This window comes from Phasianus colchicus, chromosome 1, assembly GCF_987193195.1.
Source record: "Phasianus colchicus chromosome 1, bPhaCol1.hap1.1, whole genome shotgun sequence".
Classification (NCBI taxonomy): Eukaryota; Metazoa; Chordata; class Aves; order Galliformes; family Phasianidae; genus Phasianus; species Phasianus colchicus.
In genome coordinates, this window is record NC_143436.1 from 124137341 (window position 1) to 124395662 (window position 258322).

Below are 258322 nucleotides of genomic sequence, written 5' to 3' on the forward strand. Positions count from 1 at the left end.
GAACATCTTTATGTCATGTACTTTAATGTACCTCATCCAGTTCAGTTCAGTAGGGCAGATTTCACACTCTTTTCCCTCTGGAGAACACTAGTACCATACAGATAGAATGTTATCAGAAGAAGAGAACCTGTTGGGGAAACCCATATTTCTTGCCATCAATTTGAGGAGTGTTAAGCAAAGTCAAATCTTTGCAGAATATAGTCAACACAGAAATTTCCTCAGAAGGATTTTTCTAGTCCCGGATGGGATTTCCCATCAAAGCATTTCAGAGACACCAACCTTGGGAATAAGCAAACACCAGCAGCTGAAGTCATTGCTTTGAACACCGCAGGTTAGAATGTGTCCAGATTAATTTACATGGAGCTGGCACATCTGAAATGAAGAGACAAATCACTGGACTTCTGTCTCTGTTAGAGCTTTCCTCAAGCCGTTCCCTACAATAAAGCACTCCAATGACTGTCTTGCTCTGATGCACAGCGACACAGAATTTCAGAAGTTCAAGCAAACTGGAATTCTCTAAGGTCTTGGCCTGAAATAAGAGTTCCCCTGGTGAGGAACTGAATAAGCATATTTTTTCTAAGCACTCTGGGTAGTGATCTTTAGTCTTGATTCATAAATTATTGGTGCCTCCCTGTTTCTCTCTGAAGTCTCCTTCAGTGAAGGCTTCAGATCTGTGGCATCGAGTAACACACAGCTGACTGTTCAGACATAAAATCTTCCTTGTTTGCTGTTCAAAAGCACTACACAGACCAAAGGCACTGAGAAGGTTTGTTTTTTTGTTAGTTTTTGTTTAAGTTATTATATATTCCCAAAAATATCAGTGAACTGTATTTTCTTTATAGTCTCTGCTCATAACCTGAAAATAGAAGCATGCAAGTTCAAGGCCAGGTTGGATGGGGCTTTGGGCAGCCTGATCTAATGGGGCAGCTCTGCCAATGGCAGGGGGTTGGAGCTGGATAACCATCAAGGTCCCCTCCAACATAAGCCGTTCTAGGATTCCATGGAATAGAAAACATGAATTCTGCCTGCTGTTTCTCTTGTTTCTGGAAATCACTGCATACATACAGATCTGTAACTGCTACATTGCAAAGAATGCATTAAACAAAAATATTGCAGATGACCAATACAATTTAAAAAGAAAAATCAGTCCGCTCTCTTATCTGGATACGCTTCATGTGAGAAAATTTCATTTTCTTTTCTTATTCATTGACTTAGTTATCAAAGATGCTCCACTAGCATGTCCTACAAAGTCCTCTTTATTGTATTAGTCTCTGGGGAAGGATGTTCAAAAAGAGGAATGCAATGTATACAGTACAAGAAATAGTTTTCAGTGTGATTTGATGGGAATGAAACCATCGTCAGGAGTTGTTAGTTCACTAAACTGCTGCTGCAGCATCTGTGCTTTCTACTTACATTACAGAACTGATGCTTTTAATGTAAGCCAGGCCAACAAAACATATAAATTACTCTAAACTTTTTTTTTTTTTTTTCTTTTTTTTTAACATAGAACTGCTGTACTCCGCAGTCAGGCAAACGAAATAGATGCAGAAGACTACAGAAGACAGGCTCGGCAACTGGAATACACTCAGGCTAATTGGAAAATCTGAGTATCTGCACATTCATGAATAGCTTTCTCCTTGCTTTTAAACCTCTGTTTCAAAAAAAAACAAAAACAAAAACAAATGTAGTAACAATTAACTAAATCTTGTGTTTTGAGCTCAACTATCCTACTTTGTATAGTTCTAATGTGTACTGCAGCTTAAAAGGTCACCATGTTATGTGATATGTCAGACAATGCACCATCAAGACAAACTCACATTGTGTTCTGTTACCATCTAGGTTTAACTCAGAACAAAATCAAGCTTCTTCGGTTATTGAGAAACTCAAAAATTATTAATTTTGTTTCTGAAAGTTTTCAGATAAAAAAAGAAAAAAAAAAGTACATCTAAAATGTCGTTATTTGGACACCATTCCCATAGATTCGGGTAATTTATTCAGGATCTTTAATTTGAGCGATGTCAATCCTACAACTATGCTAACAAAAATCACAATGTACACAAAAATAGTAGGGTTTTTATTTATTTTCTTTGATCATGCTTAAGCAGTTGTGTGTTTCATTAAAGACATCACTCTAAATTTTCCTCTAAACCCATATAAGCACAAAATCATTCCTTTCTCTCCAGCTAATAGAAACTTTATAGGAAATCTATCGCAAATCTTTTTGCATTTATGCCAGACTTTATTCCTAGACCATCACACTAAACTATTATAATCTGCTGTTGTTTAAAACATTTTAATTTTGGTTCTTGGATATTTCCCACAGGAGTCATATTTGCTAGTTATTAGAGGGTCTAAGATTTAATTTTGCCATGTGTGCATTGCAGCTGTTGCGCATTTATTCTTGTTGGCTACTTCTGGTCTGCAAGTACCTGAAGCATGCAGCACAAGCCAAGTGCCAGGCCAGGACAGACGACATAACTCTTAAGGGAATTATGCCAAAACTACAGACAGTAATGAACGCTCAGCCACCTAATGTGATTGACTATGATGCCTTTGTCATAATTATGCCTTAGAGAAATTAGCCTGCCTGTTGCCTTTCTCTGAAAAATAGCTGATGTCTACTTTTGTCACCATGAATATGTGACTGTTACTCTTTAGTTCACATTTATGTTGCCAGAGTGTAATATGTAACAAACATCAGCTTTTAATCAAAGATAATTCATGCATAGTTCATCCTGCAAAAATGCAGATGAACAAATCTTGTGAGTGTGGGCTATATCTTGCACTGTCTTACCTGAACGGTCAGTTAATTAGTGTTTCCTCCTGTGTTCCAGGTTGTACTAAGAGTACTAATTGAGAGAAAAATGTGGTTATTGCTTTGAAAAACTTCCTCAGTTAAACAACAGAAGCAGCCTTAATCGCATGGCACACAGTGTACAATACACTGTACTCTGTGAAAGCATTATGCAACCAAAAGATTCATTTAAAGGTTTAAGCTTCTTAACAACCCACTACAATAGTTGATTAGGAAGCTACAACCCTGTGTTCCTTACAAAGGTACAGAATCAACTAAAATGTTGCAGTACAAATGAGAACTCAGTGTACTATGATTCCATACACTTGGAGATACAGTCTGCTAATCTAAAGGAGTTATAATAAAAAAATAGAAATACTTGAAATGTTGGCAAAACCTCCTCTGATTCTGTATGGTGGCTTTGGAACTGTAGTTGTGAATATTTTCGTTTTTCTAAGCACAAAATCTCAGAGAAAACAAAGATCATCTGCTACATATAATTGTGCAAATCTTGCTTCCTATGATGACCAGTGATTCCGTATCAGTTTCTTGTGCTGCCCCAGAAATTTGTTTGTTTGTTGTCCTCCCTGTTATGCCCAGTTTATAAGCTTCTCGGGGCAAGAAACACTTCTTGCACCTCTCTGTAACTCATCACACACAATGGGACCTTGGTCCATTTCTGATACCAATAACAATCTGGCTCTTAGATCTCAGATGAAAGGCTTTCAGAATCCTTTTAAAGAACAAATGAAATATTGTTATTTCTTTCAGCAGAGAAGCAGAACCAAATGGCAAGAAGGGCAACTGTGTATTCTGTAGAAGCTTAGAAATATTATATGAGAAATTGCTGCCTCATATTACCTTTAATTGTGTATCTTCCTACCAGGAGATCCTTTGTCATAACAGAAATCTAAGTGGCTCCAGGAGAAATGTCCAAACAGACATCTTTTGTGAAGCAGGAGTCTTGAAAGCTATTAAAAGCAATTGGAAAAGGGCATTTTACCAAAAGATAGCAATAAAGCTGAAGTCAGAATTTCAAAAGAGTCAAAACTATATTAGGGTGGGCACATTTTGTGCATAGAATGATGATATTATTTTCTAGCCATCTGTCAAATCAAATTCAAAGGATTTCCAGATCCATGTTGCAGGGGCTGGAAATAGCATCAGATGCTTTATTTTGGCTTTGATGCAAGGCTAACTGTGTTAGGTCATTGTCTCCAAGAGTCATAGTTTCTGTTATCTTACAAATATGAAAGAAGGAAGCAGTAAAAATTTACAGTAAAAGCAAAGCAATAAGAAAAGCAGTGAAAAGCAGTAAATTCTCTGGCTTCTATACTGCCAACATGTTCTTTCATTTTGCTTTGGACAATAAAATGACTGCAAGTCTCAAAAGTACACTGGTATGTTACTTCTGTTGATCCTTAAGAAATAATCACAATGTTTTCTGTTGTACATATTCTGCATTTTCTGAAACTTGTAACCAATTATTCAAGGGGAAAAATAAATTGATTAACACCTGAGCCCGAAACTACAGCCAAGTGCTTGCTGATGGCCAAAAAAAGAATGCCTCAGAAAGGTGGTAGAGACAACAATGACTGAGCTGCTGGCATGGAAATTGGCAGGGAGCTGTTGCAGGTAAAACATCCCCTGCTGACACTCTGGGAAAGGATAGGGGTGAGAAGCTGAAACAGGAAACCCTTGGCTTCCCAGTCCCACCTCTAGAATCTCTCCTTGGTCCCAACGTTTTCCACCCCAGAGGACCAAGGTGCACGGGAACACAAGCAGTGCAGACTGCCTTCAAGGAGGCTGGAGGAGGAGCAGGTCACCTCCATGAGTTTTGGGGGAATTCTCTGCTGCCTGACATGACTCAGGGGGTGGAACTGCATATCCCAGGGGGAAATGGCAGAAAGGGAAAAGAAACCATGGGCTGCTGTCTTCATCTTTGCTCTTCAAAACTCCAGTTATTTCTCGAAGTCTCCCCGAACCTCTACTGTTTCTCCAAATCTAAACTATCCATTTATCTGTTTCATGCACCCAGCATTATCTAAACTTGCAGTATTCCCGCTTTCCCCTTCTCTCCTCTTTACCCTCCTGAGTCCTCTGCAAATGCTGAAGAACTAGAACCAAGATTTCTCCACAGATCTCAAAGTCTTGAGCCAACTCTGGCTGCAATGACTACCTGAATAAGGATTGTGCAAACACTTTGGCCCTTCCCCATCACATGGTGGAAAGTAACGCTGCTAATGGAGGTGTCAGCATCCTTCTGGTCTCACTTTAATCCACCTTGATCCTTTCACTACTCATTTTAATGAAGCCCAGAGTAGTGGAAGGAGAGAAATGGCCACTCTCCCACCAGTTTTATAAAATACATTGTGTTTAAGCCCTTAAGTGACCCCATTACTTGTCAGTGCACATGTTCCTTGTAATAACCATGCTTACACTGGCTATTTCTGAGCTGCACGTGTATCACCCTAGCTAGGAGTCGAGAGGTAACTCAGGCAGGTATCCACAGCCAGGAGCTCAAGATCAAGACCCACATGGCCACAGGGAGTTCATTCTTAACCTTAGATACACAAGAGGATGAAGGTCAGAGATCTCACCATTAAAACGGTACTTAAAATAACATTTTTTTAGACTAGACTACCACAGACTGAGTTCATTAGACTGAGATTTACCTACCCCTGCCCACTGGGGTAGATTAGCTAGATAGACTTGGCAGGATTGGAATGGTCTGGACAAGGAGCAAGAAACACAGTGCCATGCTACGCAGCATCAGCAAAACCTAACTAACAGCTTTTCTGCTTTTAATCTATCAGTCTAACTTTCTTTGTCATTTTCTCATTTCCAATAAACTTCAGTTACAATTTTTTTTCTCTATATTTTTCCTATGAGATAAATTAATGCCATGGATTTATATTTGTTATCAAGTTAAAGGAGCTCTTGATTACAAAGAAAGATAAAATTCTGAAATATCACACATTAGGTAGAAAAAGATTTCTTTTTCCCATTGCTAAAAGGTTGAAATATATTTTTACTGTGAACTTTAATTTTCACTGAGCTCAAATGAAGTTAATTGGTTGCAGCTAAACTAAAAAGGTTCTAGGAGCCATGGAATCAAACCTTCGTTAATTTATGAAACTCTTCACCCTGTTTTCAGCTGAGACAATAACTAAACATAGTAGACAGCTTTCAAAAATGAAGTTTTTCAGACCAACTAAAGATAATGTGGAATTTCCTCAGTGATTTGACCTCACTGGTTTCAGTTGAGTATGACTTCTTTATAACACTCTGCTCTGCCTTCTGCCTTTTTCCTTTCCCTTTGTCAGTAGAAACACAACTTTTTTCCTCAGTCTGAATTAAAATTTGCAGTGAACTCCTGATGTTTTGTTTTTTTTCCACGACTCCATTCTATATCCAGCTGCTTGTTCAAATATAAACTCTGCCTTGTTTCATTACTTACTTTTTGTCCTTCTCTGGTGCACTATCAAGGAGAATCACATCTTTGTTTTTCTCTTGTAAGCTGCATGGAACCTCGTTCTTAGATGCAACACTGCTGGCAAAATCTCTCATCTTTCCCTTCATCTGGCCCTCCACCACTACCACTGCCAAGAGCAGCTGTGCTTTGAGAAAAGTCCATATCTCCAGGGCTGAGTTGTTTCTGGAGGTTTCAAACATTAGTGTCATCATGAAAGTAAGATATATAACATTCTTTGTGACAAAGGAAGTTGGATACCCTTACTGCTAGCTGCTAGTGAACTCAAAGAGCAAAAGTGTAGGTTTAAAAGCCTTTCCCTTCTCATCTGAACCAAGGTGAAATACAAGCAAATAACACAGTGGCCTTTTCCATCCTGTGATTATTATTTAGACCCATCTTTCCTGTATGGGAATGTAGCAAAGTGGAACTGAGCTTGTCATTTGCTGGTTCCATTAGTGCTTTTGATAGAAAGCATTTCTGGGGGTCAAGGCATAAGAAGGAAGACAGGAGTACCTGCAGCATGGTATGATATGGTTTGAGTCTCCCGTTGCTGAATGTTTTTTAAGTGAAAGCCTAAAATAAGGATAAATTCCCATCAAAATGTTCACTGCTATAAAATTCATGCTTCTGGGACTCCAGCTGGGAGTTAGCATACAAACAGAGCAGCTTTCTCTTACTTTGTAGTCCCTGGATCAGAATACGGAAAGATAATGAGTTGGTCCAAGAAACAGCAGGTGTTAAGTCTTCTGTTTTCACAGCTAATATTACACTTGAAACGGTAACCAAAAAAGCAAAGCATGGATATTTGGGTTGTTTCCACTGAGAATAAATTAAATTTAATGTTTATTAAAAAGTCTGTGTTGCACAGAAATCTTTAATCCACTGGAAAAAGAAATTAACAGTTAAAAAAAATAGCGGGAGGAAATCCAAGAAAAACTTAGAGCTGTGACAATTTGTAAGAACATTAAGGTGCTCACTGCAATTCTAATATCATTAGATGTTTTTCATCTTTAAAGGAAAATAAGTTACTGAATGTTATGTGGCGTGCATATATATCTCATGTGGGTGTACAGATACATAACGTGTTTGGAGCAGGCTATGAGATTTTCTACCAAACTGGGTAAAGATGCATAAAATCTTTTTTTCAGCTTTAGCACTTCCTTTTTTCTCCAAGAAGAGGTCCTCTAAAACACTGAGGTTAAAATCTAAGGCCTCCTTGTGACTCTTAGAAAAAGCATAGTAGCATGAATAGCTAGAGAAGAAAAAAAGAGTGTGTTCAAACAAAGTGGATAGAACACATATTTGTGCAGCAAACGGAGCAGAAGACAAAAAACGCAATTATTTGTATGAGATGGATTTCTTTTTCAGGCCTGGATTTTTAATCTCATGCCACTCTGATTGCATGAAGGTTTGGACCCAAAAGCTAGGCCTGAATGAAGCATTCTCAAAGCTGCTCCCTGACACCAGGGCCAAGTGGCATGGAGTGGTTTGTGCTCATACTATTAAACTGCCTTACCATATAACATAGGGTGACTGTAGTTACACCACACTTGGGAACAGTCCCTGGCCTAGGCTAACTTCTGAGCTGTGACTGGGAATCATTTGGGAGAGTACTATTTGGCCAAAAGCAAGCTGGGGGGCATTTCAATAGTTTAACAATATAAATAATCAGGTCCGGTAATGTGCCCTGGCACCGCTTCATTTATTAGAACAGACACAGCTGACACGGCCAGCTGCTGAACCCTTAACAGTACAGAGACAGCACAGATGGCCTTGGACAGCTTTCCTCTCCAAGCAGAGGTGCCGGGAGCGTGCCCAAGCATATGCAGCGCTCCGCCAGGGGCCAGAGGAAACCCGTTTGTTGCAGAGTGAGCCAGAGCTCATGCTGGTAGAAAAGCTGCTGCCTTCCAGCATCGCTGCCTCCTTCCCCTGTGGGCCTGCGCAGGAACACAAGCCACTGTTCTCTTGATCCCAGAGCCAGGGAGGGATGGAAATGCTGCCATAGCCTGCCGGTGCACAGGAAGAGAAACAGAGGCCAGCGGTTGTCCTCTCTCACAGCAGCCAGCAGGGTCTGCATGCAGGAGCTTATGGCTGCAGAAGCCACAAGCAGGCTTTCAGGGTGGATGCACTATGCACTGTGACTTAAATCAGTGCAGTTCTCAACACAAGTGGCCTCTTTGTTTCTGAGTAGTAGTGTAAGCATCTTTGGTCTGCATTTTTGAAAAATTATCATTTTCTATTTTATGAAATGTTTTCATTATTAGTCTATTCTAATCATTAATTTCACAAACAAAATGTCTTAGAAGGCAGCAAATACCTTTTGTATGTCACTGAAAAAAGAAAAGCTATTTTTTTCTTTATAAGCCATTTTTTAAGAATTGCGATGAACTAAAATACAAACATTTAAATGACATAAAAAATTAAAAGAAGACCATGTTAGGCAGCCATGCACAGATGAGCCCCCAATGTGAGATTCAAAAAGCAACTAGTTTGTGTCTGCCTCTGTGTTTATGCCTAGAATAAAAATAGGCAGCTCTGAGGAATTCAATACTTGTTTTTATTTTCCTCTCACTGCTCAGCTGTAAAGACCTCATGAATATGCCATGGGTTTCAGCTGCTTCTCAATTGTCCAGCTAAAATTGTCCTTCAACACACACAGTCACCGCTGAGGGTTGTTTGGATAGTTTGATCCAGTCCTCCCATTAGAAATCTTTGTACTCCAGCAGTGTCCCTTGCCAGCCACTGGCTGAGAGAAGCAGCATGGATGCGGAGTTTGGTTACTGTATTGCGCTTACATGGCAAGATTTTCGTAGTGGAGGGCTGCAGGGGAGCTGCAGGGATGGGCTCACGTCAGATCAGCGCCAGCTCTATCTAATCCAAAAGGGACCTGCCACTTGTGCCTCTGGGAGAACAGATTTAAGGAAGGGAAAAACTGCTGCACAACAGCAGCTGGGAGAGAGGAGTGAGAGATGGTGAGGGAAGCAGCTCTGCAGGCACTGATTGAGGTCAGTGCAGCAGGAGGGCAGGAGGTGCTCCAGGCACAGAACAGCAGCTTCCTGCAGCCCAGGAGATGCCCATGGAGGAGCAGAATCCATTTTGCTTCTAATTGGAAAGCGGTCTCCCTGCCCTTATCTCAACCCATGACTTTTTTCATTGTATCTTCTCTTTGTCCTTCTGAGAAGGGGAAGTGAGAGAGCAGTGTGGTGGTGCTACTGTACCATTACGGGTGCATTCATGCCTTCAGCTGCTTGTCTCAGAGACAGTCTTCAGCTTCCTCCAAAACTGATGGTGAGAGAAGGACTTCTGTGTGAGTTGTTTCCTTGTTCTTACACATTTACTTTCGCAAGTTATGACAGTACAAGTTGTACCTTACCATTCAGAGTTTGCCTCGCTTCCACAGAAGGACTGAGTGGTTTGAGTGGGAAGGGGTTGGTACAAACTTGGAAAGTATTTCTGAATTCACTCACACAAGCATCGACTTCGTCTGTCTGCATAGTGTGCAGCTGGTCTCAGTCTACTGACATCTGTGGATGAGCTGGCTCATCTCAGCTGAATTAAAAAGCTAATGAAACAGTGTCAGTGATAGCGAGTGAGTAAAATACAGCAATAGGTGTTGATCCAAAACTATAGAAGCTATTAAGGCAGTGCATACACATATTACGTGAGTCCTGAACAGTGAGCAGAGCATCCACAGCCATTCCTTTGCTTAAAAAGAGCTGGACTGTTAAATTTCCCTCATATTCTACTCACTGCTTGAGATGCAGCACTGGGATCACTCAGGTTCTGTCATTCATTCTCTTTTCCCTTCCTTCCTTCCTTCAAAAGTAATGAGAGGTTTGTTGTCACATAAACACCTAGAAGCTTGTTTTATTGAATGTTGCTGTTCAAGTATCAACCAATCCATTATTCAGTGCATACACTTCAGTTTCTTCGTCCATTTCCTCAGCTTTGTCCTTTCCTGTGCCTACAGTAGAACAGCTTACAGTATGGGTGTCCCACCTTTTGCCTTTCCTGGGCCATACTGAGTGAACAGGAATTGTTTTGGGCTGCACACACAAGGCTGATCTGAAAGTAATGTCTCCTATTTATTTCCATGGAAACAACAATTGATACAAAGAGCATAATAACGCCATTTGATTGAGCAAATCATCAGCTATGAAACACTATTTTTTAATGTAGTCGCCACCACAAGCTAAGCATTTTCACCAGCAATGAACAAGAGCCTGTGTGTCATGCTTGTAAAAATCTGCACCAGCGAAGGTGACTCACTGTCACTGTCACCACTCCTGACACGTGCCACTCACCACCTACTGTGCTCACATACACTGTTTGGTCTCCATCAACATTTAGCAAGTATCTACGGGTGTCACTGGGTGCCATTTTCTCCACAAGGAGGAATTCACCAGCACCCCTTCATTTCATCCACACTTCCATGCCAGACATCATTGTGTCAGACTGCCCCTCTACTGCCATCTGTCACACTGCAACATGTAACAGGATACTGATGGGAAGGTTCAACCTCTATTACACCAGCATCCGCCTCTGATGTTATGGGCCAAAATAATATAACAGGAGGCATTACTTTCAGGGCAGCTCTCTTAAAATATATAACATAGTTAATGTATATACAGAAAAAAAAATATTTTAATCTTTGATATTTTTGTTAAGACAAGAAAGTAGAGGGATAAAACCATAAAACTGGTGGGATATGTGACCTTGTTTTTGTGAAACTAATGTGTCACCCTGGTTCGATGGCAGTGGTTGCAATTTTTAGTATATTCTCAAGGTATTCATCAGAGATCTTTGATGAAATGTTACTCTTCCTATTCTTCATCCTAAAACATCCTAAAAAACAGTTGTTCATGAATGTATGTACTGCTGAAGAGTGATGACATGAATAAGGTGTGACTGTGACGGGAGGAATGTTTTTCTCTGGTAAGAGAGGTCTTATAAAAGTAAAGAAACATGGTCAGATTTTTGAGATGAATGTCTGATTGCAACTCTACACATTCCATTTGAAAATATGCAGGTCATGTATTTATGCTGACTGAAAATGGAGTTGCAAATATGTCAGGGCCTGAGGGAAGGCATGGAGCTGTGTCAGGGCACGGGCAGCAATGGGTAAGGGGAAGATTCTGCACCAGAGGGAGGTGGGAATGGAACAGGCTGCCCAGTGTAGTGGGCATGGCCCTGAGTGCAGGAGTTCAAGGAGTATTTCGACAACAGTCCCAGATATAGGGTTTTAATTTTGAGTGGTGATGTATGAAGCCAGGAGCTGGACTCAGTGAACCTTGTAGGTGCCTTCCAAATCAGGATGCTCTATGATTCTGTGATTCCAGTGTCATTTCAAGTTCTTGATCCTTGTATTGTAACAGGAAAAGGTCAACTAACACATGTTCACCTTATCCATGACATTCAGATGTCATGGACTTCGTCCTCTCTCTGAAGATTACAGGCTTCTCTTTTTCAGACTGAATATTCTCCTCTATGTAGCCAAGCAGAAGTTTCATGCATCTGATAATTCTAGTTAACTTTCTCCATTATATTTGTCGGTGGGCCATCCAGCTGATCTTCCTTGAAAAGAGATCCTGAATATTCCCCACGCTTTCAGCTGACACTACACTTCTCTGCAATGTGACCATACAGTCTTCTGCCTTTTCAGAGGTTTCATATGGCCAATGTCAAGCAGAAGAGAAAACCTCCATACAAAGGCTCAGAGGTCACCTGTCCTAGGACAGACTAAACTTGCAGACAGCCTGGCATTATAGTACATTGTGGATGTCAGGTGCTAGGTTTAAAAAGTATGCTGGGTTTTCAGGATTAGATCCTTGCCAGAATGTAAATATAGATACAAAGTTAGAGAACTGCAGAAGTGTCGACTCAAAGAGACCTGGAAGTCATCCCATGCACCTCCTGCTTGACACTTATTCAGGCCAGCAACAACTTTGTCCAACCCTTTTTTGAAAACAAGGATCAATACTGGAAAATCTACTTGTTTAGTGCTGCTCTGCCCTCCAAGTGGTACAGCTCTTCCTAATGTTCAATCTGAATATCCAGTGTCACACGTTGTGTTTCTTAGCAATTCTTATAGCACTGTACACCACCAAAAATAAATTGATTCCATCACCCTTATACCTGCCCTTCAAGCAGCTGCAGGACACTACTAGGTACCTCCTCAGTTTCACCTCATGTAGCATGTGGTTCAGCCCCCAACCATCTTGGTGACTTCTTCGTTGGACCTTCTTCAGTTTATCTGTACCCATCTTGAATAAGACAGGTCTGAAACCAAATACTTTATCCTAGTGGCAGCATCACCAATGCTAAGTAGAAGTGGCTAACAACTTCTGGCCACATTCATCTTAAAAGTGGCTCAGCGTGTAGATCACCTTCTTTGCAATAAGATGTAAAGATGGTTTATGTTTTGTCCCAGAGTAAAAAGTTCACCGTAAAGCTCCAGACTCTTTTGGCTGCAGTCAAGATGAGTCATCTCCCCATTTTTAGTAAAATATATGGCATTAATTTTAAGGTATGACAACAGATTTATAATCGTATGACAATTAAAACATCCTATTAAGTAGGAGAAGTAAAACCTTCATGCACGTAATGAAACAACATGGTCCTTGCTTCAAGAAAAGAAACATGGAAAAAGATAAATAAATAACCACACGTGAGTTGACAGTGACATACTGATAGCTAGTATAAAAAGCAGCAGTTTCAGCATCAGCTGTCCAAGTCAGCATATTTTATTGATGTCTTCCATATTTGATTAAAGTAACTGTGGCTATAATGGCACCCTGAAGAAACTCCTTCAAATTGCCAGTCCCGTATATGATGTCATTTTTCACAAAGGTGTCTCGCTCCAATTTATAGGAGGGAGAAGAAGTTCTTTTAATATCTGTATACTTGGCGTGAGATTAAAAAACAACGGTTCAAATGTTGGTCCAACCAGTTTATTATAAATCCTAATCAGGTAGACAGGGAAGGGAATGTGGGCATCTATTATGAATTAGGGTGACAGGGAAAGGAAGGAGGGTGATAGAAAAGATAGGAAATAAGCAAGAATCACGTAAAGCGGGGATAGTCACCACCAGGATCCAGCAGCAGGGGGGAGAGCAGCAGTGTGGCCAGCCTTGGGCAGCAAGCAGGTAGCAGGAAGAAGTCGCAGAGCCAATCTGGGAGGAAGCAGCAGGACTCAGGTAGCAGGCCCAGATGAGTCCATCAGGAAGCAGGAATTCCGTAGTGAGGAATCTGATGGCAGACACCTTTGTTCTTTTTCAGCATGCTGGTAGAGTGCAGAGCAAGTCCAGGAGGGAGAGAGACAGGTTGTGAGGCTTCTCACGTCAGAAACCTCTTCTTCTTCATGAGGAATCTGTTGGCAGAAAATCTCAACCTCATGATTGTTGGTCCCCCTTTCATCCTTCTGCTTCTGCCATCGTGGCATTCCTGGGTGCTTGGGTAAGAGTCATGTGCAGCACCTCCTGAGATGACCATCTTTCTCAAGATAAGCCCACACAAAAGACTGCTTCCTGGCCATTAATCTGTGGCTTATCTCTCTCTCGTTGCCCCTGGCCTTGTCTATCTGTGTCCCTCAGACAAACGATTTCTCAAGCCTTGCCCAGGACTTGTCCATCAATGTTCTCCAGACAAAGGATTTCTCAACCCTTGCCCAGGACTTGCTTGGACTTGTTCATCTGCGTCCCCAGCAAGCTTTGAGACAACGCTGTAAAAGAATAATCTCTTACAAGAGGCTAATGGTAAATAGCATGGCTTCAGGACGGGGAATTACATACCACAACAGGAGGCCATTAAGTCAACTGGAAAGAAGGAAATCCCATATATCCACAGTGCTGAACATGTTCTCTGAAAATCTAGGATGATTCCTTAGACAGCTCCTGGGAAAATCCTAGGTGGGCAACCTGTGCTCATATAAGGTGAGAAGGCTGCTACCTTTCACCTTGGGGCTGTGTTCCTGAGAGTTCTTTACCTGGAAGCACAAGGCCATGCTACCTTTTTAACCAAGCTCGTAGATCATCCCAGCAGCAACAAGTTCTACAGTTCCAGTATGATGGTTACAGTTAAAACTCTTGTTGATGTGTCTTCAGAAGTAGGAATGACTGAGGTAAAGAAGATAAAAAGCTGTAAGAATTTTTGTGAAATATCCATGAATATTTGAAGTTTGGATGCATAATATTACTGAACAATAAAGAGGAGTGAATCTGGGAGTTAGTCTGATACCCCTCTGTGAAAAGCACAATTTTCCTTTGAAAAATGCTATATTCCTAGAAATCCGAATAAATTCATGTCCATAAATACGTTATACATTCACTGAAAAAGGAACAGAAGGAGCAGCCTAATCTGATAAAATTTCCAACACAAAGTGTCTCATCATTCGTGAAACAGGAAAAGGTGAACTCTATGCATCTCCCATTTGCTAACCCAGTCTTCTTCCTTTAAGCAGTGGTAGAAAATAAAACTATCAAAGATTTGCTTTTTAAAAAAGTTAGCATAAACAGCTGCTTACTCCACATGGGTCCAAAAAGCATATCAACACTTTTTTTTCTCTCTATGGGCAGAAATTCTGTTACGGTTCTACTCATAATTAAAAATCCCAGTAGCCATAGCAACAGGACCATTGATTGTCCAAGGCTGGCCCCATAAATGCCTGAGAAACATCCTCAAAGCACGGAACAAAGGTGGTTTAGAAGGGAAACATTCTCCCTCGCTCTTTGACTACCATCTTCTTGTTGCTGAGGAAAGAGGGAAGACTCCTAACTCCCAATATGATATCTCTGTGCATAAACTAGTTAGAATAAAGGCTAAATTCAAAACTAAATCTCTCGAGTAGAATTTCAGTACCTAATTTACTCTAATATTAGGCCCCTGGCTCCTATTCTCTTCAGTTCATAAATGCAGATAGGCTGGAGGGACTGCAAAACACAAAGCAATAACATAAAATAAACTATTAAAGCTAAGGACACCATGTTCCTTTTATTCTCTCACCCACCCACACACATACACCTACACATAGGCAAAAGCTCCTCGGGAGTAGGAACCTTGAAATGTGAAAAGTCCAGTATGCAGTATAGCTGTAAAATAGACTTATTACTTTTTAACGTACATGTCCTGTGTCATTAAGCAGCCTTCCTAGAAAAAGGGACATGGTATATACATGCCTTTTTTTTTTTTTTTTTTTTTTTGCTACAGGAGTGGTAATTGCTTTTTCAACACAAGTAATTTCGAGCTACTTGTTATACACTGAGTGACACACTGGACAAGCAATTTTGTGTTCCCACAACAGCAAATTAGAAAGGCAGCCAAGCCAAGTAACCACATGACAATCCTTCTCTCCCCTTGAGTTTCAAATTATTGCATAGAAAGCACTAGAACCATCATAAAGCCCAGCCATTGATTTCACCATGAACCAAGTTTCACCCCAAATTCTTTTGCAATAGTTCATGTGTAAATTTTAAGTGTCTAGAAACTTCAGCAAGAATGTTGTTGAAGATAGGTTTTTGCAGAGATCTCTTCAAACAACTATATGACAGTTTTTCAATTTGGAAATAATTTCTTCATTATCTTGGAGACCTGGTTTGTCCTTCAAAGTTTTTCTGCCTGAACACTAGCCCTTCATTCAGACTTCCAAATTCAGTTGTCAGTTCCATGTGCCAAACCTTCAGCTCAAGCTGGCAGAGAGACTCCTGGAGAGCATGCATCTTTTAACAGCACATTTCAGTGATACCAGGCCCATGTAAATGGAGAATTGCCTGTCAGTATGATTCTTGCAATTTTTGTTGGTTTGTATTAAAATGAAACCTCAAGTATCTAGAAGCCGTATCCTTGTCTGGCCCAGCTTTGCAAGCATGTGGCTGTGTTTCCATAAAGTGCTCATGCTGCAGCTCCAAATTACCCTCAAGCCACTGCTGCTTTCTCTAAGAAAAGAAAATGCTGACTTGTCTGACCTGCAAAATGAAAGGACATCATTTGCACAAGGATAAAGAGCTGTTGTACATAGGAACCAAAACCGAGTCTTCAGTCTGGAACTGTTCTGAACAGGAGAGAGAGTACTACAGCGCTCCTACTGAATGGCAGAGGGAAAAAGAAATGTAAAAAAGTCTGAAGCTGTCACCTTATGGGTTGCTACTGTGTGGAACTGGATTCAGTGCCTAGATCAGATTGCATCATTCCCCACATTCCATAAAAGATTCTTTATAACACTGAGAGTGTCAGTTTTATTCAAAAGCATGTGGCCTTTCCCAAAGATTATCTGGTATCAGGCTAAAAGGGATTCAGAAGGCAAAAAGGAGTTCACGTAAGTTTATTACCGTATGCTCCACCTTACTTTCCTTCCTTGTCTATGTCCTGTTTCCCAAAAGAGTTAAGCACATGCAGGCAGAAAGAATCATACTATCGTAGAATCATAGCATTGCTCAGGTTGGAAAAGACCTTAAAGATCATCGAGACCAACCACAACCTAACCATACTACCCTAACTAATGACCCTCCGCTAAACCACGTCCCTCAGCACCACATCCAAATGGTTTTTAAACACATCCAGGGATGGTGACTCAACCACCTCCCTGGGGAGCCTATTCCAGTGCTTAACAAGCCTTTCATTTAAAAAGTTTTTCCTGATAGCCAACCTAAACTTACCCTGGTGCAACTTGAGGCCATTTCCCCTCGTCCTGTCACCTGTCACCAGTGAGAAGAGACCAACCCCGCTCTTACTGTAAGCACTTTTCAGATACTGGAAGAGAGCAATAAGGTCTCCTCTCAGCCTCCTCTTCCCCAGACTAAACAGCCCCAGTTCCTTTAGTTGCTCCTTGTAGGACATATTCTCCAAGCCCATAACAAGCCTTGTTGCCCTTCAAGTCAATGTAATTTTGAAGGAACTAATTTGTTTCCACAGGCTGCATTGGCAGTCAGAAGTGCACAAATAAGAAAACAAAAGGTTGACACCAAAAGTATCCCAACTCAATTTCAAATGCACAATTCAACAAGATAGGCAAACAGAATTTCTTGCAGAATAAATCAAAGCAAGGTAAACAGAAAAAGGGGCATTCTGAAAACCATACTTCAGTACTCAAATTCATAGAAAATTTAAAGCAAGATTGGCAAACAGCTGGTTTTGCAGACTCCATGACTTTCCATAAAGAAAATGAGAAATATGCAAGGTAAACACCCAGATGAAGTACACTGGTTTTCCCATCTACAGTTCCAAGTCCAAAACAAATTACTTGCTTTCTGAAATAAGAAATAAGTAGAGCTGGTTCACTTTTGGCTCAAGGGATTGTCTCTGAATTGGCTTGCTGAGCTAGAAGCATTCTGTGTGTATAATACAGTCTTAAATTTGGCACTTGCTCTCCCCGCAGTCCTCTGGCACAATGACATCTATTCAAATTGCCTACTTTATTTGCCTAACACAAGTGCTGAAATCTCAAAATCAGATGCCTGATCAAAGCAGGCATCAATAATAAATAATGCAGAGCATCCAGCTTAGGGTGCCAAAAAGAGAAGACTGTGAGATCCACAGCCCTTTTCTTCAAGGTGAACAGCATGCAAAATATGACCTTACAGTATCAGTCCTCTTATATTTACTTTTCAGTGCATTATTTCTAGAACTTGTCTCATCTCGGGAGGAGAAGGACTGCTGTCCCCATGACTTGAATATGTGGTGAGACAGACAGACAGACAAAAGATATGGTTGTTATTCCTGTCTTAAAGGCATTTCACAGGTATTCACACAATGCCTTGCTGTGAACAAAACACTGACATACAGATAGAAAGGGAATTAACATAAATGGTTTAACTGAACAGTGTAATGACAACGCATGATCCATGACCAAAATATCTTCTGAATTTTTCACTATTTTGGAATTATTTTTTACTCATTGTAAAATGAAAATTAAGAACTGATATTAACAAATGTACACTTCTCAAGAAAATTAAGCTATTCATATTCACATTCAAACTGGGATATGGGGGAGTTATTTTGGGCATTCTAACAAAAATAGAGTGGGTTTCCACCAGCTCTTGAGGTCAATAAAAGCTAACTACCAAAAGGCCAGGCAGAATTGTGCCAAAGCTTCTAATATTTAAAATGTTTTTTTTAAGGTGAGGGATGAATGTTTTACCCTCAAAAAATAACAAGCGCACTTTAGGGAAAAGGCTACAACTTATAGTAACAAAACCATGAAATTCAAATTATGAGCTTGTGAAAAGAGAAAATTACTGATGAATATTAAGTCACAACTGTAAGATGACTCACGTTAGTATTTATTCCTGTGTCAATTAGATAGCACTTCTGCTGTCTGAAGGAGTATAAAACAGCTGAGTTGGGTAAAATGAAAAACTGGTCATTATGCAGAACCAGTCAAAATGCATGGGCTGATACTCCAAGTTATAAAACAAAGTGGGATGTATTCTGGCTACATGTTTTAACCTTACTTATTTACCTCCTCAGCCATGCCCACTTCCTCATCAATGCCTATTTTGTTCCAAGTCATACACACCTCAGTGTCAATATCCTGTGCCTGTGATCACTGCTTGCTCAGAATGGGTTTATCATAAAAAACATTGCCCAGACTAAAATTAATCTTCAGTACCACAGAGGCGTGAGATGTGATTGTTGTGGGAATTCCACAGGCTTTGCAGCATTTAAATTCTCAGCCACAATCTTGTGTTAATGTAGAAGAGCTATTGTGTCTTGAATAGGTTTGTGCCTACCCAGAACAATGTTAGATGAAAGCTTAACACTTCCACATTGCCCAGATTCTTGGCAATTCTTGGTGTTTTTTTTTTTCAAAATTAAATTCAGCTTTACCTAGTACGTACTAATGAATATATATTCCTTCCATTTACATAGAAGGAGGTTCCTAAGACCTATGTTGCAGGTTGGGAAGCCTACTGTGTATTCCATTTAAATGAAAAAAAAAAAAAGGGAAAACGAGGAGTTGAAAATTAAGTTCTTAAGCAAGAAGACAAATCTAAGAAAATTCCCCAGTCCTCTATTTAAGAGCTTGCTCATTCAGGCCTTGTGCATTGCCAGCAGACTACACACTGATAACAACAATTTTGGATTATTTAGACTTGAGCAAAAACACTGTGAGTTTAGAAGGCCAGCATGAAAATCACTGGCATAATGACAAGCTCCAGCAATAAGAAAATTCAATTAAATCATTACACAGAAACATAGCACTGATGGAATTTTCACAGCTCTAATGAGGCCAGTATGGAGTTCATGACCTGCTATGAAGAATGTTTAACAATGATGGGCCACTGAGTGCCATTAAAGTTTAAATAAAGTTTATTTAAAGTTCTAAGAGGGAACTCTTTGAGCACTCTGGATGGACCTCATCAGTGATAACAAATAGCCTAAAAAAAAAAAGTTTCTAACAAATGATAGCATAAACAAAAAACTTTTCTTTAAGCCTTCTCATTACCAGAGAAGAAAAAGTGAGTTTTGCAGCATTCTTGTAAATTGTGAACTAAGATACCATTGGTGAATCTAAGAGGGACTCTATTAGTATGTCATGAAGATGCTTTAAAAAATGTAGAATTATTATTTTCTTACTTCAACAACCTCTAAGAAGGTTACCAAAGTAACTGGGACTTGGATGTACAAAAGAAAGAGTCTTGCACAGGGTTGGAAATTGCAGGAGTTGCTGAGTTTCATAGACCCATGCTGTCAGCTGACAGCAAAAGACACTGGCTGCGTTTGGTGCTGGGCCCAAGTCATGGAGTTCCAGCAATGTGGTCAGACCTACTACAAGAAATGAAGTAAAAACAAACAAACAAAAGTATATGAGCAGGAATATTTGTACAGCCATTTTTTATTTCATTTAGCTGACTTGGATTTCAGATCAGCTCTTGAGAACACAAAGTATTTTGGGCTCCATATGAAGTCCTCCAGTCAGAATGTGATTAAGACAAAATTTAACTCCCCCTTGTAGACAAAATGAAATCCAACACTAAGAAGAATCATTTACTTCAGTACTCATGGGAGAAGTAAAACACTATTAAAATAAATGCACAGTGGGTAAGCACAGCTCCTCGCATTCCCTCTCAAATTGCATTTTTAGAGAAATGCTTTATTAAGGTTAATACTATTCTCAAAGTTCTTGTAGAAAGCTGGGGATAAAATAATTCTTGACTTTCAAAAACTGCTTTAAGGCCTTCAAAGAGTTTTTTTATTTTTGAAGTTTTAGTTACTCCACCTACATCCCTCTGGCACATGGAGCCAGGACCTGTGGTTAAGTGTTTATTGAACAGGTATATATTACTCTGCCACATAAATACTGTTATATTGATATTTCCCATGCTTGTGCCTTTCCTTGGGTGTTTAACATTCACCATGTAGTATGCTGTATTTGCAGAAATGTGCTGAATAAAGTGAAGGAAAAGAAGAGAGGGAGAAAAACACTTCTGGCAAATCTTCCCACCATCTTCATCTTACTGTAATTAACACAAAACATAGCCAAAAAAAAAAAAAAAAGGCTCGGAGAAAAATGACTTATCTGATATGTTAATATAATAACGATCTGACTGATTTCCACATCTCCACCAGTAGTAAGAAGAAAGTCAGTACCCTGAAGCATTATACATCCTTCTCTTGGCAACACAAGATTCAAAAGTGGGGACTTAATTACTTGTAGGCATTAGCTTTATTCCCTCTTAGAGCATGATCTTGACTCTTTTCAGTGTTTCTACTCCCATGTGAGCTCTCAGTTGTGCTCCTCTCATCAGCATCTCTGTTCTCAAGCATCACCATACTGCAGGGGACAGTTTGTGCTCAAGACAGGTTGCTCAGGAGGATGCTATATATTGTGCTGGACTGTGCTCTCTCTTCCCCTCTCCTCCCTCTTTAATGAGCAGGGCAAAGCATCTACAGAATAAGCCTGATTTTCTGGGGAGCCAGCAATTATTACTAAGAGAAGTAAGGCAGGAACAGAGAAAAAAGTGGGATAGATCCAGAAGGGGACATAAGAGAAAAATGAGCCCTGAGTTGCTGCACTTTTTATAGATGCTGTAGATGTAGAAGGATTGCTATTTAAATGTTTGCCAAAGTAAATCAAATATTTACGAAGAAGATCGTCTCCTTAGGTGAAAAAATTTAGCTTTTCAGGAACTGTGGTATGCTTATGTAGAGTCAACTTTCTTTTAAACAATCACCCATTATAAACAAAAGTAAAAGACAGAACTCGACACAACATAGCCAGAGGAATTAGTCTGCACTGCAATATTTGGGAATAACACAGGTTTTCCTCCTCTTCCAGACTGCATTTCTAAATGAGCTGTAGCCATTACCATAGGTAACACCACTAAAACGGGTTGTGCTGCTCAGAATTCTGATGGGGGGATTCCCGCCTCCTCTTACTGCTCTAGAGCAAACTATCTTGCAAATGTTTGCTGCAGTGCCTGATTATACCTGACTGAAATACAAAAAAAAAAAAAAAAGCACAGTATCTCTTTGCCAGGAACCATAATCATCTAAAAAAATCTAATTGCTACAGGTTTTTATCTACGAAAAGGAACCATGCAATTTTAATATGAATACCATTACTGAAAAAGAAAAAAACACTTTTATGGGAGAAATTCCCAGTGTTTGTTCTGAAACAGATAGACTTTATTGATTCTGCCTCAGTAATATCCTTACTGCAGAAAAAAACCTTTAGAAGCCGGAAGGCATGACACACAAGAAATAAAATGACAATTGCATAAATGTCTTCCTCCCATTAACCATACTGAAAGCTGTTCCCACAGATATTTTATGAAACTTTCCCACTAACTAGCTAGATGCAAAATTGCTTTGATTCTTTTCTTTCTCTTTGTGAGAGAATTTGACACTGAAAGGCATGCTGTGGCACTTCCTAGAAAAGGCTCAGGTGAAGGGCATTGCAATGTTAGCTACACATCACAAAGTTTTCAAACAGTTTAGTGGAAGGTTAAATGTTATTAGGCTTTAGAAAAGAAAGAATTTCCCATAGTTGTCCTTCTCTGATGTCATTATTCCTTGTAGTTCCAGTTCAGCTCATTTGTCATGTTAGAGAGCATGGTAATGAAATTTCTGTTGCTCTTGTGAAAGCTCTCCAAACAACTGAAATGTCTTATGACTATTCTTACTTCAGGGTCATACAATAATTTGTGTGAATTACCATCAAAGCTGAAAATTTTCTCTTGTCCCTGTGAGTTGTCAGATGTTTTGCCTTTCACCTATAATAGCCTATAATATATATTTTTAGAAAAGTACAAAGAATCAGTGGTGAGAAGACAAGCCTAAAGAGATGAAACCACAGTATAAGTCCAGTTGTTGTTAAAATTTGTAGGAAGAAAAGATTTGATGAGCACTTAGAAAGCTATTATTTCTATAGTCATAGCAAGAGCATTAAGTAGCTGGCAACAATTCTTCCAAAGTTATCTAATATTTTAAATCAGGGTCACATTCCTCTTTTCTTGTAAAAGTTTGTCTACCCTTCTGCTCCCACCTCCCTTATAAATGTGGTTACCTTTAATCCCTGACTTCTATTTTTCTAGATACATCCTTGCAACCTACGCCACACCAGCCCTATCCATCCCAGCTCTGCATCCCAGCCAGCACTTCAGCCTTCCTGCACCTTGCCTTGCCAAACCACAATATCTGCTTCCCTGCATGTCTGCCCAGGTTGTCCCAAAAATTACTCTTTCTGAGCTATTACTGAGTGGGTAACGCTCCAATCTCTGGTGATGAGAGAAGTGAGGGAAAGATGATGCAAAGACCACATTTTACCAATATCTTTTATACATGGGATATACATTCTGCACACTATTCCACCTCAGTATTTCAATAACTGTGAGGCTAAACATACAGCATTATCCAGTAGTATCCCACATAAATCCATACTGATCTATTTCAGTGCAATAACTATTTATGAAAAGATTGTTCCATTTTCTTTTTAAATAAATGCGGTATTCACAATGATCTCAAAATGCTCAGTGATTTAAAATATTTTATAATACTTCCTTTCAATCTGCCATAAAAATTCCTAAAGCAGTAGAGAAAATACTAAGCTAAAGTTCTGACTCTGCACTAGTTCAGGCCAGAGAGTTTTGTGTTCCATTTTCCTTGTTTAATGAAAATTGAGAGATGAGGCCCAGTAGTATACATGTGAAAACCACATCTCATTAGTTGACAACCTTTTAAATGTGTCAAAGGCTTTAACTTGTATAAATGTGCTAAGGAAAGACTTCTATAACCATTAAGAGATGATGAAAGCATTGAGATCTCCGTTAAATCTATTCTAGGAAGTTAAAATGAGCCGAAATTAATCTAAACTAAAATATTTGAGAGCTATGTGTCTTGAGAGTTTGAAAAATGTAGCACTCTATGAGCAATGCCCAGACAATCTAACACAATGAATTTTGAATAGTATTTTGATGCCAAGAAATGGCAAGGAGCCCTACATCAAAATGAAAAATATCCAATTACAGATTTCTGTAAATTCTTGAGCAATGAGGATGGTAATGAGATAAATGACAGGGAAGGAATGGAAGGGACAGGAGTTGGGCTTTTAGATCTTTACGATACAAAGCTTTGCCTGCAGTTTTTTTGTTGTTGTTGTTTTTACGAGCATTTTTTTTCTGGGATTTGTACATTTTTATTTCTCCCATTGGCTCCCTCACCATGACTTCTTTGATTGTTCACTTTTTCTTTAAGTAATTCTGTGAAGATGTTACTGTGTGCCACACTTTTTTGCTTATAAAAAGCTAGCCTCAACAACAACAGGGAAGGGGAGGAAGAAAGCACCTAGTAAGCAGTCAGGGCAGCACTCCAGAACACAGTGGTCACAGTGTGGAAGTGCACCAAGTAGCAGTCTTTCCTCTAGCTAACAAAGTGATTAGAGGTATCCTGAGGATGCACAACTCCTGAACCCTCTGGATGCAAAGTTAATCAAAGTATGTACAACAAACAGTATTCCGTTAACAACCCACAGGTCTGGCACTAACGTAATGCATCAAAAATTCTTTATGCACAAGCCAGCAACTGCACGTAGTAAAGCAAACTGCTCTAGCAATTATCCCCAAACTCAAATAACTCAGACCATTGACACACAGTTGAGGTCTTGGTGCCACATGCACCAAGTGTAGCTGTCTCCCTATAAATACTTCTGACACACCGCTGCTTCCTCTTGTAATTCTCTTGCAAGTAATGTGTCTCTCCTCTTGCTGTCTCATGCCTGAACCTCAGTGCTAGCTTGAACAGACACTTTCTGAAGTTAGTGAGAGTGTTTCCACTGAGGTAATTGGTCTAAGTTCAGGGAACCTAGCTGCTATCTCAGCCAGAGCCAAACACAATACCACAATGACTCTGTGGAAACTATAATAATCTCAGATGAGGACCGTTTTCTCATTGCTCACAGTAATGACAGGTCATAGCCATTCAGAAGAAAGGATAAAAACTAGCAAATAATTCATGAGAATCTCTTCTGCAAATCTAACACCATTAAATAAATAGTAATATTACAAGTCTTGGTAAATCTGTACAAGCTTAGCCAGCCAGAAGGATTCTGAGAAGGATTTTCAGTGTTTATTCTCATAAATTAATTGTTGCTTCCTATGAGTAGTATTCCAAATATAGATCTCTACTAAAGCATTTTACAGTGTCCTCATAAACCCCTAAAATAACAATGGAGATGTACAAGCTTTTTTGTTGTCGTTGTTAAGTGTGTCACAGAATACAGATGTCTAAGAAAGGAATTATGTTCTCAGGAATAAATCTCTGGAACCACCTCTGTATCTATCCAGTTATGTCTCATTGTATTCATTACAAGAGCATTTGAACACCTTCCAGATACTTACAATGCAAACAACAATCTCCGTCTCCTTTCCCACAATAGGACAGCATTCATATTCAGTTCTATGCTAGCAAATTGGTTGATTTGTGTGTCTGAGTATCACAGCTTGTCCTGTGTCTCAGAGAACAACATATAGTAAGTATGATACAAAATAACAGAAGTGATTGCTGGTTTGTCTGGCCATGTTGTGTGTATACACACGCCTGGAAAATTCATCAAGTAAATATTACATTTGATTGTGCAAGTGAATATTATTTATCACACCAGAATTTCTCTCATTTTGTGAAGGCAGATTATCATCTCTACTCCTGAAGATTTCCTGCCATTCTGGTTCAACTCCGCGTGCATCTCTCTGTAAGATAAACCCTCCAGGAAATAGCAGTAGTGAGATTTTGCTTTTCAGAATCATTTAATAAAAAGTCCTTCATTATTCATTCTATGGGAGTCTCCCTGGAAATAGCAAGCTCTCACTGAACAGGGAGATGCTTCGGTTGTAAATCATAGGATACCAAACTGGGAAGATGAAAACCACAAAGAACATTTAAATTAACAGAGAATGGATGAACAATTCATAATTAATGATTTGGGAATGAATGCCACCTCAATTTATCATCAAGTATGTGCAAAGGCAGTACATGCACCTGTAATGCCTTTTACTGTCTTTTCAGGGTCATTACTGAATGCTGGCCCATCCCATTCCAGTATGACCAATAAGGTTGGGTGTTTAGTCCTGCACTGACATCTCAGCTAAAAGTTGTGCAAAGGACAACATCAGTAATAAACTAAATCTTCTTGATTGTCTTCTTGAGGAAAAAACAAAGAGAACTGTCAAAGCTTGTGCCTATGAATTTAGTGTGACTGGCTGAAAGGGACTGAGCGACGCTTTGTGGAATCTCTCCATGCACAGTTTAAAAGCAGATTGATGCTATGAATTTGTGTTTAATTTATAAAGACTGCATCTTCAATTCACATACAGAGTATGTCTATTTTCTCTGCTGATTGTGTTTCAGGGTGATTCAGGGCTGACGGTTGTGCAGGGTTGCCATCTTTCTGACAGTACGTGTCATATAACCTGTTACAGAGATATTCAGCAGCTACTCACCACTACCTTTCTCACTCACATGATTACACACATGCAGCACTTCAGAGCACAACAAGGCCCTCCCTCTCAGATGGTCACTGTGTGCACATCACGTCTGGCCATGTGGTAGGACTATGCACACACATACCAAGTCTCCCAAAGGACTTCATATGTACATCTCCAGCCACAGCAAAAAGGTCCTGAGCATGCCAGCTGGAATAAATACTGTGGCCTTGTGATGGAAAAAACAGATGAGTCTTCAGGACAGAATTAGCAAAGAACAGGTTGTGAGATACCAGAACATTTTGCCCAGCTCACTTCAGGCTGTCTCACAGTCTCCAGGATACCTTTAGGAAAGAGGGAGTCAGGATGCACCAGAGGCTGGCCTTTTCTAGTCATTATTTTTTTGTCTTCCATCACATTGAAATGTCATGGGACAAAGAGTTCATTATCAAACTGGCCAGTTGCTTTCTGAAACCTAAATTTCAAGAGGAAGTAACTGAGCAGGGGATCATCTAATGGGAACTTGGATCATCTGTCAAGAATGGTGAAATGTTTAATATGCAGAGAGCACTTCTATCTGAGGAGAAAGGAAAGGCTAAGTCCAGGAAAGCAGGAAGAGAATAGAGTCCAGAATAGAGACCCTGCTGGCAGAGGAACAGCATTGCTTCAGGAGGAGAGTTCTGGGCACCTCAGCCTCAAGGACAGGTCCAGAGTAAGGAGAAAACTGGAGCATGGGTGTATGTGAATTCACACTGCTTCTAATTTCTGTAACACCAAATCTGCATCTGCCTGTTTCACCTTCCACATACCACTTATAAAGCCATTATAGCTTCACAGTCTGAGCTCTGGGAAAGAGTGAGAATTGGCATTCAAAGAACGCTCAGGATCAGCACTGCTCCTGGGTGTGTCAAGGCTTCTGGGCACTGTAGCCCTGTTCCTTTGAGAGGCCCAGCCTCTGCGTAAGAAGTTTATCAAAGACAGCAAGAAAACAACAGCAAAATTATTCATGTGGCAAAAAGCTTAAAAGCACACAGGATCCAAAGGAGCCAACTCAGCAGGACATGTGCCCAGCTTCCTTAAAAACCTTGCTTCAAAGCTGACATCTTTGTACCTTTCAGGATTCTCAGAATTTACCTGGGACTTCCAGCTAGAAAATCTCAATCAAGTCTAACCTAGCAATAACAAGACCCAGAAGCAACAGTTAGTTAACTTTCAAAGGAAAATGTTTGCTTTCAATGATGCAAAAACATTTTTTGTACAAATATTGATTCATTTAAATTCAATTCCATTTTTACTTAAATTTACCAAAAATATTTTGAGAGTTTCCAGTACTAGTATCTATCGATGTTTGCCACATCCTAAAGTTCTTATTCAACTTATATATGGTTGTTATTCAGGACTGAGAAAATAGTTAAGTTTTCACAATTTGATGTTCTGTAAGGACTTCCATCTCCTAGACCAGCAGCAGGTACATGTAGTATGCAGGCCATTTCTCTGGGTTTGCATGCTGCTGGGCTCTTCTGAAGAACTCATTTTTTTTTATTTGAGTACTCTGAGTCAAGGAAATCTTAGGAGTATGTCTATTTGTGTGGGATTTCTGGACTGACATATAGGAGAATGTTCCAGAGGTTTTGTTGTCTGTGCATAACTCAGCACAACAGTACCTGTTCTGCAAGCTCCAGAACCAGAGGGCTGCTGGAGAAGTAGTACATATGATGTAGTAGTAAAATCTCTCGTCTCCAAGATGTATTGGTTTTTCTCCTCATTAGCAGTAGGTTGTACATTTTTCAATAGCACAGACCTACCTCTGTATTTACCATACAATGTACAAACACATCTGTCTGGCATTTCCAAGACTCAAATTTTACCTCTCACATCCAGGAAGCAGAAATCAGTTTCTGATTTATCAGCCAGATCCCATTGGTGAGAGCTGAGAATACACTAAAGGCAAAGGCTACATGACACCTCCTTCAGTCTTCACACAAACCTTATTGAGGAAAGTTGCTTCCCTTCTTCTTCTGCCCCCATAGGGAACAAACTACACTGAGAACAATAGCAAATAGTTCCATGAAAACTTCAGTCCCAGAGAGCATTCTCATTGAATTAATATGATGGTGGTAATTAAACAGAGAAACTGGGACCATGATCAAATAAAATAAAACAAGCTGTTGATGCTCAAAATATTCAAAATTTATGGACCCACCTAATACTTTTTTCATGATTACTCATTCCTACTGCAACTGTCTCCCTAAATTTCAAGTCATTTTGACTGCCTGTTTTTTTTTGTTTTGTTTTGTTTTTTCTCTTTAGATTGGCCAAAATATTTGTGTGCTGAAAATTGCAATATTTCCAACAAAGCCAGCTGAACAGCTTGCCAAGTTATGTCTGTGGAAACATAAAAATACTGCAATGAAAAAGAGAATGTTGATGGTGGTCTATAAACAGAGGTCAGGCTTTCAAGGTCAGAGAGAAGTAAGTGGTTTGTTTGTTCTCCTGGAGGTAAAGTATTAAGCCTCTGAGGTTTAGAAGAGTTTAACCCAATCTCTCATTTTCCAAGTGATGTACTCAGCAGGCTATTCTGTAATCAAAGGGAGTACATTCATCATGACTTATCATTGCCACCTAAAACAAGAAAGACACGCATCATTTTCTGACAGAATGGCTACACGTGAAGATGTCTTTGCATTATGATTTCTCTATCATTTTGCCTATCCTCGAATACATAGAAGAAATACCTAACATTGTATCTGGTATCTAATGTCAATGGAGACAGCCATTTTCATAGAGCTTGCATGTTTTCATGGAGCCTAAGTTTGGGCTCTTCCTCTGGAAGTATGAAGTTGGTAAAACAATCACAGGCACCAGTACAAATATTTTCAGATAACTATTCTGGAGCACCCACATATCTTCCTGAGTTGAACAAAAAACCCCAGACACAGCTTTCTGCTTCAGATCCTGCCTTGTGGATTAAGCATCTAAGAGTCATGAACTTACATCCTTTCCCACCACGTTTTTTTGCTCTTCTCCCTATTAGTCCAGCCCTGAGTCAGTCATGAGTTTCACAGACTTATTTTAACCCCTAAGGAACTTAAAAAACATGTGTAGCTCCTGAACAGTTAGAGACTTGTGAATGGTCTAGATGGGGCCCTGACATCAAAGACAGACCTCTGAAAGCAGGTTTGTACTGCTTTCAGTAGAAACACTGAAATACACTGAAATACTGCTTTCAGTACAAACACAGCTGGAGGGGTATCTAAATCCTCAGCTGCAGGAAGAAGCAACTGAGACTGACTTTGCAGCTTTGTTGGGGTCAATCCATTTGTGCACCTAGCTCAGCTCTGACCCAGAGTGGAGCCATTGTCATCTCTTGCCTTTACACACAGAACTTTCTGCAGCTCTTCTCTCATAATTCTCAGTCATATGGAGACAAAGCAATGCAGTTGAAGGATCAGGCAGACTCCTCTTGTTTGGGACAGGTCAACGTAACTACACACTTGTTCTACATTCTACACTGCCCCTCAATGCACTTCTAGCCTCAGTTCAAAGAAATTGTGACTAAAGCTTTTGTAACAGAGGATAGAGAGAACACAGAGAAAGACTTTTGCTTCCTCAAAGCCCTCTTTTAGCAGAAAGGTGAGCCAATATTTTCTATGGTCTGTCTCGGGATACTGGTGCTGTTACAGGCTTTATTATTTTCACCTACTGTACTGGGCAAAACAACAACCATCTGTAGTTGTGGAAATTTAAAAGGTCATGGAAACATCATCAGTGAGACAGCCTGCATTGACAGCTGAAAGACAGCTATGGCTTACAAACAGCCAGCTTTAAGAGTCATGGACAGAACAGGTAGGTCCAAAAAATAACAGAAGAAAGGAAGAAATGAAGAAAGATTATGTAGGGCAATGATAATAAATCAAGCAGCAAATGGCCTGACAAAGTATGCAACTGAGTGTTTTTAACTGAATTTCAAGTGTTATTCAACACTTCTATCACTAATCTATAGTCAGTTAAAGGTAGACTATTCAAAAGTTGATTATTAAGTTTAGGCAGAAGTTAAAATATGTAAATAAATCTGATCCCAAACCATGAGATTTGCACAAACTCTTTCCATTAATTTTGGTAGAATTTTTGTACCCATACCTCTTAGGCAGTTCATCATATTCCAATGACCAATGAAGGAATTCAGTGCACAAATAAAAGCAACTAAAACATAAAATGTGTTTTTAAAAGTTAGCTGTGTCTCTAATAAGCAATATTTGTCAAAGCAGGAAAAAAAAAAAAAAAAAAAAACTACATTAAAATGCTGAATGTTATTCAGTTATTATTTCATATAATCATAGAATTGTTAAGGTTGGAAAGACTACTAAGATCATCTAGTCCAACAAACCAAGGCCCTGAACATTTGCAGTGATGCAGCATTCACAGCTTGTCTGGGCAGACTGTTCAAGTGTCTCATAGTCCTCACCATAAACAATGCCTTCCTTATATCCAATCTAAATCTACCCTCTATGGTTTAAAACCATACAGCAGACTCAGTACCCTTCCTTACCACTGTAGACACAGCCATCCAGCTGTACAACTCTTCCCTGATCCAATCAAGGCACTGATTGGACATTTAAAACATCTGACATTACCAGAGGGTTTTCTGAATGAAAAGTAACTGATGACAGTGAAATAATACCTTTTTTTTTTTTTTTTTTCTGTACAGAAGAAACAGTACAATGTCATCTGCTCCTCCTAATTAAAATCCTTATATGCTGCTGCTGTATAATAATAATGGCAAGATTAACAAAGACACACATAAAAGAGACCCAATAACCAAAGACCATCAGGATAAAATTTAAATCAACAATAAAATGTATCATTACAATGTTTTATTGTGTGCATAAAATTAACATATAAAATTCTGATCTAAATCATCAGAAGCTGCTATGCCAAATGTTCCAGTGTTAAGTCTCCAGAAATAGAAATTTAAGAACTAAGTGCTCTGTTCGTTTTTAGTTTCAGGCTCTGAAAATCTGGATGGCACAGGTCCCTTTGCTAGCCTGCAAGAAGAAGAAGAACCTTGTGCCATCTGAGAGCTAAGAGAGGACAGCATATTTTAGCATGACAGAGCTACATGCCTGCCTACTTGGCAAATCTTTTACTCCATCAGAGAAAACAGTTGAGATACCAGCACTGCTGCTTGAAGCAGAAGGTTGTGTATTACCATTTTACAATGCTGCCATCTTTTGGCTTAAGTGGAGTTTCATGCTTAATAATCACAATTGCCATATTTAAATTTTTGCACTTCTATAGTTTTTTCTCAAAGGTGGCTAAACATAAACAGCTGCAATAACAGAACCTCATGAGAATTGTCTCAGGCTTCCTAGAAAGTCAGTGGAAGAAATAAGCACTTTTGAGGAGTGATTCATTTCATCCCAAGGTAGACAGCCAACAGACATCAGATATGAGCACTACTTTAAAAGTATTAATGCCCTATTCCAATGGCTAAAACAGCAACTGAAGAGTGATCACCTCAGATGTATACATCGCTGCTGCATTCTAAGTGTACAGAACTTGCAAAAGGAATACTACTCCATAATCCAGTGGGGAAGTCTTCAGAGGTGCTGCTATTAATTCATTAACTTGTATTCACATACAGTGAGGCAAAAGGCTAAAGAAGGTGATTAACTGCATCTAAATATGGATGAGGGATGACATTTGTTCCAGAAGTCCAGCTCCAGTATACATTTTCCTTGACAGTTTAAGATGTTTCTAGCTCTCTCTCTGCTTTGCTTTCATAGCCTGTTATTTCCCATCTCAGAAAGCTTAAGTAAAAGTAATATCACATGTTGTTTCCTGCACACACACAAATATCAGAAAGGGGTATCAGATTTTCCTAGAAATGTTGCAAATTTTGAATTCAGATTATACAAGAGCTAAACCAAAATAGGATTTGTTTTAATCCAAAGATAGATCTTATCATAGAATCATAAAATCACAAGGTTGGAAACGACCTGTAAGATCATCTAGTCCAACCATCTTCTCATTACCATTGCTACCACAAACTAAACCATATCTCGTAGCTCCTCATCCAGGTGCCTCTTGAACACTGCCAGGAACGGTGACTCCACCACCTCCCTTGGCAGGCCATTCCAGTGCCTGACCACTCTCTGAGAGAAAAAGTTCTTCCTCGTGTCTAACCTAAACCTCCTCTGGCACAACTTCTGGCCATTTCCTCGGGTCCTACTATTTGCCTGGGAGAAGAGGCCAGACCCTTTTTCACCACAACCTCCCTTCAGGAAGTAGTAGAGTGCGATGAGGTCTCCTCTGAGCCTCCTCTTCTCCAGACCAAACAATCCCAGCTCCCTCAGCTGCTCCTCATAAGACTTGTGCTCCAGACCCCTCACCAGTTTTGTTGCCCTTCTCTGGACACGCTCCAGGGCCTCAATGTCTTTCTTGTAGTGAGGGGCCCAAAACTGAACACAATACTCACCAGCGCTGAGTACAGGGAAATGATTATCTCCCTGCTCCTGCTGGCCACACTATTTCTAATGCAGGCCAGGATGCTGTTGGTCCTCTTGGCCACCTGGGCACACTGTCGGCTCATGTTCAGCCGAGCATCAACCAACACCCCCAGGTCCCTTTCCTCTTCACAGTCATCCAGCCACTTATCCCCAAGCATATAGCGCTGCATGGGGTTGTTGTGGCTTTTGAGTTATAGTCAAAAAACTGCTACAAATTAAACAATGTTTAATATGATTATGTCTTATCAAAGGGAAAACAGATATTAAATTAAACGCTTTAGATGGTTAATAATTAGCCAAGAGCTTTAGGGCTGATTTATTTTGGATTATCTCTAAATCAGTAGAGCAACACAAAAATAACACAATTGCAAAATAATTTTCTACATACAATTTTGCATCAGTTTAACAGAACAAAACATTTAGATGTTACAGATATACAATTCTTGAATAGTAATTCAAGAAATAGAGGTCAATATCTAATTTCCTACTTTCTATTAGAATCACCGTGTGATGGAAACAACTATACTGTCAATGCCACGTCAACAGTATTGTTGTTACTTACATTTTTACAAATCCCCAGTGACTGTACTTTTTGATTCTTGAAGTATAAGCTAATTAGTTGGTCAATTAGTGAGTCTGAGTAGCTGATAAATGCTCTCTGAGATGTCAAGACTTGACAATTGCTTATAAGGAAATTTCTCTGCTCTCACAGCTGTTCTACTCCAGCATTTCAATCTCTGCCCAGGCAACAGTATCCTAATTTTCTGCCTGGCTTTTGACTAGTTCAATCATTGGAGCAGCCCTGAAAACTGAAAGGAATACAGACATAGAAGAAAGTTCAAGAGGGCCCTGCTGCATTATGGGCCACCATTTATAAAACTGGTAACAGCAAACCTTCCCTGTAATGCTTCTGGTTCCAAACCTGGGCCACCTAGCTAGAAAAGGATCTGGTAGTCCTGGTGGGCACCAAGCTGAATACGAGCTAAGAAATGTACCCTTGCCGTGAAGAAGGCTAAGAACTTGTGGATGTTCCATCCCTAGAAGCACTCAAGGCCAGACTGAACGGGGACTTGGGCAGATTGGCAACCCTGCCCATGGTAGGGATTTGGAACTGGGTGGGCTTTGAGATCCCTTCCAACCTAAGCCATTCTATGATTCTTCGACTGTGTGATCATAGGCTGCACTGGACAAAGCATCAACAGCAGGTCAAGAGAAGTGATCCTTCCCCTCTACTCATCAGTGGTGAGGCCACACCTGGACTACTGAGTCTAATTCTAGAAGGATAGTACAAGTGAGACATGGACATGCAGGATAGAATCCAATAGAGGGTCACAAAGATGATGAAGGAACTGGAACATCTTTTCTGTGAAGTGCTGTGGCAGCTAAAGCTAAAAAAGTGAAGCCTCGAGGGGGCTCTCAACAATGCATACAAATACCTGAAGGGAGAATGTAATGAAGACAGAGCTGCTTTGTTTTCAGCAGTGCCCAGAGACAAGAAAGGAGGCAATGGGCACAAACTGGAGCATAGGAGGTTGCCTCTGAAGCACCTCTGAAGACAGCACTTCTGTACTGTGCAGGTTACAGAGCACCGGGACAGGCTGCCCAAGGCCAGATTAGATGGGGCCCTGGGCAGCCTGGTCTAGCATAAGGCGGGAAGGTTGGTGGCCCTGCATGTGGCAGGGAGGTAGGAGATTCATGATCCTTGAGGTCCCTTCCAACCCTGGCAATTCTGTGATTCTTTGCCCAGAGGCTGTGCAGTCTGCTCTTTGGAGATCTCCAAGAGCTGCCTGGCCGTGGACCTGGCACCCTGCTCTGGGTGTGCTGCTGGGGCAGGGGCCAGGCCTGACGGACACAGAGCTGTGTGCCAGCACGTCATTCTGTCATCCTGATTCTCAGCGCACTCTCTGAGCATCTGGTGGTTTGCTCGTGGAATTCCTAAGCCAGGACTGTATCTGCATGACAGATATCCACTGCGTAACTTTCCTGATATTTTTTTTTTTTTTTTTTTAACCTAGCGACTCTCCGAGTTAATCCCCGCGTTCTGCTTTCCCCCAGCTCCCAGCCGCCAGTCTGCCACCCGCACACACACACACACGCCGCCTGCCGCGGCCCGGCCTCCCACAAGATGGCGCCGCAGCTCCGCTGAGGGTCGGGCGGAAGCGGCGGACGAAGCCCCGCTCGCGGTGCCGCGCTGCGTGCGTGCCGGAAGGGAGCGACGGAGCACCAGGGCCGGTTCCCCTCAGTTCCCCACGCCGCTGGCCGCCCGGGTGGGTACGCAGGCTGCGGCCGAGGCCTCTCCCTGACGCCGGGAATGCTGCGGGAGGGACGGGCCGGGGAAAGCCGTGGCGCTAGCGGGAGAACGAGCAGTTCGTGGGGAGTTGGTTGTGCTTTCGGAGCTTGGGCGCCTGGTGGGGGCGGGCAGACAGGCAGCGTTTGTCGCGAGCAAATCGGCTTAAGGGGTCGGGGCTTTTTGTGTTTCCTCCACAAAATGTTGGTGCTTCGGGGGCACGGCCCCGCGTGTGCTGCGGGCAGACCTCTATGGGAGCGTGCTCCTGTCAGCCCGTGGCCTTCGCGCTTAGCGGGGCCGTGGCCTGTTGGTCTTTCTTGTGCTGGCGATGAGCTAAAGGGCTCTAAGCAGAGCGTGGGCACCGCGTATGTGAGAGCAGGAAGCTGGCTTTGCCTTCAGAACCTATGAGGTTTTGTTCTTTTCCAAGCTAATGACTGAAGCGATGAGGTCCCATGAAGCAAAAGCTGACAGGGCTGCTGGTGATTGCACTGCACCGTTGGCCTCAGCTTTTGGGCCCACGTGGCTTTTGGGTTTGTGTCCTGGATGTCAATCACCCGCCTTTCATGGCAGCACAGGGTTACTGCCTCAGGCTCTGCTTGGCTAGGAAGTGCCATAAGAACCTCTAAAGTTTGATCAGCGTGCCTTGTTTACAGCTGTGTTGGTTAAGCCAGCAGTGATTGTAATTGTGACTAAAGTGCAATTTGTTTGCAGGAGTTAGCACTGCTGGTGTATGAGATTGCTATTGCTACAACGTCTTCACACCAAAGTCTTCACGTTGTTCTCTTTGGATGATGGCCAGCTGTGATTGAATCCTAAGTCCCAGACAGATCTTGTGTTTATGGCCATTCTTAGAGAAGAATGCAGTTGGGAATTTTTTCTGTTTTTCTTTGTTTTTAGGGAAATACTGATATAGCCAACTGTCTTAGCAGTCACAGAGTTGAAATTTCTTCATGATTGTAATTAAGGCACTTTGGTATTAAAGTTAACATCATGCACCAATATTAATCTAAGGCATATCATCAAAGCACTACTCAGTTCACGCTCCTGGTAATTCTGCATTAGAAGTAAGCATTAGAATTTTGTTTTGTTTGTTTTTTTTTAAAAAGGCAGTAGGTGTTTGTCAGAAGATGCACACTATTAATATAGATGACTTGCTTTATCTTACTAAACTTTAGGATTATTTCTAAAGAGCTTGAAGTGGGTGAGGTTGAAGTACCCAGTGCAGGTTGATGTTTAACACCTTAAATTGTTAAACTTCCACCTATGGGACATTGTGGAAAAATGGGTTCACAGAGGTGACATAGTTTGGCTTTGAATGCCAAAACCATCTGGGAGCTCAAAAAGTCTCTGAACTCTCTGTTGCTGAAATAATGACAAATGTAGTTAGAGAAGTATTGCATATGTACTTACTCTGTTTTTCAGAGTATCTCTTGCTACCCATTGCCAGAAACGAGGCACTGAGTTAGGAAGATCTCTGGTCTTATTTGGAGAAGACACTTCTCAAGGAGCAGAAGCATTAGCAGCAACAGGCAAAGTTTGTAGTCCTCTGTTGTCTATCTGTTTGGGCATTTCTTGTCCACATGTAAATTACTTTTTCAGGAAAGCTTTATATAAATGTTTTGGTGAAGAATGCTGTTGAATTTCTTGAAAGTTCACCTTTCTTTAATAATATCTTATATTGTGTTCTTTTCTCAGTACCACAGAATGGTTAATTTTCCAATCATCAGTGTTCTAAATAAAGTCAAATTCTCTTTCATCCTAAATTAATGGGCCTTTTGACCTGTACCTGTAGGCTCCAATATGGCAGCCATGTGACAGCACTGTATCTGACATACCAGAAGATGGTTTTGCTTCCATACATGTGCTGTCAAGTCTTAAAATACAACAATTGGTCTCAACTTCATTTGACTCCATACAAATTGAGTGCTGTCACTACTTTGATCAGACATAATTACTTTCACTAATGTTTACTTGGCTGATGCTGATAAAAGCATGTTTTGATTAAACGCATTGCCTCCATACTTCATTATCTGTGGAGAAATATTCTAAAACTGAGAAAAGGAAGCAGTAAAACTTACCAAAGAGAAAACTTTCTTTTGTTAATTTCTTTCATATTTGATGAACTGAATAGAGTTGAATAGTTTCACCAGGTTTTTTCCCTTCTTTCTCTGTTCCCCATTAGAAAGCACACGTACATGTCGTATATTAAGAATAAAGTATCAAACTTCCCCGGTTACTGCTTTAAAAAATACATTTACATTAAGCTCTGAATCTGATTTCTATTTATGCTGAAGCTACTTCAAAGAACGTTCTGTCATGTAGGAGGAATTAGGGGGATAATGAATGTGAAATGTACCTAATTTTTTTCTGGAAATTGAAGAGTTGGCTACCATGAGCTTAGATTTTTAAGTATAAGGAAGAGACATAGTGACCTTGACAGCATCCAGATGTATATGGGAAAGGGACAGAAAGTACACATTTAAGTCATGAGAATGGAGCTAGAAGTTTTAACAAGAGTTAGCATGGGAAATGAGATGTTTGGGGTGTGCAGAGGGATAGCCCATGAGTATTTGATGTAGGTGTGGATGGCAAATGTTAGAAGTCACTGCAGTGTTTTTCAGTGATCTCAGTTCTGGATTTTATTCTTCCTACTTTAAGTAGGCAGGGGGGAATACAATGAATTCATGCACTTTGTTTGCCTAATGATACAATCCTTTTACTTACTTAAGTGTCAGCTATTGGTTGCAATGGACTGCTTGTCTTTGGAGGGCTCCTTGTTGGTCTGACTAAAGATTTATAGGTTTGAGCTTGTTGTGTGCCATACTAAGGGCAATAATCTGCCTTTGTGGTAGCTTCATGATTTGCATTTTCTTTGAATGTGGCTCATCCTTATTCTTTCACTCAGTATGTTTTATCTTAAGAGGCAAAAAATTGCTGTTTAATTAGAAGTATTAAATGGGAGACAGAGCACAAGTGGTTTTTGTCCTGTATGCACGTGCATTGTGAAAAACCCTAGTTTTACGTTGATATAAATCTACAACAGTTGTAAGTAAGTGCTGTCCTGGCTATATTCCAGTATTGCTGGGAAGAGCCTTTAACTATGTTTTATGGGTAGCGGTGGTGGTTTAGCGTGCTGGGTGTCTGTTTCCTTTCACAGGCATCGTGTACATCAAGTTTTGAATGACAGTCCTGGGAGGAAGTATGCAGATGAAGTAGCTAATGTTGTAATAAAATAATTGTCAGGTAGGGAGGTAAGCTGAAATATTTCTCAGTTTTTCGTGCTGGTAGATCACACTGAAAGTGATGGCAAACACAAATCTAGCCTTAGAATCATAGAATGACTTGAGTTGGAAGGGACCTTGAAGATCATCAAGCTCCAACCCCCTGCCATGAGCAGGGTTACCAATCATTAGATCAGGCTGCCCAGGGCTGCATCCAAGCTGGCCTTGAATGTCTTCAGGGATGAAGATGCAACTTCTCTGGGCAGAATACCTTGTGGGTACAGTAATGTTGTTCATGCTTTTGCTCTTTCCCTTCCTCCCCTTCCCCTCTTCTTTTTTTTTTTTTCTTCCTTCTCTCCCATTGCCCATATTCCTCTTTCTTCTTCCTCACATTCAAAAATATCATTGCAACCTGCGTCAGTCTACGTGTCCTTTGCAGGAGATGGGATTGGTTGTCTGGAGAAAAAGATCAGTAAATCAGTAATGTGGAAAATCATTCAGTCTCAGCGTTTGAGGCTGTACAGTAGTAGATGGCTCCCTGTTAACCTTAGTATTGTAGGGGAGAATTTTAAGGACTGGGTTTTGTACTGGCTAATAAAAAACTACTACTAAGAGACATCAGCTAGCCACAACAGAGAAAAGATATTCAATACCTATAGGCCATAGTACTGAAGTTTAACAAAAAATACATTGATTGCTTGTGACCATCATAATGCATATTTTTATGAATTAAAAGCTGCTATTTTGTTTTCTAGTTCACTGTGATCATGGAACAAACTCCACAAGAGATGGTAAGCAGTCTTTATGGTTGTCAATGTGATTGCTTAGTCATATTTTATATACAAAATGCATATAAGCACTTTTATTGAATTGTCAACGCAGACATGTAAAAATTAGATGTGAAAATACCTAAATGGCTGTGAAATAGAATTCATATTACAACAGTGAGTGATTTGTCTACTCCTGGAGAGGCTCCAGAGTCATAACAGGAAAATAAGAGGACTCTGATCATTTGCCTTAGATTTATAGCTTTTGTTTTCATGAGGAAATCTCTTATTTCCATTTATTCTGCAGCTGAAAAAGCACAGACATAGAACTAAGATAGACTTTAAAGTGTTCCCTTCCTCTTTCCACACCAGTGTAAAACATGTCTGTAATTTCTTTTTTAACAGATGGATTTTTAAAATTCAAATGTAAAAGGGGGGTCACTTTCAACAGAAAAGCCATAAAAAGTACTTGGACAGGCACCAGCATCACAGTCTTGTCTCCATGAACTGGCTTTTTGTCTTCCTTTCTCCTAAATTAACAACTGGAGCCAGTCAACCAGCTGGATTCCAGAGCCTAAGTAAAGTCACCAAGGGCTCTTTAGAAACATTTAAGAAGAACTGGAGATATTTTCTGAGCTTTGAAAGAACGTGTTGTCATTTTTGGAAATATATAGAATGTAGGAGATCTCTGCTTTTGTGAAGCTGCATGATGTTTCAAAACTGGATTTTTAAGTGGTGGGAAAAATAAAATGTTCTGTAAGTAACCTGTGAATGTATCAAATTCGACAACAGAACGTTCTCATCTGTTGAAGGATGAGGAGTCACTGTGACATTCTTTAGCAAAGTAAGCACAATAAATAAATGAAAAAAACATTGTATATCATAGCTTTTAGGTCCCTGGGTGATTAAGAATGAAGAAACTCCATATGGAAGGCAGATGCTTCTTTTGCACCCACTCATTTTAGGAATAAATCTTCTCAAATGACAGGTCTTGTAGCAACGCAGTATTGGACTAAAACAAGAATCAATGCCATGAAGTTTAACACCCGTGAATTGTTACTTTATGGCAGGGATCATTTATGTGATCTTTTAATTTGGATTGCTGAGCCCCATAGGCCGTCACGATTAGGGTGCAGTTTTAATCGGAAGTTATTAAGGAATGCAAGTTTGTTTTGTTGTGTGAGGTTTTTTCTTTTTCTTTATGGACTCTCATGGCTGGGGATCTTTTATTTCTGAAAGCACTCAGCAGTTACCTAGAAAGAGAGCATTTATAGACCTCTTATGGAGTAATGGGCTCAGCTTTGTAGAAAGAAGGGAAACATAACAGTTGAGGATTTTTTTAATCTGAATAATAATTACTCCAAGCTCTCCAGCATTTGGATTATTACTTGACAAAAAGAAAATGAAAACAGATACAAGTAAATGAAGTTAACCTACTTTACTTCGTTAGCATTAAACAGAAAGTGCTTCTTTTTTTTCTGTTTTGTTTGGGGATTTAATTTTTTTTTCCAGAGGGCCATTCTTTTAAAGCTATGGAATTTGTGCCAGTGCAGATCAAGAAAACACATATAAAGATTTTTTTTTCTTTTATGCCTCTAAAAAAAGAATAAAATGAAAAAAGTAATAAAGGGCTGTAAATGTCACATTCATCTCTGAAAACCTTGGCTAATCTTGCCATGGATTGAGTGTTTGCCAAAAAAGTGGTTTAATTAAAAGTCTTCTCATTTAACAGGCATTCTGTTTTGCCTAGATAAAAGATTTTCTACAGAAATCAAGATGGGACAGGAAGGAGAATGGCTACATGTTTTATTTGTTCTAGATTTTAGGTTACTACTCTATGGCTTTCTTTATGGCCTTTGTTATCTGCTGATTTTTGTGAGTAGAGTGAGGACAGAGGTGAAATGGTCTGTATGACAGGGCTTAGGGCTAGAAGGACTGCAGGGCTTTTCAGTTGCTATGGGACGTGGACAGAGTGAAATCGAGCCTTTTCAGGGAAACTAAGCTCAGATGCAGGACAAGAGATGGTGGTGTTGCAATACATTTCCCTCTACAGAATTATTTTTCCCTGTGCTTTATCAGTGGTACTTTGTTACCCTTTTTCATGTGTTGGTTGCTGATGAGTACAAAAGGGAGATTTACTGGCAACTGGAAGTTGGCTAAATACAGACTTGTTTTTGATCAAGGCCATGATGGCTATATGAACTTGGCTGAATTGCCATTTGACCTTTCCTGAGAAACTTATTTTGGCAGACAGATGGAGGAAATATGTTACTGGATAAAATGAATGCCTTTGTTTAATATGGAGGAATTTTAATCTCTTGTGTTTTCTGCCTGAGGATTTGGAAATCAGGTGTTGGTTGTAATGCATACACCTTGGAATGACTCCGTTCTTGGAAGTCATGTGAGTGGTTAAAGGGAATGTGGAATATATCCGCACAGCATTTTCCCTAAAAATCACTGACTTCCATAATAATAGTACAAACACTTGAGCGGAAAAAAACCTCCTGGACTCCACAATTCTCTGTTGCTAATTCTTCCTTGGTAGATATGATGATGAAAAAACAATCTCTCATAAGAGTAACAAAGTGTAATGCACTTGTACTGTGTTAACAGTTTCCCTTTTCTTTTAGATATTTTTTTTCCTTAGGAAAAGAGCGATCGATGATTAAAATACGAATATAGGGCTTACTCCTCCAGTGTTTTATCTCTCAGTTACTGCTTGTTTTCTCTTCCATGTGTGTCTCCCCCTATTTGGATGCAGGAAGAAACTGAGCCGTGGTATTTTCAGAAAATGTATGCAAGATACTGGAAGCACTATGATTTAGCTATGCGCTGGATGCATAGACACCAGGAAGCCTACAGGAAAGCCATGGAGTCCTTTTATCGTGTACCATGGCCTCCTTATGCAGCTTCTCCAAGTAGCCGCTACTCAGATTGGGATGGGGATGACCCCCCGTGTACCCACAACCATTTTTCCAACTATAGCCCACATGGCAGAGCTCAGCAGTACATGGATGTCCAGCCAGGGAAGGAGGATGATGACAGAGAGGAGGAGGAGGAAGACTCTGAAGTGGAGGAAGACTCGGAGTCCGAAGGGGAGTTTGAATATGACCTGAGTAACATGGAGATCACAGAGGAACTTCGCCAGTTTTTTGCCCAAACAGAGAGGCATCGGGAAGAACTACGTAAGTCTGTGCTTGTTTTGTGTTTTCTTGTGCTTTGTGGCCATGCCATTGAATCGTGGACAGCTTCAGAGTTTACAGGTTGTATAACAGTTATAGAAATAGGCACTGCAGGTTTCACTGCAGGCCAAGTAGATTGAATCAGGCAAAAATGGGTACAGTTGAGTACAATTCATTAGAAATAACTGTTAGAAAAATCTTCAAACGCTTTCTGTGAGAAAGAGAAAGAATTATGACCACAAAGAGGATAATAACATGCTTGTCTAGGAGACAGTATTCTTAAAAATTCTGGGGTTCTTGAAACTGAAGGTTAAATATAGTCAACACGTATGTTCAAGAGGGGAACCCAGAGGAAGTGCTGCACTACATGAACCCTACTGAACCCTGGGGTAAACCTCAGTGTGTACTATATAATGGAGCAACCGTTTTGTTTGTTCTTTTTTGGCTAACCCAACAGTAAAATTCCAAGACCTTTCTCTTGTCTCTGCATCCCTAAGGTACTCTTCATTCTATACTATACCAGAAGTTTCTCTTTATTTTGCATCTTGATCTGGAGCCAAGTCATTAGGCAGGGGATGTAAGCCAAAGATTTAGTATTTATCTCAGATCTTGATCATCATCTTTTTTCTGTGAAATTCCTTTAAAAAAAAAAAAGTTTATTGGTAGTTTATTTCATATACAAATATTGCAGAGAGATTAATGATGTGTTTTTAAAAAGTAATGTAATGAGAACAGCTTTTCCCCTTAACTCAAATAGGAAGTACTGGAATAAGTGTTTAATAGAGCTTTCTTTGCATACCAAAAGAGGGAAATACTCTAAAGAAAAAAAAAAAGGATAATAAAGGCAGTGATTGGGAGGGAGAAATAAAAATCTTGTTATTCTAAGGTCTTTGATCTGAGGTATCCGGTGAGCTGAGACTCCTCAGCTTTAACTTCATGCTTCTCATCAGTATGGTGCACCGTTTCTGTAGTTAGGAAAGGAACGTGAGCCGAAGAGCTCAAGTGGTAGTATGTGATGTGCTAGCCCTTTCTCTCTATGGTTTTTCAGCATCAGCTTGATGTCTTCTTCTGAAACATTCCTTTAATGAGGTACAGGATACTTTAAGATGCTTGGCTAATTCTAGAAAATGCAGTACTTGCTTTGATTTTTTTTTTTTTAATCTTTATGATTAATGGTGTTTAAAAATGTGTGAGTGATTATAGTGGTGTCCTGAAAATGGGGAAATCTGGGCTTACAGATGCTCTTTGTCACGAATATCCTATATGACCTTGGAATAGCTGTTCAGTCTATTCCTGACCCTTCACTGCCTGCTCTTGCTAAAAATATGAAAAATATCCTTTATGATGAGCAGGTGAATCAGGAAGAGGTTTGTGACTCAGAATACAGATTTGACTTCTGTTCCTTCCACCACAGAGATACTTGGAGCCTTTTGGAATATTTAGGTTTCTGCTCTGTGCCATGTACTAGCCTATTTATGGGTAAGCGTGACTTCACTTTCTTCAGTGACAGTATTCCATATCTTTGTCCAAAGTTAAGCAGAATCTGGACTTGAGCTACTGCATGCCTCAGTTTCTTGTCATTTGAAGTTTCTTTGTGGTATGATAAAGCGAGGGTAATACTTGTATGTAATTACTCAAGTCATGAAAAAGTAAACAAGTACTAGATATAATTAAAATACAGAAGTGTTACAGAACACTTGGGTGACTGCTGCTATCTAAATGCTAATTTTACAGATAATTAAAAACATAGTATAAGCTTGTTCAGAAATATTTTTTTCTTGCAGGAGGGAGAAAGAAAAGTAAAATACATTTTTTTGTTCTGTTGAAGTTTCTCGTGTAGCAGAAGTAGCAGGAAGAGGAGAGAATCTTTGTTTCCCTCATTGTATGGTAATGAGCTGATATGGAGATTGTTCAAAGCACACAATAAGGTAGTGTTATTCATTTTCTTGGGTGTCTTTTCAGAACAAAATGAAATGAAATTTAGAAGCTCATTAAACTGCAGTCCATTACACTACCATGTTCTATCTTTCATACTATGCTGAAGAATCCCTGTAGTTCTGTATTGATATTCAGGAAAACTGAGACAATGCAGCTATTTGGACGCGTGTGTGATGAGAGCTTTGATTTACCAAGTTAAATACAGCTGGTTCTCATCCATGACCCATGTCTCATCAATGTGTGGAAGAATAGTCAAATAGACTGAAATTGTCAGACTCACTTCTAGTGCCTGTTGAAGAGTCCACTCGAGGTAACAGGGGTCACAGACATTAGGAGAGAGCATCTTCCAAACTTTATTTGAAAGACTTATATAAGCCTGAGATTTAGGAGGGTAAGGTATATGTCTGGGTGGTAAAATACAAGTCTTAATACTAATTGCAAAAAGAAGAGTTTCAGAGAGAAGGAAGCTATTGTTTTAAACTAGCCACAGAAAAGAACTTCAGGTTTAGTTCAGTTTTCAGTAACTAGCACAGACTTACAGGAATATGCCTATTCTTCAGCAGTTTTTTTTCAGTTGTTGGCTGACTTGTACAGTAGAGCCTTTAAAACTGGCAAGCTCTAAGTCTTGCTGCATGATTTAACGCTTAGCAGGGACACAGTTGTTCACAAACAACCTTTTTTTTGTCTTTGAATTCATATCAAATTCCTCATAGTTTTTATATTCTCATCACGTGTTGCAGTCAAGTTATGTGTTCCTGGAATGCCCCAAAGTAATTGTGAGCAGAGTTCTGCTGAGTCTGTGTGAGCTCAGACACATTAATGCACCACAAATTTATTCCATATTCTAGATATTCTGTACACTTGGTACAATTTCTTACAGGCAGTTTTGATTTCTTTTCAGTTGTTTACCTTCGTATGCAATCACAATTATTTAGTGTATCTGTTCTAAGGGGTTTTGTTCCTCATCTTAACTGATGATCCCAGTACCCTGCTTCCTTCAGATGTTTTTAGTAGCATTTAGGTCTTCACTAAGGCTGTTAAAAAGCATGAAATCATTGTTCTGAGTTATCACACCTGTCAGACCTAGGTAGTGTACTTTATTCTCCAGGTGTCCTAGATATGAGGGGCTGAATACATTGTCTTCTTACATTTGCAAGACTTAAAGGAACAGAAACAAGAAAGTAAGATTCACGAGCCTAACAATTCAGTGAATTGTCTAATTAATGTATTTTATTTATTGCACTTCCGAATTTAGCCCTTGAAATGTGGTTTGTTGTTAGGCAGTTTTTCTTTGTTCCCTTTTTACATACAAGAGAAGATGACTGCTGTAATTGAGCAAATACGGCCTTGCAAATACATTGAGAACCATTCTGTAGCAGCCAACAAGCAATGAAAGTGTCTTTTATTTAAAAACAAAAGCAAGGGAAAGTACTGTCATGTCAGTTCATTACTGTAGGATAATGGCCTGTCAGTTGTTAATGCTACAACTCTTTTTTTCCATTAAAGCCTCTGTTTGTATTGCCCGCATAGGCCCTCCAGCTGTTCCCAAAATAATGTTGTCTCAACTTAAAATTTTCATGCCAGATGGAAGACCTCTAAAAAAAAAAAAAAGAAAGAAAGAAATTGAAAGGAAATGCTGAATGAAGATGTTTGTTTCAAATCTGCAATTGGTAGTTTTTTTCCCTTGGGTTTCAGAGAAAGATGACAGTTGCCACTGCCTCTTCCGTGACAAGGGACTAATGGAATTTTCCATGTTTTTTAAACTTGTCTGAATAATACCAGATCCATGAAGTTTTTGGTTTTGTTTAAAGCCTTTGTACTTTGGAAAATAAAGGCTTTTATGCTCATGTTTGTTACCATGCTTTACCAAAAGTGAAAGAAATAGATGTTTCTCTCTGTTACTTATTTTGCTCTGTTAGACTCTAGTTCTCCTCTAGATGATCAGCATCTTTTTGCTTCTTTTTCCCTGCCCTGGACTGCTAAAAGTGTGTGCATGGTGACTCTATAAATGTCTGCTTGACTCCTTGGCTTGTCAGCCTTGCCATCATCCAAATTTTTATCACTGTCTTTGTAAGCTGTATTGCTGAAGTTTCTGAAAAGAACTTGTGAAATAGAGTGTTCTCCACAATATATATGGGTGTCTGAGATACGTTTTTGAGGCATGGGGTGTTTTTGTATTTAATGGAAGGAGAAATATCTCTTCTTAATGGTTGAACCTTTTATCATGTAGCAGCAGAGTCTTCTCAAGCGTACTTGCAGCAGCAGCCAATGTAGAGGTTGTTATTATTTGGAAATCAGTGGCAGAAGAATGTCTCCTTGTTGCAGAAACAAAGAAAAGTTCCACAGTTTTTCATCACCTTAATATTGAAAGGTAATCTGTACTTGCAAAAGAAACAAAAAAGGTTCTGAATTGCATTTGCAGAACAACAGAGTTGGGCACAGTTTTATATCTATTTCATAAGGGAAAAGATTAACATTGTACTGAGAGTATCAGCTCGGGAACACAGATATTCCTAGAGAATGTCGTTCCTAGAGATAGTCGAGAAAATGGCCTTGGATCTTATGCTGGAGACAGAGCTTGAGTTTCTAACACGTTTAGCTTTGTTGTGTGGACCTATGATTTTTCCCACTAATCCAGCATGTTTTGCAACTGGTGGCTGTCATACTGCTAAAAGTTTAATAGAACAGAGAGACAAGGTGGCTGTGTGCTTTCTGCCTCACTGGACCAGATACAGTCAGAAATGAATTTCCTCTGTTGCACTGTCAGGAGGATTTTGTAAGGGTTCGTACATAGAGCTAGGAGTTACAAATATCTCTTATTTGTTTTGTGCCTCAGGCTGAGACTTTTTGACAATGTTGGCATCTGCTTAAAGTGTGCAAGCAAAGGCCAAGTGTGCAATCGTTTTGCTTCTGGGATGCTCTAGGTATCGTGTCAGGGGTGCTGCAAACCATGCTCTAAGCATGCAGCCTGGGCACTCAGGGGGAGCTGGGGCTGAAGCTTTGTCTGCCCATGGCTTTGCTGTGCTCGGTTCTGCCCAAGCACGCTGTGGGTTACAGGTGTTTGAGGTGCAGCAGGCTATTACTAGGGGCATGAGAGAAGCAGCTTGTCTGGTTCAGTGTAATTGCAATGTATACATCACTTTAAGAGGAGTGTTGAGATGTCAGGTGTCTCCATTTCTTTTTCTTTCATTTGATGGAAGTGAAGAATGCTTCAATAGCTGTCTCAGTGTGAAAATATGTATTAAACTTTGGAAACCTATGGTTAAAATCTCACCCTTTATTTTTCTGTCTCCATTAATACAGGGAAGATAACACATACCTCAGGTGGCTTGTTGAGAGGCTCAATTTGTTTACATTCATGAGAGATACTGAGTACCTTACCAAGAAGTGAAAGCCTTAGGTGACAGAAGAACAAACAGTATGATCTGAGAAGAGTTGTTCATTCCAGACCTTTTGTTTAATGCTTCAGTTAGATGGCACCCCTGCATACATCCTATTGACATCTTTACTGAATTAGTGCAAAATTTCAACTCCTTTTCTCCCAGAGAGCTTTTATTCTTAAGTTATTTGTGAATCAGTGAAGTCTCTGGTACCTTTGTATTGTTGCTGCTCTTCGTAAATCATTGCTGTAGTAAAATTCCTTCTGAATGAAGTTTTTTCTTGAGGATGAGATGCATGGGACAGACATCATCGCTCCTCTCAGCTTCCCCTTACCATTTGCATGCTAGGTCTGCTGCTGGTAAATCTTGATTGTTAGTGGTCTCAGAAAGATGCAGTGAAAACTGCTCAGTAGTTTGCAGTTGTGTACGTGGTCTCTTCTGTAGCTCTGATAGGTCAGCTATTAGAACTTTCTCTTTACAAAGAAATTGGCAATTCAGTTTTAGGTCAGACAAGCAGTGTGTCATTTCCTGTTTTGTGTCCATGCAGTTTCCAAAGCATGAAAGTATACTGCAGTGATGTACCTGGGCTCCATGAAGCTCTGGTGAAAAGCCACCCTGCAGACCCCAAGAAATCCCTTCTTCTTCTTAGAGCAAGAACAACTTTCAGAAGGTTTGGTGGGTGAACAAACAGAATCTACTTAAACTGGGAACTGGTGCTGGTAATTTTCTGAAGTCATGTCTGTCTGCTTGCTTATGCCATAAGCATCTGCAGCTGCTCTGTGTGGTTCCCCTAGTCTTCTCTTCATTCTTTGTCCCTGCAGGGGAGCCTGTGAAAGCAGCTGCAGCTGCTCTGGAAAAGAGCAGGTGAGACCATGCTGACAGCTCTAGGGAAGTGGTGTAAAAGCCATTCACTGCTAATCACTGGACTCAGGCAGTCTGTTATGCACTTTCCTATTGCCCTTAAAATTCCTGGGTTAGTAGTTCCGTCTTGGTGCCAAATGTGGCATTTGTGGACCTCTAAATGCTTTCAAATAGGAGAGAGCTCTTACTCAGTTTTGTGATGATAAATCTGAATTCATCCATCTTTAATGTAGTGCTCACAATCCTGTAATTGGGCAGTGGCTGTGAATTAAGTATTTTCTAACCCAGTCTTTTTTGTGTCTGCTTAGGGGAGCTGTTGTAGCATGAACAGTTACAGTTTTAAGGTTTTTAGTACTTGAGTGAATGTGTTTTCAAGGACCAAGGTAGAAATGAATGTAACCACAGTGCATTTTTTATGTTCTTTATTTCCAAAATCTGCTCAGAATCCAACAGTATGGTGCAACAGTACTTCTCAAGCCTTTAAAATTTTAGATCATTCTCTTAGAAAGCAAACGTCTTGTATGGATTTGCTTGGAGACATAACTTAGCTCTGCAAATTTCATTGTGATGTTGCTAAAGCCAAAACTTCAGAGGAACCATTTGCTTTTCAACACCTTTCACGGTTCCTCAGTTTTATCAGAAACATCCAGATGAAATTCTTGCCCATTGTAATTAGGGGCTGTGGGTTCTCCATGGACAGAAACTGAGAGTTGAAAGACTTCCTTCTGCCTGGATCTTGTAGAAACTTACCTCCTTGCATGCTCAAAATTGAGAGATACAGAGGCTTTTGGGCTACCAGTTTCAGAGTTAGGTGCCCTTTATAGAATTCCATCATGGCCTTGGACAGTCATTTGGGACTGGATACACAAAAGCTATCAAAATGGATGGAATTTAGCATCATATCCAAAGTAACAATCTTTCTTTTCCTGACCATGCTTTCAAGGAAAAAATCATATCCAAAGGAAGAGGCATCTTAAACTCCTATGTGCAATGAAACATTATCATTCTGTCTCTTCAGTGTCAGGGTTGAGCACCTGTGACACATTATGATGTGGTCTTCTACAAAGCCCATCCATTCCAAGAATCTAAATTATCTTCTGCTCTAGGAATTTGTGTCCAGAATCCCTTTTTTGGATTTTAATCCAGAGGCACAGTGGCACTTACCTGTCTCTCAGGAGCCTGGAGTACTTTGTTGATATGTCAACAGACTTAAAAAGAAGTTGTATTGCAAGCATATGAAGTGCTCAGCATGGATTGATCCAGCTGTTCATCAGTGTTACTGCCTCAGTTGTTATTTGTCTCCAAAGTACAAAAACGTGTTTATCTGGATGTCAGAGCTTTCCCTTGATATTTTCAAAGACATATGTCTAAGCTGTCAAAACACTGTTCTACTATACACTGAAATCACAGAGACAATGTAAAATGAAAAATAAATTTTAAGTGGGTATTTTTACTGAAATTATATAAGTACTGAAATAAACACCATAGGTGCTGTACTAGTGATTGTTATTGTTCATATTTATCTGGGTAAGAGTCTCTTGGGTTTAATTTCATTTGTAGTTGCCGAAGCCGTGGTTGTTGCTTTAAAAATCAACTCTATATTCACGTGGAAATTAGGGAAACTTTGCAAAGGAATGTAGGTTTCCTGAGAGCATGTTAGACCTTGATTTTAATACAATTGTTCAAATGCTACAAAGCCAATATTCTTCTGATCTCACACTGCACATGCAGAGCATCTCTGTTTCTAGATCTGCAGTTTCTCATCTGGTTGCTGACCAGAAGCTATGTGGAAGATTTCGAATTCATCAGTTGTCATTGCTCTGGGATTCTTGACCAGTGGTATGGTGAGAAGGAGTCTGAGGAACTGTGGAAGGATCCAGAGCATGAGTTGTCATTGTGGTAATGTGTTAGAGGAGGAGGTGCTGAGGTGGCAGTTAGCAAATTATCTGGCTGGCTTTGGTGGAGTGTGAGGAGAAGTATCTGCTTTTTCTGATCTTTCTGTTTCTCAGTAGATAAAGCTGGTGATCACTGATCTTCTCTCAGTCTGTATACATATTTGGGATTACTCCAACCCAAATGCAAAACCTTGCACTTTGCTATGCTGAACCTCATTAGGTTCACATGGGCCCACCTTTGGAGTTTGTCAATGTTCCGCTGGATGGCATCTCTTCCTTCTAATATATCAACTGCGCCACTCCATTTGGTGTCATCAGCAAACTTGTTGAGGGTGCACTCGAGCCCATCATCGATGTCGTTGATGGAGATGTTGAAGGGCACCGGTCCCAAGACAGACCCCCGGGGGACCCCACTCATCACTGGCCTTCACTTGGACATAATGACATAATGCCATTCACACAACCCTCGTTCTACGGCCTTCCAACCAATTCATTATCCACTGAATAGTCCACCCTTCAAGTCTCTCTAATGTAAAGATAAGAATGTGGTGAGGGACCATGTCAAAGGCCTTGCACAAGTCTAGGTAGATGACATCAATCGCCTTCTCTTTGTCCACCATTGACATCACTCCATCACAGAAGGCCACCAGATTGGTCAGGCACAACCTTCTCTTGGTGAAGCCACGCTGGCTGTCTTGGGTCACCTGCTTATCCCTCATGTGCCTTAACATATCTTCTAGGAAGATCTGTTCCATGGTGTTCCCACAGGCACAGAAGTGAGGCTCACTGGACGGTAGTTCTCTGGGTCCTCCTTCCTCCCTTAGAATTTTACTCTGATGGCTTTCCCTCCTCATGTGAAATCTTCCCTTCTTCAAGTCTCTTCAGTGTTTCTTTCATGTGGGAATTGCACCACTGAAGTCGTAGAATCATAGAATGGCCTGGGTTGAAAAGGACCACAATGATCATCTAGTTTCAACCTCCCTGCTATGTGCAGGGTCGCCAACCACCAGACCAGGCTGCCTTGGTCTGGAGAAGTCACAGAAGGGAGACATGAAGCTCCTACTTGACGAGTGTTAATAACTGTAGAAGTCAGGATGCTGAAAGCTGCCTTTTTGAAAGGAGACAGTGCTTAGACCTCTGCTCCAGCAAGGGGCTCTTGAACTACTTCTCGTGTCAAACATTTCCCTTTTGCAGAAGGTATGATAGGCACACGTCTGCAGGTTTTCTGTGGCATATTTTCATCTTGTTATTATTGTTGTCTTTTTCCATAGTAGGCACAACAATTTAACCTTGTGCATTTAAGTAAATCTAATTTAATTTGCTAGAGCAATGAAATGATGCTAGGTGAAAGGCAAGTTTAGAAACAGAACTAAGCATTTGTTTTGTTTGTATGCGTCCTGGCATTGCTCTTAAATTATTGTGGTGGCTTTGAAGTCTTAGTTTGTTATGTGTTTTTTTTTAGCATGGTAGCTATGGGAAACTCAGAAGGAAAGTTAATTTCCAAAGTTACCCCTCGGCCCTTTCTTTTGTAAGTTTTATGTGCTGATTTCTTTAGTTCCAGATGTCTCTTACAGAATTATTGGTCAAGCAACATGCTGTAGGGGTTTGTGTGTTTTATACAAACAGCATGGAAAAAGATGTACATTTCCTTCTGAGATTAATTTTATCTGTATTGGTGACTGTTAGTTCCGCATGGCTGCAGTGACACTAACTTCTGGACCTGCTGGTTAACTGAAAGGTCTGTTCGTAGTCTGACTGTACTTTCTTTCAAAAAACTGGTGACGTGGGCATAGGTTGCTTTCAAGTCTTCTCATTGGTAACTTAGCAGATTTCCCTGCGTATCTTACTGAGTTGCTTTGCCATATCATGCTGTAGAACAAGCTTGAATTCAGCAGTATAGTCTGTGGCTAGAATCAAAGAGAAAATTTAATTGAAACTCTAATGTACGTGTTTATTTTAAAAGACTCATACAGGCTACTCCTTTTTGTTCCCATGGAAGCACCAAACATTCAGTTTTATTTAGCTGTCGAGCACTCTATACATCGCAAAATACTGTCTTCCCCGTGTGTGTGCCTACTTTCTATTCAGGACACATACGAAGCTGGTAGCGAAACTCACGTTTCCTTATTGTTTTGATTTGCTTTTAAAGAAGCACTTCTAATTTTGTGTATTTCTTTGTTCGATCTACTCCGGCTGTGCCATATATGCGTGTGTGTATATATAGATACAGTTATATATAGATTTAAGTAATCCTTCTGTTTACTCTAGCACTGGTGTCTTTGTCTGGCGTCAGCACTGTTGCCATCAACGACAGATTGGAGTTGTTTGGGGGATGGGAGTGCAGAGTCAGCTGGTCTGTATTTAATCTTATTTCTGTAGGCTTGATCCGTACTGGAGGCAGCTGCCAGTGCCTGATCCTGTATTAATTTCTGCATGGTGGTCAGCAACCTCCTAGCTTTTTAATTCTTTCAGATGGTGCAAATGTAGAGTAAGGATGCTTTAGTATCTCTGGTTTGTGTGATGCAGTGCTCTGGTTAGTTACCTTGGGTGTGCCTGTGTGTTTTGTGCTCTCTCTGTGGCTGTCGGATGCACGCATATCTGATTGAGAGCTACATTCAGAGCATTCCACTTTTTAGAGCAGGCTTCCACTTGGGGTTCCATGGAGCCAGCTGGTTGATTCATGTTCATGGGTTTTGCTTCAGTTCGCTTTCTGGTGGAGATAAGAATATCCTTTCTTAAGGGTTTTGTTGTGGAAGGTGGTATGAGGAAATAAAACAAAAATTAATGGTCGTTTAGCTGGATGGGAACCGGTGTAGCCTACTGCTAGTGTAAACGTGGACGTGAAGGCTTGTATTGTTTCTATCTAGGAGCTTGGGCAGTTTGTTTTGGAGACTACAAGACAGCCCTTCTTAGTTTTTAATCCTATTTGTGGAACAGAAATCAGCTTTTTTAATTTCCAGTTAACTGTGCAGCTTTTATCCAGTTACTTACCCCCAAAAATTCAAAATTGTGTGAGATAATTAATTCTTCATAATTATCAGGTAGGAAAGCATTAGGCTCCTTTTGTAGAATAATTACACTGAAGCATGATGTGGATAATTAACAAGAGTGGTAAGTACTATTCAGTAGCAAACTAGGGAGTGGAACGCCGTGATTCTAACCTTGCTTCCTGGCTGTGTTTTCGTCTTGGTTTCAAAGATAACATCTAGTCACTTGTTGTCTTAGTAAGTGATCTTGTCCTGTTTCTACAGGAGTTTCATCTTTGAAATTTGTAGAACTCTGTAATAATAAAGAAACAATCAAACTGAGTACTTTAGATTTGCAAAATCTGTTTCCTGTCTGCTCTGACAGCCTGTTGCTACTGCATCTTTCTTAGAGAGACACTCATGTTTCTCAAACTATTTCCTGCTTTTACCACTAAGTTTTCAGTCAGACTGTGGTTCAGCGAACATTTCTTAGTATCAAAGCCAGTTTAGGTTGTTTCTCTTCCCAGCCTATTCACTTCTGCTTCCATGCTGCCATTTTAGTTCAGCTCATGGTGCCAAGACACTAAACTGTACCCAGATTAAATATAACTGTTTTTTGTGGGATGCAGTGTAGTGCCCCTGGGACAGTTATACCAGCATCTTTGAGGGGCCTGGGAGCTGGAGTGTGCAGCTAAGAGGGGAAAGAGAGAAGCAAGAGCTGTTTTTTGTAGCCGAGAAAAGAATGTCTGTGGGACCACATTTTCATCCTGCCAAGGAGTCACATCTGCTCTTACTTCAAAGCCTGTAACAGAACATTTTCTTTCCTTTTTCTTTTTTTTTCTAGAGAATATTGTATTGCTTGTAGATATACGTGGTGAAATATTCAATTTCTTTTAACTCCTTCCCTTCTCAACTAGTGGATGGAAAAGATGTCAGCATAGGTACTTGGGTTTTTAATGCCTTAGGCATTGGTGGTAGCTGTCTTTCACAGTGGTTGTCATTCTGATGACAGAGAGCTTATCATTGCAGGCAGTTACTTCCCCCAAAAAGTCACCTTTATTCCAGAATGGTGTTTTCAAGCCAACTACATGAATTAACTGTGTAAGTTACACTGCTGGTGTAGTAAGGTTGTGATTACTTAGATCTTTAATGTTCCCACCTATAGAAACTCTTGCTCCATAAAGCTTTGCACTTGATAAAGAGTAATGATGGAGATATCAGCTTTCATGATAGCTCTGGAAAAATTAAAATCCTTGAGTATCCTGTTGGCAAATTCTTAAATTGAAATCCTTACTTTGATAGAATTCCTTTAGGTCAAGATTGGGGTTTTCTATATGGTAGGCCTGGTTTATACAAGTACTGACATAATAAAATGGTCTGATGCTATCACTTCAGAGAAACCATGTAACTTCACTGTAGAGCTGTTTAGTTTTCTGGGGGAGCTGAAGAATCTGGCATTTTGCATTGAGAAGCCTGTGTGGGCAGAATATTTAACACAGCAGATAGGCTTGTGGGAAGTGGCATTCAAAGGCAGGGAACTAGGAGTCTTTAATCAGTAGAAAAGGGAAGCATTTTAAACGCTGTTAGCGTGGGCTGCTCAAGCTCAGCTCAGGTAGCATTTAAGACAGGATGAGAAAGCTCAGAAAGTGCACATGCAGCAGTAACAAAATCATTAATCACTTGAAATAAGCAGACGAATATGTGAACAGGGATATAGGTCGACATGAAAGCATGGAAAAGAAAAAGCAGAACTGAGACTGGGAAAAGTGAAATAATTCCTTCAAGAATAATGTGCTAGATAAGCAAGAAACCGAAAGTCAGTGGAGGCTGTGTGACTTATAGGGCAAGCAAGACATTGGTCTCCTGGCATAGCTGCCATGGTGCAGGTCAGCATCCAGTAGTGCAGCCAGCTGCAGGTGATGTGGGGACAGAGAGAGCTGCCTTGTGAGAAATGCTATCAGCTTGTGTGTGATCACTGGGCTACAGCAAGCTAAGGGCTGAGCATATAAATACGAAGAGCTAAAAATGGTACAAGACACCATAGGATGTTGGATGTGAATTTTTCACTGCCTTCAATGAAAATTCTGCATAGATAATTACTGTCCTTGCTTTTATCTTCTCTTTATGTGGAAAAATCTCTTCATGAGAACTTGTCTCCAAATAAGGAATTTTCTTGCATTTTGGTTTTGAGATTTTTGTTTTGTCCTTTTTTCTTTTTTTTCTGTTTTCATCTAATAAGAAAAGGATGAATTCCATAGTTGTTTTTTGATTGCTTCTTAATCTTCTCACAGAATACTATGAGCAAAGAAGAACAACTTGGATCAGACTTAACAGTGTATGACCTTCTTCTTATAAAATAGGAACAAGACCTCTGAGTTTTTGAGAGCCTATAAGGAAAATTGCTTACATCTTGAAGAGCTTTGGTCACAGAAAGCATGCAAAATGGTCTTTGTGTGCATATGAAGCCACAAATACAGTGAATAGCCAAGATGTTTTTACTATTTATCCTGCTTTTGGCAGCCCCTGAGGATGAAGGTCATTGCCTGCATTCATTCACATTTCTTCACCTAGTATATCCAAAATTAAAAGCCGATATCCATAGCAGGCAAGAACAAGTGGGAGGAAAAAAACCTTCTTTTAAAAGACCTAATAAGAATAATTGATGATGTCCCAGACTGCAGTATGACTTGGGTAGAGATCTTGGTATTCCTGAAACGTGAAGAAAAAACTACCTAATGCACTTGGAAAAAGGTGTCTGAACTGCTTTTGGCCAGTTTTTAGCTGTGGCTTCGCAGAAGTGGACTTAGGGATAAATTACTTCTGGAAATTGCTTCGAGGGAGAGGAGACTGTTTGGGAACAAACAGAACTGGCCAGTCAAGAAAATGTCAGCAATGCTTATCCTTGGTATGGTAACCAAACGCTGCTGCTGTGGTGTGCCTGCCTTTTAACCATTTGCAAAATGCTTTTTCACAACAGGGGGAAGTGAAGCTTGCCAGAAGTTGAAACTGAATGCTATAAAGGAAAGCACTGTTTTTTCTTTGTTGTTGTTTGTTTTTTTCCAGCGTGTGTGAAGTGGAAGGAGAAACTACTCAGAATTGTGTAAAAAAACTTGTTTCACATTTATTGTGCGGCAGCACAGTGACAAATTTGGAGTGTGGAGTTCAGATTTGAAAATGAGCTGGGAACTTCATTGTTGTGGGCTGAGAATTAGTTTCTTAATAAATCTTCCTGTCTAATTCATAAATGAATGTTTGGTGCTTTCTTCACAGAGACTCTTCCTCTTGATGTAGGTTTATTATTGCTATAAACAGCTTACAGTTATATTGTTTTGGGTTTTTTTTTTCCCATCATCAGAGACTTATTGTCATCTTTCTGAGACAGTAGCTGCAGATGTAGCACAAGTTGTATTGTTTTTAAAGTAAATTTTGAGGTAACAGATAGAATCCAGATTGACTAGAAATAAGGGGATTCTGTTTCCCTGTCCACCAAAGGTAATTAGTATGCTTCTCAACAGGACAAAACTTTCTCAGCCATCTTCTTTCTTATCTCAATATTTGGCTGGAAATAACAGCTTTGGTAAAAGCAGTAGCCTACATACCCATTTTATTCCATGGCTTCTCTTTACATGATTACCATGATACCAACTGGTGCCGGCGCTGTCGCTTCTCACAGTGGTGCCTCTCAACAAATAACCGATGAGAAACTACATCTTTCATGCAACTGCAGTGGCATTACTAGCAACAGCTACCATATTCTGTGCTCAAATTCAGCCTCTGCAGTTAAAAGCTGTGGGTAGCAGACTTCTGTCCACTGCCTATGCCCAGACTCTCTAAAGCTCATTCTTAGATCTAGGACTATGTAATATTGTCGCTCGGAGAATTTTTAAGCCAGTTGCTGTGGAATAGTTGGTAAGGTTGGTAAGTTAATGGCGTTACGTGCGATTAGCAAAGCATAATGTAAAATGTATGCTTCAGAGGTTCATTAGGTAATTCAGAGAATAGAATTATAATTTTTTTTTTTATTAAATTATTTTGATTGTTAATGTCAGGATCTGTGGGTTTATGAACCGCTTTGTGCTTCAAATAGAGATTGATGCACGCTAAACTGTAATCCACTCATCCATCATAAAGCTTCTGCTAGAAATATATTTAATTTCCAAAGAGAAGGATTCATTATATATCTCCAGAGAAATTAATTTTTAAGTGTTACTGTGTGCAGTGAATTATCAGAGAGATTCTCAGGCATGTGAGGAAGCAGCTGTTTCTAGTATGCAGCTATAGAGGTAACGAGTAATTTCCATGGACAATACAGAAGTAGAAGGAATTGTCTTTGTGACCCAAAAGTCAACAAGTGTGGGTTCAGTTCATTGCCCTGCCAGAGTTTTGCTTTATAACCTGCAGCAGGAGATGTTTTTTCAGCATAGATTATTGGGGTTTGTCAAGGAATATTCAGTGTGAGTTGCGTAATTTGCAGCAGGTTTGTCCTTTAAGCCTGTTACCTAGTTGTGGGTTCCCACAAAGTTTGCTTCAGTGCAATCTAAGTGGCCTGTGCCACCTGAGCTCTAAGCCTGTTCTCATGATGCTGGGCCCTCTGCAGGTGGTGTTAGTAGTTTTAATGAAGACCTCTGGTTGAAATGGCCTCACACCAAATAAATCTGACTCTTCCAGAAATGCACATGGACCTCTAATGTATGTTTCCTCTTGAGTTCTGGCAATGCAGCACACTCTGGGGATGTGCCCTTAAAGAAGAAGCACTGAAATTGAAGCATCTCTTTGGAGTACATTGCAGGGGGATTGAGCTCAGTGGTCTCCAGAGGTCCCTTTCAACCTCTATGGTTCTATGATTCTGATAGCCTCTCAAGCACTGCTGCCCTGCCTCTATCAACACAAAATGGTGGAAATGGCAGGACAGAAGCTTTCCCTGTCCCTCTCTTGACAAACAGATGCCAGAATTGAAGTTTCTTCTTACACTGTTGAAAATACCCATTTTTTCAACAGTGAATGAGGTACAGAGGATAATTCTTTTATTAAGTCTGACAGTCAGTTGGCTGCTGATACAGGGCTTTGCAGTTTAACAATAAACTGCAGATGTTTGACATGGATATGTCAGGATACTTAGCTTTGGGTTAGGGTTTGCAGATGTTGTGTGTTTGGTAGAAGCTAAATTCACTCTCTGAGGAAGGAGAGAAGGGGCCCATAGCACCAAACACTGAGAAGTATGTCCTATATGTGATTAAAGCATCCTGACCAGTGAACTCATCCCTCTTGTTTGCTTGTTTTAAAAAAAGTGTTCACGTTAACAGTGTACCATTCCTGTGATGCAGTTTTAGAAACCATCATTTGTTATTGGTAGGTGAAGAAGTTCAGTACCTCCCAGGTGATTTTTTTCATCTTGTTTGAATGTCTCCCATTAGAGAGGAGTCCTGCACATGCTGCGTTTTAACTGCCTAGAGCATTGTTTATTCCATCAGAGTAGCACTCATGAAGTGAGGGTATCCTTATGCATGCAAAACCAATTTCTTGCTTCAAAATTGGGCTTACTAAAGAGGATTTTTGGCAGATTGGTCCAAGCGTTTCACCTCCCTGAACTGTTTTGAATCCTCTTTAAAAGATGTGGTGCAGGGATATATGTTAGCTGTTATTTTGTCTTGTCTTTAAAGCAATGACAGTAAGGCTGTCAGTTTTGAACTTCGAGGTCGTGCAAAATGGATGAGGTTGGCTAGTTTGTCTAAACACAATGCTTACAGCTGCATTTCATTGGATACATTTGATGGCTGACACTTGCGTGACAGACTGGCTTGTTCATTTTCAGAGAGTAGTAACTGATTACATTTTCTCTTGGCTGTGGTTCAGCTAAAGTTGCATCGTCCTATGCATTGTTTTGTTATCTCAGCTGCTAAGTAATTACTTTGGAAACCAACTCTTATAGTTTTTTTTCTTTTCAGGACTTGTGTACATTAGGGAAGAACTGAAGCAACACTAGTTACTACTTTTTATTACTAACAGAGAGGTTTTCTGTATTTTCCAGGATCTTCGTCCCTTGAAGTAATTGGCAGCAACCTAAATGAGTGAATCTGGGCAGTCTGGACTCACCACAGATTTGAATAATATTTTAGAAGTTAAAATAAAATATGATTGGGTAATTTACATGTCTTGGTGTTTCTGTTGTCTAGGGAGACAGCAGCAGCTGGAAGCTGAGCAGCAAGAAATGTACGTGGAGGCTGATCAAGACCTTTACAGAAACATGAAGCGTTCTGTGGAGCCACCTGCAGAAAGACCTGGGGAGAGAAGAATGGCAGAAATGGAGAAACTGTACGGTGATGAAGCTGCCAAAATCCTAGCTATGGAGACTGCCATGCAGCTTATCTTTGATAGAAACTGTGACAAAAAACAGCCCAAATACTGGCCAATTATTCCCCTCAAGCTATGAGTACCTGGACTGTGCTCTGACCTGGCACAGAGCTGTAGGGACAGTTGCCTCAAGCTGTGCTGCTGGAAGATTCAACTGCACATGTCATTTTTGGATGGGTTTTAGGGCAGGATCCAGCAAGGACAAAGTGATTTTTTTGCCCTGTGTTCCTTTAACATCATCTGTTGTGATGGTCAGAGTTCATTTATATAAATACCATTGCCAATTAGTAAAAGGGAGAGGTAGTAATGTAACTGTCTGAAGTCTGTTTCACTCATTTGATCTCAGCCTGCCTTGACCATGCAGGTGAGAAATGTGACAGTATCTAGACCTAATGAACTGGAAAAAATGAACAGCATTACAAAATGAAAAAGACTATACAAATTGTCAGCTCTTTCTATTTAGGAAACTAAGTAGTCTTATTCTTTAGTCTTATTTAATATAGCAGCGTTTGGATCCGGCTTAATGCAACACAGCTTGAAGTGCTGTGTCTCCTAATCTTTTGATTTTCCTTTTTTTTTCTTTGAGAGCCAGGAGCCCACTGGCCAAGACACAACATATCAAATTACTGTAGCCTGGCCATTTGAATTCTTTTTTCAAATGCGTATAATAAAGCAGGAAGTTTTTCTTCAAGACCGATAGTTATCTGGCAGGAGTTCTACTCTAACATAAAATTAGATAGGAAAATGTTTTAATGAGGGAGGTGGGGAGTTTGGGGAAGAAACTTGATGTGGCCCTGTCTGTTAGAGATCTGTCTAGCAAAGGAGATCCTTAAGAGGACAAAATGCTTTTTGGGTAAATGCCAACAATTATTTTTGCCATTCTAATAATAACATCTTATTGGTTTGAAGCTTGAAGGAAGATATATCAGTCTTTAACTGTGAAACACTGCTGTAACATACCGCAGTGTGCTGAAGATCTGTAGTTTGTGTTAAGCACTATTATCATGGCAGAGCAAGAGAACAGCATACTGTTTTAGATATGACAAACATTTGTGTGCCTTTTTTCACAGCAGAGAATGTCACAACTGAAATTAACTTCTCATGCCCATTGTGCTTGTGTTCTCTGCTACAGTCAGCTGAATCAAACCAAATCTAAGGTGCAGTTTTGGAGATTTGTTTTCCCTAGTAGTTACCATGTTTTTGTAAATCAGCATTTTGACTTCAGTTCTACCTCCTTCACTCCTCATTAGATGTGAAGAGATGAGTTAAACACTGAAATTAAAATCCCCCAGTGTTCAAGACTTGTTACAGATGTGATTGATATGAATAACTTAGGCTTGACACACGAGGGAGGCGTGTTCTGAATTACAGCCCTGCATTTGTCTTCACTGTTGTTTTTTCTTGGATTTTGTCAGAAATCTGGTGTGTTGTATGGACTTCCTTGTTGACCAAATAAATGTTCTTAATGACATACTGTAATTTGTTTAAAACAAAAACATACAGGCAAAACTTCCATACTTCTGCACTCCAGTTCTCAGATCTAAAGCCTTCTTTTGCTGCTGTATCGGTTAGAGAGAGTTGCATTAAAATTAGTCACAGTTTTAACATAGTAAGAAGCACAAAGAGTGCTGACAGAACTTTCATAGGAATGCTGATCAGTACCATACCACAGAGTGTGGTACAAAATGAATGGGAGAGCTGTTGTATCTGCTGGGGGAAAACTGTGTCCCAGTCATATGCATAGATTTCTCTTTTTCTCTTGGAAATATTTCCAGTGTGTTGGTGATGTCTCCCCTGTGCAGTTCACTGAAGAAGAAAGAAGGGATGCATAGGACTGGGCTGTTTTTTATTTCAACCCAGTTCTTAAGATGGATGTTTCTGGTTCTGCTAGCAGAACCTGATCTCCTAAAGTAGTTGTAGAGACCCTACAAGACAAACATTGAATTCCTTTCTCACTTCAGATAAAATATACAAGAACTTTCCGTGCCTTTGTTTCTTGTAACTGTTTCTAAGAGGTTTTAACATGTGCTGTGAGGTTGGAAGTAGAGAGATCTGGATAAAATAAAAAAGTTCCCTAAGAACTATGCACTAAGATTGAGCGAGAGAAGTCCACTGTTGCAGACAGTGTTGCTGCCAAATAATTTCTTCCTGCTCCCAGATTTCAGAAGACAGGCAGTTACTGGTGAGCTGTATTTTGCTGGTTATTCAGTGGAACCTGGAGATTTTGCGTTAAGTTTATTTCATCTCCTGTGTCTTTTTAAAGTTCTAAGAAATATCTCAGAGAAGCGTCATCGTGAAAGCAAGGTAATTGCAACTCAAAAATGCACATAGAGTCAGAATGTCTGTAACACTCTTCACTCCTGCACTCTGCATTCACTCCTACTACTCCTGTAGTATTATGCTGAAATCTTCAAGTGACAGACCATGTACTTCTTTTTTTATTTTATTCCCCAGTGATGATGGTATGTCAACCTCATGAATAGAATGCAGCAGTGATGCTGCAAACTTGATTTTCCTTCTCCAGACCATCACAGTGTGACTTTCATTTACACCAACTGCTTGTACAGTCCTGCTGAAAGGAAGTTCTTCATGGTGGTAATAGTTGTCTTGAGCTTTTGTCAACTCTGACAGAAAAAAAAAATGAATCTTGCAGTTACATACGATGTGCTACATGCAAATATGCAAGCTGCCTCATCTTCAGAAGCTTGTGGTTGGTTGAAGATGCTTTTGAAGGAGAAAAATGGAAATTCATCTCTTTTACTGTATGCATTCTTAAAAAAAAAAAAAAAAAAAAAACAACTTTAAGAACTGGCACAGTATAAATTAAACATAAAAAGGAAGCAATGACCGCGTTTCCTACCAAAAGAAAAACTACTTACACTTACTTATACAGTGATGACATTGTCAAGGACACCTGTCCTTGTAGAATTATTTCCTTGTAAAGCAGCTGATGGTTTAGTATGCCTGTGTATAGGCAAACAGAGGAGATTAAACAATTTTGACCAAAATAACTTTTCATCAAAATTATTGGTAAGTATTCATCTTTGTTATTAGTAGCCCTGTTTAATGGTTAGCTGCAAATATCACAGAAGGATCTACAATGTAGAGCAACTTAAATTTCTCTAACAGCTTTAATGAAGGATAAATACTTACAGAATGCACAGTGGATTTTTTCTTTCTTATGGCTTTTTGCAGAAGCTTCTCAGTCAGTATATGAAATAATTTCAAATATTGACATCTTCATCTGTTGTTACATTTGTCGGAGCACAACTCATTGAATAGAAATTGAGAAAAGCAAGATACTTTAATTCAGCTGCTTAATCCTGGCTTTTTAAGTGATATTTGGCAGGCTGGTCTGAAAGAATTACAGATTACTGACCAAAATGTGAAATACAGTCTATCTAAAGGAAGCATCAAGAACTCTATTTTCCTTCTATTTTCTTAAAACAGTGAGTTAACTGGAAAATATACTGCTTGATAAATAATACATTCTTGCTATGGAGAAATTTTGTATAACCTGCTATCTTGTCTCCTGCGGTCATGCCTGGAAGGTCCAAAGGAAAAAAAAACAAAACATGGACTTTCTCTTATGTAGAGTGGCAGCCTCTAAAGGAGTCTCAGTCACTCCTGAAGGGTGATTACACTTAAAGTATGAAGCTCCACACCTCTATGTTCTTGTTCTTATGTGGCTGGAATTGCTGAGCTGTTGCACAGGTGATGTGCAATGGAGCTTTGAGTACGTGAGGGACTGTGGCTTTGGTATTCAGGTATTCTCTTGGGGACCTGGCTATTGTAGAATTGGCTGGGCTCAGTCCATGCTTCGAAGTAGGTGAGTGCACGTGCCTCAGCTTCAGCTATCAGTTCCAGCAGGGCAGGAGTTTCTGTTATTGTCCCCATGACTGGTGTTTACACCCATCCTAAAGAAATATTGTTGTGAGGAGGAAAGGAAAATAAGAACAGGAAGGGTTGATAGAACTGCTTTCCAAATAGAGGTCCTGACACATCCTCCTTTTTGATTTTTAAACACTGTTTTGAATAAAGATAACAATTTACCAAAGTCTTGGTTCAAAAAAGCTGTGAGACAAAAGTCTACAAAGGGCTGTTAAACACGAAGTTGAACCACTGTCCCCGGATCTCCCTAAGCTATACCTTACTGGATCTTGGGAAGGGATAAAAAATAGTTTTATTCGTGGACTTTCCTTATACTGTCATCTACACAGCTGCCATTGGATGATTGTATAGGAGACCTCTGATCTGTTTATGGCAATTTACGGAATTTTTTTATGTGCTGCTTATACTGAAGATCAGGAGTGAAATACCAGTCCTGAGGTTCCTTTTTCAGCTGTCCCACGCATCTTTTTTGTAGCTACAGAAGTCACTCCGTGGCTCAGCTCCACCAAAGCATTCTGCCACCTGGATCTGCAAGCAGCTCTCAATTGTCTGATCACTCCCTAACTAAGAAGCTCAGTCGTAAGAGCCCTTCTGCTAAGCTGTTTACAGCTTATCTGTAGGTTTGCAGGAAACACTCGCTTGTGCAATCAGATGAGCAGATCTGTAGAGGTGACGAACTCCACAGATGCATGCATTTGTAGATTTTGCCATCACAAAAAGAGCGTACACGAATACTATGTAGTATAGCCTGCACAGACTTTTCCTGCTTAGTGCACTCCTCTTGCACTACTTTCATTAGGCATGTTGGGCTGGCTTTCTCTGGTATATTTTTCTCATATAGGAAAATGTGTTTTTTCTTCCATGCTGAATATAAAAGATTGGCAAAACCACAGAAAGCTTTATCCTAGGATTTCTAATTATTTTCTGCATTGCTGCTTTATGTGTAATAGTTACAACTCTACAGGCTTGCAGATGCTATGCCAAAGGAGCATGTTTACATGGTTGAGGTTTATCCCCACTGGTTCAATGTAAACCACTGCAGGGATCAGAGGCCCAAGATTCAATCACACAACATTCTTTGGCTAGCCATATACAAGCACCCAGCAACAAAAAGTCCATGCCCTAGTAGGGGAGGTTCTCCAGCCCTCTGGTCATCTTCCTGGCCCTCATCTGGACCTGAGAGAAACTTTGTGAAACAAAGGAAAGAGGAAGAGAACATAGGTGACCTGAAAATGACCTGAAAGTGAGAGAAACTCTGGAAACTGTTTAGCTGGGTGCTCAGAGATCCGAAGCATGATGGACACTGGCAGAAAAATGCACTGCAGTGCACATCCATTTAATTCCAGGTAGCTTTGTGGGGATGGCAGCAGTGGGAGAGGCAGCGTAGGTGTTTTTCATAGACTGAGTCTGCATTCTAATGTTATTTCAAGCCCTGCAAAGTATGACTGCTTAAGCTGTTCTACAAAATTTAAAGGTTGCTCATATAAGAAGGATAAAGAAAATCCAATTTTATTTCTAGAAACCAAGAAATGAAAATAATACTGTAAAATCGTCAAACACAATTTTTGACACTTTTTCTTCACAATTATTTTTATAAGTTTGTGCACCCTATTAGAGAAAGAAAGATACATTGTTCTTGACATTCTGTTTTATCTTCTCTAACATTATGGTGGTTTTACATCATTTCCCACTTCAAAATCCTGGCATGAAGGAAGTTAAACTATCTAAATAAAATTGTTCCATTACCACTCTTCAATATGATTTAAAGTTTCAACACTATAAACTATTGGCATGTTTTATTCCAGTAGGATGTGATAGCTTCTTGGGCTGAAGGGAACAATTCTTTTACACTGGTGGGGACTATCAAACTGCAGTCTATGCCTGGAATAACAATTTCCACAGTGTTAACACAAGCTACCAGTGCAGTTCATTGTTATCAATGTATTTACCAAGAAAAAAGTTTTAGCCATAGGCATGCCATAGAGATGGATTTAAATTTGCTGGTCTTGCATAATGCAGGTAACACTGAGACTAAAAGAGCTATTGAAGGCACCAGACTACACTAAGGCAGCTCATTTTCCCCTTCCAAACAAGATTTAACTGCTGTTGACGGGGGAAATATAGGACGTTCTCCTAGTGAAAGTCTGCATATTAAAAAAGCTTGTGAAGGGCAAATAACTAATCTCTTTAGATGTACTCTATAGAAGAACTCTGCACTCCAGAGATACTTGTTTTGGCTCTCACATTGCAGTTCTAGATGACATGAAAATGGATCTTCTCAACAGAACAAGCAAAGGAGTGTGCACTGAACATTTATTTTGTCAGTAATTTTCTTTATCGCCTCTGGTGGTAGAGGAGATTGGTTCTGGAGTAAGGAGTCTCTCTGTCACAGCACAGCTGTGCTCTCTGGAGCGTTCCTGAAATGAATTCAAAACCTGGTGCTGATGAAGCTGCAGGGCTTCTCAAAGAAGGTGTCATGGAAGGACTTCAGGTGTGCTCCTGCAACACATGGGGCAGTGAAATCAGAATGGGACCAGAAATGCACCATTGCACTGCTGGGACCTAGCTCTGTGGCACAGCAGTGCAAATAGATACTTCACAACACACATAGGAAGACTGAGAGAGCTGGGGCTCCTCAACCTGGAGAAGAGAATGCTCTGGGGGGATGTTATACTGGCCTTCCAGTACCTGAAGAGGGTCTACAGGAAAACTGGGAAGGGACTTTTTATAAGCGCATGTAGTGACAGGATGAGGGAAAATGATTTTAGACTGGAAGAGGGTAGATTCAGACTAGATATCAGGAAGATATTCTTTACTGTGAGAGTGGTGAGACACTGGAACAGGTTGTCCAGTTGAGGTTGTGGGTACCCCCTCCATGGAGGCATTCATGGCCAGGCTGGACGGGGCTGTGAGCAACCCGGTATAGTGGGAGATGTCCCTGCCTATAGCAGGGGGTTGGAACGAGGTGATCTTAAAAGTCCCTTCCAGTCCAAGCCATTCTATGATTTTTCTTGATCCCACCTCATTTGTCTCCCTCCACCCCGAAACACACTCTCAGCAGCCTCATTGTGCTTTCTCTTCTCTCAGCTCCTATCTGTCTCCTACACTTAAGGAATGAAAGGTTACCCAGACACTTGCCAGAATGAGGCAAATGAGGAGTTCTAGTCTAGATGCCTAGAAAAGAGCTGGTGCCTCCAGCAGCATCAATGTTGCCAGAGGAAGGTGCCAGGCCCCTTACCACAGGTGCCCTTGGTACCTCTCAGCAGCTCCAGCCCAGAGCTGGCCAAGGGAGGAAGGATCGCTCTCTCTTCTTTTCCCAGACAAACCACAAAGCTCCCTTCCTGCTGAGCCACTGGTGGGAAGAGGATCACTGCCAACTCCTCTCTGGGCAGGCTTCAGTCAACCACCTCCAGTAAATATCCCTGCTTGTTTTAACTACTGACCAAAGCCTTTCTAAAGTAGCAGTGCAATGAAGCCACCAAGATCCTGTTGAGCACCGGGGAAGCTTTTGAAAGGCTTTTCCCCTTCGTGGGAGGAACTACTGGATACAGAGCCTGGGCTTCACAATCCATCTGTTCAATTTATAGTGTGTCTCAACAGTACATCTCTGTCAACTCCATCTCTCTGGTGGAAAGGCATAACTGTGATTTAAGAGCTCAGCCATTTGAAAGACCAACCAGGCAACCGTGATCTATTCCCACCCTGCAAATGAGGATGTTGCTAAGGCAGTTTCTCAATTCGAGAATCATTTTATCTCTTTTCTTCCTTCTTTTCAGCCCTCTTTGCCAGCTGGCATCCTGTTTTCTACTTTTCCAGCAGGCACCACTTCAGCTCAGCATGATCCCGAGGAGGGGGAGCAGCAGCCTATTTAGAGCTTAAAACCCATGAGGATTTACTGGCTGGAACCCCAGAGAGCAACCGGGGAAGAGGCAAATGAGGGCACTTGGCCAGATCATCTCTGAAATGCTACTGTTAAAGGAACCTGACATGCATGTGAAGGAAACACCAAATATGCCAAAGGCAGCACATGTAACATGCAGATAATAGCATAAAGTTATGTGACCTATCTCAATACCACTCATAACCATGGGCAATTCCAGTATTTGCTGTTCAGATATCTTCTGAATAGGTCACATCTGTAATATAGCAAAACTCCCACAAGCTGCAAGGACCAAGATTTAGTGTTAGCCCCAGCTAAAATGAGAAGTTTCTCCTGCACACAAAAAGGTATAAACTCAGGAATAAATGCAATCCAAAAAGGCATTAGGTAGAGACATTGATAATTTTGCTTGTACAAAAAATAATAACAGAAACGAAATTATCCCATATATACAGAAGCTCTGGGTGTTCAGGATTGGTTAGTCATTATTCTCTTGGCATGTTCAGTCTGCAGCTGCATTTCTGTCTTACAAATCCAATTCAATCAAGAGAACTGAAACATCATTAGTGAACCCACTGATTTATCCACTGGTGAAGAGCTGATATGGGCGTCTGTTCCTGCTGCTAATAAATTCTTTACATAGCAGCAGCACTTGTTTTCTGGATATCTCACTTTATTCTAGTGGATGCAGCTTTCTAGCTTTGCTGCTGAGATTTGTAAGCTCTGCAACATGAAGTCCCAAGACTGTGGGTCTGGTGGGGAAAGGGAAAGCCACTGGGTCAGAGCTTGTCCCTAGTCAGAACAGAGATGTGGCTACATTGTCTGCAGGTAGAGCAGCAGTTGGTGCCACAGAAACTGCTGCATTAAGACCTTTTTCTATCCATTTCTGCTGCCTCTGTTGTGATAGGACAAGGGGAAATGTTTTCAAACTAAAAGAGGGGAGATTTAAATTGGACATAAGGAAGAGGTTTTTTACAATAAGGGTGGTGAGGCACAGGCACAGGTTGCCCAGAGAGGTGGTGGAAGCCATGCCTGGAGACACTCAAGGTCAGGCTGGATGGGGCTCTAAGCACTCTGAGCTGTGGATGTCTCTCTTCATTGCAGGGGTCCATCTGTTGGACCACCCCTGCAATGAAGAGAGACATCCACAGCTCAGATGACCTTTAAGGGTCCCTTCCAACTCAAAAGATTCTATGATTCTGTGATTCTAAGTTATTACCTTAAAGTATGGGAGGCCAGAGCTGATGTTGTAGGCTGATGGTTTAGAAACTTTTCAGTTTAGCCTGAATTGAATTTAAAATAAAGTGTACAAGAAGTAAGAATCCAAACCCCCATATGACAGTAGCCCAGTAATATATATAATATAATATATAATTATATAACTCTAATTAAAAGTTCTATTACATTCCTCTCTTGAAGTTGTGTTATTTTTCTTCTCGCTGTATGTGATATCCAAAATAACAGGAATCAGATAACAAGCATCCTAAGACAGATCTATGTTTCAAAAGTACAACCTCTACAACCTATCTTCTTTATGCTACAAAAGAAAGGCAAAATGATAACTAATGTAAGATACTTGACATGTTTATTTATTTTTTAGTCTGTCAAATTGGATAATGTGTGTGTACAAGTGATTAGTGAGTCCTACTTTTTTATTTTTAATCATGTGCTCACACATTTGCAAAAAAATCAATGTCTAGATTGAAAATGGGACGAAAATGTTTATGTTTAAAATAGGTGTTTGGATAATTTTTAAAAAAATATTTATTAGTCTGGAGCATGAGATTTCAAACTAACTCTCTGAAACCAAGATTTAACATCAAACTTGATCTCATTGTTATTTTTCAAGTTCTTCCATTGCACTCTCATCCTTGTTGGGCTTTCCTGGAGGGCTGTCATTCATCTGATCAGAATTGCACTTATTATTATTATTATTATTATTATTATTATTATTATTATTATTATTATTTCTGAATGTCACATTTCTGGCAATTTTAAGGCGTTTGGCTGGCTATGAAGTCAGAAGGAGGCTAAATGTTTCCATTATGTCAGCAGACCTGAAACCACACTTTCATTCTAAAACCACACTTCATAGTCTGGCATAGAAGGCTAGATTAGATGGGGCCCTGGGCAGACTGATCTAGGTGGCAGGGGAATGGAACTGGATGGGCTTTAAGGTCCCTTCCAACCCAAGCCATTCTGTAATTCTGTGGTTCTATGATTCTATGAGTTTGCAACTCATTCTCATTTGTTAACTACTGGTGAAGAATCTGCAGGACTGCAGCAGCCCAGGCCATCCATCCCTTGCAGTCCCTTTGCACTGTGCTGTTGGGCACACTCAATCAGCTGTACTGCTGCTGTTGAATCACTCCCATCTTTTCTCCTGCATATCACATTTTTGCCACAAACCACAGCTCTGAGGACAGCTTTTTGGAAGAACTGGACTGTGCAATGCAAGAACAGTAGTACAGAAGCAATAAAACAGTGGGTAAAAACAAAAAACCAAAACAATTACAAAATCCTAAACCAGCATTATGAAATGTGTAATAGTGAAAAACTAAAGCTGGGTAGCCCACTATGAAAGAATTTAACTCAGCTTTCTGACACCGTTTAGGTCTAAGGCACCACTGATGTTTACAGAGAAGAATTAAAACCTTCTGTAGTAAGTTATGAGCTTTTCCCTATTGACAGAAGTGAAAAAAAAACAAAAAACAAAAAACAAAAAAGAACTAAAATGAAATCAGCTGGCTGTTACTCAACCTTCACTGTCCAACTGGATCCAGGAGAAGTGTTAAAATGAGTTCTGCAATTTTCCTTCCGTGCTCTTTGAGTCAGTTTGAAAAAAAAAAAAAACAAGAAGGCACCTGAGAATGTTCTTAAATGCTCTCTCTCTGCAAGTGCCATCAAAGGAGTTTTCTACTTTGGAAAAAGAGAGAGAGCCTTGTCTCAAAATGTGCTTTTGCCAGGAGTCCTGTCCTGATTAGGCTGCCTTAGAGAGATTTCTTGGGTGGGTGCCATGCTGAAGTTGTTGGATGGCAGCCATGTGTTCAACACTCCTGAAATAAAGTCTATTCCGTTAATTTGCAACTCAACATAAAACTTAGGGTAAGTCTATTGATACTGCTGGAGGGTGTGGCTGTTGTACATATGTATGCAATTATTTTCAGGATATTGCAATGAGCACATATATGCTCACACAGAAGTTACTCTGAAGTTGAATACTGACGTTGTATGGGTATGCATATTCCCTCGTCTGGTTTTTCCATTTGCAAACTATTCCACATTTAGATCTTCCCTCTGGTACTAATCAAAGTGTTGGATAACTCATACATCTGAGTCAGCTCCTCCTAAAGACAGTAGAGTGGCCCCTCCAGCCCACAGGATCCTTACTTCACAACACAGCAATAATGTGACAAAGCACTCCAATAAATGTTTACACCCAAGTCTGTTAGATCAAACCTTACATCTTCGGCCAAGCTCAAATGCATTTCTGAACCTAAACGTATTAAAATGAAGCCTGTGGAAGGATGCCTTTACTGGGATCATTCTACCGTGAGAAGGCCAGATTTTTTTCTCCTCCTTTGGAGGAGGGGTTGTCAAGGTTTTCCATCCACATTTCACAGATTCATAAAGGGAGGACGAAAGCAGGTGGGCTCCAGTTTTGAGGAAATTCATACCAGCTTGTGTTTGTTCTGTATAACAGACTTCAGTCTTCAGAGATCTTTTCACTCACAAGCTTCCCACTCCGTGTAATGCTTTACTAAGACCATCCACCCACTTTCAGACCTCACATTACCTCTTTCATGGCTCCCTACCAGCTAAAAAGCGCAGAGAGGTGAAGGTATAGAAGCAAGTGTGTGCATTCAGAATATGAAATACCATGGCTGATTCTTCTGTCCTCTTTCTGGTGCTTTCTCTAAACTCAGATCTCTCATAGAATCATAGAATCAATTAACATTGGAAAAGCCCTCTAAGATTATCTAGTCCAACCACCAGCCCATCACACCATGTCCACTAATCACGTCCCTCAGTGCCACATCCACACGGTTCCTGAACACCTCCAGGGACGGTGACTCCACCACCTCCCTGGGCAGCCTGTGCCACAGAACACCCATGCACATAAGAGCAAAATACAGAGCAAGTAAGGCCCAGCATGCAGAGCCATTAAATGAAAGATGACTCCTGAGTTGCCAGAAGTCCTGATCAAAGCATTATCCTTCATTTACAATACCTTCTATTTATTTTCTTTAAAATCACTAAGTGACACTAGCTATTTCACAATCAACTTGGGCTGTATGAAACAGAGAAGTCTATCTTTTAACACTAAGGATGTATTTAGCACTCTGTAATTAACACCAAAGTGGTAATCACTAATTTTCAGACAAAATTAACAGCAGTTCATTGGGAAAAATTATGCATTCTGTTGAATATATAATTATATCTATTCTAAAGTAATCACTGCTGATATTTACATATTGAGGTTGCTGAAAATGTGACCTACTTGGTAATAAGAAACAGTTTTGATTTTGAAGAACATCTATTCCATATGCTATTGTACGTGAATGTTAATTTCCAGTAGAGGACTTCTATGTGCTAGCTAAACTACCAAACCACTTCTTGCTTTTCATCTTTCCTTTTCCCTCTTTTTCCCCAGACCACACAGGGCCAATGATCTGAACCATTTTGCTCAGCATTTGGCTATATGAACTTTCTAAGCTGCTCTGTGTAGCAAGCATTGAGAAGGGGCTTTGGTAGCAGCAGTGGGAGTCTAAAGCAGATCAACTTCACATAAAAGGTACAAAGGACACAGGAGAGCGTGAGTCATTCTCCTTAATCTACACCGAGATGCTGAGTTCAAAGCATGGAAAGGTCACTGCTCCATTGCACGCAGATGACAGTACGAAGAGATTCAATTGTCATCTATTTCTCTTTAACATCCATGGCTTCTGTAGCGCTGCTGTGAGCAGGAGATCACATGGGAGAGAAGGGCCCCAGCAGGCCTTGGCTGCGAGGGAATCTCTTGAGCTCAGGACAGAGAGGAGTGCCAAATTCATAGGGGAAGGCCACAGAGAACACAGAGAACTAAAATCGGATGTTAGCACTTCTGCTTCCCTTAACCCCAAAATATATTGGTGATAGCATCAAAAGGGAAGCTGGCTCATAAGCCTCTGGTTTTACATGGTTTTGGAGATTTGCTGCGGTTTTGTAAAATCAAGTATAAGAGAGGCTCCCTATATACTCCAACCCTCTGGAAATTGGAAATGACTGCTGCCCATTGGCACGGCTGGTGCTGTAGTCAGAAGAAATATTCACAAGTAACCACTGAGTCCACTGTTAACAAACACAGAAATGTTTGCGGTTTGTTACCCGGGCTATGGAAAAGGTTTCAAGCACCCAGCATAGGCAATAAATTACATCAATCAGCACAGAATTGCAGCCTTCACTTTGCCCTTTACAGTTCTAGCTTGCAGCAGCACCAGGTCCTGCTGTTACCCCTTGGTGGCTGTGGGATTAACCAGGCTTCCAGAATAACTTCCCATGGAGGAGTTGTTTGGCCACCAGGGTTGGCTGAGAAGCCGCACACCTCTGCCTGTCTCTCTTTTCCTTTAAGCACTGGATAAAAGTGTGAGGGTGTAGAGCACAGTCCATGTAACCAGTAGCTATTTCTGCAGGCATCACAGTTCTGATGTGCTGTCCTGCAGAAGCCAAGTTTTCCTGCCCCCGTGGTCCTGCCTTCCTGGCCTCGCTGAGTGCTGTCCCTTCCTTTAGGTCGAGGGGCTGCAAGCCCCATACACCCCTCTGCCCCCCAGACTTGGGATCTGCAAGTGGAAATCCCCACTGACTGCAGAGCCGTGGCCAATATTTGGACAGCTGCTCTCTGCTGTGCTTTGGAGGGAAAATGAACAGCAGTCCTGGGGATGGCCCATCAAGGAAAGCAGGCCTCTCTCCTTAGCACATCTTATAGGAATGCTTCTTCCTCCCTGCTTTGCAGCAAGCCCACATACTCAGCAGCTGGCATTGGCTGTGTTGGTCAGCTTCTGGGATGCAAAATGGCCCTTGGCTTTCTGCAGGGCAGGGGTGCCCATGACCACAAGCACAGCCAGAACCAGAATCAGCTGCTCCTGATACTAAACTGAACACAGCAGGGTGTTGTTACCACTTGCCTTCAGCTCCTTCTGGATTTTATCCCTGCAGGTGTGCAAGAAATGTGTGGATGTGGCACTGAGGGACATAGTGGGCATGGTGGGGATGAGCTGGTGGTTGGACTAGATGATCTTACATGCATTTTCCAACCATAATGATTCAATGACTTCAGTGCTATTTAGTGCAACTCAGTGTCATTTCCATCATGATCTCCTTATTCAAGGCTGTGTAGCTCATCTGCTTTAGATCCCAAGAAGACTGGGAACAGCTTGCCAGTGACAAGCTTGGGTATGATATTTTCCTCTCTCTATAAAATGGCTTACTTCTGCTGGGAGGAGAGTTCAAGGTTTTGTGGAGACATTCAGTATTTAAAGAGGAGCTGTAAGAAAGAAAGGGACAGACTCTTTAGCAGAGTCTGTTGTGACAGGACAAGGGAAAACGGCTCCAAACTAAAAGAGGGAAGATTTAATCGGACATAAGGAAAAGCTTTTTTACAGTAAGGGTTGTAAGGCACTGGAATAAGTTGCCCAAAGAGATGGTGGATACTTGAGCTTGTAAGGGTCCCTTCCAACTCAAACCATTCTATGATTCAATGATTTGAATGACAAGGGTACTTATTCACCAGATCACAGAATCATAGAATCACTAAGGTTAGAAAAGACCAGTAAGATCACCTAGTCCAACTACCAACCCATCACACCGTGCCCACTAACCATGTCCCTCAGTGCCACATCTACACAGTCCTTGAACACCTCCAGGGACGGTGACTCCACCTCCTCCCTGGGCAGCCCGTGCCACTGCATCACTGCTCTTTATGAGAAGAAATGCTTCCTGATATCCAACCTGAACCTCCTTCTGAATTTAATGGTTGAATATGATGGCCAAACCCAGAACATCAGCATGGCTGGATGGAGCTCTGACCTTGCTGCTCTGCCTCACACCTGTTGGCATGGGGCAGAACTGGGCGACACGACGAGTTCTGCCTCCATCGCATCTGGCCGTGGAAGGGTTCCACGCGCCCGCAAACACTTCCAGCCCACTTCGTTGGTTCTTGGGGCTGCCCTCCCACTTCCCCCGGAGGAACCAAGACCCCACTCGCGCGGCCGGACCGCGGTTTCAGCAGCACTGCCCGGCGCTGTCGCGGGGCGGCGCTCCGCCTCCCTGCCCCGGGCCGAGCAGCGCCGAGCCGGGCCGGGCCCCCGGGCGGTGCGGGCGGGGCCGTCTCCGCCCCTCCGGCCGCGCCGCAGCTGCCCGAGGCGAGCGGAGCCCGGCAGTGTGCGCGCTGCGGCCGCTGCTCTCCGCCGCGCCTCCCGCCCAGCCCAGCCCAGCCCAGCCTAGCCCGGCTCAGCCCAGCCCAGCCCAGCCTAGCCCGGCTCAGCCCAGCCCAGCCCAGCCCAGCCCGGCACGGCGAACGCCCGCCTGCTCCCCGCAGCGCCCCGCACGGCTCGGGAGACCGGAGCCAGCCATGGGTAAGCGAGCCGGGCTGGAGGAGGGGGCAGGTGCGGGGGGCTCGCTGGCCTCAGCGCCCTTAGGGTCCTGGGAAGCGGTGCCGTCCCCGGCTCAGCCTCGCTTGGAGCTCGGGATCGGGCGGGGGTTTGGAGGCTTCTTCGGGCGTGCGGGAGGGGCTGAGTGCGGGCGCCGTCCGGCCGTCCCCGGTCTCCCCCCGAGCGGCAGCGCACGGAATGAATCGGAGCGCGGGGAAGTTGGGCGGGCGGGAAGCGCCGCGGTGCGCAGCGCTCAGCGCGTCCCTGTGTAACAGCGCGCCTCTGTGGCGCTGCCTCCGGTTTTAATTAAGAGGGGAGGAATAAAAGAGAATTTAATTGCCCAGCCGGGGGAAGCTGACAGAATTCCTACGGTTGCTACTTAGTTAAATTAATTCGCATCACCTCATTCCTTACTTTCTAACTGCTTATTAACCGGTTTGGGCTCTGGCTCCTGCGGCACTGTGGCCCCGTTCCTGAGCTCTGCCGAAGTTTCCAACACCCTTTAGATGTGTGTTACGGCACCGATTCTTCCCGCTGCTCAGCTGTGATACAGCAAGCGGCTGAATTATCTGTATGTATTGACAAGCGTGGGTTTTGTGTGTGCATTCCTGTAGTCACTTCTTAGACTGTTTCCACTGTAAACTTCTGAAATTGATATTAAATGAAGCTGTGAAGTTACAGCCACTCCCGCATCTGTTGTCCTTCTCTTAACATAGGCTTTTGCTTTGCTGCTGTGGATTGATGTCAGAGGGACCTCAGGATGGGGATGGGAGGAGGGGAGAGGGGGGGAAGAGTTTTGCAGTGTGTTGTTACTGAAAGAGAAGCCTTCTCTGGATCACAGCATCCTATTTGAGGTGTGAGAGTATGCATTTTGTTAGATAGCTTTGTCTGTGCAGTAACTGGCTCAGGTTTCAAAACCAAAAAGCTGCTCCAGGTCTTCAAAAGTGGTTCACTTGAAGAAGCCAATCTGTATTACTGTGCTGGAAACTCAGAAGAGCCCGAACACAGCCTCACGAGTCGTGGGCCATAGGTGTGCAGGCAGTGTACAGGTTGTACCCCAGTGGGTGCGTTGTCCTTCATGGAGCAACTGAGAAAAGAGGACTGGAAAGAAAGAAGCACCTATTGAACTCCTTGCTGGTGACAATGGCCCAAGGACCCGCGTCTGCCAGCTTCTTGGCTTAGCAGCACTGAGCCCATGGGTGGCTGTGCTGTGACCCACCGGGTGCAGGGACATCCTCAGATGGGATGTTGCAAACAGAGCTCACAGCAATGGAGCCTTTGTAGCAGCGAACTGGTCCATGGTGAATGCAGTGCGTTGTTGGTGTGTTGCGTAACAGCCTCACCATGGCCAGGGCTGTGGGACCAGGGCTGGTGTGCAGCCTCCCATCCCAATCACGAGGATGTGTTTGGCTGTTTCTAATTAGGACCCTTTGAATTGTCCTTACTTGTGCAAAACTTTTGTGTTAGGCTGGCCTGCCATGACTGATTTTTTTTTTTTTTCCTTTTTGGAGCTGCTGCCATGGAGTGCACTGGGCTATTGGCTCACTCAGCACTTTGGAAAAGTTGGGTTTGTTGTAGTTACTGACATTTATGGTTCACATTGATTCTAGGGTTGTCATTACTAACCACTATAGTGCTTTGTGCATCCTGTGCTACAACAGCCGCCTTGATATTGCAGTGCCTCACCTGGGAGGTGTGGCCAATGCTTTACAAAATGAACAAAAACTGCAAAACAGCTTCGTTCCAAAAACCTAGAAAAGCAGTACGTGAATGACTGTAATCCCATAGTTTTATAACTTTTCTTCTTTCTTCTCCACCGTACTGCCCTGTGTGCCTCCCCTTGGATGCTATGCCCATGACTGCTCTGTGACAACCACCAGCCTGTGGGGTCCCAGGGCTCCAGCAGCTTGGTGTGATTCTCCCCTATCCCAGCAATGGCCCATGCCCCGTGTGGACCATCTCTGTCAACTTCAGAAGTACCTTACATGCTCTTTCCACGTGTGGAACCAAGTCCTCACCTTGCTGTAAAGTGTCTTCACAGGAGGTTCAGATATTCCACAAGCTAGGCTTTCTTATTATAAGCAGCTGGGGGTAAATCCTGAGAGAAAATCAGCCCTCGTTCTTTCTGTCAACTATTCACTTTGTCCAGGCAGGAGCTGTAGTCTTTTGTGTGTCCCGGTAATAGTAAAATCTGATTAGTATTGGTCATTAAGGGTGGCTAGATTTCAATTACAAGGTCTTGTAGTCCGTATTCTATTAAATCTTGCACCTCTTAAATATATTTAACTGGAGAAGTGTAAAATTTTATACTGCCATCCTTTCCCTGTCTCCACGAGACCCGTTTAAGGCTACTGAAAAGTGATTAAATTTGCCTTCTTGATGTAAACTTTCCTGCCTGAGGAGGAAATGGAGAGGAAAATGTTGTGCATTTCAGCTGTTTCCCAGTGTCCTAAATAATTTGAGGTTTCACCCTATTTACAGATTCTCTCTTGTCCGTTTTCTAAGTGCGTGGTTCAGTGATACAGGACATCTGCTGTCCCCTCTGAGGATGATGATACATCAGGTGGATCTGGAAATGTCACATTTCCAAAATATACTCCTGGTTAAGGATTTCACCCCCTGGGGAGCTGAGCAGTGGGAGTGCTTTCATTATCCATTGCCTTCAGTGTATCTCTAGATCTTCTTCAACCAGCTGAAACCTATGTGTCACATCCAGTGTTTAAAGCACTTAAAGCATTGCATTATTTCTCTCCAGCCAGGTATCTTTTCTCAGGTTGACTCCTATGCTTTTCTGCCAGTAGTTGTGGTGTTGCAAGCATCATTTTTTCATATGGTATTTGTTCAGCAGCTATGTTTTTCAGGACTGTTGCTACCAGAGTCATTACTGTCAAAACCAAGAGTTAGCCCTAAATGTATTTTGGACTAAGTTAAAATGAATTGAAGATGATCACAGAGAAGCCCTGTTCTCAGTACACCTTGCACCCATTGTGCTTGACGTCATGGCACACTTCCCTGCCCTGTGCAATCTGGGAGTGATGAGAGCTGGAGCAGGTGAGCTTGGCTTTGAGCTGTGGCAGGCAAGTCTGAGGAAAGGCTGTCTCTGACAGGCAGGGGCAACCAAGATGTTGTAACAAGTACACGGGTCACAGATGAGCCTGTTGCACTCTGTACAGATCCAGAAGCTGGCACTGGGAAGACTGCAACATAAATATCTAGAGAGGGTGAAGGACAACCCAAAGAGCCATGGAGTGGTACAGTGGCATCATCCAGGTTATAGGCAGTGCTATGTGGCCTGGAGGGAGCTGACTCCTGGTGACAGTGCCTGGGCTGGATCCTAGTCTCATGGACTTCTTCTTGCCCTTCTTCTGCAATTAGATGTGAACTTGTGGTGGGGTGGCCTTGGCTAAGCTGTGCCCTTCAGCATGTCCCATTACCATCCCATGTAAGCACAGCAGAAAGCAGTGGGAATGAGAAATGGTTGACTGCTCATTCTAACAGCTCACATCCTGTGCACTGCTTAGTGCTCACTACTCTACTGCGTTCTATTGCCATGTTGTTTTAGTGCTTTGGCACTCCTTCTCCACAATTACTTGTCTCTTGGGCTTCAGGCTAAAAAGGTTGCACTAGAGTTGTGGCCTGGGAAACATTTGCAAGCTGTGCAGGGAACTTTGAGAATCAAGGTCTTTTGTTCTCCTTTTTTTTTTTTTTTTTAGCTATTTGTCTAGCAGCAATTTCAAAGTGTGAATGGAGCTTACATTTCATTAATAGAAAGGTGTGCTTGAATCAGAGCCATTGAGTGATGCAGGATGATGCTTCGCTGTGCACCATTTGTGTGTATTTGTTTTGATCTTTGAATGCACATGGTGCTTGGAAGTTTTAGCCTGCAAGAATATGTAAAGAAAGTGGCTTTCAGGAATGTATTTTTGCTTTGTGTTTGTTGGTGGTTTTTTTTTTTTTTTTGGCCTGGGGTGGAAGAATTTCAAAAAGGACTATGATTCACAAGTAGTGGGGATGTGGATGATGAACTTCTTGAAAGTTCAAACTGTTTTGGATATCCAGTTTAAGACATGGCTCTCATAATTTTATGTGGTGTTTTTTTTTTTGTTTGTTGGTTTGTTTTAGCATTTGAATGAGAGCATAGAACAGTCATTGCCTTTCTGCTGCTGGTTTGGGCGCTGCCAGTTAGGGAGCACACCTGGTGTTAAGAGTACGACTGGCCTGGTGTCCAGGGAGATCTGTGAAACAGAGTAAATGATGGGAGTGTGGCTACTCAAGAAAGAATCTGCCTTCCTTAGCCTGCCAGCAAGTGGGAGCTAACTTGAGCTCTCCGATATACTTTCACTCTACCTTGTAATGTACGTTTTTGTCAGCTTGCACACTAGAAAATTCTTCGAGGCTTCTAATCCTAAAATATAGGGAGTGTGCACACGATAAACTGCAGAGCAAGTGGGAACAAAGCTGCTGAGGGTGGCCTGGTGATCTTGAAACTTGGCTTCTTTTCAAGAGAGATTTTGCACTGAGATTTTTAAATTCTCTAGGTTTCTGTGTGTTTTACTTTCTGGTGCACTACAGTTATTTTTTTTTTGGTGGACTAAAAGCTTGATGTGAGCCAGGAGTGTGTGCTTCAGGTTTCAGAGGCCAACTGTATCCGGGGTTCCATCATAAGGAGGGTGGCAGCTGGGAGAGGGAGGGAATTGTCCCCCTTCCCTCTGCCTTTGTGAGGCCCCACCTGAAGTACTGTATTCAGGCATGGGGCCTACAGAACCAGAAGGATGCAGACCTGTTGGAGCGGGTCCAGAAAAGGTCATGAAGATGATCAGAGGGCTGGAGCACCTCTCCTGTGAAGAAAGGTTGAGGGAACTGGGCCTGTTGAGCCTGGAGAAGAGAAGGCTATGGGGAGACCTCATTGTGGCCTTCCAGCAATTGAAGAGGGCTTATAAGCAGGAGGGAGTCTGAGTTTTTACACAGGCAGGTAGCGACAGGACGAGGGGAAATGGCTTTAAACTAAAATAGGGGAGATTTTGATTAGGTCGAGGAGGAGGAGGAAATTTCTTTACTCAGAGAGCGGTAAGAGCTGTGGTGCCCCATCCGTGGAGGTGCTCAAGGCCAGGTTGGATGGGGCCCTGGGCAGCCTGAGCTGGTGGAGGGCAGCCCTGCCCATGGCAGGGGTTGGGGCTGGATGGGTTCTGAGGTCCCTTCCAACCCAAAGATTCTGTGATTCTATGATTTTGCACCTGAAGATAGTGCTTTGTTCAAGTTAAGATGTCTTTTTACAGCTGTTTAAATCCTAGCTTCTATGAACTTCACTTGGGATTTACTGCAGGAAAATCCTGAAAGCATCATGCCTACAAATACCATGCAAGCATGAAAAACTAGAACAGTGGCCTGGATCTTCAGTGCTTTATATTAAAAGGCCATGGGGTTTTTTGTTTGGTTGCTTGTTGTTTTTTTTCTTTTTAAGTACTTTTCAGAGACTTCAGTTGATTCCTGTTTACATGTAGACTAATGCTTACACTGGCCAAACTGCATTGACATAAATGTCATGCTCTTCCCCAAACTAAAGTGTAAGAAGTGTTGTTGTACTTGCTAGTAACGCAGCTGAGAATAAGTTTGCCACATAGAACTTCCCTCATGGGAAATCAAATGGTTTTCTTGAGCTGCTTAGACATGCATTACAAAAAGAAGCCAAAACTTTGGGAGTAAGAGCTGACTAGTGGGAGTACACGAAGCCGAGAACTCATGGTGCAGGCACAGGGAGCTGCTCCAGCACATCTGTCAAGAGCCCACGATTTGTAAGGTGGCCCAAACAACACTTCCTACAACATCTGCTCCAGCTCTGTGACGGGGGCTGGTGCAAAAGCCAGGACTCTGGAAATCTCTGAGATATTTCTCATACCGCACCAGGGGAATATAACAAAACCCATTGCATAATTTGTTATTGCCTGCTCCCCAGCTAATGAAGTTACTAGGTGCTAAAGCTGATAAATGTTCCATTAAACCAGAATTTGATGTAAGCAAGTACAATGAGAGGGCTTTGCTTGACTGATTTGGCCAGGGCTACCCATTCCAGACTGAAATTAAAATGGCAATTTCTCATGCACAGTAATTGTATGATGAAAATCCCACGTTTCAGCTAGCGTCTAGAAACTGTAATGACTTGGCATGAAAAATAGCCGGATAAGTAATTTTGTTTTTATAGCCTGTTATTTTTAGTTCCCCCTTTAAATTATTTTTAAACAGTTTAAAAAATACCTGTTTTTCTCCTCGAATTTGAGCTATAGAAAGCCTATAGTAGATATTTGCTCTTTAACTTCCTCCTCAAATTCCGCTATGAGGTTTTCTGGTCCTATCTGCCACTCATATGTTTGCAACACCACATTTGAGAAGTCATGGTAATCTATGACATATTGGATTCCTCTTATTCCTCTAAGAGGGGCTGAAAAGAATCAGGAAGCAGAAAAATCACTTGAAAGTGCTAGTAATTTAGAGCAGCCGTGGCAGACTGAAGGTAACTATTTGAGTAGTGGGTGGAAATAAAAGAAAGCTTTAATGAGGTAACAGCTTTCGTCAAGACTGAAATGATTTTAGCTTCAAATAGCCTGTAGATTTCATTGAAATGATTTTTTTTTTTTCTTGTGAAACTTTATTTCTGGATTTTCTGGGGCTTCCCATGGCAGTTTTCTTGCAAACAGTCACGTGTGCTCCCCGTTAAATCAGCTCCCTGGCGTGGGTTAGGCTGTTTCTCACAGAGAGGAGGAAGCATTGGACCTCATGGCCATAGCCCTGTCCTTCCCTCCTGATTTGCTTCTCTTTTGAGATTTGTATGCAGGGTGCACATCTGTGGGTAAGCTGTTCTCAGTCCCTATTATCCCTGCTTTTTTTATAGGTGCTCTTAAATGCTCCTTTCCCAGAGACCACTGGTTTTGTTTATTTCTCCTTCTGGCTCATACCGATCCCGTAGTTGCAATGTGAGTGAGTGTACTCCCTTGTGTGTAGTAATTCCATGGTTTTGTTTTCCTCATTGTTTTTCCTCGCATAGTGTCAGATTTTATCTGATCCGTCTCCTCCTGCCTTTTGGACGATTTTGTGTCGACACTCAATCCTCCATTGAATGCTCTCTCAGTGGACTGATGGCCAAGGCACTTGCTGTGTTCACACACACGTGCCATGAGCAGTAGGTGAGAGCTGCTGTGGTCCAGGCAGGCGATGCGCTTGGCACGTGCAGACGTGCTTTCTGTGGATGACATCTCTCTGTGATAGCAGCTAGCTGTCATCTGCTTCAAAGCGTACGGTGTACCCCTGTTGGAGAAAGAAAACAGTGGGAAGGTTGGGAGAAACAGTTTTAAAATAAACAGAATGTCAGAAGATGCTCTCTCAAATCAAAATGAAGGGATTTCCTGGAGGGCCATTAAGGGCCTGTGTTTCTCTTGCCGCAGTAACTGGAGGGCATGGTACACATGGAATATTAAGTGGCTAATAGGGATGCCCCAGCTGTTGTTAAAGCCTAGTGTATAAATATGTTAATTACTGAATATGCTGAATATTTTCTGTTGTTAGAAGAACATACAAAGAAAAGAAATGAGGAATGTACTACTGTATTCAGCCCTGTCTGTTTCTTCCTCTGCCAAAATGCTTCTGGTTGACAGAACTTTTTTTTTTTTGATAGTTTATTAGTAAAATTAGTAAGATTGCTGTTTCTTTTGTGTAGAAGGACCCTCCACATTAATGGAAGTCAGCTGAAGTCTGCCCCACTCCTTAGAAAGAATTCTGTTCAAATGAATTTGAGAATTGGGAATATTCCTTCTTTCTCAACATGGTTGAAAATGGGGGAGTTGGACTAGATGACCTTTAAAGGTCCCTTCCAACTCAAAGAATTCTATGATTCCACGATTTCACAATTTAATTAAAGGATGAGAATGGAAACAAACCCCGAGTTTCTGTTTTTAAAAGAAACAAACAACAACCAAAGAAATAATAATAATTAAAAAGACCACACAGCAGCTGCTTGGAAATGTAGTATCTCTGCTCCTTTTTGCTCTGGTGTGCTAAATGAGTCCTGTGCAGAACTCCTTGGGGAACTCCTACCACGGGCTTCATAAGGACATGCAGGAGGGGAGACGTTGTTAGCAGCCACCATGTGAAATCTTGAAGTGTTCCTTCCTCTGATATAATGCAGGTTTGGAAATTTAGAAAATGCAATAATTCCTGCTTAAGTTCTCATCTACTGTCATCCTCATGAAAATATTTGCTCCTTAACTCTTTGTTTTTTCAGGGAAGAGGATGGTAAGAATAGTAGGAGGAAAACATGCCTTTTTGCTTTCATCAGGAAAAGCGTGACTGCTGTGCCCACTTTCCACATGGTCAGTAGTCTGCCTTCTTCTGTACGTGTGAAATGTCCCTTCTGTTAGGGCATGTACCTTGTAAATGAAGTGTTTTCTGTTGCCTTGCTCAGAAAATATGTCAAGCTTTTCACTGCATATGTTTCATTGCTCCAACACTTGTGCTTAGCATTTGCATCAGACTGTTACATCTTTATGGAGAGTTTTCTTTTCAGTCGAGTTTAAACATAGGAGAAAAATGCTTTATTTTCCATGTTGGTAGTATTTTCTTGGCATTGGGATAACTTTCTGATATCACTACAGTATCCCAAATCTGAATTGATCCTAACTGCTACATGGAGTCTGAGGATGTTCAGGATTTGGCTTGTGGGCTCTCACATGACTTCTGTAGTCACAAGTGGACTTCCATCAGAGTCCTTCCTCTTCTGGTGGAAGCCAAAGCTGTGATGCTTAAAGCCTTTAGGCACGACAGCTGCTGTGTACCTCTGTCTGTCCTGCAGAGGACAGCTGGGGGGAGCACCCCGCTGACAGCAGCACTGCATTTCAGGTACTGGTGCTTCCTGCCAGGAGATGCTGGCTATTCATTTTAAATCCTTCCCCTAGGTCAAGATTTTAAGGAGCTTTTGCTCTTTTTATCTTCAAAACTTCCTTTCTTCCTTGACCATGACCTGCCAAAATAAATATACTGTGTTTCTCTTAAGCGCTGAAGTTAATGATATACAGAGCATGAAGGAAGAGAGGAGAGCAGCCAGCTTTAGTTATGTACCCACTGTTGGCATCCCTGGTGTGGGTTATATGTTGAGGCTCAACAACATATAACAAGTATAGAGCATCTGGGGTTTGGAGCATGGTCCTTCTGTATATCCTTTCTGGATTGAGTATGAAATAAGGCTAGATTTTCTTCTCCTAGTATCTGCTTTATGTCTTATTATTGCCCAGATGCAATGAAAGGCCTAACAGTAGCACTAGATAAAGCAGTCTTCCTTGAGTTTGTGTATATTCATGACATACCCTACACTTATAATAAGCTCCATGATGAGGTGGCTCTGCATTGAAGTCAGTCACAACTACTATATACCCAGTGGGGCAAGAGTTACTTAGTGTGAATATTTGGTAGTGTTCTGCCTAGGCTGCATAGCTTCTTTCCTTTTATGGTAATAATAATACCAATAATGCTAAACTTCCCTCTGTTCAAGAGGAGGTTTTACCACCGGCCTTTCTCTCCTTCACAGCTGTGGCAACCATCAGTGTGAGATCAGGACTGCAGAAGCTGGAGATGATTTAAGTAAACGTGCAGCACTACATACTAATCAATTCAGGTCATGATGCTCACCGAATCAGCACAGCAGCTTCCTGCCTCCTAAGTGATTTCTGCTGTGAACCCCTTTGGCTTATGCCCAGAAAGAGCTGTACAGTAATTAAAATTAACCTGAACGGATTTAGAAGAGCCTGGTTTGAATTAGGGCATGGTTATTGACTCTAGCAGTATTTTACTTTGTGAAATCTTTCCCTTCCCTTCAGTAGTATCCCTTAGGTATCATCTGTAGGCACCTGACTGAGGGAGAAGAGGGGCTTGGCCAACCTGTACCATGCACTGTGGTGGGATGCTGTCAGAGCAGTGGTACAAGCTGCTGAGCTCACTGATGGCTGCCACTGCCTTGTGGGAGCTGAACTCTAAAGAGGTAGAGCTGTGGGTGCAAAAAATGAGGTGTGAAAGGGAACGCTATGGCGTGTCATCTGAAATGCTTACATAACAAAATAGGACTCGTAGGAGTTATCGCATTAAAGTTCTTTGGGCTTCAAGGAAGTTGCTTTCTGTATACATTTGTCGGAACTTCAGGAAAAAGCAAGAGAATGAGACAGTTTTAATCTCAAACCATGGAAGCTTGAACGTGAGTATTCATCAGAAAACTGCAGTAAAGCCGTTGAAAAAGAAGTGTCTTAGAGAAGGTTGTCTTGTTATTAGGCCACAACTAGCAAGATGTGTCCATCATGCTGAAGCTGTACTGTGTGTTTTTCAAAGCATTTTCCTGCCAGGTCCCACTGAAAGCTGCCAAAGTGGTTTTTCAAATTCATCTCCAGGACACTGGCCCAGCTGCCCCAATGGCCCTGCCTTGTGCTGTGCCCTACATAGGTATGCCATCTGGTATTGGATTAGGTAGTTATCTTTTTCCACCATCGCTTGTTCTCATAGTGGTTAAGAAGTTGATGTTGTCAGAAACAAAAAACAGTAGGAAACTTTTTTTGTTTTTTTCATTAATCCAGACAGCAGAATACTTACGCTAGTAAGGTCTTCCTCTGCTAAGAAATTGAAACTCTTTTTTGCTGGGAAAAAAAAAAAAATTGTAATATGCATTGTAGCATGCCTTATTTCTTTTCCTCTGAGGGAGCTGTCTCTGCAGTGAAATGAAACCAGTCCTTAGTTTCAAGACTCATATTGGATATTCCCCCATTTTGGAAGCCATTGGAAGTGAAAGCAAATGTGTGAGTTGTACATAGATGTTGTGGTTTAGACCAAGCTGTTTTTGTTATTGGTTATTGTTGTTGTTTTGTTTGGTTGTTTTGTTCTGTGTTTTTTTTTTTTCTGTTTCTAAGTTATTTTAGACATCACTAAGTCCTATGAAGTGATGGAGTGTTGATAATCTCCAAGCATGCCTGTCCCTTTTCCCTTTTCAAGAGTAGGTTTTTCGGAAGGTGCCATTAATCTCTATTACCCAAGAGATGTTTCACATCTTTCGATAGGGTCTCCCCTCTTGTCTCCTTGCTTTCTATGCTGGAGGCTGATTAGCATCCTTCCGGAGGGCTGTGGGTGTATTGTTCTTAGGCACCACAAAATCTTCAGTGTCTGTTCTAGCTCCTATCCAGCCATTGTCTGTTGTAGTCCTTGAATGCTCAAAAAGTCACAAGACCCGCTATTATTTTGGAGACTTTTGTTTACTGTTTGGTTTCTGACCACTTAGTGGCTGGTACTTATTTTAAGTTTTCCCTCTTCCATGTTTGTTGTTTTGATCTTGAAAAGTTGCAGTTTTTCCTGCTTGCTTTAGGTCTTCAGGCCAGCGTCAGGCCTCAGTGGCAGCACTGTAAGAGGCAGGGCATACCTCTTTTCCTAGGTGATACTGGCACCTTTGCTTTTGCTTTGGAAAGAATACTAACTCTGTTCCAAATCATCTGCCTCTGCTTTTTACGCTTCTATCTTTGGTATAGGGTTTGCTGTTGCAAGTCCTTAGAAAAGCACAAAATCTGCTCAAACTTCAAGTGCATGTGAAATACTTGTGTTTTAGGGGAGCATATCTGAAACAAACCTCCGGGAAAGAAATGGGGATTATCTTTTTGGAAGGAGATGCTTACTTGGACAGACAGCATTTGGAAGAAAAGCGTTTTCTTCTCTAACATCACAAAGATTCAGCATTTTTTTGCAGTCTTCCAAATACCCTGCACTTTCTCCCTGCCTTTTCTCTTTAGAGAAATGAGAAATTGCTATAAAATAATTGCTGGCGTTTGAGCGATGCAATCGGTCTATCCGATACTTCCACGTATTCCCTGTTCAGTCACTAAAGAGGCTCCGTTCGTTGCTACGTCCTTGTTACAAACGTTTAATCTAAAACCAATAAATTTGAGGGTGGGGGAAACAGGGCGTTTCACAATAATGTTGTTAAGGAAATCCTTGCAAAACTGACGTAAGCGTCACGTACTTCTGCTTTGCAAGCTCTGCATTTTTCAGTCAGACTTCGCCATAGCAGAATAGTTAGGAAGCAGTGGTTAGTGGGTCAGATGGGCCCAAGGGGCTGAACTGGGTCCTGTTCAGCCAAAAGTTAGCGCTTGTTAATCAACGCTGCGCTCTGCATACGAGCACTGTTTTCCTTCCTCAAAGCCATAACAACGTGGCTTGACGTAGTGATGTGATTTAGCTGTATGGTGGTGATAGATTGATGGTTGAGCTAGATGATCTTAGTGGTCCTTCCAACTTCAGTGATTCTATGAAATAAAAATGTGTGTTTGAATGGACCGTGCATGGCATCTGTTCAGTCCTGGAAGCACGTGGGGGTCTCTACCCTCAGCACCCACCATCGAGGCCTGCTCACAGCAGCTCCCAGTGCAGCCCTACCCACTCCCTTTGGAAGGAGTGGAGAGTTTCCTTTCCTGTCTCCTGCAGTCTTTTTAAGACAAGGTGTAAGGATCCAGGAAAGCCCTGTGCCTAAAATTAGACGTGCAATTAATTTACAGTGCTGGGAAATAATTGCATAGATCTCTTTTTCCTTTGTACAGCTTCTGTAGGTGTTATACTCCTTCACATTAAGGAATTGTCTTTTCAAATCTTACTGCTGCCACCTGCTCAGCCCCTAGTAAGTGTAATTAACGTGATGGCAGAAATGCTGGAGGCTGTGGATTCTCAACGCTAAATGGCTTACATACTGTATACCATAGGCAGTGTGTTAATTGGGCTATTCTGATACGTTTCAATTTGCCTTGATATAGATCTGTCTTTTTTTTTTTTTTTTTTGACAATAAGCTCCATGCAGGCAATTTTCATTTAAGAAAAAAAAAAGAAAAAGTCCATTTCAGTAAAAGAGCCTCAGTGAACATCAGATGCAGGCGTCTTCAATTTGAAGGTTATTCAGCTGAACTTCTTCCAATTAACACGAGTAGTTTATTCAACTTTTTATCTAAAGCAGGCTGAGTCAACGGTGTATTTAAAGCTAGAAAGTCACCATTTACTAGATACTTATTGATGGCTGCCTTAAAGGAGCCTAATATCAAAAAATTGGCAATTTTCTTTTTTTAAACTCTGAAGCAGTTCAGTGCAGGCACTGTCTTCCATTGGAAATAGGAGAACCCAGAACCAGGTGATATTGCCTCAATGTTTCAAAGAACAGGAGAGTTAACTTGGTTTGCTTTGTTTTATGTAAGGAGCTTAAAAATTAAAGCATTAATTGTTTTTAGAGAGTCGACGTCTACAAAATGTTCCTTTAGTGGTTAACACTCTCCTGAAACTTCCAAGTACAAGTACTTTTAAAAGCTCTGGAAAGGTACCTTGGCTCTGAATGTCAAACTGATTGACTTTCCATCATGTTCCATGCTGACCTCTTCCTTCCCCAATTACACAGCAAGTTGCAGAGAGTGCAAATGGAACCCTAAAGTGCCTATATGGAAAAAGTAGGGTAAAATGTGAAACCAAATGCTTTTTTATTTCAATAACTAATTTTCACAGTATGTACAATTTGTTGGTGGCACAGGCTTGCTGATAGAAAGATCCAGCTCAAAAATGTAGTAATAAGTGAGTTTGTCCCCAGACACAGCAAGAAGGAGCCTCGTGTACCACTTGACAATAGCACATGTAGTAGCCTGACCCCATAGGACACTGGGATCTGTATGTGCATGCTAGTGTTATAAAGAAACTTAGGAAAATACACATGTGCAGTATGTAGGATTTTACTGATATGGCACTTTGCAGCAGTATTAGTATTACCATTCCAAATGCTTGTTTTAACAGATAGGAAAAGTCGTATTATGTGTCAGAATGGGGGAAAATGGTTTGGAATGGTTCATGAAGCAAGGCTTGCAGTATTTTCAGTTTGGCTGCCACAGTCCATTAAAGATAAAGTGAAATATTTCCTTAGCTTTACCTTTCTGGTAAGCAACTACAGAAATACATACTACTATAATCAAAAGCTACTGTACGTTATCAAATAGGAAGACCTACAAATTATATTTCATGCTACAAAAACTATCTTGGAAATTGTGATTGAAGATCACTCCCATGGCAGGGATAGCCCTCATGGAAATGACATAACACTGCAACTTAGATACAAACAGTTAAGCTTATGTGTAGAAATGACACGTGAAAGCATGATGACTGGCTTCTAATAATTTGAGCTAGGAAGAAGCTAACATTCAGAGAAACTTTAAGCTGGAACTTTTTTTTTTTTTCAGAGCAACATTAAACTTCCTATTTGCAATGCTCTTGTTACCACACTTTTCCATTTAGCAATCAAATTCACTCTAATAAGTAAAGATTTGTTCTGTGGTGGAGTCTGTGATATAAATGATGTTCTTCCATAGTTGCAAATATATATGGTTTCATGGTTGCAAAGTACATTAAACTTGCTTATGCTTAATTGAAAACAGTGCTTCTCCCAGATGACAGGTTGTTCTGAGGTGATAAATTGATCCCCGGGATTGCAAGGGAATATGGAGGCAGTGCTTTTCTGAGTTGCATTTTTCAGTCTTCCACGAAAATCCAAAGAAAACCCCAAATGCCTGTTAATTTTTCAGTAATGAAGTGCTAACAAGTGCTTTAACTGTAGCCTTCCTAGGTGATTTGTCTTCGTAGGAAGCTCCCCTTGCACATACACTTAGCAGTATGAAGTCATGCTTTCATACATAATTTTGAAACTGCATTATACTGTGAATAAAGTTTCATCTCTAAAATGCTGAGCCTCCTGTAGGTGCAGGTGAACAAAAGCCTACAACTAACAGCTAGGTGGCAGAAACTGTGCCTTTTTAAAACAAAGTGATGCTGTAAACACAGCAGTGTTGCTTTACAGCGACTGTCGAGTTTCTTTAAAAGAAGGAGTTTTTTTTTTAATATGAAACATATCCTTTGAGAAGAGAGAAGTAAGCAACTTTCTTTTGCCCCATCCCTGGAGGCATTCAAAGCCAGGCTGGATGTGGCTCTGGGCAACCTGGTCTGGTGGTTGGCGACCCTGCACATAGCAGGGGTTTGAAACTAGATGATCTTTGAAGTCCTTTTCAACCCAGGCCATTCTATGATTCTTCTGTTTTCTTGGAGACATATTTTTGCTGTGTACCTAAATGGTCAGAAATATTCTTCTGCTGCATGTCTATCCTCTAAAAATATATAAATATACATATATATTTTCTTAAAATATAAACATTGTATTTGGCAGATGTCACTTTGTGCTTAGGATGTGAAAAGCTGGGAGCAGAGACTGCTTCACGGGTCTGCATCTCACTCATCAGAGATGAGGCTCACTCTGATCCTATGGTCTGGTCCTCTTTGAAAGTAGACATTCTAGAAAATTACATGGGAAAATGGGTTATTTTAGGGCTTGCTACTGTTTCAGAAAGCATGCTTAGCTTTTAAAAGGAAATCAACCTAAAATGGAAATGCAATCAGTAACAAATGCTATGGCTGACTAAGAAATTCTCTAACCTGGGTTGATGACTGAAATTCCATGTAGCCGGTTGAGTCCTTTGCTGGGCACTGCTCTCCTGCAGAGGTGATATGTTGTTGTGGTGCGCTGCTTAAAATTTTCTGACCTTCCAGCCCTTTCTTTCTGGTATTTGCTGATATCTGCTGCAGTTTGGATAGGAAGGCAGAGAAGGCTTAAGCTCCACTCTGCACGTGTCCCTGTAATTCAAGATAAGATCCATCTCTAGAGCTGGCAACTACTGGACCTGCACATTAAGGCGGTTAGGGTGGAACCCTTGTTTTTCTGTGGAAGTAAGGGGGCTCATGGTGGGTAATGGGTTCTTCAATCACTGTCCTAATGATGATGCAAAGAAATTCACATGCTCTGATTAAAGGAAGTGTTAGAAAACAGCAAAAACAGTTCATGGGAAATGGTTGCTCACTCCTGCTGAGTGTTTCTTCTGCATAACACATTGGGTCAGAAGCTCATGAAAGGGCTGGCTCTGCTCAGCCTCCCATCATTGCAGCAGATTCTTCAGTCTGAGTGAGCAGTCTGCAAGCAACTCGTGCTGTGTCAACAACATACAAAGTTCTGCTGAATACACCATCTTATCAAAGTTACACAACTTAATTTGTTTTAAGAAGAGAGCAGTAGAGTTACTGAAGGAGTGATTTGTTTTGTGTGATAGGTTGGGAAAGAAATGTTTTGTTGCAAAACAGTGTTTTAAAAAGTGCTTGAGAAGGTAGAACTTAATGTCCCCCAAAAAATGAGGAAAAAAAACCCCAATAAACTATACACAGCAGCTCTCTTAACTGTTGAATTACCAAAGAATTACCATGACGAACAACGCTATGAAAATTTGGAACATAAGAATATTTGTTAAAATGTTTTAATTATATGTAAGACTGAGTAGGACAGCGTAATTTGTTAAAGTCAGAAGACAACGTGAGATTTCCTAGAAGCTAAAATTGTCAAGAGCAAGGTGTCCTAAAACACAGTGGAAGAAGTAAGTGGATGTTGCATGTATTGATTGTTGAGGAACAGAAATCATGTATAGCAGTTGAAGAGTTTGAAGGGTTACTGTAAAACCCCTTCAGTTAGTCTTGCTTTTTAATCCAAATTTTGTGTATTTTAGCCAGAGGTAACATTGTGCTATTGACCACAGAAAGTGCAGTCTAATGAAAACGTTCTTGAGAATTTCCCAAGTGCATTTTTACAGGAGCAGGCATATTGAGTTGGCAGAATATGAAGCAATTCATTAAGGCAGTGTGTCGTAATGGCAAATGTCCTGCGATTTACACAAACTTTTAATCATATCAATACCTTTTTTTTGATTCTGTGGCTTTGAGCAAATGGGTTGAATTCTTCTGCTCAATTCTCTTTTGTTTGCTCATGTATTCAGAATACTTAAAGAATCTTTATTATCTTAGAATGCTGTGGTACCTGAATGGAAGGTGATAGTGAAGAGTTTTCTCTGTGAAAAAAATACGACTTAGTCTTGCAGGCTTAATTCGTGTTTGTTTTAGTATTTTCAGTTACTGTGTGGATTCAGACGCTCACAAAATGTAGTGTCTGGAAAGACTCATAAATCCTATCCCTTTAGCTTCTCCTCTTGCAACCATAAAGCTGAAAGTTGGAACAGGAAGCAGGCTGTGGCTGAGGAAAGAGCTTCGCACATTATCTTTTCTGTCTGTCTTTCCATGCAAGTTTGTATTATTATTAAACTTCATAGTTTTTTCATCATTTAAAAAAGAAAAAAAAAAAGAAAAGAAAAGACACCACAAAAACCAACCCTTGGGGGGAGGGGGCAAAGCTAAAAAACCAAACTCATGTTACTGTTTCAGATTCATCTTGTGCTTCATATGAAGAAGAAATATGTCTTGGCTGCAAGCCTGCCCATTATTGCTTTCTGTAATTATGTGGGTTGGCTGAGTTGCACCTTAATCTAAGTGATGGAAGGACCTCTGCCTCTGTTACGTGACTGAGAAAGATCTGGCTGACAGTGTTTAGGGTTTGGGGAAGACTAATTGCATTTCCTAGAGTGTATGTGCTTGAAGGGTCTTAAATGGAGAAGCTCTTCAACCTTCTTTGGCCCTGAGACGTGCAATCCCTTCTTGCTTTGCCTACACATTGTTGAAAATGAGTTCTTCCTTGTGCTCTGCAAGTAAAGTTAGCTGTGCCCTGTTAGTGGTAATTCAAGTGACAGCAGAGACCCCACGTCTGGAATGGGAAAGAGGAACATCTGCTGGAAATCATCATGAGGTGCTAATTCCTGTGCAACTGGGGGCTCTGGGAACTCTGCAGAAGGGGAGAGGGGGCGGACAATGAGCAAGGGGATGGCAGTAGAGATGGGAAAGGCTGTATGTGGGAAAAGTGGGAAGTCGTGGGAAAATAAGCACTTCTTGCATGTGAGTCAAAAAGGAAAAGGGGTCTAAATAGGAAGCATAGTCAAATTTATGTTTTGGACCAAATCAGTGCAGTATTGATAGGTCACTGCATGCAGCATGCATGTATAGCTTAATCTATTTTTACTTCGTACATCAGTATATGCATGATCTGTTGTGTATCTAATGCTAAACAAAGCATAAATCATCTGGAGTTTAAAGTTCCGTTGTGCTCATTTCACAATTTAGTATTTGCTCCCATTGCTTATTTTCTTGGGAGTTGTTTAATATCTGTTTGCCCATATCAGACTGTGTGGCAAATTGTGGGATAGAAGGTACATGTGATTGTTACTTGTTTTAAGAACAAGTAATCTCTCTTTCTCTTCCTTTTCATTTCGTGAAATAATCTCAATCTTAGTTTCAGAGCAGCTGAACTATGTATATGAGAAGTTTCTCACCTGAGTAGTACCTTCTCTAGCCACAAGTAATGGCTGTTTTATGAAAAAAATAAGAGGTAGTCACAGAATCACAGAATTGTAGGGGAGGTCATTGGGTCCCACCCCCTGCTAATGCAGGTTCCCTAGGGCAGGTCGCACAGGAAGGCATCCAGGGGGTCCTGAATATCTCCAGAGGAGACTCCACTGCCTCTCTGGGCAGCCTGATCCAGGGCTCTGTCACCCGCAGTAAAGAAATGAGTCCAGACAAAAAGAGTTTGTCAATATTTTATGTTTTCCAAGGACAGAACGTTTTCAGGCCAGATCCTGATATCCTTTCTTAATGAATGGTTTTCACTGCAGCAAGGTTCAAATCCAAACACTGAATGCAGCAGGTCTGATAAAAGCAGCACAATGTGACCCCGTTTTGGCTCTTACAGCGTCCACAGTGAACTTCAGTGATGTTTTCTCATGATGTTTGAGAGGTAATTCTGTTTTTTTGCTGCTTGATTTATTTCTAACAAGGCTGGAGGCCTATGAATATGGCATTTTCTGGAATAAAGTATGCATTTGGAGCAGGGGGGAGTGTCAAGCTGGTTTTTGTCCTTTTGTTTTTAACCCTTCTTCCATAGAAGACACAGTGTCCTACGAACAGAACAATGCTATATTCCATTTTAGCATAGAATCACAAGCAGGATCTTTGGAATTAAATCTGGCGAATTGCCTGGATATGTTCAGTTTTTAACAAGTACCGCTTTGTGCATTAGCACCCTACGCTTCCTCCCTCCCTCCCCCCAGCTCAGTAACTGAAGAGAGGAGGAGAAACAAAAAAACCAAAACACAATAAAAGCATCTGTTAGAGCAAAAAAAAAAGGGGAAGAAAGAAGGGTTGAAAAGAGGAGAAAAGATTTATTCCAGAACAGCTGTCAAATTTGTCGAAAGATCTGGACATAATTTTCAAGTTAGTCACAGTCCTGAGTGTCCGATTACATCTGCATAAATCTTTTTTTTTCTCTCTCCTTAAATTATGCCTAATATAGGTGAAATGCTACTTTTGTGGGGAATGCGGCTCAATTTGCAGCAGAATGTTTGAATGCTCATTTACCACAACTTTGAACCTCTGCATGAATAGGTGAATGTTTGTCACTAACACTTCCTTCTTTTTTTGTGTGCATGAGCGCAATTGGTGACATACTGCAGTGAAAGAAGATAGGTTATTTTACTTAGCTACCATGCTGCATAGCTCTGACATACTCTAAGGTGCACGTTATGACTGTTTTTTATTAAATGTTAATGATTGCACTGCTTTCTTCTTTCTTTCTTTTTTAAATTTGTCAAAGGATTAATGCAAGCGTCACGCTGAAAGGATTATTTTCCTTTAAACGGGGATCTTTGAAAATATATCTTCAGACCTGAGAGCAGTAACCTGTGAAGGAAAGTGCTGTCCTACTGCCTACTGTTGGTTAAGATTGTCATACTGATGAGCCAGCAGGCAAAGATCTCCTGGCCACCCTCTTTGTGGATAGGTCAAACTGTGATTGATTGTGAATCACCATTAAGGTGCAGCAGCTCATCTGAAAAGTGTTCCATCTGCTACGTGTCATGCAAGGCATTGTTTCAGTCTATCTACAGAGCAAGAGCTCTGATGCAGATAGAGGTATATTCCTAAAATTAACTGTCTAGCAGCGGCTGCACCTGGTACTGCATTCCTGAGTAAGTGCTGTGAATAAGTGTGCAAATAAGCTAATTCTTTAATAAGAGAGGCAAATCCAGAGAAGCCCCCATGTTCTCTCCAGCTGTGCCCTGCTGGTAGCAGCTTGAGTCACTACACAAAGCTGGCAAATGAGAGGGGAAAAACTGGAGAGAATTATTGTAATTCTTCTGAACTGCAGGCAAAACTATTTTGCAGTGGAAATGTATCAGAGAAGAGGATAAGCCCAAACACTTTAAATTTAAAGCATGAAGGGAAATCCATAGTGAAGTAAATGGACATAGCAGATTGCATGCATTTCTGCGTTTGTGTTTTATTTTTGATCTTCACACACTGTGCTTTGGTTCAAATCTCAGAGCAGTCATGTAGCACATAGTACAGTTTCATCTGAATGAATTGCAGTCTGAAGTGCGTGCACTGGGAGGGCATCTATCAAGTTTCCACTGTGTGGGGCTGCTCAGTTCATGGGCTCAGACTGAGGCCTCTTTGGTGTGACCTTCCTTCCTGTCCTCATAGGGAGAAGTGCATGTTCTGTGGGTACTGAGACTTCAGCATTAACAAGTCTGCCAGTTGCAATTGCTTTGCAAATTTATTTCTCAGTTGGCTCTCCAGTAACTACTTACAACATGTTGACTGAGCTATAGATAATATAGCCTTTGGGCTACATTGGCACGCAGTTATGTTAGACGTGTGATTTGCATCTCTATTTTAAGAAGATGCATAATTTGAGATTCTTAATTTATTATAAGGTAATGGATGGATATTTTTAAACAATAAATTAATTCAAAGTCAGGCTTGTTTTGAACAAAGAGAACATCCTTTTAATGCATGCCACCACCTTTACTTTTTGATAGTTGACTAAACCAAGGTTAAATGATACTTTGTCAAACTTGCCTTAAAAATTGAAGCATATGTATAGCTAGTAAGTAGAAATAGTGGCATCTGATCACTTTTGACTACACTTGTGTTGTATTTTAAACCTGCGTATGATCTCCCACACGTTGCCAAGTCCATACTTGGGTTGATGCAAGTCTTGGTGAGAAGGTTGTGAAGCACGGGAGCTGGTGCTTCACCACTCTTAGCATGGTCACTGACATGTTCTTCTCTTCAGGTGGGCTATAGGCACCAGGGCCTGACCTCGCCCTCACCTCACCTGTCTGTTTCCTGTGGCCATGTTGTGCAGTCTTTAGCACCTCCTTAAGTCCTCCTGCCTAGTACCTGCTGTGGGGCCAGTGGGGTTGCATGGCTTGTACTCTGGTTGTCTAATGCGCTCCATGTGCTGTTTTTAGAAGGACATGCCATGAAAGTCCTGTGGCTGTCATGTGCAGGGGCAGTTCTAGGGAGGACTTCTTGGACTGAGCTGTAAAGAAGATGGCCAAGATGGTGTTTTTTTCCAGATCTAAATGTCTGGGCAAGTAGGTAGACTAGAATGAGGGAGATGTTGAAACCTGCATTTTCCTGCAGTGATTGCAACAAAAAAAGCCATTTCAATAGCCTCTAATTATGAGTGCTTACCTAGTGACTGCTGCTAATCTGATTTGTCTTTCTTTAAAGCTTGACAGAAGGCATAAACTACTTGTGTATGTGCTATACGTAATCATGAAGCTGGTGTATCAATGTAAGCTTCAGTATAGGTTTTCAAAGCTCAGAAGCAGGTTTACTTTTGAAGAATACTCAAGGAGGTCTTTCATTTGTTTATTTATTTCTTTTAGAATGTAATTTTGTGGTACATTTGTGCCATTCTACCCACTTCTCTCCTGCACCAAGTTCTGGTCTGCACTGGTTCTGTGCAACCAAATGGCATAGCCTTGTGTGGGCATGTCCTACATGAGCAAGTAGTGCAGCTCAATAGGGTAGAGTTTGTAGGGTGAAACTGTGGTTAATAAGATGCTAGTATCTTTGCTGAGTGTGTTTTTGGGGAGCAGAGGGCTGCTTCAAATTCTCTGCCATCAGAGCTTGAAGGCTGAATGTAGGTATGTAGTGGGAGTGCATTAGACATGCTCCTGGAGCACAATTTCTGTGCTCTGAGGTGTGGGTCCAGGTATGGTGAGGGGAGATTGTGGGGAGGTACGTGTCAAAAGTGCTTTTGGGATCTGAACTGCGATACTGATTTTGAGAGCTCTGTTGAATAGGTACACCTCAGCTGTTTGGTCCCTGTATGTTTTTGGGAGAAGACGGCAGTCTTTTTGCCTGTGCAACTTAGCATTAGTGTTCTCTGGATATTAAAGGTATTCCTGACATCTCCCTAGTGTTTTTTGTTTTATGGTTTGTTTGTTTGTTTTCTTGGTTTTTTTTGTTTTTTTAACCAGAGCACATATTTTGGTTGTAATTCAGATGATGTTGCCTGTCAGTGCTAAACTGCAGTGCTGCCTTTGTCAAAACTTGACTGCAGCTGTTCATCAGAATGGTGTGAATGGTGGCTGATTGTGCACATCTGGTCCTTCTGGAACAGGTTTAGTACATTCCTTTCGGTGTTAAGAGTTTAAATTTCAGCTGGAAAGCAGACCAGAGCTAAACTAAATTACTCAGCTTAAGATAAATGCTTTCTTTGTGACCACTTTGTGAAAGTGATTTATGGGAAGGTTCTGCATCCTGGTATGTTTCTTCTTCTTACCCACTTGCCCAGACACTAACCTACTACAACTTGCATGTTAGTCTTCGCATCTGCTTGCTAGATATATAATCACTACCAAAGCTAAAGATACAGACCATATAATTATAGCAATAAACTGGAATATAGATGTGTACTACAAAATTGCCTACATTTTGGTAGTGGTAGGGATTGAGAAGAGTAAAAAATCAAACTTTTGCAGGTAAGTATCAACAACTTGTGACTTGTGTATTTGAACAATGTTTTTGCAGTCCATTTCAGTATTCTGTGAAATACAGCTACTCCAAGCTAGAAAGAGGGACTTCCACTAGCAGGAAGAACCAGGAATTGATTGTGGGCAAGCAAAATTAGATCATTTTCTATAGAATTGCACTTGAATGTGATTTAATTAATAAAGCCAACTTCCAGAGGAAATGTGTAAGAAGATAGTTGCTAATCTGGCATAGATCTCAGGTTGCTAATCTGGCATAGATGCTTGGATTTTGCAAAGCTCAGTTTTCACAACTCATGATAATACGCTTGTAGTACTCATTTTCCTTTACAATGTCAGATATTTTTATATTTTTTCTAAGCATCCAGCAAAAGAGAAATTGTTGATGCTCCTTTTCACTACAGTTACATTTTTTTGACTGCTTAGCTGTCATCATTAATGTCCTTACATCTTCTATCACCTGTGAGTGAAGATCATAAGGCTGAACCCCTCTTACTGTTGGAACTTTTTAAATGTAGGGTATCAGAGAACTTCATTTTCCTTTAATAATGATCAACCTATATTAATTTATTTTAAACCATTTTCAACATGAGTTAACATTTATTCTCAGAATTTGAGCAAATAATTTGAACATTGATAGTTGCCTGTATTGTGGAAATGTATGCATGCGCACATCTTTTTTACTGAGATGGAAAATGTCCTTTTAGGGTGTGTTGTCAGACTTTTTTCCTACTTTGTTTTGCATTTGGATGGTTGAGAATGTTTTTTCTCCACCTGACTTCAGTTATTTCCTACCTGCCTTGTTGCTAGACACATTTAGTGCAAGCTGTTTACTTGTAATCATCAGTTTGCAGCTTTAGCAATTCTTGGGACGGTGTGCACAAAATAAGTGATGTTTCCAGGACCAATTAAAACTTAATGTGAAACTGTTAGAGAGATAATGAGAAGTGTGTCTGATGTTGACTTGCTACTTGCCACCTCACCTGAATTGTTGCACGGTAGTATTATTAGTGTTCATTTGGGATGCAGAAGGGGAGCTTACTGCCATTAATCTGTAGTCTCCTCTAAAAACCATCTCCATTTCATTCTGTTTTCTAAAATGGCTTTGAAAAATAGCTCTTTCAGTTCCAGCACAATGGAAGCCACCAAACCATTTTTGATAGTACCATTTGGAAGATGGACGTTTGAAGTGGAAACACTGGCACGCTTGCTTTGTGCCCCCATGAGCAAAATTGATCAGGCTCTCTGTGAGGAAAGCTATGTATCTCTTATTTATTTATTTACTTATTGGTCATCTGTCACTGCAGAGTAATCTATTGCCAAACTACTTCTTAGTTGTAAAAGTTGTTATTTCTGTTGTGCAAGCAATTTTTTCTCGCAAGTGCATTCACTGTTACATCTTTAGCATTATAAAAGCTTATGTATTTTCTGTCTTTACTGCTAACTGAAAGTGATTAAAATGCACTTTCTAAATAAATCACCCACATTCTTAAAAAACAAAACAAAAAACACCATAAATGACTGTTGCATGATTTTCATTTGATATAGATCAGTTGGAAGCCTCATGCTTCCTGCAAGCTCCTGATGGGGAGGTAGCTTTTGTGATGAGAAGTGCTTATCAAATAATTTATTCGTTGTTTTTAGCTAAAAGAGTGCTACACTAATGTGGAAAGTTACATTTTATTTATTGTGAGGTAGGCAGAATGCCATTTCTCAGACTACTTTATGGATCTTAGTTAGAGTTTGAACTGTTATGTTATATATCTGCTTGCAGGAGACTACCACTCTTATAATTCAGTCCGAACACAGACTTCCTTTGGTTTTCCTTCTTGGAAGACTGTGAAAATACTTACATGTGGGCACATTAATTAAAAATAAATAAATAAACAAACATCAGAAACTTTTCTGCATGGTCACAGTGTTTTCCTTGTACGTAATCCCTTTCTTCAGATGAAATACAGTAGGTTTGCTGGAATATTTTATAGAAATTCCTGTTAAACTTGCTAGGATTCTGGTATAGCTCATCATTAAAAGTCCTATACTTTTATTGCCCAGGAAGTTTGATTTTTATCTAGGTGCTATCTTGATGTACCTTAAGTATCTTGCAGTGCAATTATGTTTTTTTGTTTTGTTTTGTTGTGGTAGAAGACTTTCATCAAGAGTGCTGGTTCTCGTCAAGTGAAGTTTAGAAAGTATGAGATGGGTTGAGTAGGTGGTGAGGTGGATTGAGAGCTGTCTGACTGGCAAAGCTCAGAGGTTTGTGATCAGTTGGAGGCCTGTGACTAGTAGTTTCTGAAGGGTCCGTGCTGGGTTCAGTCTTGTTCAACATCTTTGTCAGTGACCTGAATGATGGGGTAGAGTGCACCCTCAGCAAGCTTGGTACAAAGCTGGGAGAAGTGACTGACACACCAGAAGGCTGTGCTGCCATTCAATGAGACCTGGACAGCCTGGGAAGTTGGGCAGAGAGGAACCTGATGAGGTTCAACATGGGCAAGTGTGAAGTCCTACTCTTGGGGAGGAATAACCGCATGCATCAGTACAGGTTGGTGCTGACCAGCTGGAAAGAAGCTAGTTCACCTCCAAAAGTTCCTTCCAAATGAAATTATTTTATGACTGACTTAATTTGCACAGTTCATAGCACATCTTTATGGGGTGTGTGGTCTTGTGTCTTCCCTTTCTTCTTTCCAGAGAAATTTAGTTATATAACTATGGGAAATAAATATCTGGCATGACAAAGATTTTATATGCTTGTTATCTGAGTTACTTGAGAAGTTCTTGTCAGACAACTGGTCTTTCAGACTACTGCCCAACTTAATGGGAAACTCATCTGCGATGTGTCACAATTTTCTTTGTTAAAAAGATCCAAGTCATATTTGAAATAGATATTAAATATCAGTGGGAATGTGTTCTATAGCTGTTCAGAGCTGTTTTTGGCCATGCAGTGTCATGTGTCACTTTTTACAATATCTTCTTTGGAGCCAAAGATTTTGCAGTGAGGTCAAGTTTCAACTCCGATTTAATACCAGTTTGTCTGCCCTTCAACCCTGATCATGTAGTCTTACAACCTGTTACTTTTTTTGTTGATGCCCAGCATCTTCTGAATATTTAATCAGTGGAAGATTTAGTATGTGTGCTGCTTAAGCATCATTTAATGAGTCAGGCCATTTTATGAGGATTCATGGTTGCCTGTACTTGAGCTCTGCATAACATGAAGTCCAAGTAACTTTAGAGGCTCATTCATCCCAGGAGATAGAAGTGGCATCATTCAACACAAGACAATTTTCCCTTTTCACCTCGAAATAGCAAACATTTGTTTTAAAGAGTTGATGGTATTTTAATAGTTTCCCTGTATGTTAATCAATTACTTGATTCAGCTGTTATGATCTTTGTTGAAGGATCAGATCACTGCACAGTGAAGCCAGCATAAATAGCATGGACAGTTAATTATGCACTTTCTGCAGCTTGAAGAAACAATCTGTTTAAGCTAAGAAAATTTTAGTTTTTGTTGCTTTGAATAATCAGTGACTATTCTGTGTTTCCATTAGAAACAAAAAGCAAAAATACTCTGACAGAATGATTACCACAGTGCTGTTCAAGAGTCAAGAAATACAGTTTGGAACTGAGAAGTTACCGCTACTCAGGCATATATTTTTTTTCCTGCATTCTTGTTGTACTGAGGATCTATGGTAATTCAGGACCATACTCCCTTATATCACAGTTGTCATTGCTTTATTTCTCAGTGCAGCCTTTATCTCTCTTTAAACATATTAGCTTTCTAAGAAGGAGGGAGACCAGAGAGCTGTGGATGTATCCCAGTCCTCTGCACTCAGTGAAGGATCTGCGTGTAACCCTAGGATTTGCCAACTCTATGATTACTTCCATAAATGAGTGCAAGTGTACAACATAAATTCTTTTACAGGCACATATAAGATGTTTGAAATTAAAATTCTAAATCAGTGGATTAAAAGCAGTATAGATTTCCAAAGTGTTTCCTTAGACGCTCATTTAAGTGTTTTCTGACACTGAAGAGACCCACTGAATATTCTGGACCTTTGATACTGGATTTTAACTCCTTGTAAACATGAGTCTTAAAATACATCTGGTATTTTTGGGGCAATTTGTCATTGAATTGTAACCTCTAATATAGTTAAGGTTATTGAATTGTAGTTTCATAACTAGACTTTTCCTCAATGGAAAAACTTCTTCTAGAAAGCATCTGGCCAAACAGAGCTAATACATATGTTGAATAGTTACATTAAGTATAGTTGCGTTGGAGTGCAGCCAATACCAGTCAGTGGAAAGAATTGCATAAGCCTTAGGAGATAGTGGAAAGGTCTGGTCACTAATGAACTATAAAAGACTTCCAAAAAATCGCTAGTATTATGTTTAAATTTTCTGTTGCTTTCTGTGACAACTTTCAGGACACAACTGCCAAAAATCTGTGGATAAAAGCTGTTATGCGTTATCCAGGGCATTACGGGACCATTTATTTAACTACTTACTTAGTTAAACAAAGAAAAGAGACTTCCACAAAATTTCATTTTAAAGGATAAACATATATACGAGTAAAAGGAGGGAAGAAAATAGCTTAGTTGCGCAGTCCTTTAGTCCATTAAAAAAAATAATTTTAAAAAATGGCATGATCAACTTTCTTGTTCTGAACTGGGGAAACAGTTGTTATACTTTCAAAATATTTATTTTCATAACTGAGCAGCAAAATATGAAATGATTTAGGGTGGTTTTTTTTGGTCGCCAATCATCCAGTAAAAGATAAATGGGTACCTGAAGTTGGTGAAATAAATTTTATTCCCTCACAGTCCTTGGCTTTAAAAGGAAACTGCAATGTCCAATTTCCTAAAAGTCTGTAAAATGGTCTCTGATGGGTCATTGTGTTGCTTTGAAACACAGGAGGCATTGTCAGGGGAGTAGCTCAAAGTCATGAGACTCTGCAGTGGTGAACTCTTGGAAGTTGGAGCCTCTGTGCCTCCCTTTAAAGCATTTTTTCTAAGAAGCTGTTGATTGGCATTCACCTCCATTGACTGCAGTTCCTCTAAGTAGTATCTCCTGAAGATCTTTAATGGGTACCATGTGGCTGCTAGTGAGAAGTCTCTGGAAGAAGATGAGTTAAATCTGGTAATTGTGATGCTGTAGGAAAGCATGCTGATGTATATCACCAAGTTGGTTCTTCTCCAGCTCTGTGCAGTATCCATGCAATTCTTAGGATACATTTCTCACATTGTCTGAAAAGCCTGCAATGACAGAAACGTTGGGCAACTCTGGGTGGTGGGTGATGCTCCTTATAGCTAAGTTTCTTAGTTTTTCCCATTATTCCTCTTCCTTCAACCATCTGCTCCTTCCAGTTTCTTAATAAACAGTCTAAACTACTTTTTATCATCAGTTTAAGCCAGCTGTACTGTCTGTCCCTGGTGAATGTGGAGGATGATATGCTCTCCTCCTATTTGCAGAAACCTTTCACATGTTCAAAATCTTTGTCACACTTCCTTTCTTTATAGACTGTTGGTCTAATGACAGATGGAGGTCTGAGTATAAAAATAAAAATATATGTGAAGCCATGGATGTGCTCAGCAGCTGAGAAGTAAGGAAAGCAGTTGAGAGAAAGAATGTATATGACTATTTCCTTTTCATCACTCTGTGATTTTTGTGACTTTAATTTACAATGCTCAGTTAATCTGAAGCACTCGGTAACACATAACTAGACACTGAAGAATGACTTAGAAGTATCAGGTAGCAGTCATTAGTTACAATTATTGATTTATTCTTGCCTACTGGGTCCCGCTGGTGAACTGGAAAGGTGCTCTTGCTTTGTGACTGCTGTGTTTCATGGATCTCTGATGCACAAGCAGCCTGGGCCTCAGCACCTCCTGATCCCTGGATCATTTTCCTCAGAATTTATGGTGACATATCCCTCTTGCTTAACCCAGAGTGAGGGATTGTAATCTGGCCTTGTTTGCAGGCTGCTGTTCTCATTTTTGTAGAGTGGAAAGGGCAAAAAAGATGTGTTTTTTTACTGTTTTGAGTTAAGAGGGACTGTTGGTTCTAATAACTACCTCCATGCAAGATCCAGGTGCAGTGTTGGAGAGCCACTGTTGAAGATTTGTGGTTTTATGTTTGTTTGTTTGTTTGTTTGTTTTTAAAGTGTATTAATAAGTTGAACTCTACAGTCTGCTTGTACATTCTACCATAAAACTGAGACTCCTGGAAAAACAGTCTCTGAACTGTACTGGGACTCTTCCTTGACTTGATGTCTACAGCTGAGACAGTAGGCAGCAACCCTGAGTGCAACAGTTAGCACTGTTTGAGATTGGGATTACTTTGAGATCTCATCAATAGAAACATTACACAGCGTGTAGGGGGCAGATTATGTAAGGAATATTTATGGAAAATGTTAAGAAAAAAGGATGAGTCTTCAGGTGTTGTGGTAAAATAGTCTAGGTTAACTCACAAGCATATTACTCATCTGTAAATACTCCCCCATTTCGCAAGATTGAAGTGCAAGTAGGCAGAAAAAAGTGAGAGCTGAAAGACTGTTGCAGAACTTGAACTTGTGGTATTTCTGCAGTATTTGTGTAATAACAAGGACCAGGTCAACACATTTGTAGCTACTTCGAAATGCAGGCCGCCCTTTTTTATTTGGTTGGCATTTCTTTGGTTGGTTGATTGGTTGTTTTTGTTTGTTTGTTTTTTGGTGGTTTTTTTTTTTAGTAGTTCAGAGTCTCCATTCAAGAGCATCAGCCAAACATGCAACTGTTTGAGTGTATCTCCTATCCACAAATGCTGGCCTACAGAAACATGTAGTTGATGACCAGCTCCTTACTTAACTAAGGAGAAAATGGAGAGGAAAAATAGCTAGCCCATTCTGATTTCTCCTAGCAGAAACAGACTTCAGAATCAGTAGATGAGGCTTTAATGTGAATCACAAGAATTTATAGGGGTGATAATTTAACCCCAGCTTCTCTTGGTAAAGATTCGCTGGGATTTCTCCTTGCTAAATGCCACAGCACTTTCCATGATGTGCAGGAAATGGTGTATAGTTCACTCCTTTTTCCTTGTGCTCTTTCAGTGTTATAATGAGCTTCGAACTGAAGAAGGGAATGAAAAACAAAATTGTGAATAATGCATAAAGAGCTTCAGCCAGCTGTCTGTGGTGAGGCCAACTTTCATGCCACGTTGAAATACTGGTTCACATGAAGTTAAACCCTAATCCCAGTCTCTTTTCTGCTTGGTATAGGTGGAACACGAGCACGTGTCTTAAAAACCAGCTTGGTTGGGTTTGTGGTGGCCTCTACTGGTACTTCTGTGCCAGGGAAAGCAATCAGATCTTTTGAGTTTTCTCAGAAATATAACTTGCCAGAAAATGTGTCTGTTGTGAATGAGGTTTATGAGAAAAATTTCTTCACGAGCATTCACTGTTTTGGGCTGAACTTGGAATCAAATCTTGAAATCAAGAGCAGAACTCTCAAAGTCACTCGCATTATTGTTACACAGAGCAATTTTGTGGCCTTCCTGATTAGATGTGGCCTGTGAGAAACTCTTCTGAAGGCTCCAAACTTGGTGCAGGTCCCATGAGCTTTGTGCTACTGGACATGGTGGTGGTGGGTGCAGTGCAAGAGCCAATCCTGCAAACACTCATGACCACAAGTAGCTCCTGACGAGGGTCTGGCCTTCTGGTTGGCGAGGCCAGATGCTTCAGATTGGGAGTAGAGAGGTGCTTTATCTGCTGACTGGCTTAGCCACTTCCAGCCCTTCTGAAATAGCTCAAGTTGGAGATGCTAGGAAGCCTTTCAGCTGCCTTGAATTAAGTGAAATGGATAAAGCAGGGAAACATATTGAGCTGTTGAGTAAGTACTGCATTCCTGTTGGGTGAGAATCTGGGTTTGTATGCTAGGGAGAGCGTGAAGAAGCTGCAGGTGGGAGTGTAAAGATGGTATGGCCATGAATCAAGTTGTGGTCTGTGCTTCCATTCTTTTCAGCTGAAAAACAATTGCCTTGAACAACAAAATTTATGAAACTTCTTTTCTGCCAGTAAATTGCCAGAGGGGTCATGAGGGTATATGGGTGGCTTGTCCTTTCAGTGTGTTTAGGTTTTGCTAGGAAGTAGAAATTTAACAGAAGTCTGAGACAGGCTGTTCCCTCCTAGCATTTGTTACAGTGTAAAGAAGATGTGGGCTCTTCTGTTTATTTTTTTTCTGTCTGATCCCCAAAGTTCATCTCTGGAGCTGGTAGAGCATTGAGTAAGGCCTTCTCAAACAAATCACTGAGGATGTCTGTTGAGTTTCCAGCTACACATACCTACCTCATGAGGATGATGGTCCAGTTCGGATGTTCAGGTTCTTGGAATGCTGTGATCCAAAACCACATCATTTGTTATTAAATTTTGTGCTTTGGATTCCTCATTTTGCCTGTTTGTTAATTGTTAAAGGTTACATTCTCAGGTTTTTTTTGTTTTTTTTTCCTTTGGAATACATGAAAGCTAGGAAGTTTGTTTTTGTTTTCTTTTGAACAATTTGCATCTGAGTTTTAACAGGTGAAATGCTGAAGCACTGAGAAAAGCACTGAATGTCATGAAACTTGAAGTAAAATCATGAGATGGCAGTGTTGCTACTAGCAGCTGATCTTTTTGGCAGTGCTTCATTTTGTAGGTCTCTGTGCTAATGCTTTTTGCTTGCTGAAAGCTGTATATTGACAAATAACAGCCAAGACTAAATACATGATTATTTCCACTATCTAACCTGTTTATCGTTTACATGATTTGATCTGGATTTGTCAAATGAAGTTCTCACAGGCATAAATTCGTACGCTTGTTTTGCTGGCAACACATAGCTTTTGAATGTGGCTAAATGTGTTTAAATGAACTTGACATCTGGAGATGTGGGTAGTGAGAATGCGTTTCTATGTTACCAGCTAACTTTAGATGCATAGCTGAGGAGGCTGGCCCTTCCAGGCTTTCTCTGTAGCTAAGGAGAGAAGGTAGCAGCAGGGAAGTCATTGGAGAGGCTTTGAAAAAGGCAGCCGATGCCAGGCATGCCCTGGCAGTGTGGATCATTGAGACAAGTGTGAAGGGACTGGCCTCTCAACTGATGTGCTTCGATTTAATTCAACCCATTGCAGCCATGAGGGTATGATTGGCCTAACAATATCCAGAGAGCTTTCCCTGACACTTTCAAGTGATGCTTCAGTGTCTGAGGTCTAAATATTTGAGGTCTGGTTTCCATGGGCTTGTTAGGTACATTAAAACTCAGTAAACACTTGACACCGGGAGAGGTTTCTGAGAAACTAGTGTTGTATGTTGCTTGCTTATCTTGGTCTGACAGCACTATTATAATGTGTCAGTGCTTCCAAATCTAGCTTAGAAAAGGTATCAGCGTACTTATGTACCCTTTAACTAGGATCCAGTCCTAAGCAAAATCTTTCTTCATAGATCTAAGGGTAACTATTCCCTTTATGTACTTGTTTTTGCCGTAGGCTTTTGTTCTCATCCCAAAGCTTTCCTGCAGTTGATGTACTCAAAGGATGACGTTTTGTTGCTTTCAGCCAGAATAATGGCTGCTCTCCCTAAACTTGAATAACACTGATGTCCTTTGAGCAGAGGGAGGCAGAAGCATTTCCTGGCTAGACAGCAAACCAAACTGGCTCAGAGAGAAGCTTTTGAATAGTTTGCTTGCTGTGTGGGCAACCCTTTCCATGGGCTGCAAGGGTGGGAATTTAATATGTGGCTTTTTTACGTAGAAAAACAATCTCATGTGAATGAGTTTAAGAGAATAAGGCACGGGTTTTGTTACTGAATCTTGTCTGAGGCCGAGCACGGTGATAGCAGCTGCTTCACAGTATGCTAAACTCAGGTGACTGAGCCGACCTCTGTGTGATATATAGGTGGCAGCAGCTCAGTCCATTCCTGTACTCTTCTTCTGCTAAATTCTTACAAATCTAAGTGGATCTGTGAAGCTGATGGACAGCTATTTGGTTTTCCTTGTGGTACTGTGCAAGTAAAGATGAAACAATCTGAGAACATGAGCTCATAAGGAACAATTAGAAAAATGATAGGTTGAAATGGCTCAGTGACACGTAGAAAGGTTCTTTCCTGGAAAGGGTTTTCCTGTCCTTTAGGAAGGATGGTAGGAATCAATAACATTTTCTCCCAGGATTCATGGTGGCTATTGGCTTGGCTTTGGTGATTTTTTAAAATAGAATTCAGCTCTGAGTTACTTCTAAATAAACAAATAGAAATTGAACTAACTTAAAAGAAGACTTTGGAATATGCAGATAATAAAAAAGAAAATATAATTATGTATGTTAATGAGTTGAAGAGACCTGCCTGTGTCTGGTTTTGGGCCTTTTTCATGTTGGTAAAATCTGCGCGCTGCTATTAATAAAGCTCTGCAGCGTTTGCCACTGTGAGGGTTACTTTTGGAAGGCTATAATTTACAGGTAGAAAGGGTTTCACAGTTTCAGGGAAAATGTCAGTATTAAGTTCCAAGTACCCACTACCTTCTTTAACATAGCAATTCTCTACCCTCAGGGAGTATCAGGAGAAATGACTGCAAAAAATAAAAATTGCCAGACTCGCAGCATCTGCTTTTGTCATAGTCAGAATACTAGACTGGATGGCTATTACTCTGACACAGCTGGGCATCATTACTTGTATTTTTAAGCGACGTGAAATTCTTGTTCCCATGTTCCCACAAGCATCAAGCTATATATATTACTTCTGTAAGTGGGAAGAAAAAAAAAAGCATAGAAAAGTCGAAGCTTTTCTCTCTGTATATACATGGACGTGTTTTGTTCCATTCCTTGGGGATGGATGCCCCTCCATAGTGCTTATCTTCCCACATTATTATTTCAAGACTGCTTGATGGCTGCAAAAGATTATTCCCCAAACAGGAAGGCGAAGGGGACAAGCAGAATATTATGTTGCTGCATACAGAAGAAATGTTCTTTTGATGCAAATATGTAATCGATATGTATGGGTATAATCCATGCTGGAGACTGGATATATTTTCTGTTGAAAACTTTATGGTTCTTCTTAGTGTTCAGTGATAGGCTTTATAGAACTTCCTCAGCTTGTTCCCAGAATGTCAAGCTAGGAATTTCATCTTGATTTTTCTTAAGTGGATTAGCCCTGGCATATCTGTGATGCTACTCAGTCTTCAAGGTGCCTTCAGGGTTACAGTGTCATAACGGCCTTTGCAATATTCTCCAAATATGCCTGACAGCCATCTTCAGTTTTAATAATAAACAAAAGGATGATAATCCATGTAGAAGACCTTCTCAGGGAGCTTAATCTTCTATCACAGTGTAGAAGCTTTTAGCTGTTGTGCAATTCTTTGTATGTTACGGTGGTGGCTTGGTTGTTTTGTGGTTTTTGTTTTCTTTTTTCTTTTTTTTGGGGGGTGGTGGGGTGGTGGGAAGGAGTTGGTTGGTGAGCTGTTTAAGAAACTGTTGCATTTGAGCTCACTGTGTAGTTTCATTAGTTGGGGAACCGGAAAGGTAGTTCAAGATTATGAAGAGCTGAGGCAACAATATTAAGGTGGAATCCTCTAATAATTCAGGGTATTGATGGACAAATGGGTGGAGAAAGGGAGGAAGATCCTGCACTTACAACAGATGATGGGGAGTCTGAGTTAGGTTCTCATCTGCAGGCTGTGTGACCTTGAACATCTGTGCCAGTTTGTTCAAAACTGAGGATGGATAAAACTTATTTTTGGAAAGGAGTTTGGGGTGGATGCTGTTTTTACGTGTACAACTTCCTTCCACAAACAGCGTAGTACAATATCTGTCAGACTTCTTCAGGCAACAGCTGACAGTGCGTTGCAAAGTGGAGATTAAACAAAGTTTACACCTCACTTTAAAAAATTGTTAAAATTACTGGCTGTTACAGTCCCACTTTGGGATTATGATTCAGAGATGCCATTGTATCTCTCGCAGCACTGTTTATCCATCTGCACTGACAGTTTTCTCTTTACTGCAAAGGGATAAAAGGAAAAGACAGAGGTCTAGATCTGGTGACTGTCTGTGTAATTCTCCTACTTCAAAGGCTATTTCATACTCTTGTCACCTCCTGCACTATTTATGTTGCATGTAAATCACCTGATCCATGTTGTGCTCCTAATAATTCTCTAGCTATTTACCGGAGCTGCTCATCACTGTCTGTGCTGCCATGGAAACAAATTGTTCCCAACATCATAGGAGGAATATTTTCTTTCTCTGTGACAGCTTTGGTTATGATGCATCAGCAATTGATGGGTCAGGCTTCCTTCTCTTTAACTAGGTGTTCTGGAAGAGTTTTTGGAGGAGTGGAGGAGAGGTGATGCCACTTAACATTTGTTCTTTTTCCTCTTTGGAAAATGAAGTGAGAAGGGGAAGATAGGCATGCGATCATGTTTTCTGCTTTCTGTTGAGAGAAGCGCTGCTGAAAGTCTTGGTGCAACACGTCATTTTGAAAAATGAATGGCTGTCATTGTCCTTCTGCTGTCCTTTGTGCCTTTGTGACAGTATGACTGGTGTGTGCCCAGTGACTTCTGCTGTGACATTGCTGAGCAGTTGCTACTTGTTTAAGCCTTTTTTTTTTTTTTTTTTTTTTTTTTGCATTCTTGTAAGCAAGAACAACCCCTTTCCTGGTTGCGCTGTCCTATGCATGTACTAGTGAGATTTCGTAATGATTCATGGTAGTAGGATGCCAGCTTTCTCCACCTCTGAGATAACCTGGCACTGGAGGATTACTACTGAGTACATACCCAAAAGCATAGAAAAGGATTAAATATTTTTCCTTCTTTTTTTTTTTTTTCTTTGTGTTTGCACATGCAAAGTATTCTGCCAAAGACCTGATGTTGATGTAGGAGATTCCTCAAACAACTCTGTTGACTTTCATCATGTTTTGCATGACTCTTAGGTTCTTTGCTGTGCTGCCACATGCCTGTGGAAAGAACTTCCCTGTCTGGGGAGGTGATGCTTATCCTTGTCAAGCCTTTCCAGAGTGCATCTGCCTTGATAATAACAGGCTGTCCAGGATCTCCAGCATTTGATTGAATCCTCAGATAAAGCATGTCCTAATTTTACTATTACTTTACCCTTTTAGTTAGAGGGTATTCCCTCCCATCTGTTTCTTTTGTTTAGCTCCTGCAACTTGTCTAATGTACTGGAGAATTCAGTCTGGGATTACAGCTGTCTGCTCTCCTCATTTCTGACATACCTAGCACAGCAGGAGCATTCTCCCTAATTGGGCCTCGTAGGTGCTAATGCAGAAATGCTTTTGCTGATAGTGACAGCTTACAATATATGGTCACGTCTCGGCAAAATACCAACATCCTTACCAGCAAGGTACACTGAGCAGGTCAGCTTGTGTTTCTTCGTTACACAAGATGGAGTAAACATGCATCAAAATGGCTGTGATCACCCTTCCATGCTACCTTTAGTTATCTGGCGTTGATGCTCAATTTTTTCCTGTCTGCCAAGTTGTAGCAGTATTTGCCTTCAGATGGACTGAAGGCAACCCAAACCCACTGTTGATGGACTGAAGAAAAGGTTGGGGAGGCAGTGAGGATCCCTTTGACTTATTGGGCTTGCAGGCTGAATTGTTGAATGACAAGTGAAACAGACAGAGGAAAAAGAGTTCCCTTGATTGCACTGTCTCTCTCCTTCAGTAGTTTGGACCTTGAAAGTATATTGCTTTAAGCATGTCTAAATTAATTGCTCAATTTTTCATCCTGACATTTAAATTCAGCAGGAAATGCTTCAGAAAGAACGTGCCGCCTGTCACAATGGCTGCTACATGCTTGGGCCATGGCTGTTCTGCAGTCGTTTAGTTTGAGTCTTCAGGAATGCCTGCTTTCACTAAAATTGGCTTTGTCCTCGTTTATTCTCTGTAGATTGAAATCACTCATCGATCAGGCAGAGCTGTGTGTCTGTGTAACTTTTTCAGTATTTATTTTTGGGCTTTGAAAAGGTAAGTCTTACACAGTGTGTCAGTCCTGACTGTATGTTCTCCATCTGCACCCTGTGTGAAATTATCAATTTTAAAAAGCCTCTTGGTTTGTTTTGGTGGGGAGAGGATGATGGGTCACACAAATTTGTGGGAAAAAAAGACCACAATGTGACTGTTAGTTATATTTCAGATTGTTTGATCTTTTGGGCAGGTTGTGTGGGCTTTTTCCTGACTTAAAAGGTACAGCTTCTTTTTTTTTATTCCCCTCTTTTAGTAAATTTTAGACATTGCTAAGGGCACACCGCAGTGGGGAACTCTTCAGGGAAGACTTGGCAACTTCCAGGTGAATTTGGTCAAGGCATTATTTAGTGCTTTATAGCCTACTGCCATTCCTTCATTCTCTTAAAATTTTTTCAAGAAAGTGCCTCAGCAGACTGTATTTATCATAAACTTCTAACAAGGACAGAAAATTTGCAAGGAAATCATTAAGTTGCATACTAGGTAATGATCTCTGCCTGTCTCGTACTCCAAGAGTTGTCAAAAGTAAACCTTGATACTGGACTTGGAAATAAAAACGAACTCTTTTTTGTGATTTTCCTGTGATTTGGAGCCAGTGAAACTTGACTGTGGAACAAAAGAAAAGCTATTGAAAATACCCTTTTGTGTAACAGCATAAGCAAGCAAGAGGTGCCCAGCGCCTTGTCAGGAACATTTTTATAGCGTGGCGTGTGCTGTGGTTCTCAGTGATCCCATTTTGAGGCAGATCAGGAGCAGTGCTCAGTGGTTGGGTGCAAGCGGGTGAAATAGTGACTGACTTGTGTTGGCAGATGGGAATTCAGGGACTCATTAGTCATGCTATAGTCTCTTGTTTTTCTGTGAGTCGTGATGAAAAGAGGGAAGAGTGTTGCCTTTTGATAGCTGAAGAGGGATTTAAAATATCACGGATTGAAGTCCACTGTGTTTGGGCAATGATGTCTTCCACAAGAGTTGATCATCAAAATCGTATGGCAAGTCAGGGAGATGTATGTGATAGGATAAGGATTGCGAAGCTCTCTTAATTATGGAGAGTGAGCTGCTGCACCTTTTTTTTTCTTTTCTGCAGTAGTCAGAGAATGGTGCAAAGAGGCATCCATCTTAAATACCTTTTGCAGCCACGGTGTAATCACACGGTACTATGTTTTTTTTTTTCTTACAAAATTATTTGGGTCTGTTCCAGTAAAAATCAGTCAACTGAAAGATGAGCTTTTCTTTCAATGCATCTTATGTAACAGTAGCTTTATAATACCCACATTTGGCTCCTACATCTATCTTGTGGCATTCTTGCTGCAGGGGGCTGTAGTGTGCTTGCTCAGGAGATTTGCCTTGTCTTTCTTTAGTGACTCACTCTTTGGGTGGAAATTGGGTCTAGACCTGTGCTATCTGTCAAAGAAGTATAGGATGTGTGAAGCACACTGTCCTGGTCACATCGTTTTAATTTTAGACAGCAGGAGGAGGAGGAAGGCAAGTCTTTCTAGCTACCATCATTGCTGATGTCACAAATGTCTGGAAGGGTGTTAGTAGAAACTATTAGCAATGAAATCATCCATGGAAGATAATAGATGGGTAAATATGTGATGAAATGAAAGATGCTATAAAATTAATCCTTGGAGTGAAATGAATATTTGTAACCTCACTAATGTCTGTAGCAAAATTAATTACGCGCGAATACATTGGACTAACAGTGAGAGGAGTAAGCTTATGAAAAGTTTGTTCTGCCAAAATTGGATGTTTCTTAGTAAGGTGTATCATGAGCACAGACGAACCTTCTGAGACGGTCTACCCAGCAGGAAATAAGTTAATAAGCACCAGGCCACATTGTGCTTCGTAAAGAGTGGAGTGAGAGCTCTGTACAAGGTGAGACAGCTTTAACAGGACTGCCAGCAGCCCTGGTGGCAGAGCCTTCCAAGCTTGATTTTGTGCCTCCTACTGATGTATAGGCAAATAGAAGTGCATACAATAAGTGTCAGTCAGTGTAGCAAGATGAGTTACAAAGTTCTCCCTTATCTTGTCTGGCTTCTTCAGCATTGTGCTGTGCTTTCCCCCTGCTGTCTTCTGTCCTATTGCTCCACAAGGATTGGAAGTTTTTCACATTAGCAAGCGGTAATTACTCCTTCAGTTGCACTGTTGGTCTAACGTAGTCTCCTGGTTCTTATTAGAATAAACTTAGCCTTGTTTTGGACAGCTCAGGTAAGCATGGGAATTGGGAGGCCATCCAAGCCTCTGTTGTTTTAGATGCCTGAGTTTCAGTGGGCTGAAATCTTGCTTATTTGGTGGCTCAGTGTCCAACCAAGCAGCTGACTGCTGAACCTTCCCAAGAGCAATGCCTTTGGGGTACCTACATATGACTCAAGGGGCTAGATTTGAGTATCCCTTAAGGGACTGCTACTATGCAAACACTGAACCCCCATTTTTGAATAGCTTCTGGATTGATGTAGAGTGCAGGAACAGCTTTTGTATGAGTAGAGGGGGAAGAGCTGAAGCATGCGATATTTCCAAAATGTTCTAACTAGATTGTCAGTGTTGCTTAGCAGCAGAAGGTTTAAAATAGCGGTATTACTCAACAGTGTGAGCAGCATTTGCACATGGTAATGTTCTGTGTCCTGTACCTACTCGCTGCAGTATAGAAGTGCTAAGTTAATGTAAGGAAAGTGAAGATAGCTCACCTCCTCCTCTCTTAACTTGATGACTGCATGGGTGAATGGTGAAAAGTCTCCCTTATGTTTACAACCAAACGTCCTCTGCACCCATGCCACAGTGTTTGGGTGCACGTAGATTTGTGTGCTCAGGCATCACTTGGATGTGAGGACCTTTCACACCACATTTACCTTTGGGTAAGTTTATAGCTCTCGACTCAGCAGTCTGCACTGGTGCAGACATTGCAGCATCAATTGGTCTTAAGGAACAGGCAAGAAACAGTGGGGACGAGCAAATGTAAGTAATACTTAATTACTTCTTAGGCAGTTCGACTTTGTGGTACTTGTCAGACTAAGTTCCCCCTCTCCATAAGCTTTCTGGCAGGTTTGGTCTTGGTGTTGCTGAGAGGGTTTGAGATAGAGGTGCATGCTTGTGATAGCTTGTCTTGGTGACTGATTGCCTGAAAGTCCAGATGAAAATTTGGGGTGAGATTTTCTAGAAGCATTTAAGTGATTTAGGACCACAGTAAATGTAAATGAATTTAATAGTGACGTAGGCTTACTTGCCATTGCTTTACCTCATCAAAGACTTAGGACCTAAGTGACAAAGACACTGAAATACATATAGGTCTCTCTGAAAGTAATGCCTCCTATTTATTTCTGTAAATACTACAACAGATGCAAAGAGCACAGTAACACTGTTTGATGGAGCAAATTCTCAGCTTCAAAACACCATTTCAACAGTCTCCACCATCAGCTACATATTTTTTGCCAGCAATGAACAAGAGCCTGCATGCCATGCCAGTAAAAATCTGCATGGCCATCCAGAACATGACTTGTCTTTTATGTCAGTGCAACCACTGCTGAAATGCACCATCCGCTGCCTCACTCACAGTATTCACATCCACTGTTTGGTCTCCAGGAATGTTCAGTAAGTGTCGATGCATATCAGTGGGTGCATTTTTTTCCATACGAAGGATATCAGTGACACACCTTTACTTCATCTGCGCTTCCATGTCAAATGTCATGTTGTCAAACTGCCCCTCAGTGCCATCTGTTTCACGGCAACAAAACTTAATGAGAAATTGGCTAGAAGGTTCAATCTCTGCTGTCATACCACCAACATCTGTCTCTGATGTCGTGGGCCAAGATAATAAAATAGGAGGCATTACTTTTGGAGCACTCCTAGCATTATTTTGCTACTATTTGCTTGGAAAGGCAATGTTTTTCATTTGTTGAAAGAAAATGAAACAGATGTCGCATTTTAGTCAGAAAAGAGGACACCTGGTGTGCCATGGGCTGATGCTTTTTTTTTTCTTCCCAGAATGATTATAAAAGACACGAAGGTCATACGACAGACCTTGTATTTCCCTGCACACATGCTTTGTACTTGAGAAAGCAGCCAGTCTCATGAGATGTCAGTTGCTAAGAAAAATACACTCCTATTTCCAATTAGGCAAGCAGGGTCTTGTGAAACCGTCTCTGTGCAACCTACTGTAGTTATGTGTCAAAGTTCCTGTCAGAGGAGGGCAGGCATGGGACCCCCATTTGCAAATTCCTTAGGTGCGTAGGAGATGGTGCGAGTCATTTCTGAATTGCTGCATTCTCATGTTGGGGCCATATGTTAGCCATCTGATGTGCTGAGCGCCACGTGCAGACTGAGGATGTTGATGTCATGTGCTGAGAGTGCTATGCCTCTGGGTTGGAAAAGAGTTTTTGTGTGTGTGATTCAAGGGCAGTGCTTAAGGATCCGTTAAAAAGAAGAGAGAGCTATTTGAATTGACTGGATGGAGAGGGAAGGAGAACTAGGAAACACTTGGTCTAGCTATACTCTGAGTTGGTATTATGTACTGCTTCTGATGAGCTTTTGATTCCCTGAACAAAATTATTTTTCCAAATATGTATACATTTGCATTTGCCACAACATGGCCTCAAAATGTTTGTCCTGTATTTCCAAAGTGTCTTGTTCTTGTGGTTTCTAATACTTAGACTTATCTGTGACCTGTTTCCTGGACAGTCTCCAGTGAACACAAAACCACATTTAATTAGAAGAAAGCATCTGAACGAAGATTAGCTGCACACATGTGCTGTACTCTCCTTCTTGTGACTGCCCCTCCTTACTGAACAGCATGCAGAGATGAATGGGATCTGTTCAACTGTTTGTAGGTCAAAATCTTGTTAGGGCTTCAAGTTTCTCACAGATGGGTAAAATGAACTGTCAGTAGCTTTGCAGAGCTCACCTGGACTGGGATTTTGTCCACAGAATCATAAAATAGCTTGGGTTGGAAGGAACCCCAAGGATCATCAAGCTCCAACCCCCCCTGGCACAGGCAGGGCCACCAACCTCCAGATCTGGTATTAGACCAGGCTGCCCGGGATCCCATCCAACCTGGTCTTGAACACCTCCAGGGATGGGGCATCCACAACCTCTCTGGGCAGCCTGTTTCACCACCTCACCATTCTCATGGTAAAGATCTTCCCCCTAATGTCCAATACAAACCTTCCCTTCCTGAGCTTAAAACCATTCCCTCTTGTCCTGTCACTATCTACCCTTATAAAAAGTTGATTCCCCTCTTTTTAATAGCCCCCTTTTAAATACTGGAAGGCTGCAATGAGATCCCCTCTCAGTCTTCTCCAGGGTGAACAAGCCCAGCTCCCTCAGCCTGTCTTCATAGGGGAGTTGCTCCATCCCTCTCATCATCTTCATGGCTCTCCTCTGGACCCTCTCTAACAGCTCCACATCTTTCCTGTACTGGGGGTCCCAGACGTGGATGCAATTCTCCAGATGGGGCTACATGAGGGCAGGGTAAAGGACAATCACCTCCCTGTCCCTGCTGGCCACCCCTTTTCTGATGGAGCCCAGGATACCATCGGCCTTCTGAGCTGCAAGAGCACTCTGCTGGCTCATGTTAAGTTTTTCATCCACCAGAATACCCAGGTCCTTCTCTGCAGGGCTGATCTCAAGGAGTTGTTCTCCCATTCTGTATGCGTATTTGAGATTACACGAATTCAAGTGCAAAACCTTGTACTTTGCTATGCTGAACCTTGCTAGGTTCACATGGGTCCTTCAGGTGTGCTGTTTGAAATGTTCATTGTTGTAAGGCTTCTGTGTTGCTTTATGAGTTCATTACCTCACCTCAGAGACCTGATGACTCTGCGGAAGAAGGAATGAGGTGAAGATTATTCCACCACCTTCTATAATTGCCCTAAAACCTGGTTTTCTCGTTTCTTTTTACATATCCAAACATTATAAGAATAATCAATACGGACCTCTCAAGCCCATTACTGCAGAGAGGAGCAAAAAGCTCCACGCTCAGACTTTCACTGACACGGCGCAGATTTGCAGTGAGTGGCTCACATTAGGCTCTGAGGCCAGGCCAAGAAAAGAGCTATGTTTCCGGGTTCCACTTGGCTTTTGAAACCAATTTTACATCTGGAGAAAATACTTCCATTAAATACTTATTCCCTTTGGGCAGAGACAGATGTAAACCCTGCGTGCCGCCAAATACCGGGACCCGGATGTTTGCTGTGCTTGGCTCAGCTGCTCGCTGGAGAGCTCCCAGCTCCCCTGTGGGTGTCTGGTGGCAGAGCTGCTCAGGAATGTGGTATCTTCTCGGTGGGACCCATACAGGGACATTATTCTGCATCTGCTGTCACATCTACGTGCGTCTGGGATGAATTCATGCACACCAGAAAGGTGATGCATAGTGAATGTGATGCTGTTTTTATTTGCGACCGAATGTTGCATAAACCAGTGCTGAAATGAAACGCTGATGAGACCTGTGGATATGCCTGATCCAAGTGTCCTAAGGGTCTATAATCATTTCTTCTGCTTTTGCATCCTGCCAATTCAGTACCTAAATAAATAAAAAACAGATCTCAGCTGCATATTTCTGACTTCACTTCCCAGAATTTTGGTGCTTTCCCTTCTCAGGCTGATGTCCTTCTTTTTGCCAGCCTTGCAGATAGCCAGTGGCTGTGGAGAGTTCTCACGCAAGTCATCTCCTGACTGGGGACAAGTTAACCTTTTGCTGTTCTGACTTTCCTCTCTTGTCTTGAAGGGTGTTTTCCTTCTTAAAATTTTCCCTACATCCAAATGGTCAAGGGTGGTTCTTCTGTTTCTTTCTGCTTAATCCTGGGGCTAATGCTTCCTAACCTGGAATGCAGGCAGAACTGCTGGCCTAGGCAAACTGTTGAATTCCCTGCTTCCAAAGCTTATATTTTGCTTTCTGTGGGTAGAAGCATCTAGAAATAGACCTAAGAGCTAGTATTTACGAAAGTCAAGGTAATGCAAAATCTACTTAATATGTGGTGGACATTTTTTTGGTCTGTCTGCGTATTTCTTTGAGGTCTTTCCACTGGAGTTTTAGATGTCTCAGAACTACCAACATTTTGCTGTCTGAAAGAGCTGCAGGATGGGAGAGTGTGAGCAATGCAGTCCTGGATATCTCCTTGCTTCCTCCTGCCTCCTGTAGCTTCTCTTGTGTTGCTGTGGCAACGACGAGCATCTACAGGCACCCAGTAGTTGTTGCCTATCCTTATCTTCATGCTTCATCCTTCTATTTCTGTGCCTTGCAGTTTCCTGCATGCTATGGGGCTTTGGGCTCCTGTTAACCAAAGCTAGAAACCAATAGCTTTTTAAGATGACAGTTATCTTAACCTAAAACAAGATGTTTAAGATCACTTTTGGCATACTGTGTGTTGCAGTGCTTGCACTGTGTTTAATTAAAATTCCTCAGACTTCTTTTCTGAGTAAAATGAAGCATGCAGTTATGCAGTGTCCCAGTCACACAAAGAACCCCATTACAACATTTCATTAGAAGTCTGTGTATATCACAATTTCTACCATTTCCAACAAGAAAGCCACAAAGAACCCAAGGGAAAGTCAGATATGTGTATGCTGTTGTCCAGCTATTTGCAGCTGGATAGAAAGTGTTTTTGCAATAGCCATATTATGTTTTGCTAAATTAATTTATCATGTTCCTTTAAAATATAAGATCAGTTTTATAAACTATTATAAAAAATGATATTAAAATGCATTCTTCACAGTTCTCACTTTCTTTATAAATCCTTAATCTTTCACTAATTAAGGTCTTTATTGTGAGCCATTACAGCCATCTTATAAAAACAATTGCCAAAAGGTTATCTTCCTTTAATAAGAGAACAGGAAATTGTGCTAGGGATTACAAGCCCAGCAGAGGTTTGCCAATAAGTCTTCATAAAATATTTGTAGTCATCGTAATTGTGTAGTGTACTTTCTGCTAATACAGAATCACAGTCTCGAGTTCATCAGTTCAATCTTAGGGCTTTTATGCTTATGTATTTAAAGTACATTTACTGCTGCAGCCAGAAAATAGATTGGAATAATGTAGTAGAGAAAATGGCCTACATTTTGCTTGTCTCTGTTAAATTGCTGCAAGCAATAGCAACACAGATGCAGATAGGGGACAACGGAGGAAAAAGTCTGCGTGCCTGAAGTGCTGTTGCTGGATACAACAGTAGAGAATATTCAGGCTAGCCTAAAGGGTGGCAAGCCATATTTATTCCTTAGTATGAGGGTGGTGAGGCACTGACACAGGCTGCCCAGAGAAACTGTGGGTGCCCCATCCCTGGGGGTGTTCGAGACAAGTGACATGGGGCCCCAGGCATGTGTCCTTGCTTATGGCAGGAGAATCAGAACTAGATCACAGACTTATAGAATGCCTGAGACTGGCAGGGACCTCTGGGTCCACCTGTTCCAAGCTGTACTCAAGCAAGGATACCCACAGCAGGGTGCCAGGCTTACATCCAAGTGGCATTTGAAGATCTTCAAGGAGGTTCCATAGCCTCTCTGGGCAGCCTGTGCCAGTGCTCCATCATCCACACAGTACAAAAGTCCTTTCTGGTGTTCAGAGTGATCATCTTGTGTTCCAGTTTGTGCACTGTTGCCTTTTGCCATATCTCTGGGCACCAGTGAAAGAGCCTAGCTCTGTCTTCGTTATATTCCCCCTTCAGGTATTTATATACATTGTTGAGAGCCTCCCCGAGCCTTCTTTTTACTAGGTTAAGCAGTCCCAGACCAGTCAGCACCTCATAGGAGAGATGTTCCAGTCCCTTAATAATCTTGGAGGCTCTCTACTCTGCTCCATTGAGAATAACCAGATCTTTTTCATATTGAGGGAACCCAAATTGTATCCAGTACTGAGGTGTGCCCTCACTAATTCCCTATTTCCTCCGTCTTGCTCTCCTTGAACGCAAGTGACATTTGCTTTCCTTTAGTCTTTGGATATCACCTTCTGTTGCTATGATTAACCAAAAATTGTAGAGAGTGGCTTCACGGTGACATCTCTCAGCTCCCTCAGCACTCATAGGTACATCCCGTCAGGTCCTGTGAAATTAAGAATGTCCGGACTGCTCAAGTATTCCTTAACTTTATATCTTCCAGATGATCTTTTAAGGTCCCTTCCAGCCCAAACCATACTCTGATTCTATAAATAGGTTCAGTTTCATGGGAGCTCTAATGAAATTGGCATTTTTCCTTTGTTTTAGATGAAATGCCAAAGTACATGAATTCGTACAACTTGTCCTCACATCTGTTTCCTTGTGACATAGGCTGTAGTTAGTAACGGTGGCTAGAGAGAACCTAGTATGGGCACATCTTCCAGTGCTACCATCACACTTCTGGCAATAACTTGGACTAGAGAAAAATATATGAAAAATGTCCAGGTCATTGTGAATTCTTGCAGTTGTCTCCTCTCTGCTTTACTTTTTTTAATGTTGTTTGCTTGACTATATTTTTTCTAGGCAAAAGTCCCACAAAAAAATAAATGTTGACTATTAGAACACAAGCAAATATTTATTTATTTATTTTTGAATTAATAGAATGCCATGTTAATTAATTGAACAGGTGTATTTTTTAAGAGGGTCTCTTGAAGAGAGTTGTTACTTAGTTTAAACTGTCATAGCATTTGTAGTACAGCTTGTTTTTATTTATATTCCCTCTCTCCTTATTCCTCTTGAATTATCCTGCTTAATTTAACTTATCTGTACTGACAAAATGACACTATTTATTCTGTTCTGGATATCCAAAGTGTCATTCTGGGAAGTGTGCATTTGAGTAAGCTTGCCAGGCACTATGAAATACCAGTTTAAGAGTATTTCTTATGAAGAGAGCACATCAAGTTCTTCTTCATTAATGACTTCTGAAGGGCCAACATTTTTCTGTGTATTCTGCTTGCTTTTCTTCCATTTTTAGTCCTACCTTAGTAGTCAGGGTTTGACTACCACAATAAGCTCCTACCTTGTCAGGTTTCAGAAGCTGGGCAGAGCATCATCCAGCCAGCTTTCAGGTGTCCTTCTCCAGCTCTTGATTGTTGCTGGGCTCTGGGCTAAAGACAGACTGGAGTGAAAAGAGCTCAGTATGGAGAGAAAGTCAGAAAAGAAGAAAGAAGATCTCAAACATTTTTTTGTTGCTGTGTTCAGGGGAGGACTTGAGTCAGTGAATTCTTGAACCAAGATCACAAACACTATTAGCTTTGAAGCATGAATGTTTCTTCTTTCATGAATGCTTTTGTCAGCACTGGTGACCCAACTAAATTTCAGATTTGATGGTAATCATTAGATGCACTTACTGGAACCCTTCACACAATTCATACAAGGATGGTGCTGTTCTTTGCTTTATCCAAACAGACATGTTATTTTGGGGTTTTAAGTTGCAAGGAAAGGGACAGAGATATGGTTCAGAGATCTTTCACTGGCAGACTGCTTTGCCAGCTTTGCCACCTTTTGTGCTTCCGTTTGTAGGAAAAACACTACTGGAGATTGAACTCTTAATATTTAACTATTTTTGTAGCATGCTTTTGTGTCCCAGCTTGATTGCTAGACTATAGACATGTGTCTTACCTTCTGCAGAACCTTACTGCCCAATAGCTCAAAGTTCTGAAATCCAGCCAGACACCTAAAAGCTGTCCCAATTCTTTGTCTAGGCCAAAGTGGAAGAATCATAGAATCAAAGAGTCTTCTGAGTTGGAAGGGATCTTTAAAGTCCAACTCCTCTGAAGTGAACAGGGACATCCAGATTTAGATCAGGTTGCCCAGGACCTGATCAAGCCTTGCCTTGAAAGTCTCCTGGGACGGGGCATCAACCACATCTCTGGGCAACCTGTTCACCGCTTTCACTGTAAAAAATATTTTCCATATATCCAACCTAAATCTACCCTCTTTGAGCTTGAAACCACTTCCCCTTCTTCTATCACCACAGACACTGCTAAAATCTCTCTGCTTCTTTCCTGTAGCACCCCTTTATATATTGAAAGGTCAATCTCAGGTCACCTTTGAGCCTTCTCTTCTCCAGGCTAAACAGCCCCAGCTCTCTCAGCCTGTCCTCATAGGAGAGGTGTTCCACCTCTTGGATCATTTTTGTGGCGCTCCTCTGAATACACTCCAACAGGTCCATGTCTCTTCTGTACTTCTTCTGTAGAACTGCAGCTATTAGCCTCATACTGCTCCACATCTTACCATGGCAGCAGGATATGATGTGTGATGATGGACCGTGGATGAACCTTGTTGTGCACCTTGCATAGTGGATCTGTTCTGCAGTAGGGCCGTGCGACCCTGCAAACTTGTGGTCTTAGCTCTTCTCAGCTTTCCTACATAGAGAACCTTTGGCTCCAGTGCAAGTTGAGTGTTTTTTGGCACTTACATGGATTAGGATTTTAGTAGGCAATCTGCATTCAGGAGTGTTGTCTGTCCCTTAATCTAACTCCTTCTCATTATGTAAAAGCTTTCTTCTTGTGTCACACTTAGTTAAAATCTAGCACTCAAGATTGCTTCAAGTTATCTAGTTCTAGCACTTATCTGAATATAAAAAATTGAAATAAATACTAAGTTTGAGGTTTATAGTATATTATATACAAAGATAACATTTTCCAGCCTCGATTACAGACTTTTAAGTCCAGTTCCTCAGTGTCTCAGTGGGTTCCCAAATCTGCTACGCTACATGCAAAATGAAGCTACCAGCTACTCCGAAGCCAAAACTGGTCATTATAAAACCTCTGCACACTGGCTGCCAGCCTCAGAGTTCATTATGAGGGAGGTCATTCTTCCTTACAGGCATGAATGTAGCTTTTGAGTACATTTTTAAAAGTTTCATTTAATCACAATGCGGATGAATTGTTTTAACCGTGATCGCCTGATGGGAAACTAACTTTCTTCTTCCTGGAAGAAAAAATACTGTGTTGATTCTTGCAGCAGCTTTTAGAACTACAGGATGTGATTTACTTTTTTTGAAAGAGTTGAAGATTTTGGCACTAGCAAAGGAAATTTTCCTCCCTCTCGTCTGCTTTTTCTTCAATACTGAGTAGTCAGTTTTCTTTTCAAATCTGTGAATGCACAGAATAAGGTCTTTAACAGGACTCTGACTGAAGCATCCTCTCAAAGTGATTTTTTTTAACAAATATTTTCAGCTTTTTCAAAATAGTTCTGTGAAATTGCAAAATGCTTTGACTGTATCAGTTTTGTATTAGGCTAAAAGCTACAAAATGATGGAAATACTTCAGAATAATCTGATTTTTTTCATGTTGAATAGTCTTCAACCATTTATGAGAGATTTTGGAAAGCCAAACTCTCCTTGAAGGTGCATGGTGTTGAGAAAACACTGTATTCAAAATGGAATATGGGAATATGGTGAGCTCCAAGGAAATCTTTTTTCCCTGTGAGAGTGGAACAGGTTGCTCAGAGAGGCTATGGACATTCCATCTTTGGAAATGTTCATGTCTGAACTGGACAAAGTAATGAATAATCATTCACTGTGTTTGGCCCTGCTTTGGCCAGGGCACTGGATTAGAAGCTCCCACTGATCTCTTCCAACCTAAGTTATTCTATGATTCTGTGAATTTACTTTATGTATGCCATATATTTGGCATTGCATGAGTGTGTTGTTCAATGATTGTACTTTTTGTATGATTGCTGACTACTGAAAAGAAATGTAGAGGGGTAATCTCAGTATAGAGATCAGAAATGTAGTGGTTTGGTAGTAATGAAAGTTGATGCAAGATGTGTTATCCCGCAGTCTTGAAATGAGGCACATTATGTGTATGTTGCTCTTTGGCAACTGTGGACTGTCATATTCTAAGTAGTCATGAAGAGGTACACCCAAGACTGATTTTAATAATGTGCATGAGAATACACTGGTGATTGAAAATTGTGAATTTAAAATATTGAATTGCTTTAGTTTCCTTGGTTATGTACTCTTTGCCAGAACTGGTTTAAAAAAAATCCAGTCTCTCTGAAGAATCTCAGTACTGCCTGAATGCTGAGAAAAGCAAATAGCTGTAATTTCAAACACCTGTCTCCTCTCAGCAAAACTCCAGGTCTTTTTGCAAGTAAGTACTTACATAAAAATATTTTTAAATGTTGAATTTTCACATGGCTTTAAATAAACATATAAAGTAGTAGGGATTTGCAGTTTTAATCCTCTTAAGCCTTCTGATTTGTTTTCCATTTGTTAGAAAGGATAGTGATTGCCCTTTACCGGAGTTATTTAAGATGAGCAAAAAGGCACCATATTGTAGATGCTCCCCAACCCAACAGGTGAGAAAGGGAAAATTCCATGGAATGAACTAATTTTTAAGTGTTTCAGCAGGAAAAATCATGCCTTCCAGAAAAGGTTGTGGTCTCTATTCTAGATGTCTTCTCCCTTGCTGTTTTGAAAGAATTCATTAACTGTGTATCTTAAGATATCTTAGTTCTTAATGTATATCCGCCAGTGCTATTCTGTTGCAGGTGCACAGAAATTCTGGGCCATCAATGCCAAAGAGATTCTGCAGTGATTAGGTGTGTGTGGTCCAGACTGGAAGGAGAATAGGTAAGAGAGCTTGGTTTCCTGTAACATTCTTCTCATTGGTCTCCTTATGCTTATTTTTTAAAGTGATTATTTTTTCAAGTGCACTTGAGAAAGAATACAGATCTCATAATGTATTAGGCAGCGTTCACTGCAAGACAATATGTCTTGAGATACTTTATGAGGATCATTTCTTTTTTTCTGGGAAGGACTCAGCCAAGTAGTGTTGAGACATATCTTCTGTAATGTGCAAAGGTGCAGAAGCCATTTAAAGCTGATACACAATTGAGTCTAGTTGAAAAGTTTTGTAGTTGGGACTCAGAAAGCAATACCTGGGTATTTTCCTTCCTCCACTCACTCCTAGACATGCGAAAGTAATTACTTAACATAAACATTCCCTGGAGTACTTGGGCTGCATAGTCCAAGATGTCTAATTAAGAGTAACATTCTTATTTCCTAATAAAGAGATAGAAATTCATTTTAAAAGTCTTGGTAGCAGCATTTAAGCTGTAAAGAAATGCTATTGAGAGCAAATTGTACAGTTTATTGCACAACATAAAATGGCTTGATAAAAATCCAGTGAGCTTCAAGTAGATATTTTTTCTGGGGAGAGATGAGAGAGGAGTATTATCTTTTCTAATTAATTCAACCGGCAGAAGTCATGAAGATAAAGTATTTATACAGCTGAAAAAGAGACTGTCTAGAAATCAAGTATAGATTGCAGTTCAAGAGGAGAAGAACTGCTATTTGAAAAGCACATATGATTTGTAATGGATAATGAAACACGAGCTTGCAGTATAGTGTACTCAGCAATGGAACACAGCTGATTCATGGTTACAGAGTGCTGAAAATTCAGAACTGTGTGAAAGAGATGGGTTGAAAATAGCTTCAAGGAGAACAGCAGGTCTAGAAAAGCTTTGAGAAAATGAGCTGTTGCACTGTTCCTAGAGAAGGTTAAGATGATGTTAGATGTTAATCCATACTTCTGAGAGAGGACAGATTTGATTCAGAAGGCAGTGGCATAACAAAATTTTAGTAATATTCTTTATTATGCTGATGATTAATTTACGAAAGAACTAAATAATTAATTTGGTAGGTTCCCCATCTGGTGAAATCTTTAAAGACGTCAAATTGATTGTCTTTTTCTGGAAGAAATTATATAGCTCTGTAGCAAAAGTAGAAGATGGTGACACACAGGACTAACTGGGTAAAGTCTTGTGGGCTATAATAATCTCAAAGCTTTGTGATCTGGAATAAATCTGTCAGGAACTGGAGTGAGGCCATCAGGTTTTTTTTCAGATAGGCTGCTAAACAGCTGTCAGACAGTAGCTGCCAGTTAACATAAAGAATGTATCCTAGGTTGCCAAAAAGTCTAAGTGGTTTTGGCAGTGGAAGGGTATGTGGCTTGCTTCGTAGCCTTCTCACTGCAGGAATGGATGATGCACTTTAAAATCTGTTTTAGCAGAGCATTTGTTTTGACATCAGGGGAAATGCAAGAAAATACAGAACAAAAATCCAGGTTAGTAACCTGCATAGAAGGAAAAGAAAGGTTAGATATTGTTTGCTTTTCACGTGCAGTTAACTTCCACTCTTCGGAAGCCTTTAGAAGAGGCTTGCTAAATTATGTAATATGTTCTATTGACAGTTCTGATTTATTTGCAACTGTATGTGTTACTGCTTGTAAGTAACTTCCTGTGGATTCATCAAGATACTGCTTTAGGTTAGAGATAGGAAATTAATTTTGTATTCCTGCTGTCTTGGTAGGCTTTTCTGCTCTTTGCTTGGACTGTATCAGTTCAGCATCCTTTCCCAGATGTCAGATCTGAATGACATTCTCCTTCACAGCCAAACAAGTGCTGGCAGTGTTTGAGTCATGTGTCCCCTTTCCCCAAAACCAACCTCCTGAGAACTCTGCTTCTTTTATGTGAAATATGTGACCATGCAGAAGTTGAAAGGGAAACTGAAATTATTTTATCTTCATTTTCTTCTGTGCAGTATTACTTAAGCATGCGTCCTGTGTGTTTGGGGAGTACAAGACTCTATATGGTATATTTGCTCCATCTCAACTGACAAAAAGTTAATCTTCTGAAGTTGCTGTCACTCTTGTTCCCCTACCTGTCTTGTAACACCCTGGCCTCCTGGCACATTTGAAATGTGGTGTTAAAATGCAGATGTTGGAACAGTTCACTGATTTGTCTCCAGCTTATTAGAGCAGACTGAGTTCTCCTGGTGCCAGTACTTCCTTCAAAGCCTTCCATGTGAGTATCAGCCAGGTTCAGGGATTCTTCATTACCAACCCAATGTCATCACTCGTTACAACTGTTTTTTGAGAAAGGGATAGAGAAATAGCAAAGATATTAGATCTTCAACTCTTGTGTTTCTAGGTATATTGGTACTGTCTGTGGGTATAAAAATAAGTTTTAATAAGGAATGGTAAATTGTGCATAGACAACTGAGTGCTGCCTTGGGCCTGCTTGACCTCATCTGGAGAGAGACATTAGGAAAATACCTATGGTTAGCAGCAGCAATCTGTCAGCAATTCCCAAGAATTGTATTAAAATAGTGTAAATCATAATGAATCAGTTATTAGGAATTGAGAAAGAATGAATATGTTACATAAGAATATCATTATCTGTATACCATAGATGTTTAAGATATAACATTTCTAGTAATACTTAAATTTGCTGGAATTCAATTTTAAAAAAGAAACTATTGCAATTAACACAACAATGCATTTGGAATTAATTTCCTCTCATAATAATCTGTGAAAGTCTGGTATCTCTAACAGAACAATTCAGTAAAGCTGACAGAGTTGACACGAAAGAGGGGGTTCAGTGCACTTTTAAATAAATTTATTTGTTCAGCTAAAAATAAGCATATGCAAACATTACAGGGTTCAAGGGGAAACTGATGAGCCAGCTTGCTTCTAAGGGAGATATCTTACTGCCCATCTGCTTCCACAGAAAAGCACCTCTAGCCATCACTGTATTTTAAAGAGCTGCTCTTGTAGGGGGCCTTTTTGTTCTATAACTGATGTTTAATCAAGAGCTATTAAGAGAGCTCAAGAAGTACTTTAACAGTAATTCAAGAATAGTTTGGTGTCATCAAAGAAGAGTAATTGAATTGGATGCTGTCCCTCAAATTCTTTTTGTTATTGTTGTTGCTGCTGCTAAGTTCTCATATCTTTCTGTAAAGTTCCTGCTCTGCTTTGCTGAAGATTCCCCACATTTCACATGGAAGGTCTTGCCTGCTAACTTCAAACTGCCTGTCGGTCAGGTATTTCTCCTTAAATACTGTCATTTTACAGTTCATCTGGCCCTACAAAATTCTCAATGAATTTGCTACAGTTTTCTGCAAACAGTAGTGTTTTACAAACGTCTGCGTGGTGCTCTGAGGAAGGAGAAAGCAACTTTCTCCTCTTTTGAATGTATCTTGATGAGGAAGCCCCAGGTAAGGTGCTTGTGCACTCCATTTACCAGAATAGCATCCTAAACTGAGTCTCTGTGCCTTATGCTGCTTAGTGCTGCTATTTGAGAAAGTGAGGAAGACAAAATCTGACCACGTACTTCCCATACTGACTTTTCTAAGGCTATAGCTTTAATTCTCCTTCTGGTTGTTCATTTAAAAGCAGACTCCAACGATTCACTAAGTACACTTTCATATGTAGTTGCATGAGGCATGTCTGTGTATGAGATGATCAATTCTGTGGTGCTGCACTTCCTTTGAGTTGGCAAATGGCTCTCTGATACCTGAATCATCAGATCAGCATGACTGAATTGCTGACATTGTAACGCATTGCTGGTCTGTGATGGTGCTTTTGGAGAATGTCTTTACCTACTGCTTTCCAGAGGGAGCCCATTTTCTGCTGGTAGTGAGGCAACTTGCTGACCAGAGACAGTCAGATGAAACCCAGTGGGAAGTCCTGGTATATTTATGCTGCTATACCTGCATTTGCAGAAAACAGGAATTTATTCTGTTACAGGCAAACTAATTAACTCTTCCTCATCTAGTGAAAAAGTTTCTACTGAGTTATGATCTTCCTACTAGGGCACAGATTTTTGTACCAGATACTTTGAACAGGCTGAAGTTATGTGTAATTAATGACTTCATAATCTGGCCTTGTGCTAGGAAGCCATATGTTCACTTGTGTAGACATGAAGGCAGGCAAACAGCATCTGCAGTGATTCTGGATCTGTCTCAGATCTACTTACTGCAGAGCACATGATGAGAAAGGCAGCCTCAGTGCCAGCCACCTGAAGTTGTCTGATGTAGTGCTGATGTTGTCTGATGATACTACAATAGATTTAATGGTATGTGAACATTTTTGGCCCATTTCTGCTAGAAGCATTTTGTCTCTTTGAGATGGGGCTGCCCATTGCTCTGAGGCACCTGATCTATAGAAGATCTGTGTTAAGGCTTGAGTGCTCAGACCAGCCTCTGTGTGCAGCATTGATGGGGCAAACAGTGTATAAACAAGTGTTTATCCTTAAAGATCCACTCCTAAAGTTGTATGCCAAAGCAGTGGGAATGTGTGCGTGCATGTACCTCTATGTAAAATGGGAAGATAGTAGCTCAGCATAGTATTTCTTCTGGAAATCTATTTGTCTTAGCCTTTGAGAAAGCACCGTGAGTACTTCTTGCTTGTTTTTCTTTTTGCTTCCCATACTGACTTTTCTGAAGTATTGAGGACTTCAGTATCAAAAGTAGTCCAAGGACTGAATGAGAGACACTTGGAAAGACCAGAGCAAAACACAGTTTTGCTGTAATCTACTGCAGTAAGGTGAATGGTGACTTAAATTGGGAGGGGCTGTTGGCTTGAGGGTAGAGAGGCCTTGCAGAGAGATCTAGTCAAATTTAAGGGCTGAGCAATCACCAACTGCATAAAATTTAATGAAAGCAAGTGCTGGATTCTATGGGTAACGCTGGACGTATGTACAGACTGGAGGACAAGAGGCAGAAAACAGCATCACAGAAAGGGTTCTAGGATTCTGGCTGACAGTAAGTTGAACGTGAGTCAGCAGTGTGCTCTGTCAGCCCAAAGGGCCAACTATACCCTGGATGTACCAGGCCCAGCAGTGCTGGGTGAATGAAGGGGTTGTCCCACTCTGCTCTGCGCTGTGTGGCCTCACCTCCTGCACTGGGTGCGGGTTTGGGTGCCAGTACAAGGATATGAAACTATTAGAGTGCATCCAAAGGAGGACTCTGGAGGTGATGAAAGGTCTGGAGGACAAAATGTATGAGGAATGGCTGAGGTGCCTTGGTTCCTTCAGTGCAGAGCAGAGGAGCTGAGGGGAGGCCCGATGGCGGCTGCAGCTCCTCACAGGGAGCGGAGGGGCAGCGCTGAGCTCTGCTCTGTGTGACAGCGACAGGGCCCGAGGGAACGGCATGGAGCTGAGTCAGGGGAGGGCAGCTGGGGCTCAGGGAAAGGGGCTGCACCACAGGGCGGTGGGCATGGAACGGGATGCACAGGGCAGGGGGCACGGCCCAGAGTGCCAGAGTCCAAGGAGCATCTGGACAGTGCTCTCAGACATAGGGTCTGATTTTGGATGTGTATCTACCTGGATCTGGACTTGATGACCCCTTTGGGTCCCTTCCAACTGAGGATATTCTATGACTTGTTGATACCTTTCAGTAGAGTTGCATGTATTCCAGTTCTGGGCTCCCCAGTGGAAAAAAGACAGGGATCTCCTGAAAAGTGTCCAGTGGAAGGCCACAAAGATGATGCATCTCCCTATGAGGAAAGGCTGAGTGACCTGGGTCTGCTCAGCCTTGAGAAAATAAGACTTAGAGGTGATCTTATTAATCTTTATAAATATCTGAAGTGTGGGAGTCAAAGAGATATGGCCAACCTCTTTTCAGCAATCTGTGGGGACAGGACAGGGGGAAGCAGCCATAAACTGGAGCATAGGAATTTCCACACCAGTATGTGGAGGAACTTCTTCGTGGTGTGGGTGATGGAGCACTGAAACAGGCTGCTGTGGGAGGTTGCGGATTCTCCTCTGGAGATATTCAAGACCCATCTGGACACCTAGCTGTATAGCCTTCTGTAGACAGCCTGCTTTTCAGGGGGGGTGGACTTCATGATCTCTAGAGGTCTCTTCCAATCCCTACAGTTCTGTGATTCTGTGATTATTTTGATGAGGACATAATGCCCATGATTTTGTAGCTTTAATGGAGCTAAACAAAAAGCCACACCTACTTTGTCCTTGGGTGTTTTGTATTTGTCCTGTGGAATGAAGGATAAGTCTGAAAAACATAGTAATAGACCTGGCGGTTTATCATTTTTGCCATTTCAGACAGTTTTGTCTTTCTGATATTCTTTTTGAACCTAATCTTACACTCATGGTGTTCAACTCCTGGGTGAGGGTCTCTTTTTACTCTTTTGCACAGGAGGAAGACATGTTACCTGAGGGAGGAAGCAGTGAACAAGTATTGTTTAGCCTCACAGCAAAACATGTCCTTGCTGTCTTTCTGTACAGGCATTTATATGCTCTAAAGATATTTTCATGAGAGCATAGGAAAGTTTGTTCTTACTTGTAGTGAATCATCATCATCATCATAGAATCATCATCGAATGGCCTGGTTTGAAAGAGACCACAATGATCACGTAGTTTCAACCCCCCTGGTATGTGCAGGGTCACCAACCACCAGACCAGGCTGCCCAGAGCCACATCCAGCCTGGCCTTGAATGCCTCCAGGGATGGGGCATCCACAGCCTCCTTGGGCAACCTGTTCCAGTGTGTCACCACCCTCTGTATGAAAAAATTCCTCCTAATATCTCACCTAAACCTCCCCTGTCTCAGTTTAAAACCATTTCCCCTTGTCCTATCACAATCTACCCTCGTAAACAGGTGATCTGCAGCCAGCTCTGTATTCCACATGTACTCCACAAGTGGGCTTTTCTCACATATTGCAGCAAGAATTGGGGAGTTTTTACTTGTCTTAGCATTGTTGTGAGTTTAGTCCTTTGCTTTTGTGTTGAAGCACGTTTATTAACCTTTTCAGTGTACTTGAGCTTCTCTAAATATATTGAATTCCTCTTGGATGCTTTTGAAAGTGTTGGCACAGCATATACCTTTCTAGGAGTATGGACAATAGCCACTGTCTGAAACAAGTTTGTGTGGTGTTCTGAAGTTGACATCCATGTCATTATTCTGTAAATTAGTACATTTTGTGCTGTTATGCAAGGTTATCTTGTGTCAGAATAATAAAAGCTGAATGTGCTAAAAGGCTGATAAACCTGCCATGAAGGATCACACTGTTCACATTCTTCTGCCTAACACCTGTTGCTTCACTGCTGGTAAGATTGTGTCTACCAGTGAAAAGTGTAATAAATAAATAGATAAAAAGGCATTTTTCAGGCAGTTCAGATCCTAGCCTTAGCTGCTTTGAATTTAATATTGTCTTTGAGCCGATTTACAGAGAAGGACTATGAGAAAGCACAGCTGTTTTGAATTTCTGCATATTAAAAGTGGACGAAGTGACTTTTCACAGATACTGTCATAGCCTTGAGGACTGAATGACAAAACAAGTGCTCCTTCTGTTGGCAGGTGGTAAGTTCAGTCCTTTGAAACGCAAAATAAAAATAATAAAGTGTGTGAGTATGGGGATTTGGAGGGCTGCCTGCAAGGAGGGAGAAGGGACAAGGTCCCCTCAGTTGCTGGCAGCGTGTGTGCGTAAGCTGTCAGCCCACTTCCATCGTGCTCTGCATGGATAGGGGGAGAAGGGAAGTTCAGCCCTAGTGCTGCGGCTTAGCACAATGATCCCCTTTCTGGGTACCGGGGTCACAGCTGCTGTCTGGGGATTATGCACAGAAGAGCTCTTCTTCTTGGGAGAGCAAGGTTTCCTGGAACATTAAGTAGTGGCTGGAAGCAGGAGGAACTATCTGGGAGAGAGACAAAAGAAAGGCAGATGAGGCACGGGGCAGGCTGTGGCCTTTGGGAGAGGAAGGTCATTGGCAAGAGAAAACTGCAAGTAGATGGCACTTTGGTGGAAAAGACTCCAGTTTTGGTGCTGAGGTGGTCCCTTTATGGGTTAAAACCTGCTATGGATTATGACTGCTGGTTTGCAGAGCTTGGAATTTTGTATGGGAAGTGGATGAAGTCTGTCAGAGCTTGGCCACTCCCCAAAATTGCTTCATTGCTCACCATCTCGTGCTTGATTTAATCACTAATTTATTGTTCAGAAATAGTAATCAATATGGTAACCTGATTTCCCACGTTGAGGTATCTTTTACATACACCATCTGCTCAGAAAGTTATTTTTTTTGTATTCTCTGGACTAGGGTGCTGTTAACATGTCTTCTGTGTATGGTGCTTTCCTCTTCTTTTTCCTTTTTTTTTTTTCCCTCTCTTACCCTGCCATTTCATCTCTTGGATGTACTAATTGCCTGGAAAGTACTGAGAAAAGTCCTTCTACCCACGTATAACGTGCCAGCACCTATGTTTTGTGTGGGTAGGTCTATATTTGAATCTGGGGCCATCTGCCTATTTCCCCCCCCCCCCCCCCCCCAAAAAAAAAAAAGCCAACAAAAGAAAAACTATCAGGTTTCTTGCAGTTTTCTGCAAGGGCAGTGGTCCCAATTCTTCTGTATAACTTGAAAGAACAATCCAATTTATCCTACAGTTATAATATTTAAAGCTTATCTCCTGTTAATCACTTATCTCTGAAGCTAAGAATCATTTCCCATGGTAGATGAAATTTCCCACCACTCCCATATGCTGCTTACCATTTTTTTTTAGTGGCTTCAGAATCCACTAACACTTCTTATTATCTGAAACAAATGGACACTATGTAATATGATGCAGGGAAGGTGGAGGCAAAGGATTCTCACAATGTATGCATTCAAACTATGTGAAAATCTAAGTGGGAAAAATATGACTGTCAGTAGAACTTGTCATAGAGCGTTTAGGGCACATCATATAATAGCAAATCTTTGGTATTTTGAAGGCAAAAACAACCCACAAAACTTAAGCAGAATTCCGGAAAGACACTAATGAGTAATATTTGGTAATTATCAGTGTTTAAATGTACTATTATAGACTCTAGCTGTGCCTGCTGCATGAGTATTTCATAGAATTATAGGATGGTTTGATTTGGAAGGGACCTTTTGAAGGCCATCTAGTCCAACTCCCATGCAGTGGACAAAGGTGATACCTACAGCTAGATCAGGTGCTCCAAGCCTCTTCCAGCCTGACCTTGGATGTCTCCAGGAACAGGGTCAGTGCCTCACCACTCTTATTGTAGAAAAACTTCCTCCTTATATTCCATCTAAATCTCCCGTCTTTTAGTTTGAAACCATTTCACCTTATTTTATCACAACAGACCCTGCTAACAAGTCTGTCTTCTTTTTTCTTATAGCTCCCCTGCCTTAGATACTAAAACACCACTATCAGGTCTTCCTGGAGCCATCTCCAGGCTGAACAGCCTCACTCTCAGCCTGTCTTCACAGGGGAGGAGTTTCATCCCTTGGATCATTTTTGTGTCTCTACTCTGGACACACCCCAACAGGACCTAGTCTCTCCTGTACTAGGGACTCCACATCTGGATGCAGAGACCTCAAGGTGAGAACTTATCAGCACAGAGAGGGGCGGGATCAGCTCCTTTGACCTCCTGGCCATGCTTCCTCTGATGCAGCCCAGGGCAGTGAGAGCACAGTGCTGGCTCATGTCCAAGCTGCCATCCACCAGTACCCCCACGTTCTTTTCAGCAAAGCTGTGCTCCATCCTTGTATCCCTCAGCTTGTATTGATAGTGGAGATTGCTGTGACCCCTGGACAAGACCTTGCACTTGGCTTTGTTGAAGCTCTTGAAGTTCACCTAGGCCCACTGCTTGAGCTTGTCTTGATCTCTCTGGATGGCATCCCATCCCTCAGGTGTGTTAACTTCACCACACAGCTTGTTGTTATCCACAAACTTGCTGAGAGTACACTCAATCCCACAGTCAACACTGTTGCTGGAGATACTAAAGTGCATCTGTTCCAGTACTCATCCCCAAGGGACGTCACTCGTCACTGATCTCCAACTGGACATTGAGCCATTGATAATTGCTGTCTGGGTACGATCTCGCAACCAGTTCCTTGTCCACTTAATGGTCTACCCATCAAATCTTCATCCTTCTAATTGGGAAAGAAGGATGTTGTGTGGACCGTATCAAAAACTTTTCTGAAGTGTGGATAGACTACATCAGTGACTCTTCCCTAGTCCACAGATGTAGTTATGTCATCAAAGAAGGCCACTAGTTTGGTCAGACAGGACTTGCCCTTGGTGAAGCCATGCTGGTTGTCTTGTATCATCTCTCTTTGTTCCATGTGCCTTAGCATAGTTTCCAGGAGGATCTGCTCCGTGATCTTCCCCAGCACAAAGGTGAGGCTGACACATCATTAGTTCCTGGGTTGTTTTTTCTACCCTTCTTAAAAATAAATGTGACAATGCCTTTTTTTCCAGTCACTAGGGACTTCACCTGACTACCATGGCTTTTCAGATATCATCAAGAGTGGCTTGGTGACTACATCAGCCAATTCCCTCGGGACCCTGGGGTGCATCTTATCAGAACCCATAAATTTGTGGATCTTCAGATTCCTCAAGCTGTCATGAACCTGGTCCTCACAGTGGGAGGTTCATTGCTTCCTTAGTCCCTCCTTCTGATCCATCTGCTCATGGAGTACGTGAAAAGCAGTTGTCAGTTAAGACTGAGGCAAAAATAATGTTGAGTACTTCAGCCGTTTCCTTGTCTGCTGTTACTGGCCTGCCTGTGTTACTCACTAGGGGGATCTGTACCTTCTTGGACTTAACTTTCCTGACCTTCTTGTAGAGGTCTTATTCTTCTCGGCACCCCTTGCCAAGTTCAGTTCTAGTTGGGCCTTGGCTTTCCTGACCCCATCCCTACACAACTTAGCAGCATCCCTATGCTCATCCCAGAATACCTATCCCTGCTTCCTAAATTGCACTATCACTCTTAACCATTTCACTTTTAAAACTGTATTTTGTTTTGCCTCTGTAAATCTTCCTCCAAAAAGGAATGTTACAAAAGAAACTGGTGAGATAAGAGATGCTGTTGTTCTTGTTGAAAGTTGGTATGTGCTTCTGTTGCATCTGGGAACATAAGCATACAAAACAATACAAAATCTATTAAGAGAAGAAACTCGGTAAAAGCTTGCTATAATGTAGAAATGTAACCTGTGTTGCTCACTCCAGTGCCTGGTTGATAGTTTTGTTAGAGAGAAATGCTGAAGAGGTCTTCTTTGCCAAGAGAGAAGTGAAGCACCTTCATTGTTTTTATGAATCACTAGTCCTTGCCGCTGAGTGCTGGTGACTGCCCCTGCATCTGATGTGTTGGGTTGAAATCTAACTGGGATGAAAAACTTAGACTTTCATAAAGTCTTAAGATCAATATGTAAAAGAAAGAAACAGTTTAGTTAAAAACTGAGGGAAGTATTACTGAAATGTTCCTCGGGAATAACCCAAACATGGTTTTTGTATTCCTGAAAATGCAGCATGTTTAAGGTAGATTATACAGGTAATTTGGTATGTTTAAAGATTGTTGTATCAGCTGACCTCTGTAGCTTAAACAGAAATCTAGGCACACACCATGAAATATCAATAAAGTAGTTTCATTGCCTGTGAAAGAAAACATTCTGGCCTGATTTTTGAATTAAAGATACACCTCTTTTATATTTGTGAAGTATCTCAGCAAACACAAAAAGACAGTCTATTTGGTTTATGTACTTCATTTTGCAGCACTGTAATGGTATGTTTCTGAGCTAAAACATGCTTTCCTTTACAATCTCCATCACTTAGATGTATATAATCTATTTTAGATGGCAAAAAGAGTTTAAAATTCAGGCTGAAACGTGGTTCAAAGGAGAAATGGAGGCAGAAAATCCTTCTCCGGTGCCTACTGTTGAGGTGTAGAACTTCTTCCCCCACATCTCTAAATTTAGGATTTACACCTGCACTGAGAACCAAAGGCTTTTCGAAAAGAAAATGACAAGTTGGGTAGAAGAAATTACAAAAATTTTCAGATGGAAATAAAATAACTGCTTTTTCTTTTCTCTCTCTGTAGCAGTTCTGTTTATCTGCTTACCTTCCAGTGTGCAGTTTTCTTCTTACTTACTTGCACAGGATATCCATAATGGCAATTCAGCTTATAGAGATAAAAAGAGATAAATGTATTGGTAATACGTATTTTGGGTCCTCAGGAAAAATCTTGAACAACAACTACCATTACGGACCAGCACATCCAACATTACACCAGATTCTTCAAAACTGTGGGAGAATTACAATTGACTTTAGTTCTGTAGGGCATCTTGTTTGGTTGTTATATCTTGGATTAATGGTTTTGTGTGTGTGTGTGTCAGTACGTAGGAATTCCAGAACCATTTTTCTTTGAAATACTTGGAAGTTAGATTGAAATTTAATCAGCATCCACAGTAACGTGACGTTATGGTTATATCATAGGTAGGAAATAGAGTATAGTTTTTTAGAGAGGGAAGGGTTTGTATGCTTTCAAGATGCAGGCACTGCAATGTTTCTGGAGTTCTTAAACCTCAGAGCTACATTTTTTTGAGGAAGGCACCCTGTAGTAGGGTACAGGATAATTCTTCCCTCCCCAGTTTGGGATCAGCTTCTGCAGCTGGGACCTCTCTGTCCCTGTATAGCCTTGAGAGTCCAGGATGCTTTGAGATACAGGTATGTGTCTGGCTGAGTAGTCGGGCTATTGCATTCAGAGCAGAAATTTCAGACTAGCTAATTTTTACCATATCCTGAAAAGACTTAAGATCACCTCTGTCTTAACTTGATACCTTCAGTCAGATTCCCCCAGTCAGGGAAGTGTTTAGAAGGCAGTAAAAAATAGTAACAATTTAGGAAGTCAATTTTACTATGCTAAATTAGAAGGGAAGAAAGACGCGAGGGACTCATCTCACTTTGTGGCAAATCAATCTTTTTTTGATTGCCAGTAGTTAGGGGGGTTGCTTTTATATGAGATTAATATAGAAGACCAGAAACTATTTCTGCTTAGAGGAGCAGGCATAGCATGTCCTGAACATTTTCTGTGGCTTTCTCTTCTCGCTGCAAGCTGTAGCGTGAAGCATATTCTGAGATACTTGGATGTTGTTCACTTGCATAGAAGAAAATAGCAGTAGGTGGGATACTGGAGAAGTTAATAGCACTTACTCAATGTGGAGGTGAGAAGATAGTTTTGCAAGATAGTGACTCATGATGCTGAAGTGAATGCAGTGAGCGTGGTTTTGTTTTAGCTTAGATATCATACCTGTTGAGGTCTGAGAAAAAGCAAGGGAATCTTTGGTAGCAGTGGTATCAAGGTTCAATAGCCTGTAGTGATCTGACCTGTAAAAACCCATCCCATCACATGAGAACACAGAGCGCTCTTTCTGGGGCTTTCTGAAAGGAAGAGTGGTGCCATTGTTTGTAGGGTGCTGTCCGGTGCCAGCATGCCACAGCAGATGGCAGCATGTGCGGTATATTTGTCATGTGCCTGTATCTAGTGAGTATGAAGTAAAACTGGAATTTGAGAATATGTCCTTGGTTGGTAAAGGGTTGTGGTATTGTGGTCAAGTCCCTTTGGAGCATTTGCAATACAGAATGTACTGTTTTACCCTGTTATGACTCCTTTCACTTCTCTGCATTTTCTTCTCCAATATTTTGAAGATAAATTCCGCATTTAATGTCTTCATATCATTGGATACTTTTTTTTCTCAACCTTTTCTTTTCTTGATCTGAATTCCAAGATATGATGCCATTTTACCTAAGGTTTCAGTTAATACACCTATCCCTAAGAAGCCTAAAAGCTTGTTTCTGAGTTCACTGGACTTCTTAGCAGGTGCTTCTCATTTCTCATGCTGCCTTTTTGTGACCTACAATAATTGTTGTAGTGCAAGAACATCCATTTGTAAACAGAGCTGAAATCTCTTTTATTTAGTTCTGTGCCAAGCTATCACAGCAGTTGATTGAACAACACTTTTGAGAGGATCCATCTCACAAAAAGTGCTTACAAAGTAAAGATCTGCTTGTCTTTGTATGAGTGAGAAAACCCATTAATTTTCCTGCATAGATTGCTTTACCACTGTAATGCATCTGTTAATGACTGGATAAAGGCTTCTAAAAGCTGTCATAAATCCTTCCTCCCTTTGCTTTAATATGTGGCCTTTCTGTGGCAAACTGAGGTGGCCCTGTCCGCCATTTTGATGCCGAGTTGCGAAAAAAGAGGCAATTCACAGGTGGCAGTGGAGAAATACTGCCAAATAAAGAGGTCTACAGCTAGGTTTCTCATAGGGTTTCTCGTATGGGTTACTTCGTAGATCAGAAAGTCTCAATCCAGTCGTTTGTGCCCTTGAGTGCAGCAAACATTGTTTAAAGCGAACATGCATCTACTAGAGATAATGCAAAAGCTCTGTTTGTTTCTTTTGGAATTAAGAAATGAAACTGGTAGGAACTGCTCCTACCAGGCAGTGGGGGACTTTCAAAAGCCATTGTGTTGATACCCAACTGGAGGGAGTATGGTGCTGTGGGTCCCCTTGGCACATGGACCTCTGAGAAGAAGCAGCTGCTCATCTGGAGCATGTCTTGAGTGTTGCCACTGAAGGAAGCAAGGAGTGCGGATGGATCCTGATCCTCAGCAAGGGACAGGATAAGGGTATGAACAAAGCAGACATTTCTTCTACGAGACCTTTTCTAAAGGCTGCATCTCAGGCTTTGCAGGCTCTTTTTTCTGAACAGTTTTCAGATCCACCTCACTTACGAGCTGCCTAGGATCACAGTGGCATTCTGCTTTTCTGCTGTAATCTCATGTTGTTAGGGAGCGTGATTCTTGTTCTTAGCTGTGCCATATATAGAAGATTACATAAGTACCTTGGAAATCTTAGGGAAAAAAGAAATCCATGTAATTTTATGTCTTCCTCCTAGAGAACATTCTGTTTAATATACAAGAGGAAGAAGGCAACCATGCCTCTTCATTACCAAAAAAGCCACTGACCGGCTGCCTATTTGCCCAGCTGTACTAATGAGCAATTGCCCAAAACAGGGAGCTGAAGTGAATCTCTTCTCTTGGAAGTTGTTTCCCAAAGATGTTTTGATACCCGAGTACTTTGCACTGTGCTGAATTAGTGTCATTTTCATCTCCTTCTCCCTGCCCTGCTTCTTCCTGTAGATGAGTACTGATTTTCTATTTTGAAGCCAATTTGTAAAGGGGTGTGTGCTTTGTGATTCAGGTCTGCTGTCTGTAAACCTCACATTGAGCCAAAGGATAATCCCAGGATGTGGGGTGGCTTTGTTTCCTTCTATATTGTAGCAGTTAAATTTCTCATTGAAAACTGGTATTTTCAGCAGTGTGCTGTGCTACAGGGGAATTGGACTGTAGGTGCAGTAGCCCACATGGCTTTCTGTTGGGTTGTGTTCGTGTTTGTTGGCCTTGTGATCCTTGACAGCAGGGTCTGCCGCAGCATTTGGGGCAGCCAGGCAGACACTCCTGGAGGATACCTCCAGCACATGCTTTGGTGAAAGCACTGCATGGAGATGATGTTGCTCTTTGCAGTGCTGAAGGAGTGACTCTCCTCCTCTCCTCCTCTCCTCCTCTCCTCCTCTCCTCCTCTCCTCCTCTCCTCCTCTCCTCCTCTCCTCCTCTCCTCCTCTCCTCCTCTCCTCCTCTCCTCCTCTCCTCCTCTCCTCCTCTCCTCCTCTCCTCCTCTCCTCCTCTCCTCCTCTCCTCCTCTCCTCCTCTCCTCCTCTCCTCCTCTCCTCCTCTCCTCCTCTCCTCCTCTCCTCCTCTCCTCCTCTCCTCCTCTCCTCCTCTCCTCCTCTCCTCCTCTCCTCCTCTCCTCCTCTCCTCCTCTCCTCCTCTCCTCCTCTTTTCATTCAAGAATACTGAATAACATAATTATTTGAAAGATTTTATCCTCTGCAGTTCCTTCTTTTCAGAAAGAGTGAAAATTTGTTAAATGTGCTTGCAAACCAGGAAAGGAGGAGGGGATAGAACTTCAAACAGCGCTGCTAAAAACAGCCTGGGCTGCTTTTGTTTAGACTTTCAAAACGCAGCAGCTTAATGCCTCCATTGTACAGAGAGGGAAATATGCTAATTCGAAGCACATTTCCCATTAGAAGCCCTTTCAGCCGTGTCATCACAGAGATATGAAAGACGATAAAAGCAGGGGGGCCAGGGGAGGGCTGCGCTGCGGGTGCGCGGCCGTGCCTCATTGTTTGCGGGGCTGAATGGGGCTGACGAGCCCAGTCACCCGTGAAGGCCTGCAGCCCGGGGGCCAAGCAGGTTCCCATGGGCGCCGGCTGCCCCCTGCCCTGCCCTGCCCTGCCCTGCCTCTCCTTGGCAGCCCTGCCTGCTCGCGTGAAGAGAAATGCATCCATCACTGTTTGGCCTATGTGGAAAATGTACGGGCATTGCTCATTTAAAACACTTTGTGATGTATGTGAAAACCTAGCTTTTCCTTTTTCCTAGCCTTTCCTTTTTCCTCCTCCTTCAAGTCATTATGAGAGCTTTGAGTCTCACATTTTGGTTCAGGAGTCTGACCCTGTTGGTCTGGAGCTGGGAAGATGCTCACTTTACCAGAAAGACTACGTTTTCTGTTTTCTTTCTGACAGGCGTTGGTGTTGGTTTTTTGTAGAGAACTTGGGATTAAATGATCTTGAGGTTCTGGTGATGTTGCTATGATATTTGCTTGGAGACAGTTTGAAATGGCAATGAGATTTTAGCTCTAGCTGTTTGTTTGGCTCTACAAACCTGCCGTATACTAATGCTGAATTAAACTAAGAAAATGGGCTTTTGATTGCATTTGCAATTTGGTGATGTTCCATTTGCAGTAGAAGTATCTACTACAATCAATGGCACAATTAGTTTAAATATTGCTGAGGACCGTAGCTGGAATTATTCTCTCAGAAATGCTTTTAATGCAGTGGTTGGGCTTCGATTTCTTACCTGTACTGCTTCTGAACATGTAGATGGGACTAGATGATTTTGGTTAGGCTTAAGAAGTGGAGGTCCTTTTCAACAGGCTGTGAGCAAGTCTGTGACCTGCAGTGAGGAGACCTCTGCCCTATGTCGAGCAACCTCCCTTCAGTCACCTGCAGGATGGTCAACACATACTTCTCATAGCACATTTTATGATACACAGTTCCTCATCCTATAGAACAGTGATTGCATCTTATTCCTAGGCTTGCCTGTGTTGTTTCTGTCTTGTGCCTTTCTCCATCTTTTAATATATATTTATATATTTTTTCAATATATTCATCACATTTCCATTTGCCTGGTTCCACAGCTCTCATCTTTTACCTCTCCAAATGGTGCAGAGCAGTGGTGAAGATGGTGGTACTTAGGGAAACAGAAGTGGTGACAGAGAGAGACACACAATGTCTCTGTAGTACTGTTGAGAGCAAAAATACTCAAGTGACTTTTTGTATCATGAACACAGAGCAGGCATATGGTGATGATGCTTAGTGTTTACACTTCAGAAGGAAGCACTAAGTGCAAAGAGTCTTGTTTTACAGATGTGCTGAAGCCTAGAGAAGGAAAGTAAAGTGAGTTGGAAATGATGCTAGAAACAGGTCAAGAATGCTAGATACTGAATGAGTGTCATTCTGACATGTGACAACCTGCGGAAGTGATGGCTTTGAGCTATTTAAAACAAGTGAATGTCATGTTTGGAAAGAAACTGGAAAACAAGGATGTTAACGTCAGGTTAGAATCACTTGGAAGAAAGTCTAGGTGGCTTTTGAAAGGGCCTTGATGCAGTGGAACAGAAGGACTGGGAGGCAGGGATCCAGCTCTGACTGATTTTGGAGAAGCTGCTTCTCAGTGGGCCGCAGAGGGAGCATGGCTGTATGAGGCCACCGCTGCCTGGCCTTGGTGGCAGAGCTCCTTTGGCGTGAGCTTTCCTGCATCTCACAGTCACGGCTGCAGGATGGCTCTGCTGCTGAGCCACCCCAAAGCTCCAAGCTCACCAGGCGAGACAAAGTGTTGGAAATGTATACTGTAGGGAATAATCCTGCCTTGGCAAAGGGGTTTTGCTTGACAGCCTCTCTGGGAATTTGGGCTGAAAGCTGCTACTTTGTCCTTAGCTCACCCTATAGCGCTTTTGTCTTGGAGCTTGCTTTGTATGCAGGATCACCCACCGCTGCGATTCAGCAAAATGGAGGCGTGACATGATCCAGACAGAGCCCCAAACATGCTCCTTGTTGGCAGGTTAAGTCCTTTGCTGTTTATAAAGCGAAGGGTGGGTTTTTTTTAATTATGCTGAGCTCCCTGGGTACGTACTTAACTTTCTGTGTGCGCCAGTGAGAGGCCTGTTAAACACTTGAGGGGCTGCTGTTTGTTGTCCACCAGCAGCCACCAAGGCATTGTGGAGCACAGAAAGAGCCCTTGCTTTGTACATGACCAGGCTCCCAGTTGGTGCTGCTAGAAAGAGGGAACTGGGAATGCTAGGCTGGTTGGAGTTGGCTGGCACATATTTAGCAGACGAGTTAATTGGGCGCCCTCGAAGTGGAACTTGTTAACATCCTGCCGCTTTCCTAATGAGGATATCTGCACTTGCAAAGAATATGGGCATTAATTGGGAGCCCTTTAGTTGGTGTCTTAACTGAGGGTTTCATGACCAGCATCTTGTATGTGAACAGAAAATATATTTGCAATTCAACAGGCTGTCCACGGCTGCAAACATAACCAGACCAGGATCTTTCCCAAAGTAGAGTTTAATTACACTGGAATAGGAGTTTTCAGTAGCAGTGGCATAGCTACAGTAGTGGTGACTTATAGAGCACTGAAACTTTAGACACTGAATTTCAATATCTTGTACCAGTCATTATTTTAATGCTCTATTTATGTCAACATTATGACTGACTGCTGGATCAGATGGGCTTTCCTAAAATGTTGTCACACAACTGCTGCACAATCCATGAGTGAGTCTTGAAGCAACGAGCAACTTAGACCAGTGTTAGTGGTACCAGGCTTAGCCTGATATGCTGAGATGAAGGGCTCAGACACAGTACCCTCAACTGCTTGCTTCAACTCTCCGTCAAGTCTAGACAGATTTGGGATTACTCAGTCCCCTCTGCTTCTCTCCCTCTTTCTGAAGCAACAAAAGCAAGGCAGTGCAATGGGGGAGCAGGGACCTCCATTAGTGATCTGAAGCCTTTAACTGGAAGAGATTGGAGCAATGTGATGATGCTCAGCAGTATAGCATGGCTGCCTAAATCAGTTTTTAGTCTATGTTATGATTCAGTTACGCTGATGAAGTTTTCTGCTCACTGTAAATATGCATAATCATATGTATGTTTTCTTTGTGTATGTGTGTATACTCACATGTAAGCTTTCAACATATACATGTACATAGGGTTCATGCACAGTATCCCTCAGGAAATTCAGGAGGCATCTTCATCTCTGTCTCTCCCCAAGCCCCTCCAACATGGGGTACCTTTTATAATGAGTGCCTCTGGCTTCTTCTGGGGAGCAGGCGGGTTTTGTGTTTCTTTATACTTCCCTGCTTTTTCCATGCTTTTTGAAAAGGCTGGACTGAGGCCAGGACTGAAGAACAAAACGAGCGCTGAATAGATGAGAGATTGTAGGTGGGATGCTCAAGTCTGTGCAAAGAGTGGGAGGGCAGTTTTCAAAATCAGAACTGGATGTGAAGTTAACACAGGATTATCTGATTGAATCCAACTTCGTGCTGCAGAAGAGTAAGTTTTTTGTCAAGACAGAACTCAGTGAAGTTTAGATTTATTTATAGATAGATAATGAAAGGAAAATTGAATTCATAGCCTCTCAGTATGGATCCTGTCTCAAATTTTCACGTGTTTTGAGACTAAGCAGCCATTTAGGCAGGAGTGCATTGTAGTGACACTTGTGCTGCCTCACACAACTGTACTAGAAGTAACTTCTACAAGCAGAGGAGACACTGATGTAGATGTGCTAAGCAAGTGTAACAAAAGCACCTAGGATGCTATTTCAGTATGTCCAACAATTAAGGAATTTGTAAGTTTTCTGTAATGGAAGCAGGATATGCTAGTAGTGTTGGAGGAGATTATTCATAGTAAAAGCAAAGTACGTTGGGCCATCCTCAAGGTACAGAATTAAGGGAATGAAGACAAAGAATGCAAGCATTATCAGTTTCCCTCTGCACTGCAGCATTCCTGCTTATGAAATCATGGCTCACGGCAGAGGGATGGAGAAGCAAGAATGACAGGTGAGAGTCTCCTCCGTCATGAAAGTGACAGCACAAAAAAAAAGGTGGAGTGTGTGCCAAAATCAAGAACCTAGGCCTTGAAATGATGGAGGACTGAATGTTTGAAGCACTGTTGGAAGGCTTTATATATTAGTCATGTATATAAGGATATTGCTGCTATGCAAATGGCAAATGTGTAGATGATTGGATAACTCAAGCCCTGTTTTTGCTAATTATAAATTTAAAGAATTTGTATCCTGCCACACATTACATTTGTAGGAAACTCTGTGTACTGCCATGAAATTGTTGAGCTGGAGAAGATGACGACAACTGTCAGGGCTGGTGCTCTGTGTGCTGCTTACTGAGTGACAGCTGCTACTGGGGGAGATACTGGGTTGTCTTTGCTTTTGTTTTTTTCACAGTCTTTGTCATACCCAGGTGGTGTCTGCTGAGCCTTGTCAATGTGTAAGTGTGAGGATGTGACTGCACTTGTTTTCAGTAGACAAGGGATGTGAGTGGCTATGAGGAGATTCTTGCTCAGCCTGTAATACAGTTTGAATATCTGTTATAGCAAACAGTCTCTCATTTCTTCAGAATATCCATTACATGTCTGTCTACTGATTTTAGAAGTCCCAGGGGAGAGAAGATTTCATTCCTTCCCTTAGAGGCTCATTTGATACCAGGATGTTTGCCTGAAATTCAGTCAGTTTTTGCCTTTCAACTGCATCTTCTTTTTATTATGTTAAAGTAGGTCTTCTCTTCTTGATAGTTATTTATACTCTGTGTATGTCTACTACTTTCACTTAATATTTTCATTTCATTTCTAGTCCTTTGTTTCTGAGCTCCTGCAACTGCTTAAATGGCTCCGATTTGTCAGCATGGTTCTGACTTTGCCTTGGTGCTGCTTCCTTATGCCAGAGTAGTGCAGAATGTGATGTTACTTCCAGGTTAATTTCAAATGTAGTCTGTTTAAATTTTTACTGCTTTTTCTCAGAAGCAAAAGTCTTCAGTGTGGTTGATATTTTTGTGTTCTGTCTATCAGGGCTATGAATTTTCTTTCCCAGTCTGTTTTCAAACAGTGCCTACAGTTCTTATTCTCCCCCAATGCATCCCATCCCCTCCTCCCCCCATCCATCCCCCCCCCCAAAAAAAATTCTTAAGCCATTTTGGCTAAAGAAATATGTAGCTTTTTTAAAAAAATATTTACATACTGTTGCATGTCTTTCATAAGTGGAAATGGACTTTACATCTGGTTGAGAATGTCATCTACTCTTGCTTTCATTTTAACCTTGATTATGGCTCTTGGGATTTTATCTTTTGGTAGCTTTCACATCTCTGCCACTTGATCATTTTTTGAGACTTGAAGCTGTCCAAGCCTTAGAAACTGGAAAAGCTATATAGGACTACCTATTCAATCTGTAAGGTCTCTTTTTTTCTTTTTGTTACAAATAAAGCCATCTGTCTGTGTTCCAAATTCAGGCTTTTTACTGCCTATGACTCTCTCCAGTGGTGAAAACTGCAGTGGACCGAAGCTGTGATCCAGCTGGATGCTAGCAGGCCAGCCAGAGAAATGTATGAAATCCAACAACAAAACATCAACTTTGTGGGCCTGCTGCCAGTTGTTTTGCTTGGCAGAAATCACTGTGGTTTTCATGTGGCTGAGGGAAAGAGGTTGCAGGACTGGCACCTTCGTACTGCTAATCTCTGTTCATCCTCCTGGACCACCTGCATCTGTGAAATCAGCAGTTCCCTTTGCTTGAAAAGATAACTCTTCTGGCTTAAACATTTAGTTTTGCCTTTATGCAGAAATCCAAGACTGCAATTCCTAACTGCAGTGCAAACTCATATTTTTTATTAGTCTGTATTTTATGCTGTGGTAAAAATGCAGGGTTTTTTTCACTATTATTAGTTCATGAGATCATTAATTAGGATTTTGTTTTCCAAGTAATCTAATATGGCTGAAGAATGGGTCCCAGATTATTTATTTTTAAGTACTTGCTAGGTACACGATTACTGTGCAACTACAAGCCTGTTGTCATGCTCTAATTTTATCCACGTGGAAAATTTGATTGCTTTTGCGTAACCAAGGTTAAAGCAAAATCATAGAATCATAGAATGGCTTGGGTTGGAAGGAACCTCAAGGATCACAAAAGCTCCAACCACCCCCCTGCCGCAGGCAGGGTGCCAACCTCCATGTCTAATACTAGACCAGGCTAACCTGGACCCCATCCAACCTGGCCTTGAATACCTCCAAAGATAAGACATCCACATCCTCTCTGGGCAGTCTGTCCACTACCTCACCACTCTCATGGTAAAGAACTTCCCCCTGATATCCAACATAAATCTTCTCTCATTGAACTTAAAACCATTTCCCCTTAAAAAAAAAAACAGATCTGAACACAAGTAGTTAAACTGAGATGCACCAAGTGATTGCTTGTGTGTTTGTTCCTTCTCTTGAATGTTTTTCTATGCTTTCTAAAGCATGTATGCTACAAGTTGCCTTTAAAATAAGTTGTTTGGAATACGTCAGTCTTGTCTGAGGGACAGGTTTTGAATTTTACCTTTGGAGTCTCAGATCTTGTAGAATGATCTCAAATTTTTCTTGAACTATGTGGGAACACTGTTACAGCTCTGTGAAGGCTCTGTAGAAATGGCAAAAATGTGCTCATCTTAAACTTTCTAAAGAATTTTCAGTAGCTTATGATAGAGTTTCTTGGCTTCAGGAATGCAAACTACATAGATTCAGTGTTATTAAAGATAGGTGTTCAAAAGAATTGCCATCTGAATGGAATTGGATTTTGAACAGAATTTTAAACTTTTGAGATGGGTGCTGCTTTACTTGATTGAGCAAAGTGATTACATGTTTTCTGTTTTCTTTTTAACTAGATGAAATGAAGAAAACCTCTTTAATGCTATTTTGCAGTAAATGTCACTTGGTCTGCAGTACCTTCATATATTTGTTCCACTGCTGTTCTTCCTGGGGCTATGTCTGCCAGGATTCTGTCTTATTTTCCCCAAGTCTCAGTGATGTTTCCCACAACCATGTGCTTTAGCAGCAGATCCCTTTCTTGGTCTGCCCTTCTTATTTGCATTTTTATTTTGAACTGCTAGTGAAACGTGGGGCTGGATTCTTGAAATGTAATGAGCCACCTTTCTGATCACTGGCGATCTAAATCAACCTGGTTGGTACAGCAGTTTTTTGCTAAGTATCAGTCTTTAAATAATTTTTTGTCATTTCTACCTCTGAGGCATTTGCCATATTGTCATAGACATAGACTTGATGTTTCCCAGTCTGATCAGATGAAAAGGACATATCTGATGAAGAGGTGGAATGATGGCTGGGACAATTTGCTGGCTCAAATTAAGACTTGATGCATGAGATTCATACCCATGTTTGCACTGAGTAGTGTATGCTTTATATCTGCTTTGTTATCAGACGAGCTGGAAGATTAAGAAATGGCTTAAGATGGTAAGTCCTTAAACCCATTGTGTGATCCAGCAACCAGGAAAGCAGTCGGCAGTGGGAGAGAGCGTTACACTCAGGCATCTCCTAAAGCTTTTAGAGGATGATTTAGAAGAATTAATGCTTCTGAATACACTAGACTGATGACTTCTGAAGTCTTCTGTTCAAGCTCTTGTGACGTTAGTTTCAGTATTGCGCACTTACTTCTGCATTGCTTGTTCGGGAAAGAGGTTATCATGGGAGAAAGTAGGGGAAAATAGTGCCCTAGCCTCTTAGGTTTGTATTTATAAAACATCTGCTCTGAAGTCTTGAGCCTGCCCGGCAAAATCTGCTTGCCAGCAGGAAAGCATACAGTTGTTTGAAGGTGTAGGTCTCACTGACAGAGAAAAAAGGAGATTGTTAGCAGGTTTCCTCCAAATGCAGAACCAAAAGTCCTGCCAAACATATTTTCTGTTTAAAGAAAGGAAGATTGAGGTGACGTTTGTATTTTCTCTGTGTTTATACTACTAAGTGTATTAAAATTCTGACACTTGGATTCATTTTTGAGCAGGCTTTTTGTAATGTGGGGTAGTCAGAAGCAAGGTTTGAAACCTCGCAGTTGTGAAAGTCTATACTTCACCTTCTTAATGACCTTTAGACTGTTACATCTGAGAGCAGATGGATGGACTGAATGATGAGAAGTTCCAAAAAGGGAATTTCAATGTCAGAAACAGTCTACTGATTTGACCAATGGCTGAAGTTGGTATGACTTTCAGCAAGTAAGGATGTGTTCGTTGTGTATTTTCTATCTTAGTGATACTAAATGGAATAAAAACACTCTTTATAAATAGTTTACATAACTGTTATCCCAAATCTAATGAAGTTCTTTCCTTTTTGGCTACAAAATTTGAAAAACTTTTAGTAATGGTTCAAGCAACTTGCCAAACATATCACATGTGGTTTTCCCTTTCAGTTGCTTTCGTGAAGGAGCATGTTTGCTTTACATGGTTGTACTGGGACAGGGACTGTAATGTATGTGGACTGCTGTGTGTGACAGAAGACTGGAAAATTAAGCCTTGCACCTGCAGTGAGGTTTCTTCTGGTACTGCTGATTTGATTACCTGCAGGAGCCCAGCACGTGGGTTCCTGAGTAAACTTCCTCTACAAATTAATTCATCCTGCTTATAAGGAGTTCTACAAGATAAAATCTTTGATCCCAGACTCTTCTTTTAGGTTTTTAGGCAAATGCCCGATAGTTGTCAAGTCCTGGTTCTATTCTATGAAATCTTAAGATAAGTGAGAACCACGAGACCTCTTGTTGGTGAGGTTGGGACACAGTATGCTCATTACTTTGCTTTGGGCATTGCTGCTCAGCTGCTGCTGTGGTGACAGTGTTAAGAAAGGAAAATCGTGTGCTGGTTTCTTCTGAAAGAAGGGAACTTTCTCCAAAGCTGGTCTGAGGCTTGTTCTGCTTGTCACTCAACATCTATAGAAATAAAAACGCACAGCAAAATTGTGGGTGTAAGAACTTCAGTCAGAAAAGGCTGAATTGCAGCTAAAAATTTTTGGACTGCTTCCCTCTTCCCACTCTCCTGGTTGAATCTGTTATATGGAACACTCAGCTTGTAGGTTTTACATCTTCAGCATTTGCTGAATCTACCCAATGCCTTTGCAGCCTGCAGAGTGAGCTGCAGAGGCTGTGAACCACCAAAATCCACCAGATTACAAAGCAAATTACACCCTGTGTGCTTCACTACCTTCCCTACAACAAGGGGTTTGCTTGGGCACGGCTGTGCTGTGCAGCAGGACATGCTGCTAGGCCAGAGACAAGCAAGGTGATGGACAAGGTAATTAGCCTTAATATAAAAGTGCCTTGAATATGTTGGCTTGGGTTTTGGAAGTTAAATAATACTTGCATGGACCTGAGGAGTGCCTGATGCCACTTCCTGGCTTTGCTGGAGGTAAGGAAGTAGGGGAATGATCAGATGTGGCCTTGTTGGCAGTGATCTGCTCACTGAACAGAGTAGTTGTAGTGGGTCCAGAGGAGGGCCACAAAGATGATCAGAGGGCTGGAGCACCTCTCCTATGAAGAAATGCTGAGGGAGCTGCACATGTTCAGCCTAGAGAAGAGAAGGCTCTGGGAAGACATCATTATGGCCTCATAGTGTTTCAGGGGACTTATAAGCAGGAGGGAGACTGACTTACACAGACAGATGGTGATAGGACAAGAGGGGAGATTTAGGTTAGATGTTATGCAGAAATCCTTTACCCAGAGGCTGGTGAGGCGCTGGCACAGCTGCCCAGAGAAGCTGTGGTGCCCCATCCCTGGAGGCACTCAAGGCCAGGTTGGATGGGGCCCTGGGCAGCCTGAGCTGGTGGGAGGCAGCCCTGCCCATGGCAGGGGTTGAGGCTTGGGTAGACACTTCCAACACAAGCCATCCTATGCTTCTATGATTTTCATGCTTGGCTTTAGGTCTTAAACAGCAGACATTCTTTTAAAACCCCAGCTGTGTTTCCTTAAACATTTTATCCTTTATGGTATTGCACACAGATCTTAGGTCATGGAAGCCTGCTGGGTTTTTTTGGTGTTTTCTTTTATCCATTGTGCTCTTGAGTCAGAATTTAGATTTTCCTTATACACACAGGAGCTCTTGCTCTTATCCCTGTCTCACATGCGCTTTTGCCCTTTGTGAGCAGGACTCAGCCAAGGAGGCAAACCCGCGTTGCTGACCCATTCCTTGCGAGGGCAGGGTGTGTGTGGGATGAATCCAAATGCACGGCGTGGCAGCCGGCTCCCACGGGAAAGTGAGCCCCAAGGCAGCTCACCGACCTGGGCACCCCTTGCAGACGCTGTCCGGGGGCTCCCTTCTTCCTCATCCCCTCTGCCCTCGCCGCGGCTTACAGTGGGGAAGGGGCATCGGGGGGTTCTCTTATAGCTGGGGCCGGTGGTGACGTACGGTGGAGCGGCGACTGGCACGGCGCCGGGCGGGCCAGTGAGTGGTGCGAGATCGAAGCTGACAAGAGCCTGGGCGATGTGGAAGGGGCTGTGATCGGCGGGAGGGAGAACAGAGGCGCTTCATCGTCGCTGCCGTCAATAGGGAGCGGGAAAGGAGGCGAGGGGAAAGCGCCTGTGCCGGGGGGCGGGGGGCGGCATTTTTGGTGGATGGTATGAAGCCAGCCATGGAAACTGCAGCAGAGGAAAACGCGGAACAAAGCCAAGAGAAAAAAGGTACCCGGGGATCGAACAATAGCCTGTTTAAATCTGTTCTCTGAGGGCGCTGAGAGGGGATGGGGCCAGTTGGGTCACTTTTGAGCAGGGCTCTGAAACAGCCCGCGCTTCCACCGTTTGCTCTGTGCAGGGATGGATGGAGTGTCTGTCTGTCTGTCTGTCTGTCTGTGTATGCGGTGGCTCTGAGTCTTTCCTGAATGGAGCAAAAGGGATTTTTTTGCAAAAGAAGTCTTGTTGCTGCTGTGTACTTGATAGGTTTTGGTGAATTTGGGTGGAAATAGCGTGGGTCTGTGTGTTTGTTGGGTGTCCTTCTCAGAGCCGTAACACAGTGTTTCCCTGGGACCAGCCATGTAGCAGGGCTTGGCAGAGGGGACCTTGGTTATGGAACACACCAGGGATTACAGCATCACACAACCTTCGTGTTGCTAGCTTGCTGCCGAGGGCTACGCATCATTTTAAGTTCCTTTTCATTTTCTCTGGTGTTTTCCGGTAGATTTTGTTTATGTGGAGATCTGCCTGTGCACTGATAACAGAATAATGCCACGACTTTCACGGCATTAGCCTTCAGGATGTGTTCAGCCACTGAGAATTGCTATTTAGTGGGGAACTGGCAGTGGCTATTCTGCAGCAGGGAGGTGGCAGTGCACAGGAGTGGGGCTCCGCTCACCCGGCGGTACAGGTGATGCCTTTGGGTCTCAGGGCTCAACTTCAGAGCACAGATCCATCTATGTGTTTCTGCAGCATGTAATTTATGCCAAATAACCATCATTGTAGTGTGGCAGCCTACTGTACAAATCAGAGCAGTAAGTTTTTGGTTTTTTTTTATTAGATGATACAAAATTATTAACATTTCCACTTTTTTTTTTTTTCCTGATTCATGCTATGTTGTATGTCATTTGTAAGCAATTTGAGTTTCTCATGGGTATATGCAGCAGATACACAACTGATATGTTTCCCTGGGGAAATTGTTTCATTTATTGTTAAACAGTTCAGATATGAGCATCATGATAAATCTGGTCCTGTCCAGATTCTGTTTTCCTGCTTTGAATTTGATTCCTCCTACACACTTTGTATAATTCAAACCTAGCTTCAGTTTCAAGTAAATGAAATTTGTCAAGTGATTAGACAGTACTACATAATCCCTTAGGGATTTCACCAAAGGAGTTCCACTGATGAGAGATTAAACTCTGAAAGCCATTAGTGTATGTAGGCGGTAACCCACCTCACTGTAGTTTTTGAGTAATTAATGTACAAAATGTCCTAAACACCTTGGATGTAAACCCACCTTGAGCTCATAGATAATTTTTCAAGAAGTGCATTGATTTCTTCTCTGCTGATTGATGAGTTTCTTTTAAACGGTTAGAACTCGTGACAGTAAACACCAAACAAAATTTCTGTATGCATTAGCAGCTGTGCAAAACAAAATGTGTGTTCAGGATGCCTTTGATTTGGCAAGAGTGAAAGCACAGCACGCAGAACAGTAAATCTGTTACCAAGTCAATATGGTTGATCTGCTGTTTTCATCGGATGCAAGCTGGGGAACTTCCTCTCTTAATTTTATCACCATTTCCTGGCTTTTCTGTGATAATTTCATACTTTGTTATGTTACATAGGTGTATTTATGTAACGCTTCCAGGCTTTGCTTCTGACAGTTCCTTAATCTTTGAAACTAACACACAGTCTCTCACATTATACTCTTTTTTTTCCCATTCAGTTAACTTATTTTTGCAGGGAATTAAATGCTCAAAGCTGAAACGCTCAATTCCACTTTCAGTAGCAAAGTAGCTGAGGTCCCCATGAAAAGCTGATAGAGAGGAGGTGAGATTTGTTGGGCTTTTGGGATCAGATACTCCAGCATGCTGAGATGCAGTAAGGTTTTCAGATGGGCTCAGCATCAGGTGCCTATGTGACATGGCAGACCTGCAAAAGGGCTCTTCTACCTGCAGCTCTCATGGTGGGAATGAGCTTCTTCTCATTGTAAAATGGAAGATGTCCTGGAAAATGTCGCAGTTTTCTCTGAGCGTGCAGCTGAATCATTCAAAAACAGCATTCATTTACTGTCCAGACTTCTTGTCCTGAATTTTTATGGCCAAAATGCTTGCCGGTTTGCAAGACCTTTTTCCTTTTAGATCACACCTGAAGTTACTGCAATGGCTGTCCTATATGGAATGTCCTAGATCTACTGGTTGCAAGGCAACTATGGCAGGTTGAAGCACTCAAAGAGCTATCACAGATTATTTTAATTCTTCCTTCCAGAAATGAAATGCAAAGTCCAAGGAGATGAAATAAGCCAAAGTCATAGCGGCTTGAGGGATGTTGTTATTGCTGATACTGAGCAATAAAAGATCCTGAGTGTTTCATGCTGGATATTCAGATTCACGTGCACTGTCCTTTGCACTGCCAAATTCTGGAGAAGGAATCTGCAAGTAGGTATTAGCACAAGTATTCTTTCATCTAAGGCTTTCTCTGCTTCCACAGTTTTAAATAACAGATTTCTAGGCTCTGACTTTTAATGTGGGGGCATCGTTAACAATGTACTACAGTTATACAGAATAAATAATTTGAGGAACCAGGAACAGGACTGCAGGCTATCTGCATAAAGGGCTCTCTTTACTCTGAAGGGTCATGTTGGGGAGCAAAACCACTCAGAAGCTGAGGAGGAACAGCCAGGTCTGTCTTGAGTTCAAGCATTTAATACAGCCATTTAATACAGTTGGAGAATGGTGTCCCATGGTTACTGGTTGTGCTACCTACTCCCATCGCAAACATGGATGGCTTTCTATTCTATATTTCAATATAGTCGAGATGATTTACACAAGTTGATGTTCTTAATGAATATTTGCCAGCTGATAAACAAAAACGGTCTTATTTACATTTCTGAAGTTGTTCTAAATTGTATGGGAATTCCGATTTTATATTTTAATAGTTATTTTTGTAAGTCCCCTGCCTGATTCAGGCAGTGATGCTGCCCAGCTGTTGGATTCAGCGCTTATCAGGCATTTGTTTCTCTGCACCCAGATGAGTGGCTGCTGCCCCAGTTTTTTGATTGGAAATGGAGCAACATCCATGCTGATGGAAATAAGAAGTCAGCTTTGCATTGCATATCAGCAGCCCTTATCAGAGAACACCATGAGCAAGCTCAAACAAAATGTTTAGCAGATACTTTACAGGGCTGCAGGACAGATTGGATGCATTTTAAAGATGAAGGTTTACAAATTATTACAAATGACAGGGCTTATCTTGCAGGCATTAAATTAAATCAAAACGTGAGGACTGAGCAGGCAGATTTACTGAGGTGGAATAAATAAGAAAAACGAAATGCCGTTCTACATCAGCAATGAAGGATATAGATCCTGATACACATCAACAGAGACAAGAAGTTTCCCTTTTCATTTAACTAAGAAAAGTATTACTAAGCTGCAAAATTCCAAAACAATACGGATACATATATACATACCAGAACCAACCAAACAAAAAAGGCTGTGGATAGCCATGCTGAATTTACCAATTGCATATGGAAGAAAGCCATTATACTAGGAAATGATTTCCTTGTATGGATGCATATGATGTTCAAATTGCATATGCTGTACTGAGGAATAATGAAAGCCAACCTGAACAGCTGTGCCAAAGGTTTATTTTAATTGGCTGTTCCCTAGGAAGAAACTATTGATGAAAGGCGACCTTGTGCACAGCCATGGCTGTGAGCTTCGATTATTATTTTCACGTTATACAAAGCTGTTTCCAGTATTTAACTAGACAAATATATGCGAGCCAAAAATACAGAGAAAATACTTCTCTTAAACACAACTGTGCAGCTGTGTGAGGCAGTATGAGCAGAGATGCTGAAATGTGACTTAAGGAAAGAACTATATCAGTGTGCATGTTTATGTGAAGTTCTTTTTAATCAGTGAACTTGTAACATTTTGATGCATCACCAATAGGTGTATCTTTCATTACAGCAAATTGGAAAAAAAAAAAAAATCTCTTTTACATGTTATGGTTACTAGCCAAAGTTTTCAAACGTATTCCCTAACGTGAGGCTCACACAGTGCTTTCAGAGCTGTCAAACCATTTAAAGATTTTTAGCATGCTGCATATTTTTTCCTATTTGAAACAGTTTATTCAGAGTCCTTCAGATCCTCAGAAAATAATAATTGTTTAGTGTAAGTCCCTGAAGATATAGCTGCAGGAAGAGAGGTCCAGCCTGGGGAGAATCTGGGACACATATTCTGGGGATAATAATTTGGCAGGCTTAGTGATTAAGGTTTTAATGAATAGGATTTGGTTTCTAAATAGGAGGGGGCTGAAAAACGCTCAGAGGCCGTATTCATATTTGCCTGAATGACCTCATGGAAGCAGAAGAACTAGATATATGTGTCACGGTATATGGTAACAGGGGAGGAAACCCAGATGGCAATATCTGTGGACAATAGATTGCAGCAGGAGAAGAGAGCAAAGAGTTTGGAGAGGAGATCCCTATTCACTTTCTCCAGCCTTTCCCCATTTTCTGGCCAGCCCTGCTGCTGGCTTAGTATTTATCACCAGGCTGTCAGACCATAATGCCCCAGTGACAACCCTCTCTTCACTCCCATGGACTGTATGGTGCTTCATCAGCTGCTGCAGGTGAAAGTCCAAACTCTTTCCTCTAAAGCTGTACATCAAACATACTGGATGCCAGGAATTCCGCTGCAGGCATGTGAGATGATTCATCCAATATGAATGCTGAACACCCAGTTGCCATCAGTGAGTATGTGCTATGTGACACACCACCAATACTGTTGGTCTTATTCCATGCACAACCAGCAGCTATCCCTGAGAGCCAGCTCCACAGGAGATTGTTTCAGGGGGCCTGGCTGTGCATGGAGAGCATTACCACCTGGACCCAGAAATGCCACTTGTATAGTTCATTCCTAAACAAAGAAACTAACTAACTAAATAAACCCCTCTCATTTCTTGAACTTTGGGGATGCAGTACTAAAGTCCATTTCTTCCATATTGTGTGCAGTAATTGTACACCACTGAAGCCTTTGGGGCATCTGACCTGATAGTAATTTTGCATGAATGGGCCTGTGTGGAGCTCAGAGACATCACTAGAAGATTGTCTGATTTGGGAAATCATTCCAGGTGTGCAGCAGAGGCCACCAGGTGGCTAGATGCTGAGTGACTCTTCAGAGAGCAGTGGAAACACTGAGATTTTGCATGCAATTTAACCCACTGCTCTATGAAAGGAGTCCTGCTTTTGTAAAATTAGAAATGGCTAATTAAAAAAACCCTCACGGAATAGTCTGTTTTACAGGAATGATGCTGCAAAGTTTATGTGATACCTCCATGTATCAGGGTTTTATACCAGTCCCACAGCAAGCAGTGCCTGCACTGGCATTGGCTGCTGAAGCAAGTGGTTTTTGTAGCTGCTGCAGGAGAAGTCTCAAACCGTGGGCTTCAGCCTACTATGATGAGGCCCTTCTTTTTCCAAGAATTTGGTCTAAATGCTACTGCAAAGCAGTTGAAGATTTTTTTTCCTTGTGGAAGTTTTACCATATATTTATTTATTTATTTTTAAATCTTAATCTGTTACTGATGTCCAGTAAGTAGCTAATCATAGAATCATATAATCGTTAAGGTTGGAAAAGACCTCTAAGATACAGCCATCCAGCTACCACAAATATTGTACACTAAATCATGTCCCTTGGTGCCACATCTACACATCTCTTGAACGCCTCCAGGATGATGACCTGTGGAGAAGGTGAACACCACCTTCCCGGGCAGCCCATTCCAGTGCCAGACCACTCTTTCGGAGAAGTTTTTCCTAAATAACCACCTTAAAATAATACAGGGAACAGGGAGGGGGGGCAGAGAGTTTGAAGTTCCAGCAAGCAGTGCTGTTGTTTTCCAGCTTGTATCAAATTTGATTATTATGGTTTTTGTGATCACATGAACAAGAATGTTCCAATGTAAGTAGGAGAAGACGATACCATGACGGAAGTTTCCCTGAGCATGCACTGTCATTTTGGAATGCTAGCTTGAAGACATTCTGAATCTGATTGTATTCATAAAATGCGGCATTTGTCTTTCCTAAAAGGAAAGATAAGCCATACAATGTGGAGCAGAGTTAGGATATTAGAATCATAGAATCGCTCAGGTTGGAAAAGACCTTAAAGATCACTGAGTCCAACTGCAATCTAACCGTACTACCCTAACTAACAACCCTCCGCTAAATCATGTCCCTGAGCACCACATCCAAAGGATTTTTAAGCACATCCAGGGATGGTGACTCAACCACCTCCCTAGGGATCCTATTCCAGTGCTTAACAACCCTTTCTGTAAAGAAGTGTTTCCTGATATCCAACCTAAATTTACCCTCATCCTGTCACCAGTGAGAAGAGACCAACCCTGCTCTCGCTGTAAGCACCTTTCAGGTATTGGAAGAGAGCAATAAGGTCTCCCCTCAGCCTCCTTTTCCCCAGACTAAACAGCCTCAGTTCCTTCACTCTCTCCTTGTAGGGAGTATTCTCCAAGCTCTTCACAAGCCTTGTTGCCCTTCTCTGGACTTGTTCCAGCACCTCAATGTCCCTTCTGTACTGAGGTGCCCAAAACTGAACACAGTACTTGAGGTGAGATCTCATCAATGCTGAGTACAGGGGAAATTCTATGAGTTCAGTGAGCAGTGCTTTCTGGGAAAGACGTGCTGTCTGGTTCCTACTCCATGGCTCCATGGTTTGTGTGTGAGTTGCACAGAGGGGACCAGCAGCAAACTACAGTGTCTCCTTTAAAGAGACATTGATTTAACCCCAAAGGCTTTTTTAGTGCTAGAGCTGATTCACCAGCTCTCGCTGGTTCATAAGATGAATAAATTCATCTTGGGAACCTCTAGATCCACCGCTTGGATGTTTCTCTTCTGATGTGTGCAAATACAGCTGTGCCAAACTTGTCAGCACACAAGTAGTGAAGCAACCTGAGGGAAGAACAAGGGCCCTCCCAGTCCCACACAGACCAGAGACTTGCCTTGGACCTTGTTCACAATACACTTCTTCCTACCAGTGTAACCTCGCCGTTACAGCTGAAATGCCGTGCAGTCAGGTTTATTTTGGCCAGGGATGACAATTATTTTTTCATTCAGCTGTAGCTGAGTGGGACTGCAGAGCGTGTTAATGAATGGCTGGGCTGCACTGCCCTGACAGCCCAGCAGTGCTGTGAGGGAGGTGAGGAGGAAATGTCGATGTGCGAGTGGTCCGGCGCCATTTTGCCCTTGAGCTCCTCAGTGTTCAGCAGCAGCAAAGCTTTGCTGGTGAACATGCATTGGTTGTGTTTTGATGCATGCAGTGTCCTTTCTGAGTGTACCTCTGACCTCAAAGGCAGACCCTTGGAACAAACCTCTTTTAACCTATTTGGTCTGGATTTTTGGAAATGATCAGAGCCTTCATGAGATAAAACCCACAACTTACTTTATGTAGGAAGGTAATGAGTAAGCTCATGGTTTTGCCCTGTAGCTATTGTTTTCTTTGTCAGATTTTGAATATTTTACAAAATGGATAATGTGGTTTTCCATGACTGTGTCTTCCCGGAGCAGAGCCCCATGCTGTGAACAAGGAGGGGGAGCAGCAAGGGTGGGGGGGAGATGACTGGCAGCTGTAGCATTGGGGCCTTTCCAGGGCATTCAATTCAAATCCCACCATGGGTTTCAACTCTTCAGCCCTTCTTAATATTTGTATGAGCATTTCCCTGTTGATTGTCTCCCCTCCTCCCAGTCCTTTCCTTGTTTTGGTAAAGTTATGTTATTTCAGTGATGTAATTAGAAACGTGTTTTTATGGGCTCGTATTTTTTAAGTTAAATGACTGAAAGTACTGAACTACACACTTTGGTGACACTGACTTTTTACCACCTAAAATTGGCAGTGATCACCAGACCAGAAATGGAAATTGGCAGGTACCACTGGATGTACAGGAGTTCAAGGCCACACCGGTACCATCATGTGCCAGCATTGAGAGGCAATGTTAGTCCTTTGGGGATTCAAGGTAAATAAAGGGCGGGGTGAAACTGGAATGGAGAGTTCAGAAATGGTAGCATGAACCTAATGCTTTGCAATAGTCCTAACAATGCCAGAGAAATGTTCTGTGTTTTTGTTTTCTTTGTTAAGCCTGTAAGGAATTTAGTTCTTTCATATGAATACTTGATGTGCATTCAATTTTGGTTGTTAAAGCTTGAAAGACAGTAATGTGTTGAAGGATACCTCCCTGTTAAATGTGCTGCCTGTTTCAGAACTGTTTCAGAACTGTTTAATGATGAGATGGTGTAGTATGGTTTTTGTGTGCAGATGAATCTATCCAAATGGTCAGCCACAAATGCACTGATTGACACTAAACCAGTGACAGCACATCTGATTTATTGGTTTCCTACAATATGCTTCCTAGACAATATTCTGTGGTTTTCTCTGCATTTTTCCCTTGCTAGAAACAGTATATGTCAGACTTTAAAAGATTTATGTAGTGTGTGTCAGATTTTTAAAGACAGAAGCTGAAGTTTTAAAAATTGTTTTCTGATTCCACATGCTTTCAATGAAATCCTTGAAAACATTTTTTGTTTTCCTGAAGCTTTGTTTTGAGAAACTGGGGGGATTTAGATTTGAAGCATCTCAGAAAGGCGCCTGAAGTCAAGCACAGGACTAATGGTATTGGAAAATTATAGCCTGACCATGGGTCTACAAAGTTAAGGGCATAAATGCCCAGAGAGAGCATTTGCAACTATCTGCATCCAGCAGTCCTCTTCTTTTCATGGAGCTGAGTGACTGAAGCCTGCATGATAGACTGTTTTCTGGAGATGTCTGCCTCCGTATCATAGTCTTTAACTGCAATTACAGAGAAATGTTCACCAATTTGTCTCCATTATATGTTCATATCCATTTGTTCTTTAGGATTCATATGTTTATGTATTTCAGAATGTCTTTTTTTTTTTTTTTAATTTTGCAAGTACTTAGATAGTAAATCATGACCTCTGTCTCCCATCTTCAGTATCAATATTCATTTTGGCCCTATTTTATGATAAGTGACCCAGTGACAGACTCGCAGCTGGCTGTAGACACGTCAAAACTTGAGATCTGTATGTGTGGGATCCTTTGTACAAGAATAAAAGGTTTAGGGAGGAGTGACAGATTATGAATGCTGCTTTCCTGGTCTGTGGAGAGCATGGAGGGAACAGGCCAGGTGCCTGATTATCAGGGCCTTGTGCCCTGTCAGCTGTCCTCAGCACTGAGACACGTCCGTATGTGCTGGCACAGATGAGCCGGACGCAGAGGAGACTTGCAGCCTTCTGTCATGGCAGCTGGGAGTCTGGCACCTAAATGGGGATAGATGCCTTATTTAGGCAGCAGAACCCTTTGCAAGCTGACTTGGGAAGCTTTCTACAGTAACATGTAGGTAAATGTGATGCCTTGTCATGGAAGGGCTGAATAAGAAAGGGTTCTTACTGATAGAAACCAAACCACACAGCAGAGAGGCCAGTTCAAAGAAAGGTGCTATAAGTGACTGCACTTGAATAAATTAAAAGGTTTCTAGGCAGCAGCAAGACTGTTCTGAGTAGGTCTTGAGCAAGTTCAACTTGCCAGTCATGAATTAGCCACAGTGAAAATATTAGTCTTTCTCTTAGACTGCAGGGAAAATGTGGCTTTAATCACCACACACCTCCTCTAACACACCTCCCTTCAGCACTGGCATGCAGCTCTCTGCTGCTGCATGACGTTGGCTGGAGTGCTGAGATATAAGCTCAAGCTGCTTTGACAGCCTACCTTATTTCTTGAGTTTCTGTGCAGTGTGGGTTGTTCCTATCTCACCTGACCTGTCAATGTCAGTGTGGACATCACTAAGAGAGCCCCTCTCAGGCATCCCCCTGGTATCTGCTGTGGTGAGAGGGTCTTCATGTACGACATGGTCTCTTTTCAGCCACTTTAAGCTTTCATCAAGTACTTGAGCAATAATGGTAGAATCAATGTGAGATTTGCTGCAGTGCTTGAGCCAAGGCATCCTCAGAGCACCTGCAAGTTCAATGAGCCTTCCAGAATGCCTAGAACAATCTTTTTTCTTCAGGAAGCATTTCTGTCTCTAGAAAGAGGTACTTAGCGCTGGCTGCTTAATGTAAGCTGAGCTGTAGGCATTACAGGGGAAGTGGGCATTGCTTGCTTTTTGAGAATCTTTTTTTTTCCTTAACTTATGTTCTCTCAGCTTACACCCTTACTGAAACAAGCTGAAATTTTGAAAATGGCGTGATGGAACATCAGCTGGGGAAATACCTACATGGTGGTTGTTGCAGGGGAGAGGTCTTCTTTAGTAGTGATTCAGGTTTCTTGTAAGTTCTCTTGTTCCATTTTGGATGAACCTCTACAGAAGATCTTGGCATCCCCAGGCTTCTCTGAAATGGGGAAATAATCTACCATATATTAGACTCACTTGGCAGAATGCCTCCTACACACTGTTTTTGGCCCTTTAACCCTATATAGGGAGAGGCTGTATTTCTGTTTGCTTCTTTGTAGCTGGGGAGGAGGCATCTGGGGAAGCAGTTGGTAGTAGTGGCTGAAATCCAATGTGGCAAAAGTCATGTGCTGATGGCTGCTGGTGAGTGAAGTCAGTTATGACTGCCAGAAAGGTGGAGCTAAGATCCACAACTCCTGTCTTCCAGGTAAGATACTTGCCCTTGATTAAATCAAGTCAGCTTTAGAAATTGTGTTTTCCAAGTTCCAGATGGATTGGAGGGGAATTTGCTCAGGGAGACCCTTATATCATTAAAGAATATTTCACAGAACTGCTGGAGTGACCCTTGGGACTGAAGTGCTTAGGTGCTTTTGTGCCTCTCTCAGCAAGCATGCGTGGATGTCCAGGCATTTGAGTATCTCTGACACTCTGCTCATCTGTTTCACCTCTTTAGCTTGAGCTTGTGCACAATAATCACCTGATCTACCAGCTACTGAGGCAGAAATCCTTGCAATCCCTGTTGGTTGTTTCTCTGAGAAAGCAAGAATAGGTGAACTGAGGGGATGAAGGTCAGGGTGAGGTTGAGGAAGAGTGTCTTCAGGCACCTTAAGCAGTGAGTTGCTGGTCCGTCAATTGAGAGTTGTGGCACAGCTTGGACCAGAGGCTGCCCTTGCTGATGCAATATGTTTGCTCTTTGAGCTCTGTGTATCAATGAGCCCTTCCACATGCTCAGGCTGTGCGAGAGTCCCAAGGGGCTGCTTTGCATAGTAGAACACTAGAACAAGTCTGCAGGAAGAATAATGCCAAAGCTTTTATCAGTACTGCTTGAGCTGTTCCTTATGTGAGAAGTCTCTTTTTAAAGCATCTACTTAATTTTCTTCTCCGGTAGTAGCTTACAGCTAAAAAAATAACCGTCCTCAAGGGGTCCCTTTTGTACCAGTTGGAAGTAAGGCCTTTTCCATACCATAAATCAAATGTATTTCTTCTGGTGTAATTTGCATTGTTTCATGGACCAGAAGTAAAACAGAGAAGACCTGAATTAAAATTGACAATGTTTAGCCAGACCTTTGTGCAAGGGAATAAAGCTGGGCAAGAGCAGCTCTGGTGCTACAGTCTCATGGGGTGGCAGTGTCCTTCTTGTGCAGGTCTAGCTCCTCACTATCACATAGCAAACCACTAGGGGAGGTTGCTTGCAGTGAGCGTGGAGGTAGTGATTCATATTTTATAGATCGTGCTGTCTGAAAATGATGCCTTCGGAACACCTGTGAACTTAATGAGCCTTGCAGAAGGATGGGAATGGAATAAATGGCAAGTGTATGTATTTCAATAAATTTGAAGAAGATAAATTGGATGAAGTCTGTAAAAAGACCATTCAGCCTGTCTGTCCTGGCACTAAACAGGTCTTAGAATTTGACCTGCTGCTTCCTGCAGTGGGAGTGCTTATTTTTTTTCCCTGTAAGTGACATTTTGGATCTGAGATTTGCTGGAAAAGGGGTTATGTTTACTGATTTCTGTTTTTAGAGTATTTTCTATGTCATTTAATAGCATCTTTCTAGATGCTATTGCATCTAGGTCTTGCATTGCTAAAAGGCCTTTTTTTTTTTTTTCTCCCCTATATGACTGTTATGTTTTCTGTAGTGAAAAGAAAAAAAACCACAAATCAGCCTGATAAACTGTACAAGGATTTTTGTTGCTGTTAGTCGTGTTAAAAACAAAACAAAACAAAACTGTTTACTGTTGTAATATTCAGGAACAGCTTAGTATTCTTACTCGTAGATACCTAGTGCTTCATGTATTTAAAAAGGGGGCTTGGTGCCAGTGCTTTTAGGCTTGTTCTTGGTGGGTTCTCTGCACCAATTGCAGCACAGGAGGCAAGTGCAAGGATTTTTGTTCTCTGCTGCACAAGAGTGGGAAGCATCTAATGAAGTTCTAAAGATGGCACGCTTAAGGCAGTAACAGCAAATACCTCCTCAGTAGTGGGGAACCGTCTGTGTGATTGTAACAGTGCAGAAACAGAGTAACTCACATGTATTGAGAATATCCGAAGAAGTTGCAAATAAGGCTGGTAACCCTTAGAAAGAGATACTTAAACCTTGTTCTTCAGTCCTTTGAGTAACTTCTTACTAGAAGAGATCAGGCTGAGGCTGACAGGATGGATCAAACCATCCAAATCTCACTGTGCTGGCACTGGGAACATCTCCCACTAGCCACAATGAGGCATGGAATGGTGGTATTGCTGGATCTCAGGTCTGACTTTCTGTGACAGCCCTGATGGCTGTGGTCTATAAAGGTCATGTCATCTTCATCACTGATACCATTCACGTTGCTTAGGAAAACATATTAATATATTAATTTACAGCTTGATCTAGCTAGGCTGACAAGTCCTTGCAGGAAGTTTTCTGGCTCCTGTGAAGAGCACTCTTTCAGTAGAAACTGAATTCACAGCTCTTCTGATTGGAGGAGAACAAAAGAAGAAAAGTAGGAAAGGTTGAACTTGAAATTCTCTGTTGAGGTTTAAGAGGTCTGTGGGAGAAAAACACAAGATATTTTCTACTTGAACTTACAACTTATGTCTGTTTGATGTTCTTGATCCGTAACAGTGGCGTGTGAGCATTTCTCATCATTTATAACAGAGGTTTTAGCTTTCTGTGTTATATTTTGTAAACCAGCGATATTTAAGAGCAGTAACAGGTAAGAATAGAGCTTTAACTGAGACTTTCAAGTGATTTAACACAAAGACTTTTTATTTGAGTGCCCTTGTGAACGCTTGGAGGCAAATTTGTCACATGCTTTAAACTTACCCCCTTGTAAGACTAAATATCTTATTGTACTGCTGCTGCTGACCCTTGGCAGTTAGTGTGGGTGACAGCTGTGAGAACTGGAAGTTATCTCACTGCTAGATACTGTCTTATTCTCACACAGAGAAGAAGGAGGCAAATGCTGGTTTTTCTTCGGAGGTACTGGCATATTCCCACATCCCTCGCTGCTTCCCCCGTAGCTGTCAATCATGCTGTAAGGTACAAAAATGTACATCCTACCATGCACAAGCTGTTTGGAATGGAGATTTTAAAAAATGAAGTAGGTGTCAGAAAGTAAAACTGGCATTTGTTTTCATTGACTTACAGTTAATTTTCTGACAAAGATCCATGGCAGTTTAAGGCTCCGATGGTAATTATGCATGTTTGGCATTAGGTAATCTTCAGTGTTGGGGAAAGAGGAGATGGATGTAAAGTATTGAGTTCTCCTCTTCTGTGAATTGAGAGTAGTGCTCCCAACATAGGGCTCATGTAGATGCGTAATAATGAACCTAATTTACAAGCAGTGACTACGTTTAAGATGTTATCTGGTGCTTTTTCTTCCCTAGGGTTTCCTACAACTCTCTCATTGTGAAAGCAGTTCCTCAGTGCTTCCTCCTGAGCCCTGTGCTGAATGCAGCAGAGGTGACTCTTCTGGGGTGGAAGAGGCCATGTCACTTCTTCCATGTGTAAACTGGACATATGTATCATGTCTCAGGACTTCTAAAAACACATTATGCAATTGCAGGGAGTAAGCAATGAGGAAAAAAAAAAACCAAGTGCCTATTGCTTCATCTTTAAAAAAACAAAGACAGATTTATTAAGAAATTGAACTTCTAAGGAAAAAGAGTGGAAGCCAACTCAGAAAGGGGCCATTGCAGCACTGAGGTTTAATTGCTTGAAATGGGGAGCTTTTCCAACCATGTTTCAGGTTTTATTTTTTCCTTTTTTTTTTTTTTTTTTCTTCTTCAGTCCTTACAGTATCAGTGGTTTCTACCAGAGATACAGAAACACTAGTTCAACCTCAAAGTAGTCTGGGACGTTAGAGGACAGGCTGAGTTTTTGTCTAGGAGGTATTGTGGACACTCTGTACATCAAGCTTCCCATGCTTTGCTTTGAGTGATGGCTCTGTGAACGTGCACCTGTCTCAACTTTTCAAGCCTGGCCTCCAGAGCTGCTGTGTTAACTTCCTAGAGAAAGCCCTAGGACTACCCACGACACCTAACTGATCCCAGTGTATTGCATTTTGTCATTCTGTTAGCACAGACATTGTCATTCCAGTCCATCTTGACCTTAGTCGGATGAGTCAGAGTCTGAGAATTGCTGCTTTTCTTTTTTTTTTTAAAGACCTCTTTCCATTAATTCTGCATTACCTTGCTTTTCTGAGTTTAAATCTTAAAGCTGTACTTAAAGTACCAAAGAAGGTTTAGCCACACAATTGCCGTTTGACATGGGAAATTGAATAGCTAAGCCCCTGCATATATGCAACAGCCCGTACACTGTTGGGTAGATTATATAATTATTCTTCATACATTAAGCAACCAATTGCTGATTTGTGTACATATGTAGGTTCATCCTTTACCAATTTCCTGTGACTGATAGTTTCCAGGAGATTAAAAGAATAGTTGGTTCCTGTCTTTTTTCCTTTCTCTTTATTTTAGTCCTTTAGCGAGAATATTTGTGTGTGTGTGCGTGTGTGTTTAATAGCATTCATTCCCTAGAGAATAATCTCAGTCCTTGTTTTAGCTGGCCTCCTTCTGAGAGTGTGTTAAATCTGTAGCCAAGATCACAGGCAGCCCTGGGCAAATCATTGGGCTGTTATTAACCTGCCTCCATGGCAACTGCTGCTCACCAGCCTGGGGACAAAAAATGTTTTTATTCTGCTGAGTTGCACAAAAGGTTCTAGTGATGCCTTGCACAAAATGGCCATTGAAAAGGGAGATGCAACGATGGGTACTTGTGCTGCACAGTTTCATATTTAAATCATTTTACTCTGCTGTGATAGATGTGCAGCTGAAAACTTCAGCGTGTCGGCCACGTGAAGATTAAAAAAAAAAATTGTTCCAATTTTTTACTAAAACTTCTTATTTTGATCAGCTTTAGTTTACAGGCCTTCAGCCTGCATTTGTCATCACTGTGTTATCAAGCTAATTTGTAAAAGTGGTTGTGAAATAAGCAGACATTGTGTGTTTGCAGTCATAGGGTAATGGGTACTTGCTGGCTTGGGGTTGCGGAGAATGATCATAAAGCAGGTTGCCTAGGAAGCTTTCTTTTTGGGAAGAAATCCTGTCTTGCTTCAGTGCTAGTCTGGGCATCTGGATAAGTGCTTGATGAACATTTGATTTTAGCTGGTTTTGAAAGCTTCCTTTGTTTTAGGGGAGATCTATCTATCTCTCTGTATATAAATATATAAAACCAGCTCTGTTGTCCAGGTGGGGAATGAATTCAGTCTCTGGCAAGAGGCTGTGCAGAAGCTCTGGTGTTCATTTGGGTACCCAGCAACTACATGGATTCTGTTTCATGGAAACGGGCTGTTTTGGGCTGCTTTTGTTCACTTAGAAGCTGGCTGCATGCAATACTCCTGTAAGCTGAAGCCCCTCTGCCTCTGGTTGAGGCTTGGTGTGAGTGGTTCCTGCAGTTCCACATCTGGGCAGCTTCCTCTGCCTCACCGTACAGACTTCGTAGGGTTTCCTGGAGCCATGGTCTGACCTGATACAGTGAAGACCACCCAAATACTGTGGTGTGCCTTCATACTTGAGCTGTTGGGGTGAGACACACAGAGTACAGCCACAAAGGTGCTGTGTGCTGCTGCTAGTGACTTGGAAGAGAGAGGGGGATTACCACCATCACTTTGCTCAAGGGTCTCTTGGCTTTGCTTCTAGCTGCTTTTATTTCCTATCCTTCCATGAGTTGGTCAGTGATGTGATTGACCTCCTGCCCACCAACCAGCAAGCAGGTGTTTGGTTGCCTGCTCCTTCACAGTAGGACCTGGGAGGCCATTTTGTGCCAGGCTGCGGCCCTGCGTTGCCAGACACGCTCTGCTGACTTGCTGTGCCATTAGGCCTGGGCAGGACTTTAATACTGATCCCAAGCCAGGTGCAGCAGTTTCCAGGGTTAACTCTTGGAGATTTGGGTCCGATGTGGAGGCAAGTGCAGAGGGAGGTGAGCCAGCCTGACGTGTAGGACTGCCTTTATGCCTGACATGTGGCTTGGGGACTGCCATCAGGCACATCCCCCAGGCACTACAGCTGAGGTTCGCTCTGCAAGGTCTGCTGTCTGAGCTCAACCCTGGACCTCTCTGATAAGATCAATTCCAGAGATGGTTTTCTGTGATAGTGCTCATCTGTGTCTGCTTGCTGTGCCTCATCCCTGAGCACCCCACTGCCATGTCTGTGGCTGTTGCTGGGTTTCTGTCCTGGAGGCAGTTCCCAATGTGCAGCTTCCAGCTATGGACTCAGCTACAAATGCTTCCCAGGCTTGCTCCCATGCAACTACACCTCACCCATATGTAGCAAAGTAGCATTTCATAGGTTGTTTCCCTGATGGTAGCTTCTCTAGCTTGACTTAGGCACTTGCTAGTGGCATTCAAAATGGAGAGTTTTATGCTTGTGACATGGTGTAGGACTCTGAGGACACTGGGACGTGTGGGTTCAGCAGTCCCATACCTGCACATCATTTCTTCATGGTGTGCTGTCCAGCAGGATTTGGCTACGCCAGGCACGGCATCGAGCGGCGTCCTAATGGCTTGTGCTTTGCGCAGTTGTATGAAATGTACGTTAATGGAGACAGCTTAATGCCGTCACCCTGAAGTAATGAATTGGTATGGATTGCCATTACCATTATAACGCAGTTAAAAGCTGTGTTTGTTTCCGATTTACATTTCCCAGCTCTGCAAGCAGATGGACTTTCAGGCAGCGCGGTCGGGAGGAGCCTGGTAATTCAGCTGCCGTGACCTTATTTCAGTGTTTGCCAGCAGCAGTTCTGGGGGGTCGTTTTCTTAACTCAGACTGCTTAGGCAATAAATTTCATTAAAACTATGATTATGCTACTGCAGACTGTAGTCAGGGATCACTGTAAATCCAGTGCATCCTATAAAGCTGGAAATGTATTGTCTATGTAATTCCACTACATCTCACCACTCAATAAAAATTTCTACCCTTTGTCACCCACTAATTTTATCTGTTGATAGATATGTATCCGTATATGGATTTTGACAAAGATACTCAGGAGCCATGGCAGAGTGCAGAGTAGTTAGATTTTGCAGACCACCATGGGTTCCACACATCCTTCATTTCTCCAAAAGGCTTCATTGGCTTGAGTGCTTCTCCAGCTTTCTGAGCAGTGCCAGCACACCTGGTGCTCGTGTCCTTAATACCAGTAGTGCTGAAGTGTGGCGAGCTCTGTGTCAGCAGCTGGATCACAGTGGACCACTTCAGACAAACAGTTTTTTTCCTTTTCCATTTCACAGGCTGTCTCATTGATCTCTCGATCCTGTAAAACTGGGAGTACTCGGCCCACTTTCTGAGCATTGAGCTCACTCTGACAGATGTGTAGGTCAGTGTTCAGAGGATGATGCTTTCTTGCACCATCTATAGATTTTTTGCTTAGTGCAGTGACGGTGTCTGGGCCTTTTATTCCCCGTGGCTTTTTACTAAGCAGAGACTGAATATTCTTCTCCTTTTTGCTCATAACATTTCTTTTGCTTTCTCTCTTTTGCTTAGGTTGCTTTGAATGTTGCATTAAGTGCCTAGGAGGAGTGCCATATGCTTCGCTGGTGGCAACCATTCTCTGCTTCTCGGGGGTCGCCTTGTTCTGTGGCTGTGGCCATGTGGCACTCACAGGCACCGTGTCCATCCTTGAGCAGCACTTCTCCACGACTGCCAGTGACCATGCTTTGCTGAGTGAAGTGTAAGTATGCCTCCCATTGCCATTGTTTGTGGAAGACCCATTGTTCATCCCAACACCCTCCTGCTGAGTGGGTAGAGATGGATTTGCATCTCGATCTCCATCCCCAAGCATTGGTATGCTTGTTTGTCCAACATCTTCAGGTGTTTTTTGGTGTTTTTTAGTATTTACGCACAAAGAAGCAGCGTGTGTATCCTGCTTTAACCCATTTATATTCATTACATCAATTTCAAAGACCTCTAAAATACGTGCATTATACCTACTGCTCTGGAGTTGCACCCGACTTCTGTCAGCCATCAGAAGGCAATGATGTGCCCAGAGTGGAGAAGCAGCTTTGTGTACAGGGAAGATAAGATCCTACACTTCAATTAGATTTCACAAATAAATGTGTTGGAATCATGAAGCTATTGGTTCTTATTTGCTGGGGTGATCATTACTATGGGTGAACAATCTTGGCTCTGTATCCAGCCCCACTGAAACAAATATCCAGTTCCTTTTAACATTGAGAACCTGAGTATATGGATTGATGGTTTGGATCCATGCTGCTCTTCACAGCACCATCTGAGCATTATATGTACCCTGTGCTGAGAAGATTTTGCACAGATCTTGCTCGTCTACCCATAATACCCAGTTTTTAGGACACCAATTGAAGACTTTTGTATTAGAGTTCAGTCCAGTGCACTTGATTCTCCATTTCTGGGGGAGGGGCTTCTCTTTGCTAATAGCCTCCCTTTTAGCTTATGTGGACACAGACCACAAATCTGCAGGTACTGAGCCTAAGACTGCCACAGCTCACCTCTTCCCATCCTCTGAGAGCACTACAGCAATGTACTGGAGCTTCTCTCTCTCCCAGTGCCCAAATTCAGGATCCTCTATGACTGCATGCCCCCCCCCTGCTGCTAGACACTGGGTCCTCTGTTGTGTGAAGCGCAGGGATGCTGCCATTAGCATAAAAATTTAGAGAGAAACAATGAGCAGCTGTTCTTAGAATTTGCAAATGAAATTGCAAAAGTAGCCACAGCAGGCACAAGCTTTGCATTTTGGAGAGTTGTTGACAAGATTTCTTGTCAAGACAGCCTCAGCAGCTGGGGGGTTGTTAGACTCTTACCAAAGAGCTCCAGCTCTGTTGAAGGCAAACAAGAAAGGCTGGAGAGATGAAGTGATAAAAAAGGGCAAAGAATTTAAGGCCAGGAGATGTAAATTCAATGAAAAATATACTAGTGGGCCACCATTTGTGGAATTGATTTTTAGCCAGGATTCATATTGCTAATTTTTAGTAGCCTTCTAGCCTGTTAGTGACAGTGAAATGAACTCTGTTGTCCCTCAAATGAGTTAATTTCTTTATGCTTTACAGCACAGGTGCAATGGATTTATCCTGTTATTTTGAATCAGTTTGGAAAATAAACGTAAATGCTACTTCACTTCCCATGTGTAATTTTAAATGATCAGTATCCTGTTTTGATGCAAGAGGTTTATGTTCTGTCTGGGTAATGCTTAACTATGTAAATTGTGGTAATCAGTTTTCTTCAAATGAAGCTAAATCATGCAGGTGTTCCTCAGAGACGCATATCTGTGCAGGCAGCCAGTTTAGGGAGAGTAGTAAGAATTAAAAAAAAAATCTGAGGAAAGACATACATATATATATCCTTAAAAAAAATTAAAAGCAGTATGGATCTATAAAATTAATCTTTCTGTTCTGTGAATAGCTTCATTAAAAGTCTTCATCCCAACAAACATATATATATATATTTTTAAGAATATAAGTTGTGGAGAAGTTAGTGCTAATGATAATTCTTTACTGTGGGGGTGGTGAGACACTGGAACAGGTTGCCCACAGAGGCTGTGGATGCCCCCTCCCTGGAGGTGTTCAAGGCCAGGCTGGATGGGGCTTTGAGCAACCTGGTCTAGTGGGAGGTATCCCTGCCTATAGCAGAGGTTGGAACTAGGTGAACTTGAAGGTCCCATCTAACCCAAAGCATTCTGCAATTCTGTTATTCTATGATCAAGTGTGATTTTTGGAGACCAGAAGAAATGTTGAATAGAAGATCTGCCATTCTGGTCCTTCAATACAGTCAGCATGTTTGCTGAGTCTGTGATGAGGTTGCTGATATTATAGATGATTCTTTCTGTTAACTGTTCCAGCCAGAGTAAAAACACTTAAGGGTGTCACTGCTGACAGTAGAGAACCTCCTCAGATAAGATCCACGGCATGTGCCTTGTAGCCTTCCTCTGCATATTATCTCACAGGAAAACACAGCTCTGTGGTGGAGGCTTGAAATGGAGGCCTCCAGCTTATGACTAACAGCACTCAGTGCAGGAACCACAGCAGAGACAGGAGATGCTCAAGCAACACAGGACTTAAGAATATCAGCAGGGCATGCCTGTGGCAGTGGGGCAGTCGATGTAGCATCCTCCTGCAGCCCACTCGTTTAAAATGCATCAAAGAGCCCTGAACTGTGTTTCTAAAAAAGGAATTATCTCATACCTGTTACGATTAGGGAGAACTTGCTTTGTTTTAACAGGACTGAAATCTAATTGTGTCTTTTTTTCTTTTCCATTGTAGAATACAGCTAATGCAGTATGTAATTTATGGCATTGCATCGTTTTTCTTCTTGTATGGAATAATCCTTTTGGCAGAAGGCTTTTATACAACGAGTGCTGTGAAGGAGCTGCATGGAGAGTTCAAAACAACAGCCTGTGGCCGCTGCATCAGTGGAATGGTGAGTAGTGCTGGAAGTGGGAACAGTTGCCATTCCTCGCTAAAACCCATCAGGCTCAGTTTGACTTCTGTGTTTTTTTTGAACCACAGTGTCTTGCTGCTGCCTTTAATTCCTTATGGGTGGGCAGAGCCAATCCCTGCTGCTCATTCTTCTTTGAGCTTCAGGGATGCTCGGTCAAATCCAAACTCTCTATGTTGACTTTTGGGGTGCTTCCAAGGCCTCCCCCTGCTCAAGCTGAACTCACTGTTCAAAACTCTTGGAGGCAGCTGATTTTGAAGTGCTCAATATGAGACAGAATTAAAGTTGCACTTTTGAACACGGCGTGTGCTAACAGTGGTAAGGGCAGACTGTAAAAGGGCTGTGGTTTGCAGAGCTATTTAAGTAGCAGACTGCAGTGCCTCTGACTTCCTCAGTCTATTCTACATGAGGATGTCTGGATCCTTCAAACAAACAGCAATGAATGAAGCTTCACAACGTCACAGCACTTGAATCAAATATTTCCATCTTGCTTTTGCAGATGGCAGAAGGGATACAGGCATAATAATGAGTCTTTTTTGCAAAGCTGAAACACTTAGAGCCTTAAAGTTTCAAACCATTCTTCTCTTCAGTATTCTTCTGTATTAGCACAACATTTTAAACAAAGTTTAACTAAAAATAAAACTTCAGATTCTCACCCACGTTGCCCCCTAGGGCGCACTCTGCAAGAACAGCAACGTAACTATGTTTCTGAGACAGGATTTCAAAGCTATTGCTGAAAATCTGAATTCAAAGCTCATAGTTCTGGGGGAAGATAAGCAGTGTGACAGATCGCCCATGGGAAAGTGTGGGTGAGAAGAGCAGAGGCTTTTGATGTGATTGTTGCATTTTAATATACAGCCTATATCCTGTACTTAAAAAATATGTGCTTCCAGCCGGCTAAATACAAAGAAGATGCGTGTTTATTTTCATGAAGGTTAACAATTTTCCGCTGTGCTGTTGGATGCTTATTGAATTTTTCAAGAGCTAATAAAAATAAGGCATCCGATCATTTCCCAGTTAAGCAGCTATTCTCCCGTTCTTATTCTTGGAAAGTACCTTTGCTGTGGAGCAAAATTATGTCTAAAACAGCATTTTCCAAAGATGCAAAATACAGTGGAAACGTAGACATATGTGCATTCCATTACTGTGGATAATTGCTTCTGCAGTTGGGTAGTTGCAAGCACATGATTGTCAGCTGCGTACACAAATACCAGTGTGACACGCAGAAAATCACAAGGTTTGCAGGCAGAAATAATATTTTTGCAGTCTGGTGGCTGCAGCTGGGTGCACGCAGCAGCTTTTGGGCATCCATTGGTTTTTCTGCCAATTTGACATCACTAAGCTGGGGGCAGTCCCCTCCAAGTTGCATAGGATTATTACAGGAGACAGTCTTCTGACTTGACTGAGCTGTTTCTCCTGGCTGTGGTAACACACAGTAAATGTTTCCAACAGTTTATCTCTATTACACGTGAGATGGATTGTGCTTTTTCATAGCTATTGTAGGAGTTGAAGGCTTTGTGTTCTCCTTCTCACGGACATTTCAAATACACACATGCAAGCCTACTTTTTATTCATAGCATAGTTACAGAAATCCTTTAAACTGATCCACTTGGTTGATACTGAAAGCCAGTGAGAGATCTTCCAGCATTTGGCAAAAAGTGGAGTATTTCAGTTCAGTGGTATATAAATTCAAGACTGTTTGTTTTTTGGGATGTTTGTCTTAGTTTTACAGGTACTTCCAGCTGCCCATGTGCCACCTTCTTTCCCTACAAAGCCTAACCAAACGCTGTAACCACTGCTGTAAGATCTCCAGCCTTCTTCAGTGTGGCTGGACACACTCTGAGAATGTAGACTTCCTCCACTGCAGGATTTGTTTAGTTTGGGGCCAGGCTGAGACAGTTCCCCCCATCAGAGCTTTTCCCATTCTTGCACTGGCACACAGGTTTCACATAGGAGTACAGCGTCAGTGTTCTGCTGCAAAGTAAAGCCTTCCCAGTCTACCTAGAGTTAAATAACAGTGAGAAGGTGTATACAAGGTGTAAAAAAAAGTTTCCCCACTTTGCAAGTTGATTCCAAACTCTCTCAAGGAGGGGTGAGCTAGGAGCTGATGCCAGAGCTCTGAGTAATACCTCACCATAAAACTTAACGTGGAAGAAGAGGGAAGAGAGGAGGTCCAGTGAGAGGAGGAAGCTGGAGATTTCCAAAGCAGTGAGTGCCATACCTGGTAATCTCACCAAAGAAATGCAGGTAATTTCTTTTTTAAAAAAAGACAACACAGACCATCAAATTTCAGTGGGAAAATCCATGATCTTCTCTGAGGTGAAGTAAGTAATTTTCTTCTTGGCAATGTGTATTAGATCAGTTCCAGCTTTCTGATTTGTAATGAACATAGTATGTTTTCAAAAATAGGTGTTCTCATTTGTTACATTCATAATTGATTTCAGTAAATCAGGGAGCAGAGAAAAGCTCTGCAAACACTGATTCACTCTATTGCTGTGATTTGCAAGTTGCATGGAAGTGCTGGTATATTACAGCTGACAAAAAAAAAATCTTTATACTGACTCCTGTTGGCATTCTATCAGTTTCAGCCTATAACTAGCATCCCTGCTTCACTGAGCCTCTTGAGAAATGAATAGGTTGCTGGCTCAGGAGGCCATGCTGTTTGTTCTAGCAGCCTGATGAGAAAAGAAATGCCTGAATTACTTTCTCAGTAGCACTGAGAGCAGCAAAGTATTTTTAAGCTGAGGTTGTTCATATGCATGGAAATATGAGAGTATGTTAATGGAAGTTAAATACCTCATGACTTAATTTCTGAAAGTATGTTTAAAGACCGTGTCGAAGAATTTTTAAGGAAAATGCAAGTATTCTTTTTAAAGAGCAAATGTGAAGTGCTTGTCTTTTCTCTGCCCAGTTTGTTTTCCTCACCTATGTGCTTGGAGTGGCCTGGCTCGGGGTCTTTGGCTTCTCTGCTGTGCCTGTCTTTATGTTCTATAACATATGGTCAACTTGCGAAGTCATCAAATCTCTTCAGATAAACATGACGGTTCCAGGAGACCAGATCTGTGTGGATATCAGGCAATACGGTACTTATTCAAATCCTGATTAAATGCTTTATCCTTGGTCTGTCTTCAGTAGTTTTCTTTCAGCTTTATCAAACGAACCAAATGCAAAAGCATCTTGTATCCCTGGATGTGCTATTGCTTTTCTAATTAATTCAGATTACATTGATCTCTTTCCAGATGCAATCAGTTCAACTGAACTGGCAAGTCATTTATCTAAAATGATTCTGTAGCAGTTTCCAATACTATATTAGGTGTAAAAATAGATCGGCCTCAAAATAAACTGCTTAGAGGCAGAACTGAGAGATAACCAGATTCTGTTTTCTTGAACCTATCTGTATATATTTTTTCTTATCAGAAGGCTGTTTTTACATAATGCCTGAATTGTGCCTTAACTATTACTTTCAGTTACTTTCGGACAGAACAAGAGGAAATGGCCTCAAGTTGTAGCAGGGGAGGTTTGGGTTTGATATTAGGAAATATTTCTTCTCAGAAAGAGCAGTGAGGCAATGGCACAGGCTGCCCAGGAAGGTGGTGGTGTCAGCCATCCCTGGATGTGTTCAAGGAACATGCAGAAGGAAGGACGTGGTTAGTGGGCATGGTGTGATGGGTTAGTGGTTGGACTAGATGACCCTAGTGGCCTTTTCCAGCCTTAATGATTCTATGATTCTCTGAAAAGCAAAAACCAGCAGTGAACAGTCTGCCTCAAACGTTGCTGAATTTATTTTGATTTCTAATTACTCACAAAATCGGCTGCTTGTGCTTCCTTGCTCCTTCTGCTCTGGGGGCAGCCATAACTGAAGGCCTTCAACTGTATATTACAGTTGCAGGGAAGAAAGTGGCTTTAAAGTAAATCCTGTGAAGTTTTTCATTCCAAAAGCCATACTGTCCTGAGATAGTATCAGTGACCTGCTCCTCGCAGAGCTGCTAATTCCAACCAGCTGAGTTTGAAATGTAGGTTACAATGGGGAGGCAAAGCGCTGTTTTCCTTTTTTGAGCCATGGCTTCTGCTTAAGCTTTACATCTGTTATGGGTCTAAAAGTTTAGGTTATTTTAAACTCATAAGATCCTGTTGACTTTTCTGATTTTCAGTCACGTAAGAGAAGTAATTGGGAGTATGTGAGGGTATGGCAGACCAGACCTTGTAGCAGCTCTCACTTACTGCTTTTTTACCTTGGGGGAGTAGAACTCAACTTGGTAAGGCATTGCTGTCCTGAATGGTGCCAGGTGTCTCTAAGTGCAGATGATCCCCTTCAGGCCCCAGTTGGGGAGCAGGCAGACTCATACTGGACCTGAAGTGCATAAGCCGACCATTTGGCTGCCATATGGGAAAGCCACATCTGAGAACACAGCTTGGCAGGAAGCCTTGGTATAAAGAGAAAGCGCAGTTTGAGCGAGTTAATTCCTCCTGCCAATTCAAAGCTGTGCTGGTCAATGTGTGGATGCCCAAAATGGGAACGCAACTGGCAAGTGGGAGGATAAGATGAGAAAGGAACAGAAAGTGTGTACCGATTCCTAAAATTAGTGATTTCTTTTGCTGTACTATTTCAGGTATTATCCCATGGAATGCTGTACCTGGCAAAGCCTGCGGTCCGATCCTGGAGAACATCTGCAACACGAATGAGGTATGCAGACGCCCTGTGTGCACCTTGTGCGCCCTGAGGCACAGGGTAGTAGCTAACCTGATGGTAGTTTCTTGAGGAGACTAACACTAGTAGTATAAAGAGATTGATTTAAACAGAATACTGAAAGTGCTTTGTCTCTGTGCATCCAAAAAATGAGTGTTTTCTGAACATTCTAGTTTTTTAAAGCTTTGAACCCTTGGAAGACAGCATATTTTTTATTCGTTACAATAGCTGAAATGTGTTTTATACCATCCTCAGTTAGTTTAATTAAAGTGTTTTAACATGTTTTTCTCTCTAGTTCTACATGTCTTATCACCTGTTCATTGTGGCTTGTGCTGGAGCTGGTGCCACTGTCATAGCATTGGTGGGTAGAAATTTTTACTTTTTTTACTGTAAAATGTGTTCCTTTCAGGCTTAAGATGCTTTAAGACCAAATTTTATGCATCTTTAAAATAGTAACCCTACACAGAAAGGAGGACAAGCTGTAATCATCTGGTTATTTGCTGCTCCGCTTCGGTCATTACAAGTTACTTCTGCTTTAGGAAGTCATCTTAACCCACCTACCCTAAGCTTAGAAAGAAACTTCTTCATGTGTCCTTTTAAAATCCCACTTCTACCCACTATTGGTGTTTTTATGTCCGCCATTTCTTTTCATTCTTATAATTTATGGGGTTAGTAGCTTGAATGCTGTTCTTATGTCCGGTCCCAGGCAGTTTGACCAGTTCAACCCTGCAGTGCCATGTTCAGGTGTAAGAGTCCCTGTTCTTTGGCAAAACAGCCTTAGGTCTGTATGTAGATTCTACTCAAGGGATAAATGGCGAGCAATTTATCTTGCATCTTCACCCTGGAAGAAGCTCCAAATAGCATCTGTTGTAAAAGTATCGACAGTTGCCCAAGTGGGCTTGAGACTTGTTGTGTCTTACTCTCCTGTATTTTGTTCTCTTCCACCAGCTGATCTACATGATGGCTACTACATATAACTATGCTGTTTTGAAGTTTAAGAGTCGGGAAGATTGCTGCACTAAATTCTAAATTGTATAAGCCCAGTAAAGAGCTGCATTGCGTAGCTTGAAAAATACCACTGACACCCTAGGCTAAAAGTCTAGCTTTCTGAATTTTGTTACAGTAATTGTAAATAGCTTCAGTAAGCCTCATTTAGCTTATCAGATTAATAAAATGACTTCTTGTATATGAACTATGATGTGGATGAGATCTGGCTATTCTGTCATGTTGAGAGGATTCAGTTACTGTAGGACTGTTCACGAATTTTCTTTTGAAGATGGGATGTTTTCATTTGACGGCTCCATTTTGCTTTCCAACACTCTTCTCTAAAACAAATATTCTGGAACAGAATTACTCATTTACTCTTCACTGTGAATGACAACTTCAAAAACCTCGAGCATGCTGAATATACACAATACGGAATAAAAAGAGTAATAAAGAAGTGCCAGTCTCTTTTGGCAGAAATGAGAAGCTCCAGTACTATGAATTACTTGGCTGTATTTCTGGTGCTTGGATGATTAAGTTGATTATTTTCTTTTACTTCATTTCCAAACAATTGCCAAATCACTCCCTCTGGAAGGCAATACATCCTATATTAGCTCGGCGTCAAACAATCACATTCTGGTTTGGGGCCCCAAGCTAGTAAGAAATAACATATAAATAGTTTGTTATTTGTGGCTTGCACTTTAGTAACTGATTTCTCGGTAGCCAGATCTCAAAAATGTAAGTATGACTGCACAGGAAGCAAAACCATGCATAGAGCATAGAAACATTTTTTACACTGTTGGGGGGAATAAAAGAGACGTGAATCAGTGTTTTTCAGATGTAGATTTTTTTTGCATGAAGCGTGGAGAAAAGAAATTGGAAAGAGATGAATTCACAAATTAGAAAAAGTCCCCACAATTAAAAAAAAAATAAACAAAAACAGTTGCTACATGTAAGAGTTTTCACCTGAAGTTAGACAGTGAGAGTTGAAAATGTAGTTGTAACGATACATGATTAAGACTTCTTAACCCAGATCTTGCATGCTTTTGCTTAGTTTTGGACTGGTGTTTTGTTGTTTAACTTTTCCATGTGTTACTGTAGCCTTGTTCACCTAAATAAAACCGTTTACAATTTCAGACTTTTTTGAGGGGGAGGGTGGAGTTCTTATCTGCTTGTTGGGGGAAAAAAATTACCAGGATCTGGGCTTGAGTATACATAAGCACCACCACCTTAGGAAGCAGTTTTTCTGAGCACCTCCAGTTTGCAGATGTTCTAAATTGCCACATACAAACAAACGTTTATTTTTCTCACTTCCCCCCATTCTGCATTTTAATTGATCCGTACAACCCTGTAGCTCATTTAATTACCGTGATACTAACTTTCTCTAAGTTGTGAATAACCAACCTCAAAATTAGCATGCAGAATTCTAGAGACCTTTGAAAATAGCCTCTGTGCTTGTTTTAATAACAGAATGCTTATTAACGTAGAGTAACTTGGTTTTGGTCGTTATTGTAAAGAGCGTCTATTAATCTAACTAGCAGCTTGCTTTGCCTCTTGACATGCTCACTAGCCATCATGCTCACCCTTCTCTTCCAGATCCACTTCCTCATGATACTGTCTTCTAACTGGGCCTACTTAAAGGATGCAAGCAAAATGCAGGCCTACCAAGATATCAAAGCAAAAGAAGAGCAGGAGCTTCAGGATATCCAGTCTCGGTCAAAAGAGCAACTCAATTCTTACACATAAATGGTTGCCACAGTAATTCAGCAGAAGAATTCTGTAGCTCTGACAAATCAACAAATAGCTGCTCTGCAGTAAGATGTGTGTCTACCAAACAAAATTATAGAGAAGTGTAAAAGCTTCACGTTCAAGCTCCTGGAACACGTTCGTAGGGAAATCTTCCCATGGGTAATCTTCCATCCTTTCATACAGAGAATGGAGGTTTTATTCCAGGCATTTTAAAAGGCAACACTTCACAATGAGTGACCAAATTATTCTTCGAGACTTTTGATATTTGCTATTTGACATGCAGTATGAAGTCCTGCACAAAACTGTGGCGGGTGCTCCAAACCAGCAAGCAGTAGGGATTTGTGCAGCCCTTAGACACAGGCACGTGTAAGACGCGTGATTTAGGATCTCGGTTTATACACCAAACGAATCTGCGGCTGGATGAGATTTCTGACAGCAGCGTGTGCTTATTTGAAAGCACAGCTGTTGCAGCATTTCCTAAGTTGTAGTAGGGCACTCTGAACACTCTTTACACGGGCCACAGGAACAGCCATCTACTTTTGTGCCACACTTTTTTACGATGCAGCAGTCACTCCCCTGTGCTTACCCGAGTGTTGCGCAGCTGTCCCAAGTGTTAATCTTTTTATTAACTATTTAATGGAATGTAGATGCTTGGATCTGGATAATGATCCCCTTCTTTGAAAATAAATGTCAGCTTTGCCTTAATATTTATTTTCTATAAATGTCTTAGCATTTATATAGTGGCAGGAGACCATTATCCTACATTGTAAGTGAAAAGTGTTACCTTATTAAAATGACGCTGATGTGACTATTCCAAATGAGCAGATGAGAAAGTTTGCAGAGTTTGACACAAACAGTAACGATGACAGCCATAAAACAGAACACAGGATGTCCACCTTTCTCTATCTTGGTGCTTAGCAAATTTATAGTCAGTGCTTACGTGTTTTCCTTTTTACAAATTAATTAGCACATTAAGAAAACGTGGTGTTCAGAAAACAACGACACAAACTGGTGCCATCTTAAAGTCATTTCCCATAGAAGTCTGCCTTCTAATTAATATGTTTTATTTCAGAAGCTTTCAGTGATATCTTGAGTATTAGTGATGGTATATTTGCTGTTTGTTCTATATGATATATATATATATATATATATAAATGTTGGGGGAAAAGTAAAATGCATCATTCGTTTGGGGGAAAAAAAAAAAGAGTATTTGAGTCATACCCATGTTATGCTGACGTGTGGTTTGATAGTTTTGACTGCTTGCTGAGTATAAGTCAAAGGAAGCACAAAATTTCCTGAAGTCGGAATTAAAAGAGGCATTTTGGGGGGGTGTTAACTGCAAATATAATTTCTTTTTTTGTTAAATATTGAAGTCTGATTTTACAGTTTAAAAGGGGGGCAGAGTTGGTCAGTGTAGAGCAAATATGACAAATAGCCTAGTGTATGTTCTTACCTGTTGCATGAAGGAGACATTTCTACGGCAATGCAGGTGATGTTCTAGCCCAGTGTTTGCATAAGGGTAATAATGGAGGCAGTGTCTTAAAGCCTAATTCTTTTCTAATTCAGTGTAGCTATTACTGGGAGTTTTTGAAGTTTTGTTTAAGTAGTCTAATATTTTTATGTAAAGAGCATTAAATTTTGCTATGTATAAATTTTTGTAACCTAACAGTGAATCAATATTTTCTATCAGTGCCAAGGGCTTCCTGTAGTTACATCCAAGTGTTAAAATAAATATTTGTAGATAATAGACAACACTCGTGGTATGCTTATTTTAAACAGACCTGTAGCTACTCTATACCAGCGCATCTGTTTTATTATCTCTATCTGAAGTGAAGCACATTCTGTTCATTGTTGTCCATTTGGTAATGCATAGCAGGAGGCTGCCCTGTAGGTGTGTGCTTCAGCATGGTAAGTCAGTGAGTTTTCTTAGCACAGAGTACTGGTAGTTGTTCCAGGTCAGCGTAAAGCAACAAGCACTATCCATCCCCTCCCTGACAGCAGACAAAATGAAGCTCTTTTTGTCAAATTTGGCAGCATATAAAGTTAGTTTTTTAATCTCAATTTCAAAAAGTCAAGTATGTCTCATTTATGGGAATCCATATGAATTCAAGGCAGACCTTCAGGTTTGCTCCTATATTCTGGCAAACTGGGCTTCACGTTCTTCTAAGGTAGGGGAGGAGAAGCAGCCTCAGCACACTGCAAGTTGTACTAGATGCTGCCACCCAGAATTACTCCATTGATAAAAATACTGTATTTTATACTGTAAATAAAGTTTAACAATCTTGCCTCTACTCCACCTACAAAATGCAAAGCTTAAATAAAGATGAGTCAAATAGCATTTTTATCTGAATCTCTCCATTCCGGGCTGGTGAATATCAACAAAGTGAGACATGTGATAAAGGCTGCTTTAGAAGTGTTCACTTCTGCTGCTGCAGCAGTAACGAGCAAGTTAATGTACATGGTTCAGTCACACAAGCCAAGGGTCTCCACCAGATACCTCTAAAAACATGCAACAGTGTGTATATGTAACAAAGTTTGGTTATCCCCCTGACCTGCAGTTGGTAAGTGGTGAGGAAGGGGGTGGGAGGGGAGGAACAACACCTCAAAAGCTGTAGGAGACTCTAGAGATTCAAGGCCAAGGCCATTCACCTGGACACACCAATTTACACTGCTTCCTCTTCCACCTGCATCAGTAATGCATCGGAACTCTTAGAGTGCAGTGACTGAAGCAGTGGGACTTCAATATCAGCTTTATTCATTTGTAACTGCACAGCTTGCAATTCCTGGGCCTAGGGCTTATTATGACTTACTTCGCAGTCAGAAAGGTGTTTTAAAAACATTTTTATTGTAGTTAAAAACAAAAACCCAAGCAATTGCTGTTGTTCACCAGAAGTTGTCATCATCGTCTCCATGAGAAATGCCTGCAGCACTGTATGTGGGACAGAAGGGGAGGAAAATATGGTATGAGTCTTAAGTAGCTTCTTATTTTAAATATATGTTTGTTTTAAAGTGGAAGTTAAAAGTTCAACACAATTTAAGAGCCTGCACATAACCACCACTTTAGTTGATGTCCATCTGTGCTGTTCCTATGAACTGAGTAAGCAATTCAGCAGTGAGGGTCTGGGCCACCTCCCCTATCCATTGGCATTCCCATCTCATACTTCTGTAGTACTCGCCCACTGAAAAGAACACCATGCAGGTGTAAGTCAGGAGAACCAACGTAGGTGCTGCTATGTACAACAGCACTTCAAAGGGACAGACAGATCATACCGAATCATATATATAAGTAATTTTTTAATGCACTCTACTTTTTCCTTAGAAACATTTTCACTTGTACATCTTCAAATAAATCAAAATATTGGACTGAGAGAGATATTTTTCCCCTAGCATGGAGATATTTATCCCTCATATAAGAACTAAAGGCAACGTATCTTTATTTATTGATCTCTAGAGGTAACCCACAGGAAATGTAGGACATGCACAGGCTGTCAGAAACCTCTCTGAAATAGCGTGTGAACTAGTTTGTCAGAAGTCCACGATGCTTCCAATAAATCAAAGCTGAAGGCAATGCAAATAACAGACTACCTGCTAGGTACAGCATAGACACACTTTCATTGGGTCATTACCCAAGAAGAATCCCTCAGGCTTCAGTTCTATATAAAGAAACTGAGACATTGCTCCATTGCAGATAAGTTTTAATTGCAACAGCTATTGAAACAGATCACGGAATGTAGGTTCCTAGACTCTAATTTCACAACTTACCTATATAAAAATTGAGAGAATCGATCCTCAGTTATTCCAATATTTTTACTTTTTACTACTAGCTTACTGCTTTTTATTTTGCTTTTTGAGAGGTAGATTTCTTCTTAGCCCTAATTCACGCTGTATTTATTAACAGAAGTTGTTAGAAGAAATGTATGATCCTTACCTGTCATCTTTCTCGCTAGATGTGATTCCCTCTATGAGTGATACATCCTGTATTTCTTCTTTTTTTGAATCCTGGCAGCCAAGAGAAAAACACACTTTTTGTAACCGATTCTTAAATCAAGGTTTAAGCGATTAATAATTGCTTCTGCTCTTTAGGGCACCAATCTGAAAATAAAAATCACCTGGAAGAGCTAGTTCATTTTTTGCCAATGAACTGCATGTAGAATAACAGAGCTTTGGAAAAACAGTCTGGGATAGTGACTGAATTATGCAGCAGTTTGCATCGAAGTTGTGTTTACCCATGTGCTTGCTCTGTCAGGCCATATTTCTCTTTCTGCCAGGCTGAATTCTGTCACAGAATGGCTTGTGGGAAGGAAACCCAAGAATCATCAAGTTCCAACCCCCCCTTCCACAGGCAGAGCCACCAACCTCTGGATCTGGCACTAGACCAGGCTGCCCAGGGCCCCATTCAACCTGGCCTTGAACACTTCCAGAGATAGGGCATCCACAGCCTCTCTGGGCAGCCTGTTTCAGCACCTCACCACTCTCTCTGTGAAGAAATTCCCCCTGACATCCAATCTAAACCTTCCATCCTCGAGCTGTCAATATGGTCATCTGTGGTAGTGGAACGCAGACTGACCTTTATAGATCCAAACTGCTGCATTTTAATTAGGATTTCAAAATACCATATTTAAACAACACAGGATTTTAAAAATTGAGGGCATATTTATGCTTAAACACTGATACCTAAAAATATATATATATTAATACTTTGAGGGCCCCTTTTAAGAATAATCACCTCATGTGCCAGTTCCTGCTCTCTCCTCTGCTGAATTATTTTCATGTATTTTTCTAATGGGTTTGGAGTAGAATCCTTTACAACTTCTTCAACACCAGAGTTATTGCTTTCACATTTTTCTCCCTTATCTTCTTCATCAATTTTCATCGAGTCCTGGATCAACTTTAAGACAAAAAAAAATAATAATAAATCAAAATTAAATACTGATCAGGTCAAAAATTACCTTTACACCTAAACACCTGCAGGGCTTTATGCTAAACTTAGTGAAATATGCCAGTGTAAACAGCATTACGTTTGCTACATGCAGTTCAAGATCAAGTTCAAGAAGCATCATTCAAGAAAACCCTCTCTGTCTGGATACCTGCAATGCTTTGAGGACTGAGGTCCCAGCTTCTCTCTATGGCCAAAGAACGGGGCTGAGGTGGACAACTGCATGTGGACTGAAGAAGATGAGCTGACACTGAGAGGCTGTGTAATTCACTGAAGTGAATTAACTGATCTCTGAAGTGTGGGAAGAGGAAGAAGAAAGGTGGGGGGGGAGGGGAGGAACAAAAAAGGCAACACTATACAGTACCCAAAAGGCCCCAAAAAAATGCTATTTCAGTATGTGCTCATCAGTTCAAAAGAATTTAAACTCCATACAGTCGTCTTATAACCTGTTCTCCATGAACACCCCAGTTAAAGGTGTTCATGGGGATAAAGGCTAATGAACAGATGGATATTAAGACGTTCTGGTGATGTCACACAGCAGCAAGTGCAGACCAGATAGATGACAAGTGTATCGCTTGTCAGCTGGTGACATTTGCATTCTCAATATGAAACTGTATGAACATGAATCATTTCCATGAAGAGTGGAATAAAAAGCATCCATTTTCAGTGGAAAAGTTACTTGGCATAACAAGCTCTAGCTTGGATGATCAAGGCTGGATGTGGGCAGCCTGGTCTTGTGGTTGGTGACCCTGCACATAGCAGAGGGGTTGAAAGTAGATGATCATTGTGGTCCTTTTCAACCCAGGCCATTCTATGATTCTAGCAAGATCCTTTGGTTAGTCATACAAATGTATTAAAGAACTTTGCCTCTACTACTTTCATCTAAAAAACAAAACAAAAGAATAAAATCTATTTCTAACCAACATCTATTCTAACATCTAAAATAACATGGCAGTACAAAGCCCCATTACTGTCAGAAATTAAAACATTTAATCACCGTCTCGTTCTTCAGCTCTTCCATTTCATTTTGCTCCCTTTCCCCTCTTCCCTGTTGTTCTCCCTCTCTCCTTTCTTTTCCAGCTTTCTTCTCCTCTTCCCAGTGTTTGTCTTCTGTATTTTGTTCTTGAGTCTCTCTTCGATCCAACACAGCTGTGAAAAATTATTTCAACCTCTCTGATATGATTTATATATACTTCTGTAATCTAGTACAGTAGCATTCAAGTAAGTTACAGGTTCCTGGATAGCATTAAGGGTAAATGAAAAACAACTGGATTTTTTTTTTTTTTATATGTACACCACAGTTATATATCTGACAGTGGTTTTTTCCACTTCAATACATTTCAGCCTGATGTATGACTGCCCAAGAGTTGAACAGGAGAGCCCGAGTGGGGGCCGCAGAGCTGACAAATCTCTCTCTGCAATTCTCATTCCAATCTTGAACTTTCTCATTAAATCTGTTACCTTACAGCCCATGCTATATATCCTTTCCCTCTCAGCAATGTGGTTGGATCTAATTCTTTATAAAGCAAAGTACTTTAAAAATCTCTTAACATTACTGCAAGATGGACTGCCTATGTGACCAGTATATTGAAAAGCCACATAAGTGGAACAGCATTCAGATGGCAATTTGATGGGCAAACCAAAAATTGGGCTATGTTAGAAGCTAGCAAGCTCTTGATAAAAATAAGTGTTGCTATCCAGCACAATTAGAACAGCTGCATATGCTGCACTGGAATCACCTCCATCCACCCAAAGAATTAAATCAGTGTTGTGATAACACAGTTTGTGAATGGAGTCAAGAGAAAGAAAGAAATAGTCCACACATACAGTACAGAAAATACCCAAGAACAGAGACAGTATTTAATAATCATTCTAAAAAAAGGTGAAAAGAAAAATCAAAATCCTCTCTGAAGTAGTTGGAGAAAGAAGGGAGGGGGGAAGACAGTATAAAAATCTTTTAATTAAAAACATGTTTAACCAAAATTAGGGCGACGAAAGTCATCCTCGTGGAGTAAAGCAAAAGAAAACATTCCTTCTTCTTTACTGCATAACGCTTTTGGGAAAAGTTTTCAATCACTTTAGCACCCAGACCTACAGAACATTCAATATTTAGCTTTTTGTGTTGTGCAGTTGACATCTAAAAGGGGCATTCACTTTTGTTTCTGAGCTGAGAACTCACTCAAGTCCTGCGGCGAAGTGGCTGTTGCTCGCACAGTGGCTGTGACATGGTTTCCATTGACAGTGTCCCCAGATGGATGCAAGACATCACTTTCACACTGCTCTGGAATGTCCCCCTGATCTGGAGAAGAAATGCGAACAATGGCTTCATTATTCTGTAATCACAATAGCAGAGCAAAGGAATGGACACAAAGTGTGGGAATGGCTGCATTAGAGCTCATAAATATAAGCACTAATTGAGCATTTTCCTTCCAACTTGACCATGTCCCTGAGGATGAAGAATTATCAGAGGCTGTGCTTGCTTATTTAATTACCGAATTGTTAGTTTTTAAATTAGCTATTGGAACGCATCTGTTTACAAAGCCAAAACAGAATCATGAATAAATATATAATAGAAAACCAAAGTGTTTTCATTTCTTTACATAATCGTGACACGGATCGCAGAAAAATTACACGTCCAAACTTAACTCATCCATTTCATGCACACAAAACAACTTTTAATTACTTTATCCCATATTTTATTAGGATCTTTGCCTTCTTCAGGGCACAGGATGGATAATGTTAACTCAAATACTCTGCATTATACTTTCACGTGTGAAAAATGGTTCTGAATAGAAAAAAAAAAAAAAGGCAACTGCTGTACTTCCCCTATCGTACTCAATTCCATCTTCATGATTTATTTGCAAAATACACAAACTGTTATTATCCCAGCATTACAGGAGACTGCAAAATGTTGCCACTTGTGGTGGGCAGCCAACCCAAAATACACAGAACCATTTTTCCAAACATCTCATGTAATGCAGTACAGATACCTCACGTATCTCCTTACATTTTGGGTCAAGGCCTAGATATTATCAAGGTTTCAAACATTTTTCCACGTTGCAGTAAGTACTGAAGTATTTTGTATGATGACAACACATCCAAACTGAGCAGTTTCTCTCTCAACGTGGTCTGAATCTCTTCAATTAAAATTACTGTACAGGAATTTTCGACGAAGGCATCACAGAAAAGTTATGCCAAAGTGTCAGCCTAGCACTGGTATCATAGCATGGCTTCGGCTGGAATGGAACTCAAGGATCATGAAGCTCCAACCCCCCTGCCACAGGCAGGGCCTCCAACCTCTACATTTAATACTAGACCAGGCTGCCCAGGGCCCCATCCAACCTGGCCTTGAACACCTCCAGGGACGGGGCATCCACAATCTTTCTGGTATGGGTGAGAATATTTTCAGCTTTTTACACAAGCAGCAAGAGATGCTACCAGCTTTGCCGAGGCAACTCAATTCTGTATGTTTTACATAAGACCATAATAATGGATTATTACACTCAAAAGAAAATGTTTTCCTTTATTATTTCACTTCCTTCTCTCTTCAGGTTTAAATTATAAGGTTTTCAACAGCAAAATTATTCCCCTGTGAAGCATTGGTATGTTTCAGAGTATTTGCAATGTTGAAATAGATAAAAAAGAATCCTGTCACAAATAGATTCTTGTTAAATATTAACATCTAATTTCTATTTCTAATTTCTACAAGTCTGTTGACTGCATAAGCAGGAAAAACAGACAAAACAGTACTGTAAGAACCATGGTTACTGTGCAGTGAAAAAAAATACAAACTTCCTCATACATATTCATTCCTTTCTGTCAGGATGGACAGAAAGAGATGCATTACGTCTTTAAGACTAGCACATAACTAAAAGTAATTGCAGCCGACACCCAACCAGTTCTTGCTAAAGCTCTGTCTCAAATATAATGAGAGAGAGTGTCCAAAAGGTGGATAGGCCTCACCATAACACTGAGGTGAGATGCACAGTCTGATTGAGCAGCAGGGAGGAGAGCAGAGAAAGAAGAGCACATCAGGTGACCTTGCCAGGGATTATATCTCCTCTCTGACCGTAAAGCCCCTTCTTCTCTTCCAGACGGGTGCCCAGACCTGGAGTATTAACACTAACTCCCAGTGCACTACATGATGTTATGATGTGCAATACCAATAACCAAAAATCACAAAACCACGACAAGCTCACTCAAAATACAGCTACAAGGCTTTCCACATTCTCTTCTGTCACCTTAATACCATAGAATCATAGAATGGTTTGGACTGGAAGGGACCTTTAAGATCACCTCGTTCCAACCCCCTGCTATAGGCAGGGACACCTCCCACCAGACCGGGTTGCTCACAGCCCCATCCAGCCTGGCCTTGAATGCCTCTAGGATGGGAGCATCCACAGCCTCTCTGGGCAACTTATGTTCCAGTGTCTCACCACCTTCACTGTAAAGAGCTTCTTCGTAATATGTAGTCTAAATCTACCCTCTTCCAGTTTAAAACCACTTCCCCACATCCTACTTCTTACATGCCCTTCAAAAAAGTCCCTCCCCAGCTTTCCTGTAGGGTCCCTTCAGGTAGTGGAAGGTCACTTCAAGGCTCCCTAGGAGCTTTTTCTTCTCCAGGCTGAAGAGCCCCAGCTCTCTCAGCCTGTCCTCACGGAGAGGTGCTCCAGCCCTCTGATCATCTCCATGGCCCTCCTCTGGACCCGCTCCAAAATCAGGGGCCCCATATTCTGTGGTATCTCCTTCACTCCATTGACTTTTTTGTACTCTCACCAACTTCCTTTCTTCCCCTCTCATATCTTATATATTATGTTTACTTGGATTTTACGTTCTTCCCTCCTAATTTCTCCCAAGTTACTGTCCCCCCTTTTTAGCCATTCTGATTTGCCTTGTAGATCATGAGAATTCAGGCAGTCTGACTCAACTAAAGTACTGTTAATTTAGAAATCATTGGTATATGCAAACTCATAATATCGTTCCTACTGACTACCATGTGCCACTGAATGATACACTGGTAATAAGTTATTTGGGCACAGCAGGTACTCAGGCCCAGCAGCCAAGAAAATGCTGGTCCATTCACATATGTGACACAGTAAAATTGAAATGTGTTCCCAAAAATCTCTAATGTGAAAGCAACTTGAGAAGACACACCAGTGAAGCATATTTTCTTGAAACTCAGTTGTTCTCTGTCTCCCGTATAACAACCAGCTCTTCACTATCAGTTTGTGAATGATGTATGATCCAGTGACATCTGTCAGTCTCAAGACTTTATAGACATGATGAATTTTGGAAATGAGGAAGGTGTTAAAGCATACTATTCACATCCTTCTCACTGAAAATTTTACTTAAGTTAAACTCATGTTTCCATAGGAGATAGTAAGATAGGAAATGGCCAGAGAAAAGGTGGAGTTGGTATCAGCTAAAAAAAAAAAGGAGATAAAGCTGCTCAGGGCCACCATTAATAGGTTCTTCAAACTAGGAAGAACTAAGAAGAAACCAGGAAATTAAACCCATAACTGTGCTTCTATTTCCATACAAATGGCATATTCTATTGCCATACAAATGGCAATAAAGTACATTAACTTTTATTATTCTCTTTTTTCTGCAGTACCTTACTTCCACATGAAATTTTCTACAACTGACTCCAGTGCATAAAAAAAAAAGAAAACATTTCTGCAGCATTCAACATGAAACACAACACTATGACAAGTCTCCCTGCCAGCAAAGTAGATAAAAAAAAATTAAACAAACAAACAAAAAGATTTGTTTCAGAAACTTAGCTAATTGTGTTTCAGAAACTTAGCCATGTTCCAAACATACTCTAAGACACTGATTAATGCCAAAACAATTTCAAGTGTTCCTTGCGCGTTTATACATACTTCAAAAGTAACTTCTAACTCATAACCTAAGCCTCAGTTACTGAACGAAAACTCAACAAGAGTAGTAATGGCTCCAGAAATGTATCTGCAGAATTACAACATGGTGATACTGCTCCAATACTGTCAATGAAAAACACTCCTTGTGATTTTGTTTTATGCAGTAAATACAATAAGGCCTCAGGTTAGTTTACACATTTAGCATGCTTTCCTTAAAACAAACCAACAAGCAAAAACCCTCACAATTTTAAAGCATTCTGAAGCAAGTGTTAGACTGACATGTACTAATCAAAACAAGGTTATGCAAGACTTCTGAACAAGAATGTTCCCAAATTTCATAACCAACTAGAATTTAGCATCTATTTATTACTCTGTACCCTTTTCTAAAAATGCAAATAAGAAGAAAAAACTCATCACCTGAGCCAGGTGAGCATGAGCTGGAATTTCTCCTTTCCAGGTACAGTTTTAAACTGTCAAGACAATTATCTTGCAACTCTTAAGCCCTACGGTGTTAAATAAACTGTCTAAAATTGCACTAAAACTTACATTCAAGAGGAGAAATGTGCTCTTCAAGGTCCTCATATACTAGCTTCTCTGGTTTGGGACTATCACTGAAATCTTGGTTATCTATCCGTTGACTCTGAAGCCTGAAAGGAGGAGGAAGAAAGTAAATAATTGAAAATACAACTTTTAAGCAAAGAGCAGTTTGAGGTTTAAATACAGGTTTACTTACATGCATAGCAACCCATTAAACCATATGTGAAACTCATGCAAGCAAAACGCTGCAGCTTTCTGCCTCCAAAGTTTTGAAATACACTTCTCTAACTTCTACCAAATGACAGCTCTCTGCTATAAGGCAATGCCCCTACAGCCTTTCCCCGAGACCTGCACACGACATAACGGCATTGGACTGAAACAACAGAAATGCAACAGTGTGACACACAGTCAACTGAAATTTAAAAAAAAAAAAAAAGCCTCCTTTTGGTTTTGTGTTCAACTAATTCCCACTTCGATGTCATTTGAACAGATGTGTTTGAAATGTATTAGGATTACGTGTCTGGCAAAACATATATGCAGGGGTGAAAATTCAATAAGAAATGGGGTTAGTGCCCTCATTCTAAATCCCCGTTTATCTAATCAGAAAGATGATGTGAAAGAACGGTATCTCCCACGTGACCCTTCTACTAAACTGACCAGAATCAGAATAGCAAAAGGAGTGCAGGTCACCAATTCATCAGCGGCGCTGTATAAAGGAGCTTACTACACACCAGCTGTTGCTTTTCATCCTTCCACAAATATGTTTGTGCTTAGAATTTCTAAGCAGTTCAGGCCTTCCATAGGGCTAAAAGCAGAGAACGAAAATACCATACCCCCATAATGAGACATATTCAGTACAAGCTGCTAGGCTGCCCCATTTACACCAAATAAATCGCAAGAGTTAAGCTCAAAATGACCATTAAACTACAAACAAAAAGCAACGAACACCATCTTAACTATTTTGTTAGTGTATGAAATTACTTTAAGCCTAAAACCACTACCAAGCCTCAGTCAGCTTCAGCCATATATGAAAAAGGAATGGTCAGATAATTCATCTGCCTTGTAACTCCGGTCTTCCTGTCTGTATTTACTGGCTTCTTCATACTGCTCATATTTTGAAATATAAATAAACAAGAAGGTCCTGATCAGAGAAGCAGTTGTTCTTCCCCACTGTCAGAAGTCGAACTTAATGGTTTACTGGTGTTATAACAGCATCTTTCCTTCTCTTTTCACTTAGGTTCCCATCGTCACTTAAAATCTGCAGGTCATAAAACTAATCCCACAGTAGACATCAGTAATGTGGCTTTTCCCTAATAATGGCAGTAAGTAAGTGGAGAAGCCCACACATGGCATTTCTCAAATACTTAAAGCAACAGAAAATAGCACAACGCACAAAAACCCTCCAAAATCCTAAACAAAACAACATTTTCCCTTTAAAGATGTCTTGGGAAAGCAGAAGTCCAAGAAAGCTATTGGGACCACACATCCTTGATCTGTCGCAAGGAACCCAAGAAGGCAGCCACCACCCACTGCCTATTCTCTGTAACACAACTTGGTCATACTGCTTACTGTTCCCACAGCGGATTCCTTTTTGTAGTTCAGACTCTCCAATGCCCTTCAAAGAAGTACATTTCCTCACAGCACTGGAGAATTTTCCCATAAAACCCTAACATGTAAGTTACCACTCAACATTCCCTTTCTAAGTTCTGTCACAGCAATACAGCAAACCTGATGCATGCTGTAGAAAATGTGAATGAACAGATGAAGGAGAGCCACGGGAAGGCAAACACCAACGTCAGAATTAATCTCACAGTCCCTAAAAATCTCAATAGCTTCTTTTCCAGGCCAAGAACATAAAGGCTCTTCTGAAATTCTAACTACAGGAGAGATTGTTTCTACACTAAATGCATATTAAGTAAGAAAATAAGAGCCCTACGGATGACCACTAGAGCTGCCCTAACACAACTATCTTTCTACAGCAATAAAATCTGGAACGATGGCAAGCAAGACACTGATTCAAGTGTTTTTTTTCTGATGTTTTTCCACATCAGATACTAAACAGTTGAGCTTTTACTGAAGAATCAAGATTTTTCAGTCTTGGAAAGTGGAGGCACTGGTAACCACTAGTTACAGAAGAATTTTATATACAGAAATAAGAAAGACAGAAAAAAAGAGAAGATCTCTGTGCAGCAACTTTTTTCAGAGTTATTCATTTACTCAGCAAAGATCTTAAAATACAAAAAAGAAGAGAAAAGCTCTGCTACTCATCACACATGCAAAGACAACTGCAAATTCCTATTCCAGAAAAAGTACTGCAGGCACACTAATATGATTTTAGTAGAAAAGAACATGTTAGCATTACAACTTGATGAAGTGTATCCCTCTAAAGAGTCAACTGTCTTATGAAATGAGGTTTGTTTTCATGTTAGTCGACATCAGCAGAAATTACTGTTAGTCTTATCAGGTTCATACGTACATGGATGATGCAGAAGCCCACTGAAGAGTCACATCTGTCAAATCCCAATACAGCTCGTGAAAGCAAACTGCTAGAATTACGTTTACATCTACTTGTTTCACATAATTTATTAGTAATGAATCTTTTATTCAGCTGCCTGAAAGTGGTTTACTGTGTAAGGAAATAAAATCAAACAGAAGGCCTAACTGACACTATAGATTTACATCCTGCAGCGTTTTTGAAACATGATGACCCACACCACACTTTGTTTTAAAGAACAGCATCCAAAGCATTCAGAAGTTCATCAGAGCACTGACACATGAGAAGTTTTATATGGAAAATGTGAAAGGGAGAGGATATTCTAAGGAGGGAAATGTTACCCACCCTTAGAGAAGTTATGACATAAAATTCATGGCTTATTTGAATTGTAAAAGCAGCTACCACCATTATGTTTTGTGGGTTTTTTTCTCCTTAAAAAGCAGGTTAAAATGTTGCTTTGTAAATGAAATTACCTAATTTTTTCTCCATGACTGGATGGTGAGGAAGAAGGAGACTCAGAACGTGAAAGAATGCGTGGTTTTGAAATAGGAGAAAGCACCTGATCGACACTCTGCTGGGAAGAGGCAAGGTACGAGTCACTGGTGCCTGCACAATAAGAAAAAAACAACACACAAATTGTATTAATCATTTATTCATCCTTCGACTTGTCAGATAAGTCTGGTTTCCACAAACCATGTATAACTGCACTGTGCATGCACTACCACTGCAGGGCTGCTAACATCCAATTCTGTAAGCAATACGAATTTTCTCGTACTGTTTATTTCCAGCAGTGTAGGATCTGACAAAAGCAGAGCAACTTTGTCTGGAAAACAGTCTGGCATTTCAGATCTGCTTGTGACCCAAAAGCACCCTCCCAGCCTGCCCCTTCTCCTCCCTCTCACAAATAAACAACATTTCAATTTTTCAAATGACTTTTAAGCAGTGATGCCTTTAAATAAATCACTTTCTCATGTGTACAGCTACCCAAGTCCTGTTTCTATTTTTTTCCCCTGTAGTTGAATTCTCCTCTACAATACTTTGCTGTCATAAATTTTCTGCTCACGAGGCCTATGATTAACAGCTCCTCATAATACTTTCCTGTTCCTCACAAAATCCAACCCTTCTGCCAAATACCTAAGAATTTCTCCCATTCTGGGCATCAAGTGAAGACAGCTGATCTGTATTTAAAACTAGCGATGTGCATACTAGACCAGAAAAAGAGAATGCTTGAGGTCTCTCAAAGGCTATTCTTCATTAGGAAACAAAGTGGAACATTCATTTTCTACAGATTAATGAAAATGGATGATAAAGGAAAGAAGAAAAATTTTGAAGATCTTATCCCTTATGACAGGAGAAGCCTTGAGCTTCCATGGAAACCAAGGCAAAAAAAACAACTAACAATGCTTAAAAAGGCTTTTAATCAAGCTTGCAAATGGTAGAATCATAGAAGTACAGAATCATTAAGGTTAGAAAAGACCATTCAGATTATCTAGTCCAACTGCCCACCTACCACCAATAGCACCCACTAATCACATCCCTCAGTGCCACATCCACACAGTTCTTAAACACCTCCAGGGGCGATAACTCCACCTCCCTGGGCAGCCTGTGCCACTGCCTCACCACTCTTTCTGAGAAGAAATTTTTTCCTAACATGTGATTTAAACCTCCCCTGGTGTAACTTAAGGCCATCACCTCCCATCTTATCGCTGTTACCTGGGAGAAGAGGCTGATCTGCACCACAGCCTCCTTTCAGGCACTTATAGAGCAATGAGGTCTCCACTGAACCTCCTCTTTTCCAGACTGAACAATCTCAGCTCCCTTAGTTGCTCCCCATAAGACTTGTGCTCCAGACCGCTCACAGCTTTGCTGCCCTTTTCTAGGCATGCTCCAGGGCCTCAATGACTTTCATATTTATTTGCACTCATGTATCCTTTGTGTTACTTTTTGCACTTCCTGATATTTAAGAGCTACAGGATCAATCTGCACTGATGTCTCACTATAAATGTCTCTCTTTCTAATTTGAATAGTCTGTTGTCCAGATTGCCAAATAACTTGCAGCTCATCTTCTCTTTCAGCATCTTCACAACACACTTTGCCACCAGTTTCCTTAGCTTTTTAAAAGCTTTCCTCTTCTAAATCCGTTGTCCTATTATTTATTTCTTCTTCTTGAAAATGAAAACTTCATCTAAAAATCTCTAATTCTCTACTCATTTTCCTTCTTTCTGAAACAAAAAGCTATTTCAAAACACACTCCAGGAGCTCGTGCTTTTGTCACGCAGTAGTGCTTTAACAGATAAGTAAGTAATAATAGGAGAAGACAGGTCCACCACTCCATGATAAAAGAAAAAGAAGTAAAAAAGTCACTTATTTGCTTCAGCCTTCACAACACTATGACAAATGGGATGCTGTTAATTCTGGAAGCAGACAGTAGCTCAACAAACAAACTAACAAGGAAAGAGAGAGAATAGTTAATATACTTAGCCAAGTTGGAGGTGGCAAGACCTGATGAAGCTTATCTGAAGAATTTAGGAACGTACTGAAGAAACCACATATTTTTTTCTTTTTAAACTGCTAGAGGAGTTTAAACACAAGGAGAGCCACAATAGTTCAGATGTAGCATATTTCCAAGAACGTCTGTTATTAAATGCTTGGAAAAAGGAAAATGAGAACAGGGATATCTCGCCTCTAGCCACAAACCCCTACCACCACCACCACCTTCCAGGCCCTCCCAATAGGGATGTTTTATTTTCCCATTTAGTTCTGTTGCCACAGAAGCAATAAATTCCACAAATTATTCATGATATGAAGAAGCACTTCCTTTTGTTTTCTTTAAACATCATAGGATTCTGTGGTCTGTGAAGCAATGATCAATCAATCCCCTTTTGCCCCTTCCACATCACTCACTGCTATCCATATTTTCCACCAGCTCACTTCACCCAACACTCTTCCAAACTTAGTTACCCTTCTCGTGTTTCTTTTATATAGAAGCTGTCCTTAGTATTTTTCTTAGTATTTTTTTCATTCTATTAAATCCATTTTGATATAGAACGACAAGAATTGCATGATTCAAGAAGCAAATGTACTGCAGATTTGAAACAGAAGAACATGTTTTCTTCAAAATCTTCAATTGTTTTCTATTTCACTCGCTTTTCTGAGTACTGCCACTTAAAAAAAGTTACTGAACAATTCTTAGGCACTAATAGCAAACTAAAATATTCCAAACTCAAGAGCAAACACTAATCCTTTCTCCCTTACAACTGCTCAGGAATATTGGTAACAATGCCACAGCCAATAGAAAAAAAGCAAATCTACACCCGTCAGGTTGAAAAAGAGAATCTAATGGAAGCCAGATGATGCAGCCTTCTGCTGCGCACATGAAACTGCAGTAACTACGTGAAAAGGTAAGAATATAGGTAGAAGATTAATCACAATTAACCAGTTCTAGCAGTGTTCCAATGCAGTTATACTGAGCAGTAACTTTTGAAACAATCTCTATATATAATTGGATTACACATGTCGTGAATGAGATGAAATAGCCTTATCTTTAAAACTACCTGAACTAAGAGCAGTGCATGTAGCCTCTCTCCATGTATTTCTTCACTGATTGTTTCCACAAAGAATGGATAATCCTAACAGCTAGCACATCCTGTCTCCGACTTTCTCTGACACCAGGCAGCACTTCTGTGCTTTGCAGGTGATGGAGCACTAACCCAGGCTGCTCAAAGGCTGCAGTCTCCTCCCTGGAGATCTCCAAAAGCCACCTGTATGTGAGGATGGCACCCTGCTCTGGATGCCCTGCTGGGGCAGGGGCTGGAGCAGGTGATCCCTGCTAAGGGCTATGATTGTCTTGCTCCTTAGGAAATAAACTGATGAGTGAAAGATAACCAGTGCTAAACCCTTCTCTTTGAGTCATGCAAGAGGAACTCCAATCAGATCCCATAATGACGATTGTAACTTACCATCTGAACAGTTCTTGTTATTGAGAACTCTTTCCAATTTGTAAACAGGAGTAGAAGAACGGCATTTAGAAGGAGGCACTCCTTTGTGTGGTGGTGTTGAAGGATTTTTAAAGGCATCAGGCTGCCCATGTCTTCCAACGTATTTTTCACCTATTGGACTGCTCAGAGGAGAATGCTGGGAGCCAGGATTATCCTCCAAAAGTTCACACTGCATAGTCAAGGGGACTCTACTAACAGCACACTGGAGAGGTAAAGGGGACTTCATCTTTCTTGGTGTTCTGCTCGCAGCTGTATCCTGCATTATCCTATGCTGGTAGTTTCTGTAGGCCTCTTCCAAATACTCTGCCTCTTTTTCTAGTTCTTTTATTCTAGCCCAGGTTTGCGCCATGCACTCCAGGTCAGAATCTGGAGAAGCACTACGTGTCTGTAACTGCTGGTGACAGCCAGCTCTTGGCACAGGACTTCCCTTGACGACATCACTCACAATGGGATTCTTCAGGAATATGCTATCTGTATAAATATCGTGAGGTACAATCCTATCATCAATGAGGTCAATGACAGAGCGATCAACGAGCGAAGGCTTGGGATTCCGATACACTTCATTTTCCAGAGCTTCCAGATTAAGAATGCGAGTGACATTTAAGACAAAGAGAGAGATAGATCCATTACTAATCAGAAGTAATAACACATGGCACTTTCTTTCATCAAAATAATTTTAAAATGGCTTTATTCAAATTCTGAGAATTCAGTGTACTGGTTTAAATGTATTTTTATGTAGCTGCATAGCTGCAAATTATCATCAATTTAATTAACTTCAGATGCAATTCTTCCATGTAGAGCTCTATCTTATAAATATATTCTAACTAAACAGGTTTTTTGTTTTCATTAATTCAATTGTGTTTAAAAAAGGAAACAAAATGTCACCCCTTTGGATGCAATATATCCAATCACGTTATTACAGTGCGCAGGACACAAGCTAGGCTAAAAGTCTGCCTCCATTTAGATCAAAAAGAAATTAGGAAAAGTAACCCAACACATACAAATGGGTTATTAAAATAATAAAAACATAAAAAGTATTCCTCAAAAATAATCAGTTACATTGAAATTTTCAGAACTGTCAGCTTCCTGCTTTGCCTGCTTGTTTCAGTATGCCCTAAAGACCCATCTTTCTAAGCAAAATTACCACTTTATTTTTATTCGATCTAAATGGTTCCTCAATAACATTGTTAACAAAGCTGCAAAATGGAATTCCAAGCAGAACTTCTTCATTAAATTAAAATATATTTGTTATTTTGACACTGGTGAATTTCTGATTACAAACGGTACTGTTAGTTATGCCATATATGAAAATATACATATTTGTCTAGTGAATAACAGAAAGTATTGCACATACTGAACTATGGTGCAACATTTTCTATGTAATGTATAATCATTGCAGAATTCGATTCCACGTTTTTAATTTATTTACATGTACAAAAAATGAAAGTTATCATGCTTGATAGCAGCAACTTGACAGGCATCTTTAGAATTACATTTCTTCAGCAGACTGAATTGCCTTACAAAATATATTTGCCTTCCTCATGTCTGTGCGAGGTGCTTCAGTTATTAGTTTTGGCAACAACTATTTAAAAGTTAGATTTAAATTGTGAGCTATGAAATACAAATATTCTTACTATGAACATCCCCGAATCAAAATGCATTAAAACACAATTCACCCCTGTGAAAAAAAAAGGTGATTATGTTATCACCAGACATTAATGTCTTTATCCTGAGTTGAAACAGAGACAACAAAAAGAACGTAAGTGTTCCAAGAACATTTTTCCTCTTCCTCCTATGCATTTGTTTTCTGAAAATGCAGTTGTAATTGTGATTTTAATTTTAAACTTGAAACACACTCCATGGCAATATTTTAACTGAAGGATTTTCTCAGAATCTGGAATTTCTTACATTGATTAGGTAAGCAGACTTCACAAAGGACTTATTTAGTACAAGACACAAACCTGCCTGTGTTTGTTTCAACTGTAGTTTCAGATCTTCAACCTGCACATTTAACTTCCTCACAGTGGCTTCAGAGTCCAACAATTGGGTCTTTAACTGGGCAGAACGCTCAACCTAAAGCAATCCAGAGGAAAAAAGAGAGAGTAATTCTTAAAAGTAGAATAATGAATTGTTTGAATACTCTTTTCTAAGTGTTCTTCAGGTCCAGCAAAACCTGTGAAAGTCAGCACTGACAACTTAATGGCTTGAAACGAGCCATTACTCAGGTTGTTTGGTTGGCTGAAGTTTGTTGTTGCTTCCTTGTTTCTGTAAGTTATAAAAACCATCAAAGTGCAAAGCATTCCCCTAACTATCTGCACAGCAACCTGCACAGGTACACAGATAATTGTTAACAAGATGACAAAAAGAAGAAAGAATCACTTACCTCACTTTGGAGCTGCTTTTCTGAAAACTGCTTATGACTTTCAAATTCATCCATCACCAGCCTCCTGGAATGTTCAACCTTTCTCAGCTCTGCTTGGCAGGCCAGGTGCTCTGCTGAAGGCTGGGACAGTTCTTCCACGAAAAAGAAATATCAGATTAACATAGAGTAATTGTTCACTTCTCCATAAGATATCTCTTTGAAACTTAAAGCTCATTTGTTTCCAAGGACATAGCAAAGTCTTCTAAAATTAGGTTTTGTTTGAAGCAAGTACATAAGATTTTTTCTTTCTTTTACAAAGGACTGAAGTTTTTGTTCATGTAGTTGCTTAAGAACTAGACACATCGTCCTACTATAGAAAGAAAATACATAACCCCACCTAACTGGTGTATACATCTTTACTTTCTAGTTATCTGAGATGCACATTAAAAATAATCAGCACTTTACAACTACAGACACAGAATCAAAGAATGTTCTGAGTTGGAAAGTACCCATGCCAGGAGTCCAAATCCTGGTTCCACACAGGCTCACCCTTCAAGATGCAATATTATTTTTACCATTATTAACCAAATTAGTGCTATTATTGGAAATATTATACTTTTCAGGAGGTGGAAGGGATATTCATGTTATTATGGGTATCACTTAGTTCAGGATTTCTACTACATAGATATATTGAAGAAAATATAATGTCAGGGACTTAGATTCATCAGTTGATTCATCAGTTGGAGGGTTAGTGCCAACTAACAGTATACATAATACAAAGAATGTCTTTCAATGACAATGTATTTCTGAAGAAAAACACAAAGGGAAGCACAAACAAGAAAAAGATTAAATCATTCACACTGACTGTCTCGAAGATGCTGGTTCTCAGTGCGAGTCTCATCCAGCTGTTGCCTAAGTAGTTTATTCTGCACTTGGAGTTCCAGTTTCTCCTCCTTTAGCAAAGGATAGTCTGACACCTCTTTCAGTTTTTCTGTCAACAACTGATTCTGCTTATTTACCAACAGAACCTGAGCCTTCACTGACTCCAAATCCAGCTGCAGATAAAGAACAATTTAGAAGTTTATGAAGACGTTTCTAAAGAAAAACTATTATACTATAAACTGGTTTTTATTTCACTTATGTTTTTTTAATATAGCTCACATGCAGTTATTAGAATACAGTTTCTCTAAAATTTACGTTTAACATCACCTCAAGTTCTTTTGTGCGTGACACAGCTTGCTTGAGTTCCTCCTTTTTGGAGTTAACAGCAACAGCTTCTTCACGCAAAAGCATAGCCTTCTCTGCAGGGAGGATTACAAATGCTGAATTAAATTAATAGACAATTACATTAAAGACTGTATCAGCAAAAAAATTTAAGTTGCTAAGTCCAACATTCAATTTAATTCAAAAATTTATAATAACTGAGTGTCATGTATGTATACATACGCCTTCAAAATTATGTAAATCACTGTGTGAGTGTATACAATGCATATGTAAAACTATTTTAGAATTAAGTAAATCAAATTCATATGCACATGATATATCATTTCTTTCACATGACCCCAACTTAGAAGTCTAAACATGCTATCTGTCTCAGCTCTCTTCTCAAGCTTTGGTTAAACATCTTGTGCACAATAAATTTAGAAGCTGGCAACGATTCAATCAGGCTGTACCAGAGTTCAATTAGAGAATGAGTGAGCTGGGACAACTTCAGAAAGAGCTGGGAAACTGAAAAAGCAGGCTTTCAGCCTCTGCGTGAAGCACCAGCTCCTGGTTCCCACTGCATTTTAAACTGCAAGGAGTTGCTGACCTGCTACTGGATCTCGCTACATGATTTTCAAAGCCTGAGTTGGTGGCTTTTCTGGCAGTTACACCTCTGTTATGAACACTGTCACTGTTCATGTTGATACCTGTTGATACCTGTTAGTAAATGCTCTCAACTGCTGCTGCATTAATCACAGAGAGATGGTTACCTTTATTTTTTTTCTCATCTTCAGTAACTTTATTGGTTCTGGCTATATATTCTTCTTTTAATTCAAGCTGGTATCTAGAAGCAAAAAGATTAAAAACTTCAAGCAGCTTCAGGATGCTAACACATCACCAAGCCTGGCCTACAATAGATTAAACAAACTGTGCTCCCTCAACCTCTTCTCAGAGGTCACCATCACTACCTGCACAAACCTCTACTAGGCTCTTTCCAACTTCTCCACAACTCTGTTGGACTGAGGGGCCCAAAACTCAATGCAGCCTACACCAGTACCTTAGGGGGAAAACAACCCCTCAGCCTGTTGTCCACACTGCTGTTAATGTGACCCATTGTGCTGCTGGCCTTACTTGCCACTTGCCACTTACTTGCTTACTAGCTTTCACTGGAACTTCCATGTCCTTTCCAGAAAGGCTGCTGCTCAATCCATTCTTTCTCCCCACTTGTGCCACTGCAGAAGGATTCTCCGCCCTGCGTACTAAGCTTTGTTAAAATCCTTAGGTTTATGTTGGCAAAATCCCCAAGTTTACCAAAGTCCACCTGCATTGAAATACTTCCATTTCTTGTGGCAGCCATTTCCCTTAAGTAAGCCTCATGTTCAAATTTGAAGCACAAAGTGTCATCATCCAGATAACGGATGAAGGTGTTGGATGGTACAGGACAGTAATGTCCCCTTGGCTTCTCTGCATGCCACCACAAACCAGTTAGACATTGAGCACTGCCCAGGTATTTACAGCCCAGCAGTCACCCATCTTTACTGTTCAGTGTTATGGAAATCTCCAGGAGTGTTACAAGTATTTCTTGTAACTAGCTGTTACTGATTAACTGGTTAAAACAAGGTACCAAGGTGGGTAAATTAGGCCTGCATTCCATTGTTCTCTAAGAAAACCCTGGCATCTTATTCAGTTCCAGCTGAGACATCATTCCCATCAAAACCTCCTCTTTACATCTTCTCTCTGTTTAAGCTAAGACACACCAACACAGATACTTAGTGCACGGCAGCTGATACAAACAGTTGGTTTGCAAAAATAAGTTACAATACATCAGTCATTTGGTTTACCTTTCTAACTGGATGACTGTTTCATGCCATGATATACGCATGAGCAGTAACATACTGAAAGCATATGCCTGCACTGAAGCATCAAGAAACCAAGTGACCAAAGCACTCAAAGGAAGGCAGTAACAGTGAGGTATACTAACTGCAAAATCTCAAATGTAGTCATTGATGAGCATTTCAAAGAGCATTTCAAAGCAAATTCTTTGAAATCAAGTTGAAGCAGGTTAGAGTCAGTAAGAGAGGGTGACCTACAACAGAGATCCCAAAAACAATGAGGCATTAAGCTAAGAACTAACCTGCCTGTGTGGGCTGGTGTCTCTCTCACTCTTTTTCCAAGAAACTTCTAACCTTTCTTTAACTGTACTTTAACCTCCATGACTTCTCTGTGTCCATAAAAGGGCCAGTTCTTTTAATCATGGTCAAAGGAAGTTACTAATGCTTCACATCCTCTTGTCTAAACATACAACTTATCTCACATCTCTTTCCCATATAAAGAACACAGGATTTAATCTACAAAAATAATATAGCCTATAATCAAAAGAGAATTATTTTCCATAGAAAGCATTTTCTGAACCTGACAGAACAACTTGTCTCGCTAGCGCAGCAAAAATGTAGATAATTCTAGGCAATTAAAACAAGAGTGAGTGGAAACTTTTAAGTCCTTACTTTGTTACATTTCTCAAAAGAAATCTTATAATTTTTTAAATTTTATTTTCATAAGAATTAACATATGTTCTATTAAAGAGAAAAGAAAAAATTACTTTAAGAGTTCAGTCTTAAGCTTTTGGTCATAAGTCTCCTCTATGTTCTTCACAGCAACTTCTCGACGTCGAAGTGCATCATCAATAGTTTTATTTTTCTCTTCCTGAAGCTTCTGAGTGCTGAAATATTAATAAATATACAATGACCAGTTACAAAGCCAAAACTTTGGAGTTTTCAATTTTTTTTTTCCTTAAAATAACATTTAGAGCCATTAAAGGGTGATGTGCTTGCTTAGAACACCTTAGCAATTTAAAGTTATGATCAGAACCTGTCATTCTAACTCATTAAGAACAAGAAGGTCTGACAGAAAATAAATTGACATAATTAAAATCGAGTACCAATCAATTATCCAGCTCTCCCAGGGTAACCCTAGCTCAGCTTTCCACACCAGAAAGTCTTCAAAAGAGATCGAGCATCATGCCCAACACTATCAGCACCCTCTGCTGGATTGTTAGAAAAAAGACACGTTTCTGTGGGATACTCATTTTGCCATATGAAAGAGATGACAGAGTAATAAACTTAGGTAGTATTTAAAACCTGGCCAAAGACGGTTTAGTTATTTTCCAGTTTGACCAAGGAAAACTGAAAGACAACATTCTTACTAGTGGAAAAAAACAAGTCTAAAAAAGCAAAGCATCACATACATGGCATTGCAACTGTTAGGACTGTTACATCCTGCGTTGATTGTTTATTTTTTTAATTTAAGACCTTCAAAATCATTATTGTTTAATTTAAGACCTTCAAAGCAAATATATGATTCCTTGTCTCCAAAGAGATGCTGCAGTGTTCTGGCCAGATGAAGAGGAATGGAAAAAAAAAAAAAAAAGGCTTCATTTTGTATCAGGTGTCCCAGCCAACTGAGGTAGTACACAACAAAGTTCAAAATGCCAACACAACTTATGGGATATATAAAAATCTATTTCAGCTTCGCAGAAGCAGTAATATCTTGGAGTATGCTTTCCAGAAGACCAACAACATTTAGAACTGAAATGCCCTTCAGCAACTTACATTTCAAATGCCTCAATTCTTTGCTTCAGTTCTGCCTCTCTGGTCCTCATGACTTCAATATCTTTCAGTAGACTCTGTCTCTGAGCATATACTTCCTTTGCTTCTATCTGAATCACAAAATATTACCATTAGTTTCACTTCACAGTATCTATCATTAAAGGAGGAGATGCTTACAGCAAAGGCAATGGCTACTGTAACTCTTCTACATATAATGACATCTATCTGCATATCTATATCATGTGGATTATGTATCCCATTTAGTTCAGAGTTCTTCTAAGCAACGGAAAGAATCTGTAGTAGAACTAAAGGCTGTGTTTTGGAGATAGAAGAACAAACAGTCGTACCAACTTGTAACAAAATCTCAATGGTCTAAATTCAGTGAAATTATGAAAGCAGATTGAAAAGTATTTATTATAACTCAACCGTAGCTTGCAGAACTGCTCTTTTTCCAGCCAAATTTACTTAAATATTTAACCATACTCATCCTTGTATTTACTGAACAGGTTCCTCCATTTATGAGAACAAAAGTAAATTCCAAGTTTTCACTAATAAGCTGAATAAGAACTGAAGATAAGCCACAGATAAAAGAACAGTTTTATTGACTTACAGTCATTTTGTACTAGATTAAGAACAAGTATTTGGAATTTCACCTCTTGTTGTTTCTGAAGCCTCTCAATAGCATTCTTTTCACGAGAAACCAAGGCTTCAGCCTTTGCTTGATGTGTCCTTTCTAACTCATACCGCAGCTCAGAGATTTCTCTCTGGGTCTGTGCTTTCTCCTCCATTTTAATCTTGGCTATTTCAACTTCTTTGAAATGTTGTAGCTTTTACATAAAGGAAGAAAAGAAGGTTAAACAGAACCCTTTCAAAATAACAACAATCAATCTCTCCTCACGCAATTCTTCAAAATTTGAAGATGGAAAGTAAGCATATCAGAAGAAAAATGTGAGAAAAAAAATGAGCAAAATAAAAGAAACAATGGAAAAATTGTGAGACTGGTCAAGGAGTTCAGTCCTATGGAGATGGATTTGTGAAAAGCAGTGAGACAGCAGCCTCACTTGTATATATACAAAGTGGGTTAGAAACATCCTACAGCAATTCACTTCACATTGCTAAGGATTCTTAAAGTTAACTGAATCGAGAAGTTATTTTTATCTGCTTTAGTCTCCAATCTTCTGCTTTCCTTAAACTGAGGCAAACTTAAAGTCCAAATTAGCATTTTTTACATACCAAAAAATACGTCCCTACCAGGGAGTGAAAATTAAAGGAAAAATGAAGATAAAATGCACAGACTTCAGTTTTAAATCCATCCTTCTCTATCTTAATAAATATGACTAAACTGGTTTCCTCAAACACTCTATATGCAGATGAGTGCCTTTTAAACTGTGCCTAAAAATTTTAATTCATCAGTGAATACATTTACATATTTTTCTATTGAAATTAGCTATTGATCAGAACAAAAAAAAAAACCCAAAACCATACAATGAATTGCAGTATATTCTCTGCTCCATTTTTCAGATGTATGAACTACTGACAGGTTTTTTATATTCACAAAGTGAAATAAAATACTTCAAAGAGCTCTGTCTTTAACTACAGAAAAGAAAAAAAACAGGGAATAATTCATAACATTGCGTGTGTTATGATTTTGTTTCTGTGCAACATTTGGAAATACTATAGAAATTCCAATCAATATTAAAAATTTAATTTATGTCAAAGTATATAGCAAGAATTCATGCCTTGCATTACACTGAAATTTAAGCTTCAAAATTGAACCTGGGACGGGAAATAAATAGTTTACTATGAAACATAAAGATTTCCCAATAAAACAAAGCAGTTAGAGAGCAAACAAAATGTACCAATTTAAGAAGCAAAATAAGAAAAATTGTGTTACCAAATTAACATCAGGATAAAGACCTTAACATTCTGTAGATTTATTATTTAAAAAAAAAAAAAAAAAAAAAAGGATAAACAGGAATATACACATGCAGTATCATTAAACCAAGAACTGGTAACTGATGAACTTTGCTTTTTGTATTTGTAGTTATTCATGATCAGCCATTTTTCTTCAAGTTTTCTTAAATATTAAGGATCCATAAGGTGTCAATATTCACAAATTTCTCCCTGAAATTCAGTCACCACAGTGATACCTTTTGAGACATCTCTGCTTGAAGTTGCTTCTCTATTTCTTTCCTATATTCATGAAGTTTGCCTTCCAAAGGTTCGTATTTATGATGCTGAGGATAGGAATCAGCAAACTGCTCGTCGATGAGCTGAAGTTTCTCAGCTGTAAAAAAAGAAAAAAGCCACATAAGTATCATAATTTAAAAATGAATTAGTCATCATGCTTATCCCACCAAAAACTGTATGGCACTATGGGTTTGTGTGAACTTTCTTAGTGTACATAAATATCACTGTCATAGAAAGTCCTGTGTCAGTGGTAGCACCAAAATGGCATTTATCAATTCTACATCACACAACAGGACAGCCTCAGCTGTGCAGGCACTATCTGTGGCATATCTAGTTCATTCATCTTCCCTACTAAGAGGACAAGAATTTTCTTTTGCATGTGCCTTCTACATTTTTGTATTAATACTGTGTGCGTGTTATAATTCAAGAATTCCCAATCTTTGCCTAAAAAACTGAAACACTCTCACACAGAAAAGCAATGCACGAAGTTACAATTACGTTTTCCAGAACATATTAACCTCTATTTGTTGTTACTTTAGGTTGCATTTGGATAAATGATGAATGTAAACCACCCATACCGTTTACCAACATGGAACTGTTTGGGGAGACTTACTTGCAAAGTCTGCACTTACCAAGAGATTCTCTGTAAGGGGGTATGGAGATTGTCTGAGTTTCTCTGTCATGACACTCTTTACTTAAATGATGCTCTGTAAGCCCCATCAAAATCCACATAAGAAAACCTTTCAAGATCCAACAGATTAGTTACTTCTGAGTTCATATCAAAATTTAATTTTCAAGCCTGTAACTAATGAAGTCATTTGCACTACACGAATAAAAACAACTCAATTTATTGAAAGAACACAGTGATACTGAATGAAAATCATTGCTAGTAAGCTATTGATTTTTACTAGAAGTATTTTTTATTAAAAGTGTATTCTATTCTATTTCAATCTTTTCCTTTCTTCTGTTTCTCTTTGTCTCTTTGACCATCAATGGTCAATTGATGGAGCAGAATATTAGTACTGTAATTACAATGACATTAGGGAACAGTGGTTTCTGAAGACCAAGATACTCCTGGCTATTTCATATAGCTACATTTCATCTTGCAAATATAAGAATGATTTCTTACATTAAAAAAAAAAAAGGAAAGAAAAGTCTATTAAATCATTAACTGGAGTTTGAAGTACATGCAAGTTAATAGCTGTGAAACTCGTCAATGTTGGAGTGTAAAACATCCAAAGATCATTATATTTACTACCTTATGTAGTACAAGTTTCAAAATCTTATTAAATCCACACTAGTCCAGACCAACATATGCTCAAGAAATCTGAGTTTCTATTGCTAGCATCTCAATAAAAACGAAGGTGACACAACTACTATTGTTTGCATCATGTATAAGTATCTTTTACCTTTATTCTCCTTCTGAGTTCCCAAAGTCTGTAAGAAAGAAGATAGCATTTTAGCCAGTCTATATCATCACAACTGTAAGTTTAGCTTACTTCCAGAATCAAAACAACTTTACCAGTGATTTGTACAAACTGGATTTTGGACTGATCCTCAATAATTGAAGAAGATCTTGCACAGACAACAGCTTTCAGAAAAGAAAAAAGAAAAGAGAGAAAGTAGAAAAAGTTAAATACTTTAACAATGCAACAGCCATCATTTTACAGTTGTTGAATGTTTTCCACTTCAGAAAGCTCTATTTATCACCTTGCAAAACATTGCATCAAACGTTTTCAGAAGCTTACTGTTGAAGTACCGCATTTGCTTATCTCTGCTACCAAATATATATGGCAGTCAGTGCATAGTTCTATGACAAACTGAAGCTGTGAAGAGAGGGTTTTGTTTCCTCCCAAACCTGGATGCATACTCTTGCTACCCTCCCTGCCTCTTCTCTTAATTTACCATATTAATGAGATGAGCTCACAAATCCAAATGACAACTACCTGCTCACCAGCTCAAGAAATGAATTTTCAGTTAGAAAAAAATTCACCATATTATCATTTCCTCACAGAGGACAAACAAATAAAGGGCAAAGACTGCCCTTTTCAGCCGGAACTTGTAACTAGAAACAGAAACTGATCATAAACCACACTTTCAGGCAAACTGAATGGGCAAAAATGAGGCTAGCTTTAATAAGGGTTGGTTCCCCAAGTGCCCTGCAACACGGCCATGTGAATTGTCATGTCAAACCATGGCTATGGGTGAAGCAAGCATGTGGCTAAGAGGGTATGCCTTTCCAATACAGTGTATTTAGCCTACTGTGAGTTTAAAGTTTATATATATATAAACCCGAATATTTAAGTCTTTTACAGAGATGATCCCTAACAGGGATTTCTGTCAATTCTGCTGGAATATAACAACTCCCCAGAAAGCAAAGCTCCTACAGAAGTCTTAAAGGAAGTGGATTACCAAACTCACCTTCTTCTTCTCTAAGCCACTTTCTGGAAAGAAAACAGAAAGCGAATATTCATAGCCACATCTCTGCAAATGGTCTGCCACCAAACTGTTGGAAGCTGTGATCAAAAGCGAACAGTCATCACTTGGAACAGTCCGTGGTTGAAGCTCTCCACTTAAAATGGGATGCATAAGTTCATGGATGAGCTGTTTTCGGAGCTGCGTCTGACACAAGAAAAACATTTAGTAACAGATAACCTGAGATTATAACAAGAATTTTTGTTTATCAAATATTAGCAGGCTTTCACTTTACTTCTACATGTTACATTACAACCTACATACCAGAAGTGGGCAGCCTAATGCTGGCAGAGCTTAGAGCTCTTCTTCAAAACAAACTCAAGTGCTCAAGCAATCTTAGGCCTTCCCTTAAAGACATAACAGGTGTAGGACTGAGAAGTATTCAGTAAAAGAACACACTGGAGCTCTGCTCCAGTACCCTCAGTTTTAACTTTAGATCACTGCTTTCTTGTTCTCTTATCTGTTGTCTTAAACAAAGCCTGTCCGACATTCTTCAGCTTCAGGTGTACTTGGAAAACTCACTAGTCCTCTAGAGAGTCCTCTGTGAAGAAGTTGCTGATTCCATCCCAACAGCAACTATGCAACAGTGGCCACATTTTTGAAGTTGATTGATTAAAGAAACTATATTAGCAAAAATGGGATAAAATATGAAATCCTCAGTGAAACAATTGCTAGATCACATCAGACTGCCCCGATGATATTTTAGCATGGCTGTGTAAATGAGGCTGACAACAGAAAAAAATGAAAGTAGCTGATAAAAAAAATCACTTCCCCTAATTTCTGAACTTGTTTTATTTCAGCTAACTTTGACAGAGATTAGGGTGTCCCCAAAACAACTGGGACAAGCAACTTCTTGTACACTGTGTGACAAACTGGAGTGGAAAACAGGGCTAAATCCCTGTCCCTGCTGAGAGAAAGGAAGGCAAACATCAGTTGTGCTACTATTCAGCACACCTGTAGGTTCAGACCCACCCTGCCTCTGACCAGCAGAGGGAGTCAGAAGAGAAAGCTTTTTTTCTTTCCAGAGAAAGCTGGGAGCGTTGTCTGTGGAAGATGCAAGCGTGTCTGCAGGAATCAGTCAGAAACTCAACTATATTAGCTCTTCAGCGCAGAAAGGCTACAAAATCTTTAATAGGATGAATAATCTCCTAGGCAAGGAAAATTAAAGCAGGAAAATAGACTTAGAGAGCACATCACTATGAGTTAAGTCAAACAAGATATGGAAGATGGTCTGAGCATTGAAAGCTTGCTATGGAAATCACTGAGGGAGAAAATAAGTTGTCCTGAATATGAGATTCTTGGCTTTATCAGCTGCATTCTTGAAATACAGATTTTTTATTTTTTTTTTTACTGTACTGAATTGACATAAAAATAGGATCTAAAAAAAATCCCGGTGACATAAAGCTGGAAACAAAAGTACATCAAGATCAGTACATCATAAGCAATACAATCAGATGCCTGAGCCCAGAAAAAAACGAAGCCTTGTGAAAGACAAGACATCAACACTTAAGACATTATATACATTCTGCTGTACACATGGGATGCTTGGGAAAAGCAGACATCCTTCCAACAACAACCAGCACTACAATCATAGACTGACTTGGGTTGGACCCTTCAACCCTCCTGCTGTAGGCAGGGCCACCAACCTACTTACCACAGTTGTAACACGCCTCAAAACAAGATGCATGCAGCCTTCCAAAGAAACAGGCTAGAATTAACAGTGCTCTAAGCTTTATTTGGAAAGCTCAATGCAATTGTGACAGGTTTGCTTTAAGAACAAGGGAAAGACTTCATGCTCATGCAGGCGACTGCTGGGATGACCGGCAATGAATCTGCTGCGCCCTGACTTGCTCAGCACTGTGAAGATGCATGCTGAAGGAAAGGCACAACTACTGCCTACAGGCTCCTAAGGAGGAGCAGGAGCTATTTAGACTGAAGGATACCTTCAGCACATGAGAAAAAGTCAGAAGAGCCACAAATAACAGATCTCGCCTACAAGCAGAACAAAGCACCGCTCTTGGACACCACCGCGTTCTGTGACATTCTCCTGAAGGAGGAGGTGATGTGGAAGCAGCCTGACCCCCTATAAGCAGAACTGGAAAGAAAAAAAAAAGAAGAAAAAAAAATAACGACAGGAGAATAATTCATTAGTGCTTACTTACAGTAGTCAACCCTCCTGACCAACACCCTGAGACTACAGACTTCTGTTTACCAAACACCTGCTCCTGGCACCAGGAAAAGCGCCGGTCTCAATTAGGCCATAGCAAAACCACCGTGTCTCCTCCGGGGAGAAGGGGAAAGGCCGGAGATGATCCTTAAGGGTCCCGTCCATGTCGGGACATTCTATCATTCTGGGATTTACTCAGCGCAGAACGTCGCCGCTTTCTCCCTTACGGCGAATCACGGGCAGCGCCCGCCGCCAAACCACACACACCTTGAGCGTGTCCAGCACGCCTCGGTTCTTAAAGGTCTGATAGAGCCTTTTCCGGAGCTCATCCTGCGACAGAGCCTCCCTCTTCCCCTCAGCCATCCCGCCCCGCGGCACAGCGCGGCGGCTCCCGGCCGGCCCGAGCGCGGCGTCACCGGATGGGGCGGGCAGCGCGCAGCGCTTCCGGGCGGCCGCCGCTTGACGTTGCGGAGCAGCGGCGCGGGGTGAAGCGCCGGACGCGGTACGAGAGGCGGGACGGAGGGCTCCAGCTGTCCGCCCTGCGGTGCCCGCGGCGAGGGGAGGGGTCCTGCGAGGCCGAGGTGCCACACCGCGCTCTGTGATCCGGCGGGTAGCTCACTCCGCCGTTCTCTATTATGTGGCGTCGGGATACATTTCCCCCCCCCCCCGGCCAGGGTTATCCCTCCCACCGCCTATCTCTCTCTGTCTTTTCTCCTCAGGCACGCTGTCTTGAAGAATGTCGGGAAGCTTCTACTTCGTGATAGTTGGCCATCATGATAACCCCGTGTTTGAGATGGAATTCCTGCCTCCTGGAAAAGCGGAGTCCAAGGTGTGGCTTTTCCTGTGATAACCCCTGCTGTATACTCTCACGCTGTTAGAAACGCAGCCAACGTGTTGTAGAAAGTAGTATTATCTCGTATTGAATGCTTTCTTTTTGTGGCAGGGAGTAGAATTCTGGGGTACTTAGGTCTTCTAATATTTATTTCCTGGATTGTATTTGTTCTTCATGGAGTATGATTTCCTTAAGTAATCCATGCTGCCCTGTGAATGAATATACGTAGGCCACTCCTAAGGTAATGCCTCCTGTTTATTTCCATGGAAACTACAGCCAGTACAAAGACCACAATAACACTGTTTGATAGTGCAGGTTCTCAGCTACAGAACTGTCTTTTTCAACACAGTCACCACCATTAGCTGTGCATTTTTGCTAGCAATGAACAAGAGCCTGCGTGCCATGCATGTAACAGTCAGCACCAGGGGAGGTGACCTGCTGTCAGCACTGCTAAAATTCACCACCTACCCCTCTCTAAGCTCCATATCCACTGTTTGGTCTCTTGAAACGTTCAGCAAGCATCACTGAAGTTCAGTGGGTGCATGCTTTTTCCTGCATGAAGGAGTTCACTGGCTCTCCTTTCCTTCGTACACACTTCTGTGTCAGATGCTGTTGTGTCAGACTGCCTCTCTGCTGCCATGTGTTGCACAGCAACAAAATGCAATGGGTTATTGGTGGGGAGATTCAGCCCCTACTGCCATTCCATCATCTTCTATGTCTTCTGTTGTAGGCCAACAGAATAAAATAGGAGGCATTACTTTTGGAGCAGCCCATATCATCCTTCATTCGTTGATCTTACTGCTTATATAAAACCTGTTAATTATATAATGCTACTTAGTGTCTGTATTGTAAGGCATCTGTATCCAGTAAGGTAAAGGGACAAATTTGAAAAGCTCTATACAGTTCTTCACAATTTTTTTTCACCACAGGAAGTAGTTTTAAGTCATCTTCATTTGTCACACACACACTGTGTGTTGTAGCAGCAAGTATGTTTGAGCATGTGAGAAATATAAGACTGCTCAATATGTCATGTTTCCAGTGGGAAAAGAACAAGTCTCTTTTTTGTGATACTATATTAAGGACAAAGCAGGCTTCAGAGTACAAGTGCATTTCTATTTTGTTGGACAGGCCCAGAGGCTTATGCTGTCACCTGTGCTTTATATTGGTGTACCGCATGAGATGATGAATAAGACTACTCAGACTAGATTTTGTGTAAGGATGTGTCAGATAGTGGAGAAATATTTTTCTACTTGCTGCTGACAGAAATACCACAACTTGGATAAGAGTCTTGTCTGCCTCAGCCTGTGGGACTAAATTTTCCCCCAAGACAGGATCTAAACTTGATGTGCGCTGAGGAACAAGTAGATACTGGTATATTGATGTGTTTTGGTAACCTTTGCTCCTGTTCCTGAGACACACTATGTAAGAGCGTGCACAGGCTCCTGAAGCAAATGGTTGCATGTGCAGCCCTGTGCAAGCTTTAGCTACTTAAGCTTCATTATTCAGTTTCTTGCTTGATGTGGAACTGGTGAGGCTGTAGTAGCTGACTGCTTAATTTCAGACAAATTTGACAGAGAGGTTATGGTCCAAAACATGGTAATTTGGGGGAAATTTCTCAAGAATAGGTGACTGGAGAGCAGAGAAAAAAAGATTTTTGCCAGGACCTCTATTGTGGAATAAGTTTGTAGGGGGAGATTTTGCACTGGTAAAGGTAAGAATCCACAGGTGAATTCATCCATGAGCTGAAAGTGCAAGCTTTATTGGTTTTGCTGCTCTCAAGACTGTCTTTATGATGACCATTTTCTTATGCTCTTTTCCTTGAATCCAAGCATCATAACAATATGTACTGTCTCATTTCTTTACAGCACACATGGCAGCAAAGAAGGGTATATAGAACTTTATGTAACTTGAGTACTAGTTGTTTACCAGCTTGAGCAAATGATTGTTTATACTTAACTCCCTTCACTGAATTACTTATCCTCTATCTTCTGGAAATGTGTTAGGATGATCATCGCCATCTCAACCAGTTCATCGCCCACGCTGCTCTTGACCTAGTAGATGAGAACATGTGGCTTTCTAACAATATGTATCTGAAGACTGTGGACAAGTTTAATGAATGGTTTGTTTCTGCTTTTGTCACGGCTGGACATATCCTTTTCTCTTTCTGGGTATTTACTGAGCCTTTTGTCAGAAAGTGATAAATCAGTTGGAAGGAGTTTGAAATGGATTTCTCTGGCTGTTCACCATTATTACTGTCAGAGTTCCCAGCTTGAAGTGGAAATGAAAGATGAAGTGAGTTAGTGGGCACAGCAGTTATTTAAAATTGGAATTAGCTGGAGATAGATTTTTCTTTTTGGAGGACCTGAATGAAATGTGAAGTTCATAAGGAATAGAGGAAAAAGGAATGAAAGCAGACTTATTTGAGGGGGGTCTGAGCAGGCCTGTATGATTCTCTGCTTACACTCCTTTGGTAATCTTAAAAGAAGAGAAGAGATAAAAGTACTTAATGTCAGTTGTGCACATTTTTGTAAATACAGTGTCATGGCTTGATGGTCTGCACAGATGGTCCCAAAGAGAATGTATTGTGAAACATTTGTTATGCATAGCAAGTAACATTTTAATTTTAGGAATGTATAGAAAAGATTCTGAGAATATCACTGATGTTACAAATTTTCTAGCTTTAAAAATAATTTCCAAAGAAAGGTGATTCTGCTATCACACGTGGGAATTTCAAATAATGCTTTCTAAGTATCATTGTTTCAGTTAATTCTTTAAACATGCATGTTTATTTCTAGTTAGCATACAGCTAAATATTTTAGGTATATGCAGAATTAGGTGTAAGTGCTTATTTTGGGATATGCTTTCATTGGGAAAGTTAAATTTTCCTTAATTGTTTTACATATGAGATTTATAATGCTGCATGACGTAAGGCAAGAAGATGGAATTAAGAACTTCTTTAATGATGTATATGACTTGTATATAAAGGTAAGCTCCCACTTCTTACAGTTTCACAGCAGTACCTCTCTCAGTGTGCTATATTAATATGTTTTGTTAGGGGGTACCTTTGTGAGGGAAAGAGTTTTCCTACTGTCCGCATGTATGGGAACTGTGGAGTCATGGCCTGAACCACTGGTGGATCACCTGAGGCAGGGGCTGGGTCAGCTGTGGGAGCATAGGTGAAAGCAATTCACCTGTGTGACTGGCACCAGACCAGAGCCAGGCTCCACTGCTCCTAGACCCCATTTAAAGGCTGACTACCACTGGGGAAGGATTTCTTTCTGGAGATCCCTCCTTCTTGGAGTTTTCCACTGCAAGCATAGATCCTTCAAAGAAGAAATGCTCACTCCTATCGATTGTCTCTTTTCCACCACAATAATCTTTCCAACTATAGCACCTGTAAAGTACCATGCTATTCTTCCAATTGTATATTTGTTGACTGTACACCACATCAGCTGGAGTTGATAACGTGTGACATGGAGGCTGCATTTTCTATACAGTATAATAGATTTTTCTAGTTTGCTGGATTTCTTTTTCATTTCAGTCCAGTCATTTTGGGCAGTGTTGTATAATGGTGATGATGAAAGCAAAGGACTGTTACACAGCAGTCTGCTCAAAGCACTTCTCTCTTCAGAACAAGTAGCAGTGCGTGTTGTCGCAGCCTGGCTGGATCGCCACCAGATGGGGCAGTTGCAAATACTGACACCGTCTGAGATTTCTACAGGGACTTAAAGGATGCTAATTTCTACAGCAGGTTTCCATCAGTGTCACGGTGCATTTGTTCTTAGCTCTTACTAAGAGGCGTCTGTGCACGCGTATGGGGCAGAATGCAACAGCCTTCAAAGTCAGTGACTTCGTAGTAGGACATCCCACGCTTTTCAGTGGCACTAAATAGGCTGAAAGCTTATAGTTGTCATTTAAAAGAACATTTCTGGGCGTTGTGCTTATTGATGAGATTTTCTTCTTTCCACAGTTTGCAATGAACCCATTTTATGAACTCAATTCACCAATTCGATCCAGTGCCTTTGAAAGGAAAGTGCAGTTTCTTGGGAAAAAGCACCTTTTGAGCTGAATAAATAACTTTCCTGAGTGAGTCCCTTTCCATGCTTCCCTGATTTTGACTGTAGTTCTGGCTAGTTCTCAGTATGTTGGATATCCATCTTCCTGAAGATTGACAAATTGGATGCTGAAGCAGTTTTTCTTTTCTTCTTGTTGATACAGATAAAACAGCCAGATTCTCTGGTTAAAAAATGCACATTAAGGAGTTTATGTCTTACAAAAACTAAGTGTAACAGAAAAGCATCTGGGCTGAATAGGTACAAAGTGAGGTATGTCAGTGCATGTGCAAAATGTCTCCTACAGAGGGTGAGAGGACATCTGATCTAAACACTGAAGGCATCTCTTGTGAGTTGATTTAATATGAGCAAAAGGGTACTTTTTATTTTACTGGCCTAAGTGGATAAATCTGTGAACTTTTCTACTTCGTCTTTTGCTAGGGAATGTACTCTGCAGGCTAACTGTACTCTTCATAGTATTAAATAAGGTATATATATTAAACTTTAATGTAACAGATGTATTATGAAGCCCTAAATAAAAAAAAAAAAAATCTGCAAAGCTTTGTCTTCAGCATTTTGGCAAGTTTTACCTTAAAAAACAAACCTTAGAAGTTTTTTTTTTTAAGCTTAAGGTTGTAAATGTCTCATGTTAGCACAACAGGTGCTTAGAGCTGCAGTGTTGCATGAATGAAAGGCACAGAGCAGATCACAACAGCTGTCAGCAGTGACTTCAAATCTAAATCACACATGGAAAAAAAAAATAAACCCAACAACTAAACTTAGGTGTTTAAACCCACATCTTTCTGTTATCTCTGCAAAGGCTGAAATACTCCTTTTGTAAATGTATTTATTTCTACTGGGATCTTTGAACCTCCAGTAAGGTTTCAGAAGGACTTTGCTGGGCCTCTTTGGCTACAGTCTCACTTTTTTTTGCAAAACTTCATTTTCAACTAATTTTTAAAGGGGTCATTCAGCATATATGTATCTGATATTTTGGCTGCTTTCACAATCTTTTATGAAAGATGTTTCTTTCTGCAGAACATATCTGATAAGCAATTTCCAAAGGAAGTGGCGCACTATTTAAAAAAATATATATACATTTTGTGTAGTTTGTATATAAAGGGACCACATATGTAGGCTATTTATAACTAGTTATTATTGCTTTGTAATCTATACATAATGCTGAAGCATCACTGTAAAATATTCCCTGTGAAAAGCAACACTGTACTGTATAGAATGTGATATTTACCTTAAATAAAAGATAGACTAATGCAGCATGGATGCCTGTTAACTGTACTTTAAATGATTTTAAGACAAGAGCACATGAGTAGGGCAGGGCTACTGGCAAGACAGTAAATGAAGGTGGGAATTCTTGTCTTGGCAGTACTATTTAATAACACCTGCATTGAACAGCATTTTGACAGCATCATGTAATTTCATGTACATTTTTTTTTAGATACATACATGAAATGAACAAACACACTTGAAGCAAAGCATTCTTACTTATACACTAGCCAAAACGTTACTAACAGGATCCCCTGTTACTTAATCTGAAATGAGTCAGTGAATTGAAACACGTACTGCAACTGCCCACCTTCATAATGAATGGGAAATATGAAGCCTTCACAGAAATGTGTACTTGTTGTTAAGTGTGAAGAAGATATTTTTTTTGGTACAATCCATATCTGCTTGTCATACAGCTGCCATTTCCTCCAAGTACTTAGCAGTCTCTCTCACACCAAAGCCAACTTCTAGATAGGCTGAAGTCTTATTCATTACAGCATGTAAACTTCCTTTACCACTTTTGTAATTAGTGCACAAATGTGGGAGAGCAGTTCTCACAGCACACTACACTTACTGTATTAAATGGTGTTTAATTTATTAAGCCTGCTTCTCATAAGGAGGCTGGGTAATCATGACAATACATAGAAATGATAGGAGAAAATAGAAATTGGCTATTAAGCACAAGAAAAACTGCTACACCTGCTTTTCATCTTTATTTCCTTTCATAGATTTTATTAAAGTTTAATTTATGATACTCAAGTAGTAATTTTATCTACTATTTTATTTCAGTCTCACTTCTGCGGAAGTTAAGATTCAAGGAGATTAAGGTTCAATCTAGCTTACCTTCTTTCTTTCCTCACATCTTTCCTTCATTCACAATAAATCTAAATATCACAGAAACAGCAGGTCAGCCTGTATTTAGCAGTTCAGTGACTGAAACTAAAAACACAACTCTGTCGCTGTACGTACAAGACACTAAGAATGAAGTAGACTTTGAATGCAGCATTTGTCAAAATATCACTTGGCAGCAGGAGCAGCAGATCTGGAATAAACATGGTTATGAGCAGGTTCAAACAAGCGTAGAAAACATTGAGAAAAGCATATAAGAGCAACAAGAAGTTTGTTTTGCAAGCTTTACTTCTCAATAACATCTGGTACAAAGCAAACACGTTAAGAGAAGACTCTTGCTGTTACTGTACTATCTAGAAAAGCTTCTCTATTACAACAGAAAGGTTGCAGTACAGAAAGCAAGGTCTGCATAATTTAGTGAAAAACACAGCCTGTCCTGTAGGCCTTTGATTTCCTTCTGAGGCCTACAATGTGTACGCTAACAGGCATGCTTGTAGTCAGGTTCACATTGAATCAATAGTGCATTATCAAGTTTGCTATTAAAAGGATATTGAGTACTCTGAGAGCCAGCTTTCAAGAACTTCTCATACAAGTATTCTAGCATGGGACAGCAGTGGAGAGCTTCAAATACACATCCTGTGGTTTCATCTGCAACACTGCAGAAAGATTATCCATTGAACATGGAACTTGTTTCTGTTCACTGTCAGTTAACAACTACAGTAATACCAAAGTTTAAGTCTCTACCCTACGATGGCATATTAAATAAGCATCAAATTTGGCTCAAACATTAGTTATAGGTATCTACTCGTACTAGAGTGGAAAGCTGTCACTATCTGCTAAGTCAAGAGCTTCCTGAGTTCCCTATGTATTGCAAATCCTTAGTTTCACAGTACAGAGATCACAAACACATTCATAGCTCAGGTGAACAAGAACAATAAGGTCAGAACTTTAAGGCTGTATACTAAAAGCTTTCTTGAAGAGATCCACATTATGGCAAATTACCAAGAGTTACTAAAGCTGACCAAATGAAGTACATGTAACCATTTTCAGTTATGAAAAATACTTTGTTTATCCAGATTTTTTTACCCTATTGATCAGAAACATGCCAGAATGGGACATAAGGGGAAGACATGTATTAAAAAAAAAAATAGATCACATTTTGCATTGAACTGCTGGAAAAATTCATATGACATTAGAATAGTAAATGAAAGGAAGATGAACATTAAATATGTAGGAAATTTCCTACTTAAAAACCTACACAAATTATAGCAGTTACAGAAAACTTGAAGGTAATTTATGTTAACTTGTAATAAATGCATTAGAGATGAAGTACCACACACATCAAAAGGAATGCAGTGAGACTAAAGTTTAATATCTAGCATTGTTAAGAAACTGAGTTCTAGTGAAACAAAATGGAATGTTAATTTCATAAAAATATATATACATATAAAAGTTTCTTTGTATCTGAATTCCAGAACAGTTTCCATGAAGTAGTGCTTCTAGAACTTCAAGTTTTAATTATATTCAAAGTATTATCATTTAGAGATGGCAAATTACATTCTTATATTAACATTTTTATTGGACACCTTTCAGATAGGAAGTGTCACTAATTCAATAATGGGTCACTCGTGAATGGAAATCTGTTTTGCTCCTCCAGGAAAGCAGCAAAGTATTACAACTTCAGTATTAGAGAAGAACCCATTTGTTATTATATCTACATCTTTCCCATCCTCTTACAGAGTAAGCTAGTTGAAAGTAATTTGGCAAAAAAAGAAAGAAGTTAAGTCAACAACAAGATGAACTAGGTTTCGGTTTCCGATGAAGGTTTACTGTATCTGTTTGAATAAAATGATCTGATCTATCTTCAGAGGCTAGAACTCTTCTAACAGCTTCTTCAAAGGCTGCTGCAACGTTAGTGGCATCTTTTGCACTGGTTTCAAAATAGGGATGATTGCCATTATTCCTGCACCAGTCTTGAGCTTCTTCCGTAGACACTTGCCTCTCATTTATATCAACTTTGTTACCCAATATCACAAACGGAAAGCTTTCGGGCTCCTTGACATCTGCGTAATAAATGAATTCTTTCTTCCAGTTGCTTAAGTTTTGGAAGCTTTGAGAGTCATCCACGCTGAAGGTAAGCAGGCAACAGTCAGAACCTCTGTAGAAAGGAGTCCGCAGGCTCCTAAAACGTTCCTGACCTGCTGTGTCCCAGATCTGCAGAGTGACAAAGTGTCCATCCACTTCCAAATCTTTGTTTAAGAATTCCACACCTATCGTATGAAAAAGCTGTGCATCAAACTTGTTGGTGACATATCTATTCATAAGGGAACTCTTCCCAACTCCACCATCTCCTAGCAGTATAACTTTAAGGAGTGATGATTTTGCTGCCATTGTTAAGGGAATAGATCTTCCTTGTTTCCCAGACCTGTAAAAGGTTAAGAAAACTGTTGAGAAGGGAAGTAGTGAGCAGAAAGTTTTGTATGTATCTAGACTAGAAAGTGTTAAAAGTCCACCAATATCAAGCTTCATGCAAAGACAGGATGGCTATGCAATATAGATGAAGTGTAGGTACTCATAACAACATCCACTTAAGAATATAACTTGTTTAACTGTCATCTATCCTACAGACTGCGCATGACTTTTGCAATCAATAATAAATTTGCAACTGATTCACAGTGAATGCTGTGGTCTACAGAACGAATTGAGGCCAAATTACAGCATTTGTGAAGTCCCATGACTAGCTTTCATCACAGCATTCATACACTAACATTCATTATTTCCCTCCTTATAAAGCAGCTGCAGCAAATGGAATACTTCTATTACAACTGCTTACAAAGCAAACTCATTGCTGCTAATTCAAATGGTACTCCAGATGCCAGCTACTCAGTACAAGTCTACAGTGTTAGTTCAGTTAGTCTGTGCAGACTTTCCATGGTAAAACTGTCCAACACCTTGGCAGTGCTAGTGAAGAGTGGCTGCCAGCATAGGGATCATGAATTAGTGACACCAATTAAGTTTTTATCTTTTACTGTGATATTTTAGTGTTCAAGGGCTTTATTCATTTATTTGAGGCAGTTACATCACCTGCATTTTGTGCCAGCCTCCATTACATTAATGTCACCTAATGCTATTAAAAATTATTTTAATTGCTTGCAGGTAAAGTTTCAGTTCAAGGAGCCCAAGTGTAGGTTTTTGTATGAGGAGAACTGCCATTTCTGTACCAACCTGATACTCTTAAGAACTTGAAGAAACTCAGCCAAAACAGGCTTTTGTGAAAATAGCATCTATTTAAAATGCAAGGAGGTCACAAGCAGCCTGGTCTGCCTCCTCCTCTGAAGGAAGGAATGTGGTCTTGCTAGTCATAATTAGCGTTGCTGGCATATACATCACCCACAAAACACAATTATGGAATTAATACCTGATACAAGCTGGTATAAAGTCATATGACTGTGTGCTGCCTTAGAATCAAGGCCTGCATTAGAAACAAGAAATGTCAGGAATTCATTCATTTTTAGCTCTCCATCTTTGAATGTAGAACAATATACAGTAGAGCATAAGAAATACTTCAGAGTTTTGAGAGCAGCTGAAGCCTCAATGCAAGGAACTTGCAAATATAAGGAGGAGTAACTGCTTCATTAAAAATCTGTTCAGAGGAAGTGAATTTATTCTTGAACTGCATAATGAAAAACAATATTTATAAATCCTTTGCATTTTACAGGTTTATATCACAACAATATTAAGACTGCTTAAGAATTACAAAAGAATGGTTCAGATACCTTTCACAGAGCTATGGGATAATCACTACAGCTCGAGCTATGAACATACACCACGTTACAAACAAGCCTTCTTGGAGTCACTCGACTACCAGCAGTTAAGTTCCAGGCTCATGCTGAAAGCTTTAAAATGCCACAGGTGTTCCCTAATCTCCCTAATTCCTACTATTACCTAACAAATAAGTTATTTGAACTACTCTATTATACAGTAACAAGTTCTTAATAAATAATGCATTCATGAGAACAGAGGGTACTGAATGTTTCCCCATTTTTCCACTTCAGTGAAGGGGACACTTCACAATTAATATACTGCTACTTTTGCACTGAGGCAACAGAAATAGCTTCCCCAGAACCAACAAGCAAGCACCTCCACATGATGTTGCCTTCAATTTCATTTCTCAAACATTTATTTTTCAGAAACAGAAGCCAACGCACTAACAGTTAATGTTTCTGCAAACTTTGTAGTTTGAACAACAGCAACAAAAAGATACCTTCTCAGTCATTTGGGATTACAAGAGCACTTGAACCTCCAAAGAAACACAGTTAAAGACATTAAAAAGCAATTTTGTTTCAAAGACTTTACACACTGTAAGGGACTACTATGTAACCCCACTGACTGACTACACAATTTAAAGCATCTGCAAAGCTGGATGCCAGTTTTCAGTACAGCGCACTTCTGCCACTTGAAGATCTTAAACGAAGTAAGATTTCTTAAATAGCTTTAAATTGTCCTGTTGTTTTTGTTGTTACTTGGGAAAAAAAAAAAAAAAGGCCCTAACACTCCAGCAAAAAAAAACAACAATCCTCCAGAGGTGTGGAGAATTAATGTTATTTCTCCTATTATGTACTTTGAACTTACATAAGCAATACATTTTGACAATGTTTTCGGAAGAAAGAATCAGTATCTGATATGATATTCCTGAAGATTTCTTACCTTAGCTGTTCAGTTTAAATCATCATTCAGCATCTGAAAATAAAATAAAAAACATAGTTTCCAATGTGCATCTGATTATTTTAACCAACGGCAGGAACTGCAAGACACCACAGAATTACAAATAGGTATTTGTTCCAGTAACTTCAACTTACTGTGCTGCACAATTATTGTAATGTAAAAGCAGTCTCAGCCTGGTACACAGAGCAGTCTACGAGCAGATCTGTCCCCTATTTTTCTATTTATGTCAACACTTGGTGCCAAACAAGAAGTCCAAAACAAACAAATTAAAAGCAGCCCTACTGTAATGCGTTCTGGTAACCATTTCTGAATTTCCTCCTCCAATTTATAAGGTCACAAGCTCTTAGACCACTGACTTCATTACTGTTAAAGCAGGGAAACATTTCTACTAAATGTCACTTCTTTTAGAAGTAGTTTAGTTATTCCCCCTTCTAGAATCCCCCTGTTAAACTGAATTACACATTTGAAAGATTTTCACTGGCAGTCCAAACACTTGCTGGCAAGATAGAACACTAGAGGCTATTTCATAAAATGAAAGCTGTTTGCATTACAAAAAAAAAAAAATCCTCAATTTCTAGCCCTTCAGAGTTCATGCGTATTAGAGAAGGCAATGGTGTCTTATCTTGATTTAATTAATTCCATGGTAACAACTTCTTAACTGCCTTTTATTTTTGAGTATAATTACCTCTTCGAGCACTTTGGTGTGGAGGCAACACTCAAAGAGAAGTCATTGGTTTGGGTCTAGAAAATCTTAACAGCTACACGGAAGCTTCTTTTTATAATAAAAAGACTATACTAGGTTAATTGATTGAGAAGAATTTGTATATACCAAATAGTGACAAAAACTGAAAGAATTTAAATGCTGAAGTCAAATTTTGATCAACAGCACTCAAGTTTCTTCCACCTGATCATGTTTATTTAGAGCTTCATAGATTTTCAGCCAAGTCTTCCGAGAGAAAAGTCATCTTTGATAAACATCTAAGACAAAATGCTGTCTCAGTTACTGACAGGCAAAATTAGCACCTTTCTAACTGATGTAACAGTCATACTGACAGTGTTTCATAATCTCTTAACCTCAGCTTTACACATACACAACGTACCCATTTCAGCTCTGAAGACCATTCAGAATCACCTTTGCTAAGCCATCTTCTTTTATTAAACCAGCAAGGATTACTGGTTTAAAAAGAGAACATTTCAATATGTTGTCAGACAAAAATATCTGCCTTGCAATAACAATATGCACTTACTCCTCCATCCACCATTTTTTTTCTTAAAGTGTTTGGCAATATCTGTCACATTAACATGAAAAGAAAACCTGTCTCCTGCTTTAGTAACAATGGTTCATTAAATACTGATTGCTTCTCTGCAAAACATCTGGAAAATAAAAAAAATCACAAAAACTTGCAGAGCTGCAAGGTCATGGGCAGGCTCAAGAATAAAGCATTGAAAACTGGGTTAACGCTTGCTCTTTGTCTTAACCCTCAAACACTACAGCAGTTTTATCACCTACTGCAGATCTGAAAGTTTCCAGAAAGCTGAAAAGTAAGCAAGAAACAAGTTTACTCCCTTTTCCCTCATTTAGCTAAAGAATCCTCATCCAGGTACTTAGGGTACTGCTTTAGTCACAGTCCAGGTAATAAAGCAGCGTAAGAACAGTTTTCCAGTGGGTAAAGGGCCACAAGCCTGCCTTACCTTGAAATATTTTGCTTTAAAATTCAGAGAGGAACAGAAATTAAGTCAAGATCCTCCAAGCTGTGCACTTCTTAATGCACTGCAGTTTTGACCATAACAGTCTTCAAACTGACCTTCCCCTCCAAAAAACACCCATGTAAAAGCTGTGGCTCAGAAATACCCTTTACACTGGGGCTGTAGACAGCGGCCCAATTCTCTGCAAAGCAGGCAGCCCTCCAGTCACATGGCCTGACCCACTGAGATCCCAATCACCCTTCCTTCATCTACAACCGCATTACTGCAATGCGATGGCAGCTTAAGCTTTCTGTCAGATAGATAACTTGATTACAAGTTATCCGAAAACTGTCTTTAGTCATCAGCAACCGGGACACATTTTATCTAAGATCAGAATAACACTGAAGATTATTCCTAATAATATGAACACAATGCAAAAATGGATTGACATTAAGCTGTTGCTACTCATTTGCATGCCCCAAAAGTTGTCTTCCGTGTTTCGTTGGTTTCTTTGTAAGGTTACTTGTAACTCCTGTGCAGTTCAGCAGTTGCCTGGAATGACACAAGACAATGGAAGAGGCAGCAGCCAAGAACAGGAATCCTTCAGCATGCATAACCCTTGGATCATGCAATCATCCCAGGCCTACTGCCAGAATTGCTTTAGTTACTATAACTAACATCTAACTGCAAAGTGAATCAGAAAAACTTGTCAGGAGAAATGCCCCATATATACCCAGCCTTCACCTTCCACCTCATTCCTCACTTCCAGGCAGAATGAGGAAACTCAGCAACTCTGATTAAATTCAGAAAAAGAAAAAAAAAAAAACAATTTCTCAGAAGCTCACAAGTAAGCATCTCCTACTTTAAATAACATGTCATAATAATATTACTGACTTTCAGCCAACCTTAGGAGTAAATTGGTCCATGATCTCCAGGAATTCACGAGATGGCATTGACTGATTCTCTCCTTGCAACCTAATTCTGTTACTGCTCCCTACTGGAGCTCCTACTACTGGAACAGGCTGCCCAGGGAGGTTGTGGAGTCTCCTTCTCTGGAGATATTCAAGACCCATCTGGACACCTACTTGTGCAACCTGGTGTAGGGAACCTGCTTAAGCAGGGGGGTTGGACTCGATGATCTCTGGAGGTCCCTTCCAACCCCTATGACTCTGTGATACTGCTCCCTCTCCGTCAGTAACTTACCAAGCAGCTAACTACTGCTGCTCATCTGTGCTCCTCTCTCCAGTACACGAGTCTCCCTTTTCCTTCAGAGATCTTTAGCAATAGCCCCTTGTCAGCACAGGCTACACTGTTAGTTCATGCTCTTCCCAAGGTGTGAGCAAAGCCCATCCCTAAGGGAGTAAGCGGGCTGCACCACACCAACCCAGACAGCTTGTGCTAGGGGCACCAAGGAGAACAATAACTTAAATTAAATAAATAAACTTTTAGCCCTACAGAACCAAAAGCATGGTTCAGGCTGGAAGGGACCTTAAAGACCACTGAGCTCTAACACCCCTAGATGACCTTTATGGTAGCCGGACTAAGTTTCTTTAGAAACAAAAAGTGACAGAAACGGATTCTGCATCCATGCTGAACAACTCTTCCCCCGGTCTGCCATTACAGCTAACTACTTCATAAGCTGCTACCAAAACAAAGCAGGCACACAAAAACCCCCTAGAAGCCCATCACACGCAACCGCCCCACGCTGACAAACGGGAGACCAACGATAACAGCGGCCGTGTCGGTGCGGGACACGCAGCCCCGCTGGGCCGCTTCCCAAGCGAGGCGCTCGCAGTCACGGGATCCCGCTCACGCCACCCGGCCCGCACCGAGCCGGGCCCTCACCCAGCGCCGCGGGGCACAGCCCGCCGCCCGGGGCTCACCAGCGCACGGCCGTAGCCGGACAGATGGAAGGGGAGCGGCGAGACCCCCTACACCCCAAGACTGCCGGAGCAGGATCGCGGATCCTCTCCGCACGGCGGATCCGCGCACGCGGATAGCAACCCCCATCGTGCCCCCCCCCCCCTCCCAGATATACGGAATCCCCCTGCGCCCGCCAGACGGCCGCTAACCTGCCCGCGAATCGGAGCCGCCGCCAGCGCCGAGGCCCAGCTGCGCCGCCGCCGGGCGCTGTGGGAAGGGAGAAACAACATGGCGGAGCAGGCGGGGGGCGGGCGGGTCACGTGAGCCTCACTTAGCTCTGCCCCCGGCAGGAGAGGAGAGGGGAGGGGCGGGTGGGTGCGACCCCGCCCTTGGGGTGTCCCCGCTCACGTGGGCGGGGCAGGGCGGTGGCGCCATCCGCCGGGCTGAGCCCCGTTAGAGGGGGTGGGCGCTGCCTCGGGGCGGTGCGCAGGGAGGCACCTGTTGCTGGGGCCGCTCTGGATGAAGCCCGAGTGGCTGTTTGCGAACACGACTGCGGGAAAGAAATGTGAAGAAACCGGTGATAGAGTATTTTTAACGCTCTTTTTCACGAGGATGGGGCAAATCGCTTAATGAGCAGAAATGTATTTAAGTGCATTTAAAGAGGTCCCCGCATCATCAAGAGGAATGGGTGATTATAGGCTTAAGGGATGAGCCTTTGAAACATCACTTTGCTCCGGCAGCCGTCACATGCTTTCGATCACAAGGATGAGGCAATCAGACTGGATCTGCCGCTTGCACAGTCATCTGCTGTTTGGATCAGATGTACAAAGGACTGGAAAACAAGATCTCCGTGTTATCGGAGGGAAATGCCTCCCACTGACAGCAGCTCCCAGGCTAAAGGCAAATGTGATGACACTACAGGCATTCTTATGTAACAAAGACGGACTTTGAAAATGTTTAAGGACTTTGTTTCTTGGGATCTGCTTTCATCCAGGGCTGAAGTAAACCGCAAGGAAGCACTGGGTGGGCAGAAAATGGCATCTGTACATGACGATTCTAAGATAGAAGTTCTGGTCATTATCTTGTGATTTCAAAAGGAAAAAAGAAAAAAAGAAAAAAAAAAAGAAACCCTGAGCTTTTGGAAGTGGAGGAAATAGTTTTTATCTTCCGGGGATGCAGCTACCATCTATATTTTTTCTCGAGAGAATGCTGGTTCTCAGGCATTTGGATCTGTTTGAAGAAGTTTTAAAATTTGAGTTAGGAACAAAATTCTTGTGCTTTCATGGTGAGATGTACCTTTATTCTTTTTACATAGGAACATGAAGGAATGTAGTAAATCTCAGGAACCCCAGGGGCACTGTTGGTGTTCAGGCCATTCAAAGAAGATAGGCCTGTCACACCTCAGCAGCAGGTTGAAGGAAATGACCATCTGAAATGTTGTGTGGCCAATTCACACTGAAATTGCTCTGATTTCAGACCTGGATGGAAACATCACTCCATAATGGCTCCACAGGCCTGGCCCCTACATCAGACCCACGGCCCTGGCTCCGCTTTGGCATGGCCTGTCCCCGTGGGCTGGCTGATGTAACTGGCTGGGCCTGCTTTGGCAGGATGCTGTGGGCCTTCTTCCTGAGGTCTCTATCTATGCACCCTGCACTGCTGGCCCCGTGAGCAGAATGAGGGTTGGTTTTATGCCACATTCTATCAACAGCAGAATGGCGAGCAGAGGACAGTGGCGGTTTTCATTCAAGGGAATGTTCTGCATCAGCAAAGCCCTCTTGCAGCACAGCCCGTGAATGATGCTTTTTACCATCCGTAACTGGCAAGGAGACTTTGTCCCATCCTAGCAAGTGATGACCTTGCCTCAATAAAACACAACTCCGTCACCTCCTGTCTGAATCACAGCAGCAAAAATAAGGGGATATGAAGTCAGCTGCCTTTATTGCTCTGCTAATACCACACTGTGGCAAGCCATTCCCCCCCCAACCCCTTAGCAAGTATCAAAGCACTCCTTATCTCCCCGAAGGATCATAATTTAACATATTTGTTCCTTATCAACAGTTACCAATGAGTAGCTAACCTTTTTAGCTTGAAAAAAAACCAAACAAACAAACAAAAAAACCCAACCTTTTCTTTTGTATGTACCATCACATGACTGAAATGAAATAAACAACAAAAGCACACTGTTTCCTTTTTGTTTTGGAAAGGAAGGAAGAGTTCTAAGCAACAAACGGCAGTAGAGCAATGTGCTACAGGAAAATGGTTGAGGGAAAAACCGAAGGCCCTCAGCAGGACAGAGTTAACTGCAGGGGATCTCTAGGATTGAGGAGTGCTGTCATGAACGCAGCTATTAACTCCCATTCATCAACTCCAATTAGGAGAATACCTCTCAGAAGAATGTGTGAATTTCATTGTTAACTTCACTCTAGACTTCTTGAGAGACAGGAGTCTTGCAGGTACATGTTACTTAAACTTTGAGGGCAATCTGTATTTAATACCTCATTGGTACTACTCATAAGATAAAGGAAGTAGCTGTACTTAACAGTATTTCAGGGAAAACAAATAAAAAATAAAAATAAAAATAATGATTAAAAAAAAAAAAAAAACAATAAGAACAACAACAACAAAAAAGCACATGCTTCAGCCTTATTCTGCATATATTTGTCTGTTTGGATTCCCCCTAATGCCCTGTCCCTTTCTGGAGAAGCATCATGGGTATTACCTAACAATCAGATGAAAAGCAATAGTCCCTGTTTCAAGAAGTTGAGAGATTTTTTTCCTATCAGGAACAAACTAGAAGATCTCAACAACATAAATGAATTTCACTTTTCAGAGCTTCCTTTTTATTCTTGTTTTGGGATTCTGACATTCCCTGCACTCCAGTAATCTCTACCCTCACGCTGGTGCACACGATGTCTGGTTGCAGGTTGACTCTTCAGATCCAATTTGAGCCAAAGCACATAATCTTATCCAGGCAAACATTTTAAGCCTGTGAAGTTACACAGTCCAGGTAGAGACAGCATAACCTATTGACAGACTGCAGCCTGGAACAGTACTTTGCATAGTGAAACTGAGACCGCACCTTTTCAAATAAGAGCAAAGTCTGCATGACTTGCCTGAATGACTGTATGCCTGATTGCCACTCACATTTGGCACTAGCACGTCTGCAGAGTACTGATACGTAGCAGCACATGACACCACAGGACACCTGTTTTGTACTAAATCTTTTCAGTCATGAGGAGTGGATACAATCACAGATGAAAAAAAATGAAGTGGTAATGAACTGTGTTAGATTAAAATAACTGATGGTGTGATGATCAAGAAAGTAATAAAATAGCTTGTGATTTCATATTCAGTTTCTCCAATTGCTAAATGCTAGATTTTCACACGTTTATCAAAATGAACTAGCTGTGAAACTGAAACTAGACAAGATTTTTCCACCAACGCTGGAATAAGCAAGGCCTCATTTCCTATATATTTATATAACATAGTTACAGCGGGCTCTCCTCATTCTCCCTGCCTCCCAGTGTTATCTTTTCTTTTCCACCAGTACTTCCAGGCCTCTGCCTTGCCCCAGATTGCAATCTAGTTCAGAAGCAGAATTACGTTGTGCCTGGCTTTAAGGCAGTATCAAGAACCTAGCAGCTATCTGTGTTATAGCAGTTTAAATAGAACAGGTAACTCCTTGGTAAAGCAAAGGACTCCAGCTTTTCTAACAGGAATGGAAATTCTATTAATGATTACTGAGTTTCACAAAATTTACACATATATTTAATCTTTTAATGTCTAGCTTTGTAACAAATACAGTTAAAAACTATTATCAGGTTTGATTGTGACTGGGAGGGAAGGAAATGGAAGAATGCCTGCTTGCATTGGATTACCACAGATAACTACTTAACAGTAGTGAGTTTGCAATCCTGAGGGTTCAAGTATTCATAAGTATTAACAGCCCTGGGCAGCCTGTTCCATGCCCTGTGGACCTGTCCCTGAGCCCCAGCTGCCCTCCCCTGACACAGCTCCATGCCGTTCCCTCGGGCCCTGTCGCTGTCACATAGAGCAGAGCTCAGCGCTGCCCCTCCGCTCCCTGTGAGGAGCTGCAGCCGCCATCGGGCCTCCCCTCAGCTCCTCTGCTCTGCGCTGAGCAAACACAGGGACCTCAGTCGCTCCTCATACAACTTACCCTCCGTCTAGACCAGCTTCACCAGCCCTCCTTTGGACGCTCTCTAATAGTTTCATGTCCTTCTTACATTGTAGCACCCAAACCCACACCCAGTGCATGTGGTGGAGGCCACACAGTGCAGAGCAGTGCAGGACAACCCCTCCCCTTGCGCAGCAGTACCAGTCCTGGTGCACCCCAGGGTATGGTTGGCCCTTTGGGCTGCCAGGACACACTGCTAGCTCACATTCAACTTGCCATAAAACTGAACCTCCCCTTTCCATGGGGCTGCTTTCCAGCCTCTAGTTCAGCAGTCTGTATGTATATCTAGGGCAGCACTTTCCCAAGTGCAGAATCCGGCACTTGCCCTTGTTGGTGACTGCCCAGCCCTCTAATTTGTCAAGATTTCTCTTCAAGTTCTCTTCACCCTCAACAGAGTCAGTAGCTCCTCCCAGTTTAGTATCATCATCAGACTTGCTCAAAACACCTCCTAGTCCTACATACGAGTACTTTATGAGAACATTAAAGAGAACTGGACTTAAAATGGAGCCCTGGGGAACTCCACTAGTGAGCAGCTACCATCCTGATTTAACTCCATTTACTATAACCCTCTGGGACCATCCCATCAGCCAACTACTCACACATCACTTTATGTTTTTGTTTAACTGTATGCTGGACATTTTGTTCAGAAGCATTCTGTGAGAAACAGTATTGAAAGCTTCAGTGAAAATGAAAAAGATGTCATCAGATGGCTTCCCTTCATCAACTAGATGGGTGTTCTTGTCATACAAGAAAATTGTTTGCTAAACAGGACTTTTTTTTTTTTTTTAAACACATAGCCATACCACTTAAAAAACAAACAAACAAACAAACACAACCAAACAAATTTCAGTAGGTCTTCAGAAATAACTTAGCAATTTTTAAAAGCGCTTTTGCAATTTTTATTTGTGTCAATAGTATCAATATCCGATTTTACACTATACAGTTTCAAGAGACATATTCTCTTATCTGTGTTTTTGAGTGACTTCTTAAAAGTGAGTGAGCATTACAAACAAATCCATCTGCTGTGATACCATTGTTCTCCACACTCATTACAAATAACAAAGGTCAACATTTGTTCATCTGGATTTGTGTTTCGCACCCAGCCTGGAAGAAAAAGAGTTCCTCTGGCAATCATAGTGACAGTGCAATCAAATTTTTCACAGCGCCTACACTTTATTTTGCTTGTCTGTGTGCCATTAATAACTTGTGGAAGCTGATGTTCTTGAATAGAGGACTCTGTGTACAGGGCCCTGAGCTGTTTCAGTTCATCACTGGCCATTTCCATCACTGTCATCTCGGCAAAAGCCCTTGGACTCAAAGTCCCTGAAAAAAGGTTATGTTTTAAGTTGCAACTTTTAGGGTTCTTCAGGTTAGAGATTTTACTTCTGATGCAGTTTTTATACTTTTTGTCATTTTTAGAATGAAGAGCAAAAATATGTTCTTCAATTTCTTTAGACAGCTCTAGCCATTTATCAGTTTCTTCTTTGTCTTTGGCAGAACCAGTCAAAGCTTTATAAAGAAGATCTGTGCATTTACACCTCAGAGCTCTCATGTGATCCTGCTGCAAGTCTGCTTCATTAACAAGAGGTTTAGAACCTTCATTATCGATGCATCCTTCCTCAAAAGGGGAAAGCTGATCTATGCTGCCTTCTGCGTTGTTACTTACCACTTTTTTAACGGTTTGTGGTGGGACCAAAATTTTAGAAGGGACAGCATCTAATTCTACCTGCTGACAAGGTCCTTCAGACAGCAATTGTTCTCCAGGAATCTCAAGATGTTCAGTTTCCTCACTCACACATACAGAAACTGACTTCTTGGCTTGCACTGACTGAAGACGGTTATTCTTGTAAAGTGCTTTCCATCTTGATAATAGCTGCTTTGCTTTCTTTTTCAGGTCTGCTGAAGAGCAGCTCTTGAGTACTCTGTATACAGCCTTGACAACTTCAGTCCCCTGAAGATATTCTACAGTCATACTGACATCTTCAAGCTCTCTAAGATGATCCTCAATATCTTGGAAATTGTTCTCAGAGAGTAGCTTTTCAATGCAATGGATTCTGTATATAATATTTTTCTGGTCAGACATTTTAAAATCTGAAAGAAGAAAAAAAACACAAAACACTTTCTGCAATTATGACACATTATATCATTTTCTTTATATTATCACAAGGCTGTTTTTATCTTGTATGTTCTTTTACACTATCTTATTTGCATATATGACTGGTTTTCCCAACCTTTTCTTGAAATGGTTTATAGTGGAATTAGCAGAACAAACGTAGAACCAAGGAAGCCAGATTCTGAGAAAGTGTAAGTGTGCATACTAGTCTAACTGAAGCAAGGAAAAAGCTGGCAGAAAGAAGGGCTCGGGAACTTCTGCTGAGGCAGAGTTAACTATTCAAAATTAGGGAGTGAAACTAATTATAAAGGAAAAAACAGTAATTTACCAAAAATGGCACCAAGAAAGACACTTCCAGTACAATAAAAATGTCGCATCAAAATTGTTTTTCTATGCACATAGAAGTACACAGGGGAAGTCCCAGCTACTACAGGAGATAAGTAACTACAAAGCCATTCTGTCAGCTGAGATTTTGTGGTGCTTAATGCATTAGCACTCATACCACTGGACTACCAGTGTTTTTCACTGAAAGCAACAGATAAACACTCACTAATGTATAAAATCTGCTATCAGTTTATACTTTTTCCAAAACATATAAAGGGAAGCTTTATAGGCAACGCATCATCCCCTCCTCACACATAATGCAATAAAATATCAGAGTTTTTACAGGATTAATGTCAACAGATTCAATTTACTGAAAATGCTGGTTTTGGAGAATGTTTGTTTTTCCACTGCACAAATTATGAATGTATTAAAAAGCTCAACCTTCTGCTGCAGTAGCTATTTGAATAACACAATGTCCTCACTCTGCTGAATACATTCTGTACTACCTTCCTGATAGCATCCAAGGGCAGACTTGTAGAAGTAAACACTACAACTTATTTAATCTGAGTTACAAATTGCAACATGAAAATTTACCTCAAACCAAGCAAGATTCTGCTGCCATCTTTCCAAAATGTGCAAAATAATCTTTCTCAGAAAAAAAAAAAAAGACTCTAAGTCTCAAATTCTGTGAATCTGTATTTCAAAATCTTTTCCCACTTTTCACTATTTCCAAGTATCTGACTACAAATAAACGTGGAAGTTGCAGTGATACAGAATATCAGAAAAAAACACTCTTTTTTTTTTTTTAAACAGACATCACAGTAACTACACCCTAATTTGGCAAGATCTTTTTCATAAGTTGTTCTAAGTACTGAGATGTTTGATTATCTGAGATGTATGATATATCTGTTGTCTTGATTTTAATAAAACATGCAAGTTCCAATTAAGGTTAACTTCTATTACAGACAGATGAGATATATGAGGACTGATTCTTCATTTCAGACTTTTTCCTCAAGCTTTTCTTACTTCAAAAGAATAAAACTACCAAGTAAATGTGGGAATGGAATCTAACAAAAAATACCTAAATGATTTTTTCAAGAACTTATTGAAAATATCAGAATTTTCAGGTGTTCTGAAGAACTTTTAAGTATCACCACAACTTAATATGAGTAATTTGTACAATTAACGAACAGGAAGTAGCTGAACACATTTTATTAGAAGCTGTAAAGCTAAGGTTAAGAACTACTCTGCAGTACGATTAAGCAAGTGATACTAATGTAACTCAGTGTATCATAAGCTCCAAATCACACTCTGGCTCCTATATGACCCATGATCACCTGTAATACTGAAACCTTTCACTTGTTATGCAAGAGACCATGCCTTCTTTCTCTTCCAAAATCATCTCTTCACAGCTGCTAACAGAGAGGCCCATCAGACTGGTAAACTTTTAACATGTCCATATCATTCCTCTTTCCCTTTCTAGCTCTGTTATTGTGTTACAGACTGATCATCAAGACCATTCAAAAACAGTGACACCTACAAACTGATTTGAGAACAGTGAGATCTGCAAACTCCTAATTGCTACCTTTGCAAATTCTTAAAAGTTAAAGACACACCACATATATCCTAATACTGATACATGTATTGTCTTACAGCAACAGCTTTATTAAAGCACGCTCCCATATATTCTGACTGGTGTTAAATGAAAAGAGAAAAAAGAAATTTCAGAAAGCAGGGTTTTAGGGATTGTATGAGATTTCCCTCTGATTATTGAAAAGCCCTTTCAAAAAGATGCCTAGTGCACTGCTATGCACAAACATTACTAACATTATTCTCCTGGTGCTGAACAGAATTAAATGTGTAGACACATTGAATGGTGTGCTGTGAACATGTGTCCTCTTTTCATACGATTTAGTCTTTTGTATCTCTACAAAAATATGGCAGCTGAAGTTGCATACATCCTGACCCTATAAAAGGTCACTTACACTTAGAAACTGATACAAGGCCAGTTACACACAGTCACATTTGAAGGAACTCACAAGTACATTTCTTGCACCATCACTACTTCCATGATGAAATCTCCCAAGAGGGGGGGAAGAAGAGGGAGAAGAGAGACAGCTGGATAATTGGCACATTTTGCAGCTTTCAGTTGCACTGTGCATGCCAGAAATAAGTTTAAAAATTAGGTAGGGCCTTGGAGCTCAAAAGAAAAGGAGAAAGACGAGAAAGTGAGCACCGACTTTCATTATGCTTCTACAAGTACAGACTACAGACCAGCCTGACCTCCATAGCAAATGCTGTCTGCTTTCACTTCACTTGTCTTTAAACAGCTCATTCTTGCCTGACATTTTGAAGTCTTGTGAGAGCTCAATATTGTCTATAACACAAATTATTTTACTAAAGCAGTTTCAGAAACAGAGGGAAAACAGAGATACACTTTTTCAAATATATTTGTTAAACTGCCATAATGAAAAGCACACAGAGTTGAATCCTTCCTCATTTGTTCCAGTATCCAACCACAGAGTCTGTAAGAGTGAAAAGAGTTGTTTTCTTAAGCAGGGTGACCATGGTTACAGCAGGACAGCTTCCCATCCCTCAAACATGCAGCAGCTGACATTAGAAGATGATGATCTACTGGTATATATTGCTTTTCATGCAATCTAGGGCAGAGGCAAGGACACTGTTAAATGCACAAACATTATGACATACCCTTAGATTCAGCTCTGCTTCTTCTAATGCATGCCACTTCAAATGTAATTTTCTTCAGTGCTTACAACTATCTCTACACATTATGTATTATGTTACACATACTACTAAATTTAGTTACCCAAATGCAAGACAGCCTTGAGTATTTTCAACATTCTGGATGCAGCATAAACTACATACCTTTTATTTTGGTTTATTTATTTTCAGTTTTGGCAGGTATGTACAGTGAGGAAAAACCACATGGATAGAAGCCTTCCATATAAACTGCAGAACTTTCCTATCTCCCACTCAGCATATTCACGACTATGGACATACAAAGAAATTCCCCCACACAGTGCTTTGGTGATAATTCGTCCATGCATACACTTATCCTCTGTGACAAAGGTGTTTTTGTTTTCTTTTTAAACTTCTAGTAGTCTGTCTTGGACTGGATTAAATATAATATATACATTCTACCTTAGGACTTTTCCCACACTTAATGCAGTGATTAAGTTCCTAGAAATTCTAAATCTCCGTTGTCGTGCATTTACTTTTTCAAGTTTATCCAACAGCAAATTCAAGTAAAGGTTATGGTAGCAGTTAAACAAAAATGGATAACAGAATGTGGGCATGAAAATTTGAAAGTTTCAAACTAATTTTGGAAATTCAGTTAGCTATTAAACTACTCACATTTATGTCCAAACAACCACTTCCAAGGAAGCACTTTCCTCAGCTTGTATGACAAACAGCAAGGAGAACTGAGTGACCTTCTTACTCAGCAAAGCTATGTAAGAGAAAAAAACACATCAAAACACATGACAAGAACAGAATTGAAATCTGTAACTAACTTCTTCAGTGGAGTGGGATATTCACTGCAAGTAGAAACACAAGAAACAACTAACAGGGAAACAACCAAGTAAAAGTAATAAATATGCCTTCATCAATGACAAATGAGAAAGAGGTTTCTGAGGGGAAAACATTTTTGGAATGGCACTGGTTTGCTGTGTGTACCTGGTTTTCAAAGGACCTTAGAATACTTCAAGCTGAAAAGTGATACATACCCATAAAGTACTCTACTACCTAGGCAATCATAAATTTCATCTCAGCTTCCATATTAAAAGGCAGTATGATGAGAAACAAAAAACATTGTTTATGCGTTGCTGCTCTGTAAATCAAGTGGCAACTGGATTTTAATCATCAAGACTGATGTTGAGGACAAGCACAAAGCCAGTACATTTTATAACTTCTAGCTTCCTTCAAAGGTTGAGGCAGAGTGCTTAACACATGGAATCCTGCATAGCATTTCATATTAATTCAGTACGTCAAGGAACATTTCTAGAACCAAGACATGAGAAAATTCTCTCAGACTACTGCATGTTTTCCATGCCAGAATTCTATGACAGAATCATAGAATCATCAAAGCTGGAAAAAAAAAGACCTCCAAGATCATCTAGTCCACCTACCACCAATATTTCTCCACTAAACCATGTCCCTCAGTGCAACATCTAAACGTTTCTTGAACACTTCCAGGGACAGTGACTCCACCACCTTCTGAAGGGTTCTGCAATGTTTCACATTAAGTTAGCTGCAGTTTTAAATGGGAAAATATTTTACCACTTGAGGGAGCTGTAGTACAGCAAACCCATGCAGACTTGTGAAATAGTGCATAATGAGAAAATCCAGCCCAGGGAGAAAATTTCCCTACGGCCTTTAGGAAATTTTACATTTTTAGGGTACCTATTTGCATAAAATTTGGCAAAATAAATCCCCCCCCCAAACAAAACAAACAAAAAGAACAAAAAACCACCCTGTGTCCCCAAAGGTGCCTGGTCACAGACTGGAAGGAAGGCTTTAATCCCTCATCCAGTCTTTGTGCCACACAGTTTTTTCATCTGATATTTAAAAACATCAGAATTTTACTGCTTTCCTACTAGATTTAGTGCTATTTGGCATATGTTGCTGAACAAACATTGGTAAAATTAACTGAATATGTACTCAGTCAGCAGTGTTCTGCTGTCTTCCTTGTTCTGAGAAGAAATTCAAGAAAAAGGTGCAGATGCAATAACATTCTTTTTCTGAATTTATGAAATGCAGAATGATTGTTGTTGCAGAGCTGCAAGAACAAAAGCATAAATGATATCATAATTCAGTGCAGTACAAAATAAGCATCCCTATCTCTCCTACAACTACACAAGGCATTTACATTCTGCTTAACTTCAGCAAAGTATGAGAACATCCATCTGAATTCCAAGTGAAGGTAGAAATTGGCTTGCATTTTTAATTAGGCTCCGTAATACTGAACTACCGAGGTACTTTCTTGCCAAATCATTACCATCTCTCACACTTGACTGCATGGCGTAATGAGCCACTGTGTGTACAACAATTAGCAATGGTGATCAATAAAGATCTAATAAGTCAGTTTGCTCTTAAGGGGAAAACAAACAAACAAGCAAGCAAAATAAATAAATAAATAAATAGGCTACCTCAAGTTTGAAATACAGTCATCCTAAAACATTGTGCTGAATCAGAAGTTTTTAAAATTGAAAATCATTGTATGGGGAAAAACAGACAAACCAGTGCGAGAGATTTTCTGCTAACTAATCATAGAATCATCATAGAATCATAGAATGGCCTGGGTTGAAAAGCACCACAATGATTATCTAGTTTCAACCTCCCTGCTATGTGCAGGGTCGCCAACCACCAGACCAGGCTGCCCAGAGCCACATCCAGCCTGGCCTTGAATGCCTGCAGGGATGGGGCATCCACAACCTCCTTGGGCAACCTGTTCCAATGTGTCACCATCCTTTATGTGAAAAACTTCCTCCTAATATCTAACCTAAACCTCCACTGTCTCAGTTTAAAAACTAAGGAGCTAGCACTTGGCAAAAAAACCCATTCTCTCCAAAATCATTTGGGGTAAGTGCCGTGCTTCAGCCATACATCTCCACAGATTCAAAACCATAGTCTACCTTTCCTTAGTGCAGCCAACTTCCACTGATAAACCAAGACAAAATAAAAATGCATCCAAGAGAGTATAGAGCATGTCTTGGAAAGGTAGAGCATCAATCTTCTTCTCCTTTATGCCCACCTGAGATGCAGATGATTTTTCCTCAAATAATTCTATGCAGTTGGAAAAAAACCCAGATTATAGCCAAGGCAAAGATCAGAAACAGCCAAGTGTTCCTAACAGTGTAACAGATTTTCTCAAAAAAAACATGGTCAGTGTTATAGCTGAGAAGGTGCATAGCACAGACCAGAAAAAACAACCAGATTTCTTGCCTTGGGCAACCTAAATTTCATATACATACACACACACACACACACAAAGATCAAATGCCATTTTAAACACAAAGCCTAAGAGGAAATTGGGGAAATTTCATAGCTGGCCTTGAAACCCTTCTAAAGTGGGAGAACAGATCTCAAAGATTTCTGCAATAAATCATATTCCAGGGCTTTGAAATGAAAGCAAAAATCAAACCTCTTCCTGCCTCTCAGCAGAACTGCCTTCTACCCCCCCTCACAAAGACTTATGAATTTTATAGGAATCCATCTTCAATGCACAGCCACATGAATAAATCAGAGTTTATACATTAAATCCCCCACCCCGGCCCGGGCCCCACCGCCTCCTTCAGCCTCACCCCTGGGCAACACCGGGAAGCAGAGGGCTGTGCCGCTGTGGAATACGCAGCACTACGGACCCCGTTACCTCCGCGCTGGGCCTCAGCGCTGCGCAGCCCCCCCCGCCTCTCGGGCCGCGCTGCGTTCCGCCATGTCTGCGCTCGTCTGCGGGCAGCGCGGCCTGGTGTCGGGCGGGATCCGGGGCTGGCCTGACCGCGGGCTTTCCTCTTTCGCATGTGTTGTACGCAGAGAATTCACAGTGATTCTGGGAAAGATGTGCATTTCTGGCACACTTACAGATGTATGATGGGGTTTGTTCTCAATTACAGTGAAAACTTGTATGATTTTTCCGTAAATACGCTTGGTTCTATTCACTAATGTGGCCTGTGCTGCCCTCTGCTGACAAGAAAGGTTCCTGCCTCGTACCAAGACGCTTCTAGGCACGCTTTTGTTAAGTGCTTAAGGGACGGAATGCTGTTGCTGTGGTCACCCCATTCCATGTATTACACATAGCTGGTTACGCAGTTGAGGTCAGACTTCCTTTTTTGCCTTGTTTTTCTGGCTCACGCAGCAACAAAGTGTGGGACAAAGCGTATCCCAACGTGTGCAAAGCTTTACAGAAGAGGAGACAGACAGCATGGCTTTTCAGAACTGGCGCAGACTTACTTCAGCAGGGAAGACACAAGGAGCGTGTCACACTTCCCCTTGTGATGAGTCTTCCCAGAACCGAGATCAGAACAAAGGAAGCCATTGTTTGAGACAGGTTCCTCACTCACGGTCTTCTCCATTAAACCATCTTTGCTCTAATGAATTGTTGTTCCAGAGACAATAGGGCCTGGAGCACCACTCTTATGAGGAAAGGCTAAGTTTACCAGGGTCTGTTCAGCCTTGAGAAAAGAAGACTGAGAGGGGATCTGATCAATGTCTATGAATACCTAAGGTGCAGGAGACAAAGGGATGAGGCCAGACTCTTTTCAGCAATGTGTGGTGATAGGACAAGGGGAAATGGCCACAAACTGAAGCATAGAAAGTTCCGCACAAATGTGCATAAGAACTTCTTCACAGTAAGGATGATGGAGCATTGGAACATCTTGCCAAGAGAGGTTGTGGATTCTCCTTCTCTGGAGATGTTCAAGACCCACCTGGACGACTACCTGTGCAACCTGGTCTAGGGAGCCTGCTTTGGCAGGAGGGTTGGACTAAATGATCTCTAGAGGTCCATTCTAGCCCCTACAATTCTGTGATTCTGTAATAAAGCTTTCTCAGTTACTCTTGAAGTAAACCAAAAGATAAACATGATATACTTGTTATATTCATATACTCGTGTAATGGTATATATACATATATCTGTGTTTTTGCAGGGTTTTCCAGGATAAAATCAGTGCTACTGTAACAGCTTGCTTTGCATGAGATTTTAATGTTGGCTGTGCTAAGTATCTACTTCTCTAAAAAGAATAGACTTCTAGTCAGCAAGGTGACTAAATGTTAAATATCCACAGGTGTTAAATATCCACAGAAATAGTTGGAAAAATGTTGGTTAGACAGTTGGTGAATAGTTCATCCATGCCATCATACAAGAAACCTGGAAAATTGCCACAATGATTACTTTGTTTGTTAACTTAGATGTACATTTATGAGTTTGCAGTTCCTGAAAACAGAGCAATAATAGAATCATAGAACAATTCAGTTCCTTTTAATGAAATGAAAATCTTCTTCTAACAGTTTTGAAGATGTTGTGTATTGATAAGTCATTAGCAGTGAAGTTTTGCAGAGATGTACTCGCATTCACAAAAAAATTATAGTGGAATTATTTGAAGGAAAATATGTATGAATTCCTTTAAAGCTTCTTTCTTCAATTTGTTTTCTAAAGGATATGCTTTATTCTGTCCTTATTATTGCCTGTTCTTGGAATTGTAACAATTGCCTCTTCAGAACAGCTCAGACAATATGTGTTCTGGCAGAAGGACTGATGGACAGGCATTTCCTGTAAAATCCCTAGACGCAAGCACTGAAGCTGTGGTTTGAATGTTCTGAAATCTTGCATACAGGTAATGGGAGCAGCTGTTTCCAATGAAGTGGAATTGGGGAGATTATATACTTCCTGAAGACCTAAAAGAGAACTGGCAAGTGGTCACTTGCTAGAAGTGCTAGTGGGGGAGGCAAACTCTCAAGTTCTGCTCATGGTAACAATAGCGTAGATCAAAGTGTTCGTAGTGAAATCAGAAGAGTACAAAACATGGCTGAGAACAGCTATACAAGCTACACAAACATGATTGAGAACAGATTTTGTCTCCATATTTTCAGCAGAAAGCTTAAGCACCAAAGTTGTGATAAATGGTAAAAAAAAAAAAAAAAGTGCCCTTGCTTCCTGACTGAAAATCAAGAAACGGCAGAATTACAAATATTGATACAAAAGATATTATTAATCACATAGAGAATTGTAATCTTCACTATTATTATTAATACCTCTTACACATTTCCTTTAGGTTTGCAAAGCATTGAACTGGCTGCACTATACTTTTGTATTAAATCTCTCTGATAATATGACTGTAAAAGCCAAATGGGAGGTGGCAAAAGTTCAGACACTCTTCTTTATCATAGCTGAATAAATTGGTTTGTTCAGAATTATGGAACAGACTTTAAAATCTTATTAGAGCATTTCCTGCCTAGGAAGAATAAGATCACATTATTCTTGGAAATCTAGGAAGCCAAGGATGATTAGTTATGGCTCTGACCGATTAAGAAGGATTTCCCCCTCAAGATGGGCTGCTGTTATGGAAATGGTGCTCCTTGAGTAACAGACCAACATCAAAAAGCACAGGGACCAGTACTGCAAACTGGTGAAGCTGGTTGTGTGGAGGGCTTCTATCAGAATATTTTGCAGTGGTTTTGAAGGTTTGTTTCTAACTGCTTGAGTTTCCATGTGCATTCTGAATTGCCACTATGTTGATCCCTCAGTCTGTCACTGGCAGGAGATGTTATGTTACGAGAAGCTGGATATGAGCCAGCAGTGTGTGATTGCAGCCTGGAAGGCCAGCTGTGTTCTGGGCTGCATTAAAAAGGGGGAGGCCAGCAAGGAAAGAGAGGTGATAGTCCTCCTCTACTCAGCTCTTGCGAGGCCCCACCTGCAGTACTGCATCCAGGCCTGGGGCCTCCAGCACAAGAAAGATGCAGAGCTCTTGTATTGGGTCCAGAGGAGAGCCACTAAGATGATCAGAAGGCTGGAGCACCTCTCCTATGAGGAAAGGTTGAGGAAACTGGGACTGTTTAGCTGAAGAAGAGAAGGCTCTGGGGAGACTTCACTGTGGCCCTCCAGTTCTTGAAGGGAGCATATAAACAGGAGGGGGAACGACTTTTTACAAGGATGGGTAGTGATAGGATAAGGGGAGGGATGGTTTTCAACTAAGACAAAGGAGATTTAGGTTAGATATTTGGAGGATGTTTTTCACATAGAGGAAGTAAAAAAATTGTTTTGTGAGCCCATGGGTCACTGACTTGTACAGTGGTCTTGAAATGGTAATAGATGTTAAAGAAGGGAGTTCCTGATTATGATAACCATTGAATCTCCTCCTGAGGGAATCAGCAAGTAAATCAACTATAAAGTAATCCTGTGTTTACTGCTGCAGGATTTGGTGGACAGCAATATCAGTTTGGGAAGTAGCTGAACAGGCCTCTGATCAACCTGATTGAGTGCCTGTTCATTGCAGGTGGGTTGGACTAGATGACCTTTAGAGGTCCCTTCCAACTCAGATAATTCTATGTTTCTATGAAAAATGTATGGGAGCTGGATGTGGAGATGGAGCATTTACATACTTTTTGTATTTTTCAGTGCAAGTAAGAATTTCAAAGGAAAATGCAGTTATTCTCAGATCATTGTCCTTCGAAGTAACAGCTATTTTAGAACCCCTGACTATGTAGATGTAGTGATGAATATTTATTACTAGTTGTCTACTATGTAGTCACCCACAATTTATTTTCCCATCCTACTTTGTAGCCCTCAGTATCACAAGTTGCTTGGAAGACAGCTTTAGGTTTGACTTCCTTGAGCAATGAAGGTAAAATCTGTCACTTTGCTGTTCACATTTTTACTGACCATTTTCAGTATGTCTGTAGCACAGATCATAGCACATCACAGAATTACACAGAATCACAGGGATTGGAAGGGACCTCAAGAGAACATTATGTCCAACCCCCTGGTAAAGCAGGTACCCTACAATAAGTTGCACAGGTAGGCATCTAGCTGAGTCTTGAATATCTCCATAAGAGAAGACTCCACAACCTCTCTGGGCAACCTGTTCCAGCGCTCCATCACCCTTACCATAAAGAAGTTGTTCTGCATGTTAGAACAGCAAGTTCTAAGCCAATACTCCTTGTGCTATCACTAAAAACCATCAAGAAGAGCCTGGCCTCATCCATAGGCCTCCCACCTCCCTCAAGATCATAGAATTATAGAATGGCCTGGGTTGAAAAGGACCTCAAAGATCATATAGCTTCAAGTCCCCTGCTTTGGGCAGTGTTGCCAACTAACAGACCAGGCTGCCCAGAGCCATATCCAGCCTGGCCTTGAATGCCTCCAGGGATGGGGCATCCACAACATCTCTGGGCAACCTGTTCCAGTGTGTCACTACCCTCTGTGTGAAAAACTTCCTCCTAATATCTAACCTAAATCTCCTTTGTCTTAGTTGAAAACCATAGAATCATAGAATCATAGAATCATAGAATCATAGAATCACAAGGTTGGAAACGACCTGTAAGACCATCTAGTCCAACCATCTTCACACTCCCACTGCTACCACAAGCTACTAAACCATATCTCGCAGCTCCTCGTCCAGATGCCTCTTGAACACTGTCAGAGATGGCGACTCCACCACCTCCCTTGGCAGGCCATTCCAGTGCCTGACCACACTCTGAGAGAAGAAGTTCTTCCTTAAGTCTAACCTAAACCTCTTCTGGTACAACTTGCAGCCATTTCCCCGGGTCCTGTTCGTTGCCTGGGAGAAGAGGCCAAACCCCTCATCATCACAACCTCCCTTCAGGAAGTTGTAGAGTGCGATGAGGTCTCCCCTGAGCCTCCTCTTCTCCAAACTAAACAATCCCAGCTCCCTCAGCCGCTCCTCATAAGACTTGTGCTCCAGACCCCTCACCAGTTTAGTTTCCCTTCTCTGGACTCGTTCCAGGGCCTCAATGTCTTTCCTGTAGTGGGGGGCCCAAAACTGAACACAGTACTCGAGGTGCGGCCTCACCAGTGCTGAGTACAGGGGGATGATCACCTCCCTGCTCCTGCTGGCCACACTGTTTCTAATGCAGGCCAGGATGCCGTTGGCCCTCTTGGCCACCTGGGCACACTGTCGGCTCATGTTCAGCCGAGCATCAACCAACACCCCCAGGTCCCCTTTCTTTTCACAATCATCCAGCCACTCATCCCCAAGCCTATAGCACTGCATGGGGTTGTTGTGGCCAAAGTGTAGGACCCACCACTTGGCCTTGTTGAACCTCATTCCATTCACCCCAGCCCAGCGATCCAGCTTATCTAAGTCCCTCTGAAGGGCCTCCCTACCGTCAGAGAGATCAACACCACCTCCCAACTTGGTGTCATCTGCAAACTTACTGAGGGTACACTCAATCCCCTCGTCTAGGTCATCAATAAAGATATTAAACAAGATAGGCCCAGTACCGACCCCTGGGGGACACCACTTGAACCATCCACCCTTATCCTAGTATAACGCCCAGTATATTGTTGGCCTTCTGGATTGCAAGCGCATGATGCTGGCTCATATCCAACTTCTCATCCACCAGGACCCCCCCAGAATATTCATAAACATTTATGTGATCCCACCTCAGTCCTCCTTTCCCCAGGATGAACAGACTCAGGTCCCACCATGTCTCCGTGATTGCAATGACATCGCTTCCCTGTAAGCATGCACAGATCTCTAGTTCTTCCTGTTTATTCCCCACGTGGTGTGCATTGCTATACAGGCACCGTAGGGAAGCAGAGGGTGCAGGAATCTCTAGAGGGATGTGGGAAGGTTTAAGCCAGGCTCTTGGCAATGTTGTCTTCCCTGAGGAGTCCTCAGAAGATCCTACTGGACAATGGGGAGGTTTCTCTCCACAGTTTACTAAGAAGACAGCATTCCCAGGCCCTTCTCTGTCGCAAGTGACATGTGGAATCAAACTCTATAACCACAGAGCAGTTATAAAGCAGGTATGTTCACTCAGTGCTGCACACCTATGTTGAATGCAGGGGAGTAGCTTTTCCAAACCTTCATACCAGAGGTCAAGAAAGGCACATGCTTAAAGAGCAAGTTGCTCACATATGCATTGGATGTCCAAGAAATGTTGTTTTATTACAGTGAGTTCCCAGAATGATTGACATTTTTCTCTGCCCCGAGACTCAGTTCTTTTATGCATGCGTAGCATTTCTTGCTGGTCATCTGGTGTTCTTTCTGATGAAGGCCGTCGTCTTCCTGGCTGTGTACTCTTTGACCTGGGTCAAGTTGGAGGAGCTTGACTGGCTCTGGTTGGTCCTCTTATCAGTGTCAACTCCGTCTGCCAATCCACTGCTTCTTTGTTAATTTGTGGTTTACTGCCTCAACCTGCTGCCTTGCATTCCAGAGATGGGATAGCTAACAGTGTTATTTGGAGAAGCAGGAGACTCGCTGTCCATACTAACCCTCTAGGTCTGTAGAAAAGCATCTGCTATCGGCAGTGAAAACTTGGCTTAGAAAGGTCAGATCTGTAGCTGCCAGTTCAGCACCTCATGAAGGCATATAGCTTCTAGCCTAACTTATTTCCCTCATTTCATGAGGAACTCCATCCCCTTCCTCCATCAAATCTGATTTAATCAATCCAGCCAGCTTGCTCCCCAGAAGACTTTGGCCACAACTGCTCAGTTGTGTTCCATCTCATGCCCAAACACCTATTCTCTCAAATGCACGCCCAAGATCAAGGTACACAAAACCTTGATCCCAACACCATCCCAGTAATCAGCCAGTAATTTACCACCTCTATTCTCCTCCTTCCTTTTGGGATTCAGCCTCCAGTCAGAAGGACAGAGGAGAACACTCCTGGTGCTCCCAATCCCTTTAGCATCTTTCCAAGGGATGCAAAGTCCCTTTCTGATGTTCTGCCATTTCCTCGTGGCAGCCTCCCATGACCCTACTTGAATGACAACAAGCGGATGGTGGTCTTCTTGTTTGGTCAGATGCAGTAGAGTCTCCTAAATGTCTCTGACACGTGCCTTTTAAGGCAGCAAAGCTCTCTGGAGAGGTTGTCTGGGCAGCAGATGGGGGCCTCAGTGCCTCCCGGCATGGAGTCCCCAGTCACCAAGACAATGCTAGGCAACAGTGCCCAGCAGCTGCTCCCTGGCAGGGGCTCTCCCTCACCCGCTGAGGTGATTCCCTGCGTCAGCATGGAACTGGAACCCCAGAGCCAAGTGCATCACAAAAACATGCTGTGTTTGAGGGCCTGCAGGGTTGCCTTGCATGCTGTCTAGTCCCCAGCCCAGGACACGTCATTCTCTGTGAGGTGACACTCTGCGGTGTGATGTCACAGTGGCTACCTCATACACCCTTGTGGCAGCGGTGGGAGTGGTGGCTCAGTCCGCTTTTGGGACCCGCAGGAAGAGGAGCCAGAGAGAGTGTTGTGTCTGTCTGGACATATCCTGCTGCGATGGAGCGGCTGAGAGCCCTTCGAGGTGAGCTCCCTCCACCTCTCTGGACACCGTGACGCTGCCCGAGCACATGTGTGCCTCCAATGTCTATTTAGGATGTGCCAGCAGCACTGTCCTTGCTCTGCTGAGTGCAGCTGCCCACCGTGGTTTCCCCAGTACCCCAGCAACGGGAAGGCTCTCTCCCCTCTCACCGCCAACCACATGCAGCCCCGTGCTGTGGGGCTGAAGGACCGTTCCTCCCAGCCCTGGCTCCAAGCAACACCAGCGGCAGCTGCTCTTGTTCTTTCCTTCCAGGTCTCTTTGCCTGTGTGGGCTGCATGCCCAGGCGTACACGTCGCAGGGAGAGAAGCAGGGTGTCAAGCCCTGTCCCTACCTGCGCCGTGACTTTATTGCTGCAGCGCCTGCAAGATCAGGAGGTGAGTTGGGGACATCCAACCTTGCCCTCCTGACCCAGTGCCACGATCCTGTGCATGCCAGGCCCCGGCAGCACATCCACATAGCGATGGGTGGCAGCGGGCAAAGCAAATGTGACTGATCCTTGTCCCCAGGGTGACCGAGCGCAGGCGTACTGTGAGCTGGAGAGCGCCCTGAGGGAAGCCGACAGCCGCCCGCCCTGCGGGGTGGTGAACCGGCTGCTGGCAGAGGTGTCCCGGGACCTGACAGCAGCCCAGGTGAGGGGTCACTCCTAAAGGCAAAAGGAGCCGCCTGCCCACGCTGGTGTTCTGCTGGTGGATGGTGGTGGCTTAGCCCTTCCAAGGGCCTCAGGCAGTCTCCTGTGCCACGTGTCACCAGAGACTCTTTTTCAGGGCGTGACAACCAATATGAGGACAGCTGCCAGCAATGTCCTGGTGGCTCTGGCTCGGACGCACTTCACCTTGGTGATGGCCGAGCTCCAGGGCCACCTGAAGGCCACGGGGGATGTGTCCAAGGAGATTGTGCTCATCACCCTGAGCAAACTCTTCAGCACTTATGGTAGAGTGCCCTCAGCCTCCTGACATCTATAACAACCGCGAAAGGGGCCTCTCCCCTCTACGCGTGATCTGCGTTGAGTTGGGAGATGCAGGGCTGCAGCCCCTCCTCCTGCGCTGCCAAGACTCTGACTGTGGCCCTCTCCTTCCTCTCTGCAGCTCCACAGTGCATCCCCTTCGTGTGGCTGACGCTGGCCGGCCTGCGCAGTGTGGTGGGCCAGGTGAAGAGTGGCCGGATCCTGCGCATCGCTTGTGCTGGTGAGTGCTGGCCCCAGAGCAGGGGGCCTTGGGACAGCCCTTGCACCTCGCCCTGCTGCAGATTCTCACGTGCTCCCTCTTGTCTCGCTCTCTTTTTTAAAAAAATATTGTTATTATTTTATTATTATTTTGTTTTGTTTTTTTTTTCAGTTGTGAAACAGTGGTTGGACGGAGTAAAGATTAAGTTGTCCTCTGGAACCCAATGCCCCTGGCCTGCCATGGAGAAAGAGCAGATCTATGAGAACCTTCATGAGCTGCTCTTCTCTGTGGTGAGGAACTGGCAGGACTGCCAGGAAGAGAAGGTGAGCATTGCTGCATTCCCAGCCCAGGATGGTGGTGGGGGCACCCATGTCAGTGGCTCTGTCTGCACCCAGCAGGCTGAGAGCTGAGGGGTGATGACAGGGTGACTCTGCAAAGGTTCCCAAACTGGCTCTTTGCCAGGAATGCATGTCACAGCATTGTGGCAGGAAGAGCTGGGGATGAGGGTATGGGAAAAATCTGCCTGCCCTCCAGAGGGAGCCCATCTTCTGCTGGGCATGGGAGTATGGGGAAAGGGAAGGGAAAGTGAAAGCCCTCTCTGTTGGAAGGGCAGACCTTCAGTCTTTGATGCCGGGTCTCTGCCATCCTCTCCAGGACAAACAGGCTGTCCTCGGGGCTGTGGCTGCCATGTTGGATGTTCTCCTGCAAGAGGAGCTGCACCGAGAGCATGTCTGGGAGCAGCTCCTCTGTCTCGTTCACCCGTGTCAGGAGATCCAAGACACCTGCAGGGTGGCCAAGGTGAGATGCTGCGCATGGCTCAAGGTGGATGTGGGGCCTGTGCAAGTGCCGTGAGGGGTCAGGGGGATGCAGGAAGGAGGTGGGGAGCCCTTGGATAAAGAAGAAACAGGTGTTCAAGGGAGGTCTGAAGCTTCCTGAGCTCTTCAGTCAAAGAAGGAACAACCCGGACAGGAGCCAGGAGGGAGCCAAGAGTCACTGGGGCTCATCTCCTGGGGATGGGAGGTTTCACCACCACACCATGGGGCGCTGAGTGCCTGAGGAGCTCTGTGTTAAGAACCAGGGGGACCATGTCCAGTTGCATCTGATTTGGGAGAAGAGGGCTGCTGGGTGGGAAATGCCTGCAAACGATGCCCAAACAGAGCTTGGTTGAGAGCAGTGAGACTCTCTTGGTGCAGTTGGGAGGTGGGGAAAAACAAGAACGCCTGTGTGAGAGCTTCTCCCAGTGGACAAACCATTGGGAAACAGTTTCTCCACTCCCAAGTGGCTAGATGTGGCTTCATCCCTTTCTTCCTCTTCTGGTCTCTTGCAGAGCCTCACTATCTTCCTGGAGGCCTTACAGGGCATTGACTCTGTCATCCCCAAGGACAAGTTTCAGGACATCACCAGTGCCGTATTCTACCAGGTAAGGGGAGCCTATCTTTGCACCCACAGCAGTTTCCCTCTTTGCTAAGTCTCAGGAGGACTGCAAAGCTCCAAGCCCTTGAGTAAGGCAGCTCAGCCTTAGCGCCTGGATGCCCAAGGCTGCTCCAGAGCTGTGCATGTGCCCCTGGGGATGCTGTGGGGCGGGCTGGGTTTTGTCTGCCTGTCCTCTTCCCGAGAGTGCCCAGGGAGATGAGAGTGGGCAGCACAGTGTCTTTTCCATCCTCAGTGCTGATGTGATTTTCTCAAATGGACCTTGTTCCCACAGCTCTATGACGACACCAAACAGCACAGCGAGGCTGGTCGTGCGGAGCTGACTCAATGCATCATGATGCAGGGTAAGGAGAGGAGCTTTGGCGATGCTTGGCAGTGCCCTGGCCAAAACCTCTCTCACAATCTTCAGGAATGGGTGTGAGTTGCTTGCTAACAAAGCGTGGGATTTCCTCCCTGCAGCCCGGATCTGCCCCGAGGAAACAATCTTGTTTCTGCAGTCACAGCTGGAAGATGACTGGGAGACTGGATGCGTGGCAGCCCTGGATCTGCTAGGTGCTCTGGCTCGCTCTGATGGTCAGTACCACAGCTCAGGACTTCCAGGGATCCCATCTGACATCTGGGTTGTGGCTCCACTCATGTTTCTGCACATCTCTTGCAGAGCCCATGATGATGGAGAAGCTGCCCCAGGTTGTCAAGGCTGTGCAGTGTCTGTGCAGTGACTCCAGGATCCGGGTGAGCTGGTTTGGGAACGGAAAGTGCTGTGGGGTGGTGATGCTGCTGCCAACACTGGCAGGGCTGGGGTGACCAGGGAGGTGCTGGGGCATTGACCACACGGTTGTGATGGTTCCTGTGGAGAGAGCAGGCAGAGTGGAGCAGGCAGGTCCCTGTGCTGTGCATGGAAAGCACACAGCCTAGTGCTAAGACCTGACCCTCACCTCAGAAGCCAAAGCTTCTCCTCTGCTCTTGTCTCTGTTCATGCCCAAAGTGCTGCCCCAATGAGCAGGTGGCTTCCCTTTGCCTTCTGACCAGGAAAATCACACCCACAATTGACCCCTTTCAGGTGAGGACGGCTGTTCTGTATTTCATCAAGGATCTGCTCAGTTCTAACACCCGGAGCTGCTCAGCCTGGGATGTGGTGGGGCACATCTTCAGTGAGTTCAGCCGCACCACAGGAAGAAGGGTAAGGACAGCATCTTCTTTTGGAAGACCTGTGCTGCTCAAAGGGTGGCACAGAAGCACCGGTGGGGCCACACCTGAGCCTCCTGAGAGGCTCCTGAGAACTGAGCGTAACCAGCGTTTCAACACCACTGTTGTGCAGGCAGCCGGAGACCTTTCTGCCCAGGAAGCCCAGGAAGAAGGAACTCTCCAGGGGCTATGCATGGACATCCTGGGGTCACTGGACGTCTCTGTGAGAGGGATGTCCAAAGTAAGTCACACTCTGCCCTGCTGCTGCTCCTTGCCTTCGCACCACACGTTCCTCGTCCTATTCCACCACCCCAGGTCTCTCCTCCAACGTGCTCTGAAGCACACAAGACTCAGGGAAATTCACAGAGTCCTCTTCATCTCTGAGCGGAGGCAGGAATGCTGACTTGCTCAACTGTCTTGTTCCCTACAGCTCCTGTGGCCGCGGCTGCTACTGTTTGTGGTGCCAGCTCAGTACACTGGCATGCTGATCCCGATCTCCCGCTGTGTCCAAGCCCTGTCTGAGAGAGAGGACCTGACAGGACGGCGGATAGAAGATCTGGATCCTCATTTCGTCAGCTCCATGTTTCAAGGTAGGTGCAGAAACTCCTCCAGTAAGCTCTGCTGACCTGTGGTAGCACCCAGAAGGGACAGTGGAGGTGCACATGACTGGGTACAGAGTGTCTTGGAGTCTTACTCAGCACTTTTTTCTCCTCGCAGGCCCAATGCTGACTCCCCAGACACTGCTGGCGCGCCTGCTGGTGAGTAGATGCTCCAGAGGCCAATGCCATGAGCCCCCAGGAGGAAGCAGCACAGCCATGGGCAAAGCTGTTGACTGCTCCTTGCCTGCCAGAGCAGGGCCAAGCTGCTTCCCTCCTTGGGAGAAGCAGCTGCTCTTGCTGCAGAGGTGACTTTTCTTCTTGCTCTCACTCAGGTGGTGGCAGGGAGTCCTGTTGCAGGCAGCGAACTCCAAGCCGCTGCCTTACTGCTGATGAAAAACCTCCACAGCAGGTTCCACAAAGCTGTGGGGGTCATGTGGGCTACTGAGATCCCCCTGCTGCTGCAGTGCCTTGAAGGTAAAGTGCTGGTGGGGAGGGAGAGGCAGAGGCAGGGAAGGGGTGGACTGAAAATGCATCTCTGCAGTGTGGCAGAGGGGAAGCATTGTCTGCAGCCCAGTGCTTGCTCTGCTGCTGCTCCCATTCCAGGGAGACAGCACTGAGGCCTGGGGACCTTTCCCCCGGGGATCTGCCCGTTCCAGGACACAGATGGGCCCTTCATGTCCCCTCAGACAGCAGTCCTGGAGCAGTTAGTTCTGTGTTCCTGTGGGGACAGTGTTTGTGGGGAGGGACAGGTCATTGTGGAGGGGCTGCAGGTCCCAGCTTGGCAGTGTTGAGTGCCCAGGCCAAGCCAAGTTTGCAGCAGCTCTTCTTCTGTGGCTTGATCCCAAGTTTTTTGCTTCCTATTGCTGTGCAGGGAAAGAGGAGAGCTTCCCGGACACTGCAGAGTTTGAGCGCCGTCTGCTAAAGGTACAGCATTGCCGGGAGGCGCGGTGCAGATAAGTGCTTGCCTGCCCCAAGTAGCCCCATATGAGCCACTGTGGGACAGGAACAGCCTCTCCAACGCTGCTGCGGAGCGGCCGCACGCCTTTGTGGCGCTGCCTCTTCCGCTCTGTCCCAAGCCCAGGGGGGTCTTAGGAGAAGAGCGGCAGGCGGCTTTAATGGAGGGAATGCTGGGGGAGGTGGGAGAGGGACTGTTCTTCCAGGCACCTCTTCCCAGAAGACTGCAGCCACTTGGGAGTGAGGGAAGAGGCAAAGGGCAAGGGAACATTGTCTTCTCCTGTTCTCCAACAGTTCCTGAGGGCGTCGCTGGAGACCATAGAAGATGAGGCCTGGACCGAGGCCCTGAGCTGCGAGCTGAGCCAGCGGCTGAGCAGCTCTGCCAGCAGCTCTGGAGAAAAGGTGAGTTCCCCCCGGCTCTACCCAGCGGTGCAGCTGCAGGTGCCCTACGGGGGCCGGGGCTGCAGCTGGTGCTCTGCCCACGCGAGATGCTGATGCTGCTTCCCTGACCCGTGCCCCCCAGAGGGCCTTTCCCTGCAATCTGCCCAGGGATGGCTAAAGCTCGCCCCTGCAGCTGCTCTCAGCAACTCCCAATGAGCGTGGGTCCTTCCCACCTGACCCTCTACCAGCAGGTCAGCTGCTGCCACATCTCAGCTTCTTCCTTCCCTTCCCATGCAGTCTTTCCTGTACAAGGCTCTGGGGATGGTGCTGGGAGCCTGTAAGGGAGACCTCTTCATCCAGGAGAAGCTGCTGCAGCACCTGGAGGAAGCAAACATGGAGGAGCCATCTGAGGCCCAGGTAAGCTCTCCTCTTCTCCAGCTTCTGTGAACATCCCCACTCTGTCCCTGGGGCAGAGGACTTCTTCTGGTCCTGCTCTGGGCCTTTTGATCTCCTCACTGCTGCCATTTTCCTCAGGCGAGGACCAGCCCGGCCACTGTGATTGGCTGTGCCAGTAGGTTCAGGCCTGTGCCAACTGCCCCTTGTTCTTTTGTGCAGGGAATGATCTCGCTTCTCAGCCATGCTGCTGAGAGCAACTTCCAAACAGTCCTGGCCACGCTCACCATGTTTGCGTCCAGGCTGTGCAAAGGCCACAATGCAAGGATTTCCAGGCACAAGAAGGTAAAGCGTTACGGGTTTCCATCTTGGCATTCCTCTGCCTTATTTTCACAGCAGCTCCTGCCTTGGGAGCTCAGGTGCATCGCAAGTGTCTCAAGGCATTTCTCCCTGCACAGATGGAGCTGGACAGCAGGAGAGCTCATGCCACACGCAGCGCTCTCATGCTCGCCCACGGCAGCTTGGCACTGTGTGCCACGAAGGAACAGCTGCTCGCCCACCTGGAGGGAGACATCGTGGGCAACATCCTGATGCTGTACAGCTGCAGCTGCCGGGTGAGAGCTTAAAGTGTGCCAGGGTGTCTGAGCACCCAGCTGCAGCCCCTCCACATGGGGGGATGCTGAGATGGGCCTTCTCTTTCCAAAGGTCCCTTGGGGAACGGTTTGTGCCCAGATGAAGATCCAAGCCCGTTCCTTAGTGTTGCCCCCACATGTCCCCCTTGCAGCCCTTGTCCCTTCCTGCAGTTCAAAGAATGTTTCTTCTTTCTTGGGCTTCAGGACTTGCAGAACAACCTTGCGCTGGTGCAGAGCATCACCAACTTCAGCTCTGCCTTCCAGGCTGTGGGTGACTCCTCCTGCTTTAACCCCTCCTTGAAGAGCAAGCTGCTGGAGATCCTGATGGTGAGTGCCTAGAGACAGGGCTGTCTGCAGAGTAGTTCTGGGCTGTGTCATGAGGCTCGCTTCCCTGGGGGCATCCAAGTCTCCATCAGCTACATGTCTCCAGCTGGTGGGGACCTTGGGTGCTGGCAGGCAGCGGCTGGGCAGTGGGCTAGGTGCACCAGCTGTGGAGCTGCTGCATCCTGCAGTGCTTCCATGGGAATTGTGGGAGTGATGGGGCCAGTGTGTGGCAGTCTCGGGACCGGGTGGAACAGTTCTCGTATGCCTCGTGCCCACCTTGACAGTGTCTCTCTGGGACTTGCAGGACTTGCTGAAGAAGTATTACTCGGGCATCCCTGTCTCCCCGGTGCCCTTCCAGGTGGTTCTGGCCCTGGAGCAGTTGAGGTAAGGTCTGGGGTTGCATGTCAGGATGGTGGTCCCCATTTTGGGTAGCTCCTGAAGGCCTGGAGGGGGCGGGGGGTGAGGAGCCGCATCTACAGGAGAGATGGCTGGGCTGTTGTGCGTGGCGAAGCTGAGGTTCTGGGCAGGCAGAAAGGCCCTGGTGTTCCTGTCCCCTGGCAGGGAAGAGAAGGGAGAGCCGGGGTGTCCTTCCCTTCCCAGCAGGAGGTGGTTCACTGCTGCCAGGGAGGAGGCAGGCGCTGCTGGAACTGAAGACAGTGCTCAGCAGCATGAGCTGGGAGCATTGGCTTTGTAGCTGTCGGTTAGGAGAAACTCAGATGTTGTCTGAAAAAGTCTGGAGTATTGGTGAAGGGCCTTTCTGATTTCTCTTCCTTTTTTCTTCCTGTCAGCAAGCTGAAGCCCTCATTCGAAAGCAAGGACATGCGTGAGATGTTGGTCCTGTGCTGCAAAAACATTGTGACACACCCTTCAGCAGAGGTGATGGTGAAGATCAGGAAGTCACAGCAAGCAGCGCAGTACCTGCAGGTAACCTGCCGTAACTTTCCCAGCCACCTCTCGCTCACACCCTACCTCAGCACACACAACCTATGCTCTGGCAGCAGCCATGATGCTACACCTCAATCCCCTCTTCTGCTTTCAGCTTCAGCAAAGATCACTGAAAGCTCTGGGCCGGCTCATGGCGGTTCTGCTTGAGACAGAGCCCACCGGCGGCTTCTTCCAAAACATAGTCCATGTGAGTATGTGTGGGGCAAGGGAGAAAGCATGGTGCCTGTCAATAGTGGGGGCAGAGATCTGGGGACTGAGAGGACAGTCAGAGGGGGAGAAATCTCCTGCTGACGTGCCAGCTCACTGCGAGCTCAGAAATGGGCAGAGAAATGGGCCCCTGGCAGGCCACAGCCAAGGAAAAGCTCTTGGGTTAGGAGTCAGGAGTGTCTGCAGAGAGTGGGAGCAGCAGTGCCAGTGCTCAGTGAGACGGGAGGCCTTGAGGGAAAATGCTGGGAAAGGAGGGACAGGGAGAGGGGTGGCAGCAGGAAGGGAAAGAAAAGACATCCTCAGTGAGACAGATGCTCTACCCCAGGTCCTGCAGAGATCTATGATATCGAAGAACGTGTGGGAGCGCAAGAGGGCCCTGCAGACCTGCTCCCAGCTGCTGGCTGTTTGTGAAGAGCTTCAAGTGAGTAAAGAGCCCCATTGCATGCCCCCTGCTCCCTCCCCAGTGCCCCTGAGCTGGAAGATGAGCTCCACCCAGCTGTGCATGCTGTGTCATAGCATGAGGAAGGCACAGGTGGGAGATGCTAGGGAGAGCTGGGGCTGTCTACAGCTTTGTTCCTGCCTCTCACCCCTGCAGAGAGGAGATGTCTGCGAGCACTTTGGCTCTTTGGTGGGATTGCTGGCGCCTCTGACTTGTGACCCCATGCCCGCATCCCGCCAGCTGGCCGTCACCTGTCTAAGCGCCCTTCTCCAAATCCAAGGTGAGTAGAGCAGCTGTGCTCCAGCCCTCTGCTCTCCTCCGCAGCACTACCAGAGCCCCACGGGAGGGAGAGGCACTGTGCGCAGCTCTCTTCTTGTCCCCACCCTGTCCTCTGTCTCTCCCCCATGGAAAGCAGTTCCATTTCCAGAAGCATGACTTCCCTTTTCTCCCTGTGCTCTTTCCAGCCAAAGTGAGCAACAGAGTAATCGAGACGGGTGACATCAGGAGCCTGTGTGAGGGGCTGTATGCCTGCAGTGTCATCTCTCAGCTCCAGACCTCGTCCAAAATAGCAAGAGTAAGTGGACCCAAAAAGGGGTGGTGGGATCTCTGTGAGTAGAATTCTGCATGACCCTATGCTGCCCCCAGCCTCTCACACCATTTCCAAAATGAGCTGTTACCCTGAGACTGCTTTTCTTAGCAAGTACTATTACTCTCAGCTATGTCTGACCTTCACGTGCCCAGTGCAAGGAGCTGATGCCATGATGTGCTTATGTGTGTATGTGTGTTTGTGTGCATGTGTGACTGTGGCTGCTGGGAGGTAGGCTTTGCATGAACACCCTCAAGACTGCTTTATGTTTTGGACGGCTGCCGCAGAGCAGTGATGGGATCTTCTCATTTCTCTGCAGATCGTGTGCAGAAACCTCCCCCTCGAACGCACCGTTGACTTCATGACGGCTATTAAGGAGACCTTCCGAAAAGCCAACGGAGTGCGTGTGCGTGCTGCTGGGAAGTGGATGACCACCTTTCTGCAGATGCACGGGAAGGACATCTGTTGCAACGTAAGAGATTTTCTTCCATATGTCTTGGACTTTTTCTGGCTGTTGTAGTACGCATTGTGCCGTTTGCTTCTTGTGCTAAAGAAGCACAGCCTGAGTGCAGAGGCAGGGCTTGGACAGGGTGGCTGGCATGAAATTTAGGCTTAGGGCTTGGCAGCTCATGCGCTGAATGTCCATGGTTAGGCTCTGCAGAGTCCAGGATGCAGCAAGTCATTCTTTCTCCCCTTCTTTCAGGTGCCACCAATCCTCTACATCCTGCGCAGCTGCACATCGTCTGCGCAGCAGAGCACGTTTGTGCCCTTCCTGTGCCAGGCAGTGGTCATCCTGACCCGCAGTCACAAGGAGTTCATGATTGACAACTTCTCCCGGCTGCTTGGGCCCACAGACAGGTACTGGCACTCTTGCCTTTGCTGTTGCTGCAGTTACAGTTGTAGCTTGCCTCTGCCAGAG

At 41.7% G+C, this 258322-nt stretch overlaps 7 protein-coding genes across 42 annotated transcripts in view; 4 read left to right on the forward strand and 3 right to left on the reverse strand.

Moving 5' to 3' along the window:
- The first annotated feature begins 34749 nt into the window (after positions 1 to 34749).
- On the forward strand, positions 34750 to 62335 carry GEMIN8 (gem nuclear organelle associated protein 8). 5 transcript variants are annotated; one of them, XM_090125349.1, is made up of 6 exons: positions 34750 to 34955; positions 36398 to 36509; positions 38133 to 38226; positions 38952 to 38987; positions 41725 to 42148; positions 59359 to 62335. In XM_090125349.1, the coding sequence occupies exons 4-6, from the start codon at positions 38964 to 38966 to the stop codon at positions 59613 to 59615; spliced, it is 705 nt and encodes a 234-aa protein (XP_089981475.1). In that variant the 5' UTR covers positions 34750 to 34955; positions 36398 to 36509; positions 38133 to 38226; positions 38952 to 38963; the 3' UTR covers positions 59616 to 62335. The 5 variants fall into 5 exon arrangements, with proteins under 5 accessions (XP_089981475.1, XP_089981481.1, XP_031451956.2 ...); XM_090125355.1 differs by having other exon boundaries at positions 38133 to 38218; XM_031596097.2 differs by lacking the exon at positions 38133 to 38226 and having other exon boundaries at positions 34781 to 34955.
- Positions 62336 to 74692: 12357 nt separating this feature from the next.
- GPM6B (glycoprotein M6B) lies at positions 74693 to 181497 on the forward strand. 10 transcript variants are annotated; one of them, XM_090125439.1, is made up of 8 exons: positions 74693 to 74920; positions 159956 to 160075; positions 170037 to 170223; positions 172784 to 172940; positions 175870 to 176041; positions 177569 to 177642; positions 177941 to 178006; positions 180226 to 181497. In XM_090125439.1, exons 1-8 carry the CDS (start codon positions 74917 to 74919, stop codon positions 180373 to 180375), a joined length of 930 nt encoding a protein of 309 aa, XP_089981565.1. In that variant the 5' UTR covers positions 74693 to 74916; the 3' UTR covers positions 180376 to 181497. The 10 variants fall into 10 exon arrangements, with proteins under 10 accessions (XP_089981565.1, XP_031451952.1, XP_089981591.1 ...); XM_090125447.1 differs by lacking the exon at positions 74693 to 74920 and adding an exon at positions 150552 to 150680; XM_090125434.1 differs by lacking the exon at positions 74693 to 74920 and adding an exon at positions 151613 to 152062.
- Positions 181498 to 183202: 1705 nt separating this feature from the next.
- OFD1 (OFD1 centriole and centriolar satellite protein) lies at positions 183203 to 212626 on the reverse strand. 4 transcript variants are annotated; one of them, XM_031596083.2, is made up of 22 exons: positions 212492 to 212626; positions 210004 to 210204; positions 209105 to 209173; positions 208992 to 209019; positions 208215 to 208322; positions 207543 to 207679; positions 206046 to 206219; positions 205396 to 205502; positions 204387 to 204506; positions 202558 to 202631; positions 201794 to 201885; positions 201450 to 201639; positions 200606 to 200736; positions 200184 to 200295; positions 198184 to 198795; positions 194698 to 194830; positions 191740 to 191840; positions 187494 to 187613; positions 186312 to 186463; positions 185105 to 185266; positions 184307 to 184377; positions 183203 to 183307 (listed from the first exon to the last, which is right to left on the reverse strand). In XM_031596083.2, the coding sequence occupies exons 1-22, from the start codon at positions 212585 to 212587 to the stop codon at positions 183262 to 183264; spliced, it is 3036 nt and encodes a 1011-aa protein (XP_031451943.2). In that variant the 5' UTR covers positions 212588 to 212626; the 3' UTR covers positions 183203 to 183261. The 4 variants fall into 4 exon arrangements, with proteins under 4 accessions (XP_031451943.2, XP_031451944.2, XP_031451945.2 ...); XM_031596084.2 differs by having other exon boundaries at positions 210004 to 210198; positions 212492 to 212623; XM_031596085.2 differs by lacking the exon at positions 212492 to 212626 and adding an exon at positions 212220 to 212482.
- Positions 212627 to 212639: 13 nt separating this feature from the next.
- On the forward strand, positions 212640 to 218382 carry TRAPPC2 (trafficking protein particle complex subunit 2). Of its 3 annotated transcripts, none has more exons than XM_090125529.1 (5): positions 212640 to 212726; positions 212944 to 213053; positions 215060 to 215202; positions 215954 to 216041; positions 217027 to 218382. In XM_090125529.1, the coding sequence occupies exons 2-5, from the start codon at positions 212961 to 212963 to the stop codon at positions 217123 to 217125; spliced, it is 423 nt and encodes a 140-aa protein (XP_089981655.1). In that variant the 5' UTR covers positions 212640 to 212726; positions 212944 to 212960; the 3' UTR covers positions 217126 to 218382. The 3 variants fall into 3 exon arrangements, with proteins under 3 accessions (XP_089981655.1, XP_089981641.1, XP_089981649.1); XM_090125515.1 differs by having other exon boundaries at positions 212666 to 212805; XM_090125523.1 differs by having other exon boundaries at positions 212695 to 212834.
- A 183-nt stretch (positions 218383 to 218565) lies between these two features.
- Positions 218566 to 231824, reverse strand: RAB9A (RAB9A, member RAS oncogene family). 8 transcript variants are annotated; one of them, XM_090125505.1, is made up of 5 exons: positions 227725 to 227850; positions 226102 to 226204; positions 223949 to 223981; positions 222660 to 222713; positions 218566 to 221666 (listed from the first exon to the last, which is right to left on the reverse strand). In XM_090125505.1, the coding sequence occupies exon 5, from the start codon at positions 221630 to 221632 to the stop codon at positions 221027 to 221029; it is 606 nt and encodes a 201-aa protein (XP_089981631.1). In that variant the 5' UTR covers positions 221633 to 221666; positions 222660 to 222713; positions 223949 to 223981; positions 226102 to 226204; positions 227725 to 227850; the 3' UTR covers positions 218566 to 221026. The 8 variants fall into 8 exon arrangements, with proteins under 8 accessions (XP_089981631.1, XP_089981607.1, XP_089981624.1 ...); XM_090125481.1 differs by lacking the exon at positions 222660 to 222713 and adding an exon at positions 225067 to 225139 and having other exon boundaries at positions 227725 to 227848; XM_090125498.1 differs by lacking the exon at positions 226102 to 226204 and having other exon boundaries at positions 227725 to 227873.
- Positions 231825 to 232558: 734 nt separating this feature from the next.
- TCEANC (transcription elongation factor A N-terminal and central domain containing) lies at positions 232559 to 241697 on the reverse strand. Of its 10 annotated transcripts, XM_090125410.1 has the most exons (4): positions 240751 to 241697; positions 238299 to 238396; positions 237526 to 237619; positions 232559 to 233804 (listed from the first exon to the last, which is right to left on the reverse strand). In XM_090125410.1, exon 4 carries the CDS (start codon positions 233794 to 233796, stop codon positions 232717 to 232719), a length of 1080 nt encoding a protein of 359 aa, XP_089981536.1. In that variant the 5' UTR covers positions 233797 to 233804; positions 237526 to 237619; positions 238299 to 238396; positions 240751 to 241697; the 3' UTR covers positions 232559 to 232716. The 10 variants fall into 10 exon arrangements, 7 of the variants coding, with proteins under 7 accessions (XP_089981536.1, XP_031451949.1, XP_031451948.1 ...); XM_031596089.2 differs by lacking the exon at positions 238299 to 238396; XM_031596088.2 differs by lacking the exons at positions 238299 to 238396; positions 240751 to 241697 and adding an exon at positions 240542 to 240744.
- Positions 241698 to 246733: 5036 nt separating this feature from the next.
- LOC149920007 (maestro heat-like repeat-containing protein family member 2B) overlaps positions 246734 to 258322 on the forward strand; it is a 12534-nt gene continuing 945 nt past the window's right edge. Inside the window, exons 1-31 of one of the 2 annotated variants that reach the window (XM_090125552.1) lie at positions 246740 to 248146; positions 248417 to 248538; positions 248671 to 248793; positions 248929 to 249094; positions 249250 to 249348; positions 249499 to 249650; positions 249982 to 250026; positions 250069 to 250125; positions 250655 to 250747; positions 251033 to 251102; positions 251218 to 251331; positions 251417 to 251490; positions 251819 to 251938; positions 252077 to 252184; positions 252374 to 252533; positions 252661 to 252701; positions 252875 to 253016; positions 253414 to 253466; positions 253791 to 253898; positions 254175 to 254294; positions 254493 to 254615; positions 254729 to 254884; positions 255107 to 255229; positions 255531 to 255610; positions 256015 to 256150; positions 256266 to 256358; positions 256704 to 256799; positions 256974 to 257097; positions 257282 to 257391; positions 257723 to 257875; positions 258107 to 258261. In XM_090125552.1, coding sequence (XP_089981678.1) covers positions 247996 to 248146; positions 248417 to 248538; positions 248671 to 248793; positions 248929 to 249094; positions 249250 to 249348; positions 249499 to 249650; positions 249982 to 250026; positions 250069 to 250125; positions 250655 to 250747; positions 251033 to 251102; positions 251218 to 251331; positions 251417 to 251490; positions 251819 to 251938; positions 252077 to 252184; positions 252374 to 252533; positions 252661 to 252701; positions 252875 to 253016; positions 253414 to 253466; positions 253791 to 253898; positions 254175 to 254294; positions 254493 to 254615; positions 254729 to 254884; positions 255107 to 255229; positions 255531 to 255610; positions 256015 to 256150; positions 256266 to 256358; positions 256704 to 256799; positions 256974 to 257097; positions 257282 to 257391; positions 257723 to 257875; positions 258107 to 258261 — 3467 coding nt within the window. In that variant the 5' untranslated portion in view covers positions 246740 to 247995. Of the gene's footprint in view, positions 248147 to 248416; positions 248539 to 248670; positions 248794 to 248928; positions 249095 to 249249; positions 249349 to 249498; positions 249651 to 249981; positions 250126 to 250654; positions 250748 to 251032; positions 251103 to 251217; positions 251332 to 251416; positions 251491 to 251818; positions 251939 to 252076; positions 252185 to 252373; positions 252534 to 252660; positions 252702 to 252874; positions 253017 to 253413; positions 253467 to 253790; positions 253899 to 254174; positions 254295 to 254492; positions 254616 to 254728; positions 254885 to 255106; positions 255230 to 255530; positions 255611 to 256014; positions 256151 to 256265; positions 256359 to 256703; positions 256800 to 256973; positions 257098 to 257281; positions 257392 to 257722; positions 257876 to 258106; positions 258262 to 258322 lie in introns of both variants that reach the window. The other variant, XM_090125542.1, reaches the window with a different exon arrangement.

Excerpts from the sequence above, each read along its gene's own strand:
- TCEANC (XM_031596089.2), bottom strand. The coding sequence starts at position 233,796 with ATGTCTGACCAGAAAAATATTATATACAGAATCCATTGCATTGAAAAG.
- RAB9A (XM_090125493.1), bottom strand. The coding sequence starts at position 221,632 with ATGGCAGCAAAATCATCACTCCTTAAAGTTATACTGCTAGGAGATGGT.
- TRAPPC2 (XM_090125529.1), top strand. The coding sequence starts at position 212,961 with ATGTCGGGAAGCTTCTACTTCGTGATAGTTGGCCATCATGATAACCCC. Across the intron at positions 215,203-215,953 it reads TCTGCTTTTGTCACGGCTGG|ACATATGAGATTTATAATGC; the intron begins ACATATCCTTTT and ends CTTAATTGTTTT. Across the intron at positions 216,042-217,026 it reads TATATGACTTGTATATAAAG|TTTGCAATGAACCCATTTTA; the intron begins GTAAGCTCCCAC and ends TTCTTTCCACAG.
- GPM6B (XM_090125426.1), top strand. The coding sequence starts at position 154,422 with ATGCTGGATATTCAGATTCACGTGCACTGTCCTTTGCACTGCCAAATT. Across the intron at positions 172,941-175,869 it reads GCCGCTGCATCAGTGGAATG|TTTGTTTTCCTCACCTATGT; the intron begins GTGAGTAGTGCT and ends TTCTCTGCCCAG. Across the intron at positions 176,042-177,568 it reads TGTGGATATCAGGCAATACG|GTATTATCCCATGGAATGCT; the intron begins GTACTTATTCAA and ends GTACTATTTCAG.
- OFD1 (XM_031596083.2), bottom strand. The coding sequence starts at position 212,587 with ATGGCTGAGGGGAAGAGGGAGGCTCTGTCGCAGGATGAGCTCCGGAAA. Across the intron at positions 201,640-201,793 it reads CACGCACAAAAGAACTTGAG|CTGGATTTGGAGTCAGTGAA; the intron begins GTGATGTTAAAC and ends CTTTATCTGCAG. Across the intron at positions 183,308-184,306 it reads TCTAGCGAGAAAGATGACAG|TGCTGCAGGCATTTCTCATG; the intron begins GTAAGGATCATA and ends TCCCACATACAG.
- GEMIN8 (XM_090125343.1), top strand. The coding sequence starts at position 38,426 with ATGTCTTCAGGGATGAAGATGCAACTTCTCTGGGCAGAATACCTT. Across the intron at positions 38,471-38,951 it reads TTCTCTGGGCAGAATACCTT|TTCACTGTGATCATGGAACA; the intron begins GTGGGTACAGTA and ends TTTGTTTTCTAG. Across the intron at positions 38,988-41,724 it reads AACAAACTCCACAAGAGATG|GAAGAAACTGAGCCGTGGTA; the intron begins GTAAGCAGTCTT and ends ATTTGGATGCAG.